Genomic DNA, 280,486 nt, shown 5'->3' with positions numbered 1-280,486 from the left:
ATATACTAGTAAGCAAAAGGAGATAAAAAATCATCTGCAATCCCACCGACCTAAGGCAATCATTTTTAACGTTTTGGTGAATACCCTTCCAGACTTGACATATCATGCGGTATTTTTAACTCACCAAGATATTGGTAAAGCTTTCCCAAAACAATAAATACATTTCTATTTGGTGCCTTCCAATGCCTGCATGGAATTCTACAGCATGGATGGCATCACTGTTCTAAAAAACAATCCCCGACAGCTGAACACTCAGGTTGTCACCAATCTTTTAATATTATAAAATGTATTGATAAGTAAGCATGCACAGCCAAGTCTGTATGTCCCATCTAATCCAGATATTACTGTTTTAATATAGTTTTATATGTTTAATCAGCCTCAACTACTTTTTTAAAAAATTTATTTATTTTATTTATTTATTTTTGGCTGCGTTGGGTCTTCACTGCTGTGCACGGGCGTTCTCTAGTTGAGGCGAGTGGGGACTACTCTTCGTTGCAGTGTGCGGGCTTCTCATTGCAGTGGCTTCTCTTGTCGCGGAGCACGGGCTCTAGGCGCGTGGGCTTCAATAGTTGTGGCACACGGGCTCAGTAGTTGTGGCTCACAGGCTCTAGAGCACAGGCTCAGTAGCTGTGGCACACGGGCTTAGTTGCTCCACGGCATGTGGGATCTTCCCAGACCAGGGCTCGAACCCGTGTCCCCTGCATCAGCAGGTGGATTCTTAACCACTGTGCCACCAGGGAAGTCCCTCAACTACTTTTTATAAAATGTTATTTTTAAAGTAATTATAGACTTACAGGAAATTGCAAAAATAGTACACAAAAGGTATCATGTACCCTTCACCCAGCTTCCCTCCGTGGTGACATTTTATATATTGGTAGTATAATATTGAAACCAGGATATTGTCATTGGAACAATACCATTGACTACATTACAGACCTTACTCCACTTTTAAAATCCTTTTCTGAAGTAGACAGGAAACAAATAGAATTCTATATGTACATGCCATGTTCCATGTGCTATACACAGCTGTCTGGAGGAACCACCTTTCCCCTAATGACAAATGTTGGCAAATGCCATCAGCCTCATTAGAAAACAAAATTTCACTGGGAATGTGACATGGAAAGAGAAGAATTATCCAACAAAACAAACCAAGGAACTTAAAGGTACCGAGCTGGACAGCTTATGTGAAAGTGACAAGTTAGTGGTAGAAGCAGTCAGAGATTGAAGATTCCCAAGGAGACAGAAGTCACAGCGTCAGTTTGCTCAGGAAGGACATCCTGAGGAAAGTGACATTTGTGCTAGGCTTTGCCCAATAAGAACACAGTTGCATAGGCTGAGACAGAAGGAAAAGGTGATCCAGGGACAACAGTGTAGAGGCAGGAAGGCAAGGGAACCAGACATCTGGGTCCTTCAGAAAGCAGTTCCCAAGTCCCTGATCTGAATCATGCCCTGGGCTGGGTGTTGGATAGTCGCATGGCTGAGGCAAAGGCCCTGCTCTTGCTGACCCTACAGTTTGTCTGGGAGGATGGCAGAGCAGCAGACACGAGTGTGATTGGTGCTGTGGTAGGGGATGGGCTGGGGGCTATGGGAGTCCAAAACAGGAAGTGCAGAGCAACAATGAATGTTTATGGAGCACCTATGGTGGGCCAGGCGGTGTGCAGAGGGTCTCATTTCCTTCTCACTTCAGCCCCACTTTATCCAGGTGGAGGGTTGTTGCAACTCCAAGAGCTTAAGCCAAACAGTGTGTGAGTGGCAGCGCTGAGGGCCTGGCCCCAGAGCCCTAGGATATGTGCTCTCACAAGTCCCACTCGTTCACCTAAAATATATTTGTCACTAAACCAGCCATATTGGGAATACAACAATGAGCAAAAGGCAGCACAATCCCTCCTTGGGGCTATGGTGGAGTGTGGGAGAAAGACAAACAAAGGGATAATTATAACACCACTCAGGGATGGCTTCCTGGAGGAAGTGACATCCATCCTGAATTGTGAAGGATGATATTCCTGCTACTAACAGTTACTGTGAACGAGTCACTGTGCTTGGCTTTTTCACATATTAACCCACTGAACTCTCCCAACAATTCAATCCCATGACTGTCTCCAAGGAAAGATGAGAAGACTTAGGCCAGTGGGCAGAGCCGATTTCTCCCCCACTCCCCTGTGGGCCTGGGCCTTCTCTCCCATGGCTCAGCCTGACAGGAAAGCTAAAAGGATGCTACTAATAAGAGGAGGCCAAAGGCCGGATAATTACAGCTTGCAGAGGTGGGAGACGGAAGCAGGGAAAGGGGGCCTTTGGGGGCTTCCCTCTCCACCGCCACCACCAAACCCAGCTGGTCACACGGCCGAGTCACACTCACCATCAAACGCTGACCGCTGTGGCTAGAACAGTCGCACCTGGGGCATGTGTGGTTCACCCTGGCCCTCTGAGTCTCCAGGATGGGTGGAGCAGAGCGGATGATGGCCGAGCCCACCTGGAGAGAGAACCAGCTTCTCCCAACAAATACACCATTACTAACAACATCACCTCCTGATTGGAGGAGGACGTTTTTCATTTTCTCCCCTGCCCTACTGAGCTGGCTGATGTTGGACAGGCCTGTGCACCTCTTTGGGCCTCAATTTCTCCACTCTGAGAACTCTGAACCCATCATGGGCCAAGTACTTTGTATACCCTTGACCTCCATCACTTTATTTAACCCTCACTGTTCTCAAGAGGTGGGTGCTACGATAACCCTCACTTTACAGGTGAGCACACTGAAGCCCTGAGAGGCTGAGGAACTTTCCCAACTTCACAAGGCAACAATGCGCCGAGCTGGGAGTCCAGGCCAGGGCTGGTGACTGCAGGGCCCAGGCTTTCCCCCTTGTCCCATCCTCACCTGTCGATGAGGTCTCATTCAATCAGAGGAAGGTGGTGTCGAGAATTGACCTGGTGCTGTGTGACCTTCAGCAAGTCCCTTCCTCTTTGTGACACATTGAAGCTCAGAGCACGCCCTTCCCACCCTCCCTCCACACTGGTGCATAATAAATAAAGGTTGAACAAATTAAATATTCTTTCCGTCTGTGCCCACTAGAGGGCGCACATGTGACATTAATTGCCACCCTTCCCTTCCAATGTAATTGTTGCATGGGCAGCCCCACGTCAGCCTTTCTACGTCTAGACTGTCTTTCTAGATTCTTCTTCCTGTGATTACTATTCCTCTACTTCAGTTTGTGTGTGCTTGCTGTTTCTGTTGTTTTTATCTTACACATTTCTAAAAGTTGCCGCAGAGCCTTTCTGGAAGGAAGCAGGAGGTGACTGTCCATGAGCCTCACTGACTAGGCCAGTGTCCCACCTGCTGAAGGTTGGCAGCTCCGTCTCCCCCCGCCCCAACCAGGCCAGGACTGGCACAGCCCCCAAGGCAGAGGGGCCTAGAGTCTGCCCAGGACCCCTCCTCCTTTGCCCCCATCTCTCCCTGCTGCAAATGTTCTCATTACACCATCCCTGGGCTTCCCAGGAACAAAATGCTGCTCAACACTCCTGGTTCCTCCGCCACCGCAGGCTGCTTCCCAAAGGGCCCTGCTCTCCTCTCTCAGGTGCCCCTGAGAGGGCTGGATGACCCTCCGCTGGTGCAATCGAAAAGGCCCAGACTCTGAAACACACCTGGGTTCAAATCCCCAGCTGGACCTCACTTTCCAATTTGGAAAATGGGGCTGATTGAGCCTTCGTGCAAAGCTGTTACAGAGATTAAATTGTAGAACTTCTGTATAGTGCCTGGCAACCTAGAAACCCTCCTTCAAGGCAGCTGTTATTTGTGTTAATATTAGTTCAGCTCAGCCACTTCCTGGCTGTGTCTGTGAGCACATGACGTAGCTTCTTTGAGCCTCAGCTTCCCTATCTAGAAAATGGTACTAATACTCTATACAGATGTCAAGAAAATTACAGTAGGTATTGTAGGTAATATTCCTAGAGCAACAGCTAGCAGGCACTAAATAAGCATAGTGATTATGTTTATTAAAGGCCACAGATTAGGGCACAGAGAAAATGTCAATAAATTCCAATATAGAAGAACTGGAGTTCATACATCCTTCTTTGATAACAATCTACAAAACTAGAAATTAATAATAAAACCATAAAACTACCCCTACACCTGGCAAATAAAACCCTTTCTTTTAAACAACTCCCGAGACTTCTGGGTCAGGTAGTGGATTCAACATGGGCATGTGATTCTGCTCCTTTCTGAAATCCCACTAAAACAACAGTAAGGGAATTTTAAAATTTTGACAAACTATAGATAAAATAAAATTTGCCTTTTAAACCATTTTTAAGTGTACACTTTAATGGGATTAAGTACATTCACATTGTTGTGCAACCATCACCACCATCCATCTCCAGAGCTCTTTCATCTTTCCAAACTGACACTCTAAACCCATTAAACACTAAACTCCCCATTTCCCCCTTCCCTTAGCCCCTGGCAACCACGATTCTACTTTCTGTATCTACAAATTTGACTGTTCTAGGTACCTCATGTAAGTGGAATCATAGTGTTTGTCCTTTTGTGTCTGGCTTAATTCACTTAGCATAATGTCCTCAAGGTTCATCCATGTTGTGGCATGTGTCAGAATTTCGTTCCTTTTTATGGCTGAATAACATTCCATTGTATGGATAGACCATATTTTATTATATTTATCCATTCATCCATCAGTGGTGGGTTGCTTCCACCTTTTGGCTATTGTGAATAATGCTATAGAAACATTGGTGTACAAGGGGGAAACAGACTCCACTCTTGGAGGGCACACACAAAGTAGGGTGTGCATTGGGACCCAGGGCAAAGAGCAGTGACCCCATAGGAGACTGAACCAGACCTACCTGCTAGTGTTGGAGGATCTCCTGCAGAGGCAGTGGGTGGCTGTGGCTCACCGTGGGGTCAAGGACACTGGCAGCAGAAGTTCTGGGAAGTACTCCTTGGTGTGAGCCCTCCCAGAGTCTGCCATTAGCCCCACCAAAGAGCCAGGTAGGCTCCAGTGCTGGGTCACCTCATGCCAAACAACCAATAGGGAGGGAACCCAGCCCCACCCATCAGCAGACAAGAGGATTAAAGTTTTACTGAGCTCTGCCCACCAGAGCAACACCCAGGTCTACCCACCACCAATCCCTCCCATCAGGAAGCTTGCACAAGCCTCTTAGATAGCCTTATCCACCAGAGGGCAGACAGCAGAAGCAAGAAGAACTACAATTCTGCAGCCTGTGGAAGGAAAACCACATTCACAGAAAGATAGACAAAATGAAAAGGCAGAGGATTTTGTACCAGATGAAGGAACAAGATAAAACCCCCAAAGAACAACTAAATGAAGTGGAAATAGGCAACTTTCCAGAAAAAGAATTCAGAATAATGATAGTGAAGATGATCCAGGACCTCGGAAAAAGAATGGAGCAAAGATCGAGAAGATGCAAGAAATGTTTAACAAAGACCTAGAAGAATTAAAGAACAAACAGAGATGAATAATACAATAACTGAAATGAAAACTACACTAGAAGGAATCAATAGCAGAATAACTGAGGCAGGAGAACGGATAAGTGACCTGGTAGACAGAATGATGGAATTCACTGCCAGGGAACAGAATAAAGAAAAAAGAATGAAAAGAAATGAAGACAGCCTAAGAGACCTCTGGGACAACATTAAACGCAACAACATTTGCATTATAGGGGTCGCAGAAGGAGAAGAGAGAGAGAAAGGACCTGAGAAAATATTTGAAGAGATTATAGTTGAAAACTTCCCTAACATGGGAAAGGAAATAGCCATCCAGGTCCAGGAAGCGCAGAGAGTCCCAAGCAGGATAAACCCAAGGAGAAACACGCCGAGACACATAGTAATCAAAGTGGCAAAAATTAAAGACAAAGAAAAATTATTGAAAGCAACAAGGGAAAAACGACAAATAACATACAAGGGAACTCCCATAACGTTAACAGCTGATTTCCCAACAGAAACTCTACAAGCCAGAAGGGAGTGGCACGATATATTTAAAATGATGAAAGGGAAGAACCTATAACCAAGATTACTCTACCCGGCAAGGATCTCGTTCAGATTCGACGGAGAAATCAAAAGCTTTACAGACAAGCAAAAGCTAAGAGAATTCAACACCACCAAACCAGCTCTACAACAAATGCTAAAGGAACTTCTCTAAGTGGGAAACACAAGAGAAGAAAAGGACCTACAAAAACAAACCCATAACAATTAAGAAAATGGTACTAGGAACATACATATCGATAATTACCTTAAACGTGACTGGATTAAATGCTCCAACCAAAAGACACAGGCTCGCTGAATGGATACAAAAACAAGACCCACATATATACTGTCTACAAGAGACCCACTTCAGACCTAGGGACACATACAGACTGAAAGGGAGGGGATGGAAAAAGATATTCGGTGCAAATGGAAATCTAAAGAAAGCTGGAGTAGCAATACTCATATCAGATAAGATAGACTTTAAAATAAAGAATGTTACAAGAGACAAGGAAGGACACTACATAATGATCAAGGGATCAATTCAAGAAGAAGATACAACAATTACAAATATATATGCACCCAACAGCTATAAAAGAGGAAATCGACAGTAACACAATAATAGTGGGAGACTTTAACACCTCACTTACACCAATGGACAGATCATCCAGACAGAAAAGTAGTAAGGAAACACAAGCTTTAAATGACACAATAGACCAGATAGATTTAACTGATATTTATAGGACATTCCATCCAAAAACAGCAGATTACACTTTCTTCTCAAGTGCGCATGGAACATTCTCCAGGATAGACCACATCTTGGGTCACAAATCAAGCCTCGGTAAATTTAAGAAAATTAAAATCACATCGAGCATCTTTTCTGACCACAACGCTATGAGATTAGAAATCAATTACCGGGAAAAAAACATAAAAAACACAAACACATGGAGGCTAAACAATACGTTACTAAATAACCAAGAGATCACTGAAGAAATCAAAGAGGAAATCAAAAAATACCTAGAGACAAATTACAATGAAAACACGATGATCCAAAACTTATGGGACGCAGCAAAAGCAGTTCTAAGGGGGAAGTTTATAGCAATACAAGCCTACCTCAAGAAACAAGAAACATCTCAAATAAACAATCTAACCTTACACCTTAAGCACTCAGAGAAAGAAGAACAAACAAAACCCAAAGTTAGTAGAAGGAAAGAAATCATAAAGATCAGAGCAGAAATAAATGAAATAGAAACAAAGAAAACAACAGCAAAGATCAATAAAACTAAAAGCCGGTTCTTTGAGAAGATAAACAAAATTGATAAACCTTTAGCCAGACTCATCAAGAAAAAGAGGGAGAGGACTCAAATCAATAAAATTAGAAATGAAAAAGGAGCAGTTACAACAGACACCGCAGATATACAAAGCATCCTAAGAGACTACTACAAGCAACTCTACGCCAATAAAATGGACAACCTGGAAGAAATGGACAAATTCTTAAAAAGGTATAAGCTTCCAAGACTGAACTGGGAAGAAATAGAAAATATGAACAGACCAATCACAAGTAATGAAATTGAAACTGTGATTAAAAATCTTCCAACAAACAAAAGTCCAGGACCAGATGGCTTCACAGGTGAATTCTATCAAACATTTAGAGAAGAGCTAACACCCACCCTTCTCAAACTCTTCCAAAAAATTGCAGAGGAAGGAACACTCCCAAACTCATTCTATGAGGCCACAATCACCCTGATACCAAAACCAGACAAAGATATTGCAAAAAAAAGAAAATTACAGACCAATATCACTAATGAATATAGATGCAAAAATCCTCAACAAAATACTAGCAAACAGAATCCAACAACACATTAAAAGGATCATACACCATGATCAAGTGGGATTTACCCTAGGGATGCAAGGATTTTTCAATATACGCAAATCAATCAATGTGTTACACCATATTAACAAATTGAAGAAGAAAAACCATATGACCATCTCAATAGATGCAGGAAAAGCTTTTGACAAAATTCAACACCCATTTATGATAAAAACTCTCCAGAAAGTGGGCATAGAGGGAACCTACCTCAACATAATAAAGGCCATATACGACAAACCCTCAGCAAACATCATTCTCAATGGTGAAAAACTGAAAGCATTTCCTCTAGGATCAGGAACAAGACAAGGATGTCCACTCTCGCCACTATTATTCAACATAGTTTTGGAAGTCCTAGCCACGGCAATCAGAGAAGAAAAAGAAATAAAAGGAATACAAAATAGAAAAGAAGAAGTAAAACTGTCACTGTTTGCAGATGAAATGATACTATACATAGAGAATCCTAAAGATGTCACCAGAAAACTACTAGAGCTAGTCAATGAATTTGGTAAAGTTGCAGGATACAAAATTAATGCACTGAAATCTCTTGCATTCCTATACACTAACAACAAAAGATCAGAAAGAGAAATTAAGGAAACAATCCCATTCACCCTGCCACAAAAAGAATAAAATACCTAGGAATAAACCTACCTAAGGAGGTAAAAGACCTGTACTCAGAAAACTATAAGACACTGATGAAAGAAATCAAAGATGACACAAACAGATGGAGAGATATACTATGTTCTTGGATTGCAAGAATCAGTATTGTGAAAATGATTATACTACCCAAAGCAATCTACAGATTCAATGCAATCCCTATCAAATTACCATGGCATTTGTTACAGAACTAGAACAAAAAAATCTTAACATTTGTATGGAGACACAAAAGACCTCGAATAGCCAAAGCAGTCTTGAGTGAAAAAAAACAGAGATGGAGGAATCAGACTCCCTGACTTCAGACTATACTACAAAGCTACAGTAATCAAGACAATATGGTACTGGAACAAAAACAGAAATATAGATCAATGGAACAGGAGATAAACCCACGCACCTATGGTCAACTAATCTATGACAAAGGAGGCAAGGATATATAATGGAGAAAAGACAGTCTCTTCAGTAAGTGCTGCTGGGATGGGCTTCCCTGGTGGTGCAGTGGTTGAGAATCCACCTGCCAATGCAAGGGACACAGGTTTGAGCCCTGGTCCAGGAAGATCCCACATGCTGCGGAGCAACTAAGCCCGTGTGCCACAACTACTGAGCCTGCACTCTAGAGCCCACAAGCCACAACTACTGGAGCCCGTGTGCCTAGAGCCCATGCTCCACAACAAGAGAAGCCACCACAGTGAGAAGCTACGCATGACAATGAAGAGTAGCCCCCACTCACCACAACTAGAGAAAAGCCCGTGCACAGCAACTAAGACCCAACACAGCCAAGAATAAATAAATAAATAAATAAATTTATTTTTAATAAGTGGTGCTGGGAAAACTGGACAACTACATGTAAAAGAATGAAATTAGAACACTCCCTAACACCATACACAAAAATAAACTCAAAGTGGATTAGAGGCCTAAATGTAAGACCGCACACTATAAAACTCTTAGAGGAAAACATAGGTAGAAGACTCTTTGACATAAGTCACAGCAAGATTTTTTTTGATCCACCTCCTAGAGTAATGGAAATAAAAACAAAAATAAACAAATGGGACCTAATGAAACTTCAAAGCTTTTGCAAAGCAAAGGAAACTACAAACAAGACGAAAAGACAACTCTCAGAATGGGAGAAAATATTTGCCAATGAATCAACAAAGGATTGATCTCCAAAATATATAAACAGCTCATGCAGCTCAATATTAAAAAAACCAACAACCCAATCAAAAAATGGGCAGAAGACCTAAATAGACCTAAATTTCTCCAAAGAAGACATACAGATGGCCAAGAAGCACATGAAAAGCTGCTCAACATCACTAATTATTAGAGAAATGCAAATCAAAACTACAATGAGGTATCACCTCACACCAGTTAGAAAGGGCATCATCAGAAAATCTACAAACAGGGCTTCCCTGGTGGCACAGTGGTTGAGAATCTGCCTGCCAATGCAGGGGACACGGGTTCGAGCCCTGGTCTGGGAAGATCCCACATGCTGCGGAGCAACTGGGCCCATGAGCCACAACTACTGAGCCTGCGCGTCTGGAGCCTGTGCTCCGCAACAGGAGAGGCCACGACAGTGAGAGGCCCGCGCACCATGATGAAGAGTGGCCCCCGCTCGCCGCAACTAGAGAAAGACCTCCCACAGAAACAAAGACCCAACACAGCCAAAAATAAATAAATAAATAAATAAATAAATAAATAAATAAATAAATAAATAAATAAATAAATTTATTAAAAAAAAAAAAAAAGAAAATCTACAAACAACAAATGCTGGAGAGGGTGTGGAGAAAAGGGAACCCTCTTGCACTGTTGGTGGGAATGTAAATGGATACAGCCACTATGGAGAACAGTATGGAGGTTCCTTAAAAAACTAAAAATAGAATTACCATATGACCCAGCAATCCCACTACTGGGCATATACCCAGAGAAAACCATAATTCAAAAAGACACATGCACCCCAATGTTCATTGTAGCACTATTTACAATAGCCAGGTCATGGAAGCAACCTAAATGCCCATCGATAGACGAATGGATAAAGAAGATGTGGTACATATATACAATGGAATATTACTCAGCCATAAAAAGGAACGAAATTGGGTCATTTGTAGAGATGTTGATGGATCTAGAGACTGTCATACAGAGTGAAGTAAGTCAGAAAGAGAAAAACAAATATCGTACATTAACGCATATATGTGGAACCTAGAAAAATGGTACAGATGAACCGGTTTGCAGGGTAGAAATAGAGACACAGATGTAGAGAACAAACGTATGGACACCAAGGGGGGAAAGTGGCGGGGGTGGTGGTGGTGGTGGGGTGAATTGGGAGATTGGGACTAACATGTATACACTGATATGTATAAAATGGATAACTAATAAGAACCTGCTGTATAAAAAATAAAATTCAAAAATTCCAAAAAACCCCCACAGATATGATCTAGACTAATTGCTGCGGACACATAGATTATTCTGGAAGGAAACATCAGAAACTGATAACATTGATCCCTGTGGGGAAGGGACTTGCATAGTTGAAGGACACCAGAGGGAAGGAGATTTCCCACTGAACTTCCTTTTGAACCTATAAAATTATTTTAAACTTTTCATTTTGAAATACTTTTAGACTTACAGAGAAGTTACAAAAATAGCAGAGTGTTCCCATTTACCCTTCACCTGGCTTCCTCTAATGTTTATATCTTACCTAACTGTAGTACGAGGATCAAAACCAAAACATCAAAACTGTTCATACAGTGCTAGTACCTAAACGCTAGGCTTTATTCAAATGTCACCAGTTTTCCCACTAATGTCTTTTCTGCATCAGGATCCAGGATGCCACATTATACTTCACCATCATGTCTCTTTCAACTCCTCCGGTCTGTGACGGTTTCTCAGTCTTTCCCTTAATTTATCAACGTTAAGCATCATGCATTTTTGGTAATACCACAAAAGTGATGTGCCCTTCTTGGTACGTGGTATCAGGGGATACATGGTACATGATTGCCATAGATCTTATTACTGGTGATGTCAACCACTGTCACCTGGTTGAGGTTTTATCTGTCATGTTTCTTCACTGTAAAGTTACTATTTTTCCTTTGTAATTAATAAATATGTTGTGGGGAAATACTGTGAGATTATACAAAATCCTATTTCATATCACACTTTTTCCCACTAACCTTAGCATCCCTCACTGGTTCTTGACTGCAACAGTTATCACTATGGTGTTTGCCTAATGATGATTTTCCATTTCCCTCATTTCTTCTGTATGTATTAATTGGAATTCTACTGTAAGGAAGAGCTGCCCTTTCTTCTGCATTAATTTATTTATTCAATTATTTATTTCTATTCATATTCGATTATTTATTTAAATCTAATTATTAGCCTTAGGAACTCATGAACATTTTTTCTGAGTTATAATCCAACTCTATCCTTATTTATTTTGTGGATCATTTTGTCCAGCTTCAGCCTTTGGGAATTCCTTAAGGTTGGCTCCTGTCAACAGCCCTCATCTTTTTTTTTTTTTCAGCACTTCCTTACTTTCTGATAGCTCAAGAAATTTCCAGGTTCTCCATCAAGAGATGAATGAAGAAGTGACATATACACACACACACACGCACACACATATACACACAATGGAATACTACCCATCCATAAAAAAGAATGAAATTTTGCCATTTGCAACAACATGGATGGAATTGGAGGGTATTATGCTAAGTGAAATAAGCAGACAGAGAAAGGCAAATACTGTATGATATCACTTATATGTGGAATCTAAAAAATACAACAAACTAGTGACTATAACAAAAAAGAAATAGACTCACAGATATAGAGAACAAACTAGTGGTTACCAGTGGGGAGAGAGAAGGGGGAGGGGCAATACAGGGGTAGGAGATTAAGAAGTACAAACCATTATGTATAAAATAAGGTACAAGAATATATTATACAACACAAAGAATATACCCAGTATTTTACAATCACTATAAATGGAGTATAACCTTTAAAAATTGTGAATCACTATATTGTACACCTGTAACATATAATATTGTATAGCAACTACACTTCAATTTAAAAAATAGGGTTAGGGCTTCCCTGGTGGCGCAGTGGTTGAGAATCTGCCTGCTAATGCAGGGGACATGGGTTCGAGCCCCGGTCTGGGAGGATCCCACATGCCGCGGAGCAACTAGGCCCGTGAGCCACAATTACTGAGCCTGCGCGTCTGGAGCCTGTGCTCCGCAACAAGAGAGGCCAGCGATAGCGAGAGGCCCGCGCACCGCGATGAAGAGTGGCCCCCACTTGCCGCAACTAGAGAAAGCCCTCGCACAGAAATGAAGACTCAACGCAACCAAAACTAAAAATAAATAAATAAAACTATAAAAATAAATAAATAAAAATAAAAAATAAAAAATAGGGTTAAAAAAAAAGGAGTCCTTGTTCATGGAAGATCCAGTGCTCCAATAAAATCAATACAACTTTGGATTAAAAATCTGAAATGGGGAATTCCCTGGCAGTCCAGTGGTTAGGACTCCGAGTTTTACTGCCAAGGGCCCGGGTTCAATCCCTGGTCGGGGAACTAAGACCTTGCAAGCTGTGTGGCGCGGCCGAAAAAAAAAAGATCTGAAATGATGTCCCGTCCCATCAACCACAAATTAAGCTTTGAGATTATAGAGTCACAACCTTTCCCTGGCAAACCCCTCAAATACCCAGCCACCATATGAAAGAAAAACTGTTCAAAATGTAATGTTACACATTTTGATAATATTAAACATTTCTTCTGTTAAAAAAAAAAAAAAAGAAGTTTCCAGACCCATCTTGTATTTCCTCTGCCCCAGCACTGGAATCAAACATTTTTCCAAACAAATTACCCTGGCATCATGATTTTATTAACCACAGATTAAATTTGTTCATTATGCTTTCTTTAGGTTAATATTAACTAGGTTACCTGAACACAGCATCCTGGGTGTGTTATGTGCATTATCTTCAATCCTCATATTACTGCTGCAGGCTGTGTACTATTATTACTGCTGTTTCAGAAATGGAGAAACTGAGGCTCAAAGCTCAGTTCGTCCATCCAGGTGGAGAGTTTGAGCCCAGGTCTGTGGGCCTCCAAGCCCAGGCTCTTTTCCCTGATGGAGACTGGAATTTAGGGAGGGCACGAGGGAACTGACAAGTCCACATCAGCATCTAGAAGGATTGTGATGGCTGCCTCAGAGGCTGTGGTGGACATGTAACGTGTCACTCTGGCTAGACTGAGTGACATTTCCCACAGCTCCCTTCCCTGGGTGGGTCACAGGAGAGGTTCTTGCATGCCTGCCACTGGCCCACCTTCCCCAGGGTTGGGCCTTCAACTTCAACTCCTAGGCCAATGGTGTGTGTTTGGCTCTGTGAGGAGCAGCCTGGCAGTAAGAACTGACCTGGGTTTCAGCCTGTCTGCACGGGCTTGTGCCTGTGGATTCCAGCACGTTCTTGCTCCCCCACTACCTTACATCCGTCTGCCCTTCCGAGAGCCTACCCCGTGGCTTCAAGCTCCAGCATCAGACTCAAGGATACAGCCTTCCAGAGACAGCTTAAGGTGCCCCTACAGTCACCCTAAGTTCAAACACTTGTGACAAATCCTTTACTCTCTGTGGCCGGGTGTTTCCACTTGGACCCTAACTGAATCAGAGGAAAGACAGTGGTTCAGAGCAGGTGGGCCCTTAGAGCTCAGGGTCTCCAAGGGTCACCAGCATCAGGGTCTTCTCGCCAGGCCTGCTCAGAGCCCAGCTTTCCTATCTGTCCTGCAGCTATCAGTGGAGGAGGAGGACAGAGTTTCCCAAGCTGGTGCTGACAACAAAAAGCTGCAGTTACCTACTGAATCCTACATAAACATCAGATGCTCTGTGTCATAGGGGGTATTTTGGTAAATGGGCATCCTGGAACTGGGGCACCCTGGGGACAAAGTTGGTGCTGGGACTCCGTGGGTGGGTACCACCACCAGGATGGGGTCATACGCTCCTCAGGAGCAGGGTTGGGCCTCAGCATCCAGGGTGGGACCCTGCTCCGGAACTCAATTGGGTAAAGAGACACAGGTGAGCTGTACATCCGTGATGGCCAGACTCTGCAGCTCAGGCCCGGGGTGGCCACCAGGGGGCGCTAATGCCATGCCCAGATGGCAGTGATGTCCCTAGGGGTGTCAGGGTGCCTGGGAGTTAGGAAGAATCCAGGGTAGAGGAATGGGGGTCTCCAAGGTTGAGCAGGGCAAATGCCCACTGTACCTGTAGGAACCCTTGGTGCTTTGGCTCCATCTGCTCCACCTTGGGCAGCTGGAGTACAGAGCTGGGTTGGTGCCACCTGGGACCCCCAGGAGGGCTACACTCGTCGAAAGGCCTGAGGCTATCACCATGCAGGGTGGGAGGCTGGATGTGGCAGGCCTCAGCTGCGTGAGGATTTCTGTTACTCCTTCACTGCTTACCGATCATGTGACCCACTGACCCCTGTTCAGGCCTCAGTTTCCCCATCTGTACAATAAGGGGGTGGATTGGAAGATCATTCAGGTGACTCCCAGCTTACCAGTAATAATAGAGATGATGGTGGCGATGGTGATGGCGGTGCCACTTGCCAAGAATTCATCATGTGCCAGACTCTGCACAAAAGTCATTTAATTGGGACTTCCCTGGCGGTCTAGTGGTTAGGACTCCACGCTTCCACTGCAGGGGACGTGGGTTTGATCCCTGGTCGGGAAACTAAGATCCCACATGCTGCATGGCACAGCCAAAAAAAAGAAAAAAGTCATTTAATTGGGCTGTGTCCCTTACTCTGCATGATGACCCCATAGGGTGGGCACAGATGTCATCCCCATTTCATAGGTGAGGACATAGAGGTTCACACAGCTGGAAAGGAGCTGAGCTGGGAGATAGCACAGCTGGGAAGAGTCCAGCCCAGGATCACATGGACCTGGGCTTGGATCCAGGTTCTGCCGTTTCTGTCTGTGTGACCCTGAGCAAATCACTAGCCCTCTCTGTGCCTCTGTGTCCTCTGATGACCACTCCACAGGGCAGCCATGAGGACCAAAGGAGGTCATGCCCAATGCCTGGTGCCCAGGGAGCACACCGTGGACATCGACCATTGTTCTAGACTAAATGCATCACTGTCTGTGGTTGAGGTTGAACCACAGTTCGCTGGATCCCACAGCCCTGGCTCTCCACCCTCTGGGTAAATCCTTGCAGAAGCAGGAGGTGAGATGCCGCCTGGGTTGAGAACTCCCGTTTCATGACAGGCTCACGTCGCCCCCGAGAGGAGCCAGGTCGCCACAGCTGCACATCAGGCCTGCCCGGCGCCTAGGAAGCTGCCTGCCCAACTCCCCAGCCAGGTGTGGCTGCCCCCAGGCTGCACAGGTATTCTTGCCTCACCTGGGCAGCAGCCTCTGCCATCCCATCCTGGCAGTCTCAGAACCAGCCTCCGCCCCCAGGATCTCACCAGACTCTCAGCCCCCCTGCCAGGCCCAGCTCGCATCCCACTTCTCCACAGGTCCTGGGAGAGCCCTATGACCAGACGCCCAACAGCTGCCCCAGCCTTGGGGGTCTCCAGAGTAGCTGATCCCAGACTGCCAGTGCAGGATGGGAGCTGCCTCTACCGATCTTCTGCAGTTGTCAGAGAGTGAAAAAGACTTGAAAGATGCTGAGGAATATAAGGAGGACGCTTAGTACTGGATTCGGTGAAGTTAGAAGACTGATGTTTTTCTGTACAGCGTGTCTTTGGCATTCAGTCCTGGGATCCATTCCACATTCATTATTTTTGACCATTGCTGGGTGTTCAAGGAGTATGAGTATGTGATTCTTTTTACGCAGCGCATATATTTTTCTTTGCCTGATTTAATGTGCCAAGTAAATGAGTTCATCTAATAAAGTTGCTTCTTTTATACTTTAAAAATGGTAAATGTTATAATATGTGAATTATATCTCAATTTTATAAAAGGAGAAAGAGGACCTGGGCTACAGTGCTGACTCTAGCCATGTGGCCTCGGGTGAGTTTCTTACCCTGCTGGTGCCTCCTTTCCATCCCCTATAAAATGGGGACAAAATGTTTCCCTTTGGAAGTCGCTGGGAGGATTTACCTTATAATGAATGTGGAGCCTCAGCACAGTGCCTCACCTGCGGTGGGTCCCCAGTAATGAACATGGCCACTGTGGTGCTGGTGAAGCACCAGGATGACGTCCACCTCAGCTCCTGCCAAGCCACAGCAGGAGGGCCAAAAAGAGGACACTTTCTTGGACCACTCACTGTGCAGCAGGATGTCAGAAGCCAGATGACCTGGCCCGGCTGTGTGATTTGGGGCAAGTCGCTTGCCTTCCCTGAGTCTCTGTTTCCTCATCTGCACAGTGGAGATGATCATAGCACCCTCCTCACCTGCTGCACGAGAAGATGTGGACAAAAACCCAAGTGTGAAATGCCACGTGCTGCATAGACCCCTACACTGAAAATAGCTCTGAGAGGGGAAAAGTCTGCTCCCGGCAGTGCTGGCTGGTCCTCTTTGTCAAGCCCACCCCCTCCCCCATATGCTCACCTATTCCTTCAGCTGCCTAATCTCAGCCTCCCTGTACTCCACCCACAGGCGCTGGTTCTGCTGGCAGAGCTCTGGCCTGATAGGATCCAGTGGGGGGACAGCACGTGGGGCTGCAGCACGGGGGACACACCGTGGATGCTCCAGAGGCTTGGACAACAGGGAAGGAGAGCACCTCCCAGGCCTCACCAGGGTGGCAGAGTGACTTGAATTCTGGCCAGGGCAGGAATGCACACGGCACCACTTCTTTGTTGAGTGTCCAAGGTGAGAAGGCATTTGTCTGCTAGAGCCTCAGTTTCCAGTTTCCCAAACCCACAAATAATGGAACCCCTCATAACTTCTCATGAGCTGCCCTTTAGAAGATATTGCTTTAGTGTCCCCCCAGCCCCGAACTCCTGCCCGATTCCTCACCCAGTAACCCCCAAACTGGTGGATCCCCTTGCCCCAACATGGCTTACCTGCCTGGGTACCGAGGAGATACTGTTCTCAAAGAGGACGTTGCTGGCGTCTATGCTGTGTCCCTTAACAGTAGCGTCTGGTGGATGGCATCAAGGGGTGGGGCTGGCGGTGTCCCTGGTCTCCCCGGTCCCCACCACCTGGCTGCTGCTGGAGCTGCTGTCTTTTGCACACAGAGTCAGGGCAGCCCCCTGGCCGTACAGGGTCTGCTGCCTGCGTTCCTCCCTGCGGCCTCGCCAGTGCTTAGCAGAGCAGCTGGGGCTCATGAGAGTGATGATGAGTGAATGAATGAATGAATGAATGAATGAATGAACGAATGAATAGCAATACAAGGCTGCATTTGGCCCGTGGATCTGGGGGACTTAGCGGCTCTCAGTGGAACTGGGACCCTGGATTTGGGTCCTGGCTCTATCTGCCCCCACTCAGAGGCCGTGGGACCTTGGCCAAGGTTCTCCACCTCCCCAAGCCTCAGTTTCCTTTTCTGTAAACCAGGGAGAGTAACAGTCCCAACCTCCTGGAGCCACTGGAGAGAAGCGAACACAGCCTGGGGCTATCACGATTACCCACCCCAGCCAACGCCCACCTTCCTGAGACACCTGGGCACCACCACCTGGGCGCTAGAGGTGGGTTTGGAGGTGAAGGGGGGATGCTGAGCTGCTCTCAAGGGTACTGGCATGACGCCTTGGTGAGGAGGCTTCAGGACCCGCGGCAGGGAGCCCACGAGGGAGCCCCCCAGCCTGTTCTGTGGCCCCTCCCTGTCTACACCCAGCCCAGGGTGGCACACAGCCACCAGCAGTGCCTCCCCGCCACCGTCCCATCCCCAGCTCCCCCAGATCCAGCCTCTGTCAGAAGGAGCCTGCAATTACCACCCCTGCCTGAGCCCTTCTCAGAACCTTCCCTGGTCCAGCTCTCCACCTGGCACCTGGCCCTGTGACCGCTGCAGCCTCTCCCCCTCCTCCCCCACCCTCCCACTCTGAGCTGTGGCCACAGGGACCACCTGTTGAATTCCTCATGTCCTTCTACCTGTGCTGGTCCCTCCGTCCTTGAGAACACCTCCAAGGTTCCCTTAGACTCAGCTCAGCTGCATCTCTTCCAGGAAAGTTTTGCTGCCCCTCCTCTGGGCTCCCCTACCACCCTGTGCCTTTGTCCACCTAGCACGGCCCTTTCCTCCCTCCTCAATGACTGGATTTGTGGTTCTAAATCAGAACCACCATCTACTGAGGCTCAGTGTATGCCAGGCACTGAGCTGAGCTCAGTGGCCTCAGACAAGCCGCTTCACATCTCCTTAGAAGGGGATGCCAGTACCTCCCTCACGGAGTGTGGGGTGGGGTAGAGGGGCTTATGCTTGTCAGGTGCCCGCACAATACCCAGCATCAGGGTTGTCCTGGTTACCAAGGGGGCTAGTCCCAGGGCTGCCCTCTGACACCCACCCCCCAGATGGGGAGAACTCCCCAGATTCCCTCCTCTGCTCTTCCTGCTCCCTCCCAAGCCACGCAGCCAGCAGGGATTTGTCCTCTGCAGGGACGTGCAGGCTCCTTTTATATTTATTTATTTATTTATTTACTTACTTACTTACTTTTGGCTGTGCTGCATGGTTTGCAGGATCTTAGTTCCCCGACCAGGGATGGAATAGGGGCCCCAGCAGTGAAAGTGCTGAGTCCTAACCACTGGACCGCCAGGGAATTCCCTGTCAGGCTCCTTTTAAAGCCTGACTTTTAACCACCACCCTGAGCTGTGTGTGCCTGCCCCTCCCATGTCACTGCATACTCCTGTCTTAGTGGCTAGGAGCACGCGGTCTGGCACCAAGCGGGGCTAAATAGAGTCTGTTGGGCTGAAGGAAGAAATGACGTGATTAAGCAGCAGCTTAGGGTGGTCTGGATTCGTTGAAATGCCTGGGCCCCCACCATGGCTCCTGCCTCCCATGTCACTCTGGCCCTCCGTCCGCAGCAGTTTCACCCACAGTGAGCAGGCCTTGTTGCCTAGAATTTTCTGCTCTTGGCAGTGTTCCAGAAGCTCTCCTGAGCTGATCTTCTTATTCCAAGATCAGCTCACACTCGCCCACATTTCTGAGCCTTTATTTAGGCTGTACACCCTTCCCGAGCCCCCCACCCCACCCTTACCCCACCACACCCCCAGCAGCCCGTAAGCCTCCTCAGCCAGGAAGCCCACCCTGCTTTGAGGCCAGGAACTCAGGGGAAGAAGCTTCTCCTGGCCCAAGGCTGGGTCTGAGGAAGGTGGCGCCTGAGAAGGGCGCCCATGGGCAGGAGGCCTGTTGTGTCCAGCCTCAGTGGGCCTTTATTGGGCCCCGCATGTAAAGCACTAAGCTGAGCTATTTGCTAGTCATTTCAGAAATACAGATTAAACCAACACGGACCTACTGTATAGCACAGGGAACTCTGTTCAATATTCTGTAATAACCTAAATGGGAAAAGAATATGAAAAAGAATAAATACATGTATATATATGACTGAATCACTTTGCTGTACACCTGAAACTAACGCAACATTGTTCATCAACTATACTCCAATATAAAATAAAAATTAAAAGAAAAAGAAATACAGATTAAAAAAAAATTTGTTTTCCCCTTAACTACAAAAGTGATGTGTACTTGTGGTAAAAAAAAAAGTTCAGGGAATTCCCTGGTGGTCCAGTGGTTAAGACTCCGTGCTCCCAATGCAGGGGACACGGGGTTCCATCCCTGGTCAGGGAACTAGATCCCACATGCTGCAACTAAGAGCCCGCATGCTGCAACGAAGATCCCCCACGCGGCAATGAAGATCCCTCAAGCCGCAACTAAGACCTGGCGCAGCCAAATAAATAAATAAATAAATAAATTTTTTTAAAAGAAAGTTCAAAAATAACAATAACTCCTCCACCCTCACTTTGTATGGTTTATTCCTGCACCAGGGTGCGGCTCCCCACCCCCGCTCCGCCCAAGGAAGGCAGAGGAGAGCAGCTCTGGTTGAGGACAGGGGCTCAGGCACCCGGGCATATGAGGCTCACATCTGCAAGGTGCCACTGCTGACCCCATGGCCTTGGGTGGGCTCTTGGCCTCGCTGAGCCACTGTGAAGTGGGGAGAATAACAGGAACTCGCCCCAGGGGGTTGCTGTGGGGGTTGAAGGCTGGGGTACACAGGCCCACATAGGAGACGCGCTCGATGGACGGTGGCCATCGTTACTGGTGATATCAGACCCCACTCCTTCCCACCGCGGCAGCTGGAAAAGTCCTGAGCAGCCCAAGCTCCGCAGAGCCTGCTGGCTGTACGGATCAGTAACAAGAGCTGGCCAGGCCCCGTGCTCAGCACCCTCCTCAGGGTCTGGGTCCCAGCACCAGGTCTGTGTATGTTTGGGGGAGAGGGGGTGTTTCTGGTCCCGACAGCATCCTTTAACCCCTCCCCCTCGCCCACCCCCATGCCTTCCCCTTGGAGGGCTTTTCTGAGCCTGGAGGAACCAGGCCTGCCCAAAAGCTGGCCCACTGCAGGAACTGCAGGCAGCATACTTCCGAAGTGCTGCACCAGGTTTTTTCTCTGTATCCTCCCCAGCTCCTAGTGGCTGTAAATCTTCTCCCCGCAGGGACTGCAGAGGCGCTGCCCGGCAGCTCAGGCAGGGCTGACTCCCTTGCCCTCCTCCTGGCTCTGCAGGGCACAGCTCCTGTCTGTGGCCCAGGCAGTATGCCCAGGGCAGGCAACTGCAGCTTTCTTGCCCTCATCCTTCCAGGCCGTCCCGCAGGGCTGGGTTCCCCACTCACCACGCCCTTCCCTCTCAACCAGCCTCACTTTCTCCACCTGAAAAACAAGAGGCTTGGGTCTGAATCTTTTTAAAAGATCCTCACCTGAAACTAACACAACATTGTAAATCAACTATACTCCAATTAAAAAAAAAAAAAATCCTAATGAGAGTCATAATCACTTAAAAAGTGCTCACACACACAACACACAATTTTGCATCAAACTTTACCCTCCCCCACCAGATCTGCCACAACTCTGGACTCTGCCTGGTTAGGAACCTCTGTGTCTCCAGAGCTACTGTTATTTTCAAAAAGCAAGCTGCAAAACAGAATGTATCATATCATCTTTTTAAAAACATAAATATTAGCATTTACTTGTAAATGCATAGGAAAATCTAAAGGAATCTATATAAGAAATGATTCCAGAGCTTGTCTCTAGGGTGTGGGGTTTCAGGGGCTTTTACTGTGTACCTCAGACATTTTTGGAACTGAATATTTTTGTAACAATTGTATGCTTTTAGGGATTTCTTTTATTCCCATTTAAAATATGATCCTATTATAGTATCACCAACAACCCCAAGTTCACCAGGCCATTGTTTCTTTTGTTGAGCACATTGAGTCAACCAGGGACCCAGATGGTACTGAGGACTCAGGCTTCTGAAGTGTGATAAGCAAGGGATCAACAGGATTAAGACCATGACTTGACACTTAATACTGGGTTCCTACAGGCAAGGTAATTAACCTGTCTAGGCCTCAGTTTACCCTCCAAAATGGAGTTTATCCTCAGTTCATGCCTCAAAGGGTTTCTTACTTTGCTAAGAAGGAAAAATAATTATTTTATTTATTTATTTATTTTTAATAATTTTTTTTTTTAAAGAAAAGACTTGAATGAGGCAGGCTCTTAAAGACCCTGCCTGGGTCCCCAGTGGAGTCACTAGGTCTTGGTACCACTTTCATTGCCCCCCCCCAACTTCTTCCCAGCTGTTGGGTCTCAAGCTGGACCCCCAGAAGGTCCCCACAAGACCAGGAGCCCAGAAGACGAATGTGGCTAATGGAATCTGGCCTGGCCTCTTGTGTCTGGCACCAGTTCAGCAATGGGGATATAAAAAACCCAGACATCACCTCATCGCTGTTTCATCAAAAAAGGAGACTTTCTCCCTGCACATCCCTGCAGAGGACAAATCCCTGCTGGCTGCGTGGCTTGGGAGGGAGCAGGAAGAGCAGAGGAGGGAATCTGGGGAGTTCTCCCCATCTGGGGGGTGGGTGTCAGAGGGCAGCCCTGGGACTAGCCCCTTGGTAACCAGGACAACCCTGATGCTGGGTATTGTGTGGGCACCTGACAAGCATAAGCCCCTCTACCCCACCCCACACCCCGTGAGGGAGGTACTGGCCCTTTCTAAGGAGATGTGAAGCAGCTTGTCTGAGGTCACTGAGCTACACCCAGGATTTGCCCCAAGTCTGACTGACTCTGGAGCCAGTGCTCTCTGCTTCCTAGGAGCCAAGAGGCCCGTGGCCTAAGCACACCTCTCTTCAAACAACATGTGCAAACTTGGGCAGGTCTGAGACCCTTCCTGAATGCTTCCATATCCCCCAAAGCCTCTGGATTTTCAGAGGAAAACTCTGGGCCACCTAATCTCTTCCTCCAGGATAGCTCTGCCATGCCTTTACATGTTGGGCTTTCCTGGAAGATTTGATCTGAACACAGGGCCTGACAGCCTCAGAAAGTGAACTAAAACAGCAACCAGACAGACAAACAGAACCCTCACGGGCCCAGACAGTCTCCAAGAGCTATGATAGGAAGGTTCCTGCAGTCCCAGATACCTGATGCACTCTTTCTAGGGGCCAGTCCTGCCCCGCCGGCCCCTCTGGCTGCCCGCTCAGTCCACCTGGCTCAGGGTCCTCATGCTTCCCCCCCTCTACCCCACTCTAGAGGACCTGGGGTCCCCTCATGCCTCACTGAGTGCAAGTCAGAATACTAGGGACCCTGTAGGCGTCTCAGGACTCCTCAGCAGGGCCCCCCAAGGCCAGTGCACCAGCACAACTAGGCAGAGGTGGGCCTCACCACCCCCCAACCCCCATCTTCCTTTCTTCACCCACCTTCTTTGGGGTGATTACTGGGAAAACGGGCCCAAGGGTGTCTTAGGAGAAGCTACGAAATCAGATTTTTATGCTAAATCACCTGGTTGTTGTTGTTTTATTTTTTTTTTTGGCAGTGCCACGCAGCATGCGGGATTTTAGTTCCCTGACCAGGAATTGAACCTGTGCCCCCTGCAGTGGAAGTGCGGAGCCCTAACCACTGGACCGCCAGGGAAGTCCCCACCCAGTTGTTAAATGTAGACAACAGTTCTGGTCATTTGCTATGTGATCTCAAAACTGCCCTTCCGCTGCTCTGATCGGCATCCCAGGGGCTGACCCTTGTGAACTACATTTCCCAAGTTCCTTTGCCAACTGGCCCTGGTTGGGTTCAGCCAATGGGAGGCACTGAAGGGAGACTGGAGGGTGGGAAGAAGCCAGGGTATTTCCCCCTCTCTGCGCAGTGGCTGGGTATCCTCCGAAGCTCCACTGCCCGCAGGCAGCCCATTTTCCATGATTTCAGGCCATGAGTTCCAGTAACCACTCCCCCATTTCCTGTTTGGCTTTTCAAAACTGCCCCTATGGAACCCCTTAAAGTGGGCTCTGTTTTTCTGACTTATATAGTAACTAATTCAAATCCTCTTTTTCCCCCCACATTAAAAAAAAAAAAGTGGTAAAAAATATGACATAAAATTTACCATTTTAATCATTTTTAAGTGTACAGTTCAGTGGCTTTAATTACAGTCACAATGTTGGGCAACCATGACGACTATCTATTTGCAAATTAAAGCCTTTTAATAACCTTGGGGCTGAACCAAGCTGGTCTGTAGCCTACATCAGCCTGCGTGACCTTCACTTTGCAGGTGGCAAATACCCTCTCATGAATTCTCCCACCTGAGCATCCCAAAGCCCCTGATGTTAATGGAAGAGGGAAGATGACCCCTATTTCACAGAGGAGGAAACTGGGGCTCAGGCAGGTCAAGGCTACTGACCAAGATACCTGATTCCAGGCCCTGTGCTCTGTCCTCTTAGCTTCCCCAGCTTTCTGCTAGCTCCCCGCCTCCCCACTCTCCAAACCCGTGCACATACCCCCTGCTGCCCTGCCCGCCATCAGGGGTAAACTCCTGCCACTGAGCTTCCCCACAGTGTCATCCCAGAGAGTTGGGTGGGGGTGGGGGTCCTTGGGGTCTGCACACCCAAGGACACCACAGAGCTGGGCACCAAATAAGAATAATGACAACAACAACAACAATAATACCACCTAATGTTTATTCACACTCAATTCCTTCTGCATGTGGGAAGGAAGGAAGAGTTCTGAGGGTCTCGTGTCTGTGCTTTTTAGGGGTCAGATAGAAGAAGGGGATGGTGGAAAAGCTCAGAGCAGAGGCCTCCATAATTAAAACAACCCAACTATCACTTATCAAGGGCCAACTACATTCCCCAGTTTGAGGTACTTTGTCTCTTAATCCTCATGAATGAGAAAACAGAGGCTTCTCAGGGAGGTGGACTCACCCGGTTCCACAGCAGGAAGGGCTGGAGCCGGGACCCACACCTAAGTCAGTTTGGTCCCCAAAGACCGAGGCTGCCCCGCCTGCCCTGACACTCCCGCTCTGTTCACTCTGGCCTCCCAGCCTTTGCACGGGCTGTTTGCCCACGTCCGTGAGGGATAATGAAGTGGGTCTCAGATTGGGCGGAAGACGTCTCCACAGGCCTGCCGCAGCACTTTCCAGTCGCTGGGCAGGGCCCTGGACCAACGCCCAGGCTCTGCTGCAGCCTGAAGAGGAGAGGCAGTTGCTGGGGGGTGGGGGTGGGCACAACGGCAGTGGGGAGAGGGGCCCCGGCGGGGGGATAGAGGCCTTCAGTGGCCCCACGTCTCCACCAGGGCATGACAGACATTCTGTGTCAAGCCCTGAGCCACTCACAGACCTGGGTTTAAACCTGGCTCTGAACAACACACATTCAGGTTTGCCTGTGAACACACAATCCTGCTCTGAAGGACACTTGAGAATCATCCTGGTTGCCTCCAGGGGAGGAGCTGGGTGGCTGCAGACCGAGGCAGAGGAGGCAGACTTTTCACTGTCTACCCTTTGGGCCCTTGGACTTTTGAACCATTAATAAATAATTAAAAAAATTTAAATCCTGGATTGGTAAATCACTGTGTGACCCTGAGTAAGTCACTTAGCCTCTCTGAGCCTCTATTTCCCCAACTGTAAAATAGTGTTAACTATAGCACTTACTCCATAGGGTAAGGGTAAAGCATAAATAAAAGCATGCATGCAAAGAGTTAAGCATAACACCTGACACACAATAAGAGCTCCTAGAATGGGATTGCTATTATTATTATTATTATTATTATTGGCCATTTGCCTGACAGACCCCAGGCAAGGGCTACTGCCACAGTCCTCTGTCACCTTCCAGGATCTCATCCTCAATATGGAGGCCATTCCAGCAAACGCCAGCTCTGTTGCCACTAGCTCTGTGACTTGTGTAGATCATGTCACTGCTCTGTGCCTCTGTTTCCTCCTCTGTGAAACAGAGACACTAGAACTTTCCCACTATCCACAAGACTATTAACAGTCCAGATTGGTCATTCAACATTTCCTAGCGATCTCGGTACTGCATATGGTGCCCGGCACAGGGTGCCAGGGTGAGGGTGAAGGGTTCACAGTCTTGTCGGGGAGGGAGGCAGATACATTAACCGATGCTTACAAGAGAGAGACGTGGTGGATGAGGGAAAGAGAACTAAGAGAGGCCAGCAAAGGAGCCTAACCCAGCCTGGGGAGGGAAGGACAACAAGGAAGCCTTCCTGGAGGAGGTGTTGCCACACCTGAGCACTGAAGGATGATCAGGGGTTGGTCAGTCAGTTAAAGGAGAAAGTGGGGACTTCCCTGGTGATCCACTGGTTAAGACTTTGCGCTTCCACTACAGGGGGCACAGGTTTGATCCCTGGTCAGGGAACTAAGATCCCGCATGCCGTGTGGTGCGGCCAATAAATAAATAAATACATTTTAAAAATTTTTTAAAAAGGAGAAAGGGGGTCAGAAAAGGAAATGCAGGCAGGAGAAGCAGTAAGAGCAAGGGCTGGAGGTAGAAGACCCAATGGGTTGTTCCAGAACAAACAGGAAGGAGGCTTGGTGCTGAGGGCAGTGGGAAGCAGAGGAAAGTCTTTTGTCATCGACCTTAAAGGATTGCCTGGTTTCAGAGCCCAGCTCTACCTCTTATCAGCTGTGTGACCTTGGGCAAGTTACTTAACTTCTCTGTGCCAAATGAGGGGAACAGTGCTTACCCCATACTGTTTCTGTGAGGATAAAAGTGAGTTAATTCATGTAAGGTGCTTAGGACAGGACCTGGCACACAGCCCTGTTCAGCTGTCTTCTGCAGGCCCAGGTACACAGCGGCCTTCAAGGAGAGGATGCTGCTTAAATATTTGCCGAGTGGATGAACAAATGAGCAAACAGGCTGCCAAACCCTTGGACAGTCCCATGGCCCCTTGCCCACCCCCAGGGTTGGGGCCTGCCCTGGCCTCTCCACTTCCTGACCACTGAGCAGGGATCACAGATCACCTGGAGGCTCAGTGATGCCCCCCCACCCCCCAACACACCTGGGAACCACCTTGGTCACAATATGCCCACTGCCAGCCCATCCCTCTCTGACACAGTTTACAGGGGCCTGGACTTGACCACCCCAGGCTGAGGGGGCTGGGCTGGGCCTCAAAGGGGAAGGAGACCCTTGTTTATTGTCACCTGCTAGTACCATGTCTGGCACAGGGATACACCTCCAATAACTCAGGTCTGACTCTCAGGGAGGTGAGGACCGGCCTGGAGGGAGGGGGAGCCCTGCCCTAGGCCATGGGGCTCCGAGGCTGGGCTTCTCCACCATCCCCATCACCCACCCTGTCCTTCCTCTCCCTTGTCTGCCTGGCCTGGTTGCCGAGGTCCCTGTTCAGAAACAGAGGAGATTCAGTTCCAAGGTGAGAAATTCAGGGTCGGGGGAGGTGAGGATAAATCAGAAGCAGGATGCAGTGAGGACACCTTCAAGATCATTCACACTGTACAAAAGGGGAACCTGAGGCCCAGAGAGAATCTGTAAGTCACGTCGTCAGGCTGCCCAGCCCACCTATGGCAGGGCTGGGATGGGACCTGCTCCTTCCTCCCAGTGCTCAACCTGCTTCGTTGTCCCAGGTGCCCAGGGAAGCTCTGCAGGCTGTGGCCTGAAACAACCTGACTGTCTGCAGATGGGAACCAGGAAAAAGGGGAGGGAGGGAGTGGTTTGCAGGCAGTTTGCTGGAGAGAGCCTTGGGGGAGCTCTATAACTGGCACCGCGGCTAAGGGTCCAGAGCAGGGAGCAGTGCCCAGCAGAGGAAGCAACCGCCCCCCCGACCCGTGCCTGCTGCCACCACAGCAGTGGGGATGCTGCAGAGGCTGCTGCGGCCCTGGCTGAGTCCCCAGCCTGGCCTGCAGCTCTGCAGAGGGAGGGACGTGGGAGGAGATGCTGAGTTGGGCTCTGCCACTTCAGCTCCAGCCGCAGTGAGAGCAGAATGCCCAGAAAGGCCCGTTGGGGGGTGGCCTGGTGACCTTACCCTGCAGCTGGGTGGAAGGAGCGGGCAGGAGTTGGGCTTTCATTCCCTGCCTGGTCAGGCCTGCAGGCCCCAGGGTGGCATGCCTTTAGTGGCTGGGCCTGAAGAAAGGGGGCAGAAAGGGGGCCTGAGGCTGAGCAGAGGAGAAGCTTCTTCAGGCCTGGGGGCTGGGTCTGAAAGGGGCAGTGCCGGGAGGGGGCATCCAGGCCCTGCCCTGGGGGAGTTGACTGATGGCCTGGGGCAGGGACAGGGGAGAGGTAGCCCTGACACAGTTCACTGTGTGACAAGATAGCTGAGGTGGGATGAAAAAAGGCACTTGATGGATGATGATAATGACATTAATCATAGCAATAGTGACAATAATGATTCCGCGCAGGTGCTGGGCCAGTCACTGTGAGGCTCAGCACAGCCCTATGAGGGAGGCATTATTTTTCCCCCTTTTACAGATGAGGCAACTGAGGCCTGCACAGCTGGCTTGCTCCATCCTCACCCCAGAGACCCTTGTGGGCCCCTCCTCCTGGACTCTGAGCTCCGGGCGGGTGGGGCTCTGACTGTTTTGGTCCCTGCTCTTTCCTCAACCTGGAGCCTTCAACCCAACCTGCACTCAGTACACAAGATAAGTGGATGCAGGAAGCCAGCCCCATGGGGGGCAGAGAGAGGGCACACCCACCACCCTTCCGCACTTCTCCATGTAAGTGGAGACACGTCCAACCCTGCATTTGTGTCTGGCAAAACCCACGGTCTGATCTGAGCCTCATGGTGTCTCAAGAGGTGGCCAAGGCCTGGAAAATCACCCCCAATTCACTGATGAGAAAACTGAGGCTCAGGGAGGTTATGTGCCTTGCTTAGGGCCCCAGCCAGCCGTGGTGGGCCAGGCCCCTTCCCCTCCTCCTCCCAGAGCCTATCAGCCCTCTGTGAGGGAGGGCCGGCTTGCTGCCAGGAATAAACGATGCCGGTGGTAGCTAACGTTTAGGGAGCGCTTACAATGGGCCTGGTATGTAGCATCTCATCTAATTCTCCCAACAACATTTTGGGTTTTTGGTGACAGTTTATTAAGATATAATTCACATAGCATACAATTCACCCACTTAAAGTGTATGAGTCGATGGTCTCTAGTATATTCAGAGTGTGCAACCATCACCACACCATAATCAATTTTAGACCATTTTCATCACCCCCTAAATAAACCCTGTACTCTTTAACTATCATCCCTCAAGCCTCTCATCTCTCCAGCTCCAGGCAACCACTAATCTACTTTCTTCCCTGTAGATATGCCTATTCTGGATATTTCATATAAATGGAGTCACATAATATCCAACAACCTTTTGAATGGGGTGTTATTATTGCTCCTGTTTCCCAGATGAAAGTGACTGAGGCTTGGACAGGTGAAAACCTTACCAAGGGCCTCAATGAAGCAGTAATGGGAAGGATTGGAACCCAGGCCCAGCTGACTCCAGAGGCCCTGCTCTTTGTCCTCAACTCCCCGTTAGGGAGCCTGGGAGCTCACTGAGTACCCCACTCCTCGCCTCCCTTCTACCTGAATCCAGGGCCCCACCCCCAAATTCCTCCATCACACTCAGGGCTTCTGCCAGGGAAACCCCAGGCCCAGAAATCACACACAGTTCTCTCATGACCCTTGCTCTCAATCCTTCAGGCCTCAGCTATGCCACCCCCTCTGAGAAGCTTTCCCTGATTGCTCACTTTCTTGGCACTCCACTGCCCATGCGCCTTTGCCCACAGAAGACCGGGCAGCCTGGCTCCCTCTCTGTGGTTGGGAAATTGAGGCCCTGGGGAGGTGTCTGGGGTCACCCAGTGAGACAAGGCAGAGCGGGGAGCAGGGCCAGATTCCTGCCTCCCACACCAATGCTCTTCCTCCTGGCTATTCCAAACAGGAAGCCCTCATCTCCTCCACACTTATCCCAGCCTGAAAGTGGCGTCATCAGGCCCACGGGCAAGAGGGGGAAACTGAGGCTCAGCAGAGTTAGTGATCTGCTCAAGGCCACAGGCACTGAGCCAGGACTCACCTGCTGACTCCCCAACCTCCCCCACCAGATACGCTGAGTCAGGAGCCCCAGCGTGTGGCTCCCATGGCTCCTGGACTTGCCCCTCTACCAACCCTCATAAAATCGGCTCCTTACTTGGTGATGAGGGGAGCTGGGATTCCCGTCTTCTTCGTGGCTGTATTCCCAGCGCAGTCCTGAGCCTGGAACAGGTTCAGGAATTGTTTGTTGAATGGATGATGGAAGAAGGGAAGGAAGGGAGGAGTGGGGGTGGGGGTGGAGGGGGTGGTGTGGGTGGTTAAACTGCCTGCTCAGATCGCAGGATGCCGTTTACTAGAATCACAGGGTCTTACACCAATTCTTCTGACTCCTGAATCTAGAACTCTTTACAGCTGTGGGTCTTATGCCTCTTGGGGAGTCACCCACAAAGTCCTGCACCCAGTTTTGAGGGCTCCTGGCCCGCTGGAGCTCACCCACAGGCCCCCAGGAGCCGAGTCTCTGTACTGCAGGTTGAGAACCTTGTACAGGCTACACAGCCCTGTCCTGGGGACACAACAGACGTGAACACACTTCACCAGAGCCTGAAGCACAGCACACTGTCTCGACCTCGAGCCTGTACAGAGCTGCAGCCCCTGGCACACAATGCGGCAGTTCTGACACCATTCCTCCACCTCCTCCCTCCTCACTCACATGGCCCGCTGTCCCTCCCCAGGGGCTGCCACCAGCCAGGGAGTGCTGGAATGCTTGTTAATGCTATTTAAGCCGCCAGCAGGCCTGGCAGCCTATGCCCTCAGCCTCCGGGGCAGGGAAGCCTGCATCCCACATCTGGGTCCCCCAATGACTCAGCAGGATCCTGCCTCTCTTCCCTCGACCCTAACACCATCTTGGTCCTAAGGGGCAGAGGATGGGCAGGGTCCAAGGCTCAGGAACTCTCCCAGTGTCCAGAATGGTGCTGCAGACACAATTGGTAACAGTTGTGTTTATTGAGGGTTTTCTAAGCCAGAAATGGTATTAGGCTTTTTGCATATGTTTTTTCACCAAATCTCAAATGAAGCTGGTCCTGTTACACCCCGTTTTACAGATGCGGAAACTGAGCCACAGAAAGGAGAGTCACTTGTCTGAGGTATCCCAGAGGGAGTGCAGGCATTTGGTCTTGGGCTGGTCCGACCTTGAGGGTGGATTCTGAACCATTAGTTACTGATGATTGTTCCCCTTCACCTGTGTAGGCATCTGTCCTTGGAAGCCCAGCACCAGGAACGTTCTGTGTGGGGTGGCAGATTCACATTCGTTACCATTTCTCAGAGGATGCAGAGTTTGCTGAACCTCAGCCTGTCTCTTCATTTGCAGTCATAAAATATTAAAGCCGGAAGATGCCCTGATGATTGGGATTGTCTAGTCTCCACATTTTATGAAGGGGGAAGCTGAGGCCCAGAGATTCACGCGACTTGGCCAAGGTGTTCCCAAGTCACAGGTAATTAGGAACAAACCCAGGACTCTAGATGTCATGTCAATGCTCCCTAAAATCAAAGAATGTGAGCTCAGGAAACAATGTCCAGGGCCATCCAGTCCAAGCCTCTCATTTTACAGAAGGGGAAACCGAGACTCAGAGAAGAGTGGGGTCTTCTAAGAGTGATATACAGGCAGGCAGGGTGCACCATCAATGGACCCAAAAGTTCCAGTTTTGTCCTAGCAGTGACCAGACATATGAGATGACCTATCAGAGCCTCATCTGTGAAGTGGCAATAATAAAACCTATAGTATAGGCTCACTGTCAGGAGTATAAATGATGCTGGCCCTTAGGCCAGCACCCAACACATACTAAGTGCTCAATTCACGGTATATTTTATTAACACTGGTAGGCTCTTGTCATTTTCCTCCTCTGCAATCTGCCTTCCAGGTCAAACGTTTCTCGGTACAGTGCAGTGGGTAAGACTGTGGACTACTGCTTCAGCCACTTGTTAGCTGGGTGACTTTGGACTGGTTACTACTTTGTGACTCTGGGCTTCAAATGTCTCATCAGTAAACTGGGGATGGCAAATACAGGACCTACCAGGCAGGGCTGTTGGGGTTTAATGCAAAGCCAGGCATATAGTAAGTGCTCAACATATTTGAGCTACCACAATTACTTATTACTTTCATGGCCATATCGCATGTCTGTCACATCTCAGGCTGCAGGGCGCCTGCTCCACTAGGAAGGATCTGGTCCCCAACCTCCAGAACTCTCCAGTGCCAGGAGTGCTAATGCAGCAAGGGAAGGAGATCTCAGAGCTCTGCGCCTCCACGGGGACGCAGCTCTAATTTCTCAGTGCCTACCTGGAGACGGGAATTCTGAAAATGCTGGACGAAATTCCGATTTTTGCAGTTGTGGAAGTGTCCTGGAAGAGCCCCCCCATTTTACAGGTGCAGAAACTGAGGTCTGGGGAGGGGAAGGTTGCTGCCCACAGACGCACAGACGCCCGGACACAGGCCCAGGGCATGATGCACCGGTGTCCTCGCTTGTGGCACGGTACCCCAGGGACGATGCCCTTCCCCAGGAGCCCCCGCCCGCGAAGAGCGCTGGCCAGGCCCCTCCCAGAGCCCTGCCTCCTGCGTTCGAGGCTGTGCGTCCCGCCCTTCCCGTGGCCTCCCGGCCTCTGTCTGGGCTTTATTCATGACAAAGGGAGGCAACCAAGGCCGCTGCCACCTTTCTGCGGTCTCCAGAGATGCATTTTTTTTTTAAAATAAACTTTATTTATTTATTTATTTATTGGCTGCGTTGGGTCTTCGTTGCTGTGTGCGGGCTTTCTCTAGTTGGGGTGAGCGGGGGCTACTCTTTGTTGCGGTGCGCGGGCTTCTCATTGTCGTGGCTTCTCTTGCTGCGGAGCACGGGCTCTAGGCGTGTAGGCTTCAGTAGTTGTGGCTTGCGGGCTCTAGAGCTCAGGCTCAGTAGTTGTGGCGCACGGGCTTAGTTGCTTCGCGGCATGTGGGATCTTCCCGGGCCAGGGCTCGAACCTGTGTCCCTTGCATTGGCAGGTGGATTCTTAACCGCTGCGCCACCAGGGAAGCCCTCCAGGGATGCTTTTGACCCGACGACTTCTGACCAAGACTGCCCGGGAGTTAGGTCCGAGTTGTAGGCAGCGCTCCCGGCTACTCCGAGCCCGTGCTTCGGAGGAGTGCTCGACAGTCTTCGGAAGCCGGAGGGAGCGCTCGGGCATTTCCGGCGCCGAGGGGCGAGGCTGACCGTGAACGCAGGCGTACCCGCCTCCGCCTGTAGAGGGCGCTGTTGCCGGCGCGAGTCTGTCAGGCCAGAGAGCCGGCCTACGTATTAGGAGGCACAGAAACAGGCTCTGTAACCCTGAAGCCTCGGTTACTTCCTCTGGAAAATGGGCTGATGACAAGTCTTGTGAGGCTCCAATGGAACCCCGATAAGTTTTTGAGAGAAACTAGAAGACACATTGATAAATATGCAGGCTACTTAACTTGCCTCAGTTTGTTCATCTGTGATTAAGGGTAATTGTACCTTCCTTCCCTGTGTAAATTGTGAGAATTGCAAACTGTGGGAAAGATACATGTAAAAGATCTTACAAAGGTGCACCTTGTAAGCACCCAGTAAAAGGCAATGATTGTGATAATGGGCAAAGTACCCTCCTTGCCAAGACAGGAAATAAAAGTCCACGTGTCTGTTCCTGCTTCCAAGGACCTTCAGCCTCTGAACCAGAAGCAAGGTAGCAGTGAGCCGCAGTGAAAGCACTGGCTGGGAGTCAGACCTGCCACTGACCACTTGGGCCTCAGTTTCCTCATCTGTACAACTGATGGCCTCTAAGGCCCTCTAGCCTGGCTTCCTTGAATTCTGGGTTGTGAAACGCAGTCCAAGATGGCTTCTAATTATAGATGGATAAGGTGGAGGACAGTCTATAGGAAGTCACCGTGGACTGGCATTTATTCATTCAACAAACTTCACTGAGCTAATACTCTGGTACCAGGTCCTAGGGAAGCAACATTGAATAAGAGATGCCTGTCACCCTTGCCCAAAGTCCAGTTAGGAGACAAATAGCCCTATAGAATACGGTGTTAGGCTAGAATGAGGGAAAGGCAGGGGGCTATGGGAGCCCACACATTGGGGGTAGGGAAGGCTCCCTGAAGGCAGGGTTAACATGGAATAGCTAAAGGATAAAGAGAAGTTATGTAAATGGGGGGAGTGAATATTGGGGCAGGGGAAAGGATGTCAGAGAAGAAGCTCCGGGTACAAGAGATTATGGCACAATCAAGAATTTCATGGAGGGACTTCCCTGGTGGCACAGTGGTTAAGAATCTTCCTGCCAATGTAGGGGACACAGGTTGGATCCCTGGTCCGGGAAGATTCCACATGCCGCGGAGCAACTAAGCCTGTGCACCACAACTACTGAGCCCACGAGCCACACTACTGAGCCCGCACACCACAGCTACTGAAGCCCGCATGCCTAGAGCCCGTGCTCTGCAACAAGAGAAGCCACTGCAATGAGAAGCCCGTGCTTGCCTCAACTAGAGAAAGCCTGCGCACAGCAACGAAGACCCAAAGCAGCCAAAAATAAATAATAAATAAATTTATTTAAAAAAAAAAAAAAGAGGGACTTCCCTGGTGGCACAGTGGTTAAGAATCCGCCTGCCAAGGCAGGGGACACGGGTTCCAGTCCTGCTCCGGGAAGATCCCACATGCTACGGAGCAACTAAGCCCGTGCGCCACAACTACTGAGCCTGTGCTCTACAGCCCACGAGCCACAACAACTGAGCCCGCGTGACACAACTACTGAAGCCCCCACACCTAGAGCCCGTGCTCCGCAAAAAGAGAAGCCACTGCAATGAGAAGCCTCCGCACTGCAACGAAGAGTAGTCCCCACTCTCCACAACTAGAGAAAGCCCGCACACAGCAACGAAGGCCCAACGCAGCCAAATAAATAAATAAATTAATTAATTAAATTAAAAAAAAAAGAATTTCATGGAGGTGGGCCTGGAAGGCAGAAGAGATTTGGGCAGAGAGGGATGTGGGCAGGGGAGGGCATACCAGCTCTCTCTGTCCTTTCCATCCAGCCCTGCCCCCTCCAAAGCCACCGCCAGGAAACATTCTTGTGTCCTTCTCTCTGTGCCTCAAGTGTTTATATCCCCGCCATATGTTCACCCACTGCACACATCCTGAGTGCCCCAGTACAAGGACCACTCCCTGCACTCATGGGCTCATGGTCTAGGAATGATGTGAAGGCACAGGCAGCAGGGACTCCAGCACATGCCATCACCTAGGTCCCAGGACCTAGGCATCACCAGGACAGGCACGTAGGTGATGAATGGGGTTCAAGGTAGCAGGAAGGACATGGAGGAGGAGGAAATCTCGGACTGAAGAGATGAAGCGGGGCAGCATTCCCAGGAGAGGTCCAGTTGTGAGCAAAGACAGGGAGGTGGGACCGGGTGGCCGTGTTCTAGAGCCAAGTTTTGTGCTTGGCAAGTGATTTAACCTCTCCAGGCCTCAATTTTTCTCACCAAAGCTTCTTAGAGTGGATGTGACACCTAAATGAGATAAGGTATGTAAAAGACTTAACAGCAGGGCTCAGTCAGCGAACTTGGAAGGTTGGTCAAGGCCAGATCAACACAGGCAGTTCTGCTGTAGGGACACTGGCTCAGGATGTACAGCCCCAGGCCCCTCCACCAGAGATTCTGACTCAGAGGATATGGGCGGGCTGGGGGATTTGCTTTGGTGACCAGCATTGTGGCAGAATTTTTTAAATTTTTAAATAAAAAGCACATTTTCTCCACTAACTCCCCCTGAGACAGCAAAGACCTCAAGGTCAGCTCTGTCTCCTCCTTCCTTCACCACTAACCTCTCCAGAAGCCAGGAGGCAGTTCAGGTGCCCAGCAGAGTTTTTACCGGCGTGTGTGACCGAGTGCCCGGTCCAGGTCTGCTATGGGCTCCCGCAGTCTTCCGTCCACCCATCCATGGCAGGCGCCTGGCTCAGGGCCGAGGAAGAGGTTTTAGAAACTTCCCTGGCATGTCTCCTTGCTGCTGGCTTTTGCTGCTTTTGGGTGGTGCCAGGCTGCTGCCAGGCCCCGTGTGTCCTCATGCAGACTGACTTCAAAGGGATGGGCCAGGACGTGGCTGCCCCTCAGCAAAGCAAGCTTCATGTCCCCGGAGCCCTGGCTGTGCCCATTTGTAGGGGCCTCTTTTAAGGCCCAGTAATGCCTCATTTACCTGCCAACACCGACCATCAGAAATGAACTTTTATCCAACTGACAGTTCTCCCCCTAAGCCTCAACACCCCAATTTAAACTCAATGGCATAGAATCTTTCTCAAATGTACTATGGACAGCCTTCTCCTCCAGAATAAAGAGAGGAAGCACCACTGAAATATTTTTTTCTGAGTGATTGTGGATCCTGGGAAGTGCAGGTGGCCCTGCTGTGAGCCACAGCCCCACCACCACCTTGCTCGGTGACCTTGGCAGGTCACTTTCTTTCTCTGACTTGGATGTCCTACTCTGTATTGGGGGATGACCCTGCAGACCTAGGGCAGTTGTTGCAGACACCACATACATAGGGGGCCAGCACACAGCCGGCAGGTGCTCACCACACAGAGGTTGCCAAAATTGTTTTCTTGATGACTCAAGATCTACTCTGTGAACATCAATCATGGTTCCATGACTGCTGTCTAGTTATCTGTCTCCTCAGGGTAGGCCATCCAGAAAGCTGTCAGCTGTCATTTCAACTTCCTGACTGTACTGCTTGGGGGGCCTCCTTCCCCAAGACAATGCCAGTTCTCAACCCCCCTTGCTTCCATCAAGATGCTGGAAGGAACTCCCAGAGCAAAGCTCCAGCCAGTGTGATGGGACCAGGAAAGTGCTGGGTCCAGTTCTAAAGCAGTGGTCCTGTGGGAACCTAGCGGGGCCTTCCTATGAACATGAGAGGTAAGAGCACAGTCTTGTAGTTGAGCATACTTGCTCTGGAGCCCATCAGACCTGGGTTTGAATCCCAGCTTCACCACTTACTAGCTGTGACCTGGGGCAAGTTTCCCAACCTCTCTGAACCTCCATTTCCCAAACCGTGAAGTGGGGATAGTAACAGTATCTATTTCATAGGGTTGCTGGAATGAGAGAGGCCAGGTGTAAAAGCAGAGGTACCTTGCAACTATACTCCAATAAAAATTAAGTAAAAAAAAAAAAAATAAACAAAACCAAAAAAAAAAGAAAAACTTGCATAGTGAAATTATGATGAGATGGATATTTTTGCACATATGTAACATTTCAGTTGATGTGTCATACTCAACTGAAATAATGATGAACATGACTGGTTCAAAGCTTTAAAGAAAATATTGGAAGATCCCTGCAAAAATGTCAAACCATGCAATAATGCTTTTTTATGAAATCATGTTAGTTAAAGCACAACTATTTGATTTCCATTACTGAAGCAAATAAAATGCATCCAAAAAAAAAAAAAAAAAAAAGCAGAGGTACCTCTTCCCCTCCTTAGCGGAGAGCCTTGAGTCCTATTATTGCTTAGCCTCTTGCACTAGATAACAAGAATAAAACAGCCCTAGAGCGTGTGTAACTCCAAAAGCTTCATCCAGTTGCTAGAACTTTTCCCTTAGGGAAAACGAATGAACCATCTCACTCTCAGACTCGGGAACCACAGCCGGAGAATCATTCATCCATAATTGCTCGCAAAGGGAACCAGAGCGGGAGAGATGGGGCGGATCTGTAAATCCACCCACCAGCTCCTGACCTTTGTGGCAGAATTCAGCCTCCCACACGGTGTCATCCCAGGGCGGCAGACAGATGGGTGGGCAGGCAGACCTGCTGCAGGCTTTCATCAGCTTTGGGCCAGTCCCCTTGTGGTTACAACTATGGGTGGATACTAGGAGGGGGAGGCTTATGCAAAACTGCACGTAGTTCAGTTTTTGCTGTCTGCTTCATAAAGGGAGTAGGGGGAGGGAGGCTGCCTCCCCTTTACTATAAATCAAGGCCTGCAAAAATAGGACACCTCTAAGGCGCGGGAGGAGGAAGAGGGGAGGAGGAAAGGGATAAGGAGGACAGAGAAACTGGGGGTGGGGGAGAGATGGAAGGACATGATAGAAGAAGAAGGAACAGAGAGGAGAAGGGAAGGAGAGATAGTATGTGAGGCATGATGAGCACCAAAGAGAGATAAGGAGAAAGAGAAATGCTTGGCACTTCACAAATACATAAAAGTAATTGCTGAACTCAAAAAGGAAAAGGTATTACTGAGGTGAGTTTGCAAGCAATGCAGTGGGCAGGGCTTGAGCCCCAGCAAAGGTGACCGCGCGCAGCTCAGGCTGGCTGGGAGGCTCCAAGCCTGCGGCGGCCACCCTCTAAGGGCTCAGCCGGCGGGGAGCTGTCCAGATGTCTGGTGCTGAAATGCCCAGGTGCTCACCAGCTTTTCAGGCAGGACTGCTCAGCTATTCGACTACTTGTTAAACACCTACTGTTTGCCAGCCATTGTTCCAAGGGCTAAGGAAAGCTGTACTGAATAAGACAGGCAAAAGTCCCTGCCCTTATGAAGCTTACATTCTATGGGAGGAGACAAGATAAGATAGTAGAATTTTCCATGTTAGAAAAGGTCGGGCTTCCCTGGTGGCGCAATGGTTGAGAATCTGCCTGCCAATGCAGGGGACACGGGTTCGAGCCCTGGTCTGGGAAGATCCCACATGCCGCGGAGCGGCTGGGCCCGTGAGCCACAATTACTGAGCCTGCGTGTCTGCAGCCTGTGCTCCGCAACAGGAGAGCCTGCGATAGTGAGAGGCCCGCGCACCGCGATGAAGAGTGGCCCCCACTTGCCACAACTAGAGAAAGCCCTCGCACAGAAACGAAGACCCAACACAGCCATAAATAAATAAATAAATAAATAAATAAATAAATAAGAGTTCTCATCACAAAGGAAAAAACTTTAAAAAAAAAAAAAAAAGGAAAAGGTCAAGATCTATGGAAAGGAGGAAGAGAATGAGTTTAGCAAATGCACCCCCAAACAGTGGTCACAGAGAGGTGACACAGTGGTGCAGGATGCCCACGCTGGGAGTGAGCCCCCACATAAAGGATGTGCTGACATTGGGTCACAGGTCACAGGGACTCTCAGCTGGGCGATCTGTCAGGGGCCAGACCCCAATTCCAGCCAGATGCCTGTTCTCTCTCTGGGGGCCTCTCATTCCTCCAACCTCAGGCCATCTGGGCCCCGACTGTGTCTGAGAAATGGGTTTCCACCCACTGTGTACAGCACCAGCTTAAGCTTGGATGATTTGAGACCCTGTCACTGGGTCAACTCGGGCAACTCACCACTTTACTCTGGCCTTCGTTTACTCATCTATAATAGGGACAGTGATCCTTGCCAAGTTTGAGGAGGTTCCAAGGAGAAAGTGGTGGCCGAGTTCTCTCTGCTGTACACGTGGGGGAATTCCCCCTCACTAGGGTCTCATTCTTCAGAGTCCCCACTGCTCACCACAGGGTCTAATCCTGTAGACACTGAATGAATGAAGCAAGTGGCAGCAATGCTTGGCCGATATTCACTGAGGGCTGTACTGCTTTACCCTTCACACTGCAGCCCTGTTCCTGAAGAGCACTAACCTTGGGGGTAGGCAGGAGCCCAGATGGCAGCCCAGGGGGAACAGGGGCTGAAGCCCATGTCTGAGTGGGTTCTGCAGTGCAGGCTGATGTGGGCGACACTTGGGGACAAGAAGGGCCTGTGGTCTAATAAGTTTGGGGAACTCAGCACCTCTGGGAGATTCCCGATGCTCATCACCACGTCCAGGCTCCAAGGGTTGCCCCAAGAGCCCTGTTTAACTCTTTTAACCGTGAAATTCCTCTTTTCCTCTCCTTTTTGAGGAACACTTATCACCATCCTCAAGAAGGTGCCCTGGGAAATGCTGCACTGGGATTTGGGAAGGACTTGAGAACCCTTGTCCCAGGGAGGCAATTTTAGAGGTTTATGGGGTTCTGAACCTCCGTGTTTTGTGTGTGCCTATCACATAGCAGGCACTCAGTAAACATGTGAAGAATGGATGAATGAATGAATGAATGAATGAATGAATATGTTGTTCTACTCACTTTCAAATGGTAAGAATTGAGGGCAGGAAGATGAAAGTGATTTGAGACTTAAGGACTCAGGGCAGGATCATTTTTAGTCCCCTCTAGACCACAAGTTTGGCTGGAGAACTGATGGAATTTATTCATCCATCCATTCATTCACCCAGTGACAACTCGGAGTGGTAAGTGTGATGTGGTGGATTAGCACTGGGGACCATGGAGGAGATAACTGACTACATGTAGGGGTAAAAGGGATGGCTTCCTGGAGGTGAGCCTGAAGGGCCCTTTGGGGGGGACTGACCCCAGGACTCCCACCCTCATGTCATTTTCCCCAGCCACATGAATCATGCTTGGGACTTCTTGCTTAGAATCCCATGTTTGTGGCCCCCCAGCCTTGACAGAATCCATCTTGGCCCCTCCCCTCTTTTACCCAGCCTCTGCTACCACTCTCCCTTACTGTCAGCTGCTTGTCAGCCTCCCCACACCCAGAGGATGCATCTGCATTATGCATATGACTGAAAAGACCCAAAGGAACAGGGCTCTAATGGCAAGATTCCAAGCAGAATGACAAGTAATGGGGAGCCATGTGAGATCATGGGAGCCCTCTTGAGACCCCCAAATGCCATTCTCAGAAGCCTCAGACCAGACACTCACCTCCATCCTCCACCAACTGCAAAGGTGCCCTTCTGCCCCCTGCAAACTGGAGCATGGCTGGATCTTTAAACAGGGGAAAAATGCTTCATCATGTTCTGCTTCTCCATGCAAAACGAGAAACTCCCTTCCCCCTCCCTCCTCCTCCCCAGCACGCTCTCCTCCCTGTAAAACGTGGTTAAAGGGACAGCACCATCACTTACCCATCTCTGAGGGTCTGCTTAGAACCAGGGGTCTGGGAGTGATGTAGAGGGCAAAGAGAAAAGAACTGGCATAGGTCTTTCCTAGGGTATTTTTCTGTCCCCATCCTGGGGATCCTACAGAATGAAAACCATGTTAAACTGGAAATGTAGTGGGGTTTGGGTTAATTGCCTGAGGGAGGCTCAGGTCTGGGAGGGGAGTCTACACTGACTCCCCAGGGGGTCTCAAGGCTCCCTCCTGGCATCTGGCATCTAGGGGTGTCCCTTCAGCTCCCAATGGAGAGGCAAGACAGCCCAGGTGTGTATGTGGGAGAACGTCACAGAAAACAGGGGACCGGCTGCCTAGCAGAAGGTCAAGGGGCTCGGCCTCTGGCTGCCGGTGCTTCTCCACTGGATCATTCACCCACCTCTCCTCAGTTCCCTACCTGCACAGCACAGGGATCAGGCAAGGGGGAGATGGCATTCCTCCGTCCCATCCCTCAAGGGAAAGGCAGGGGCTAATTAACCCCTTCCTCCCCAACAATGAGCAGTAGGCCCTGCCCCTGGTGCTGAAGCACCAGCCTCAGCGCCACCCCCACTCCCAAGGCACTTGACAGGAGCCAAACCCAAGAAAAAGCCAAATAACCACCAGCTGTTGCAGGGCCCTCCAAATACCGGGGTCCTCTTTTCTACGTGAATTAGGGTTTATGGGGGTGAGGGACTCTGGTACCCTGAAAGCATCCCACCACTTCTCTGGGGGGCGGGGGGGAGAAGGGAAATCTATCATGGCACTCACTTGTCTGTTGTGGGTGTCTCAAGTTGAAGCTGAGGAGATGGGGAGGGGAGAGGAACAAAGATGGACTTCCTAGTTGTGGGAAAGTGGCTGCTATATCCACGGGCAGTAGGAGGGTTCTCCTCCCCCAATTCTGCCAGAGATCCCCCAAGTCAGAAGCTGCTGGGAGAGCAGGGGGTCTCAAGTTGCAGCCTGACCCAGGGCAAGGTCCTTTCTTTGTAAAGATGGGAAAACCGAGTTGGGGGGGAAGGGGGCACAACTTGTCCAAGGTCATTTGCCAGCAACTGTGGTGCTGACCTCAGTGTGCAGACCCTGGCCTGGGTGACTCTTAGCCCTCCTGTCACTTCCCCCACTCCCCACAGGCGTCAACTCTCCCAGCTTCATGCCAAGTTCCCCGAAGCACGCCCACTCTTGGTTCTCTGACCCTCACACACCCTGCCTTTACAGGGGACCCTCTGCCAATTCACTGAGGGCCCTCCTTGCTGGGGCTGGTTGTAGGGTCTCCTGCCTCCTACGCTGCGGAGACCACTGTGCCCCCCAATCCGGGCTTCCCTTCTCCATCCTCTGCAGTGTCTCCCACACACCCAATTCAGGGCAGCCTTGTCGCCCTCCCCAACTCCAGGTCCCCCTCCCCTATTCCGGAGCCGGCTGCAAAGTTCCTTGAGCCCTCTCCTGGTGGCCCCTCTAGCTACTAGGGGAACAGTGTACCTCCACTCAGGGGTTTTCCACCTCTACCCTCTGTAGTGCCCACTATGCCTCCATTCAGGATTACTTTTCTCCCTCCCCTATTCCGGGCCGGCTGCAGACACTCTGCATCCCCTATCCTGAGGGTCTAACTATGAGGAAAAACCTGTGCTCCCTCTCGTTCGGGGGTCCTCTCATCCTACTGAGTCTTCTATCGCTCCAGCCCGAAGGCATCCTGCCCCTATTCCCATCAGGTCTCTTTGCCACCCCCCCCCCCATTTCAGGCTCCTTCTTTAATTCCTAACATTGTAGCAGGGTCTCCCGACCCGCACCAGAGGGCTCCCCTTCGGTGCGCTCCGGGAGTCCTCTACCGCCTGACTCTGCTTCGGGGGTGCTTCTCTGACGCTGCGTCGTCGATTCCCTTCACTCCTTGGTTTCCCTGCCCCGCCCCTCTCACTGCGGCGGAGCCAGCCGGCCCCGGGCCGCTGCGGGAGGAGGCGGAGAGGGCGGGGCCCTCCTCCCCCGCTCACCCCCCCAGCAACTGCTGAGGGGCTGGACCCCGCCGTGCTGCTATAAAAGGGCCGGCCGTCCGGGTGCTACCGCAGTGCCGCCCGCCCCGTCCCGGCCTCGGGTTCCCACTCCGCCGGCAGCCGCACCTGCTCCGGCCAAGATGAGCTTCAGCGGCGCTGAGGCGCTGCTGGGCGCCTTCGCGCCGCTCCACGGAGGCGGCAGTCTGCACTACGGGCTGGCTCGCAAGGGCGGCGCGGGTGGAGCGCGCTCTGCAGCCGGCTCCTCCAGCGGCTTCCACTCATGGGCGCGGACGTCCGTGAGCTCCGTGTCGGCCTCGCCGAGCCGCTTCCGCGGCGCGGGAGCCGCCTCCAGCACCGACTCGCTAGACACGCTGAGCAACGGACCGGAGGGCTGCGTGGTGGTGGCGGCGGCGGCGCGCAGCGAGAAGGAACAGTTGCAGGCGCTGAACGACCGCTTCGCGGGCTACATCGACAAGGTGCGGCAGCTCGAGGCGCATAACCGCAGCCTGGAGGGAGAGGCGGAGGCGCTGCGGCAGCAGCAGGCGGGCCGCGCCGCCATGGGCGAGCTATACGAGCGCGAGATGCGCGAGATGCGCGGCGCTGTGCTGCACTTGGGCGCGGCCCGCGGCCAGCTGCGCCTGGAGCAAGAGCACCTGCTGGAGGACATCGCGCACGTGCGCCAGCGCCTAGACGACGAGGCCCGGCAGCGCGAGGAGGCTGAGGCGGCGGCGCGCGCACTTGCGCGCTTTGCGCAGGAGGCCGAAGCGGCGCGCGTCGAGCTGCAGAAAAAGGCTCAGGCCCTGCAGGAAGAGTGCGGCTACCTGCGGCGTCACCACCAGCAGGAGGTGGGCGAGTTGCTCGGCCAGATCCAGGGCAGCAGCGCCGCGCAAACTCAGGCGCAGGCCGAGGCGCGCGACGCCCTCAAGTGCGACGTGACGTCGGCACTGCGCGAGATCCGCGCGCAGCTGGAAGGCCACGCAGTGCAGAGCACGCTACAGTCCGAGGAGTGGTTCCGAGGTTCGCAGGCGAGCGGGGACAGGGAGGATGGGGCGCCCTCTGTTGGTCGGTCAGTGAGGGGAAGGGTGGCATGACAGGGTGCTGGTGGACTCTGCGTAGAGGTGGCTGGACTGGGTGGTGCGCTGCTCAGCTTCCTCCTGCAGAGTGCATGCCCTTAGTTAAACAGTTTTACTCTAGGTCGCTTGTGGGACACCCCCCCATTCCCCCCAACTCTAGGTTCTCCTTTGGCCTTCTCCAGGGTCCTTATATCTGTCCTTCAACTCTGGGTCCTCTCTGCTCCTTCTCCCGAGTTTTGGTAACCGCACTGTGAGGCCCCTCTTCATCAGGTTCCCTCTACTGCTCCAAAGCGGTGCCGGCTTCTAGTCGCTGGGGTGCTCTTTGCCCTTCAAAGTAACATGGCTTCCCTGTCCAATGCTGCCCACCCACTTTCTTGCACACTGCAGAGAACCCTATTCTGACACCTGTCGGGCTCTTCCCCACTACAGTTGGGGAGGGTGGGTCATTCTCGCATTCTTTCTCCCCAGGGGGACCACCTACAAACAATTGGTGCCTGAAGCCGAAGTGGTTTGTGGGCCCTTTAATGTCCTTGCTCCCCTTCAGAAAAGCCGGGAGCCTCCCAAACCCATCTCCCTCCCCCAACTCCGTGCCACCCTGAGTTAGCTAGGTTGCAGCTGCAGCAGCTTTGAAGCTGTGCCCAGCACCTGCAGGGTGACTTTAACCAACACTTGCCCTCTCTGGTTTTCATTTCTTTTGGGGTTGAAAGGGGGGTCGACTAACTGGGCTTCTTACCCTGGGGAGCTCCATGAGCCTTCCTGAAACTGTCTGTAAAACTGCATTGTTCTTGGGAGAGGGTACAGAGGCTTCAGTGATTTTCAGACAGGTCTGTGATCCACAGTGCGTAAGAATCCTCACCCACTTGGATGGTTTCTAAGTCTTTGCCAGTACTAGCAGAGAAAAACCAGAAAAGCTGGGATTTTGATGCCTTGCTTTACCAGTTCCTTCCTCTCCTCTGCAGTGGCAGAACCATCCCCTCCCCCATCTCTGCAGCAAGTCTCCTCCCAGAGCAAACCTCTCTGCTCTCTTGGGCGTTGCCCTTCATCCATCTCAGGACTTCTGGACCACCCAGCTGGCATCCCTTCTTCCTCCCCCACTCCCAAGACTCAGGTCCTGAGTGTCATTATCTCAGGATTCAGGATGTCCACATTCAGGAGGTTCAGACTAGCCTCCAGACCCCCACTGGCCCCTGAAAAGTCTTCTGGGAACCTGCAGCCCATTGCTCACAGGGGCCAGGGTGTGGCTGCCATTGGCACAGGGGCTCCTGTGCTAGAGAATGCGCAGCAAGGGGGAGGAGGGGACAGAGGAGCTGGCACGCAGGCCCCAGGCTCTGCAGTGACCTTGGGCTCTGCAAAGCAGAAACCTGCAAGGAAGGGGCTATGGCTACATGGTGGCTCACAGCGTCCTCGTGCCTCTAAAGGTCACAGACTCATTAACTTGTTCAACCACAAGCTCAGAGTTAAGCCCCATGGGTCAGGTTTCACATACGAACCCTCAGCACTGCCAGCCTTTGCTGGGGAGCTGAACCAGGAGGACCAGAAATGTGGGCTTCCTTTGCCCTGCAGAGTTTCCAGATCCTGAGTTTGGGGAGACAGTGTGATCTTTGGAGCCAGATAGACACTAGATTTGAATCCCAGCTCTGCTACTCAAACTGGCCTACTGGCCTTGGGCAGTCATCATTTGCCTATCACAAAGGATAGGGTGAGTTAAGCATCCAAGATGGCACCGGCACTCAGTAGGTCCTCAACCCATGTGTGTCACCTTCCAGATCTGGGCAGTAGAATCCAAATCCAGTTGTGTCTAACCCTGTGCCCTACTCCCTTCTCTCCCAGTGAGACTGGACCGACTGTCAGAGGCAGCCAAGGTGAACACAGACGCCATGCGCTTGGCACAGGAGGAGATAACTGAGTACCGGCGGCAGCTGCAGGTCAGGACCACAGAGCTGGAGGCGCTCAAAAGCACCAAGGACTCACTGGAGAGGCAGCGCTCTGAGCTGGAGGACCGTCATCAGGCTGACATCGCATCCTACCAGGTGGGCAGGGGTGGGGCAGAGAGCCAGACTGTCTCACCTGGTTGGGTGACCCTGGACAAGTCATTGCCCCTCTTTGAGTGGGGTCATTGTAGTTAAGACCATGGGCCTTGGAGTCAGACATACCAGGGGTACCAGTATGTCTTTCTAGCCGTGTGACCCCAGGAAAGTATCTGCCTCTCTGACTCTGAATTCCCTCAATGCAATGGGAAAAAAAAAGCCTCCTTTGCAGAGCTATGAAGATTAAAGAGAGAGACGAACTTTTCATGCAAGGAGTGAGTGTGCTCAGCAGGGTCTTGGTCATAGTGGGCATTCAGTAAACAATAACCAGTGTCTATGAGTGAGGGTAGCCTGGGGAAGGCCTTGGCAGATACCTCCCATTAAAGACAACTGCCAAAAGAAAATATCGCTTTTAAAGAGCTTATTATCCAAGTAATATATGGTGATTGTAGAAAAAGGAGGCAATAAAAATCAGCCATACTGATTCACTTCAAGCAGTGGCTAAGTGGGCTTGGGGTCAGGGGAGAAGCTTCAGCTCGTATTGAGCGTGCTTCTGTGTATTGTCTCGGTCAACAGATGCCTCCCGAGCCTGTACTGTGAGGCAGGCACTTCGGAGCACTGGGGAAACAATAGGGAGCCAAAGCAGACAAGGCCCTGTTCCCACTGAGCCCTTTCTAAGCTTAAGATCTGTAAAAATTCACCGATCATCCCACTGACCTGTGATGACCATTGTTGGTGTCTGGTGTGTTTCGTTCCAGACCACTTCCCAGGCTGAGGTTATACACACAGCAGGAGTTTTGTTCCAGGTGACTTTCATGTCCATGAATGAGATCCGTAGCTTTCACCGGGTGGGGGTTGGCCCCAGCAAGCCTGGCTGAACAGGACTACGTTGGGTTTGCATAGCCTGCCGCAGCTCCTCCGGTGCTGAGGGCCAGAATGCTGACTGGCGCGTGACATGTATGTGACTTCTCCTCCCCAGGAAGCCATCCAGCAGCTGGATGCTGAGCTCAGGAACACCAAGTGGGAGATGGCAGCGCAGCTCCGAGAGTACCAGGACCTGCTCAATGTCAAGATGGCTCTGGATATTGAGATTGCTGCTTACAGGTCAGGGGGCCAAGGGGCCTTTGGGTGGTGGTTCTTAGAAGGAGAAGCCTTGGATTTTAAGCCCCACAGTGAGGTAGCCTGCCAGTTTTAGAGAAAAAAAAAATTTTTTTTTTTTTCTTATTGTGGTGAAATGTATATAACAGAAAATTTACCATTTAACCGTTTTTAAGTATACAGTTCAGGGGCATTAAAAATATTTACATTATTGTGCAATCATCACCATCATGTATGTCCAGACCGTTTTTCATCTTCCCAAACTGAAATTCAGTGCTCATTAAACAGTAACTCTCCACTCCCTTCCCTTCCCTCCCCCCAGCCCTGGCAACCACCATTCTACCTTTTGAGAGACAAATATCTTGAGAGTGACGTAGTTTCATTCTGACAGTGAATCAGAGGGTTAAACCTCCTCACCCTCTTCCCAAATCCAGCCAGCTAGAGGTTGTCTTGGAGGGAAAGAAGGTACTTGAGTTGTCAAGGGCCTTCACAACTCTACCTCTTAGAGATTCCTAGCTCTCTGAGCAGTTGTTTCCTGGGGAAATAAAATAGGGGTGATAATAACAGTACCCACATCCTGGGATTGTTGGGAGGAGGTGCTAATCCTATTCTTGAGCTAATCCAGGTAACACAGGTACCACTGGGCTGCCACAGAGAAAGCCCTCAGTAAAAAGTAGCCATGAGAAAGCCAAGAGACCTCCCAGCTTAGCAGTTCCCTGCTAAGGAACAGGGCTGACCCTGTGAAGACCTGTCCCAGTTGTTGGCTAGTGACCCTTCACTTCCCACGTCTTGGCTCTAATCTCTAGTCTTGCTACTCAAAGTGTTCTCCATGGAGTAGCACAATCAGCATTATCTGAAAGCTGGTTAGAAAGGCACCCCAGACCTATTGAATCAAAATCTGCATTTTAATCAGATCCCTGGGTGATTTGCATGCCATTAAATTTGCAAAGCGCTGGTCTGTATGGGTAACCCCTACACTTACTCTGAGGCAGGTATTGCCAGGTTCTTTTTATTTATTATTTCACTGAAACAACCCTCTGAGGTTAGGACTCTTAATGACCCTGTTTTTACCAATGAGGAGACCGAGGATGAAAGAGCTTGAGTGGCTTAGCTAAAGTCACACATCTAGTGAGTAGAAAAGAGTGGAAACTGCCCCCACCATGTTCCTAAAACCCAAAGGATGAGAATATAAGGTAACAGGAGACCCTTGAAATTCAAATGGGAACATTCTAAGACCTCTTAAACCCAGGTTTATACATGTGGAATTCCTTGCTCATACTCCCACCTTTCTCTTGAATAACATTTTAGTTGAGGGACAATAAGTATAAATGTTGTTAATATAGGTGTTTTCTCTTGAGGGCCATTTTTTCAGGAGAAAAAAGTTTTATAAGTTGCAACCTTAGCTGCATTAAACAAGAGCAGTGCCATTGGGGTGTGGATTCTGGGTGGTCCCTGGGATGATCTGCTAAGTGACCTTCTCCAGTCTCAAAGTGCCCACCATTCACATCCCTTCCTCCACCAAAGTGCATATCACTGGATGCGGTGGACCTTCAGAGTAACTCAGGAAGCCCCCTAACTCATTGATCGGCTCTGAGTTAATAGTAACGTGTTCCATTATCCATTCTGCAGAAAACTCCTGGAGGGTGAAGAGTGTCGGATTGGCTTTGGCCCGAGTCCTTTCTCCCTTCTAGAAGGACTCCCCAAAATCCCCACCATATCCACTCATATAAAAGTCAAAAGCGAAGAGAAGATCAAGGTGGTAGAAAAGTTAGAGAAGGAAACTGTGATTGTGCAGGAACAGACAGAGGAGGTCCAACTGACTGAGGAAGTGACTGAAGAAGAAGAGAAAGAGGCCAAAGAGGAGGAGGAAGGGGGAGAAGAAGCAGCAAAATCTCCCCCAGCAGAAGAGGCCGCATCTCCAGAGAAAGAGGAGGCCAAGTCCCCAGTGAAGGAAGAAGGCAAGTCCCCAGAAAAGGCTGAGTCCCCTGTGAAAGAAGAAGCAAAATCACCAGCTGAGGCCAAGTCTCCTGAGAAGGCCAAGTCCCCAGGAGTGAAGTCTCCAGAGAAGGCCAAGTCCCCTGTGAAGGAAGAGGCCAAATCCCCAGACAAGGCCAAGTCCCCAGTGGAGGCCAAGTCCCCAGAGAAGGCCAAGTCCCCAGTGGAGGCCAAGTCCCCAGAGAAGGCCAAGTCCCCAGAGAAGGCCAAGTCCCCAGTGGAGGCCAAGTCCCCAGAGAAGGCCAAGTCCCCAGAGAAGGCCAAGTCCCCGGTGAAGGAAGAGGCCAAATCCCCAGAGAAGGCCAAGTCCCCGGTGAAGGAAGAGGCCAAATCCCCAGAGAAGGCCAAGTCCCCTGTGAAGGAAGAGGCCAAATCCCCAGAGAAGGCCAAGTCCCCGGTGAAGGAAGATGCCAAATCCCCAGAGAAGGCCAAGTCCCCAGTGGAGGTGAAGTCCCCAGAGAAGGCCAAGTCCCCGGTGAAGGAAGAGGCCAAATCCCCAGAGAAGGCCAAGTCCCCAGTGGAGGTGAAGTCCCCAGAGAAGGCCAAGTCCCCTGTGAAGGAAGAGGCCAAATCCCCAGAGAAGGCCAAGTCCCCAGTGGAGGTGAAGTCCCCAGAGAAGGCCAAGTCCCCGGTGAAGGAAGATGCCAAATCCCCAGAGAAGGCCAAGTCCCCAGTGGAGGTGAAGTCCCCAGAGAAGGCCAAATCCCCTGTGAAGGAAGAGGCCAAATCCCCAGAGAAGGCCAAGTCCCCTGTGAAGGAAGAGGCCAAATCCCCAGAGAAGGCCAAATCCCCAGTTAAAGAAGAGGCCAAGTCCCCAGCTGAGGGGAAGTCCCCCGAGAAGGCCAAGTCTCCCATGAAGGAAGAAGCAAAGTCCCCAGAGAAGGCCAAAAGCCCTGTCAAGGAGGAGGCCAAATCCCCAGAGAAGGTCAAGTCTCCTGTGAAGGAGGAGGCCAAGGCTCCTGAGAAGGAGGTCCCAAAGAAGGAGGAGGCAAAGTCCCCCATGAAAGAGGAAGAGAAACCCCAGGAGGTGAAAGTCAAAGAGCCCCCAAAGAAGACAGAGGAAGAGAAAACTCCAGCCACACTGAAAACTGAGGAGAAGAAGGACAGCAAAAAAGATGAGGTGCCCAAGAAGGAGGCTCCAAAGCCCGAGGTCCAGGAGAAGAAGGACCCTGCTGTGGAAAAGCCCAAAGAACCCAAAGCTGAAGCCAAGAAGGAAGAGGCTGAAGATAAGAAGAAAGCAACCACCCCAGAGAAGGAGGCTGCTGCCAAGGGGAAGGAAGAGGCCAAACCCAAAGAGAAGACTGAGGTGGCCAAGAAGGAACCAGATGATGCCAAGGCCAAAGAACCCAGCAAAGCAGCAGAGAAAGAGCCAGAAAAGCCAAAGAAGGAAGAGACGCCAGCGGCACCTGAGAAAAAAGACGCCAAGGAGGGGAAGGCCACAGAGGCCAAGAAGCCTGAGGAGAAACCCAAAGCAGAGGCCCAAGCCAAGGAGGAGCCCAGCAAGGAGGCCTCCACACCAGGCAAAGCCAAGGCAGAAAAGGCTGAGAAATCCTCTAGCACAGACCAGAAAGACAGCAGGCCTCCAGAGAAGGCCACAGAAGACAAGGCCACCAAGGGAGAGAAGTAAGGCAGGGAGAAAGGAACATCCAGAGCAGCCAAAGAAACTCAGGAGGGTCTGGGACCTCAAGGGTCGGTGTAACGAATTTTCATTTTTTCTCCTTTTTCTTTAAGAAGAAACTCTGCTTAGAACCTCCTTAGGCCCTCCTTCACCAAACAGGAATTTCTATTAGCAATGTGTTAGCAAGAGAGGGTCCTCCCAACCCCCGGCCCCACGCCCCAAACCCTCCCTAGGCGATGGACAATTATGTTATGATAGCTTATGTAGCCGAATGTGATAATATGCCGAATGCCACATGTAAACACTTGACTATAAAAACTGCCCCCCTCCTCTCCAATAAGTGCATTTATTTCCTGTATGTGCAACTGACCGATGACCGCAATAATGAATGAGCAGTTAGAAACACATTATGCTTGAGATGTCTTAACCTATTCCTGAATGCCTTCTGTTTTCCAAAGGAGTGGTCGAGCCCTTGCCCAAAGCTCTCTATCCTGGAAGAGCTGGAGCAGGTGGGGCTGGGCGCTGGCCACTGAACCATGCCAGGGAGCACTTTTCCACTGGAGTCCACTTTCAATTGCTTCTGTGCAATAAAACCAAGTGCTTATAAAATGAAAATGCTGCTGTTGTTATTCTTTTCCCGTGGGCAGGCTGGGGGATGGGCAAGGGAGGTCTTGATCTCACTCTTAATGCACAGGACTGAATGGGAATCAGATGTCTTGTGCGGGTCTGGGACCAGTTACAAGGCCTCTCTTGGGCTATTTACCGGGCACAAACCATGTGCCAGGCAATGTGCTTGGTGCTTTATCTTTAAAATCTTGTAGACAGGTGGCCTGGTGTGTGGTTTCTCAGTGAGGTCCATGGACCACCTACATAAGCATCATCTGGGAGCCTTATAAATATGCAGATTCCTTGATTCCACCCTAGACCACTGAATCAGAAAATGAGGTGATTGCTCACTTGGTGAAGTGAATGCTTCACCAAGTCCCACTTGATTCTAATGCATGCTGAAGTCTGGGAACAGGTGAGGTCCTGAGGACACTGAGCCATCTATTTAAGAGCTCTGCATGTGTCCTTTTTTGTAAGGAGGGATGAGCTTTCTGAATGAGGGGCCATATGTAGCTAATTCACCTGTAGTGAAGACTATAGTCACCAACTATTGGGAACAATTTGTCAATAGTCACTTAATTGGACTCCAACATGCTTCTCCGGACATGATTTTGAAAGCTGTGGTGCTCTTGTAGATTTATGTGGGGTCCTTACTGTAAAATTTTGACCTCATGACTTACTTGTAATGACTAGAATATGGCAAAGTGATGGGATGTCATTTCTGAGAGTAGATTACAAAAAGATTCTGGCTTCTGTTTTGCTTGTTCTCTCTTGCTCATTCTACTTGCTCATTCCGATGGAAGAAGGAGAAGCCCACATTGCCAGGAACTGAAAGAGGCCCCTGGCCAACCGCCAGTGAGGAACTGTGATCCTCAGTACAACAAGAAACCAAATCCTGCCAACAACCACACTATTGAGCACAGACACAGATCCTCCCCTGCTGAGCCTTCAGCCCCAGACAACACCCTGGCTGCAGCCTTCTGAGAGACCTTAAGGAAGAAGCACCCAGCTAAACTGCACCTGGATGATAGATGTTTGTTGTTTTAAGCCACTAAGTTTTGGGGTAATGTGTTACATAGAAATAGATGACTGGACTTCCCTGGTGGCACAGTGGTTAAGAATCCGCCTACCAATGCAGGGGACACGGGTTCGAGTCCTGGTCCAGGAAGATCCCACATGCCATGGAGCAACTAAGCCTGTGTGCCACAACTACTGAGCCTGTGCTCTAGAGCCCGCAAACCGCAACCACTGAGCCCGCGTGCTGCAACTACTGAAGCCCACGTGCCTAGAGCCTGTGCTCCGCAACAAGAGAAGCCACCACAATGAGAAGCCTGTGCACCGCAACAAAGTGTAGCCCCTGCTTGCAGCAACGAAGACCCAGCGCAGCCAAAAAATAAAAATAAAATAAAATAGATAACTAATACAGCTTTTCTCTCAGGAAGGCCTTCTTTTCACGGAGATTCTAAGTAGCTATGGGCTTGTACCCTTCCAGGTGCAAATCAGGGACAGAGAGATTGTGTCCCCACCAGTTCAACCAAAGTCTGAGAACTGAGTCTCATTACATGGTCAGGTTATGTGCCCATCCTGAAATTAATGGAACATACTAATTGGACCTGCTGGGTCACATGTCAAACTCTAGATCCAGGGTGGAGTCAGCCATCTGAATTATATAAACTGGACCTGACATTTCAGAACCCAGGGATAGGATTCTAAAATATTCTAGAGAGAGAGAGAGGAGGAAAAAAAAAAAAAAGGAACAAGAACAAGAATGGTCCCAAACTTCTCAATGATGGGAAATGCCTAGAAGTCTATACTGATAAATCAAGTGTGAGGGTAGATAAAGGGCAATTTAAAGCATACAAAGTCCCAAAAAGTTACTTCCCTTAAATCCTTTCTCTGAAATCACTAGGGGGACATGCTCCAACAACAGGAGACTATAAACCAAGAAATAGAAAATCTAAGAATACAGAAAACAGGGACTATAACAAAGAAGAGACAAGAAGGGAATCCCCAGGATGATGACAAAGAAGAGTTGACGGACAAGAGCTGTGCAGCCCTATCTAGACTAGAGTGGGTCTGGGGAGAGAAGGGGGGGTTCCAAGAAAAAAATTAAACTGATAAATTATTTGACATGATCCACCATGTCTAAAATTGAATTGAAAGCCCTTTACTGAATTACTGGAGAGTGTGGGAAGATTTAGTCAATTTCAAAGAAAACAAAATAACTCCAAGACAAACAAAAAAATTATGTATGAGGAAGTGTAATTATAACACATTAGTCAAATCAACAGGTAACAATATTTACATAAAAATAACAAAAGCAATGAATATGGATTATACCAAAAATCAAGATAAAAAATGGGAAAGGGAAAATGGAGTGTGTAATTGACAAAAATACTCATCTCTTATACTCCTCTGGAGAAAATGCTTAATATTGATAAATGAAAAGAAAGACTGAGAAACTATCACAGACTAGAGGAGACTAAGATGACATAATGACACAGGGCAATGTGGAACCCTGGACTGGATCCTGGAACATTCGTAGAAAACACGGTGACCTCCAAATAAAGTTTGTAATTCAGTTAATAGTAATGTACCAACATTAATTTTAATTTTAGTTTTGACAAATGTACCATGATCATGTAAGATGTTAACATGAGATGGAGCTGGGTGAGGACGTTCAGGAGCTCTCTATGCTGTCTTTGCAACTTTTCAGTAAATTTAAAATTACTTCAAAATAAAAAGTTTAAGAAAATTGATATATCAATAAATTGTATATGATTAAAAACATGGAGGTAAATACCAAAACCTAAGACCTATGGTTGAAAATAAGAATAGGGACTTCCCTGGCAGCCCAGTGGTTAAGACTTCGCCTTCCAATGCAGGGGGTGTGGGTTGATCCCTGGTCAGGGAGCTAAGATCCCACATGTCTCCCCGACGATAAACTGAAACATAAAACAGAAGCAATATTGTAACAAATTCAATAAAGACTTAAAAAAAAAGAAAAAAAGAAAATAAGAATAGATGGGGGTTGGGAAGAGAAGGCAAAGGCCCCTGTATATTACTATAAGTAAATCATAACCAGTCAAAGCAAACAGGGACCCAAATAGCATCTAGTCCAATCCCGTTATACAGATGAGGAAACTGAGGCCAGAGAGACAGGAGCCTGCCTAAGGCCCAACAGCCAGTTGGTAGCAGAGCTACATTTTCCTATTTGTTCTATAGAGAAAACATGAATTACACGGATATTAATTTTCTTAAGAATCTGATTTTTTTATAAATTATCCTCAGTGACCCTTACTTAGAAAATCTACATTTTCTCAGTTTTGAAACCACAGGGAAGACATGAAAGGTATTAGAGCTACAAGGGCTCTCATGAATCATCGTCTCAGCTGATGTCCACAGAAGAAAAGATGGGACTTGTCCAGACTAGAATCCATGGTCACCACTTACTGAGCATCCCCAAGGACTGGGCCCTGGACTATACACTTTATGTCCACAGTCTAAAACAGCCCAATGAAGTGAGCACTATTGAACCTACGTTTCTCAGTTGAGGAAACTGAGGCTCAGAGAAGCAGACCTTGCCCAAAGTCCAGAGCCAGGAAGAGGTGGAGCGTGGATTTAAATTCAGGCCTGTCTGACCACAGAACCCAGGCTTGTCCTTACTCTGCCATCCTGCCTCCATCCTCCCCAGGGACATATTACATGGCCACCCCCAAACCAGATGCTGAAGGTATTTAGAATGTCAAAAGCTCCAGCCCTCCTTGATGATATCATTCTCATGGTGGCCCTAAGTGGCACAGGCAGGGCAGAAGGATCTGACCAGGATGCCCCTCCTTTTTTGCCCTAACTGGACGTGCACCCAATGCTGTAGGCAGGATTCGCTGGCCAGATACCAACCAGACTGACTTTAACCATCTGCCAAACAAAATCATCCTCCCTCTGGGAGGATAACAAACCTTAGGAAAAACCAATAGAGTCAATTTGCTATGGAATTGCTTGTCAGATGTTAGAGGCGTGGGGGACAGAGACGAAATGTGGAAGGAGCTGACTGCTTTAGGATGTGCCCTTCCTGCTGGTTAGCTGTTGGCTCTACAGATACAGCTGAGCTGATGAAAACCATCCTTCATTTTTTCCCCAGGGGGATTGTTTCAGAAAGAAGAGGTTAGGTTCTGTCTATAATAATAAACAACTACATCTCGGTGGCTTAACACAAAGAAAGCATCTTTCTCACTTATGCTATACACTCTGGGTAGGTCGGCAGGGGTCTCTGTTCATAATGGTCACTCAAAGACCAAGCTAATAGGGGATCCACCTAGACCCAGGCTTCCAAGTTCACAAAGGCAGGGGCGAGAGGATGTGGCAAACCATGCACAGGCTCTTAAAACTTCTACCTAGAAGTGACACAGGTCTCTTCTGACAACATTTCATCGGCCAAAGCAATCCACACAGTTATATCTAACATTAGAGGGGATGGGCAGAGCAGTCCTACCAAGTGCCTGGAGGGAGGAGAGTAGGGACTCTTTTAGGGGGAATCAAACAGAATCAAACTAGTTTAAGCAAAATACTTGCTATTGATAATAATGATTGATATAACATATTAGCTTACATAACCAAGGAGTTCAAGAAGGCTGACTTGCTTCAGATACAGCTAGAGCCAGGGGAATTCTCAAATGATGTTCCCCAAGATCCTGTCACTTGTTTCTTCATCTCTCAGCTGTTTCCTTTTGTGTAGGCTTCATTCTCAGGCAGGACCTCTCCATGTGGTCTCCAGAAGCTTCAGGCTTACATACCACCTGTTTAGGAAACTTGGGGGGAAAAAAGAACTCTTTTTCAATATTCCAGGAAAAGTCCAGGGGTTGATTCTCGTTGGGCCCCTCAAACTGAAACTGAGAGTTTGTGAGGTGTGGTTCCAAAAGAAAATTAGAGGATGGTTAGCAGAAGAAAAAAGAGTGGATGCTGGGCAGCAACAATGATAACTGTCCACAGTGGCTTGAGTGCTTGTAGCAGAAGATCCAAATAGGCAGTAATACCAGTGTTTGTGGGTGTGCAGAGAAACTTGAACTTTCTGACACTAATGATTGGAATGAAAATTGACAAAACCTTCCTGGAAGGCAACATAATGAGACATATCAAAAGCCTTAAAAGCTTAGACACTCTAACCAAAGTATGCCACTTTTAGGAATATATCCTAAATAATCAGGTCTGTACAGAAATATTCAAATACAAAATATATTTACTTCGCTTTATGTTTTGGAAAAATGGAAAATACTCTGAATATACAATAGGAGATTGGCTACATAAATTAAATTACCTCTATTTTAAAAAATATTTATTTATTTATTGTTTATTTTTATTTATTTTGGCTGTGCCGGGTCTTAGTTGCAGCATGCAGGTTCTTTTAGTTGTGGCATGCGGACTTCTTAGTTGTAGCATGCATGTGGGATCTAGTTCCCCAACCAGGGATCAAACCCTGGCCCCCTGCATTGGGAGCATGGAGTCTTACCCACTGGACCACCAGGGAAGTCCCTAAATTACCTCTATATTAGTAAACATGTTGCTGCAAAAAAGAAACAAGTTTTTAATTTTAAAAGTAATTTATATCAATGAGACCTAACAGATATCTATAGAACACTGCATGCAACAACAGTAGAATACAGATTTCTTCTCCAGTGCACATGGAACATTCTCCAGGACAGATCATATATCTTAGGCCATAAACAAGCCTCAATAAATTTAAAAGGATTGAAAATGGAGGGACTTCCCTGGTGGTCCAGTGGTTAAGACTCTGAGCTCCCAATGCAGGGGACCCAGGTTCGATCCCTGGTCAGGGACCTAGATCCCACATGCCGCAGCTAAAGAGCCCGCATGCCGCAATGAAGATCCTGCATGCAGCAACTAAGGCCTGACACAGCAAAATAAATAAATAAGTATTTTTAAAAATAATAATAAAATAAAAATGGGAGATAACAAGTGTTCGTGAGAATGTGGAGAAAATGGAAACGTTGTATCATACATTGCTGGTAGGAATGTGAAATGGTGTAGCTGCTGTGGAAAGCAGTTTGGTGAGTCCTCAAAAAGATAAACAGAATTACTATGTAACCAAGCAATTTCACTCCTAGTTATATACTCAAAAGAATTGAAAACAGATACTCAAACAAAAATATACACACATGTTCATAGCAGAACTATTCACAACAGCCAAAAGGTAGAAACAGCCTAAATTCCCATCAATGGCTAAATAAATAGAAAGCAGACTGGTGGTTGCCAGGAACTGGAGATAGGGAGAAATAGGGACTGACTGCCTATTGGGTACAGGGTTTCCTCTTTGGGTGATGAAAATGTTTTAGGATAGGTAGAGGTGATGGTTGCACAACATTGTGAATGTACTAAATGCCACTGGATGGTTCGTTTTAAAGTGGTTAATTTATGTTACGTGAATTTCACCTCAGTAGATTTTTTTTAAAATTTTTATTGTAGGAAAATACACATAAAATTCACCATTAGTGACATTTAGTATATTCACAATGTTGTACAATTATTACTACTATCTAGTTCCAGAACTTTTCAATATTCCAAAAGGATACCTCTTACCCATTAAGCAGTCTTTCCCATTTCCCCCTCCCCCCAGCCCCTGGAAACCACTAATCTGCTTTCTGTCTCTATGGATTTATATATTCTGGACATTTCCTATAAATAGAATCATACGTGATCTCTGGTGTCTGGCTTCTTTCTGAGAAGTCTATCCTGAAGTTTGTAATACCCAGATGAGGGAGATACAGGGAGGGAGGGATTTTTGTTGCTGCTATGGTTTTTGCTAACGCCTGGAGATTCTTTAACAGTTATATATATATGAATGTCAGCCTTAAATAGTACATTAATAAAAAAAAAATAGTACATTAATGATTATAAAAATAATTTCCTGCCTTTCTTGCTATCCCAAATCTGAGGTTACTCATTAAATTTAACACCATTTTACCTTAATCTTCTCCTTACAGACTATAAGCTTTATGTGTTAATTCATTCAAGAGATATATGTTTTTTAATTAGTTATTTTTGGCTGCATTGGGTCTTCGTTGCTGCGCATGGGCTTTCTCTAGTTGCGGCTAGCGGGGGCTACTCTTCATTGCGGTGCACGGGCTTCTCATTGCAGTGGCTTCTCTTATTGCGGAGCACAGGCTCTAGGCACACGGGCTTCAGTAGTTGTGGCTCGTGGGCTCTAGAGAGCAGGCTCAGTAGTTGTGGCGCATGGGCTTAGTTGCTCCGTGGCACGTGGGATCTTCCCGGACCAGGGCTCGAACCCGTGTCCCCTGCGTTGGCAGGCGGATTCTTAACCACTGTGCCACCAGGGAAGCCCCCAAGGGATATTTATTGATCTCCTACTGTACCCACCTTGTGCAAGATCCTGGAGATATAGAGGTGAGCAAAATAGAAGTGTGTTCTGCCTTTTCTGGAGCCTGCAGTCTGGTAGGAGAACAAATATAGAAGAGTAAAACACAAAGGGTTATGTAATAAAATTGGTTGTATGTTCCATTCTTGTGGGTCTCTGTTGGCTTTTGCCACTCTAGCTTCCATTTTCTCTTTTACTGATAAAAAGAGAAACCACACGTCCCCACTCTCAGGCCATGTAGTAGGGTGAATAATGATCCCCCAAAGAGGTCTAAGTCCTAATCCCTGGACTTTGCATATGTGATTAAGTCAAGGATTTTGAGATGAGAGATTACCCTGGATTACCTGGATGGGCCCAATGTCATCACAAGGCTCCTTATCAGAGGGAGCAGGAGTCAGAGGAGAAAGTGATGTGATGATGGAAGCAGAGATTGGAGTGATGCACTTTGAAGATGGAGGAAGGGACCACAAGCCAAGTAAAACAGGAAGCTAGCTTTAGAAGCTGGAAAAAGCAAGGAAATAGATTCCCTCCTGGAGCCCCCAGCCCTGCCAAAATCTTGACTTTAGCCCAGTGAAATCGATTTTGCACTTCTGGCTTCCAAAATAGTAAGAGAATAAATTGGTGTTGTTTTTAGGCCACCAAGTTAGTGGTAATTTGTTACAGCAGCCACAGAAACCTAATATAGGCCACGTGGTTTGGGTGACCCCATGTACCCAGAACTCAGAGATGCACATGTTCCAGGCATTGCGGATCATACACTATCCCCTGGCCTCTGTGATTAGTTCACAGATTCACATGTGATGGAAGTTTATCCAATGAGAGCCAATTCCAATGATATTGTGGAGCTGTTGGTGCAGAGAAGCCTTACCAAAGGCTACCCCGAGAACAAATAGCAGCAGAGAAGACAGCACCTTGGAATTACTGCCAGTGTTCAAGTGACAGTGACACGGTTTGAACAGCTGAATCGACCCATGCCTGAAGTCTTCCTCTGCGGGACTTCTTAGTTACCTGGGTCAATGAATTCTCTCTTTTGCTTAAAAATAAAAAAACAAACAAAAAAACAACTATAATGAATGCAATTTTTTAGTTATTGTATCAGCAAAAATCCAAAAGTTTAATAATATTTTGGTGAGGCTGTGGAGAAACTAGTCCTCTCATAGGTTGCTGGTGGGAACATAAGCTGGTATATCTCTCATGGAGGAGAATTGGGAAGTATCCTTCCAAATTATGAAAACATAGACCCTCTACTCTGGTATTTCTACTTTTGAAAGTTTAACCTACAGATGTATTAGCATATGGGTGAAATGGCTCTGTGCACAGGTTATTTACTAAAGCAAAGATTGGTAACCAAATATCCATTAATAAGACTAAATAAATTATAATACATCCATTCAATGGAATATTATGCAGCTATAAAAAAGAACAAGGAAACTTTGTATCTCTGTACTGATAAGGAAAGATATCCAAGGTATGAAAAAAAATCAAGATGCATATAGTAAGATATTTGTGTGCAAAAATAATTGTGTTTGTTTAAAGAATTTGAAAGGATACAAAAGAAACTAAGCAACTTGGTTGCCTATTTGTGAGGGAGATGGGAACTAGGCAGGTGGGGGATAAGATTGGTAGTGAAACCTTTCACCGTATTTCACTTCTTATGCTTTCTGGTTTTTGAAGCTTGTGAATGTATTACTTATTCTAAAAATTAAATTAAAAAAACCCAATTTGTACACTGTGATCCAAGTTTAGTAAGAAAATAAATAAATGTGTATGAAATCAGAAAATAGAAGACATCTAGCCTATAAGTGGTTATTCTGGATACAGTGGGAAGTAAATATTGTACTGGTTCTGTGGAATAAGGGAAGGAATAGCATAATTACAGTGTCTACCGACTCTCTGCATTGCCAGGACAGGTGCCCCATCAGGCATTTTAAACCAGTTGCTCACCCAAACTATCACATATTTTAACTCAAGCTGTTGTTACATCCCAGCACATGGGTGAGTGGTTGGATTTTAGGTCTTTCTGTAGGACTTTACATTTTAACTTGTTAGACTGTGTCCATCTTTGAAATATTTTGGGACCCCCATCCATTCACTCATTTCACAAATACTCTGAGGATCCTTCTCCACCAGCCCCACTGGGGAGTGCTGGGGTTTCCTTTCCCACCTTAGGTCATCTGCGGAGGTGGGGGAAAGCCAAGTTAGAACAAGATGTGGTGAGAGCCCAGGAAGTTGAGGTGATCCTCTGGTGGGGACCAGGACACAGGCCCACAGACAGCAGGGAACAGATGCGTGGCTAACGGGCTGTGGTTGGCCTAGTGTGACGGGTAATGAGAGCCTGACTCCAGCTGAGGACAGAGCCCAGCTTGGCCACTGACTGGTGGACATGCGGCTGGAAAGGAGGGACAGGGCCAGAGAGGGCGAGGCTTCCAGACCCTGGGAACCCTCCAGCAGGGGAAAGGGCATCAGGAAGGTAAGGCCTTCCTCACTCAGGAGGCCTCTTCTCCAGGCGGAAACCTGGAGGCAGACAAGAATCGCTCCCCTTTACTGAGCAGTGCTTGGTGTTGGACACGGTGCTGAGTTGATTCTTAATTCCCACAACCACCCTGGGAGAAAGGTTGACTGTCATCTCTAGTTGCAGATGAGGACCCCTGAGGCTTCGAGTGATTCATGCAATCTGCCCAAGGTACACAGCTGCTCAGGGGTGGGACAGGGCCCAGCTAGTCAGTCTGACATCAGGCTGTAACTCTTGACCACCACAGTACTCTTGGTGTACTTGTGTTGCTGAAATGAATAAATGGCCCAGAAAGAGTGCCAGCCTGAAGCTATGTTGAGCCTGAAGCTACTCTTGTGGAAAGGTAAGCCTTGGAGGCAGACAGACCTCGCTGGGCTCGCATCCTGGGTGGGCAGCTCAAGAACCCTGTGAGCAACGGACAAGTCATTTAACCCTCTGAATCTCAGTTTCCTCATCTGCAAACATGAAGGGAATGTGTACCCTTGGCAGCCTGCTGTAATTAAATAGGACAGTGAATGTAAAATCATGATTAGCACAGGGCCTGACCCAAAGTCGATGCTTGACATCTGAGCTCAACAGAGAGGCTGCTGAACACCATGGAAAGGCCAGAGTTGGGGCTACAGAGACAGGGAGAAAGTTCCTTTGGAAGCCTGGCAGCTCTGCTCCGTCCCATGGATAGGGCTTTTAGCTTTGTCTCCCCAGAGTGATCATCAGGAATGCCCTTAAAATAAAAGGGGTCTTTGGATTTATTTGCAGAGAAAACAATTAGGGGAGGGCAAGATTGGAAAAAGGGAGAGACTAGGAGACACAGAGCAATCAAGAATATGGGTAATAGCTTTAAATAGGCAAGGAACCTGGGCTGAGTCCCAGGTGTGGGAGAATGACAGAAGGGGGCTGCCATCTGGGATGTGCCCCAGCCAAGGCCAAGGCTGAAGAGGAAGCTTTGAGGTCCTCCCAAGCCAGGCCCCTTCCCCCTAATCTGCCCACTGGAGACACAAAAGGCTCAGTTCAGGAGCTCAAAGGGGCTGGATTGTCTTGGGCTTCTCACTAGTTTTAAAACCTTACTCCTTAAGGCCAAAGGATTCTTTTGTTCAGCTTGTTCCTTTCAAGAGGGAAAATCTCTTCTGGAGGGCGACAGGCCCTGATATCCTCTGCCCAGGAAGCAGAGCCTCCTCCCAGCCCTCACAAGCTGTCTTTGCAACCTTGTCCCAGCTCTCGGAGATGAGCTTGTGTGCTGAGTCAGTTTGGCCGCCTTCCAGCCAAGAAGACAGTGGAGGCTGCAATGCAGGGGCCATTAAAGGAACTATTTTTAGGCTCCATTTCAATCTTATTCAGTACAGGCCGTGAGATGCTAGGCTTGAAAGTGGCCAGACCAAGGGGATGCTGGCAGAGACAGAGTCTCAGGCAAGTAGGTCAGGGAAAAGACAAAGAAATCTCACTATGTGAGAGAAAGAAGCTCCCAGAGGTTCATGTTGCTGTCCAAGGTGCAGGAGACAGAAGAGGGGAGCTTTTCACAGAGAATCAGCCCTCCTGCATTACCTGAGGAGTCACCAAGAAAAATGAGGAAAGTACAGCGACTTCCAAAAAGAGACTAGGGCAACATGCACCTGGGGAGCTCATTAAAAATATACCTCCCTGGCCCACCTTAGGTCATCTGAGTCCGAATATTAGAGTGGGGATGTGTGTTTCCAACCTACTCCCAGGGTAGGTGACTCTCACACAAAATGAAGTTCAAGGACCTGAGGGCTGGACAGTATCTACCTCTAGAATTCAAACGAATGATCCAGACTGAGGGGAAGGAAAGGCACAGGTGGTGGTGGTTATTTAACAACCCCCAGAGGTGCCATTCTCCTTTCCTCACTGGGCTCAGGCTTCCACCTATAAAGTGCAGGATCCTGGCAGAACTAGGAATCTCTTAGTTCTGCCTCAGAAGATCCTTGCCACAGAAATGCTCAGTGGTCAGCTCAGAGGACAGGAAGAAACGGCTTTCATACCAGAGGTCCACGTTATCCAAGGGTAACCATTAAAATTCCATTTAGAGTGAATACACGTACATTGGGAACCAAACTTCAAAGCATGTTTTGGGAGGAAAAAAATCCATTTGATTGGGACTGTCACAGAAAACAAAGTTTATTTATGTATATTGAAAGCTGCTAAGAGAATAGATCTTCAAAGTTCTTACCCCCATGCCCATCCCCCCCATATCTATGTGAGGTGATGGATGTGTTAACTAACCTTATTATGGTAATCATTTCACAATACATCATATATCAAATCATCCCTTTGTACACCTTAAACTTACACAATGTTATATGTCAATTATATTTCAACAGAGCTGGAAAAATAAAATTTATTTCATTTTGTAATTAGCAAACTTTAGATTATACTTGCAACTGTGTAATAATTCTTCAATATTTTCACATCTTTATATCTTATTTCTTAAAATGAATTAAGAGTTGAGGATTGACTTTTTGGTGGGGGACGGGGTATAATTTTTCTGACAAAACTGTCCAAGAACATTCTGTGCTATCCTTCATTTTGTTTGACTTTTGCAGAATTATAAAGAAGATAATTTTTCAAACATTTTAAAGGCTGTTACCTATTTCCACAGGACTTTTTTTTTAACATCTTTATTGGAGTGTAACTGCTTTACAGTGCTGTGTTAGTTTCTGCTTCACAACAAAGTGAATCAGCTATACATATACACATATTCCCATATCTCCTCCCTCTTGCGTCTCCCTCCCATCCTCCCTGTCCCATCCCTCCAGGTGGTCACAAAGCACAGAGCTGATCTCCCTGTGTGTGCTATGCGGCTGCTTCCCACTAGCTATCTATTTTACATTTGGATACAGGACTTCTCTTAATCCTTTGAGAGTCAAACCATTATTTTTTGAGGTACCTATCATGTCATCACCATGAAGTCTCTCCTCAGATGTCACCTGGTCTCACTCTGCCACAGCATCACTGGACAGTAGCTCTGCATGTGATTTTCCAACATCACTCTCATCAACTTCATGAAATCCTGCAAGATTTACAATTATTCTTTGGGATGTATTTGTCTGTTTCCGTTGCATTGTCAGATGTTTATGACAGCCACCAGTCAGGAGAATTTGGCCATCAGAGACAGTGACAAGGTCTAGTGGAAAGAGTGAGGGGAAGGGGGAAAAAGAGCTTTTGCTTTTTGTGCTATGCGACTTTGGCTTCCCCTGCCACCTGCTAACAGCAGGGACTTAGCATAACAAATACCAAGATAATGAGGACCTGCCAAAGCAAGGTGAATTGTTCTCACTCTGCTTTTCTTGGCCACCTAGGGAAAGCCTATCCACACATGCTCTTTCACATTGTGCCACAGCTCCCACCTGCCCATCCAGACTGCAAAGCCACCCCTTCTTCCCTAAGGAGACACAGACAAAGGCCACATGGTCAGGTGACACTTTAATAGGCTAGAAATAGAAAACCTGTCTTTGGAGACTATCAAGAGCTACATGTGCGCCGGAGCAGAAAGCAGACGCGCAGCAGTTGGGTCTGGGGGGAAACAACAGGCCGAGTGGGAGGTCAGCGATGGCTGAAGAATCCTTGCGGATGGTTATATTTAAACGGCTTCATCCTGCTGGGGCCCCTAGAGAAACAGGAGAAGGGAGAATAGTTTTAATACCATACGCTTTGGGCTGATAAAATAAATTACAATTCATCCACACAAGGGACTACTATTAGCTGTTAAGGAAAAAAAAAAGGAATGTTGTAAGAAAAGCAGACTGCAGAACAATATGACAGGTGTGACGCACTTCTGAAAAAATGTCTTTATGTGCCTGCAAAGGCATGAACACAAACCTGGAAGGGCCCTCATTGACGACGTGCACTTTGGGGGACAGGGCTTGGGCACCCTCACTTTTTAGTGTTTTTACAAAACTGCTCACTGTTGTTTGTTATATTTAACAACAAACATGTTTTATTTCTCTGATTAAAAAAAACCCATAAAATCCTCCTTTGCAGAGAGAGTCCCATGCAGGTAGGAGTCTGTGTGTGAAACGAATCTGTACAAAGTTCCTGCCAAGAGCCACGTGCTTTATACTCACTACTTCTTAGACGCTATTTCTATCATTTTATAGATTCTGAAGATGAAGAAACAGGCTTAGGGACGTAAACTGTCTGCCCAACATTATATGGTCAGAAAGCAGCACAGCACAAATTCAAAACCAGGTCTGATGCCAAAGCCTGCTGGCCACAGGCAGGCTGACAATCACAGCCAAAGCCTGGACCCTGCGAAGCTTAGGTGCTTCAGCTCCAATCCTGAGCCCCCCAAGCAAAACTTCACACAGGGAAGGAAAAAAAAAACAAAAACAAAAAACTTCACACAGGGTTCTTTTCCATACAACTCCACAGTGAAGGACATCCAGCTAAAGGGCCTCTCGTTTATCTGCCTATGACTGACATTCAATGGTAACCAGGAGGTGACACCTTGGATCTTGGTCTGAGGGAGGGTGAGAGGCAGTGTGTGGTGTGTGTGTGTGTGTAGGGGTGTGTGTGTGTAGGGCTGTGCAATCACTTACTTAAGGGAGGGCTTACTCTGCCTGCACTGTGCTTGGCACTTTACATGCTCCGCCTGGTTTAATTTCATCCTCCCAACAACACCTGAAGTGGATGCCATTTTAGGGATAAGGAATCTGAATCTCAGAGGGGTTAAGTACAGACCCTAATCACATAGGCTGGAGCTGCAATTTGAACCTAGGCCTTTCTGGCCCCAAAGGCTTTGCTCTTTTTTTTTTTTTTTTGGCCGTGCCCCACAGCATGTGGGATCTCAGTTCCCTGACCAGGGATCGAACCCAAGCCCCCTGCGTTGGAAGCACGGAGTCTTAACCACTGGACCACCAGGGCAAGTCCCCCAAAGCCTTTGCTCCTAGTCACGACGTCATGTACCTCCCCAACATCAGAAGGGTGCAGTCATACAGGTTAGTCTAGGCATACAGCTGATGGAGACCCCATAGCCTGAAGGTACCCAGCCACGGGCAGAGCCAGACCTTGTGTTTCCTGCGGCCCAGGCCAGCCCTTTGTAGCCCAGCCCCTTGGCCTGATTCCAGTGGTCAGCTGAATTCCAGGCCAAGAACCTCACATACCACATCTCATCAGTCATGGAATTAATTGGATCTGAGTAGCCAAAGGAGCACCTTCCCAGAATGTCCTGCCAGAGGAGCTCAGCCTGGGAGACATACCAACCACTTCAGAAAATGGGTCCTTCGGGAACCATTCGATAACAGAATATAAACACTGGCCGTGTGAAAACTCCCACCCTGGAAATGTGCTACAGCAGGCTGGGAGCGGGGGTAAGAGCTGAGTTCTCACGCAGACACACCAGGGAAAGCAAGTCCTAGAAGGCACCAACATCTAGCCGCAAGCTCTGCCTGTCAGCAGCCACTCCGGGGCTGCAGCTGGTTATTATCAGCTAGCATGACAAACCAGGCCAGGTGGAGGTGCCAGACGGAGGTGGGAAGATGCTGGGGCAGCTTCCAGGAGCTGAAGCTGGCTGTGTGAGAAGAAGGTAAGAGGCAGGTAAGGCACCTTTTAGACTGACAGAGAACAAAGGGATGTCCTGATTAGATACAGATGCTAGCCCTTCGCAGACACCATTCCTCCCCAACCCCTTGCCCAGAAGGGAAGGGATGCCTGAGCAGTGTGGACTCTGGAGTTCTGAAACTGGCTCTAAGAACACTAGTTAAGGGATGAAAGGGAAAGAAGGGACCCAACACCAAGGCGAAAGAAAAGCAGCTCGCAGTGCTGTGCGTGCAGACACGCTAAATACCAATATCAGGACCTGCTGGCGTTTTCTGAGCCTCCGCCTGTGCCGGGATCCATTCTGGAAGCTTTACATGAACTCTCTCTACTTCATCATGAGTTAGAAGGTAACACCTTTGGGAAAGGTTCAGAGCTGAGCTGAAGTGACTCTTCCAAAGTCACACAGCTGGTGAGCAGGAAAGCAGAGATCTGCACTTGTGTTTGTGTTACTTCAAAGCTGGTTCCTTCTGTGACGCCTGACTGCCTATAGCTGTGATCCCCCTAGATGTGTGAGTACCTTAGGAAGTAGAGCAGACTCTGGGGACTGGTGGGATGCATATTGTTTAAAAGGTTCATTTGGACTATGAAAAGCAAACCTACTGTTTTCCACAGAAAGTAGAGAAAGGAAAGTTCAGTCAAATCCTCTTGCTCACTTGGCGTGTGACCCACCTCTGGGGGGTGTTCATGATGAACAACTGGACCAGGCTGGTAGGATGGGGGCCACAGGGAAAGTTTTAGGAAGAAGGGAGCAAGTTCTCCCCAGGAAATCTGGCAGCAGGATTTTAATTTTCACGGTGAATGGAGACTAGTGAACCAGGAAACGTGCGTGCCTTCCACGCCAGGCTCACCTCTGCCCCAGGTCCCTGTGAGAGGCAGGGCTGGAGGCCCCTGGGCCCGGCACCCGCGCCCCTCCCCTCACCTGAAAAGCCGCAGACACATTTTCTCCTGGGGAAATTCCTTGGGCCCCTCCACGCTGTCATCGTGGCTCTCCGTCTCCAGGTAGACGTCCAGCAGCACGCACAGGCGCTGCAGCTGGTTTGTCAAGAGCTGGTGGCTGGGCTGGGGGCCACACAGCTCCTTGTAGCACACGTTGACCTCACTCTCCATGGCCTATGGGTGGGAAAACCAGAAACTCAGCACCACTTTCAGGCCAGCTGGGTCTGATGGTTTCACAAGAACTGCACCCGGGCCTCCGCAGGAGCTGGGCCTCTGCACATCAAGCCGGACCGACTTGTCCTGAGGCTCTCTCTCCTCAAGACAACGGGGTCTTCCTGATCCTGACTCAGAACTTTCCCTGCCTTGCACGTCCACAGACAGAGACAAAGATGTGTAGAAGAGGAATCTCATGATAAGATCCAAATCAAGTGTTAGGGTTAAAAACGTGCTCCATGGGGCTTCCCTGGTGGCGCAGTGGTTGAGAATCTGCCTGCTAATGCAGGGAACACGGGTTCGAGCCCTGGCCTGGGAAGATCCCACATGCTGCAGAGCAACTAGGCCCGTGAGCCACAACTACTGAGCCTGCACGTTTGGAGCCTGTGCTCCGCAACGAAAGGCCACGATAGTGAGGCCCGCGCACCGCGATGAAGAGTGGCCCCCACTTGCCGCAGCTAGAGGAAGCCCTTGCACAGAAACGAAGACCCAACACAGCCAAAAATAAATAAATAAATAAATAAATAAATAAATAAATAATAATTAAAAAAAAAAAAAAAAGTGCTCCATGACTACTGAATCAAATCCACAGGTATAACAATAATTAACAGGTGCAATGATCTTGGACATCATCTCATTCCAGCACTTTCTGTGCATCTGAGTTTACTCTCATTTCCAGAGAAGCCCAAACAACAACCTTTCACGGCAGGTATTTATATTATCCCCATTTTATAAATAGGGTGAACCTGTGGACCCCAAGCTAGATAAGGGGTTGAGATGGGTCTGAGCTCTTTCTGCTACGTCATGCACCCTCCAGCAAATTCTACAAACCCCGGCAGGCCCCTCTGCGCCGGGAATTGTGTCAGTGCCCAAGCCCTCAGCTGTGGCAGGTTCTGCCACTGCCAACCTCCCCAAGGAGGCTCTCCCTGCTCCTCCCACCACCCCCAGCAGGTCCTTACCCGAATATTGTCGTCGTTGTTGTTGGTTTTCTCCCCTTTCCAGTTCAGACAGAGCTGGAAAATGGGTGGGATGGAGGAGTAGCCAGGGTTCAGCACCACGGCAGCCTGGAGCTTAGCTGGGAAGGGAGGGGAAAGGAGGAAAACTCAGTTCCGAGACCTGGCTTGTTAGCCAAGGCACCCTCCCCGCTGGACCCCTGAGGCTAGCTCTGTGTCTCACATTAATCCAAATGCTCAGAGCACATTCTGGCACTAACTGACTTTTACTTTTGTTCTAGAATCTCCCAGGTGGAACTGCCAGGTTGCAGAATGTGAGGTCCTGTGACTCTGGTCCCTCCAAGGACACAGAGCTGTGTGGACTCCCCAGAGTCTGGTCCACAATGAGTTTGCCCAAGAGTTCTATTTACTCCTTTGACAGAAGTTTGTTTTCATTGGCATTTATTTGCCAGCAAGTTAAGGATTTTCCCATGTGAAGGTTTCCTATCTGTTTTTCCTTTTCAACAATATTGGGTATTAGCTGTTACATTAGTCAAATATATTTTTTTCTATTCTGTTCTTTATTTTTATCTATTTTGTTATGTGCAGCTTTTTCATAGCTAACATTTAATGACTACCTACTGCTTTCCAAGCACTGTGCTAAGCCCTTTGCACACATTTTATTTCATCCTAATAACGATTCTGAGGTGGGTACCATTATTATCATCCCATTTTACATATAAAAAAACTGAAGCTCTGACAGAAACTTCCTTAAGATCATCAAGCAGTTGCAAAGCAGCAATGCTGAGTTTAATCAGAACTACCTGATGCCAAAGCTGTGTTCATAATCATTAAATGAAATATTTGCATTTTTTAACTTTTTCATTTTTTCTCTGGTGATAGCCTTTGCCTTTTTCAATAGGATGACATTTATCCTCTCCATCAATGGGCTAAGCATTTAGCCATTCCTTTTTCATTATTTATGGAGGAAAAAAGGAGCTCTCTGACCCACCAGTAATTCAAATAAATAACAGAGAACAAGAGAGTGTAGGTTAAGACAATTCTTCCCTGACAGTCACAACAACATTTATTAAAAAGTGACACTTTCCTGTTGCTTCTGCCATAATAGTTTGCACATATTTCGGGGTTTATCTCTGTTCACTAATTTTTTGTTTTTAACCCATACCATGTAATTGTTGTCCACTTATTCATTTAAATTTCACTCTTAATTTTTCAAATTCTATAATGCATCTAATGAAAATTTAAATGATCACATTCATTCCATGTACGAATCTAGAATACTTATCATCTTTCCAAGCTTTCTTCCGCTCAACCAAGAAGCAGAAGTGATGTCTTCCAATGACTTCCCATCCCTGGGGCTTTGTAAATTTACTGGATGCATATTTTGTGCCCTTTCAAAATAGCACTCTGTTGTTTAGGGATGAGGTTAAAGTATTTTTTAAAAGGGGAGAGAATGGGGCTCCCCTGGTGGTGCAGTGGTTGAGGATCTGCCTGCTAATGCAGGGGACACGGGTTCGAGCCCTGGTCTGGTAAGATCCCACATGCCGCGGAGCAACTAGGCCCGTGAGCCACAACTACTGAGCCTGCGCGTCTGGAGCCTGTGCTCCGCAACAAGAGAGGCCACGATAGTGAGAGGTCCGTGCACCGCGATGAACAGTGGCCCCCACTTGCCGCAATTAGAGGAAGCCCTCACACAGAAACGAAGACCGAACACAGCCAAAAATAAACAAACAAACAAACAAACAAACTCAGAAGCAAAACAGCTAAAAGCAGAGCTAATTTGGTTGAAAGGATCAGGATGAACTCGCTTCACCCAAAAAAAAAAAAAAGGGGGGAGAGGATGGAAAGCAAATGCAAAATTCCAAATAGCAGTCACCTATCATCAGGGTGAGAATGAAATGGGATCAAGGAGCCTCAACTGTATCTGAAATTATTTAATTTCCTCAGAATATTTCTAAAAACATGCAAAGAAAAGAAAAGGAGAAGGGAAGAAATAGAGAAACTTGAACATCAAAGAGTGCAACCTTTCCTGACATGTCTCGTACTGTCTTGGAACTACAGACAACTTCCTCCGCCCTGTGGCCTCAGCACTGAGCCCCTGGGGTGGGATCCTGCAGGCTGTGCCAGACCTGCCAAGGCTGGGGTCGGATGACAGCACCACAGCCAGCATTGGGGTGGCTCCAGCAGGAAGCCCTGGCCGATCAGATGCCAGGACAGCTGTGAGGAATCACAGCTCTCGATGCCTCCCAAGTGAGTGCAGGGACTGCAGAGAGGGAGGAGGGTCCTGTACTTCACATCCTGAGAGTGACAGCCCTTCCCTGAAGAGGGGGACGAGCAGGCATCTGATTCTAAAATGCAATGAAACAAAGGGGCTAAGAGCTCAGGCTCAGAGGTCAGACTGGGTTTGTGACTAAGCCCTACTTTCCTCACCTACAAAGCAGGAATATCACCAGCCCCAGGACTGTCCTGAGGATTAGCTGATAAAGCACAGACATGACTGTTGCAGAACAAGTCCTGGCTGAATGCTGCCTCTCACAACCATGACTGTTTGCTAAGTCCCCACTGCAGGATTCCAGGATCTTTCGCTTCCTTTGGGCAACTCCCAGGAATGTTTTATTCTCAGCGGCTCCCCTTGCCTAGAGCAACTGTGATCAGCAGAGCAATTACCTGTGCCCCTTTCCACGAGTGCCATATAGTAGAGATTGGTGTCCCCAGCCAGTCCCGCCTCCACGATGTCTTTGGTAAAATGCAGCTCCTAGAAGTCACCAAGGACAAGGGGTGAACTGGTGGCTCCTCTAGTCAAATCCCCTGCCCTTCTGGTAGAGGAGCAGGAGCTGAACGGTGACGTGGGCCTGCAGTCCCCAGGACAGCAACAGTGGCCTGTCACCCCTCCACCTACCGTATAATCCTCATGGGCAATCGTCACCCACTTCACCAGACGAGAGACAACCTTTGCAGGGAAGAGGTACTGGCAGTCGCTGGTAACTGGCACAATGCCATGTTCTAAAAGAGAGCAGGACAGGTGGTATCACAGGTAGAAATCAGCTGTCACAGCTGGGTAACTAGCATCCTCTGCAGGGCTCCGATGGCCCTGCCAGCTGTCCAGGTACACTCGGTACTCAGGTGCCCAGGCCAACACGTGCCAGAAACGAAGGCACACCAACCTGACCTTTACCCAGTGCTTGTGCTTGAGGCCGGACCCAGCACCAGCATTCGCAGCACTTTATCCTTAATGCAAATGATGGCCTGCCAAACAAAAAAACCCCCTGCAGCCAGAATCAGAGATGTACGGTGTTTCTGCAGCAGTGACTGTTAATTAGACCAAATAGCCAAGAGGGCTGTTCTCACAGCTGACCTTGATGGAGGAAGGACTGAAGTGTTCTGTGTTGGTTCCTCTAAGGGAAAAGAGCAGGAGGACTGCTCCAGGGTGAATTCCTGCTGGCGTTTCAATAAGCAAATGTGCCAACACGGTAAACGCTGTCCAGGATGACAAGCACCCAACCCTGGGACAAAACAAACTAAGCAATGCTGATGGGGAGCAAGCAGTGCTGCCCTGGAGAAAACAGGGTCCACGTGAGGCCTCCAGACGGGTCCTGGGAACTCAAAGCCTTTCCTGATAGTGGCTCTTTTAGATCAGAAAGATCTTAACCCTCACTCCTTACAAGTCCCTTGTACATGGTAGGCTGTTACAAGTATTTACAGAATGAACAAATGAAAAGCCCCACATGGCCACCATCTTGGTCAAGGGCTCATCAGAATCACCTGGGACATTATGGAAAACACAGGGGCTCAGCCCCACCCTGGAGGATGTCAGCTCAGGTGTCAGGGGAGGGATGAGGTGTGGATCCCTGGACAGCTGTATTCAAGTAAGCTGAGCATAAGCTCCACAAAAGCAGGGCTCTGTCTTGTGCTCATGGCTCTTCTCCCAGCACGATTCTGGCTGCCTGGAATGAATTAGGCTCCTATTAAAACGCACATCAGGACTTCCCTGGTGGCACGGTGGTTAAGAATCCGCCTGCTGGGGCTTCCCTGGTGGTGCAGTGGTTGAGAATCTGCCTGCCAGTGCAGGGGACAGGGGTTCGAGCCCTGGCCCAGGAAGATCCCACATGCCGTGAAGCAACTAAGCCCGTGCACCACAACTACTGAGCCTGTGATCTAGAGCCCAGGAGCCACAACTACTGAGCTCGTGTGCCACAACTACTGAAGCCCGCACGCCTAGAGCCCGTGCTCCACAAGAGAAGCCACCGCAATGAGAAGCCTGCACACCGCAACAAAAGAGTAGCCCCTGCTCGCTGCAACTAGAGAAAGCCCACGCGCAGCAACAAAGACCCAATGCAGCCACAAATAATAAATAAATAAATTAAATTAAATAAATTTATATTAAAAAAAAAAAGAATCCGCCTGCCAATGCAGAGGACACGGGTTCGAACCCTGGTCTAGGAAGATCTCACATGCCGCAGAGGAACGAAGCCCGTGTGCCACAACTATTGAGCCTGTGCTCTAGAGCCCGCGAGCCACAACTACTGAAGCCCGCGTGCCTAGAGCCCGTGCTCTGCAACAAGAGAAGCCACTGCAATGAGAAGCCCATGCACCGCAACGAAGAGTAGCTCCCGCTTGCCACAACTAGAGAAAGCCCGCACGTAGCAACGAAGACCCAACACAGCCAAAAATAAATAAATAAAAAAAAATATTTTTTAAAAAAATAAATAAAACGCACATCAAAGTCTGACGTGCACTGACCTAGCATGATGCTCCTGACCAATCTGCTAACCTGGGCCCCCAAAAGGCTTTGGGCTGACACAGCCCTGGTGGCCCTGAGGGGAGCTCAGACCTCTGCTTGGCGGCCTACAGCTCTCCCCAGTGGCCCAGCTAACACCTCTGCTCAACAAGAGCCAGAAAGCCAGCCCGCTTTGATTTGTCATCAGGATTCAAGAAATCTGAGTGCAGGGCTCCGTTGTCTTTGTCCCTGCGTTGTCTGAGTGGCTCTCAGGCCACAGCCCTAACTAGCACTAGCTTACCCAGGGAGGCAAACTGCTTGTGGAGGGCCAGGCGGGACTGCACCCTGGTCTTCAGCAGTTTCATGGTAGTCTCCATGTGGCTGGCGCTCAGCGAGTGGTCAGCGATCACAGTGTGCTGTGGAGGACAGCGAGCGGCACACGTTAGTAGCTCCCCATCCCTTCCTCCAGGCACCCCTCTCTCCTAGGACCTGCCTGCCTGTGGCAGCCTGGACCACCCACGTCCTGAGATGCCTTCTGGGGACAGCAGGGTTTCCCTGCTGTGACAGGCCAGAGGCTGAGTCCCAACAGGAACGATACAAGCTGCTGAGATCTTGAGAGGCTGTGGAAAAGGAAGGCTTCTGCTAAGGTGCCAGGTCCCCTGGGGTTCATTTCTGGCACCTTCGTACATAAGACCAAGGGGTGAAAGCACCTGGAGCCGCACTGCACGCAGGGCAAGGATCCAAGTTACTTTGACCTAGAGGGCTAACAGGCTCATGGCAAAGGCAAAAGGTACCTAAACACTTGTAGGCCTTGGACATTTTAGTATCCCGAGTGGAGGGAAGATAGATCATAGCCCAGAGGGATAGCATTCTGCTAGTTCAAAGTCCCAAAGCCCTTCTGGAGTCTGTATGGGAGGAGAGAAATAGAGGTCCTCAGCCAAGGGGACCGGATCAGTGGACACACCTGGGGCTGCTCTTTGGGGAAGTGGAGGCCACCCAGCTTCTGCACCCACAAATAGGGATGCCCTAAGTCAAGTACGTAGTCCCTCAAAGTCAGGATGCTGCAGGAAAGAACACAGAATGAAATGATTCTATAAGTCATTTCTGCAGTGGTCCCCGGATATATCCCTCCTCCCACCTTCTCATCCCCCCAAAACAGAACGGTCCCACAGGCTCAGCTGCCAGCAAAGCCTCTTAACTTCATCAGTTTCCTACTGCGAATTTCATCTCTCCTAGTCACTTTTCTCTTTTTCCCTTGGCAGCCTTCAACTCATTAGCAAATCTCAATAAAAAGGCAGTGTACTTGATCTCTTCATCAGTCCACCAATTTATAAAATATTTTAAAAATTTTAATCCTCAGAAAATTAAAATGTTAAATACATCTATTATCACGTTCCCAGAGTTTTGATTCTTCCACCCTTCCCCACCCTCCATGGCCTCATAAGCAGGAAAAGGCATGTGTTCTCTTCTCTGGATAGAGCACTCCCTCCTGCCCCGCCACCTCCCCTGCCCCCTGGGAGGCCTCTGGCCCTAACAGGTCTCCAGCTTTGGGTTTGAGCCACAGGAGAAACTCAGAAGCAGAGAGGCTGGGAGAGGAGGAAATGCTGCTGACTCACCCAACTTTATCAAACTGATACTGATTGGCTGGATTTGGAGTTTTCTTTCCATGATCCCCAGGATACAAACAGCTCAGGACTGAGTCAGGAGACAGCAAGTCACTGGAAGAGGGAAAAGACTGCAGTGAGAACGCCGGCCAACCCATTGCTTCGATGCAGACGTGGGCATTTGGCGGTGATAACGTCCCCTCTCACTGATGATCAAAGCCAGACCCTTTATATGCCTGAGGTCATCAGATACTCATAACCCTATGAGGTAGGGAGTATCATCATTTCCATTCTACAGAGGAGAAGATCAAGGCTTTAAAAGATATGGCTTGTCCAAGATCACACTGCTAGTAACTGCTGGAGCCAGGATTTACTCTATTCCATCAAAGACAGTAATACTCTTAACCATCAATTTTTTAAGAAACCTATCCCTTCAAGAGTTACATGGTGACCAGAGCCTTTTCCTCAGGGGAGCAAAGCCCTGTGACACAATAGGAATAATCAGAATTTTCACAGGAGCAAAACAGATTCCTTCTACCCCAGAGAGATCCCATGTGAAGCTTTGATATTGTGCCTATCTCACTTTTTACCAAATCTCACGCTATCACAGAAATAGGTCCCCTTTAAAATTCCCAGAAAAAGATATATCACATAGACTGGAGACAAGGTGACCTAGTGCTGTAAGCAGAGAGACACGGTGATGCCACAGCCACCTACTCACAATGGTTAAACATGTAATTAAACGTGGCAATCAGAGGAGATGGGGACAGAATGGAGTAATTTGATCACAAAGGTCAATGAGGCCCATCCTTTCCCTTCACCAATGGGAGCTCCCCTTCGCCTTCCAGGGACAGCATCAGGAGTGACTCAGGCGGAAACTGCTGCTCTGAGCCAGCAGGCCTCCAGGAACTTAGCACCGGGAGGGTGGCAGCTTCTGGCTCTGCCCTGCTCTCTCTCCTGACAGCGTCTCCCTGCACCACCACGACCCCCGAGGGTCTCTGTCCCCTTCGCTGCTTCACACAGAGAACCGGCTAGAAAATGAATAATTGTCAGTCTTTTAGCCAATGTTTAGTGACTGTTACTTATATACAGAATCAGCCAAAATGAAACAGAACAGCTAAAAATGCACAAGATTAGGATTTTAAATTGACGAAACCTGATGGAAGAATCAAATCTTCTCGACAAAATTTCCATCTGCAATATGTGGCTCAGGACAACTGAATTTGGTAAAAATAATGGCCATTAAAGAGAAGGCTATATACTCATAAAAATATGACTATTCAAAAAACTATTCAGTTACTCGTCTTTGTTATAAAGTTTTAAAAGAAGAGATTTTTAAAATCTTCGTAAAGTGGAAATGGAAAATAATTAAAAATAATTCAATGCCTTAATGAAAAACTGATTAATGAATTAAAGTGGCCTAATGGAGATCATTCTGGAAAACAATTTCCTGAGGAAAATTCAGCAAGGTTCATATAATTCTGAATAAAATGTTTATAATAAAAACATGAATTTCCTAATGAATTAAGAGATCCTGGCATCAGTCGTCAATGCTGCTAACATCTCAAAAATAGAGACAGCCTGTGCCTCCTGATAAAATCACGCAACGTCTCTGACACAGTGCTGCACACCCACCTCCCCCGCTAAAAATGGAATCTGATCAGGTCTCTAACTCTACCTACAATTTACAGGAAATACAGGGGGAGGGAGTAACACGTTCAATTGTACCACAGGGATGCAATCATCAAAATGCAGCCTGGGGGAAACCTACAGAGCAAACAACCTACTTTCCTCAACAAATAAAAGATGGCAGGACATTCAGATGGAAAGACACTTGAAAGAAGCTTCATCCAACTACAAAACATGGACCTTAAAAAGATCCAGATTCAAAACCCAAACTGTAAGAACAAAACTAACAAAGAACACTTATGAGAAAATCAGGGAAATCTGAACTCTGACTAGATAATTGATATTAAGGAATTAGTGTCATATCGTGATTAAACTGAAATTTTTAAAAAGTATCCCTGTTTTAGTTGATAAATAAATAAAACCACACACCATGGTGTCTCCATGGGGCCAAAGCAGCCTTGAGCAAAGGCCTCTAGGCTGGGAGTCTGAAGTCTAGGCCCAGCACTTCCATAATTGGATATATGCCCCTGAACTCAGTTTCTCCAACTGTAAAATAGGGGGATGAGCTAGACAACACCTGAAGGCCCTTAAAGAGCTAATCCTGGCTTCAGGGTGGTGTTTCCTTTTGGGTTTCCTCCCTCTTTGGGGACCAGGGCAATGACAGTAGTGTAGTACCATGGTACACAGGCCCGGATGGCTTTGAATCATCACTCTCCACGCACTACCCATGACCTTGGGGCAGCCTCTTAACTCTGCAGAGCCTCAGTTTCTTCACCTTGTAGAGCTACTGTGAGAGTTAAATGTGATGATGACAAACACGGCTGTCATTTACCAAGCGTTTCACCTATGCTAAGCACTTTACCTGACTCGCACAGGCACCCTGGGAGGGGATCTAATTAATGACCAGAGTGAGGAAACAGACTCAGAGGCCAGGTAATCTGGCTAAAGGTGCACACACAGCTGTGAGGGGAGACCCGGCACTCGCAGAGCTCACAGTCAGTCTGCAGTCCTGCCCCTATCACAGTTATGTGCAGCGCCCCGCAGGGGAGTGGGCTTCAGTGCACACTGGGGCCAGCCTGCAGCCCCGTGACATAGCAGATAGGACATCTGAGAAGTGAGCAGGAAGAACGATCACGACAAAGAGCTCCACTGTGGCCAGGGCCGTCATGGGGCCCTCGAGCTGCTCACTGGACCAGCACTGCAACTGGGCACTCTGAAGAAGCCAGTCCTGGGCTCCCTCTGCTGGGGTGAGATGGGAACAAGGTCAACTCCATCCAGAGTGCTCGGGGTGGTCCAGCAACACTCTCAAGCACAGGGATCAAGGATGCAGCCTGAAGGGGGTGTGGACTCTAAGTGCAGGGTTGAAAACCCAGGGGAAACGCCACCATCAGGCAGGCCTGGGAAGAGTCCCACCCCACCAGGTACCAGACCCACGCCTCCCTCACTGGTCTTTCTACACCTGACGTGAGGACTCACTGGAAGCAGGTGGGGCAGGGCCGGGAGGCGTGCCAGGCCAGGTGAGCCTATTTCACCCCCAGGCCCTCTCGGTCCTCCTCCCTTCCTCCCACGCTGGCTGTGGAACAAGCAGCCACAGTCAGGGCCTTTCTGGGGATGCTCCACCTGTGGCTGCCACTACGTGCCTCTGCTCACCCTCCTCAAGACCCCCACAGGGACCCGCCAGTCTTCCTCCTGCTGCCCAGGTAGGGACAACCTGGGATTGAGCTGAGCTACAAAGTGAAATCCCAGCACCTTGGGACAGAAAGAGACAAGAAAAGAGAGGCCTAAATTTGTCAACCTGGTAAGGTCTGCCAAATCTCACTTTCACATTCACACTCTTTCCACTGGTGTAAAAGCTGGTGCCCTGCCCACTCAATTTACAACAGGCTGTAGTCACTTCTAGCATCTGCTGTGTAGTAAGAGGACTTCACCAATTCAAGTCAGTGAGTGCTTTCTAAATACCTGTGATGTACCAGGACTTCGGGGCTGTGTGGACATGACAACAGAAGCCAGTGTGGCCGTGAACTCCACTCAGAGCCAGATGAGGGAGGATCCGAGAGGAGCCCAGCACCAAGGCTCCCACCACACCCCCTCCCACGCCCTACCCCCCACAGCACCTGTCCAATACCCTGCACTGATGGGGGTGATCAGTTCTGTGGCGGTTGTCACTTTGGCTTTTACCGTCATGATGTTGAGGTTCATGAGGTAGTAGAAAGTCAGGTGCAGTACACTGTCATCTGGAGGGGAGGAGGAAAAGAAGACATCATTTATGAGTTAAACACTAGAAGAGCATCAACAGTATCATAGAAAGGAAAGTCAACAAGACTTTTAAGATCTTTCACTACAAAAACAACTTGATGGCAACTTAACATTGAGTAAAAAAAGAGTCTCTACAAATTCTTTGCTACTCCTCCCTCCAAGAGGTGGAGCTTCATTTCCCTCCCTTGAGTGTGGACTGGACTTAGAGACTCTGCTTCTAACTAATACAACATGGAAAGGAAGCGATCAAGGGATCACCAAGTGATCTGGGTTAACATCACTAGTAACAAGACGAAGTGATACCTCCGACCCCTGATAAGACGTGACGGTGAACACTGCCATCTGTGGTATTCCTTCCCCAAAACCCACAACCTCAGTCTAATCAGGAGAAGACAATAGACAAGCCCAAATTGAGAGTCTTTCTACATAATACATAAACCTCATCTTCCAAAGTGTCAAGGTCACGAAAGACAAGCAAAGACTGGAGGAGACTAAGGGGCATGACGACTAAATGCAACGTGAGATCCTGGATTGGATCCTGGAAGAGAAAAAGGACACTGGTGGAAAAACCAGGGGAATGTGAATAAGTTTGGTAGTTAATAGTATTGTACCAATGAAATTGACACTGATTTTGATAACTGTACTGTGGTTAAGATGTTGATACTGGGGTGAAAAGGAGGTGCGAAATCTTTGTATCATCACTGAAACTCTTGAGTCTAAAATTATCTCAAAAAATTTTTGATAAAAAGGCAAAGAGAGGACAAATGTGTAGAGTGTTTCCATTTATGTAAAAAATAAAAGGCGAAGGGGATAAGTATATACTTGCGTAAAAGCTTCTAAATGCATAGTTTATTTCTTGAAAATACATAGGAAACTGTCACAATGGTTGCCCTTGGAGGTAATGACCAGGACCAGGGTCTGGAAGTCTGGGGTGAGAAGGAAACTTACATCTGACTGCTAACTCTTATCCTGCTGGGATGCTTTACCATGTGCTCCTTTACCCATATGAAGCCAGTTTCAAAACCCATCGTCTCTGCAAAATACAAAGTTCTACTTATATTTATTAAATTAAGCAGGTTGGTCATCTTACTCAAAGCCTGCATACTCTTGGCAACTTGTTCTGTGTATCTAACCTGTCAAGTTCAGAAAGAGGTGTAGTTCCATCAAGCATCCCTAATGTGTCTGATGTTTTTGCTATGTTTTCAGAGTTATGGCTTAGGAGGGGGAAAAAAATCAAACTCCATGAAGAACACCACAGGAAAACCGAAATATGAAACCAGAATCTTTTCCTGGGCAAGGAGGCATCAGCTTGCTGGACCCCGCAGAGCGGCAGCTGGCTGCACTCCTAGGCGCTATGAGATCCCCCAGACCAAGGGGAGCCAGACCTTTGCACTTCAGGTCCAGCATGACGGACAGCGGGTGCCTCTTCAGCATCTCCTTGCGCTTGTCGTCCAGCTGAACTCCCAGTGTGGGTCGCCGGCGTTTCTGGACAAAGGAAAGGGTCGAGCTGGTAAGCACTGCTCATGGGAATCTCCCCCATCCCCCTCTCCCTGCTGGCCAAGGCCTCACCACTGAGACCCGTGCTTCAGCTCTCCAGCTGCCAGGATCCCAGCCTCCCTTTCTTTTAAACCTCTTTCTTCTGCTTCCTGGGAGGATGGCACCCGCCAACTAGTGGGCCCCTAGGGCAGCCGCTCAGCACTCCCCACACTCTCACCGTGGTCTGCTCCTCCTCAGCATCTGAGTCACTCTCGTCATCTGCAGCGACAGAGAGAAAGCAGCTCGAGGTGAGGGGGCTCCCAATTCTCCTGAGAGCACCTCAACCCAGGGCGCGTAATAGGGCCCAGGCTTTTGTAAATGGGTTTCTTTAGAATAAATAATAAATTTGCTGCTTCTTATTCAGTATAGAAAACAGAGTGATGCAAGGAAAAGAAAAATGACCTACAATCCCATCACCCCTGGTTTTCTTCAGTGATTTTTAATGTCATCCTATGGACCACAAGCTCCTCCACTGGTGGTGGTGGTGGCAGTAGTAACAGTAGTATAAACAACAATAACAGAAGCTCATATAATTTGAGGGGTTACTGTGTGCTGAGGACGATGCTAAGGGCTCTGCATGCATGACCTCATTTAATCCACATAATAATTCTACATGAGGTATTACTATCTTGTTTTGACAGGAGAGTAAACTGAGGCTCCAAAACGTTAAAGAACTTCCGTAGGATCAGTGAGCTAGTGAGAGGCAGGCTGAAATCCAAAGGCAGTGCTTTTCCCTGTCTACCCCGAGCACTAAGACATTAAAGCTAAGCTCCCTGCCACACAGAACAAGTACGGCTAATTACCAAAGGACCAGCACTGGCCCTGGGTGGTGACCTGGCATCCCTGGAACCAGCTACGGTAGACGTGGGGGAGGATCCTGACCACCACTTACCTTGGGAGTCCTCGGGAGGCTTGAACAGAGCCTTGGCCTCATCCACGCTGCCTTCAATCGCCACAGACAGCGTCTTATCTAAGAGCAAGAAACAGCTTCCTGTGAAAGCTGCTAGAGAAGGAGCTAGGCTACACGAGTAAGCCCGCCCTGGGGCTGCACTTCCTCTGCCTCTGTCACAGCTTCTTACTGACCGGGGCTGGAGGGCAAAAGTCCTTTCTCCAGATGAAGAGGAGCAAGGTGGGAAACCTAAGTCTTTTTCCCATTATTTACTGAAAACAAGGAACCCAAAATGCAGATTCCTGGCCAAGCATCACCTGAGACTAGGGGTGAATGCCTCTCTTTTCAGGCTTACACCAAGGCACAGAAATCCAAACCGATGGCCTAAAGCCACACGGCACAACTCTACCAACTGTCTTAAAGGTTCTCATCCAGAACCTGTAACTGTCCACATTCTGGAAATGACAGCTCTCCCCTCAGTTCTTATTCTCTATTCTGCACTACACCAAGCACCTGGTACCTGCCTGGTACCGTAACATTTAACTGGGATGCAGCAGGACAGTGGGCAGGAACCTGGAACCTGCAGTCCAGTCCCGGCCTGAGTCTCTGCTCAACCAACTCCCAAACTTACAACCTGGAAAGTTATGTCACTGCTCTGAACCTCAGTTTCTGCACCTATGAAACAGGGACTTGACAAATGGTGGCTGCCCAGTTGGGCTAGGAGGACTGAATTTTAATTATAAAATTACTTTTAAAAATTAATTTTTAATCCTCACAGCAATCCTATAGGAGCAATACTATTACTCTAGCCATATACAGATGAGAAAATTAAGGCTCAGGGAAGTTAGATACAACAGCCAAGAGGTAAATAAGCTAGGATTCAAGACCAAGTCTATTCAACTTGAGCTTGGTGTCTCAAACACAAAGCTAAGTGGCCTGCTCCCTGCACCAGGCCTGACACCTCAATGAGTGATGCCTGGGCCTGCCTCTGTGCAACTCCGTGGGTCTAGCGCTGAGAGATCAGATAGGCCATCATCCTTCCTTCTCCATTCAAAAGGGTATACAGAGACGCAGAGAGTCACAGGAGCCTGAAAGGGTTTGTTCAAGTGCATAAAGAGGGATGACAAACTTCCCCCAAGTGGCAGGCCGCTGAGATATTCCTAAGTGGCTGACCACTGCTTATCTCTGACAACCCTCATGAACCATCACACCTCATCCCAAACAAGCTGGCTGCCCCCATTAACATTGGCAAATGCTAGACTGTTCTTCTGACTAGTTCCTGGAATTCTACAGTAAAATGGGAATGGAAACATGCTGGGTTTTAAACACAAAAGAAAAGAAAATTACTCACCCTGTCTAGGGGGCTGGGAGGATTTCATATGAGCTGATGATGAAAACAGGAGGGAGAAGAATGGGGAGGGAGAGGATCAAAAGGACCAGGAAGACACAAGAAGAGAGACAGTAATGTGTTGATGCCCATGGCTGGGAGGAGAGGCATGCACTGGCGCAACGTGTGTCTGTCTGATGCAGTGGGGTGGGCGTAGGGAAGAAAAATTTAGGTGCTGGGTGAAAGCTTGCAGTAGGGCAAAAGGTAGGATCTCTAAAAGCTTCTCAAAATCCTAGTGGAGTCATGGGCTGCCTTCAAGCTTAATGAGGACACCTCCTCTCCTTCCGTAATTCACTGTTACGACATGCAGCCTGTTCCAGGGCTTGGTGAAAGCCTGAGACAGCTGGCTGGGACCTGTGTTCACCAAACCCTCTCTCTGAAGCGAGCAGGAGGCACTGATCCACCTGCCAAGCGTGCCTTGATGGGGTGAGCGCTTGGGAGGCCAGATAGGCTGCCTGGGCACTGAACATAACAGCCGACCAGTCAGGCTCATCAAAGATTCAAAGCCATCCATTCTGAAATGCCCATCAGGTTAGTCCAGCCTCAGGCCAGCTGGTCAAAGCAGCCATGCTGGGCAGTGCAGAGGGGAGGCAGCATCTATCACCCGAGGGCTTCTGAGTAGGGCCAGGAAGCTTTCCTCAGCAGGAGTTGCTTCCAAATGACTCAACCGGCCACAGCTGCTGCTCCCACAGCCCCTCCCTGCCCAGCCCCCATACTCACCACAGGCTTGCCCATACGCAGTGGTCTGGACAAAGAGGACATAGAGGGGAGGTGGTAGGTGTCGGGCTGTCTCATACTGCTTGTGAGCTTGGTCGAAGGGCATAAACAGGTACTCCTGCACCGGTAGGGAAGCCTGCAAGCAGGGAAGAAGGGATTTTGTTTTTCTTTTATAGGCAGTCCACACAGGAACATGTGGCTTCTTAGTTACTTAGTATACAGTTTTTTATTTATGAAAGTGATAGCAGCAAAAAACAGTAAGAAAATGAACTTTAAAAAAAGATACTATCTGCCTAGCATCAAGAAAACATCAAATACCTAAATGTCAAAAGTGTGTCAACCTCTACATAAACATCTGAGAAATGAAAGATCTAAATGAATGGAGATATATGCCATGTTAATGGCCTCCAAGGCTTAATACTGCCCAGATGTCAATTCTCCCCAAAGTATCTATGGATTCAATGCAATCCAATCTAAATCCCAGCAGATGAAAATAGACTAGCTGATTCTAAAACTTATATGTAAATAAAAGAGGCCAAGAATAACAAAGATAATCCTGAAAAATTAAGTTGGAGGACTTACATTATTGAGCATCAAGACTTCTGATAGAGCTAGAGTAATAAGTCAGTGTGATATTGGTGCACAGACAACTAGATCACGCACACACAAACCCAAACATATACAGATATCTGATTTATGACAAAAATGGCACTGCAGAACAGTGGGGGAAAGAATGGTCTTTTCAATAAATAAATCAGCTGAATACCTGTGGGGAAAGAATCTGACCTTCACCTCACACTATATACAAAATTCACTTCCAGGAAGACTATAGATTTGAATGTGGAAGGTTAAACAATAAGGCTCTATAAGAAAATACGAGAATATTTCCATGACCTTGGGACAGAGAAAGGAAAAGACTGATAACTAGATCGTATTAAAATTAAGAACATCTGCTCATTAAAGGATACTATTATGAAAGTGAAAAGGAAAGATATCTGCAGAAGACTCATCGCCAGAAAATATAAAGAATTCCGGGCAACCCAACAGAAAAATGAGCAAAAGACTTTAACAGGCCCTTCACAAATGAGGTACTCCAAAAGCCAATTAGTATATAAAACGTGCTGTGCTCAATGTCACTGGTCCCCAGGGAAATGGAAATTTAAACCATAAAAGATACGCTCCAGAATGGCTATAATCAAGAAAAATGACAACATCAAGTGTTGACAAGGATGTGGAAAATTAGAACTTTCACATGGTGATGGTGGGAATTTCAAAAATCAGCACGATCACTTTAGAAAATTGTTTCACTGAATACCAAAGCTAAATATATGCATAGCATACTATGATCCAACAATTTCATTCCTGGATATATATTCAAAAGAAATGTGTACACATGTACACCAAAGGACACGTATAAGAAGGCTCCTAGTGGCATTATTCATAACAGCCCCAAACTGGAAACACCCCAGATCAAACACTAAACATCAATGAGAATAAATGAACTCCTGGTACTCACAACAACCTAGATGAAACTCACAAACTTTGAATCAAAGAAGCCAGACACAAAAGAATATGTACTATATCATTCCATCTATATAAGTTAAAAAACAGGCCAGGACTTCCCTGGTGGCGCAGTGGTTAAGAATCCGCCTGCCAATGCAGGGGACATGGGTTCGAGCGTTGGTCTGGGAAGATCCCACGTGCCGTGGAGCAACTAAGCCCATGCACCACAACTACTGAGCCTGCGCTCTAGAGCCCATGAGCCACAACTACTGAACCCGTGTGCCACAACTACTGAAGCCCGTGTGCCTAGAGCCCATGCTCCGCAACAAGCCACCACAATGAGAAGCCCGCACACCACAACAGAGTAGCCCCTGCTCGCTGCAACTAGAGAAAGCCCGCGCACAGCAACAAAGACCCGTAGCAGTCAAAAATAAATTAATTTAAAAAACAAAACAAACCAACAAAAACAGGCCAAGCTAACCTGTGATGTTAGAAGTCAAGATTAATGTTATGGGGTGGGGGGACAGTGACTGGGAGGGGAATAAAGTAACTTCTGGAAAATTGCTAATGTTCTTGATTTGGGTGCTGATTACACAGATGTGTTCACAAATGTGTACACAGTGAATATCCACTGAACTGTGAGTATGCTTACGAGTTGTATGCTTTTCTTTATATAAAATTATTTTTTTTACGTAGTATATGTACATTTTTTTTTAAGTTGTATTCGAGTTTATAAGGCAAAAATTCCCAGTTCCCAACCACCAAAGGTAACTTAATGGTTTGGTGTGAAAACATACTTTTCTAAGCACATACATGACTTACACATATATACAGCCATTCGAATACTTTGTAAATGAAGGTATACAAATGGGATTATACAACATGTTCTACAACTTGCAGTTTTTGATTTCATAATTTAATAGATCTTTCTGTCCAGTTATTCTGTCAGTAACAGGATGCTCCATACTTCCATTATAGGTGTAAGACTGAACCACAAAAGAATTTATTTAACCTGTACCCTATTTATTTAAACTGTACCCTATTTATTTAACCTGTACCCTATTTAGGAGCATTCAGAGTGTTTCCAGTTAACAGGAAAAATTTAAGTACAACCAAAATTTTTAGTTTCTGATTTTTGTCCTATATGAAGTGTTACTGAGCATATTTGTTAACTCTAATTCTATGCCTAGAGTTGAAGAGAAGAAACGTAGATCTTGCCAAATCCTACAAAAGTGAATTTTCAATTTCACTAGGGTCCTTTTACAAAGTTCCTCCATATTAGCCATTTACCCTGCTTTATAAAACTATAAAGATTTAGATCAAATCTGGCTTCACAAAGCAAACAAAAATCAGGTCACCTATACAGAAAGAAATTACATTTTACAGGTAAAGTGGGGACTTTTCCTCCTAAGGTACCTAACGGTTTTCAAATATGAGTAAAGTTATTTTCAGAGCGAGTAGATTTGCTGAGCAGCTGGCCCCTGAGGTGCAGTCAGAGGGATCTAATAGACATCTGTGGAAGAATGCTTAGATACCTGGGGACTGTGGGCTGGTGGAGATTATGCAAGGTGTAAACTAAACTTACAGTTTGTGAAAGCGTTTTACCCGGAATAGGCGCTGGGTGAAAAGAAAACGCCGAGGTACGTGTGTGTATACGTTCCAGAGCCAATCCTGCCAGCAATTCTTCCACACAGGACACAACCTTATCACACCTGCTGTGGGCATGCAGACGGGACCATCCTTGCACTGTGCTCTAACACTGATTAGGGTTAACAGACCCGACAAAACCCACAGGGTGATGTGGCTGCTGGTGGCCTCAGGTCAGCAATGTGTCACTGAGTGGTGAAGGCAAAGCAAAAGCCGAGGAGGTGGCGGGGTGTGGGGAGACCCTCACCTGCATGATGCTGTTGAGACGAGGCTGGAGGCTACTCAGGTACTCCTTCTTTACTTCAATCTCCTTAAGGATCTTCTCCTTGTTGGACAGGCACTCTCGGTACTTCTCCGCCAGCCTGTTGGGGGAAGACAGAGCACTGTCGCCTGATGCTCTCCAGGGACATCCCAACACACCTGTTCACAATCAGACTCTACCTAATGACAGCAGTCACGATTATCTGCTAATGTTTACCTAGCACTTACTATGTGCCAGGCACTTTGGAGAATGGTTTACAAGCATTATGGCATTTAATCCTTATAAAAACCCTGGAAGATAGGGACTTTTTTTTATCCCCAAAGGAGGAAACGAAGGCTCAGGGAGGTAGATAACTTGCCCAAGGTCATCCAGTAAGAGCAAGCACAGAGCTGGGCTCTGAACCCATGCCTGTCTGCTCCAGAGGCCGTGCCCGTGACCACTGGTGTCACCTACTGCTCCGTTTCTTGCCTCAGAGGCTAGACCCAGAACTTTCACAAATATATGGACTCAGCAGCTATAGGACACAAATGAGGCCCATGGACCTGAGTGGGGCAGAGTGGGGATAGATTCCAGACCAGAGCCAAAGGAATGGAACACTTATGGCTTAGCCAAGGGCAAGTGATGTACTGGACAGGGGTGTGACAGGCCAGCCCCATCTGCTAAAAAACTGACACCAAGTCCCTAAGATCCAGACTCAGTACTTATTAAATTCATTATGTAGACCAAAGGCACAAAATACACTCAACAACAGAAAAAGGCAAGGAATTAAAAACAGCAGCTTCTCTGACAGAAAACAGAACAAATGTGCCAACCAAAAGCCCTGGAACTCGTGTACAAACATGAAAGGGAAAAAGTTCACCATGATGGAAGGGATGCAACCATAAAAAGTCCAGTATGAAAAAAATATACATACCATATTCTAAGGAAGATCTAGATTAAATTACACAGTATAGACATTCTACTTACAGTTAATAAATAAAAGCTCTTTATTAGTACAAAAAGTTTTATATGTAAAGGGGTGCCTCAAAGCATTATTTATGATATCAAAAAAATGCAAACAACCTAAAAGTCCAATTCAATATGGGAACAATTATGTGATTTACAATTTACCCTGGAATGTTGTACAACCTTCTAAAATAATGTTTGCAAAGCTTTGCAATACCACACAAATATGCTTACAGGTGGGGGAAAAGGCAAAAAAAAAAAAATCAGATTAATAATACAGAAGGTACTTAGATCTTAGGCACTAAAATTTTAAAGGAAAGGTTACTCTTTCTCATAACGGCGTTAAGCAATTCCAACCCCACTTATGATACAGTTGGTCAAGTGTGAACTGCTAAGTGTGAATTAATCACAAAACGGGATTTGGTCTTAGAGACAATTCTGCTGGTTCCACAGTGCTTTGCTATCTGATCCTGGGTCAGGACAAAGCACTGTTCCTCATGGATAAAGGTCGGTGTCTGCACAGGTGAACAAGATCAGGAAGGAGGAAACGCTACCTTTTCCGCTGCTCCAGCTCCCAGTCCAGACGTGCAAGGGTTTGCTGGTGAGGGTCTCCCATTGTGACTTCCGCCTTGCTGATATCTGGAGGAGCCTCCTTATAAAACTCCTCTAAGCTGACCAGATCGATTTCTTCGTGCTTTGACCTGCAGTCAAAAACTCAATGTCAAGCTGCTGCCCTCAGAAACCCAAACTGTGGCTTAAACAGGCCCAGAGTTCCACTCCGTGTACGTCAACTCAGCCCTGGTCTACAGCTACCTAGGAACCTAGAATCCAGTCTTCTCAGCAAATGCTCATTAGCAGGTGTTTCAATGTGAAGAGAGGTAGTTGGTGACATGCCACAGGATCCTTATCCATGTTGCCCAAGCTTTATATCCATGATTTAGCTGAAGACCTAAAAATACACTTATGAAATTTACAGACCTCTCCAAGCTGTGCAAGAGAGCTAAGAGCTTAAAGAATCAAATAAAAACACCATGGTCTAGGTCTAGACTGTCAGGCTGAAACCAAGAAATGCCATTTAACAGGAATAAACATAAGAGTCTACACTTAAGTTCAAATTATTAACTGCCTAAATATAGCATGGGGAAGATCCAACATAGTATGACCAGATGTGAAAAGATCTAGAGGCTTTAGCAGTTCATGTACAGTGACACACAATAACTGAGATGGGGATTTTTATCTCCATTTTTCAAATGAGATGGAGGCTTCCATCAGTAAGCAGCTTGCCCAAGGTCACACAGCTAGGGAGAGGCAGAGCTGGGATTTGAACCCAGGCTGTCTGATTCCAGGGCCCCTGATCCTTCCACATGGCCACCTGCCTCGCTACAGGGTTTGCTGGCTTTCATCTGAACAATGGTTACAGGTGGAGCATCATATATTTCTTCTTTTTAAATAGTACTATTTTTGAAACTTCTTGTAAGTCTTAAACTGAGAGTTTTTTTCCTCCATGAACCCTTCTCCCAGGTTCCCCCAATGATAATATCTTATCTAAGCATAATACATTGTCAAAACTAGGAAACTGACAATTGTACAATACTATTAACTCAGGTACCTGATGTGGATTTCACTTCTGTTAGTATTTAAATATTATTATGTGGATGGATTTGTGAAGCAGATAAAGACACCTCTCAAAAATCAGCATACATCAAACCCAATGCCTAACGTGGTCCCCCTCATCCCAAGTTTATTACAAATAAAACCTGACTCCTTTCAGTTTACACAAATAGATCTGACGAGGCAAGAACACATTCCCTTCTTTTATTTTGTCTATTCCTTCCTCTTTCACATCTCTCAGCTTGGATTTGCCAAGGGGCATCACCGTTTAAGGACACTGACAAACTGTAGTTTGTTCACCTAAAGGCAGCTAGGCAGCAAGAAGTTCAGGTTCCAAATAATGAAATCCATTTGCAAAAATGAATTGCTGGAACTTTAGAGAGGAAAGCTGGGCCAAAAGGTTAAGAAGATGTAACTGAAGTGAGCTGCGCCCATACAGGGTGCTCAGGAATCAAACTGGTAACGCAAAGGCTCTGCCTGCTGGGGAGAGACAACTGTTTTTCACCAGGTTCAGAGCGCAAAATTCAAAAGGGTCAGACAGGCTTTTGAGGTTCTTTGTGCAGCCTGGAACTACTGCTTCCAATTCTCCCACTCAAAGTGATCTATTCACCCTTCCCCCAGATCCTGTAGTCTCCAAGTGCATCTGACTTCTTTTTAAAGAAACTGGCTCACACTGAGCTATGTAGGAAAAAGCAGTTACCAACAGACCATCTTGCCAAAGCCCTGTGCTCCAAAACTCACTTAAACTCCAGACATTTGGTGATCTCCTTCTGCAGGTGCATCACCTCATACAACAGGTTCTGGAGCTGCAGGTGATAGGCGTCCACTTTCTGCTTGGCCTGAAAGGAGGACAAGGTCAGAGGTGAGTGGGGCAAGTCGGGGTGGGGTGGGGCAAAGCAGAGAAGCAGCAAACTCAGAAAAGGGGTAAAGGAAATTAAAGAGGGGATGAGAAGGAGGAAGAGGAGGGTTAAATCTCTCAGCTCCTACCTCATGAGTCTGATCTCTTCCTTTCTTCAACCTGATGTGGGCTAATCGGTTAAGCTTTTTTAGAGTCATGAAATGCACACAGCTCTGGATCCTCCGATCTTCGATCTCAACTGCCTACAGGCCAAAAAAACTGGTAAAGACCTTGACAACAGGAGCTGGCTCAGCTTCCTTCAGCCCCTCACTGCTCATCCTCATCCAGAATCAAAAACAGACACTGGAAGGAGCTCAGAACCATAAGAAGTGTCAGGGGGAAATGGAAGGATGACTGTATAAGGGAATGCTTAAGGTTCCCAGGCATAAAAAACTAATTCCTGCTTGGACCAAAGTAACAGGAATCAAAGATGGAGCAAAGGCAGCCAATGCAAACAATAGCTGTCTCTACACAATGTAGACAGAGATCCTAACAATGGCAACATCATGCCATACAACTTGACCTCTGTAAACAACATTACAGAATAATGTAAATGAAAATAGCAGAAGTACAGCTGTAAAACTTGACTACAGTAAAATAGATAGAATGTAATAATCTTAACAATATTGGCCAGTATAAGCACAAATAAGTGAGGTTCCTGGAAAAATATGGATTGTTTTGTTTTGAACTTACCCATTTAGTTTTCAGTCACACAGTTTTGCTTCTCTGCCCTGAAACCTTTTTTTTCATTTAATATTAATACTTTAATTTTTGGTCTCTACGATTTTTTTGTACATATCTAGCCTTACAATAGCAATGGTGATTGACATGTACCATAATTTCTCCACACCCAGCACTTAATAAATACCATTTGGATGAATTATCAAATTACAGTTATGGAAAAAATTAATTATCCTGTACTTCCATGACTGTAATTGATGACTGGGTGGTGATGTTACAATAAATTAATAGGCAGGTATCTGGAGCCCTCAGGCTCTAACCCCCTGATGATGGCAGGACGTAAGACCAATATAAAGAAGGGCTCTGATAGGTGCAAAACAGGTCCATCCATGCAGACCCACCAGGTCCGTGTCCTCCCAGTCCCACTCCTTACCGCATCCTTGCCTCCCCTGCTCTTCAGGTCCTGGATCTCGGCCATGAGCCTCTGCAACTCTTGGCACGTGTACTTGTACAGCTCATAGTCTCTGCCAGGGTCCCGCAGGTCCACCTCAGCCTCCTCGCTGTAGTATTTACCTTCCTGTGGAGGCAAGGATACAGGCCTTGGGTGGAGAGTAAAAGTCTCTCTGTTGGAACAGGGACACTTGGCTGAGATAAGTAACAATGAAGCCCCAAATCAGGTCTCTAAAGGATCTGGTCTGCAAATCAAATGTTTTTCTTCTTTTCAAAATGGAAAAGAATTCCTCTTTTCCTCTTTCTGATTATAAAGTAATGCATGCTTGGTGTCAGAGATTCAGAACATACTGAGGAGTATCAAAAACAAAATGAAAACTCGCCTATAATCTCACCTCCCAGCCTGAAGTAACTCCATTGTTAGTACTGTGGATAAACACATTAAAAAAATAAATAAAATAAAATGGGATCATATTGTTCATGCTATTTAGTGCAATTTCCCATCATAATAAATATAAATCTCCATCAAAATGGCTACATATAGATGAACCAGAATTCATTTAACCAAATTTCTACTGATGGGTGTTTAGATGGTCAAATCAAGCTTTAGCAGAAACTAAAATATCCTAACTGGCCTCCCAGACTTTGGAACAAACAAACACATCTCTTTAAGAGAGAGTCAGTTACAATTAAAAATATTGTATTGCATATTTGAAAGTTGCTAAGAGAGCAGATCTTAAAAGTTCTCATCACAAGAAAAAAATTTTTGTAACAACTATGTAACGTGTCAGATGTTAACTAGATTTATTTCGGTGATCATTTCACAAAATAAACAAATATCAATCATTATGTTGTACACCTGAAATTAATATAATGTTATATACCAATTATACCTCAATTTAATTTTTTTAAAAAAGAGTCAGAATCGGGCTTCCCTGGTGGCGCAGTGGTTGAGAATCTGCCTGCCAATGCAGGGGACACGGGTTCAAGCCCTGGTCTCGGAAGATCCCACATTCCACGGAGCAGCTGGGTCCGTGAGCCACAATTACTGAGCTTGCGCATCTGGAGCCTGTGCTCCGCAACAAAAGAGGCCGCGATAGTGAGAGGCCCGCGCACCGCGATGAAGAGTGGCCCCGCTTGCCACAACTAGAGAAAGCCCTCGCACAGAAACGAAGACCCAATACAGCTATAAATAAATAAATAAATAAATAAATAAAAATTAAAAAAAAAAAGAGTCAGAATCAATACCTCCCAAAGGATAAGGTTCTTCATTAATTTTAATTTCCTAAATCTGAGGAAAGCATCATCTTCCATTTAAATTGAAGCTGGTATGTTTCTCTAGTCTAGTTAAAAAACAAACAAAAACCACAACCAACCAAAAAAATCCATACAGTTAAGTCATACAACCTATGGACTGGGAGAAAATATTTGCAAACGATGCGACCAACAAGGGCTTAATTTCCAAAATATACAAACAGCTCATACAACTCAATAACAGGAAACCAAACAACCCAATCAAAAAGTGGGCAGAAGAGTAAATAGACATTTCTCCAAAGAAGACATACAGATGGCCAAGAGGCACATGAAAAGATGCTCCACATCGCTAATTATTAGAGAAATGCAAATCAAAACTACAATGAGGTACCACCTCACACCAGTCAGAATGGCCATCATTAAAGTCTACAAATAAATGCTGGAGAGGGAGTGAAGAAAAGGGAACCCTCCTACACCGTTGGTAGGAAGTAAACTGGTGCAGCCACTATGTAAAACAGTATGGAGGTTCCTCAAAAAACTAAAACTAGAGTTGCCATATGATCCAGCAATCCCATTCCTGGGCATATCCGGACAAAACTCTAATTAGAAAAGATACATGCACCTCAACATTCATAGCAGCACTATTCACAATAGCCAAGACACAGAAGCAACCTAACTGTCCATCGACAGATGAATGGATAAAGAAGATGTGGTGTATACATAGACAATGGAATACTACTCAGCCGTAAGAAAGAATGAAATAATACCATTTGCAGCAACATGGATGGACCTAGAGATTAGGTACAAAGTGAAGTCAGTCATAAAGAGAAAGACAAATATCATATGATACCACTTACATGTGGAATCTAAAATATGACACAAATTAACTTACTTACAAAACAGGTCCACAGACACAGAGAACAGATTTGTGGTTGCCAAGGGGAAGGATGGATTGGGAGTTTGGGACTAGCAGATGCAAACTATTATATATAGAATGGATAAAGAACAACGTTCTACTGCATTGCACAAGGAACTATATTCAAGATTCTGTAATAAACCATAATGGAGAAGAAAAAAATAGTTAAGTCATAAATTAGCTTGACAGATTCAAGGACAGAGAAACAGCAAAAGAAGAACCTGCTGACTACGAGAGCACTCAGGCCTCAGGAGACGTTCTTTAGCTACATGGTTCTGGTACTGTCTCGGTAGCAGACCAGGGATGTCACATCTCCAAAGCCTTAGTGGCCTGCTGCGGATGGACTGCCTTCTTCTGACCATCAGGAAAGCTGGAGACACACCATACTAGAATGCATTCTCTGTTCAGGCACTAATCATGTCTAATACAGGCTTGTTGGTTCTTGGGATGCTGCAGCTAAATCTGATGTGGATATTCAGGTCTTGAAGAGCCAAGGGAATTCCAGGCACCTGGTCAAACAGAGGCCACCTGGGAGGTTGTGCCTATGACCCTCGGCTGCTGCAAACCCACAGCCAGGTGCTTGGCCACGAGCTGCAATTTCTCAGCAGCACAGCAGCCCTGGCTGATCTCACCTGTTCAGTGTCAGAACGATTACGCTTCCCTTCAGCTGGAGCTCCATCACTTCGGATCACTTTGGGCTTTCGTTTTTTGCTTGATTCCGATGACATGGTTGTTTGGTGAGGTCAGGAGGAAACAGCAGAGACCTGTTAAGAGGAGAAAGCTTCTGAGCTTTTCCAGAGTTGGAACTGGAGATTTTCCTAGAGTCAGAATACTGAAGTCTGACTAGCAGTTGTGCCTGCTTACACTCTTGGTAACTCAAGAAAAGTCATCAACCCTCCAAAGCCTCAATTTAATCCTCTGTAAAAAGCGGAATCATCCCTCAGCCTGTTCAAAATGAACTCATCTTCCCCAACTCCACCTCCTTTAAAGGCACCACCACCACCCCACTGACCAAACTCCTCAGCCAGGCACATAAGCCCATTCTCAACACTACTGATTGATCATTGTGTGCTGCACCTTGATCTAAGCACTTTAAGGGTATGTTCTCATTTGGTTCTTATAACAAGGATCCTCTCAGATATGAACAAGCACCATTTTACAAGTGAGAACACTGAGGGTCAGGAAGGTGAATGACTTGCCCAAGGTCACACAGCTAGTGTGCTAAAGCTAGGGTCCAACCCATGCCACAGCAGTGCTCCTGACAACTACATTACTGTATCTTGTAGTGTTGCCACCATGTCATCTGGCGATGCCATCAACTCCCTGGTTGACGCGAAAATTTAAAAGAACAGAACAGGGACTTCCCTGGTGGCGCGGTGGTTAAGAATCTGCCTGCCAGTGCAAGGGACACGGGTTTGAGCCCTGGTCCGGGAAGATCCCACATGCCGCGCAGCAACTAAGCCCAGGCGCCACAACTACTGAGCCTGAGCTCTAGAGCCCATGAGCCACAACTACTGAGCCCACGTGCCTAGAGCTCATACTCCACAACAAGAGAAGCCACGAAGAGCAGCCCCTGCTCACCGCAACTAGAGAAAGCTGGCGCGCAGCAACGAAGACCCAATGCAGCCAAAAAAATAATAAAAATAAAATAAAATAAAATAGAAAATAAAAAATTTAAAAGAACAGAATATACATTCATGGGCCTCTAGCGTCACAAAGCATCCTCTCTCTGCTACCTCTACTGACTGTCACCAGCAGCCCGAGGTGGGCAGCACTAACCCCCCTACCCCAGTGAATCTGTCACCAACACTTACTGAGGGAGCCAATGCCTCAACAGAGTCGAGTCAGAGAAACCCTGGGCTGGAGTCTCCAGTCCTCTATTTCATGGCTATGAGTCCTGGGACAAGTCACTTCACTTTCCTCTGCATCTGCTTCCTCCCAGATCAAATGAAAATAGCCATCCCTACCTCAGAGGTGGTTGTGGACATTAATGCAGGAGGCGCTCCACTGGGGCAGGCGATGAAGATGATCTGAGAGCAGGGCTTTAGATGGTACACGAGTGGTTAATAATGTTAAGCACCTACGGAGAAAGTTAATCCCTTTTCTTTTTAGAAATTCTGAAAAAATTTAGAAATTTAGAATTCTTTTTAGAAACTTCTGATTGCTTCAAGGAGAACGTGTCATTTCCCTAGTTAGTCTTTAACATCTATGAATGCCAACGTCCTTTTGTTAACAAAAGGGCTCTATCTCAGATCCTTAGACAATGAAATCTAGCCACAATTATTAACGATAACCTTTACATATTAAATACATTAATTTTTATCACTACCTTCTGCATAGGACAAGTGAGAAAAGTTTTCTATTTATGGTAAAGATTTAAATTTTTCTTTTAAAGTAAATTTAATTTTTAAAAGTGACTCAATTAAAACCCTTTAGTAAACAATCGTACAAGGTAAGTTGATTTTTCACAGAGGGACCCGAAAAGCGTTAAGTGTGGGAAATCCTGACTTTGGCAGGACAGTAGACAGTGCCTGGCACAGACAAGCGCATAATAAATGTGAGCTGATATCACCACCACCGTGGTGGTCTAGAAGCTGCCCTGTAAGGCCTGACGAGGCTGCAGCCATCATTTTCCACAGGAGGAAATTGAGAGTGCGGCGCCGAGCGGCCGGGGTCCCCGGAGAATGAGGACGGAGAACCCGGGTCAGACCCCAGCCCGAGGACGCCCTCGGGAGGTCCGCACACCAGTCCCAGCCCGCCCAGCCCCATCCCCGTCCTCTCCTCACCACACTGCACCCCGACCTGTCCCGGCCAGCGAGCCGCTTCCGGCGGCTCGCGCACCATAGAGAAGCGGAAGGAAGGAGCGGTCGACCGGAAGTGAGGCGCGGAGGCCGGAAGCGGAGCGCGAAGGGTCCCGACGCGGCCACCAAGCGGTGCGGGCGGCGGCTGGGCTGCGAGGGGACAAGATGGTGGCACCTGGGTTGTCTGGGGGGGGGGTCCCAGCCGGCCAGCAGCCTCACGCTGCCCTCTGAAACCAGGAAACCGAGGTTGCAAGGGCAAAGACTATGTGCCTCGTTCATTCTTTCCCCAGCGCCTAAAGCAATGCCCAGCAACTAGTAGGTGCTCGGCCAAGTATTTGTTGAATGAATTTGTCGAGAGCCCGAGATAACGCAACAATGTAGTAGTGCCATGATTTGGACACTTGTGAATTTGCTTCCATAACCTGGGTTCTTAACCACTGTCATACTCACCCGAACATCCCACACTAGCGAGAGCAAGTCAAGGTGGGCATTAATCCCATCTTACCCCGCCTCTTTTCCCCCACAAGTTCATCCCCATTTTAGGCCCGATTTGCCCTAGGGCAGAGTCACAAATCTAATGCAGCATTTGACAGCTTCAAGTATTTTCTACCGCTGGTACGAATCGTACTGATGAGGTTCAGTAAATCCTACTCATCTGAAGGTAGAAACACTGATGTCCTGAATCCCTGGTTATGAAGTGTATTTCCTTCTGCCATAGAAGGAGGCCCTCCCCAAAAGTAGCTCAGGGAACGCAATAACCTCCAGTGGGGTAGATCAGCCAGGTGGACCTGCGAAGCTGGCCCTGCCTGGGGCACCTACCAAATTTCCTTGCAGATGAAGAAAAGACACCATGGTTACAGTAAATATTTAACTGGTTCCATCAGTGACTATAGCACAAGTTTTCCTGAAACGGAGGCAGAATCAAGCTACTCAGAAGTTCATGAGGTGTGGGGGTCACTGAGGAGGTCCCCAAAGTCACTGACCCCACTCAACACACCTGATGGCCCAGTGGAATGAGGGTTGGGCTGAGAGAATGTGAAGAGGGAGAAAAGGAATGCGGGGTGAGGGAAATACGGGACCTAGCCCGTAGCTCTGCCTGCAGGAGGGCAGAAGACACTCCCTGCACAGAAGGGCTGGAACAGCTTGTTCAAGTTCTCAACCTCATTATGTGGGAAGAAAGAGATGCACCTCTCTCCAACTGTCTTGTATTAGGAACCCCTCCCCAAGTGGTCTTCTGTCATCTCTGTTCTATCTCCCCAATTCTGTATTCCAAATTCTTCAGTTCAAACCCAAGTTCTGAGTTCTAAGTTCCACCTTCTGGGTTCCTGTTCCATTGTTTCCCTCCCCCAGGTCCTTCCCAGCTCCCATCCCTTTTCCCAGGCTTTCTGAGTGGAATATGTGGATGTCCTACTGACTTAGCTAACTTGAGGGTTTTCCCTTTTGCTTCTTGAGGCAGTTCTAGGCTTTTCTCCAGTAGAAGGGACTTGGCTCAGACTGTCCAGCAAGTGGGTGGCCCAGTAGAGACCAGGGAATTCCTAAGAGCCTGGCCTGGTCTGACCTCCTCCCTTCCCACCCCACCTCTAACCACTGGACACACTACCTTTTGTGCAACTTAAGCAAAGCTGAGGATTTCCATGGTGATGATTATGGACTGGTGGCCTTGAGATGAGGAATCTTAGGGGAAAATGTGAAAAGACACAAAAGGTTGCTGTTCTTCATTCAGAGAAATTAACAACTGCTTCCAGCACAGGGGAACAGGTGGGCAGGGAAGGTGGGAAGGGTCTGGACAGGGCTGCGAGTTCTCAGAACCCCATCATCCTTCAGCTCCCCCTTCTCTGAGCTGAGCACTACCCCCAGAGTCCACAGAGTCTGAGAGAAAACCAAGACATCAGGGCTGGGATCTCCTCTGTCCATGGCTACCCTGAGGGAGAGGTGGGAGGAGGTGGAGGCAGCGGCAGCATCACTGGAGAGGTGAGATCTTCAAAGGGATCATGATCCGAGACTCCATGTGTCGAACCAGGGGGACTGCAGAGAGAGAGGCAGAGGTCACTGAGGCAGAGGGGGCTGAGGTGAGCCAACCCCCCAAAACTAGCCCCTGAAGGAGGAGGAGACCCGGGATGCTGAGACAAGGAAACCCCACTGCTCTCCTGGAATGGCCCATGGAGAGCGCCACATCTCCCAAACTGTGGGATACGAGGGGACTTAGGCTGTGATGAAAGGCAGCTTTTAAAATTTTTCATAATTGGGACTTCCCTGGTGGTGCAGTAGTTAAGAATCCACCTGCCAATGCAGGGGACACGGGTTGGAGCCCTGGTCCGGGAAGATCCCACATGCCGTGGAGCAACTAAGCCCGTGCGCCGCAACTACTGAGCCTGCATGCTGCAACTACTGAAGCCCACATGCCTAGAGCCTGTCCTCCACAAGAGAAGCCACCGCAATAAGAATCCCGCGCACTGCAACAAAGAGTAGCCCCCGCTCGCTGCAACTAGAGAAAGCCTAAGCGCAGCAACAAAGACCCAACACAGCCAAAAATAAATAAATAAATAAATAAATAAATAAATAAATAAATTTTTAAAAATTTTCATAATTATATATTTATTTCCTATGTATGTGAAAAAATAACCATCACAGTTTAAAAGTGATTTCACAGATATTATTGCTTAGGACAAAGCTAGGTGAAGAACAAGGCAGGGGGATTTAAAGGAAGAGATCAAGAAAATAATTGTAGCAGAAGAAAACTGGCAGGACAAAAGCTGTGAGGGTGTCCTCAAAGGGCTAAGGTTTGAAAAACACTGATTTAGTTCAACTGACTCATTTTACAGGTGGGGACGCTGCAGCCCATAGCGGGTCAGCCCAAGGTCACCCAGAAGGTCAGACTCTTTCCTCCTGCTCAGTGAAGGTAAACTTTACCATGCTTACAAATTACCTACAGTTCTCGTTCAAGGGCAGATCTTTTTTTTTTTTTTTTTAAGAGATTTTCTTTTTTTTTTTTTAAGATTTATTGATTGATTGATTGATTGATTGCCAAGTTGGGTCTTCGTTTCTGTGCTAGGGCTTTCTCTAGTTGCGGCAAGCGGGGGCCACTCTTCATTGCAGTGCGCAGGCCTCTCACTATCGTGGCCTCTCTTATTGCGGAGCACAGGCTCCAGACGCGCAGGCTCAGTAGTTGTGGCTCATGGGCCTAGTTGCTCCGCAGCATGTGGGATCTTCCCAGACCAGGGCTCGAACCCGTGTCCCCTGCATTAGCAGGCAGATTCTCAACCACTGCGCCACCAGGGAAGACCAAGGGCAGATCTTGATTCAGTGCGGGGAGGGAGGGGGTTGAGATTGGGCATTTCTAACAAGCTTCCAGGGGATGCTGACACTGTCATTTGGGACCACGCTAACTCCTTCAGGAGATGCATTCTCCCGCACACCAGCTGGTAAGTGTGGAAGCTCAGCTGTAAGTTCCTTAAGGGCAGGGCATTCTCTGCCTCCCAACTCCCGCCCACCACAGTCCCTGGTACACAGTGAGTGCTCAATCAGCACCTACTGACTCCAGGTGGTTCCCAGGGGTCCCGGCAAAGTGGCAAATGCTGTACGCAAAAAACTTGCTCGAAAAAATTGACTGTGCGCCTCCTCTGCGCCAGAGTCTAGGCCAAGCACTTTTCATAAATTAGCTCCTGGAACCCTCCCTCCAGCCCTCTGAGGGAGGCATTCTCACCATTGCCACCTTACAGATGGAAAACAGCATCAGTGAGGTGAAGAACCAGGCCCAAGGTCACACTGTGTGCTCAACTACAACACTTCTCTGAGGCAGGGACCACCTGGCTGTGTTATTGCCCCTTGGAGCACTCACCCAGGACAGCCTGCATCCCGGGGAGCATGCCACCAGGACAGGAACCTACTAACTCATTGTCCTGAAAGTGAGTTCTCCATCACGAGAGGTAATCAAACGAGGTCAGATCTACTTGCAGAGGGGTTCCATCCTCAGATAGGGCTCTTGGCAGATGACCTCAGAGGAGGTGCTCACCTGTGTAGTAGACATTTTCATCCCAGCCCCTCTTCCTCCAGGCAGCATTTCTGGTCTCCTCCCGAGACTGCAGGTCTTTATAGGCTGTGGGGAAGGCATAGGCTCATTCCTGAGGCACAGAGGATCTGAGCCTGTACCCAGCACAAGGCCCTCCTTCCGTTATCCCAAACCCTGCCCTGCTGTCTCTTCGTCCCCTGATGCCTCCAACTGTTAGCAAACACTGTCTGCTTTGACAATCTCATCCAATCGGTACATTTCTTGTGTATTTCCAGCCCAAAACTCTCCCCTGGGCTCTAGACTTGACTATCCAGTGTCCACTTGACATTTCCACTCAGATGTGTCAGTGTCTCAAAGGTAACACTTCTAAGGACCAAAAGTACACTCCTGACTCTCCAACCTGCTCCTCCAAGGGTCTCAGTAAGCAACACAGAGCTGCTCAAACAGGAGTCTTGGAGTCCTGGGGTCCTCTCTCCCTCCCCCACCCCAGACAGACAATTCGTCCACCAGTCCCATTGGTTCCAGACCAATGAATCTGTGGAATTCTCAGCATCCTCACTGTCACCACCTTAGGCCAGGCCACCATCCTCTCCCTCCTGAGCTACTATAACCACCTCCTGATGCCCCACATCCTCTCTTGCTCCCCTACAAACTGCTCCCAACAAAGCACATGGCAGCCAGAGGAATCATTAGAACACAAATCAGGTCATTTCATGCTGCTTGAAACGCTGCAGCAGTCGCCCGCTGCAGTTAGAATAAATCCCAGGAATTCCCTGATGGTCCAGTGGTTAGGACTCTGCACTTCCAGTGCAGGGGGATTGGGTTCGATCTCTGGTCGGGGAACTAAGATCCCTCAAGCCTCGCGGTGCAGCCGAAAAAAAAAAAAGAGAAAAAGAAAAAGAATAAATCCCAACTCATCTCATCCCCATGGCCTGCAAGACCCAGTCTAACCTGGCCCATCCACATCTTCCCACTCTCTTCCCCACTCCCTCCACACAGGCCTCCTTTGCATGCCTCAAAACCCTGAAGGCCTTTCCCCGCCGCAGGGCCTTTGCACGTGTTGTTCCCTCTACTTGGAATACCCTTCCCTGGCAATTCACAGCTGACTCTTCATCCTTTAGCTGAGCTTACATTTCACCTCCTTAGAGAGGCGTTCTAGTCTATCTAAGCCAATGAAGCTTCCCATATTTTTCTTCATTATTTCTCCCTCTCTCTTTATGATTTGTAATAATCCGAAATTATCTTTTCTGTTACTTTATGTCTGAGGTGGTGTCTCCCTCTGCTGGAATGTAAGCTCCACAAGGGCACTAATGTATTCGCATTGTTGACATGGACTGAGAGTGGAGAAAGGGGGCCACAGAGGGTCCTGGAGGGTCCCCAGCCTACCCCAGAGATGGTGCACAACGTAGAGCTCTCCAATCTGCGAGAAGAAGCCGCCCACTGCCTCCTGGTTCTCCTGCCGGTACTTGATGGCCCGAGCCCTGGGGATGGCAGAAAAGTGTGGGGCAGAGGCCAGGGCCGGTGCAAAGGGCCCTCCGGGGTGTTCCCAGGCTGGTTTCTCAGTTACACATCAAGGGAGGAGCCTGAGGTAGGGCCCTTGGCTCTCAGAAATGATCAGGGACCAGGGTGATGGAGGTGCAGCCGCTGGCTGGGTGTTCTACCACAGTGGTCTAGAGGATCCTCACCCCGCTGGTTGGATCATCACCATCTCCTGGAGATGGCATGGAGGATGACGGGTTCCCTGCTACAGGGCCCTGGGAAAGGTGCCCCACCAGGGGCCTTGGTGGGGCAGGTGCGCAGGGTACCCCCAACTCCCCAGCACCACCACTCACCAGTTGTTCCCCCATTCGATCATGGTTCCCGGCTGAAAGAGAACCAAAGCAGAGAAGGCGAATGAGCCCCCTTCTGGTATTTCAAGCACCACTGTTGGGTGGGGATGGGAAACTGTCATGTCTCTGCAGCTCCTGGGGCCGCTTCACCTTATTCACGGGGCCCTGACTCACACCTGGGTGTGCACGTGTGCACACATGCACACACACCTCTGTTCTGGGGCCAGAAGCCCCAATCTAGATGCTGGGGCACCAGGCCCGCCCACCTCAGGGTACCAGGAAAGCAGCGCTGCTGCAGGAAGGGTGGGAGACAGGTGGGGACCTGGCGGGGGAGGCACCTTGAGCTTGTACGTCCTCAGCTCGTAGATGTTGGGGCCGGCTCTAGGCTGTGGCTCGTTCCAGAAGCTGAACTCGAGGAGCAGCTGGTTCCTCCTGGACAGCAGCATCTGGCTCCGCTCCTTTCGAAACTCCAGGTACTCCTGCGGGCATGGTGGTTTGGGCACGGCAGCCAGGAAGTGCCCTGGCCCCATCGGTGTGTCCCACAGGCTGACGGAGGCAGCCCCCAGCACAGGGCTGAGCCAGAACCAGCATCCGGAGAGCTTTGCCGAGTGGACGCCAACATACCTTGTTGTTTTTGAGCTTGTTCATGCAGTCCATGAGGGCTGGGTAGCCACCTGAGAATCGCCACAAGTGCACTGTTGGGGGGCAGGGAGGAGGGTACAGGTCAGAGGGCTGCGGGGACCCTGCCCTGCTTACCCCGAGGCTGGTTAGGTGTGTATGTAAAAGGGGAGGCTCCAGCCTGGTTCCCTGTAGCACCAGGACTCTCTGAGTTCCCTCTGCCTTGGTGGGGGCAGCACTAGGCAGGGGAGAACGCCAGACACAAGCCCCGGAGACCTAGGTTTAAGCTGCAGCTCTGCCAGGTGGCCTTTGAACCCTCTAGGCCTCAATGTCCTCATCTTGAAAATGAGAATAACGCTCCCACCCAAACTTCTTTAAATAGCAACAAGAGGATCAGACGTGAGCTTGTACCCTAGGAGCTGCGCATGCGTAAAGCAGACCACCAGGCCTGTGAGGGACAGGCTGGGCCAAAGGAAGGGGTAGGTCTGATGGGCAGAGATGGATGACTCCAAAACACTGAATTAAAGGAAAAAAAAACTAAGGAACAGAACAGCACGTGAGGTATGGTACCACGTGTGTTTAGAGGGGGAGGAACATATCCAGAGATGCTGGTCTATGTACCACCTCTCGATGGAGAGCTATCGAGATTGTGACAGGAGATACCCTTGGGGCAAAGAACTGAGGCCTGGGGTTCACAGGCAGGAGGGAGGTTTACTTTTCATTGCAAACTCTTTGTACCGTTTGCATTTTTTATCACAGTCTCTGTACTGGGTTAAATAGTGTCCTCCACCCCCACCCCCAAATTCATGCCAACCTAGAACCTCAGAATGTGACCTTATTTGAAATAGGGTCTTTCTAGTGATAGTCAAGCTAAGGTGAGGTCATATTGGGTGGGCCCTAAATTCAATGACTGATGTCCTTATAAGAAGAGGGAGACTTGGACACAGAGGGCAACACCATGTGAAGACAGACACCCAGGGAGAACACCACGTGACTGAGGAGGCAGAGGTTGGAGCAATGCATCTGTGAGCCAAGGAGTGCCAAGGATTTCCGGCCACTGCTAGAAGCTGGAAAAGGCAAGAAAAGATTCTCCCCTAGAGCCTTTGGAGGGAGCACGCCCCTACCAACACCTTGATTTCAGACTTCGGGACTCCAGAACTAGAGGGAATAGATTTCTGTTGTTTTAAGCCCACCAGTAGTTGGTACTTTTTACAGCAGCCCTAGGAAAACCCTGATACATCTTCCAGTAATAAAGAAACCTAGTTTGTGTGCAAGAGAAGGAACAGTCTTGTCATGCTTGGGAGCATGGCTGGGGCCAAGGGAGCAAGGTCCCCAAAAGGTCAATCGGGCAGGCTAAGGCTGAGAGCATTTGGCTGGCCAGTGGCTTGGCATTTCAGACTCTTGTTACTTATCCCCAGCTGGTCGCTCACCTGCCTTTTGACTCCATCTCTGCCTTGATTTTCCCATCTGCAAAATGGTCTGAGCCTATGGTTTAAAGGCCTCTTTCCAAGGGAAACAGCAAAAGTACTGTATGGATGGCAGTCTATTAAGACCAGGAATGCTGACCTGTGGAAGAGGCATTAGCCTAATTCTAGGGGCCAAGAGGTAAAAGTTACAAGGAGGGCATCCAAGGCCCATGAGAAGAAAGAATTTTCTAACAATGATAGTGTTCCATCTAGAAGATGGATTGGAGGTTTTTTACAAAAAACCGAATTCATTAAATTCATTAAAATGTAGATTCCTGAGCCCTACTCCCAGGGGGTGGCTCAGTGGATCTGCTCCCCAGATGATTCTACATAGGGGACAACCCCTCAAGATACACAAAATATAGGACATGCTTTAAAATTCACGCTCCCATTCCTCAAACGTCATTTCTCAATTAGCAGATACTTAGAAGAATACAAGAAGTACTGCTGGAACTGATTAGGTTGTACCTAAAACGGGAAAACTGTAGGGGCTGGAACGGAAGACAGCTTTTCTCTTACCCCACTATTAATGTGTCAGTGACTGTTACTGAAACGGAATAAATGATTAAGAGAATCTACCTAACTGCAGATCACAGATTTAAAAAACAAACAAACAAACAAAACACATACAATTATCAGGGCAGTTGAAGGATGAGGTAAGTTGGCTTACGTGGTAGTGAGCTCCCCATAGCTGTGAGTGTTCAAGGGAAGCATAGAGGACCCTCTATCAGAGCTGCACCAGAGGAGCTCCCTCTCCCCATAGCTGTGAGTGTTCAAGGGAAGCATAGAGGACCCTCTATCAGAGCTGCACCAGAGGAGCTCCCTGTGCTGTACGCAGTCTAATCAGCACTGTCCAAAAGGACTTTCTACTATGATGGAAAAGTTCTACAGCTGTGCCATCCAAGATGGTAGCCACGAGCCACATATTTCTATCACTGGGCACTTGAAATGTGACTAGTGTGACTGAGGAACTGAATTTTTCATTTTATTTAACTTTACCCAATTTAAATTGAAATAGCTACACGTGGTTAGTGGTTACTTTCCTGAACAGTGCAGATCTAAATGCCAAGGCCCCTCTAAGTGGCTGGGATGCTGTGAGTGAACCAAATTCATGTGTGGGTCCTCACAGCTGGTGCCAACCGAGGTGGGCATGTTGGGGTGGGATGGGGCGTGCTGGGGGTACCGCTGGGAAGCTGTAAGGAACCAGCTCAGACAAGAGTCCCTTTTATTCCACAAACACATACGGCATACCGGGGGTTCAGTGGTGAAGAAAGGCAGGGGCCCCGCCCTCCCGGAACTCACCACCTCCACAGGGAGACAGACAGAACAGGGCACATGATCAGGGCTGTGAAGAGGCAAGTCCTGGGGGCTGGGGAGCCAGGAGAGGTGCCTCACCCAGCTGCGGTGGAGGGAATCAGGGAAGGCCTCCAGGAGGAGGTGATGTCTACACCAAAATAAAAGGTGAGTAGAGGAGTGAGCCAAGTAGAGGAGGCAAGGGAGAAAGAATGCTTCAGGCTGATGAAACAGCATGAACAAGAGCGTGGAACTAGAGGGAAAAACTATCCATCTGAAGAACAGAAAGAAGTCCTGGGTGGGATGGTGCAGTGAGCAGGAGGACGTGGCGAGACAAGGCTTGACGCTGGGCAGGGAAGGGCCCGAGAGCCTCATGGGGCACCCCAAGGGCAGAGGGAGCCACCACAGATGTTTGGGCAGGGGAGTGAGCTGACGGGGGCTGCACTTAGAAAGACCCCTCTGGGTGCCGCTGCAGAGGGAGTGGAGGGCAGCCACCTGGGCTGGGCAGCAGTGGCGCTGGGGGGTGGGCAGCTCACCTGCCTGGTCCTGCTCCCCGTACCATGTGTTCCAGTTGCCCACGAGCGAGCAGGGATAGTCCTCATCCAGGTGCAGCTTGGGCAGCACAGCCTCCCTGCGGGAGGGGCACAGAGAAGGGAGAGGGCTCACACCAGCCACCAGAGCCCCTGAGATGAGGCTTCCAACTCAGGCCCGCAGAGTTGGGCCTCAGTCTCCCCATCTCTAAGATGCAGAGTCTGCACGAGAGGACTTGTGGCTCTGAAATCTACACCCCCCTGGATTTCTGCACGGAGAACAGCGCTGGGATAGAGGCCCCCACCCAAGCAGGAACTGGGACAGGAGGGTTAGGGTTAGGGTCAGCTCACGTCAGGCTGTTGTAGGCATCCAGACACTCGGGCTTCACGTTGTGAACTGCAACAGAGGACAGATAACAGGAGGTGAAGCGAGGGGGAGCGGGGTGTCTGTGGGGAGCTGTGCTGGGGGTAGCCCCACAGGGCCTGGGCTCCCAGGACAGCTCGGGATGTCCCAGACCCTCTCAAGTCCCAGCCGGAGCCTTGCAGGCCCCCAGAGGCCCTGGGAGGGCGGGCTGGCCAACTCAGCAGCCACTCACACTGGATCTTGTAGAGGTTGCTGGTCTCCTTCTTGGACAGCAGGGTGGAGTGGGCGTCCTTCCGGGGATCCACCTTGTGTACGAACAGAGAACGGAACCAGCTGCCTTCATTGTCCTTGGAATAGAAGCTGCGGGACAGAGGAGTTCAGGGGGGACCTGCTTACATCTGCTCAGACGCCTTGCTCCCCAAGGCTAGTGACACACATTTCTGGGAATGCAGCCACGGAATCCCATGGCAGCTCCAGAAGATGTCATGTCATTGGAGCCGGCTGAGCACACCTGGTCCTTTCTACAGAGATCCTGGCTGTCCAGTTCGCTTCTTGAAGCTCTGCGGAGCCTCAGGAGGCCAGGAGAGGCAGCCCCACCTCCCGCCTCTCTCTCCAGCCTCCCTGCCTCCACTTCACCCCTTTCCAAGAGGTCCTCCACTTGGACCACACAACTGCATCCCCTGCCAAGAGGATCAACCCCGCACCCATCTTGCCTGATGTCCAAAGCCCATGACAGCCCAACCTACCTTGGCAGCCTCCCATCCTGTCCATCCCCCACCTGTGTATCCCGCTCTCCAGCTATGCTTCTCCCTGAACACACCAGGCTCTTTCACTCTGTGCTTTCTTTGCAATTTATGTCCCCTCTGACGAGAGGGCTGCACTCACCGTCCTCCCTGGTGCTCACACTACACCTGGCCTGTGCCCAATCCCAGCCCCACAAATGGAGAGCCCAAGACAAGCACACTTTGTCCTTGAGGAGGTCACAGTCTGCTGGGAGAAGTGGACCTTGGAACACAGTTACAGCCAGAGGTCTCTGGGAGAGCCCAGATGTGTGAGCCTGAACTTGGCCTCTGGAAGTCTGGGTTGGCTCTCCAGAGGAGGTGATCTGGCCAGTCTCCAAATCTCCAGGGCTGATTTGGCAGATAAAGGTAGGTAGAGGGGGTCAAAGGCATCACAAGGCAAGATTCATTCACTCATCCAGCCAACACTTAATTGACAAATATCTGCCCTGTGCACATTGCTATGTTGCTGTGAGAATGAATGAATGAATGACGTGCCTTGTTCAGAGCAGGGGGACCAACCACCAGGTCCTGCCAGATCATAACTGCACTCCCCACACAAGGTCCCAGCAGGGGTGGGGATTACTTTTAGGCTGCCAGAGGTGGTAAATCATCTTACTTAACAGCAGTGGTGCAGCTTGTAGCCAGGCCTGAAACACTAGCCTCCCGCTGGATGATTTCTAGCCAAGGAGCCTGGCAGTGGGGGCCCCATCAGCAAGTCCTCTCCTTTTTCAAGCCTTTTCTGTGGCTAGGATAAACGTTTTGCAAATCAAAGTATTGCTTTTCTCCAAAATATGGAGCAAGTACTGGGACTGATAAAATTTAAAAAGCATCCTAAAGTGGTGATATATTTGTATAAGCATAGAGAAAGATAAGTAACAATTTGTCCCAGACTGCTTTTTGTTGGTTGGTTGGTTGGTTGGTTGGTTTTTTGCCACGCCAAGCAGCCTGCAGGATCCTAGTTCCCCGACCAGGGACTGAACCCGGGCCACAGCAGTGAAAGTGCCGAGTTCCAACCACTGAACGGCCTGGGAACTCCCAGTCCCAAACTGTTAATACTGCTTACCTGGGAGAGGGAAGAGGAAGATGGTTAAACTTTTCGTTACTCATTATAATTTTTTGTAAAGGTAAAAAAAACTGTTTAAAGTATTTCCAAATTCATAGGCTTTCTATCATTTTGTGTGTATTTGCTTCATTAACAAAAAACAAAGACAGTTATCATCAGATGGTCGATGTAGTCTGTGAAAAATTTGGGACCAGAATAAGGGAGCCTCACTATGGCTAATGTTGGCTAAGGATATCCTCTGTGCCAGGGACCTGTGATCAGCTTAACATGATCCCGCTGAATCTATGTAATGATATCATAATGTTGATACTATTAATGCCCCCATTTTCGAGATGAGAAAATAGAAGGTTGGAGGTGGGAGGGTTAAGAAACTTGTCCCCAGGTCACATAGCAAATCAGGGGCAGAGAGCTCAGGAAAAAACCCAGAGCTCTTTCCTCTAAAGTCAGCCCCACCTCAGATCTGGCACCAACCTGGGGAACTAGCATCAGGTAGATACTGTGAAGAACCAGGTGTTTTTAACAAAGCCACTGGCAGAGGGACCTGACCCTTGGTTTGAATGTAGAGAGGCTGCTTCTGCTGGAAGGGGTGGTGACAGGGAGGGCAGCCACTCCTACTATTTGTCAACAAAGACCTTTGCTCCAGGACTGGGCTTTGAGTAATTTATTAACATCAGCACTGACCAAGATAAACAGCCAAGTGGCCAGCCCTGAAGAGAGAGCCTGGGACCCCGGGGGCTGGGGAGTGAGGGGGTCCAGGAGCTCTGATGGGCTCCCATCTCCTCCCACCACTGTCTAATCTTTCCTGCCTCTGGGTCTCTGTTTCCCCACGTGTCAAAAGAGCAGGGTAGAGCAGCCTATCTCTAAAGATCTTTTCTACAGGTCCCAAGAATATCCCAGGGCAGGGTCTGAACTTGAAGCTAGCATCCGAGGGTTCACATTTTCAAGAGTTCAAATTTCACTTTCTCAATGAAATCACAACATTCTCCTGTCCCTGAACTCCCCAACTCTTCTCACCCTGCTCTCTATTTTTCTGTAGCTCCTTCTAACACGTTATAGAATTTTTGTGTTTATTATGTGCCTTGTTTATTGTCTCCCACTAGAAGCAGAGCCCCAGGAGGATAGGGATCTCGTCTGTCTCGTGTATCCCTGCTGTATCCCCAGTGCCTGGAACAGTGCTGGGACGTGGCACATGCTCAGACCACGTTTGGGGAACAAGTGCAGGCGTGTGGGGGGAGCTAAGACACAGGTGCATGAAAATGATGAAATCTGAGAGGTAAGAAAGGAGCGAAAGTGTGGACCTTGGCTCAGAGTGTGGACTTGGGAGTCAGGGGCCCTTTCCATCCCCACCACCACCAGCAGAATTAGTGCTTAAGAACACAGGTTCTGGACAAATCCAGCACTAATCCCAGACCAGCGTCATCTCTCTGAGCCTCATTTACCTCATCCATAAAATAAGAGCAATAGGATCGCCTTGTAGAGAATGGGGCAGACACGGCAGTGCAGCTAATATCACTCTTCCTACCTAACTTCCTAACTGAACTCCTGGCTCCCATTCTTTCCCTTTTGTCCTAACCTGCCCATCAATGTTGTAATGCACCATGGTCGTGATGCTATTCCTCCACTTGAAAATCTTCTATGGATCCCTACTGCCCATAAAACAAGGCTGGATGTCTCCACTTGGGATTCTAGCTCTAATCTATTTTGCCAAGCTTTCCAGAGTCAATTCCCCTTTTTTCTTTTTCTTTTTTTTTTTAAAGATTTATTGATTGATTGATTGCTATGTTGGGTCTTTGTTTCTGTGCTAGGGCTTTCTCTAGTTGTGGCAAGCGGGGGCCACTCTTCATCGCGGTGCGCGGGCCTCTCACTATTGTGGCCTCTCTTGTTGCGGAGCACAGGCTCCAGACATGCAGGCTCAGTAATAGTGGCTCACGGGCCTAGTTGCTCCGCGGCATGTGGGATCTTCCCGGACCAGGGCTTGAACCCGTGTCCCCTGCATTGGCAGGCAGATTCTCAACCACTGTGCCACCAGGGAAGCCCCCCCCCCTTTTCTTAATTTTTAATTTTTATTTATTTATTTTTTTGGCCGCCCCACGCAGCATGTGGGATCTTAGTTCCCCGACCAGGGACTGAACCCATGCCCCCAGCAGTGGAAGTGCAGAGTCTTAACCACTGGACTGCCGGGCAAGTCCCCAATTCCCTCTTAAATTTGGTGACCACAGAGCCAAGATTCCCTATCGTTAGCAACACCTGAGAACGTGTTAGAAGTTTTGAGGCCCCATCCCAGACCCACTGCAACAGAAACTCTGGGTGTGGGCCTAGCAATCTGGGTTTTAACAAGCCTGCCAAGGGATTCTGATGCACACTCAGGCCTGAGAATCACTGCTCTAAGGCAGTCCCAACTTTCTTTCTTTCTTTCTTTTTTTCATGTAATCTCAGTAAATCATCCCAGAAACACCAAAGATTCTGGTATCTAAACTATATTAAGAATATATTAAGCCCCAAGGGTGGGGCTTCCCTGGTGGCGCAGTGATTAAGAACCCGCCTGCCAATGCAGAGGACATGGGTTTGAGCCCTGGTCCAGGAAGATCCCACGTGCCGCAGAGCAACTAAGCCCGTGTGCCACAACTACTGAGCCTGTGCTCTAGAGCCCGCGAGCCACAACTACTGAGCCCTCATGCCACAACTACTGAAGCCTGTGCGCCTAGAGCCCGAGCTCTGCAACAAAGAGAAGCCACCGCAATGAGAAGCCCGCGCACCACAATGAAGAGTAGTCCCCGCTCGCCGCAACTAGAGGAAGCCCGCGCGCAGCAATGAAGACCCAATGCAGCCAAAAAATAAAATAAATAAAATAAATTAAAAAAAAAAAAAAAGAAGAATGCCCCTTAGGCCTAGAAAAACCAGTTCAACCCCTTCCATAAACACATCTCTCCTGGGACTTCCCTGGCGGTCCAGTGGTTAAGACTCTGTGCTTCAGGGAGCTCAGCTCGGTGCTCTGTGATGACCTAGATGGGTGGGATGGCTGGGGCGCTGGGGGGCTGGGAGGCTGGGGGGCTCGGGGACTGGGGGGCTGGAGGGGGGGCAGGGAGGGAGGTCCAAGAGGGAGGGGATATATGTATACATATAGCTGATTCACTTCATGGTACAGTAGAAACTAACACAATATTGTAAAGCAATTATACTCCAATTAAAAAAGAAAAAAAAGACTTTGTGCTTCCACTGCAGGGGGCACAGGTTAGATCCCTGGTCAGGGGAACTAAAATCCCACATGTGGGGCACGGCCAAAAAAAAAAAAAAAAAAAAGCCTCTCCTATTTCGCCCTCAGCCCCTCCATCATTTTCATGTGAATACGTCTCGTCTCCCCAGCCACACCGGAAGCCTAGAGCTGACGTTCTCCATCCTTCAGGGTACCAGCACAATGCTTTTAGCATGGGAGTTGCTCAGTAAATATCTGTCCCAGATGAGAACTTTTGAGACACATTCGCACTCTCAATAGGGATCAACGGTCTGGTGCCTCACCACATGAAAATGCTCTGGAATGCTCTAGATTGATATGCTAGGAAGTTCAGCTCTGTGCACATTCCTGAAACACTCTTCTGTTTTGAGTTGGCTGAAAGGGGTCACAGGACTTTCCTGGTGGCACACTGGTTAAGAATCTGCCTGCCAATGCAGGGGACACTGGTTCGATCCCTGGTCCAGGAAGATCCCACATGCCGTGGAGCAATTAAGCCCGTGCGCCACAACCACTGAGCCTGCGAGCCACAACTACTGAGCTCACATGCCACAACTACTGAGGCCCACATGCCTAGAGCTCGTGCTCCACAACAAGAGAAGCCACGGCAATAAGAAGCCCACGCACCACAATGAAGAGTAGCCCCTGCTCGTCGCAACTAGAGAGGGCCCATCTGCAGCAACGAAGACCCAACACAGCCAAAAATTAAAAAAAAAAAAAAAAAAAAAAAAGAATCCGCCTGCCAATGTAGGGGACACGGGTTCGAGCCCTGATCCGGGAAGATTCCACATGCTGCAGAGCAACTAAGCCTGTGTACCACAACTACTGAGCCCGCGTGCCACAACTACTGAAGCCCATGTGCCCTAGAGCCTGTGCGCCGCAACTACTGAGCCCACATGCTGCAACTACTGAAACCCGTGTGCCTAGAGCCCGTGCTCCACAACAAGAGAAGCCATGGCAATGAGAAGTCCGCGCACTGCAACGAAGAGCAGCCCCCGCTCGCCACAACTAGAGAAAGCCCGTGCGCAGCAACGAAGACCCAATGCAGCCAAAAATAATAAATAAAATTTAAAAAAAAAAAAGAAAGGGGCCACATTTCTGCTTATTGTTCCTGAAGTCTGTCTTTGGAAGACAAACCGGAAGAACTAAAGTTCTGTTAACGAGAGCATTACTGATGCAGCGGTAGCAACTGCTGTGTACTGAGCACTTTCTATGTGCTGAGAACTGATCCTCACAATATGTTCTTGAGAAAAATGAGGCTCAAAAACAAAATAGAGGGCTTCCCTGGTGGCGCAGTGGTTGAGAATCTGCCTGCCAACACAGGGGACACGGGTTCGAGCCCTGGTCTGGGAAGATCCCACATGCCACGGAGCAACTAGGCCCGTGAGCCACAATTACTGAGCCTGCGCGTCTGGAGCCTGTGCTCCGCAACAAGAGAGGCCGCGATAGTGAGAGGCCCGCGCACCGCGATGAAGAGTGGCCCCCGCTTGCCACAACTAGAGAAAGCCCTCGCACAGAAACGAAGACCCAACACAACCAAAAATAAATAAAATAAATAAACAAAGTAAACAATGCGTTTAAAAAAAAAAAAGATTTCTTAAAAAAAAAAAAATTGAGAAAAATGAGGCTCAGAGATGTACCAGGCCTTATTCGAAAACAATTAATCAATGGCCAAGAGGATTCCAATCCAGGTCTATCCGATTTCAAAGCCCACACTGGGTCTGTACCCAAGCGGCCCCCAAAGCTCAGAGGCCAGAGGGCCCCTCTGGTGACTCCAGAGAGATACGGGGCAGATGGAGGGTCGGCAGGATTCCCAGGTACGGTGGGACCAGGGAGTAAGGTGGGACCAGGGAGTAAGTAACTTCGAAGCAGTCCTTTAGGGACTTGATAAGTATTAATCCAAGTACCTGCACAGCAATCCTACGAAAAACACCAGGCAGGGATCCCCATCCCCACTTTAGAGAGAAGGAAACCAAGGATCACAGAGGTTCAGTGCCCCATCCAAGGTTAAGGAGTGGATAAGTGAGGAGCAGCAGGCTGCCTTTATGTCCCATGCTCCTTTTGTGGCCTCTGGCTATTCGCCACACAGATGGCTTTACCACCAACCAATTTTGTAACCCTGGGGAAGTGTGGTCCCGCCCCCAGCTTCCATTTCCTTATCTAGAAAACAAGGGGCTCACAGAAGGTGATCTCCCCAAAGCCCCTTCAGCCCTGACATCTTGGAGGCTCATGAAAAAATTTCTTGAGACACAGGTTTGGGCGAGGGGCAACATTTGCAGCAAATTCACCAGGGGCTGGGTACTTTGCACACATGGCCTTGTTAATCCTCAACAACTCTATGAAATACATCCTACTTTATCAACCCCATTTTACAGATTAGGAATCTGAGACTTCAAGAGGCCAAATGACTCATGCAAGGTCACCCCACTGAAAAAGGCTGAGTTAGATGTGCTGGTGCCAAGCAAACTCTAGGCTCTCCCCATGTTATCAGCTTTCTCCCCAATTACTGGGCAGTCAGGTTGGGGGCACATGCCTGGCTCCTCTTTCCCAGCCTCCCCTGACCCCCACTGCACAGCACTCTAGAAGATCTCACAGCAAAGCCTAACAGAACTCTGCAGCTTCATGCCTGGGCTGTTGGGCAGGACAGACCCCTCCCTTCCACAGGTGGGGGGACAGGTGTCCTCACTTCTTTGGCCAATGTTCTTGAGCATACACTGTTGTGAGCCCTGTGCCAGGGGCTGGGTAAACAGAAATATGAGGTGATGCTCTAGTGGCAGGGACAGGCAAGTGTGTACAGGGTGGTAAGAGCAGAGACGGGGGAAGTACAGGGTGCTAGAGACGGAGAAGGGAGGGGCCACCCAGGGCCAGTCAGGGAGGCCCAGCCCTGCCTCAGCCCAGAGCAGGGACCAAACAAAAGCCCAGGCCCAGCCCATGGCCCAGCCAGCCTCCCTCTCCCAGGAGGCCACCAGTTGTGGTGCAAAGAGCACAGTGGTGTCAGGAGGCCTGGGTCCAGACCCAGTGCCGCCACAGGATGGCAGGGGGAGTGACCCTGGGCAACTCCCATCCTTTCTCAGGCCTCCTTTGCCCCACTTCTACTGTTCAAGGTTGGGGAGCAAAGGATCTGTTCAGCCACAGCCTTTAGGGATCTCCCATTGCTCCCCATATCTCTTACTCCCAGAACTTCCAGAAGGAGGTGCTGCCTCTCCTAGAAGCCCCCAGGGGGACTATCTCACAATCACCGCAAAGGCCTGGGAAGGGGCCACTCCTCCTGCCCTCTGACAGCTCCCATTCCCCAGGGCCCAGGACCTGCCCCTCTCATTCACCCTACCCTTCATTCTCAGCCCAGAGCCAGGCATCCAATAGGACAAAGACCCTGCGCATACCTTTCCCACCTCCCCCGTTCTTTGAACAGACCTCCTCCCCATGGCTCCGCCACTAACCACTAGATTACAAGCCCGAGTCTCTGCCCATCCCCCAAGCCCAGACCCTGGCCCCCACGCGTGCACCCCCCACGCGCGCCGTCCCCGCCTGGCCCGGCCCGGCTCATACCGCGCTGCAGCCACAGCCGCAACGTCCCGGCCCCCGGGCCCCGGGCGCCCCAGCAGCCGCCGAGCCGCCGCAGAGATGCTGCACAGACGCGGAGCCATGTTGGAGCGCTGCTGGTTGGAGGAAGGCCCCGCCCCCGAACCCGGCAGCGGAGGCGGAACGTGAGTAAGCCCCGCCCCACCTGGTCGCCCGCCCCCTCTCCACCCAGACAGGTGGGCGTAGTCCCTGTGCATTCAGCAACTTAGATGCTGGGCAGAAGTCCTTATTCTTGTCCTCTGAGCCTCTGCATCTCTGCTACAGACTTGCTCTGTGACCTGGAGCAAACCCTTTGCCCACTCTGGGCCTCAGTGTCCACCCCGGTAAAATGGGAGCATTGAACAATAATACCAGGGGTTCTTAACGGGGCACTCAAGGATGAGCGGCAGAGGGCGAGTAAGCCCCCTGAAATCTATACAGTTATGTGCGCCTGTGCGTTCCTGGGCGGGGGTGGAGGGGGGGGGCCGGCACAGATAGCGTTTATCACATTATGAAAGGAAAACCCCCTAACAATTTAAGACAGATGGACAAGGCTCTGGGTTGCAGGGGCACTTTCTCTCCATCATCTCCTTTTCCCTTTCCATCCCCCCCTACCATCGCTGCCTGGGTCTCCTGGGGCCCCACGCCCTTCTCCTGCTCTGCCCAGGTCTTGTGCCTAACTTCCAAACTAGTCTCCTCTCGGCCCACAATCCCCCAGATCACAGACCTCAGCAGGAGCAGAGGGCCTGCAGACCCCACAGGGGGGCCCAGGAGCCTAATAGCTTCCAGAGAGAGTGGATGTGTGCCTAAAAGAATGTCCACCCGCTGAGGCTGACGCTGACGGTCAGCGTGGTGTGCCTGGGGTGGAGGAGTGAGGACAGGCTTTGATTTTGTGATTCCTTCAGCAAATATTGAGTCCACGTGGCTAGGCCATGTGGTTAGCTCTGAGACACCAAAGGCAGCCAGAACAACAAGCCCCCAGCCCTCTTGGAACTTAAGGCCTGGCCAGGGAGACAAAATCAAACTGGTACTAACCTCCTGGGCAGAGGCCTTAGGCCTACCCCTCCCCTCCCCTCTCCTGCCTGACATACTAAATATTTACTGAATGAGTGAAAAATATACACAAAAATATTTTTTGCCAACTGTGATAGAGGCTATGAAGAAGTATGTGGAGCTATGAGGACTTACAATGGAGAGCAGGAAAGAGAAAATTCGAGGTCCTATATAGACTTTGAGGGTCAATGATAACTTCTATAAGGAAGTGAGGCTTGAACTATGATTTTTTTTTCTTGTGTTTTCTAAAGTTGCTACAATGAACATGTATTCTTTGCATGATTTATTTTAAAAGGATACTGTATATCATCATGATAAATGAAAAACCGAAATCAACTGTTACACACAGGCAGAACCATCAAAATAAATGCAAAAGTATTTGCAACAGATACTGCAAAAGATAACAGTATCGCCGGTACCTTGTAGCTAAGGCAGAGGGCCATGAGCCTGGGGCCTGCTCTCTGTGTTAACAAAGAAGACACAGCTGGGCCCAGTTGCTCCTTGGGTTTATCAGAGGGACAAAAAGAGAGTGAGCTCCTCATTCTGGAAGTCAGCATGATTGGAGGGTTCCCAGACACAGCCACTCAGGAAAAGCCCTGTTGGGTAGATGGAGGTGTAGCAAGTAACGTGTCACTGGTGTCATGCGGTGGAGGAACCAGGTGTGGCAGGCGTGTAGAGGTGGGTGTGACCATTTTGATCGGGCCTCACAGGTGGCCTGATTTTAGACCTAAGCTTTAAAGGCTAAGCAGGGAGAGTCAGCCATAAGGGAGCAGGGCAAGGAGAGTCTCAGGCAGAGGAAGCAATGTGTGCACAGTACGCGAAAGGGCCCCCAGGAAGGAATGGGTTCGGATTGTTCAGCACCATCGAATGTCATCAGAGGGTGGAGATGATGTGGAGGCATCTTCTCTCTCAGTACAAGGAATACTTTCCTAACAATGGAGTGGGCAGCCTTGGTGACCTGTCACTGGATTGTGCCAACAGAGGCTGCACAGCAACTTATTGGCCATGTGGTGGAGGGCATTTGGCAATCAAGCCACAGGAAGCCAGGACCCCTGGACAGGGAAGGGCTGGCCCTCCTGGTCTAGGGTGAGAGTCCTCACCAAATTCTTGGTGTTTCTGGCCACCTCTGCTGGAGAAAACAAGGGAGGGCTGACCTGCAGCCTCCTCACGCTGGTCTAGGCATTTCTAAGATGGTCTTCCCATCTCCCCCTATTCGAGTGGGATAGGAGGATCAAACTAGGTCCTCCGGGAGCACGGTCTCACCCCTGACCGGGAGAGATGGGAGATGAGTCTGCATACCCAGGCCATGTGAACCAGTGTGGCTGGCACACTGGAAATTCAGCTTCGAGATCTCCACCCCCACCCCAGCTAGGGTGATCAGCTCATTCCAGTTTACCCCAGACTTTCCCAGTTTGGGCACTAGATGTCCCCTATCTCAGGAAACCCCTCTATCCTGGGCAAACTGGGATGTATGGTTATCCTAATTGTGGCCCTTTCCCTCTCCCCGGGACACACATCCACTCCACCCCAGAATCGTTTCCTTGCTTAACTAACCCCATTTACCCTGCTTGAAGTGGCAGGGCAGGGGGGCTGTCTTTGTGGCACTCAGTGACATGCAATGCTCGTTAACTGAGCACCTGGTATGAATGGGTCCCTGCCCCATGGACCATGCATTCTGGGCAGTAATCAGATGGATGTTGGATGACAATTCTGCAAATAAGGAGTTATATAATTAGACCATTTCCAGTTACTGCAGAATAAATTACCCCCAAATTTAGCAGCTTGAAACAATAAACATTTATGATCTCACACGGTTCCAAATGGGTCAGGAATTCAGGAATGAGTGATTAGCTGGGCTGTTTCTGGCTCAGGGTCTCCCACAATTTTGCAGTCAAGATATTGTCTTGGGCTGTGGTCATCTGAAGGCCTGACAGAGGCTGTGGGATCTGCTTCCAAGGTGGGCCGCTCACACACCTGGCAAGTCAGTGCTGGTTGTCAGCCAGGTGCCTCAGTTCCTTGCCATGTGTGCTTCTCCAGGTGCTGCTTGGGTGTCTTCACCCCATGGCAGGTGGCTTCCCCGAGAGCGAGTGATCCAAGAGAGAGTAAGGTGGAACCTTCAAGGACTTTTTTTTTTTTTTTTTTTTTTAGTTCGGCCAGGCCGTGCAGCATGTGGGATCTTAGTTCCACCGAACGGGGATCAAACCCGTGCCCCCTGCAGTGGAAGCGCGGAGTCGTAACCACTGGACTGCCAGGGAAGTCCCCCAAGGACTTTTATGAATTGGCCTTGGAAATCACACTCTGTCATTTCTGAATATCCCATTGGTTACACCTGTCAGCCCTGCTCAGTGTGGGAGGGGACATTACAAGGGTGTGAATATCAACAAGTGAGATTCTTGGAGGCTGGCTACCACAATTATGTTCTGCACTAGGCCCAACTTAATTATTGGGATTGGACTCAGCTCTTCAAGCCATCTTCTACGAGCAGGCCTCCCCAGCATCATTGTCTTCTGTTCTAGGATCTCCCCTTCCCCTTCCTCTCTGAGGTCCCTTCCTGCTCACCACTGAGTCTGTGACATCTCTTTCTCCTGAACCTGTTCATCCTCCCCTCTCTGCAGGGAGCTGACCCATTTCTTCTTCTCCCTCCCTCCTTTCTCAAAGATGCCCTCATGGAATCTACCTTCATAACTCATTGCCAAGACCTACTGCCCAATCTGTGAAATGAAATGAGAGGAGCAGGGACAAAGACAGATGGGCAGAGCCAGGCGAAGAGGAGCAGGCAGGTTCATAAGTGTAAAATATGGACAAACCTGCCATCATCTATTCCCTGGGACAAATAGATCATCACTGAATGGGCTGCAGAAGAGCAAAGAGACAAATTACCCAGCTGTGGCAGTGTCACCTGCTCCTTATTGATGGGCTTTTATGCTCGGGCCCAACTGCTCTCTGAGAATTGCATCCTCCTGCTCCCATGAGACCCCGAACAGGAGTGACAGGAAAGACAAGAAAGCTTTTATGTCTCGGCTGGGGCATGAGCCACACTGCCAAGTTCCAGCCTTTCTGTAGTATGCATCATATACGTATATGAATTTTGTGACTTTGACACAGTGCCACATAAAAACATGATCAAAGTGCCACCCCATGTGTAAACTGGAAATCATACAAATGCCAGAGAAAGAGAACATTTTAACCGGTTAAATACTGAGCAATTTCAAAACTGTTGGGTTGGAATAAATTATAAATTGTGTTTACGCTGATGCCACAAGGCGGCGCCACTACAGCCGAAAACGACCACTTTCTGTGTCACTATGGAGCAAATCACACAGTTGTTAGCATGCTTTGGACTCCAGCAACTGCCTCTTTGTGACTACTGAGCTGTTATTTTGCCACTCACTGTCATTATAAACAACTTTTAAAAAGCTATAACAACGTCATTCAACAACGTCGTTCACGAAGTAGAGAGGTCAATGCTGAAAACCACGCCCCCAAATCAATACTTTGGAGCGGCTATTGGACGTGATAGAACACCGTGAAGAAGACTGAACCACCTCCGTGACAGGCGGTGCAGAAAATTTGGGAGAGTGCCAGCGGATAGAGATAACGCAGCAAAGACACGAAGCAGCATCAAAAGCAAAAATATGGTAAGATGGTTATAGATTTACGAGCTGTGCGAGCGCGTTTCATCGCCTCCTTCACATTCATTCCTATGGGGAAACATGGGTCTTGGTATGCAACGTTTTGAATCATGTGAAGTTTACAGAAGGCATCCTTCCTGAAAAAAGTGGGACTTCCCTGGACCTCCCCAGATACCCTGGTAGAAATATGGCTCCTGGAGCCCACTGCTCAAAGGGGAATGTTACAGGTTGAATTGTGTCCTGTGAAATAATAGAAAATCTTTATGTGGTCTCTGACCCCAGTTCCTGGCACCTGAGCTCCTAAAACTCTTGTAATTTCCTAAGTGATAAAAGCACCAGGAGCCCTGTGTGTTCAAATTATTTGTCTTTGATCCTGGTTCTTAACACAGAGCTCCTAAATCCCTTGGAATTTCCTGGGTGATGGGAACATCTTTTGCTCTAATGAGGCAATGCTTGATGGGCTCCTGGATGGGGGCTGGTTACTAGAAAGATTAAGCCATCATTAGAAGCCTGGAGCTTTTAGCCCCAGCCCCCATCCTCCTGGAAGGGAAGAAAGGCTAGAGGTTGAGTTGATGATGGATCATGCCTACATGAGGAAGCCTCCATAAAAATCCCAAAAGTATGGGGTTCAGAGAGTTTCCAGGTTGGTGAACACATGCATGTGCTTGGAAGGTGGTGCACCCCAATGCCACGGGAACAGAAGTTCCCTGGACCACTGCAAACCTCATCCTACGTGTCTCTTCATCTGGCTGTTCATCTGTATCCTTTATTAAATAAAAAACCGGTTAACCTAAGTGTTTCCTTGAGTTCTATGAGCCATTCAAGCAAATTATCAAACCCAAGGAGGAGATCACAGGATACCTGATTTATAACCAGTCCTCCAGAAGTTTAGATTACAACCTGGAATTCTGATTGGCATCTGAAGCCAGGGGCGAGGGTGGGGGGCAGTCTCGTGGGACTGAGCCCTTAACCTGTGGGGTCTGTACTAACTCTAGTTAGTGTCAGAATTGGATTAAATTATACGACATGCAGCTGGTGTCCCAGAGAATTGCTTAGTGTGGAAAACCCATGCATTTGGTGTCAGAAGTATTGTGGGTATGAGAGTAAAGGAGAAACACAGGAGTGTTTTTCTCACATGTGTCCCCTAAAAAAGATATTGAAGTCCTAAGCTCAGCACCTCAGAATGTGACATTATTTGGAAATAGGGTCTTTACAGAGGTAATCAAGTTATAATGAGGTCATTAGGGTGGGCTCTAACCCGGTCTGACTGGTGTCCTTATAAAAAGGGGAAACAGACACGTAGACAGCCATGCACAGAGGGAAGAGGATGTGAAGAGACACAGGGAGAACACCATGGGAAAACTGGAGTGATGCAGCCACAAGCCAGAGAACATCTGGAGATTCCAAAAGCTGCAAGAGTCAAGGAAAGATCCTCCCCTACAGGTTACAGAAGGAGCAGGGCCCTGCTGACACCTTGATCTCAGACTTCTAGCCTCCAGAGCTGTGAGACAATACATTTCTGTTGTTCTGGGCCACCCAGTTTGTGTGATTTTGCTACAGCAGCCTTGGAAACTAATACAGACTGTCAGCTTGAGACTCAAAATTATCTACCACAATAAGGAGCACAGAAATAGCAGAAAATTTCGAATTAGGCATGAGCATGAATTTTAGGCCAGAAAACAGTCATTTTTCAGTGCCTGCTGTAGACAAGGCCCCTTGCAACCTGCAGCATGCTGTCCTTGGAAGGCCATGGGCCCCGGGTTAGAGACCTGGGTTTGGGATCCAGGCTGTATTTCTATTAGGCTGTATGGTCTTTGGCCAGTAACTTAGCTTTGGGAGTCTCTGTTTTTTTAACTGTCAAATGGGTATAATAATCTACTTAATCATGATAATTAAATGCAAATGCATGCATATGAAAATGAGCACCAGTTAAAGTTCAATCTATATGTGCTCTTAGGCTTTGGTATTTGCAATCCCATTTCCTATTCTCCCCATTTTAAGTGATGATGAAACGGAGGTCCAGAAATAGTTAAAAATAAAAAATAACTTTTTTAGGTTACACAGCACCTTAGAGTGCTCAATAAATATTAATTCCTATTTAAGAGTGACTCTTAAACATGTCATATCATTTATTATTATGCCCATTTTTACAGATGAGGTAACTGAGGCTCAGAGAAGCTAAGTTATGCCCAAGGTCACAGAAAAGTAGAAATTCCTACTCAGATCTGCCTGCTTCCAACACTGCAGGTGACAGTCTGGGCAAATTCAAGAATCTTCAGGGGCTTCCCTGGTGGCACAGTGGTTGAGAATATGCCTGCCAATGCAGGGGACACGGGTTCGAGCCCTGGTCTGGGAAGATCCCACATGCCGCGGAGCAACTAGGCCCCTGAGCCACAATTACTGAGCCTGCGCGTCTGGAGCCTGTGCTCCGCAACGGGAAAGGCCGCGATAGTGAGAGGCCCGCGCACCGCGATGAAGAGTGGCCCCCGCTTGCCGCAACTGGAGAAAGCCCTCGCATAGAAATGAAGACCCAACACAGCCAAAAATAATAAATAAATAAATAAATAAATAAAAATTAAAAAAAAAACATTATTTATTAAAAAAAAAGAAAAAAAAAAAAAAAAAGAATCTTCAGTCCTGGGCCTGAAGGTAAGAGGGTGAGCACCAGTGATTTCCTAAGGCCTTGTAGGTTCTTTTTTTTAAAAAAAGTATTTATTTATGGCTGCGTTGAGTCTTAGTTGCGGCACGCGGGCTCCAGAGTGCATGAGCTCTCTAGTTGCAGCACCTGGGCTTAGTTGCCCTGCGGCATTTGGGATCTTAGTTCCCCGACCAGGGATTGAACTCATGTTCCCTGCTTTGGAAGGTGGATTCTTAACCACTGGACCACCAGAGAAGTCCCAGGCCTTGTAGGTTCTTACTCACTGTTATTCAGGTAGGAGCTGTTATCTGCAACTACTTTCATCCAGGCTCAGTGCTTCAGGATAGCACCTTGGAGAATCCTAGCTATGGCCTCAGGCGGATTCCCTGGCAGTCCAGTGATTAGGACTCCATGCCTTCACTGCCGAGGCCTGGGTTCAATCCCTGGTTGGGAACTGAGATCCAGCAAGCTGCTGGTGTGGCCTTAAAAAAATAAATTAATTAATTAAAAAGGCTATGGCCTCAGAAGTCTTAGGTACCAGGTCGCACATCCTTCATCTTCCCATAGATGGGAGAGGGGCACCCCCTGGTTGTGACAAACAAAAAACAAAAAACAAAATAATCTCCAGACATTGCCAAATGCCCCCCTGGAGGGAAAGGATGTCACTTGGAGAAACTCTGATCTTCTGGAAGAATGAAGGAACAAAATATGTCAGGTGAGATCTGGATTTAAACAGTCCTATATGCAAATTGCAACTCTACCAATTATGATTTTGGGTAAATTACTTCATTTCAGCCTTATCCAGTTTCCCCATGTATAAACAAGGGATATATACCTACCAAATAGGGTTTTGAAAAAGATCAGAAGAAGCATGCCAGGCACTTTGCAGAGTACCTTATATGGTAAGCACTTAATATATGGCAGCTATTAACATTGTTCCCATAGTTGAGACTGTATTTCCTCATGTCCTTCACTTATTCATGCAACAAATATTCATTAACTGGTGTCTGTGTGTCAGGTCTTTCTTAGTAAGCCCTACCTGAATTTTTCTTTCTCAAAACCTTATCTGGTATGTACTATTACCATCTCTATTTATTCTGTGTGAACAGCACTTTTAATGCCAGCATAATATTCCATCATGTCTATTTTGATTCCTGGCCCTGGCCTCCTTTCTGAGGTCCAGACCCATACATCTACCTGGATGTCCCCCAGGAATGTTAACAGCATGTTTGGCCAATTAGCCCAGTGCCTGGCACCTAGCAAGCCCTCCATAAAAATGAGCTATTACTGGCCATCAGTGTCATTTTTAGCCCCTGCTGATCCACCTCCTCTTGCTACTCCTCAGTGGGTTCTCAGAGTCACTTATTTTCTGTCAGCAGTCTTGGCCCTGGGTTAAAGCCCTGATTTGTTGTCCCTGTGGGGAGCCCATAGGAGAATCCAGCCTGGTTTTCCCACCTGCGGGGAAGAACTGAAGCAATGAAAATAAAGACACTCCCACGCTAATCAGAGTGCCCTAAACAACCAGTTTGGTGGGGAGAATTTGCTAGCAGTAGGCAAGACATAAAGTTCCCCCACGGCAGCCTGGCAGCCTTGCTGAGTGTGCCAGCAAATGATTCCTGGGGCCTGGCTGGTGCTTCACGGGCACCGCCGGGGCCCATGGAAAAGAGCTAATTTATGCTATTAGTATAGTTACAGCAACAGTGTCTGCTGAGTGTTCCAAAACTGTAGTTCATGGTCTTGGGGCCAGAACAGGGAGGAGCAATTTAGAAGCCACCACCAGGGAAGCAGAGCAGAGTAGAGGTAATACCAACAGCCTCCGGGTGAGATAGGCCTGGGTTTGAGTTCCAGCTTTGCCCCTCACTAGTTGGGTGATAGCCAGCAAGTAGCTCTGTCATGCTGAGCTTCTATTTCTTCACCTGTAGGGTTGGGGTGATGCTAATGATAGTTATTCGTGGAATGCTTCTTGATCAACCATTCAGGTATTCAACCATTAAGAGTTATTCAAAAATAGGATTTTTTTTTTTTAATACACAAAGTTATACTTCCCCACCTCACACACACACACACACACACACACATCCATATAACCCTTGATGACATTAAAAAAATAAATAATACACGTATATGATCCGAAATAAATTGGAAATCACACAGTATAAAATGAAAAATGCTGTTTTTTTTGGTCTGGGCAGTGGCTTGAGGGATCTTAATTCCCCAACCAGGTATTGAACCCGGGCCCTCCAACGTAAAAGTGCAGAGTCCTAACCACTGGACCGCCAGGGAATTCCCCCAAAATACTTTCATTAAAAAAAAAAAAAAAACTACAAAAAGAGCAATTTCATAGGATTCAACCTAATATGACCAGCCACCGTTCTAAAGCTTTATAGTCCTCAACAACCCCATGAAGTAGGAACAACTATTATCCTCTCCCTCGGTAATAATCAGAATTTCTCCTAAAGAGAAGCAGAAGGACTTGGGAGGAAAGTGCCGGCTACCTAAACGGCCTCCACAAGTGATTTGAAAGTTTGAGAAACAGAGGTCAGTACATGTAATTAATTAAGTTCTAAACAGGATTATCCGCCTGGTGTCCGAAACACGATCCCCTGGGGCGCCACACGCGGCGCAGACTTGGTCCGAAGGGCAGTCCCTCGCGGTACCAGGGGTGACCTGTCTCTCTCGCCCCCGCACGAGCCTCTACGTGTTTTCCCGGGAAAGGCGAGCCGAGCTCCGCCGCCTTAACCAGTCTTGCTAGAGTAGGCTTACCCCTGCGAACAAAAGCATTCGGAGAGACTGCCGCCTCAGCCACTCAACGCCGAGCCCAGGCCGGCGCCTCCAATTAGATCTGAACTTCCAATTGGTGAAGTGTTGTTGAAGACGGTGGGACAGAGCGGGAAAGTTCCTCCTCCCTCGGAGGTCTCAGCCAACCGCGGCGTCGGGGCGGCAGCCGCCGCGTTAGGTTGCGCCGCGTGTAGTGATCTAGGGGGCCCGAGGGCGGGGCGGGGAGCAGGCCGGGGGCTGCGGGGAGGGGACGCTTCCTGCGGGCGCGCGGAGTGAAGACGGTGACAGCCACGCGCGCACGTGCGTGCCCGGCTGCAGCGCGGCCCCGACACCTCCCTTGGCCGCTGAGAAGCGCGCGGGGTCTGGGCCGCCGGCGTCTAGGGGCCCCGTCCCCGGGCGTCACCAGCGTCCCCGGCCCGAGTCCCGGAGAGCCGGACCGTGCCCACCCCGTCGGTCCCCGATCGCGATCCCTCCCTGTGGCCGTCAGGGTCCGCCCCCCAACTCCCATTTCGGTTCCCGGGGCAGGGTCCTCGCGGTCCATGCTGGCCGCTGGGGGCCCGCGCCGCTCAGTCAGCTCCCGGGCCGGCCGGCCGGCCACCATGGTGGCCCTGAGGCCTGTGAGGCTCCTCCAGGGAGGCTAAAAGGTCCAGAGCGCAGGCCTCGGGGCGCGAGGGTCCCGAACCTGAGCCCCGCGCCATGGCCGGGGCCATCGCTTCCCGAATGAGCTTCAGCTCGCTCAAGAGGAAGCAGCCCAAGACGTTCACAGTGCGGATCGTCACCATGGACGCGGAGATGGAGTTCAATTGCGAGGTAACTGGCTGCAACGGGCTGCGGCGAAGGGGAGCGCGGCGGGATCGGGCCGGGTGCTGGTCCGGCACCGACGCGGGCGCCCTTGCCGCGGTGACAGTGGAGGTGGAAGCTTCGGGATTCTGTTTATATCATCTCTGGGCAAAGATAGAGTCAACCAGAACTGGAAGGGGCCATCTAGGCCCAAATCCTCATGTTAAAGATAATCGCTGCTTTTTTTCAATGGGGCTTTCGGGTTTGGAAGCACTTCCTGAAGGTTTTCATTCATTGTTACTGCAAGAGTCTGAAAGCATTCGTGGTAGCGAATTCTAGTTTTCAGTGTCACGCTTAAGCTCCAGTTCTATAGAGTTTAAACTTTATTAGATAATATTATGTACCCCAGATATTATAAGTTGCATCTCGTTTTATTGGAAAGTCTATAGTACTTGTTTCCCTTTTTCACAGCTTAAATTTTCTGGGGAAAAACAAAAAAACTTTGAGGAAAGAGACGGTGTCTTAAACTTTCCATACAGTTTCTATCATGATGGTAACAGTTATCATTTATTGAATACTTCCTAAATGCCAGATATTCATACACTTAATTCTCAAAACAACTCAATGAGGTAGGTACCCCAAACCATATATCTAGTAAATGGCGAAGGGGGGTTTTGATTCAAGATCTTAGCCAATACAGTACTGCCTCTCAAGTAGTTTAAGTCCTTGCTACTCAAAGTGTGGCCTGTGGACCAGCAGCATTGGCAGCAGTAACCTAAGTCAGGGGTTGGCAAACTTTTTCTGTAAAGGCCCACATAGTAAATATTTTCAGCTTTGCAGGCTTTAGGGTCTCGGTTGCAACTACTCAACTCAGCTCTACCATGGTAGCACAAAAGCAGCCTTAGACAGGATCAACTTCCAGCATGACAGGGTGAGGAACTCCACTGACCTGGTTCACTGTAAACTGGTAAAACATTAAAAAAAAAACAGTTTAAACCCTCTGGAAATTGCCCTAAGGGCAAACATCAAGTGAAAAAACAGCTACTCAAGAAAATCTATGAAAATTCGGTAAGAAAGGTAAGAGTTTGTGGTATTTGTTTTTGTTTTGGCAGAGAGGCATAAGGGATCTTAGTTCCCTGACCGGGGATCGAACCCACGCCCCCTGCAGTGGAAGCGTGGAGTCTTAACCACTGGACTGCCAGGGAAGTCCCGAGAGTTTGTGGTATTTGAACCAAGACCACTACTACCGTCCCTGCTCCCAGCTCTCGACAACGGCTGCAGGCTGCAACCCAGTACACTGGGCTCACTCTCCCCCTAGCTCCCAGTCAGACAGCTTTCTTCCCAGGAGGAGCATGACTTTAGGGCTTCTCCTGCCCAAGGCTGAGGCTAAATCCTGGGTGAGTGAAGCTGAAAGATGGGGCTTCCTTCCTTCACCCAGCTTCTACTTATGGAATGGGAGCTGTACTCTGGGCATGGCCCACCGAGAGTACTGGGGTCCCAGCTGCTCTATCCCCACCCTCAGTTTGTGAGATGGTGGTACCAGCCAGGAGAGGCAAACTGAGAAGACCTCAGGCTAGTGTGTCTCCCCCTCCCCCCTTCTATCATCTGCTCAGAGATTTTGTCTGGAGGGAGAAGCAGGCTCCTAATCTCTTCCCAAAAAGTAGTGGCTTCATTTGCAGTAGAGTGTGGAGAAATTTATGCCTAAGGGTGCTTTCAAGAACTGTGGAGGTTTTAGTGAAAGGCAATTGGGAGGAGATCTGTGGATTTAATAAAGATACAGCCTAGACTGTAAGCCAGCTAGTTTGCAGGAGAGAATAAGACAGCTGGGAAGAGCTTTCCTGGGGTCAGAACAAATATCAAACACTAATCTCAAAAGAGCCACCTTTTGATTGGATTACTTTGTAGAACAAGTTATGCCCCAGGGCATTGTTGAAAATAATAGAACAATATACCACAATTAGTGGAGTTTAACAGTTGGGTGTGACCAGGGAAAGAGAGGGAGAGTCCTACTAAGACCACTGTCATCTTGGGTGACTTTGGGCAAATCCAAAGATATGTCTTCCTGAGGAGCAACATCATAGGCCATAACACTGTGAGAAGGGAAATAGATTTCACTAAAACAGTCCAGCCAGTCACTAAACAAATAAGCAAGCAAATAACAGTAACCAGCCGGGTTGGGTGGGGGGGAAGCACTCCCTAGAGTTGCTGTAAATATGTTCACAGAACTGAAAGAAAGCATGATTAAGAAGTAAAGGAAGGTATAATGACATTTTTGCATCAACTAGATAGTATCAGTAAAGAGATATGAATTATAAAAAGAACCAAATTAAAATCCTGGAACTGGGGCTTCCCTGGTGGCGCAGTGGTTAAGAATCCACCTGCCAATGCAGGGGACATGGGTTCGAGCCCTGGTCTGGGAAGATCCCACATGCTGTGGAGCAACTAAGCCTGTGCGCCACAACTCCTGAAGCCCGGGTGCCTAGAGCCCGTGCTCTGCAACAAGAGAAGACACCGCAATGAGAAGCCTGCACACCATAACAAAGAGTAGCCCCCTCTCACTGCAACTAGAGAAAGCCCGTGCACAGCAACAAAGACCCAACGCAGCCAAAATAATAAAATAAATTAAATAAATTAATTTTAAAAAATTCTGGAATTAGAAAATACAATGACTGAAATAAAAAATTCGCTAGAGGGGCTCAAGGTAGATTCCAACAGGCAGAAGAAATAATTAGTATTACTTGAAGATAGATTGATAGAGATTATGTAAGGTGAAGAGTAGAGAGAAAAAGAATGAAGAAAAATGTACAGAGCCTCAGAGAAATGTGAGGATCATTCAGTGCACCAACATGTGTAATGGGACTACCAGAGGAGAGGAGAGAGAAAAAATATTCCAAAAAAATTGGCTGAAACTTCCTAAATTAATTGAAAAACAATAACCTGTATATTCAGGAAGCTCAATGAACTCCAAGGAGGATAAACACAAAGAGATTCACAGACACATCATAGTAAAAATGCTGAAAATCAGACAGGGAGAAAATCTGGAAAGCAACAAGAGAAAAATGACTTGACACTTATGAGGGAACCCCAATAAGATTAACAGCTAACTTCTCAGCAGAAGCTGTGGAGGCCAGAGGCAGTGGGATAATATTCAAAGTGCTCAAAGAAAAAACTTATCAACTAGGAAACCTATATCCAACATAGCTGGATATAAATGAAAAGGACATTTCAAAAACAAAGTTAAATAAAGACTTTTCCAGATAAACAAAAACAGACTTTGCTGTTTAAAGACCCACCTTACAAGAAATATTAAAGGAAGCTTTTCAGGCCTAAAGCAAGTGACCCCAGGTAGTGATTCAAATCCACGTGAAAAAAATCAAAGAGCACCAGTAAATGTAATTGTATAATTATAAAAGTCAGTATAAATGTATATTTTCCTCCTTCTTTTAACTGATTTAAAATGCAATTATATAAAATAATTTGTATATAATATACAATATTTGTATATACTGTATTGTTGGGCCTGTAACATGGAAACGTAATATATGTTTAATAGCTGTGCCAATAACAGTACAAAGGAGGTGGGTGAAAACCAAGCTGTAATAGGCTAAGGAAATGACTACAGATGGTAAAGTAATAACTACAACAATGTATTGCTGGGTTTGTAACTTTAATAGATATAGTATACAGTAATTATAATACTATAAAAAAGGGGGAAGGGAACAGAACTATGTAGAATAACATTTCTATATAATCGCTACAGTTAAGCTAGTATAAATCTGAAGCTGATTCTTTTTTTTAATATATATATGTATATATATTTAAAATTTGTTTAATTATTTATTTTTTGGCTGTGTTTGATTTTCATTGCTGCGCGCAGGCTTTCTCTACTTGCAGCGAGCGGGGGCTACTCTTCATTGAGGTGCGCAGGCTTCTCATTGCAGTGGATTCTCTTGTTGTGGAGCATGGGATCTAGGCACGCAGGCTTCAGTAGTTGCGGCACGTGGGCTCAGTAGTTGTGGCTCGCGGGCTCTAGAGCGCAGGCTCAGTAGTTGTGGTGCATGGGCTTAGTTGCTCCGCAGCATGTGGGATCTTCTGGGACCAGGGCTTGAACCCGTGTCCCCTGCATTGGCAGGCGGATTCTTAACCACTGCGCCACCAGGGAAGTCCAATATATATATTTTTTGATGTGAACCATTTTTAAAGTTTTTATGGAGTTTGTTACAGTGTTGCTTCTGTTTTTGGCCCCAAGGCACGTGGGATCTTAGCTCCCCAGCCAGGGGTTGAACCTGCATTGGAAGGTGAAGTCTTAACCACTGGACCACCAGGGAAGTCCCTCTGAAGCTGATTCTGATAAGTTGGGATTATGTGGTTAAACCCTAGAGTAACCACTTAAAAAAAATCTTTAAAAATACAGTGGAAAAATAAATAAATAAATAAATAGTGGAAAAATCATTAAAGAAATTTAAATGCTTCATTAGAAACTATTCACTTAATGCAAATCAAGTAATAAAGGAGGAATAGAGAAGTAAAAAAGACAAGAAAAACATAGAAAACAAAAAATAAAATGGCAGTTGTATCCCAAATAATTAGATATCTTAAATGAAATGGACAAATTCCTAAAATGAAACCAGCTACCAAAAGTGACTCAAGAAGAAAGAGATAATCTGAATAGACCTATAACAACTGAAAGAGTAAATTAGCAATAAAAATACTACTCACGGTGAAAAACCCATGTTCTACCCACTAGTGGCCCAGGTGGCTTCACCACTGAATTCTACCAAACATTTCAAGATCAATAAATACCAATTCTTCACAAACGTTTCCAAAAAACTAGAAGAGGAGGGACCACGTCCCAGCTCATTTTATGAGGCCATCATTATCCTGATACCGAAACAAGACAAAGATAACACAAGAAAATTAGAGGTCAATATCTCTTATGAGTATGGAAGCCACAATCCTTAACAAAAATATTAGGAACCCAGCAACATATTAAAAAAACTATACTCCATAACCAAGTGAGATTTATCCCAGGAATGCAAGGTTGGTTTAACATCCAAAAATCAATTAATGTAATATATAATATCAATAGAACAAAAAGCAGAAATTACAAGATTATCTCAATAGATGCAGAAAAAGCACTTGACAAAGTCCAACAGCATTTCATGATAAAAGCACCCAACAAAATAGGAATAGAAGAGAACAGCCCAATATCACACTTAATGGTGAAAGACTGGATCTTACTCTTTAAGATCAGGAATAAGACAAGGATGTCCACTCTCACCACTTCTATTCAACATTGTACTGCTGGTGCTAGCCAGGACAATTAGGCAAGACATGAAATAAAAGGCATCTATATTGGAAAGGAAGAAGTAAACCTATGTCTATTTATACATAATATTATCTTGTATACAGATATTTAAAATTTTTATTTATTTATTTATTTAACGTCTTTATTGGAGTATAATTGCTTTACAATGGTGTGTTAGTTTCTGCTGTATAACAAAGTGAATCAGCTATACATATACATACATCCCCATATCTCCTCCCTCTTGCGTCTCCCTCCCACCCTCCCTATCCCACCCCTTTAGGTGGACACAAAGCACCGAGCTGATATCCCTGTGCTATGCGGCTGCTTCTCACTAGCTATCTATTTTACATTTGGCAGTGTATATATGTCCATGCCACTCTCTCACTTCGTCCCAGCTTACCCTTCCCCCTCCCCGTGTCCTCAAGTCCTTTCTCTACGTCTGCGTCTTTATTCCTGTCCTGCCCCTAGGTTCTTCAGAACCTTTTCTTTTTAGATTCCATATATATGTGTTAGCATATGGTATTTGTTTTTCTCTTTCTGACTTACTTCACTCTGTTTGACAGTCTCTAGGTCCATCCACCTCGCTGCAAATAACTCAGTTTCATTTCTTTTTATGGCTGAGTAATATTCCATCGTATATATGTGCCACATCTTCTTTATCCATTCATCTGTCGATGGACACTTCGGTTGCTTCCATGTCCTGGCTATTGTAAATAGAGCTGCAGTGAACATTGTGGTACATGACTCTTTTTGAATTATGGTTTTCTCAGTGTATATGCCCAGTAGTGGGTTTGCTGGGTCGTATGGTAGTTCTATTTTTAGTTTTTTAAGGAACCTCCATACTGTTCTCCATAGTGGCTGTATCAATTTACATTCCCACCAACAGTGCAAGAGGGTTCCCTTTTCTCCACACCCTCTCCAGCATTTATTGTTTGTAGATTTTTTTGATGATGGCCATTCTAACTGGTGTGTGGTGATACCTCATTGTAGTTTTGATTTGCATTTCTCTAATGATTAGTGATGTTGAGCATCCTTTCATGTGTTTGTTGGCAATGTGTATATCTTCTTTGGAGAAATGTCAATTTAGGTCCTCTGCCCATTTTTGGATTGGGTTGTTTGTTTTTTTCATATTGAGCTGCATGAGCTGCTTGTATATTTTGGAGATTAATCCTTTGTCAGTTGCTTCATTTGCAAATATTTTCTACCATTCTGAGGGTTGTCTTTTCATCCTGTTTATGTTTTCCTTTGCTTGGCAAAAGCTTTTAAGTTTCATTAGGTCCCATTTGTTTATTTTTGTTTTTATTTCCATTTCTCTAGGAGGTGGGTCAAAAAGGATCTTGCTGTGATTTATTTCATGGATTGTTCTGCCTATGTTTTCCTCTAAGAGTTTTATAGTGTCTGGCCTTACATTTAGGTCATTAATCCATTTTGAGTTTATTTTTGTGTATGGTGTTAGGGAGTGTTCTAATTTCATTCTTTTACATGTAGCTGTCCAGTTTTCCCAGCACCACTTATTGAAGAGGCTGTCTTTTCTCCATTGTATATTCTTGCCTCCTTTATCAAAGATAAGGTGACCATATGTGCATGGGTTTATCTCTGGGCTTTCTATCCTGTTCCATTGATCTATATTTCTGTTTTTGTGCCAGGACCATACTGTCTTGATTACTGTAGCTTTGTAGTATAGTCTGAAGTCAGGGAGTCTGATTCCTCCAGCTCCGTTTTTCTTTCTCAAGATTGCTTTGGCTATTTGGGGTCTTTTGTGTTTCCATACAAATTGTGAAATTTTTTGTTCTAGTTCTGTGAAAAATGCCTTTGGTAGTTTGATAGGGATTGCATTGAATCTGTAGATTGCTTTCGGTAGTATAGTCATTTTCACAATGTTGATTCTTCCAATCCAAGAACATGGTGTATCTCTCCATCTGTTTGTATCATCTTTAATTTCTTTCATCAGTGTCTTATTGTTTTCTACATACAGGTCTTTTGTTTCCTTAGGTAGGTTTATTCCTAGATATTTTATTCTTTTTGTTGCAATGGTAAATGGGAGTGTTTCCTTAATTTCTCTTTCAGATTTTTCATCATTAGTATATAGGAATGCAAGAGATTTCTGTGCATTAATTTTGTATCCTACTACTCTACCAAATTCATTGATTAGCTCTAGTAGTTTTCTGGTAGTATCTTTAGGATTCTCTATGTCTAGTATCATGTCATCTGCAAACAGTGACTGACTGTTTTACTTCTTCTTTTCTGATTTGGATTCCTTTTATTTCTTTTTCTTCTCTGATTGCTGTGGCTAAAACATTCAAAACTATGTTGAATAATAGTGGTGAGAGTGGGCAACCTTGTCTTGTTCTTGATCTTAGAGGAAATGGTTTCAGTTTTTCACCATTGGGAACGATGTTGGCTGTGGGTTTGTCACATATGGCCTTCATTATGTTGAGGTAAGCTCCCTCTGTGCCTACTTTCTGGAGGGTTTTTATCATAAATGGGTGTTGAATTTTGTTGAAAGCTTTTTCTGCATCTTTGAGATGATCATACGGTTTTTCTCCTTCAGTGTGTTAATATGGTTTATCACATTGATAGATTTGCTTATGTTGAAGAATCCTAGCATTCCTGGGATAAACCCCACTTGATCATGGTGTATGATCCTTTTAATGTGCTGTTGGATTCTGTTTGCTAGTATTTTGTTGAGGATTTTTGCATCTATGTTCATCAGTGATATTGGTCTGTAGTTTTCTTTTTTTGTGGCATCTTTGTCTGGTTTTGGTATCAGGGTGATGGTGGCCTTGTAGAATGAGTTTGGGAGTGTTCCTCCCTCTGCAATATTTTGGAAGAGTTTGAGAAGGATGGGTGTTAGCTCTTCTCTAAATGTTTGATAGAATTAGTCTATGAAGCCATCTGGTCCTGGGCTTTTATTTGTTGCAAGATTTTTATTCACAGTTTCAATTTCAGTGCTTCTGATTGGTCTGTTTATATTTTCTATTTCTTCCTCATTCAGTCTCGGAAGGTTGTGCTTTTCTAAGAATTTGTCCATTTCTTCCAGGTTGTCCATTTTATTGGCATATAGTTGCTGTAGTAATCTCTCATGATCCTTTGTATTTCTGCAGTGTCAGTTGTTACTTCTTTTTCATTTCTAATTCTATTGATTTGAGTCTTCTCGCTTTTTTTCTTGTTGAGTCTGGCTAATGGTTTATCAACTTTGTTTATATTCTCAAAGAACCAGCTTTTAGTTCTATTGATCTTTGCTATTGTTTCCTTCATTTCTTTTTCATTTATTTCTGATCTGATCTTTATGATTTCTTTCCTTCTGCTAACTTTGGGGGTTTTTTGTTCTTCTTTCTCTAATTGCTTTAGGTGTAAGGTTAGGTTGTTTATTTGAGATGTTTCTTGTTTCTTGAGGTAGGTAGATGTTACTTGTTTCTTGTATTGCTTTAAACTTCCCTCTTAGAACTGCTTTTGCTGCATCCCATAGGTTTTGGGTCTTCGTGTTTGTTTGTTTTAAAATTTGTTTGTTTAGTTATTTATTTTGTCTGTGTTGGGTCTTTGTTGCTGTGTGCTGGCTTTCTCTAGTTGTGGTGAGCTGGGGCTACTCTTCTTTTCTGTGCATGGGCTTCTCACTGCAATGACGTCTCTTGTTGCAGAGAATGGACTCTAGGCACGCGGGCTTCAGTAGTTGTGGCTCACAGGCTCTAGAGCCCAGGCTCAGTAATTGTGGCACACAGGCTTAGTTGCTCCACGGCATGTGGCATCTTCCCGGACCAAGGCTCGAACCTGTGTCCCCTGCATTGGCAGGTGGATTTTTAACCACTGTGCCACCAGGGAAGTCCAGGTCGTTGTGTTTTGATTGTCATTTGTTTCTAAGTATTTTTTGATTTCCTCTTTTATTTTTTCAGTGATCTGTTGGTTATTTAGTGGTGTATTGTTTAGCCTCCATGTGTTTGTATTTTTTTACAGATTTTTTTCCTGTAATTGATATCTAGTCTCATAGCGTTGTGGTTGGAAAAGATAGTTGATATGATTTTAATTTTCTTATATTTACCAAGGCTTGATTTGTGATTCAAGATGTGATCCATCTTGGAGAATGTTACATGAGCACTTGAGAAGAAAGTGTAATCTGCTGTTTTTGGATGGAATGTCCTATAAATATCAGTTAAATCTATCTGGTCTATTGTGTCATTTAAAGCTTGTGTTTCCTTATTACTTTTCTGTCTGGATGATCTGTCCATTGGTGTAAGTGAGGTGTTAAAGTCCCCCACTATTATTGTGTTACTGTCGATTTCCTCTTTTATAGCTGTTAGTAGTTGCCTTATGTATTGAGGTGCTCCTATGTTGGGTGCCTATATATTTGTAATTGTTATATCTTCTTCTTGGATTGATCCCTTGATCATTATGTAATGTCCTTCCTTGTCTCTTGTAACATTCTTTATTTTAAAGTCTATTTTATCTGATATGAGTATTGCTACTCCAGCTTTCTATTGATTTCCATTTGCATGGAATATCTTTTTCCCTCCCCTCCCTTTCAGTCTGTATGTGTCCCTAGGTCTGAAGTGGGTCTCTTGTAGACAGTATATATGTGGGTCTTGTTTTTGTATCCATTCAGCGAGCCTGTGTCTTTTGGTTGGAGCATTTAATCCAGTCACGTTTAAGGTAATTATCGATATGTATGTTCCTAGTACCATTTTCTTAATTGTTATGGGTTTGTTTTTGTAGGTCCTTTTCTTCTCTTGTGTTTCCCACTTAGAGAAGTTCCTTTAGCATTTGTCGTAGAGCTGGTTTGGTGGTGCTGAATTCTCTTAGCTTTTGCTTGTCTGTAAAGCTTCTGATTTCTCCGTCGAATCTGAACGAGATCCTTGCCGGGTAGAGTAATCTTGGTTGTAGGTTCTTCCCTTTCATCATTTTAAATATACTGTGCCACTCCCTTCTGGCTTGTAGAGTTTCTGCTGAGAAATCAGCTGTTAACCTTATGGGAGTTCCCTTGTATGTTATTTGTTGTTTTTCCCTTGTTGCTTTCAATAATTTTTTTTGTCTTTAATTTTTGTCAATTTGATTACTATGTGTCTCAGCATGTTTCTCCTTGGGTTTATCCTGCCTGGGACTCTCTGCTTCGTGGACTTGGGTGGCTATTTCCTTTCCCATGTTAGGGAAGTTTTTGACTATAATCTCTTCAAATATTTTCTCGGGTCCTTTTGGTCTCTCTTCTCCTTCTGGGACCCCTATAATGCGAATGTTGTTGCGTTTAATGTTGTCCCAGAGGTATCTTAGGCTATCTTCATTTCTTTTTTTTTTTTTAAATTAATTAATTAATTAATTATTTTATTTATTTACTTTTGGCTGCATTGGTTCTTTGTTGCTGCACATGGGCTTTCTCTAGTTGCAGCAAGCGGGGGCTACTCTTTGTTGCGCTGCACAGGCTTCTCATTGCGCTGGCTTCTCTTGTTGTAGAGCGCAGCCTTCAGTAGTTGTGGCTCATGGGCTCTAGAGTGCAGGCTCGGTCGTTGTGGTTCATGGGCTTAGTTGCTCTGCGGCATGTGGGATCTTCCCAGACCAGGGCTCGAACCCGTGTCCCCTGCATTGGCAGGTGGATTCTTAACCACTGAGCCACCAGGGAAGCCCTGTCTTCATTTCTTTTCATTCTTTTTTCTTTATTCTGTTCCACGGCAGTGAATTCCACCATTCTGTCTACCAGGTCACTTATCCATTTTTCTGCCTCAGTTATTCTGCTATTGATTCAGTCTAGTGTATTTTTCATTTCACTTATTGTATTGTTCATCTCTGTTTGTTTGTATTTTAATTCTTCTAGGTGTTTGTTCTTTAATTCTTCTAGGTCTTTGTTAAACATTTCTTGCATCTTCTCGATCTTTGCCTCCATTCTTTTTCTGACATCCTGGGTTATCTTCACTATCATTTTTCTGAATTCTTTTTCTGGAAGGTTGCCTATCTCCACTTCATTTAGTTGTTTTTCTGGGGTTTTATATTGTTCCTTCATCTGGTACAAAGTCCTCTGCCTTTACATTTTGTCTGTCTTTCTGTGAATGTGGTTTTCCTTCCACAGGCTGCAGAATTGTAGTTCTTCTTGCTTCTGCTGTCTGCCCACCTCCTTATTTATTTTCATTTTGGATGATCTGTCCATTGGTGAAAGTGGGGTGTTAAAGTCCCCTACTATTATTGTGTTACTGTCAATTTCCCCTTTTATGGCTGTTAGCATTTGCCTTATGTATTGTGGTGCTCCTATGTTGGGTGCATAAATATTTACAATTGTTTTATCTTCCTCTTGGGTTGATCCCTTGATCATTATGTAGTGTCCTTCTTTGTCTCTTTTAATAGTTTTTATTTTAAAGTCTATTTTTTCTGATACGAGAATTGTTACTCCAGCTTTCTTTTTTTCTTAATAAATTTATTTATTTATTTATTCATTTATTTATTTATGGCTGTGTTGGGTCTTTGTTGCTGTGCACGGGCTTTCTCTAGTTGCCGTGAGCGGGAGCTACTGTTCGTTTCTGTGCGTTGGCTTCTCATTGTCGTGGCTTCTCTTGTTGCGGAGCATGGGCTCTAGGCACGCAGGCTTCAGTAGTTGTGGCACGTGGGCTCAGTAGTTGTGTGTTGCAGGCTCTAGAGCACAGGGTCAATAGTTGTGGCACACGGGCTTAATTGCTCCGCGGCATGTGCAATCTCCCCGGACCAGGGCTCAAACCCGTGTCACCTGCACTGGCAGGTGGATTCTTAACCACTGCGCCACCAGGGAAGCCCTGTCCAGCTTTCTTTTGATTCCCATTTGCATGGAATATCTTTTTCCATCCCCTCACTTTCAGTCTGTATGTGTCCCTAGGTCTGAAGTGGGTCTCTTGTAGACAGCATATGTATGGGTCTTTTTTTTTTTATCCATTCAGCCAGTCTGTGTCTTTTGGTTAGAGCAGTTAATCCATTTACATTTACGGTAGTTATTGATATGTATGTTCCTATTACCATTTTCTTAATTGTTTTGGGTTTGTTATTTTAAGTCTTTTCCTTCTCTTGTCTTTCCTGCCTAGAGACATTCCTTTAGCATTTGTTGTAGAGCTGGTTTGGTGGTGCTGAATTCTCTTAGCTTTTGCTTATCTGTAAAGGTTTTAATTTCTCCATTGAATCTGAATGAGATCCTTGCTAGGTAGAGTAATCTTGGTTGTAGGTTTTTCCCTTTCATCACTTTAAGTATGTCCTGACCCTCCCTTCTGGCTTGCAGAGTTTCTGGTGAAAGATCAGCTGTTAATCTTATGGGGATTCCCTTGTATGTTAATTGTTGCCTTTCCCTTGCTGCTTTTAATATTTTTTCTTTGTATTTAATTTTTGATAGTTTGATTAATATGTGTCTTGGTGTGTTTCTCCTTGGATTTATCCTGTATGGGACTCTCTGCCCTTCCAGGACTTGACTTACTATTTTCTTACCCATATTAGGGAAGTTTTCAACTGTAATCTCTTAAAATATTTTCTCAGTCCCATTTTTTTTCCTCTTCTTCTTCTGGGACCCCTATAATTCGAATGTTGGTGAGTTTAATGTTGTCCCAGATGTCTCTGAGACTGTCCTCAATTCTTTTCGTTCTTTTTTATTTATTCTGCTCTGTGGTAGTTATTTCCACTATTTTATCTTCCAGGTCACTTATCTCTTCTTCTACCTGAGTTATTCTACTATTGATTCCTTCTAGAGAATTTTTAATTTCATTTATTGTGTTGTTCGTCATTGTTTGTTTGCTCTTTAGTTCTTCTTGGTCCTTGTTAAACATTTCTTGTATTTTCTCCATTCTATTTCCAAGGTTTTGGATCATCTTTACCATCATTACTCTGAATTCTGTTTCAGGTAGACTGCCTACTTCCTCTTCATTTGTTTGGTCAGGTGGGTTTTTACCTTGCTGCTTCATCTGCTGTGTATTTCTCTGTCTTCTCATTTTGCTTAACTTACTGTGTTTGAAATTTCCATTTCGCAGGCTGCAGGTTTGTAGTTCCCATTGTTTTTGGTGTCTGCTCCCAGTGGGTAACATTGGTTCAGTGGGTTGTGTAGGCTTCCTGGTGGAGGGTATTGGTGCCTGTGTTCTGGTGGGTAAGGCTGGATCTTGTCTTTCTGGTGGACAGGACCATGTCCGGTGGTGTGTTTTGGGGTGTCTGTGAACTTATTATGATTTTAGGCAGCCTCTCTTCTAATGGGTGGGGTTGTGTTCCTGTCTTGCTAGTTGTTTGGCATAGGATGTCCAGCACTGTAGCTTGCTGGTTGTTGAGTGGAGCTGGGTCTTAGTGTTAAGATGGAGATCTCTGGGAGAGCTTTTGCTGGTTGATATTACATGGGGCCGGGAGGTCTCTGGTGGACCAATGTCCTGAACTCGGCTCTCCCACCTCAGAGGCTCAGGCCTGACACCCGGCCAGAGCATCAAGACCCTGTCAGCCACATGGCTCAGAAGAAAAGGGAGAAAAAGAAAGAAGGAAAGAAAAATAAATAAATAAATAAAATAAAATAAAGTTATTAAAATAGAAAAAAATTATTAAAAATTAAAAATTAAAAAGTACTAAAAAAAGAAAGAGAGAAAGAAAGAAGAGAGCAACCAAACCGAAAAACAAATTCTGCAATGATAACAAGTGCTAAAAACTATACTTAAAAAAAACAAAAAAAACAAAAAAAAAAACAGAATCCTAGGACAAATGGCAAAAGCAAAGCTATACAGAGAAAATCACACAAAGAAGCATACACATACACACTCAGAAAAATAGAAAAATGTAAAAAATATATATGTATAAAAAAGGAAGAGAGCAACCAAATCAATAAACAAATTTACCAATGATAATAAGCTCTAAATACTAAAGTAAGATAAACATAAAACAGAAACAAATTAGATGCAGAAAGCAAACCCCAAGTCTACAGTTGCTCCCAAAGTCCACTGTCTCAATTTTGCGGTGATTTGTTGTCTATTCAGGTATTCCAGAGATGCAGGGTACATTGAGTTGATTGTGGAGATTTAATCCACTGCTCCTGAGGCTGCTGGGAGAGACTTCCCTTTCTCTTCTTTGTTCGCCCAGCTCCTGGGGTTCAGCTTTGGACTTGGCCCCGCCTCTGCGTGTAGGTCGCGTGAGGCATCTCTTCCCCACCCATACAGGATGGGGTTAAAGGAGCGCTGATTAGGGGGCTCTGACTCACTCAGGCCAGGGGGAAGGAGGGGCACGGAATGGAGGCCGAGCCTGCGGCAGCAGCGACAGAGGCCGATTGCAACAGCCTGAGGCACGCTGTGTGTTCCCCCGGGGAAGTTGTCCCTGGATCATGGGACCCTGGCAGTGGCGGGCTGCACAGGCTCCCGGGAGGGGAGGTGTGGATAGTGACCTGTGCTTGCACACAAGCTTCTTGGTGGCTGTAGCAGCAGCCTTAGTGTTTCATGCCCGTCTCTGGTGTCTGCACTGATAGCTGCGGCTCGCGCCCGTCTCTGGAGCTCGTTTAGACAGTGCTCTGAATCCCCTCTCCTCATGCACCCCGAAACAATGTTCTCTTGCCTCTTAGGCAGTTCCAGACTTTTTCCTGGACTCCCTCCTGGCTAGCTGTGGCACACTAGCCTCCTTCAGGCTGTGTTTACGCAGCCAACCCCAGTCCTCTCCCTGGGATCTGACCTCCGAAGCCCGAGCCTCAGCTCCCAGCCCCTGCCTGCCCCAGCCGGGGAGCAGACAAGCCTCTCAGGCTGGTGAGTGCTGGTCAGCACCGATCCTCTGTGCGGGAATCTCTCCACTTTGCCCTCTGCACCCCTGTTGCTTTGTTCTCCTCTGTGGCTCTGAAGCTTCCCCCCCCACCGACCCCCTGTCTCCATCAGTGAAGGGGCTTCCTAGTGTGTGGAAACATTTCCTCCTTTACAGCTCCCTCCCCGAGGTGCAGGTGCTGTCCCTGTTCTTTTGTCTCTGTTTTTCCTGTTTTCTTTTGCCCTACCCAGGTACATGGGGAGTTTCTTGCCTTTTGGGAAGTCTGAGGTCTTCTGCCAGCGTTCAGTAGGTGTTCTGTAGGAGTTGTTCCACATGTAGATGTAGTTCTGATGTATTTGTGGGGAGGAAGGTGATCTCCATGTCTTACTCCTCCACCATCTTGAAGGCGCCCCGTTGTGTACAGATTTTAAAGAATCTAGGGACTTCCCTGGCAGTCCAGTGGTTAAGACTTTGTGCTGCCAATGCAGAGGGCACAGGTTCAATCCCTGGTCAGGGAACTCAGTTCCTGAATGCCACATGGCACAGCCTAAAAAATAAATTAAAAAAAAAAAAGAATCCAGTAAACTATTAGAACTAATAAATGAGTTTAGCAGGGTTGCAGGATACAAGATCAATATACAAAAATTAATTGTAAGGACTTAGCTGATGGTGCAGTGGTTAAGAATCTACCTGCCGATGCAGGGGACACAGGTTCGAGCCGTGGTCCAGGAAGATCCCACATGCTGTGGAGCAGCTAAGCCCGTTCTCCACAACTACTGAGCCTGTGCTCTAGAGCCCGCGAGACACAACTCCTGAGCCCACGAGACACAACTCCTGAAGCCTGCGTGCCCTAGAGCCCCTGCTCCGCAACAAGAGGAGCCACCGCAATGAGAAGCCCGCACACCGCAACAAAGAGTAGCCCCCGCTCGTCGCAACTAGAGAAAGCCCGCACACAGCAATGAAGACCCAACGCAGCCAAAAATAAATTAATTAATTAATTTAATTAATTGTAATTCTATATATCTGCAATGAGCAATCTGAAAAATTAAGAAATTCTATTTATAATAGCATCAAAAAGTATAAAATATTTAGGAATAAATTTAACAAAAGAAGTGCAAAACTTATACTCTGGAAAATTGTAAAACATTGTTGAAAGAAATTAAAGATGATCTAAATAAATGGAAAAACATTCCTTGTTCATGGATCAGAAGACTTAACATTGTTAAGAGGCAATAGTCCCCAAATTAATCTACACATTCAATACAATCCGTATCAGAATCCCAGTTTACTCCTGTGTAGAAATTGACAAGCTGATTCTAAAATTCATATGGAATTGCCAGGGACCAGAATAGCTGAAACAGTCTTGAAAAAGAAGAACAAAATAGGAAGATTCGCCCTTCCTCACTTCAAAAAAATACTACAAAACAACCATAATCATGATTGTGTGGTACTGGCATAAAGATAGACATATAGATCAATGGAATAGAATTGAGAGTCCAGACATAAACCTATACATCTTTGATTAACTGATTTTTGACAAGGGTGCCAGTACCATTCATTGGGGGAATGAATAGTCTTTTCAACAAATGGTGCTAAGACAGTTGAATAGCTGCATGCAAAAGAATTAAGTTGAACCTGTAGTTTACACCATATACAAAAATTAACTCAAAATGGATTAAAGAGCTAAATGTAAGAACTAAAACTATAACACTCTCAGAAGAAAACATAGGGATAAATCTTCATGACTTAGGATTTGGCATAGGATTCTTAAGTATGACAACACAAAAAGCATGAGCAACAAAAGAATAAAATACATAAACTGGACTTCATCAAGACTGTGTTTTGAAGGACATCAAGAAAGTGGAAAGAAAAAAATATTGGCAAATCATGTATCTGATAAGGCTGTTATGTCTAATATATACGCAGAGCTCATAGCTCAGTAATAAACAGGCAAATAACCCAATTAAGGAATGAACAAAGGATCTGAATAGACATTTCTCTAAGGAAGATGTAGAAATGGCCAATAAGTACACGAAAAGATGCTCAACATCATCAATCAGTCATCAGGGAAATACAAATCAAAAACAACAGAGGGCATTTCCCTGGTGGTCCAGTGGCTAAGACTCTGTGCTCCCAATGCAGGGGGGCTGGGTTCGATCCCTGGTCAGGGAACTAGATCCTACATGCATGCCGCAACTAAGAGTTCTCAAGCTGCAACAAAAGAGCCTGCATGCAGCAACGAAAATCCCGCGTGCTGCAATTAAGACTCGGCGCAGCCTAAATAAATTTTAAAAACAAAACAAGCAAACAAACAAAACAACGAAATACCATTTTACCATAATGAGAGCCAACCAGTTGTATGACTAGAATCAAAAAAACATATAGGAACTTCCCTGGTGGCGCAGTGGTTAAGAATCCGCCTGCCAATGCAGGTGACACGGGTTCGAACCCTGGTCCGGGAAGATCCCACATGCCATGGAGCAACTAAGCCCATGTGCCACACCTACTGAGCCTGCGCTCTAGAGCCCGCGAGGCACAACTACTGAGCCCACGTGCTACAACTACTGAAGCCCACGCACCTAGAGCCCATGCTCCACAACAAGAGAAGCCACCGCAACGAGAAGCCCGCGCACCGCAATGAAGAGTAGCCCCCGCTCACCACAACTAGAGAAAGCCCGTGCACAGCAATGAAGCCCAATGCAGCCAAAAATAAATAAATAAAATAAATTAAAAAAAAAAAGACATATAATAACAAGTGTTGGTGAGAATATGAAGAAATTGGAATCCTCATATACCGCTGGTGGTGATGTAAAATGGTGCAGCGACTTTGGAAGAGTCTGGCAGTTCCTTAAACAGTTGAACATAGAGTTACCATATGGTCCAGCAATTTTACTTGTAGCTAGCTACTCAAAAGTGAAAACATGTCTATAGAGAAGCTGGTACATGAATGTTTATAGCAGCATTATTTGTAAAAGCCAAAAGGTGGAAACAACCCAGATGTCCATCAGATGATGAATGGATAAACAAAATGTGGTCTGTCTGTACAATGAGATATTATTTAGCAATAAAAAGGAAGGAGGTAACAATACATGCTACAACATGGATGAACCTTGAAAACATTATAAGTGGAAGAAGCCAGTCACAAAAGATCATATATTATATGATTCCATTCATATACAAGTCTATTATAGGGATATCTATAATGAAAGTAGATTTGTGATTGCTTAGGGCTGGGAAATTAGGTGCGGGGATAGGGGCACTATAGCTAAAGAGTACGAGGTTTCTTTTTAAGGTGATGAAAATGTTCTAAACTTGACTCTAATGGCTGCACAGCTCGGTGACTATGCTAAAAACCATTTACCTGTACACTTTAAATAGGTGAATTTTAAGGTATGTGAATTATATCTCAGTAGAGCTGTTTTTTAAAAAGCAGCCTTTGATAAAATTAAAAAATAATAGACATGACTTTGTTCCAATAAAACTTTCTTTATGGACATTGAAATTTGAATTTCATGTAATTTTCACAAGTGAGGAAATGTTATTAAAATTTTTTGGGGGGGAATTGCCTGGCAGTCCAGTGGTTAGGACTCCACGCTTTCACTGCCGAGGGCCCGGGTTCGATCCCTGGTCAGGGAACTACAATCCCACAAGCCGCACAGCATGCCAAAAAATAAAATAAAATAAAAAATTTTTAAAAATTAAAAAAAGTTTTTTTCAATCATTTAAAAATGTAAAACTCATTCTTAGTTCTCAAACTGCAGTGGGTTGGACTTGTCTTGTGGACCAGTTTACTGACCCCTGATCGAAGTTACTATTTGATACATGTTGTGAGAGACTGACCCACAGGGAAAGGAATTTTTTGTGACATTTGTTCGGCCATAATTTTGCAATGAAAAACTCTTAGTTTTTCTTCTTTAAACAGACCCCATGCCCAAAGAGGATAGACACTATTATCAGCAGTGCGGGATTCCTCAACCTTGGCACTATTGACATTTTGGCTGGAGGGTTCTTTGTGGTGGGGACTGCCCTGTGCAACGTAGGATGTGTAGCAGCATCTCTGGCCTCCACCCATTAGATTACAGGAGCACCTCCTACCTTGCCCCAGTTGTGACTACTAAAAAATGTCTTCAGACACCGGCAACTATCCCTGAAGGCAAAACACCCTCCTTTTCCCTCCACCCTATCCTCCACCACATTGAGAACCAGTGGAAGGAATAATAGTAGTGATATTCAGAGAGACAGACTGTTACAGCATACAGCCTGTCAAGCTTTAATGTACACATAAATGACCTGAGGATCTTGGTAAAATGCAGATTCTGATTCTGTAGTTCTGCGGTTGACTGAGAATTCTGCATTTCTAACAAATTCTCGAGTGATGCCAATGCTACTGGTCCAGGGACCACACTAAAGTAGCAAAGCAGTAGTAGTAGTAAAAAGTAGTAGCAGAGGGCCTCCCTGGTGGCGCAGTGGTTAAGAATCCGCCTGCCAGTGCAGGGGTCACGGGTTCGAGCCCTGGTCCGGGAAGATCCCACATGCCGTGGAGCAACTAAGCCCATGAGCCACAAGTACTGAGCCTGCGCTCTAGAGGCCACAAGCCACAGCTACTGAGCCCACGTGCCACAACTACTGAAGCCCGCATGCCTAGAGCCTGTGCCCCACAGCCAGAGAAGCCACTGCGATGAGAAGCCCGCGCACCGCAACAAAGAGTAGCCCCCGCTCAATGCAACTAGAGAAAGCCCGCGCGCAGAAACGAAGACCCAACGCAGCCAAAAATAAAATAAATAAATTTATAAAAATAAAAAAAGTAGTAGTAGAAAGTGCACAGGCTTTGAAATAAGACAGACCTGGGCTTGAATTCCAGCTAAACTACTGAAAGCTTGGATAAGATACTCAAGCTCTCTGAACCTCAGTATGCACATCAGTAAAATGGAACTACTATTACTGATCCTGCAAGGTTGTTCTAAGGACTCATGGAATGCTTAGTGCTGGGCAGAAAGGAAGGGACTATAGTCGGCCTAAAGCAGGAGGCTTGGGTCACCATGGGCACTGACTGCCCTGTTGTGATTTGTCCAGCCATTGTATCTCATCAAACCTCAAATTTCCAGTGAAAATACCTCTTTGTAAACCATGTTCAAATATTCTGTCGAAAGTAACGGTAGTTTGATTTATGATGATGGAGAGAACTCTGAGAAGCCACTGGTCTTGCTCTCCTGCTCTATTTTTATGTTGTACATTAACTGAGCAAGATGCTAATGCAAAGATGCATTTTGAAAAAAAAGAGAGATGGTACTTGAGGAATTCTTGGTTTTATTGAGGTCAAATGTAGGTGGCTTTCTAAGAAGGACTCAATTTCAGAACCAGTGGTAGTTAACATATGAATCATGTTAATGATACTAATCATTTCAGACTTTTTTGCTGCAGAGATAGGGGGAAAAATCTCTTTCTTGCACCACTTACTGCATTGCACAATTGGCTTGATGCTTTGGAGGATTTTTCCACTTGAAAGATTTGATAGTTGTCATTTTGAGAAAGTGGGTGCTGAACGTAATTTGCCAGGAGGCTAAACGGTTCTGTTATTTCTTTTCTAGGCAGGAATTTTACTCTAATAATTCAATCTATCAGTAAGAAGAGCCAAATATGAAAAATTTCTCGGAATTGAGTTGTGAGAGATCCTAATAACATCTTATATCAAAACCAAAGCCTCCTTCTCCTGTTTGTTGGCATCCCAAACATTTTCACATACCCAAGCAGAATTATGATTGGATTAAATACCAACATTACAGATCATTCCAGCATACAAGTGGACATACAGTGGTCCATGACGGGCAGAACTTTCAAAAGGAGAAGACAGAAAGAACAACTCTGGTGATTTCAGTAAGATGTTAAATCCTAGACACCCCAAGATCGAGGCAAATGATTCCCTTCCAGGATGTAAACTCCAGGAGGGAGTTCAGACTGGTGTTTGAACCCTGGCTTCTCCGTGGAGCTCTTCTGTGACCTTGGGCAAATCTCTTTTTTCTCCCAGGCCTCAGTTCTTCCACTGTAAAACGGGGAAGAACTTGATTTCAAAGGCTCTCAGCTTCGCATCCTATTTTAGGTGATCTGGGCGGAAGAAGCTCGGTGTGCAACTTTCTGTTTCATAGTTCCTTCTTAGGTAGGAAGTCATTTCAGGGTTTGAGCATGAAGGTATGAGAAAATCTGCTAGAGGACAGAACAAATATTGCTTAGGGAAAAGAGCCAGCATCCTGATAGAAGGGGTAAGTTGGCTTAGGTGGAAGGAAGACCCACCACTGCCCCCGTCTCCCTGATTGATCTTAGGCTTACCTCTCTAAACCTAAATACTATTATTCTAAATGAGAATAATAGTATTTTCTTATAGGATTGTTTTAAGGCATGAACGAGGTAGACCTTTACAGGTACTTAGCCCAGGGCCCGACCATAGTAAGCACTTGGTAAACATTAGCTTCGTATCATGAGTTGGTAGTGTGAGAATAAAGAGGAAAGGTCTCATGCTAGAGGCACTGTAAATTTTCTCCTTTAATCATCTCCTTCATTTTCTTTGAATCTTCTTCAGGTTATCCATGGCTTTGTAATTGTAGACCCTCTAGACTCCACAATTAGTCTAAATATAATGAGCTTTACCTTATGTCATATACTTAAGGATCTTTTTTGTAATGTGCTCTATAACTGGTCTCTATTTAGCTTGATGTCCACTGTGATAGCAGGATTCTTTTCTGATTTCACCATGCTTAATTATTCTCCATTCCTTTGTCTCCCGTGTGTCATTTTGAAATTTTTCTCTTTTGTTTTTGATGACTTCTCCAATTATTCATGCTAGTTTTGCATTCTTCTCCAAGAACATTTTTGGTGCTTGTTTATTCTTAATTTCAGAAGTTAAAAAAGCATTTGCGGTCTTAAAAACCCAGAATTGAGTTTTCTCAGAGCCGGTAATCATTTTAGCCAGCTGATGACAAGGCTTCTCTGGTTTGTGACAGGATGATGTGTTCCATCCTCCTGTCTGTGCTTTGTCTGATTTAGATTCTAAGTCCACATGTTTTAGTACTTTTTAAAAACAATTTTTAAATTTTTGGCTGCGTTGGGTCTTCGTTGCTGCGAGTGGCTTTCTCTAGTTGTGGCGTGCGGGGGCTGCTCTTCATTGTGGCGCACGGGCTTCTCATTGCGGTGGCTTCTCTTGTTGCGGAACGCAGGCTCTAGGTGCACGGGCTTCAGTTGTTGTGGCTCGCAGGTTCTAGAGCGCAGGCTCAGTAGTTGTGGCTCATGGGCTTCGTTGCTCCATGGCATGTAGGATCTTCCAGGCCCAGGGCTCGAACCCATGTCCCCTGCATTGGCAGGTGGATTCTTAGCCACTGCGCCACCAGGGAAGCCCGCTTTAGTACATTTTTGGCAAGCAAAAATTTATTACCAACTTAGTGCTGGCCTCGGGAAAAAATCTTTAATCAAATCTTCAGTCACCTGTGCTGAGTTGAGGCACTTGTCCTAGTTCAGGAATCACTCCGACACCACTAGGTGGGGTCAGAGCACATCATTTCTAAAGGAATTGGCCTTTTTCCTCTCCTTTTTTTGAAGTACTTTTAAATATAAATTACAATTTTCACAGAGTCCAGGGCAGGAGGAGTTAATCCGCTGGGTAACACTTAGTCATAGGTGGTGTTTCAGAGTCTGTTCATTTTACTTCATGTTTAGGCATTTGAAATTGAGCTTTGTGCTGCCAGCACTGAATTTACTATTGTTTCCTATTCATAGCTCTCTGCAGAGTTCTTATTCTCAGTACTTGAAACATTTGTAATCATTGGTAATTGCTGAATATCAACAGCATGCTTGGAGCTAAAAAACTTGTATTTTTCATTAGCATGACAATCACCATTTTTGTTGCATTAGAGAGTTCATTATTGTAAGTCAACTCCTGATTATTAGTAGTAAGGAACATGATCGCAGTGGCAGTACCTGAGTAAAGGAAAGTAGAAAGCACACAGAAATTAAGTGTTAAGGGTCATTGACACCCCCCAAAATGATTTTAAGATATAGAATGGGATGTTAAAGGATTAAAAGAAAATGATTATAGCAGTGAAAAAAGTACTCCACGGTTTATACAAAACCATCTCAAGCTCGTAGACTCAGAGGGTATTAATCCTGAAAGCCCACTTGATGAGTGTGGAAGCTGAAACCCAGAGAGGTTAAGCGACTTTCCCAACACAGCGGGTTTGGGTGTTTTATAGCTATTTGACAAGGCCATGATTGCCCTCATGTTGTGAGTTAAATTCCAAAGATAGAGATTGTCTTCTTTACTTTGGAGGAATTGCATTGCTTTTATAGCATATAACTATTGTTTCTTTTTGCTTTGTCATCTGTCAGCCGACTTTCAAAGCTTCAAGCCTCTCATCTTTTTTCACAGCATTATAAAATTTGGGCCTTGCACGGGGGCACAATTGATTGACAGGTGAAGAAACTGAGGCGCAGTTGAGCTGTGTGGCTCACCCAAGGTTGTGCATGGTGGAGGGGGGAGTTTAGGACGCAGATCCCCTCTCTGGGCTCATGGCCGCTGCCAGAACCTGTCTCCACTAAAGCAGGCAACGTGCCAGGAGCTGCAAACATAAGGACTTTTCTCCCCCCAAAAAATCTATAATTCATTTTGTCTTGAAAGACTTCTCAGAGTTTAAAACCTCTGTTTTGTGGCTTGCCGAGGCGCTGTGATCTGTTTCTTACTGGTCTCTTGTTCTGTGGAAATTTTTCTTGGTTGGCTCTTTGAGATTTAGATTTCCTTGCCAAGGTATTTTTAGAGAGTGGAGATCAGTATGTGTCCCCAAAGAGGGGGGGGGGGATATATACCTTCAGGCCCAATTATGCAATTAGAATTTTAATGAGGAGTGTCATAAATTCTTGCTTCATTGCAATCATTACCTAGAAGACTGTTCTACTCAGAAGGCTCAGCTTAGGTATCATCATCATTATCATCATCATCAGCCAACCACAAGCATTTGTGAAGTGGCCACAGATTATGCAGCACTTGCGCGGGTCCTGGGAGACTTAGAGAGAGAGAGAGAGAGAGAAAGAGGAAGAGAGAAAGGGAGAGAGAGAGAGAGAGAGAGAGAGAGAGAGAGAGTGTGTGTGTGTGTGTGTGTGTGTTAGCCCTTGCCTTCAAGGAGTTTATGATCTGCAGAATTGCAGGAAGGACAGGAATCTTGGGGAAAGACAGGCACCTCATTTTTCCGTGTATGTAAAGTACATACTAACTCACATATCTGGTATTGTATGCGGGGGAGGGAGACAGTGGTGAGGTAAAGAAGGGATCTTAGAAAGGTCTGGTTGTGGGTAACTAGAAGCATGTAGGTTTGCTGACCAGGAAGGGCACAGGCTGCCTTGTAGCAAGGCAGAGCAGTTGGTTGGAGGAGAGAGGAAGTGATTGGTGGAGGGCCTTGAAACCAATGATTTAAATAGATTCAGCATACTAACAGCGATGATTGGAGGGCTGGGAGAGGAGAATTACTTGCTGTGGTTGATTATGGCAGAAACTGACAGGGCAAGATTGGACCTGAGTTTTTTGTCTTGTTTTGTTTCGTTTTGTTTTTGCAAAAAGGAGGTTTCAGGTTTGTAAGATTTTGTGCAGATTGAGCTAAGGGATTCGGGGGTCATGATTGATAGAGCAAAGAGACGAGTCTCTTTTTTTGGCTAAAATATTGTTTCTATTTGGAGGGTCTCCTTTTCCCTCAGAAATAATGGCTGATTAGGAGTGGTGTGTGTGTGTCCTTAACCACGACAGGAAACACAGACATGAGACACAGAACCTGCTTCCATGGTATGAGTCGGGGAGGGTCGGTTTTACACCCCCATTACTGCACTCTTTTATCCTCTTTGATTAACTGGAATAGATTTTAATGGGACTCATTATTCACTACTGCACGGCAAAATCATTTTTATAACTCTTTCCATTGTGTTTACTTTGTAAATGGAGGTGTTTGGCATCTGTTTTTTCAAAACAGACCAATAAAAGTTGTATTTAGGTTTGGATCTGGCACATCAGCATCTTAAATTCTCAACTCTTCTCTGAAATCGGTTCTCGTAGGGCAGCCACGACTGCAAAAGTCAATTAGGGGTGAACGTGGAGAGGGGAGATCACAGCCCTCCTTGCTCTCGCATTCCCGAAATCATGGTAAACATGCTACATGTGTCCTGAGTCCGGGGAGGCACGGTTCCTTCTATTGCTCTGTCTGTAAGGGAGCTAACCTTTCAATAGTTTTTATGGAAAATGCTGGGGCAGCTTGTGAACTAATTAGAAGAAACCCTGATAAGTGAATGCCGGGTCTGTCCGTCGGTTCTCTTTCCTCTTCTGTGGAGTAGACAGCCAGTCAAATAGCATCTCTTGTGTGGCTGATAATCCTGTCCCCCAACATCTATGAAATGGGATGTCGCTTCTCTGCTAGCTTCTCCAGGTTTGAGTCTTCTCTGTAAAGCTGAAGTTTCTCTGGGGCTTCTGATTCTCAGGCATTTCACACATGGCAGCCACATTCGGTTCTGTGCACGGCCCAGAGAAAGCAGTGCGAGAAATGCAATGCGAAGGCTGCCAAAGCCAAAAAAACAAGTGGTAGTTTTAGGGTTGTGAGTCTAAACGTGGCCTGTTGTAAGAAGATGTCGCAGACGTTATTCAAAATGCTTCCCCGGTTAATAGACCCTGATCAGTCCTGTAGGTTATTGGTGCCAGTTGCTTCCAACAACAGAAAAGTGCTGCATTCCAGCTACGTTCCTGCTGCAGAGCGTAAGTGCTTAGTGCTATTTCCTTAAAACATTCGAGGTTGATAAATGACAAGCACTTCACTCTGGGTAAAGCTCATAAATCCAGCCCCTACAAAAGATAACAAGCTGACAGCACTTAGTCCTGTTTATAAAGTTCATACACATCCGTCTGTGATAGAGGCACGGGATGGATCTGGGAAATAGCACCGCAGCCCGTTAAAGTAATGCAAGAACACAGCCACGATGCAAGACGCTCCGTGCGCCCAGACTCCCTGCCATTTGCCCTGCGCTTCAAGGGCATCTGGAGGCCGAGGCCCACGGAGCCGGAGCCCACACGCCGTGGAGTCCGGCTCCTTCCTGCAAATCTCCTTTCTCCCTCCCTCCACCGCTCCTTTTCTGCCTGCAAGATGAGCCCCTGCCTCGTCGCCTTCCTCCCTTCGCTGGGCTGAGCGGAGGTGGGGGGTGGGGGGTGAGGGGGTATGTGGAGCAGTGGAACACTTCCCCCAGGGCAGAAGAGATGAGTTCAGGTGAACATTTCATCAGCACCAGGGGCTGTTCTCTTTTTGGCAATCTGTTCAGGAAAAATGACAAACCCTCCAAAAAGGCCTGTAAGTAGCATAAGTGCAAAGCCTGAATGGCTTATGTGCTAGCAGGTGTCAGAAGAGAAAATGTTTTAATAAAAAAAGAAACCCGAGACTCATCCCACTGGTCGTGGCTCCTTAGAGACGTGGCAGGTATTGTTCAGGGGGGCCTGGGTGCTCAGAGCAGGGACTGAATGACCCAGGCCCTGAGTGGCCGTGGTGGGTGCGAGCTGTCACATGTGTGGGGCTGAAGCCATGTACTCAGTACCGCACTGAACATTCAGTACTGCAGATAGGACAGTCACGCTGCTTGTCAGATACCAGAAGAGCGCAAAGAACGTTCCTTCACTTGACAACAGCCTGGACCCAAGCGGCAGACATGCTGTTCCCTCCGGCTGGAGTGACCTCTCTTCCTTCAGCCCCTTCACCAGAGGACCAACTGCTGCCTGGCTTTCGAGACCCATCTCAGACAGCATCTCCCCAGGGAAGCCACTCACCCCACAGACCCCCAGGCCCGAGCTGTGTTCCCTCAGTCCTCTGTTCTGTGAGCATTTGCCAGGTTGCACTTTCCTTATCTGTTCACCTGTCTTCCCCATCAGCCGTGAATAGGGACAGCGTCTTGTCCCAGATTCATCATTCATCTCTGGGACCGAGTGCAGTGACTAGGATGTAGTGGGTGCTCAATAAATATTTGTCAAGTGAGTGATGGTATGGTTAGCACGATGAGAATTGATGGTGCCCTTTCTGATCTGCCATCCATCATGCGAGGAGTGGAACACAACTGGAGGCTTTAAACCATGCCACTTGAGAATATAAGAAGAGGCGGGGTTAGAATGAGTAATCACCACCTTTTATTGAGTATTTACTGTGGCACCTTCTTAGACTTTTCAAATGTATCAGTGCACTTAATCCTGAGATCAATCTGCTAAAACAGGTTCTGTTTATTATCCCTGTTGCAAAGCACAAGGAAGTTCAATAACTTGCCCAAGGTCACACAGTGGCAGCACTGAGATTCATACCGATGTTGGATAACCACTGTTTCTCTCTGCCTTTTAGACTGGTTCCTGGAAGGAATTAAGCCCTAATCTTCGGAAACATCCATCTTATGTAATGATTTAGCTTCTCTCCTGTACATCTAGAATGTTATGAGTTTTGTTCCATCCTAGGGAAAAAGGAGAAAACAGCCACTCAGACAGCTTTCTGTGGTTCACACGACACGTCAGAGTTAGGAGACAAAGAATTGGTTTTATTTTTATTTTATTTTTATTTTTTATTTTTTTTGGCCATGCCATATGGCTTTCGGGATCTTAGTTCCCCAGCTGTGCCCCCTGCAGTGGAAGCGTGGAGTCCTAACCACTGGACTGCCAGAGAATTCCCAAGAATTGATTTTAGACGGTAGTTGGAAGCACAGCAAGTGTTCCCCAGCCTCTGTTCTCCAGCCAGACTGAACTACAATACTGTCATTTCCTACAAGAACCATCTAGACCTCTAGACCTTCGCATATGCTCTTCCCTCTGCTGTAACACACTTCCCTGCTCTCTCCTCCTTCCCCAAGGCTGGTCTTCACTTGGCTTCTCTTTCCCACCAGTTCAGATGCCATTGCCCACCCCTTCAAGATAGAGGGTCCCTCCAGTCCCTGATGTCCCTGTTGTGGCACTGGGTGCTATAGTGCTGACTACCACACCTGGAGTTGATTTGTGTGTGGGGCGAGGGGAATGATTATCTGTTCCTGACAGTTTCACACTCTGGGCCTGTTGTCTTCAGCCCCCCATTTATCCCCTGCACCTCAGCTGGTGCTCGGACACAGCGTGTGTTCACTAAATGTTTGTCGAAGGAGTGGACGAATGGGGGTTCATTTTGCTTTACACTTTTGAGCCTCGGGTTTTTGAAGTGGTCAAGTCTGTTCTGTCGCACAGCCATTGTTTGCCACGTCTTGTGTGTACGCACTCGGCGGGTGCCGTGGGGAGTAGAGAGATGACCGGCGTTGCTCTTGTTCTGAGGTGCCTACGATCTAGGGAGATGCTTAGGTGGTCACATCACCTTCCCACATCAGCACCGCGCGGTGGACCAGTGATAGAACTGGAGGCGGGCGTGCTCATGCTCTCGCGAGTCGGCAGCACCAAGGAAGCCCCATCGCAACCCAAGACCTCCCGTCCACAGGGTGTCCCAAGAACCACCAGGAGCAACTGTGACCGGTGGTTCTTGTTTGTGAAGAAGTAGAAACCCAAATTAGGAAGACTAAGCAAGCCTCATACATTTGGGGAAAGCATGCTGAAAAGTGCACCCTCATCTAGGTAACAACACATTGGAGGTTAGATTTAGCCCAAGAGAAAAACTTAATGACTTAAAACTAGAACACTTTATTTTGTAAATAGAGCTAAGACTTAAAATCAGGTGTATTTGGGACATCTCTACTTGGTTTCCTCAGGCACCCTATCTTACTTTGTCTAGAACTTAATTACTAATCTGTTTCCGTCAAAACTTGCTGCTCCTGCTTCTCCTGTCTTCCATCCCTCCTTTACTGGAACCACCTGATGCTCAAGCCAGAAATTCAGGTGTTTCTCTTGATGCTTTTCCAGTTCTCAGGCTTTCTCTCCTTCCCACTGCCTTCATCAAGGCAGGAGTTGGCCTCCCTTCTGCCCTTCTTGATTCCAGGCTCCTTTCCTCCAACCCATTCTCCACCCTGTTGTTAGTGCACATTCTAGAATGCAGGTCTGGTCCCATCATTCCTCTGCCTCAGGGTATATGGAGAGTCCTGGTCCATCCCCACCACGCCCACTGAGTTCAGGCTGTCTGTTTCACCTCTGCCAGATGACATGCAGTTCCCTGTAGAGATCATGATGTTTGTTTTTAGACTTATTTCCTTTTCTCCTTTAACTAATTCTCCCTTGTTCTTTAAAGCTTTTTCTAACCTGGGTCGTTACTTGAGTCTTCGGCAGGGAACATTCTTCCAGAATTTCACATCCTCAGTGTCTAATATTGCTGGGCACATAGGATGTGCTGTGTAATGCTTGCTGAAAGATTAGCTGAGAGGATGGGGAGTTCCCTGGTGGCCTAGTGGTTAAGATTCCAGGCTTTCACTGCTGTGGACAGTGTTCAGTCCCTGGTCGGGGAACTGAGATCCCACAAGCCTCGAGGTGCAGCCAAAAAAAGGATTAGATGAGTGGAAGCAGAGGCTTTAATTCACATTGAGCTGTAAAGGAGCAATAAATACCTGGCTCTTCTGAAAATGGGTTTTGTTTTAAGGTGGGAGAAGAGTGTTAAGATACCAGTTACTAACTGGAAAAGGTGGCTGGGGAGTGCTGGAGGAGAGCAAGATGAAAGGAACCCCACAGAGCAGAAAAAGAGGCGATCTGGGGGGTTGCCTACCTTAGACCACCAAGAAAAAGGCCAGTGTCTGCTGTAGCAGGCTGCCAAAGAATGTTTCCTTATACAAGAAGGGGACAGGTCTACTGTAGGTAATTAATTACTCAGACTCATTTCCAATTTGACACCCTACAATTCTTAAAGTTGAAAATCTAAGCCAGGCATTCTGAATCCGTGTGAGAATTTTTCCCCTCTCTTCACTTTATTGCAAGCTCCATAGTAGCAAAGACATTGTCTCTGCATTCAACAGAGATAATTTTGCATTTTAGAAACAAGGAAGTAGAAAACTGCATTAATACGAGATTATGTTTGAGAATTTAAGCTCCCAAGTCAGGAAATCCACTCAGCATTCTCTTGGTAGCTCTCGTTTAGACGCACCACACACCCACTTGCAGACAGCCCCTTCGTGCCAGAGCCTGCCCTGCGGTGGCCGTGAGTTATGGCGGACTGGGGATCATTACCTTGATCTTCTTGGCCTTTGGGTATTTCACTTCTCCAAGTTAATGTGTGCTCTTAAGTGTTAACATTATCTTATAGCAAAGTAGTCATTTATAATTTATATACTATGTACTGGCTTAAAATAGAAACAAGAAGATAATCAGCATCCTGAAGCTCCTAGTTTTCCAAAATAACATTTCTTCAGAGAAGTCTGCCTGTAGGAATTAAAACCTACCGTGAATTAAAAAACCCTTTGTCCCAGTGTCAGACTGGGACACAGGTGTGCCAACAAGCATTATTAAGCCTTATAAAAGGGGAAGGAGATCATTTTTTTAAAATAAAACATTTTATTTTATTCTACTCAAAATAATTTCTAAAGAACTCAACCTTTATAGTGTTGCAGGGGCCCCACTGAAGTCACAGAGAGGGGACTGGGGCAGAGCTAGAGCGTCTTTTGGAGAAGGACAAAAGCTAATCCATATCTCCACCCCGTGTCTGCTGCAGTTTTGGTGTCCTTCCATCTAGGCTGCTCCTTTGCTCTTTGACTTTGACTATACACATGGAGAAGGATGGGCTTTCCTGTTGAGTTCCTCGTAGGGAACACGCCGTCCATTCACATATATTAAAAATAGAAGGCCTGCTTGAAAAATCCTCTAGAATCAGGTTTTAGCAAACACCAATCAGATTTTAGAGGTCTAACTTATTTTTTTTTCCTACTTGCTTTTATAAGAAGTCTCTGAACCCTGAACTTTCCCCAGTTCCTTTTCATTGTGCATCTTCAGTGTACCAGGACCTTGGGTGGAAATTTCTAATGAGAGCAGGAGAAGGACAGACGCCCCTGCAGTCAGGTGGTCTTCCTCTTCCGATGTCTGGCGACCTTGTATTTGAATCCACCATCTGTGACCACCATCTCCGTGATGTGTCTCGTGCTCATCCCTGTACACAGGTGTCCATTTGAATGTCCACCTGATACTTGGGGGCCACTGACTGGGGTCGAGGCGAGCAGCCGCTATGGGTACTATGGGAACATCCTGGGTGATTTAACTTAAAAGCCACGGGTGGCAACATTTACTAAGCTCCTGGGTATTTTATTCCCCTATTATGATATTGAACCTGCTTTTCTGGCCACAAGATTGAAGAGCTGAGAAATGGGTTTAGCAGCCATTGCTTCAGGTCCTTTTGAAAATGAGGCTACGGGATTAGCACACTACAGTATATTCCTGTCTGTTTGTCCCCTGGGTTTTGATACAAGAGTTTGAAGTTGCTGCGTGTGGCCGTGGGTGGACACCTCCTCTTTGGCCTGGGTTACACATCATGACGGGGAGAGACCCGTGATTGGACTGGCTGGTCTCTAGTGTTTCTTTTTCCCCATGATTTGTGACGTCAGTTACAACATCTTACCCTATGTTGTGTTTTAAAAAAAATCAAGTAAAACTAGTCTTTACATTTTAAAAAGCTAGCCTTTTATTAAAGGGCAGAGTCACGATTAAAAAGAAAATCAACAACAAAATCTTGAGGAAACGAATGTCTCTAGAAGCTAACCTCGGATTAACGGGAGAAGCTTGACTCTCCTAAATGTGGACGTTATTTAGCAGCTTTCCTAAATTAGCAGCTTTGGGCATATTAAGATCTGTAAGGAACTGTCCAAGGGAGGTATTGTGTATGCTATGCAGTGATTAAGCCATTAAGCTCTAATTATTATTTTCCCACTCATGGTTTTGTGTAGGAAGGTTTACAATTATTTAGGAATTCTTTGCTCCTCGGCCATCTTAGCGTCATCCCCACCTTTCAGAACCTGAGGTGGGGGGAGCAGAGAAAAGGTTTTCCTGCGGGCTGCTTACCACTTGGGCTCAGCTGTCTTCCCCTGTTGGTTTGTTCCCTTGCAGATGAAGTGGAAGGGGAAGGACCTGTTTGACTTGGTGTGCCGGACCCTGGGGCTTCGGGAAACCTGGTTCTTTGGCCTGCAGTATACAATCAAGGACACCGTGGCCTGGCTCAAGATGGACAAGAAGGTGGGCCCAGACCCTGATGACACCAGTGGGGCTGGCATGGGCTCTGGATTTCCCCTGAGCATGTGTCTAGCATCATGGGGCATTATGGTACACAGCAGAGAGAGGGGCAGGTTGCGGAGGAAGTTATACGGGACAGGATGCGGGCCTGGGGAGGCCCCGCCCCTGTTCCTCACCAGCTACCCCGGGCCTGCAGAACCACCCAGAACTGACCTGCCGCCATCCCTGGCTTCTTCCTTGTTGTCACCGGGTGTCACCTGATTGCTTCAGGCTTAATGCCGTTCTGTTGACTGAGCCATGAGTCAGGCTTTGTGGATAAAAATTACTATTGTATTATCGTTTTGGGTTTTTTTCGCACAATTTATGTCTTTGAAAGATTTTCTTGGGGCTCCTGTTCTTTAGGGAATTTTTAAGAGTCTTTTTGAGAAACACCATGGCCCAACTCAATTTATTCATTAACATGATCTAAGGAATAAAGAGTGCCCTGGTTCCCGCAGTGAAGGAAGAATGTCTATTTTGTTCTCATGATATTCTGGGGCTTCTGAGGCCTGGTGGACAAGTCTGGACTCCCAGCAGTTCTAATGTGGCTTAGAAATGGATACTGCCTCGGGGAACTGCCCTCTGCGTGGGTTTGTATGTGCTCACAAAGACGCTGTCACCTACTTACCTGCCAACCTATCCATGGAGACTCTGAGAGCAGGGCCGTATGTTTTAGTCAGTGACTCCTAAAAGACCCCTGAATCTCCGAGTAAGTCAGTGTCTCATTTTTACCCCAAATTACCCCCTGCAATTGCCTACCTCATTCTATTATCTACTGCTTGGCATGATAAACAGTGAAAGCCTGCCGTCTTCTACCAGTTTGACTCTAAACTCAGGTGTTCAAATTGTGTTTACATATGTACGCAGTAATCTGAATCTTCACGTTGGGGTCCCTGCTGGTTATAAATTTCACATGGTAATTCCCAACGATCATGAATGTCCAAGTGCTGCCATGCCAAGAAGAGCGTCCTAGATCAGGTTTATTTTGAATCTCTTGGGCACCACGACCAGGAATTTGGGCAGGAGCCTGGAGAGTTATCTATCAAAGACAGCAAAACCTTCAGTATCATTTTGTGACTCTCGGCAAAGTAAATTTGAAATCGTACCTGAGTGTTGGCCAAATGGATATTAGATTGGGGGCCTCAGGAGCCATGGAGCCTGCTGCTCAAAGGAAATAAATTATGACACATGTTAATGGAGACTTGTAGCCTGTCACATGGCATGTTTATGTCCTGAGATGAAATTCATTCTGGAGAGCAGATGGCTCAAGCTTTCCAGTGGGTGGATGAAATTGTTAGAAGATTAAAGGCAGAGTGGTTTACTGGCTGTGCTCAAGTATTTCGTGGGGCATCTCTAGAGGTTCCTTGAAACAAAGGGTTGCCATGATGGACGTGTTTCACTTTTGTTGCTCAGTTAATGTTTAGATGATTTCACAGATATCTAGTTCATCATCTCTAAGCTCCATTCCAGTATGGACCTAAATGTTGGAGGTAGTCAGCAAGACAAAAGAATAAAGGAAGATTCCACTACTTGAGAAAATTAAAAAACCTTCAGCCTACCGTAAAGGATAGTGCCCAAGGCCTTTGAGTTATAAATTTCTAGTTTTTAGCTATCTCTGTGGCCTTGAAAACATTTGTGCCTGAATCATCTTAGCTCCACTCACCACTTGGGGATATTGATTAATTTGATTAATTCACCATGTGAAGTGAATATTACCTCCTGTTATAGATGGCTTTGTGAATGCTTCAAACTGTAGAATCACAACCTTTGGGAAATGTGATAAATTTAGAAGGGAGAAAAATATTTATATACTCCCTGCAGAAGGTCCTTTGATGGTGGCCCGGGAGGGAGAGGGGCGAAACTAGCTTGTTTTTCTTTTGCTCTGCAATTCCGCAGGTGCTGGATCATGACGTTTCCAAGGAAGAGCCAGTCACCTTTCACTTCCTGGCCAAATTTTATCCTGAGAATGCCGAGGAGGAGCTGGTTCAGGAGATCACGCAACATTTATTCTTCTTGCAGGTACCCCTTTCCATGCTACCCCCCTGATCTTGAGAGAACCGCCCCCAGGGGTAGTGGCAGAGGCAGCCTGGGCCAACCCCTCGGATTTGACCACAAATGCCTCCACATTGTGAAAATGTTCTCCCTCTGGAAAGCCAGTCCCTTTGGTTCTGTAATGAAAAACAGTCTTCAGGACAGAACTATACTTGAGTGATGAGAATTGGTGTCAGATGAAATTGCAAAAGTGTGATGGCGAAAGAACACATACAAGTAGCTCCCTAACTAGAAACATCTTTGAAGACGGCTCCTCACTAACTTAAAAGTACTCAATAGTTGCCCAGGAAGTCTAAAAAGAGAGCCTTGCAAAGAGTAGTTCTTCCAGAAATTTAAAATCTGCTCTCATGAAGGCGGGACTTCAGAACTCCAGTGACACTTGGTAAATCCCACACACGTGGTACTTCAAACATCATGTTTCATGCCACTCTTTGTCTATAATTGTCTTATTTTCCACTTACTCCCTCATTAGACTGTAAGCCCCTTTAAGGCAAGGCTCATTGAGTGCACAGTGGGCACCTGTAAGTAATTGTTCCACCGAATTGAAGAAATTAGGAGATCCATAATTATAGGTTCAAAGACAGCTAGTTGACCGTCTAGAGGTGCAGCTAGGGGGACTGGTGTGAGGATGAGAACCTTGGCAGTTTTGCTTGTGTTCCTACTGCTCGCTCAGAGCACTTCCCGAGTTTCACGGTTAGTTATGGTGCTTGGCGCTGGAACGGCTGGTGTGTCCGCCATCGGTGACAGAAAAGACCCCAGAGGGGCGTTAATTACATGATTGCCCAGATGTACACATATAGCCTGGCCTCCTATAATTAGTTTGAGCCTCAGATTATTGCATTAAGTAAATATTAAGTTAAATGTAATAACCCCCTCCAATAATTTCTCTTGCAAAAAAAAGTTTGCCAAAAAAGTATGTGTGTTTGTATATCCCCTCTCCAATATTTTCATGTCAAAGGGAAGCCCTTTCAGTTTTTCTGTAGTGCAGCTTAAAACCGAAGGATTAGAAAGTTGCCCTGCTTTGAATGAAACCACAAAGTGACCTCCTAGGCCCCAGAATGTCCTAGCCGTATAGAGATGGCTTTCTTGTAAGTGCTTGGAAGCAGTGCCCATTCTCCATTTGACTTTGGCCTAATTTCCCCTCCTACTGAAATGTTGGAGCGCTTTCACGGCTGAGCAAGGCAAAATTTACTACTTTTATGAATCTGGTGACTGCTGACGTCTGTGAAAGAGAGCTGGCTTTCCCGTTGTGTTTATTTCAGCATTCCCTCACTTCAGGAGGCTGTCTTGCCTCTGTGTCTGGAACATCACCCACCGTACCAGTCTAAGAAATTAAATGCAATGAGATATGTTAATTCAACATTATGGCTTAAGAATTATATTTCCCGGACCTCAAGTGGACTTAAAGGTTTAATCGATCAAACTTTATTGCTTCCTTTTTCCTTAGAGCAGGCATATTGAAAGTGATGGGGTTTTTTCCTGCAGTCATAACTCAGTGGCCTCACTGACTTTGGTCTTGTGTTAAGACTTAAAAGCAGACTCCATTTCCTCCGATTCTGCGTGTGCTCAGCTGGGGCCGAGGCTGCAGTCACCACCAGAGCCGCTCCTGACATTTCCCGAGTTCACAGCTCTCCTCCGTCACAACCCAGATGTCAGTCTCTTTTTTTAACTACGAAGATTGTTTTTCCTCTTCGGCATTTGATCACGAACAGAAGAGATTAAGGGTTTTTTTCTGCGTAGCCATCTTACCAATAACTTCTCAGGGACTGAACTCCCAACCTGTCGGCAGCGGTAAAAAGAAAAAATTGTGCCCTTTGTCAGAAAATCATTAGCAGGCTGGGTTGACAGGCCTCATTAGAACACGCTGCAGTGTCTTGCTGTGACCAGCCTGCATGGCTCCTGTCCACGCACATGGTATCATGTCTCCCCTGTTGCCCCTTTCAGGTAAAGAAGCAGATTTTAGATGAAAAGATCTACTGCCCTCCCGAGGCTTCTGTGCTCCTGGCTTCTTACGCCGTCCAGGCCAAGGTAGGCTCAAAGAAGGAAAACGCATTCTTCCTGGGCATTAATGCATGTCACAGGATCACACCAGTCATCTGTTTCTTTGCATCTTCTAGGCTTCAGAGACTTTCCCCAGAAAGTGGGGTGCTATGGCACTTGTGGACTTGGGGGACCACTCTCACTGTTCCACTGCTGTATCATCTTGTGAGAGTGTCTGTGTGTGTACAAACAATAAGTGTACAGCTCGATGAATTATCTGTGTAATCTCACTATGCACATGTGGTTAATTACATTCACCCAGCCAACCTCTCTTTTTATTAACCAGGAAGAATGAGTTTATCGTCTCCAGTTTTGACCAAACATGGCCTTGGGGTCAGAAAGGCCCAGGTCCTCATTGCAAACTCATCTTCTGAGGACCAGCGGCCCTATGCCTCGGGACCATGTCACACTCTGGGGAACGTCCTGCTTCATCCACCTGGATGGCGTGCTGGCTGTGCTTACGGTTGGGCACTGCGGGCTCTCGGCCTCACCAAGCCCAGCTGAGCTGTCTGGTGACCTGAGAGTCTTTCACAGAGAAATCGCTGCAGACTGGGAGTGGTGGGAGAGGGAGACCACTGGTTTTGTGCTTCTGTCCTCTCTGTTTTTATAAGACTCACTACAGGGTCTGCCCAGGGTGCTTCATGCCCCTCAGATTTCCGACTTCAATCACATGCCACTTTCTCCTGATCCCTCTGCTTACTACCTTTCACTGCAGCATAAGATGACCTCAGAATTGGGACACCTGGGTTACTTTTGTGATTTTTGCATAATCTTTTCAGTTATTATTTTCCTTTTTAGTTAGAGGTATCCATAAAGCAATTTCCCTGAAATGTTAGAGAAATTAATAAGACCCTCAACTTCTTAGCCCACTTTTTGGGGTAGCTTAAGATAATCTCAAATCAAAGCCAGGAAGTAACTGGCCTATCATTTGGAGGAAAAAAGGGTCTGTACGTGCTCGTCACACTAACAGAAGCATCAGGGTCATTTGATGACTTGTCTAATATTTGCTGAGTATTCACTGGCCTGAGGGGAGGTTGTTGACTCTGTTACTGATACAGACACGAAGTGAGTATCTGCCCTCAGTGATTTGCCCAAGGTCATTTGGGCAATCTTGGGTAAAGCTAAGGGCAGAATTCATGGCTTTGGGAATTCATGCATTTTGTGCCTCCCCTATTCCACTGTCCTGACAAATGAGTAATTGAGAAAACAGAAAATGGGCCTTGATTCAACTAAAACATATGCTTCCTTTTATGCTTTGATTAAGAATATTAATAACAGGAAAAATGTGTCCTTTCAATCAGTATCGCCCTGACAGTGATGAAGCAGTTGTTGTCACTTTCATTAAATCTGAGCACTTCCTGGCCCGGAACTGAGCTTCTCTCTAGCACGCCTTCTCCCCGGCTGAGAGGAGGGCCAGGTTCTCAAAGATACTACCTCTCTCTGAAGGACTTTAGTCTCAAAGGCTACATTTTCTTTGCATAAATTTTGGGTCACAAATTCAAAGGCCACCTGTAGAAAAAAAAACTTTTCAGGGAACCAGCAGATGTTTGCTTAAACAGATTTCACTGTAGGAAAGCCCTCCTAATTTGGATCCTGCTAATTTAGAGATGAAAGTGATTCACAGACAGCATATGGGGTTCATATGGAGGAGCGTGCTTTAACTGTTTTTCCCGGTGTAAATTGTCAGGAACCTACAAATAAAGGTAATCTATGGCTTCAAGTCTGCATTTGGGAAACTAAGGATTATTATAACATGCTTCCAGTTTCTAGGACAGCTGTTAATATTAATAGGGTGTCTCTGATTACAATATTGATCAGATCTTACACGCCTGTAGTGTTTTACAGTTTTACAAAGTGTTATAACATGAATATTTCTTGCGATCCTCAATGGAGTCTTTTCTGTAAACCAAAGAATTTAAGGCTCAGAAAGGACTAATAATTTGTCTAAAGTCACAATACTTGATGTTAATTTTTTTTTTTTTTATAAATTTATTTATTTATTTATTTTTGGCCGTGATGGGTCTTAGTTGCTGCGCACGGGCTTTTCTCTAGTTGCAGTGAGCAGGGGCTACTCTTCGTTGCGGTGCGCAGGCTTCTCATTACAGTGGCTTCTCTTGTTGCAGAGCACAGGCTCTAGGTGCGCAGGTTTCAGTAGTTGTGGCTCGTGGGCTCTAGAGCGCAGGCTCAGTAGTTGTGATGCATGGGCTTAGTTGCTCCGCGGCATGTGGGATTTTCCCAAACCAGGGCTCGAACCCGTGTCCCCTGCATTGGCAGGCGGATTCTCAACCACTGTGCCACCAGGGAAGCCCGATGTAAATCCTTTTTTAAATGGAGTTTGTAGCCCACTTCTTGATGGACAGGATTTGAAGCAGAATGGAGCTGCAGAATGGAGCAGGGGTGAGAACCCTAGTGTCTGGATTGCATAATTTAGCACTTGCACTTGCCCTCACTGTGAGAGGGGTCTCTGGGTATCACACACTACCTTTCACTAAATTCCAGGTTCATTTGTATGGTCACATCAGTCCAAACTTTTCAGTAAATCATCCTGGTTCCTTCCATTATATTCCATTTCTTTTCTTCCACAACCTTTCTGAGACAGATAGGAAATGTAAAAGTGTGGTGGGGAAAGTGAATTGAGCTCATGAACACATGGGATGTAATTACGCACAAATGTATTCATTACAGTATTTCAGCTGTTCAACTGATATAGACAGTTCATTCCAAAGCATAAAGAAACAATTACCCTTAAAGCATAAATACAAATATTAATCACATGGTTCAGTTAACAAGAACCATATTTCTTAGTAGGAGTTTAGGTTATTTTTGAATCAGAAATATAGGCTGGTTTTTTTGGCCCAGTCATGTGACACACCAAACCATCTTGCAACATCTTAAGCCACCTGTTGGATTTTATATTGACAATTTGGTGTTTGAAATGTGTTCTTATTAAAAATGACTTCGGGAGAGAATGGTATGTAATTCCCCAATCTTGCAGGGCTGGCCAGCAGATTCCTAGTGTTCAGAGAGAGAAAAGACTGGTGGGAGACGAGGCTTGTTGTTTCCTATTGCTCTTTGATGCTAATTAGGGGCAGAGTGCCAAAAGGCAACTAAGAAGTTGGGTATATGTAAAGTATAGGTAGAGTGGCAAGAGTTGAGGCTGGAGAGGTCTGCTGGGGGTCAGATCATAAAGGGTCTTAACTTTATCCTGTGGGGGTTGCAGAGCCAGTGAAGGGTTTATATTTTAGACAGATCCTTTGGTGGCTGTGTGAAGGACAGATTAGAGTAAGACCAGTTTGGAAACAGGGAGACCTGTTAGAAGGCTGTGGTGGTCATCTGGCTGAGACTATGGGGTTCCCAACTTGGGCAGTGGTCAGTTGGATGGGAGGAGACTAACTTTAAAATAATCCAGGGGAAAAAAATACCCAGAAGGTAAAAGTTGATATAAATGGTACTATCCTTTGCATGTCCCCCTTTCTGGGGGGCTTATCCTTTTACAAATGGGTATTTTCTCTCACTCAATGTCAATTTTGCGATGTATCGTGTTATACGAGTCGATGTAGCTCATTGATTCTAACTGCTGTATGGTAGCCATTGATGAATAAGCCTAATTTATTTTTCTATCCTCCTGAGGAGGAGGTAGGTTTAGTTTCTGCTGTTTCCCTATTATAAGCAGCGCTTTACTGAGAACTCTTTTATATGCTTCCTTGTGTACATGTGCAAAAGCTTTTTCCCCTTAAGGTAGATTTCTAGAAGTAACATTGCAGATATATCCCTGAATATAAAGAACTCTTAAGTTTCTAAGAAAAAAGCAGAAAAATGGGAGCAAAGGGTATGAATATCAGGCAATTTATAGACTATGAGAAGAATCTGTAAATACAAAAAGATGCTCAATCTTATTAGTAATCAAGAAAAAGAAGAATTAAAGCAACAATAAGGAAACATTTCAAACCCATGAGATTGACAAGGATTAATATAGGATGGATAAAGAACAAGGTCCTACTGTATAGCACAGGGAACTATATTCAATATCCTGTGACAAACCATAATGGAAAAGAATATGAAAAAGAATATACATACATGTATAACTGAGTCACTTTGCTGTACAGAAGAAATTGACACAACATTGTAAATCAACTATACCTCAATTAAAAAAAAAAAAAAAGTAAAATAAATAAATAAATTGAATAGAAGCTCTGAGCTCATTTCCATGCAGGAAGAGACTGTGAATTGGCATAAGCTCTGTGGGGTGATGGGTATGGTAGGGGCCTGTCAGTGAGGAGACACCCCCTCCCCGAGTCCCCAAAATCCCACTCCTAGGCCGCCACTCTAGAGGAAGTCCTGCACAGTGCACCCTTTTCACTTAAAACTGTCAGAAGAGAGTTCTTAAAGTACTCAGTTTTTTAAACTATTGAACTGTATTTCATAGAACAGAGGGGCTGTGGTTTATTTAAATATCTTTTTTTGTTGTTTTGTTTTTGTTTTCTTTTTTTTAATTGAAGTATGGTTAATTTACAATGTTGTGTTGGTTTCAAGTGTCCAGCAAAGTGATTCAGTTATACATATATGTATATATTCTTTTTCAGATTCTTTTCCATTATAGGTTATTACAAGATATTGAGTATAGTTCCCTGTGCTATACAGTAGGTCCTTGTTGTTTATTTAAATATATCTTTATTGGTAGATACTTAGGCTTGTTTTTCTTTCTATTACTTTTCTACTTAAATGGGTGCAGTGAACATCCTTGAGTACGCCTGTTTGGGCACATACGAACAATATTTGTCTATGATAGATATCAAGAAATGGCATAAATGGGTTGAAGGATAGGAACATTTAAAATTTAAATAATGCTAAGTGAAAGAAGCAGACAGGAAAGGCCACATATTGTATGATTCCATTTGTATGAAATGTCCAGATGAGGCAAATTCATGGAGCCAGAAGGTAGGTTGAGTGGTTGTCAGGGGACAGGAGGAGGAAATTAGGACTTACTGCTAATGGGTAAGGGATTTCTTTTTGAGGTGATGGAAATATTCTGGAGTTAGACAGTGGTGATGGTTGTACAACATTTTGAATGTACTAAAAACCACTGAATTATATGCTTAAAATTGTGAATTTTATGTATGTAAATTTTATCTCAAAAAAAATTTAAATAGTTATGACCAAATTGCTCTCCAAAAGTTCCTAATTTAACTTCTACCAATAGTGGTGAGAATATCTGTTTTTCCATATCCTCATCAACAGTGGTTGCTATCAGCCTTTTAAATTTTTGCTAATTTGACAAAAAAGTAGATTTTTTAAAAGTTTTCATTTCCTTGATTACCACTGGGGCATCATTTTCATAGACTTATTGGCCATTTGTATTTCTTTCCTCTGTGAATCAAGTGTTTATGACTTGCCTGTTTTTTCCACTTTATTGTTTGTCTTTTTCTAATTGAGTTATAGGAACTCTATATATTATGAATATTAATCTTTTATCTTTTTTTACATGTGAATCCTTTTCATGTTTTGAGTGACTTTTGGAATGACTTCATCAACTTAATATACACATGTTCTTCTATATTTTATTCTGGTATTTTTATGGATTTTCATTTATAGGTTTAAGTCTTTAATCCATCTGGAGTTTAGTGACTGGTGTGCGGTTGGGATCTAACTGTTTATTCTATATATGTATTGATTAGACCTTTATGTTTTGTGAAATCCTATTCAGAGCATTTGGTCTAATTTTTCATACATATAAGCAGAGGAAAGTATTTGTCTCTGTTTAAGAAGTGACTCTGAGAGCCCTTTAAAAGGTGAACTCCCTTCTTGAATTTAGATTCAATTGGTTTATATCAGGGGTGGATCCAGGTTTTGTGGGCCCTGAAGCTTATATAATTTAGGGTGTTCTTTTAATTCAAGAACACCAAATTATGAATATAAAATTAGGTACAGGCCCATGCAGGTGCAGAGACCTGAAACCCAAGCCTCATTAGCTTCCCAGCAAATTCACTCCTGCTTATGTTATTGGGATGCCTCTGTACATAAAATGAGGAGGAACAGCCATCTCCATCCATGGAGTGGTCTGACTTTCTTTTATATTCACCAGCCACCACAACTTGAGGATTTTCTTCTTCTTTTGTGTTTTAAAAAGACATTTAAGAGCAGACACATACCTCAAGGTGGCTTTAATGTTATAAGTGGAATTAGTCCAGTGGAGAAGTTCCTTCAGCAGTGTCTTTGCCACCTCCCCAGTGCTCAGATGTAGCATTTGATCAATGGAGTAGCTGGGAGCTCAGTATGACAATGTGGATCATTAATCTTGCAAGCCTTTGGAGCCTGAATTTATAGCTTTCACTTTGCATATCTGCTTGCAAAAGCACTAGAGTTTGGTCAGCACTGTTGAGAGTTTTGCAAGTACAACTCACAGGGCTTTCTTTATCATCCTCCCCGCTTAAGAATCTGACAGGCAAAGAGTAACCAGTGTCATCATAAATAACGCAGCTGATGACAATAATACCTGACTCATTATGAGCTGGGCACCGTGCAAAATGCTTACCTGACTGTCTTCATCCTCGTCACCCCCCAGGAGGCAGGCACTGTTCTGACCCTTGTTTTCCAGATGGGGAAGCTGAGGTTTAGAGAGAGGGTGCCTCACTCGGGGCCTCAGGGGATGCTGCAGAGCCACCTCCCCTTCAAAATCCTCCAAGACAAATGCTCTCGTTTGACAAATTAGGAAACAGACTTGGAGAGGTGACATGACCTGAGTTTTTAATCTTTTGACATCAGGTTGTATTGAATGCTGTGTGTTAATCATAGTTTTAAAATTTTTATGGGTCGGGACTTCCCTGGTGGTCCAGTGGTTAAGACTCCATGATCCCAATGCAGGGGGCAAGGGTTTGATCCCTGGTTAGGGAACTAAGATCCTGCATACCTTATGGTGCAGCCAAAAAAATTAAAAAAAAAAAAAATTCTGAGTATTTCATTTAATCCCCACAAGAATCCTATAAGATAAATACTTTTCTTATTCCCATTTTACAGATGAGAAAACTGAGACACAAAATTTCTAAGGTCACAGCTAATAAGTGAAGGAGCTGGAATTGAACTTTAAGCAGCCTGCCTCCCGTACCCCCTCCCCCTCCCCCTCCCCCCCAGTTTCAGGCTCCTACCTGCACTCTCCGCAGAGAGTACTGTTAAAGCTCATACAGTTCCTGACTTATTACACTCCCCTGGCCTTTCAGAGATCCAGAGAAACCAGTTTCCTTCATTTTTTTTTTTTTTTAAATTTTTTTGGCCGCACCGAACAGCATGCAGGAGCTTAGTTCCCTAACCAGGAATCAAACCCATGCCCCCTGCATTGAAAGCATGTAGTCTTAACCACTGGACCACCAGGGAAGTCCCTCCTTCAAGTTTTTTAAATGAAGAAATGCATAGACAGGGTTAAGTATTTAAGTTTGACCAGTTAATTTTTTAAACTGAAAAAACAATGCAATACAATTCTGTTATTTGCAAGGTAATTATGAGATTCATAAGAGATATTAATCCTCGGGGCTTTTATAGAAGGGTAGTATGGGAAGAAGTCATGATTTACAGTTGATGATGAACATCTCTTCAATCTCATGAGTGTCTGTTGGAAAACTCACCAGAAATCTAACTTAAGGTTCTTTGGGAATGAGGGTGGGCCATGTCCTCACCCGATTTGGTGGGATGTAGAGCCAACAGCCTTGTGCCAGACCTTTCTTTTGCTTTTCCAATGTTGGTGGCAAAAAGGATAAATGTTTATAGAAGATAATACTAAAATACTGAGCTTTGTTGTTTTGGGTCAAAAGAAAAGCCACTGAATGCTGATTGACAAGAGACAGGCTTTGATCTTCTATATATTTTATGGTTAGTTTCTTTTAAAAAATTCCTTCATTTCTGATTATTTCCTGGTCAGACTAACTTTCTAGGAAAGAAAGGGGTATTTGTTTGCTTGTTTGTTTTTTTATAAATTTATCCATCCTATTTATTTTTGGCTGTGTTGGGTCTTCATTGCTGCGCGCAGGCCCTCCCTAGTTGCAGCGAGGTGCGCGGGTTTCTCATTGCGGTGGCCTTCCTGCTGCAGAGCAGGGAGGGGTATTTGTTTTGAAATCAGAAAATAAACTTCAAGTTATTGTCCCTGGTGAGTACATTAAAATGCAGGCCCCAGAGTGATTTGCTCTACAGCTTCAGGAAAATCTGTTAACATTTTACTCATTTCTTTGTCTGTACGATAGAAATGACAGTGTTGGCATCAGATTTTTCCAAAGCATTTTTCAGAGCCTTGATTGAAAGGTATTAAAAATATTGCCGGCATTATCCCCAGCTCCCACCTATCAGTTGGCTCCAATTACCAGCCACTTACAAACATTTATAGGTAAGACTCTTATCACTGGTTGCTAATCACAACTTACAGAGTTGTGTTTTGTTGTCTCCTTTCAAAAGCTGTTTTGGTAGTGACGGCTTCCTTCAGGAGTTAGAAAACTCGGCCACATTTCTCTACAAATGTCACATTCTTATTAGCATGTCACCCATCCATCCTTTACGGGATTATGCGACTCTGTTCACAGATATAATCAGTTTTGTATTTTCATCCAAGGATAACAAACTAGCAAGGTTGCAATCTTGACTTGTCATCAGAATTAAATTGCTCCCTGGAGCTGGGAGGGACAGAGGCTGAGTCGACCTGTTCAGAAATGCAGTTGTCTTTAGAATCTCAATCCCACGCTCTCCTTTTCCTCTTCTTCCAGTATGGTGACTACGACCCCTCTGTTCACAAGCGGGGATTTTTGGCCCAAGAGGAATTGCTTCCAAAAAGGGTAAGAAGTCAAATTCCCTGTTTGGGAAGACATAACCAAAGGACCGGAAGGAATATTGGACATAGGTGGCAAGAACATTTTTATAAATGTTTTGTAATCAATCTCAAGTAATGGTCTCTGTTGAGAACATTAAAAAGCAAAGGTTCGTGGGATTCGTTTGGGGTTGCCAGGACAGGCATGGCCTGCGGATGGTCCTTTCTTTAAAGGTGGGGGAGCGTCAATGATTCCTAGGGAGGGGCGTGGAGCAGCCTGAGTTCAGCCTGGGGAAATGAGCTGTTTGCAGCTGCGCGGGGCGGGACGGATAGACGGGATGAGTCGGGGGTGGGCATTATAGCTTTTAATCCTTGGTGGTGTTCGTCTTGTTCATTAGCCTCAGAAGCAGGCCTTCCCTACCTTTTGCTGCTTCTGATTTTATAGCTCCGCTCCCCTGTCATGTGTGATAAAGGTCTGCTCCTCACCTTCCCCTGACTTTACCTGCTCCTCTGATGGTTTCTGCAGAGGCAAAGGCAGCAGCACGTACAGCCTGGCCCGCGGCCGGCCCGAAATTAGTGAGCTCTGCTCCTGAACGAGGTCCTCTCTCTGGGCTCTATGGCCCAGGAAAGAGGGGTGCTGCCAGGCGAGGGGTGCCCCGCAGCCTGAGAAATGGTGCAGCTTTCCGAGTTGTGACTCAGGTTGAACGGTGCTTATTTACACACCCACCTCTGCATGTGACTGGCTCCCTGTATGTGGCTTTTTAAAAATAGCTTTGCTGTTTTGTAAAAATGATGCATAATTATAAAAATACCAAACAATACCAGAACTTTCTTTGTGTGTGGGTTTTTTATTTTGCTCTCTTTTTTGCTAGGTAATAAATCTGTATCAAATGACTCCAGAAATGTGGGAGGAAAGAATCACAGCCTGGTACGCAGAGCACCGAGGCCGAGCCAGGTGAGGCTGCTTCATCACTGATTTATATTACCTTATGGGCCTTTTTTCTTTTTTAAGGAACTACAAAACTGGGATGTGTTTGTTGAACAAAATGCAGTACCGAAGTATATAGAAGAAAAAGGGAGAGCTGGCAGCAGTGCTGGTCTTCAGTATTGTGTGTGTCCTTTTCTGGTGCATGGGGGCGTGGGTATGTACTGCCTGTCAGGATGTACAGACCTACTGCATTCAGTGCTAATTTATGTTCATTTTAAGAATTCTGTTGAGTCCCTCCCATCAGGAAGCTTGCACAAACCTCTTAGATAGCCTCATCCACCAGAGGGCAGACAGCAGAAGCAAGAAGAACTACAGTTCTGCAGCCTGTGGAAGGAAAACCACATTCACAGAAAGATAGACAAAATGAAAAGGCAGAGGACTATGTAGCAGATGAAGGAACAACATAAAACCCCAGAAAAACAACTAAATGAAGTGGAGATAGGCAACTTTCCAGAAAAAGAATTCAGAATAATGACAGTGAAGATGATCCAGGACCTCGGAAAAAGAATGGAGACAAAGATCAAGAAGATGCAAGAAATGTTTAACAAAGACCTAGAAGAATTAAAGAACAAACACCTAGATGAGTTAAAGAACAAAGAGAGATGAATACAATAACTGAAATGAAAAATACACTAGAAGGAATCAATAGCAGAATAACTGAGGCAGAAGAATGGATAAGTGACCTGGTAGACAGAATGGTGGAATTCACTGCCGTGGAACAGAATAAAGAAAAAAGAATGAAAAGAAATGAAGACAAGGCTTCCCTGGTGGCGCAGTGGTTAAGAATCCACCTGCCAATGCAGGGGACACGGGTTCGAGCCCTGGTCTGCGAAGATCCCACATGCCGCAGAGCAACTAAGCCCATGCACCACAACTACTGAGCCTGCGCTCTAGAGCCCACAAGCCACAACTACTGAAGGCTGTGCTCTACAACAAGAGAAGCCACAACAATGAGAAGCCTGCGCACCACAACGAAGAGTAGCCCCCACTCACTGCACCTAGAGAAAGCCCATGTGCAGCAACAAAGATCCAATGCAGCCAAAAGTAAATACATTAAATAAATAAATAAATAATTTTTTAAAAAAGAAAGAAATGAAGACAGCCTAAGATACCTCTGGGACAACATTAAATGCAACAACATTCGCATTATAGGGGTCCCAGAAGGAGAAGAGAGAGAGAAAGGACCCGAGAAAATATTTGAAGAGATTATAGTCAAAAACTTCCCTAACATGGGAAAGGAAATAGCCACCAAAGTCGAGGAAGCGCAGAGAGTCCCATACAGGATAAACCCAAGGAGAAACACGCCGAGACACATAGTAATCAAATTGACAAAAATTAAAGACAAAGAAAAATTATTGAAAGCAACAAGGGAAAAACGACAAATAACATACAAGGGAACTCGCATAAGGCTAACAGCTGATTTCTCAGCAGAAACTCTACAAGCCAGAAGGGAGTGGCACAATATATTTAAAATGATGAAAGGGAAGAACCTACAACCAAGAGTACTCTACCCGGCTAGGATCTCGTTCAGATTCGACGGAGAAATCAAAAGCTTTACAGACAAGCAAAAGCTAAGAGAATTCAGCACCACCAAACCACCTCTATGACAAATGCTAAAGGAACTTCTCTAAGTGGGAAACACAAGAGAAGAAAAGGACCTACAAAAACAAACCCATAACAATTAAGAAAATGGTACTAGGAACATACATATCGATAATTACTTTAAACGTGACTGGATTAAATGCTCCAACCAAAAGACACAGGCTCGCTGAATGGATACAAAAACAAGACCCATATATATACTGTCTACAAGAGACCCACTTCAGACCTAGGGACACATACAGACTGAAAGGGAGGGGATGGAAAAAGATATTCCATGCAAATGGAAATCAATAGAAAGCTGGAGTAGCAATACTCATATCAGATAAAATAGACTTTAAAATAAAGAATGTTACAAGAGACAAGGAAGGACACTACATAATGATCAAGGGATCAATCCAAGTAGAAGATATAACAATTACAAATATATAGACACCCAACATAGGAGCACCTCAATACATAAGGCAACTGCTAACAGCTATAAAAGAGGAAATCGAGAGTAACACAATCATAGTGGGGGACTTTAACACCTCACTTACACCAATGGACAGATCATCCAAAATGAAAATAAATAAGGAAACAGAAGCTTTAAATGACACAATAGACCAGATAGATTTAATTGATATTTATAGGACATTCCATCCAAAAACAGCAGATTACACTTTCTTCTCAAGTGCTCATGTAACATTCTCCAGGATAGGTCACATCTTGGGTCACAAATCAAGCCTTGGTAAATTTAAGAAAATTGAAATCATATCAAGCATCTTTTCTGACCACAACACTATGAGATTAGAAATCAATTACAGGGAAAAAAACACAAACACATAGAGGGTAAACAATACGTTTCTAAATAACCAGGAGATCACTGAAGAAATCAAAGAGGAAATCAAAAAATACCTAGAGACAAATGACAATGAAAACACGATGATCCAAAACCTATGGGACGCAGCAAAAGCAGTTCTAAGGGGGAAGTTTATAGCAATACAAGCCTACCTCAAGAAACAAGAAACATCTCAAATAAACAATCTAACCTTACACCTAAAGCAATTAGAGAAAGAAGAACAAACAAAACCCAAAGTTAGTAGAAGGAAAGAAATCATAAGAACAGAGCAGAAATAAATGAAATAGAAACAAAGAAAACAATAGCAAAGATCAATAAAACTTAAAGCTGGTTCTTTGAGAAGATAAACAAAATTGGTAAACCTTTAACCAGACTCATCAAGAAAAAGAGGGAGAGGACTCAAATCAATAAAATTAGAAATGAAAAAGGAGCAGTTACAACAGACACCGCAGATATACAAAGCATCCTAAGAGACTACTACAAGCAACTCTATGCCAATAAAATGGACAACCTGGAAGAAATGGACAAATTCTTAAAAAGGTATAAGCTTCCAAGACTGAACCGGGAAGAAATAGAAAATATGAACAGACCAATCACAAGTAATGAAATTGGAACTGTGATTAAAAATATTCCAGCAAACAAAAGTCCAGGACCAGATGGCTTCACAGGTGAATTCTATCAAACATTTAGAGAAGAGCTAACACCCATCCTTCTCAAGCTCTTCCAAAAAATTGCAGAGGAAGGAACACTCCCAAACTCATTCTATGAGGCCACCATCACGCTGATACCAAAACCAGACAAAGATACTACAAAAAAAGAAAATTACAGACCAATATCACTGATGAATATAGATGCAAAAATCCTCAACAAAATACTAGCAAACAGAATCCAACAACACATTAAAAGGATCATACACCATGATCAAGTGGGATTTATCCCAGGGATGCAAGGATTCTTCAGTATACACTAATCAATCAATGTGATACACCATATTAACAAATTGAAGAAGAAAAACCATATGATCATCTCAATAGATGCAGGAAAAGCTTTTGACAAAATTCAACACCCATTTATGATAAAAACTCCAGAAAGTGGGCATAGAGGGAACCTACTTCAACATAATAAAGGCCATATATGACAAACCCACAGCAAACATCATTCTCAATGGTGAAAAACTGAAAGCATTTTCTCTAAGATCAGGAACAAGGCAAGGATATCCACTCTTGCCACTGTTATTCAGCATAGTTTTGGAAGTCCTAGCCACGACAATCAGAGAAGAAAAAGAAATAAAAGGAATACAAATTAGAAAAGAAGAAGTAAAACTGTCACTGTTTGCAGATGACATGACACTATACATAGAGAATCCTAAAGATGCCACCAGAAAACTACTAGAGCTAATCAATGAATCTGGTAAATTTGCAGGATACAAAATTAATGCACAGATATCTCTTGCATTCCTATACACTAACAACAAAAGATCAGAAAGAGAAATTAAAGAAACAATCCCATTCACCACTGCAACAAAAAGAATAAAATACCTAGGAATAAACCTACCTAAAGAGGTAAAGACCTGTACTCAGAAAACTATAAGACACTGATGAAAGAAACCAAAGATGACACAGACAGATGGAGAGATGTACAATGTTCTTGGATGGGAAGAATCAATATTGTGAAAATGTCTATACTACCCAAAGCAATCTACAGATTCAATGCAATCCCTATCAAATTACCAGTGGCATTTTTTAGAGAACTAGAACAAAAAATCTTAAAATTTGTATGGCGACACAAAAGACCCCAAATAGCCAAAGCAGTCTTGAGGGGAAAAAACGGAGCTGGAAGAATCAGACTCCCTGACTTCAGACTGTACTACAAAGGTACAGTAATCAAAACAATATGGTACTGGCACAAAAACAGAAATATAGATCAATGGAACAGGATAGAAAGCCCAGAGATAAACCCACGCACCTATGGTCAACTAATCTATGACAAAGGAGGCAAGGATATACAATGGGGAAAAGACAGTCTCTTCAATAAGTGGTGCTGAGAAAACTGGACAGCTACATGTAGAAGAATGAAATTAGAACACTCTCTAACACCATACACAAAAATAAGCTCAAAATGGATTAGAGACCTAAATGTAAGACCGGACACTGTAAAACTCTTAGAGGAAAACATAGGAAGAACACTCTTTGACATAAATCACAGCAAGATATTTTTGATCCACCTCCTAGAGTAATGGAAATAAAAACAAAAATAAACAAATGGGACCTAATGAAAGTTAAAAGCTTTTGCCAAGCAAAGGAAACTATAAACAAGACAAAAAGACAACCCTCAGAATGGAGAAAATATTTGCAAACGAATCAACGGACAAAGGATTAATCTCCAAGATATATAAACAGCTCATGCAGCTCAATATTAAAAAAACAAACAACCCAATCAAAAATGGGCAGAAGGCCTAAATAGACATTTCTCCAAAGAAGAGATATAGATGGCTAAGAAGCACATGAAAAGCTGCTCAACATCACTAATTATTAGAGAAATGCAAATCAAAACTACAATGAGGTATCACCTCACACCAGTTAGAATGGGCATCATCAGAAAATCTATAAACAACAAATGCTGGAGAGGGTGTGGAGGAAAGGGAACCCTCTTGCACTGTTGGTGGGAATGTAAATTTATACAGCCGCTATGGAGAACAGTATGGAGGTTCCTTAAAAAACTAAAAATAGAATTATCATATGACCCAGCAAACCCACTACTGGGCATATACCCAGAGAAAACCATAATTCAAAAAGACACATGCAGGGACTTCCCTGGTGGCTCAGTGGTTAATCTGCCTGCCAATGCAGGGGACACGGGTTCAATCCCTGGTCCAAGAAGGTCCCACATGCTGCGGAGCAACTAAGCCTGTGCGCCACAACTGCTGAGTCCAAGCTCTAGAGCCCACAAGCCACAACTACTGAGCCCGCGTGCCACAACTACTGAAGCCCGTGCGCCTAGAGCCTGTGCTCCGCAACAAGAGAAGCCACCCTAATGAGATGCCTGTGCACTGCAATGAAGAGTAGCCCCCTCTCGCCGCAACTAGAGAAAGCCCGCACGCAGCAAGGAGGACCCAATGCAGCCAAAAAATAAAATTAAATAAATAAATAAATAAATAAATAAATAAATAAATAAAAATTAAAAAAAAAAAAAAGACACATGCACCCCAATGTCCAATGTTCATTGCAGCACTATTTACAATAGCCAGGTCATGGAAGCAACCTAAATGCCCATTGACAGATGAATGGATAAAGAAGATGTGGTACATATATACAGTGGAATATTACTCAGCCATAAAAAGAACGAAATTGGGTCATTTGTAGAGACCTGGATGGATCTACAGATTGTCATACAGAGTGAAGTAAGTCAGAAAGAGAAAAACAAATATCGTATATTAACGCATATATGTGGAACCTAGAAAAATGGTACAGATGAACCGGTTTGCAGGGCAGAAATAGAGACACAGATGTAGAGAACAAATGTATGGACACCAAGGGGGGAAAGTGGCGGGGGCGTGGTGGTGGGATGAATTGGGAGTTTGGGATTGACATACATTCACTAATATGTATAAAATAACTAATAAGAACCTGCTGTATAAAAAAATAAATAAAATAAAATTCAGAAAGAAAAGTTCTATTATATGCATATCCCATAGCTTTTGCGTCCATTCCTCTGTTGATGGTATTTGGAGTAGCTATAGGTCTTTCACTTTTACAGAATGTTCTGCAGTGTACAATCTGATATCATTATGTAATTGTATGAGTAGTTCTGAGGATAGATCCTTTAGAGGAGTTGCTGAGGCAAAAGGATGTGAGCATTTTGCGTCTTGACAGGTGCCTCCAAATTGCCCTCCGAAAAGGTTGTACCTATTTACAAGCCCATCGGCAGTGTGTGAAAGTGTTCCCCCCCATTCTCTCCCCAACACTGGTTTTTAACCAATCTAATCTTTGTGATCTAAAAGATGAAATTTTGTATCTTAAGTATTAATTAGCATTTCCCCTATCACTTTAGGAATTGATCATCTTTTCATTAGCCTTTAATATTTGTTTTCTCTTCTTCAAATCAACTTCCTATCACATGTTGTTTTTAACTCTTAAAAAAGTATACCGAAAAGTGGACAAGTCGTAAATATACCACTTGATGGATTCTTACAAAGTGAAAACACCAGGTAACACCAGGTGACAAGAAAGCACGTGCCCCCGATCACTCCTCCCCAGAGGTAACCACTCTTCTGAATCCAACTCCATGGATTAGTGTTGCCTGTTTTAAACATTGTATAAGTGCAATCAGACAGTTTCTGTTATTTGTGCCTCACTTCTTTCATGCAGCATGATATTGTGAGATTTGGGTTTGTGGCTTGTAACGGTGTTTTTTTCCATTTTCATTGCTGTGTAGAATTCCGCTGTATTCATAGACCACACATTATTTATCCATTCCACTACTGATGGACATTTAGGTTGTCCCGTTGTCCCCTGGTTTTTGCTGTTACAAATAACATCAATTTTCCAAAGCAATTGTATCAATTTACATCAACAACGTGTGTGATTTCGAATTGCTCCACCTGCTTGCCACTGCTCCTCCTCTCAGGTTGAATTTTTAAAATTCATTTGAGACCATTTTGAGATGGGAGAGAGGGAAGAAGGCAAGGTCATAGGGAGACTTGAGTTAAGATATTTCAACACTGTACCTATCTGGGAGTTTTCTGCAAGTCATTGCTACTTCAAGAGCTTCCTTTAAGTCTGACTCACAACTTAGAAGTGGGTGACCAGGCTTGCGTTTGACAGCCTGGATAGCTCTTGCCCTAACCTCCCGCAACATCCAAAGGATTAAAATCAGGAAGGTGCCTTAACCTCCAATAACACCCAAAGGAATAAAATCAGAAAGGCAGCTCTCAGGTAGCTTGCAGAGAGAGATACATCATTACCAAAACCTTCTAGGTGAAGAAAGTACGCAATTAGATACAGCAACAGCTTACGTAAAATTCGAACATCCAAATCCATTTGAGGGAGCAGATGTACCACGTGCTTGTCTTGAATTACTCAAGCCAGGTGTCACTGTTTACCAAGGGTTAAGCATGAAATTGAAGCCAAGAGACACTGTAATGAATCTATTCTCTTGTTTTCACGGGGATGGGAAATTCTGCTTCACCTCTGTGTGGTGTGGTTAACAGACTTGGGACCGGGCAGAGCTTGGTGGGTAGCTGCCTGGCTCGCGTCTTCCCGCAGGTTCGAAGCTCAGCTCGGTGTGCGCCGCCCTCCAGATTTCTCATTTCCGCGCCAGTGATGGTGTCTTTCATTCTCCTCGCAGGGACGAAGCTGAAATGGAATATTTGAAGATAGCTCAGGACCTGGAGATGTACGGTGTGAACTACTTTACAATCCGGGTGTGTGGAAGCCTCTGCGAGTTCCCCGTGTGTGGGTGGAGACTGAATGAGGGCAGACTGTTAAAATGGGTCCCTCCGCATCCCAGGGCGGGCGACACTTCGACAGTTCAGTGGTGAACAGGGGAAGAGGAAGGGGCGGGTGTAAGAGCCTCATTTTCTATATTGGGACTTAAGTTAGATCCTAGGTAATTAAGTATCAGTGGAGCCCGGGAGGGCCTGGTCCTGCCTGGGCAGAAACCTGCCTGAATGCTCTGGTGTAACATTTGGTTATCTCTGGCTCTGTGAGATCCGGGTCCACAGGGAACACCTGTAAATATTTTCTTCCCCCAGGACACAAGGAGAGTAAAGCTGCTTTTACAGATTACTGATTTGTTTGGGTGGGGACTCTCCCTGGCAGGCTAATTGATTTTCTATGCAGACCATTAATAGTCCGCTGTCCTCCGGGAACCTGCTGCTCCTGCACTGGAGAAGCGTTTGTTTTCAGCCCCTGTCCCGCCTTTCAAGCATCTTTCTCCTGAGGCTCTGCTGCTGGACGCAGCTCCTCCCAAAGGAGTTCATGCGATTTGCTGAAGTATTTCATTGCCGGTTCCAAACTGTAGATGAGTAGACAGTAAAACAGCTATCATTATAGTTAAGGCTTGCTTTCCTTTTCAGGGTTTCCATAAATTTTGTATTAAATTTCGGTAAATTGAAACACATTTAAAATATCCTAGGGATAGCTTTCTACTTTGTTTTCTAAATACATATTTTTAATGGATCATTTGCATAAAATAAGGCACACTGACAAATTGTCACTTTTGTATAGTATACAAATGCCTAAAAGATTTTCCCTAATAACGCCGAAGGTTGTTTTCTAAAGTTTTATTAATTTGTATTTGCTAATTGTTTGGTTTCTTTAAGGTCAGACTCATTTGACACATTTCTGTGGTTTTGTCCATATGACTCCTCTTGCCCCACCACCTACATTGTAGAAAACTAGTGTTTTATAACCCTTCAAAAACAGCTTCTTATGAGGGAATATTTCTACAGCAGTCAGACTAAATTATACTACTTTGTGCGTGTGTGTCTTGTATTGCGCGATAGATGAGGCTAATGGATATTTTAGTGTCTTTGTGTTAAAGTTCCTGAAATTTCACCATCACCTAAGGAAGACGTGTGCTTAAAATAATTTAAAAGGGGCTGCTTGAGTCCCCACTTCTCTGTTTATTCTCTAGAACAGTTGGAGCCTCATGATAGGAGGCAGAGGGTGCAATCCATTCTTTTAAAAAACTTAAGCTAGAAACATAATGAAACGTCTTGTTTTCCAAAACGTACTATAGATTTTTAAAGCACAAAGCCTCACTTGTGTTAACGCAGTGGTTTTAAGAGCTCTGCAGACGAGCAGACGACTCTCCCTCATGGTTTGGTGATCACATCTGACTTCAGGTGTCAGCTGGAGTAGAAGATTTATCTCAGAGTGCTCGCTCCTCCTCCTGACGCCTGCTATTAGCCTTGTACTTCTCATCACAGTCCCCGCACCTTCTCAGTTTGCAGACCTGTTTTCCTGCCCTGGAGTCTTGGGTCCGTTTCCTTGTTGTCAGCAAGGGGTCAGGTGTGGGGAGATGCCCCCCACTGCCGCACGAGGACCAGACTGCAGCACAGGGGGATGGGCCTGCAGCCCGAAGAGGTGGCCTCCAGGTGCACACTGGTCAGTGACATGGGGGCCCAGGACGCTTGCCCTACGGGTGCCCTGGCTGCTGGCCGGACTGCCGTCAGGGGTACAGCCTGCGTACAGTCTATCAATTAAATTTTTACACAGCTTTATTAGGGTACAATTTATATATAATTCATTTTGATATATTTTTCTGATATTTTGTAGTAAAAAGTTTCCAACGTGCAGGAAAGTTGGAAGACTTTTACAGTGCATACCTATGTATACCCACAGCCTGGATTCTACAGTTAACACTTTATACTTGCTTTATCACATTGAAACTACATTTTAGTGTAAAATAAGGCCATCTGATCCCAGCACTTAGAGTTTTCTTTCTGGTAGTACAATAACCTTTTCTTTTAACATAAGAGGTGTTTAATCCTACAAGTTTTTATTCTACATCTATGATAAGCCAGTTATTTAATTAGCAGTAACAATGTTTCGATTACCTCTGCTGTAGCCATGGAGCCAGTGACAGGAGCCCCCAGTGATCCTTCCGTGGGACACATGACTCACAAGAATGGTATCATTTTGCCTCCACCTGCCCCAGTTCAGGAAGCTGGAGGCCCCCTGGGTTCTAAGACAGCAGTGACTTCTGTTGGGACCTGTTGAAACTTGTCACATGTAACAGTCTATGCCAGGTTCTTTGGGAAGTTGAATAAAATCTTGAGCCTCAGCTGGAGCTGACGGTGGCTGTTCTTTGTCAAATCTACAGAATAAAAAGGGCACAGAGCTGCTGCTCGGAGTGGATGCTTTGGGGCTTCACATTTATGACCCTGAGAACAGACTGACCCCCAAGATCTCCTTCCCGTGGAACGAAATCCGAAACATCTCGTACAGCGACAAGGAGGTAGGACCCGTCTGCACTGTAGATGCCCTGGCGGCCCAGCAGGTTTTTCCCCATCTCTCCTCCTTCTGGAGTGGCCGCTCCTTGTTAGCAGCAAGATCCTTTAATTCCCAGGCTTTGGGTTTTTGCTTGTTGATTTTTATAGTATTTACAGAACAGTACTGGCATCCTATTTTCAAACAGCATAACTAAACCCCTCTGCTGACTAATGAGAGGCTGGGAAGCTCAACTGTCAGGACTAAACCCTGGAGAACAGTAAACAAACCAGAAAGTAACCCTTTCTTATTACTTGGCTTTCTATTTCTGGTGAGAATTCTCTTTGTTTTTTTTTTTAAATAAATTTATGTATTTTATTTATTTTTATTTTTGGCCGTGTGGGTCTTAGTTGCGGTGCGCAGGCTTCTCATTGCGGTGGCTTCTCCTGTTGTGGAGCACGGGCTCTAGGCACACGGGCTTCAGTAGTTGTGGCACGTGGGCTCAGTAGTTGTGGCTTGCGGACTCCAGAGCGCAGGCTCAGTAGCTGTGGCACACGGGCTTAGTTGCTCTGCGGCATGTGGGATCTTCCCGGACCAGGGATCAAACCCGTGTTGCCTGCATTGGCAGGCGGATTCTTAACCACTGCGCCACCAGGGAAGCCCCTCTCTTTGTATTTTAAGTGTGGTGTATATTAAACCCTCTCTCTGTGTCCAGTGCTTGATTCATGGGATGCAGAGATATGTGTGTGTATATATATATATATATATATATATATATATATATATATATATATATACACACACACACACACACCTCTCCATAACATGTATGTGAATGTATATGTATTTTTTATATATATATGTATAGTATATATAATATATACATATCAGCAGTGATATAAAGGATATCAGGCCAACTTGCTTACAAGAATTAAAGAAAAATTAAGTTTGAATAACTCAAATGAGCACTCTAACTTAGAATTCAAATATTACTATATAGGATTGTGACTTTTCCCTAATGCTGTAATCCTATATTCATTCATTCATTCATTCTTTGTTAATTTTTTAAATTAATTTTTATTGGAGTATAGTTGCTTTACAATGTTGTGTTAGTTTCTGCTGTACAGCAAAGTGAATCAGTTAAACATATACATATATCCACTCTTTTTTAGATTCTTTTCCCATATAGGTCATTACAGAGTATTGAGTAGAGTTCCCTGTGCTATACAGTAGGTTCTTATTAGTTATCTATTTTATATATAGTAGTGTGTATATGTCAGTCCCAGTCTCCCAATTTATCCCCTCCCCCACCCTTTCCCCCTTGGTAACCACGTTCATTGTTAATTTTAAGGGAGTTTTTGAGCATCTCCTTTGTGTTAGGTTTTGTGGGAGAAACAAAGATGTAGAGAATGCAGTCTCAGCCCTCAGGGAAGTTATAGTCAAGTAGTGACTCAACTGCCGTGATCCATAACCTCAGTGTGAGCGGCTGGTGACAGAGGTGGTGACGATATGGTACTTTTCAGCCTGCCAGCAGCTTTGCCCTGGCTCTGATTCAGTCTTCACAAGAACACTGCTGTGAGAGTAGGGACTGTGTTCTGGTTGCTCTGTGTCACCTCAGGAAGCGGAGATGCAGAGGGATCAGGTGACCTGTGTCTGGTGAGAGGAATAGCAGAAGCCACATCCCCTGAGTTTCCAGGGAAGCACAGAGGACGGGCCCTGAGACGCACTGCACCGGGCTGAGGAAGGCAAGCCCGGGCGTGGAGTGAGTAACAGAGATGGCCCACGTGGCTGCCTGCAGAGCCCCCACCCCGTGCAGGTTTCCTGCTTTCTCTTTCCTCGTGTAGCAACTCGAGGAAAGGAGCACCAGGCCCCTGGTTGCCAATATGTGGTTGAGATCTACTCGGCCATGCTTGATGAGACAGATTGAGCTTCTTAATTCAAAACATTTTGGCTTCTCAGATTTTTGTAAGTAGCCCAGGAGATGAGCATTTAGGTATTTCTCTTTTAAAGCACTTAAACTGAAAGTTCTACGTAACTTAAAGCAGTAGGTGTGCTGGTAGTTTTTCATCTCTAATTTCATAAAGTCTATTTACTGCACATCCACAACTTCGCGTGCTAAAGGCTCCCAAAACACTCATCCTTCATGGAAGCCAAGGAGTGAAGTCTCCCCTAGTGCGATGGCTCGACACAGTAAACTAATATTCCCTCTCCCGGGGCAAGGCGCCCCCGAGTTCCGTCACGTCAGTAACTCGCACAGTGCAAGGCCCCAAGCTGACTTGACATGATGAGAAGTAGTCTTGGTCGTTATATACAACGACTGTGCTGTCACAACAGAAGTGCTGGTTTATTTTAAGTGAGCCATTGATTCTGTGTGCATGCCCTGGCGTGGCACAGAGCCTGTGGTTTCCCCACTCCTTGAGGTTTCCCACTGACAGCTCTGGGCTTTGATAGCAAGGCCAAAAATAAGCTCACAAAATTCATAAATAGCAGCCTACACAAGAGCAATACTGCTTCTAAGTTCACTTGACCAAAAGCGAAACAAAGGACCATTTTTCTGTCCTCTGTGTGCTAAGCCCTTGTTGGACAATATAGCATGTGAAAGAAATACCCAAGAATAGATCTTCTTAAACGACTTCATCTGCTTAGCAAGTCTTTCTTGGGAGTGGGTATTCATGTTTAAAGTGCATCTTTGTCTATGACATAAATCGCAGCAAGATCCTTTTTGACCCACCTCCTAGAGAAATGGAAATAAAAACAAAAATAAACAAATGGGACCTAATGAAACTTAAAAGCTTTTGCCAAGCAAAAGAAAACATAAGACGAAAAGACAACCCTCAGAATGGGAGAAAATATTTGCAAATGAAGCAACTGACAAAGGATTAATCTCCAAAATTTACAAGCAGCTCAGTATCAAAAAAACAAACAACCCAATCCAAAAATGGGCAGAAGACCTAAATAGACATTTCTCCAAAGAAGATATACACATTGCCAACAAACACATGAAAGGATGCTCAACATCACTAATCATTAGAGAAATGCAAATCAAAACTACAATGAGGTATCACCTCACACCAGTTAGAATGGCCATCATCAAAAAATCTACAAACAATAAATGCTGGAGAGGGTGTGGAGGAAAGGGAACCCTCTTGCACTGTTGGTGGGAATGTAAATTGATACAGCCACTATGGAGAACAGTATGGAGGTTCCTTAAAAAACTAAAAATAGAACTACCATACGACCCAGCAATCCCACTACTGGGCATATACACTGAGAAAACCATAATTCAAAGAGTCATGTGCCACAGTGTTCATTGCAGCTCTATTTACAATAGCCAGGACATGGAAGCAACCGAAGTGTCCATCGACAGATGAATGGATAAAGAAGATGTGGCACATATATACAATGGAATATTACTCAGCCATAAAAAGAAACGAAATTGAGTTATTTGTAGTGTGGTGGATGGACCTAGAGTCTGTCATACAGAGTGAAGTAAGTCAGAAAGAGAAAAACAAATACCGTATGCTAACACATATATATGGAATCTAAAAAAGAAAAAAAAAAAAGGTTCTGAAGAGCCTAGGGGCAGGACAGGAATAAAGACGCAGACGTAGTGAATGGACTTGAGGACACGGGGAGGGGGAAGGGTAAGCTGGGACGAAGTGAGAGAGTGGCATGGACATATATACACTACCAAATGTAAAATAGATAGCTAGTGGGAAGCAGCTGCATAGCACAGGGAGATCAGCTCGGTGCTTTGTGACCACCTAGAGGGGTGGGATAGGGAAGGTGGGAGGGAGATGCAAGAGGGAGGAGATATGGGGATGTATGTATATGTATAGCTGATTCACTTTGTTATAAAGCAGAAACTAACACACCATTGTAAAGCAATTATACTCCAATAAAGATGTTAAAAATAAAAAAATAAAATAAAAAAAATAAAGTGCATCTTTGAAATCTAAGATCTGTCCAGTCTCATCAGGAATGAGTGAGAACAACAGTTGCCGTTTTTTCTTTATATTTGACCCTGCCTGGTAGTCTGGCCCTGGGTTCTCCTACTAAGCTACCCACCCACCCACCCGCCCATCCGTAGCATTCCTCTTTCTCTCCCCTTTGATTTTTGTAGTATTTTCCTTTTCTACTACAGTCCATTCTTTGTCACTCTTTAACCGTATTCTTTCTATTAACAGCTTTCATCAAACCATCCCCATGTTTGGAAATCTGGGGTGACGCCCCATATGCTGTCACGTCAAATCTAAGCCCTTCTGACTGCCCATCCCCAGCCTACCTCACCAGCCCCCACTCCTGCCTTCCTCCCAGTCTAAACCCATGGTTTTATCTTAGTCATCAAAGAGTTAATAATGACACACACACACACACACACACACACACACACACACGCTAACACTGCTCATTTCCCCATCTCTGCCTTATCTCTATTGCTTGCCCTGTCCAGAATGCCCCTCCATCCTACGTTTTAGCTTCTCTGTCATATTCTTTGTCCAAGACCAGCTTATGTCCATCCTACCCTGAGGATTTGTGATTTGTGCCACCCAATGAGGCACTAACACGTGATGTAATCTCTTGAGTAGTTGACTCTTGTTGGTCTAGTTCCAGCCAGGTGGTGAGCCTCCTGTAGGCAGGGCTGCCTCTGCGGTGGCCCTCCCAGTGTTGGCCTCAAGGTTGGGCCCGTCAAGGGTTTGTATTTCAGATTTCCAAGCCTAAGATGGTGCCGAGAACCCAGCTTCCAGGATCCTGAACTTCCTGGGCACCATGAAGCCAGGACAAGGCATGGCCTTGTGCTGGATCTTTGCCAGGGGGTTTGCTGCTTTTGTGGAATTTCCCAGTTGGTGGCAATGTTCTAGGCTATCAAACTGAAACTGTTTTCTGCTTTTTCCTTTCAGTTTACTATTAAGCCATTGGATAAGAAAATTGATGTCTTCAAATTTAACTCCTCAAAGCTTCGTGTTAATAAGCTGGTAAGTTGAGATCCTGGTTTTTGTTACAGACTGTAGTTTTTCTGTGAAATTGAAAGCCCTTTTTGAACCAGTATCAGAGTGACATGTTGTGAGGTGTAGAATGATCACTCACTTGGTACGTGCTTCTCTGATCAGCCTTGAAAGATTTCTCTTTAGCTTAACCTAAAGAGTCAAACCTACATTTTGTGATGAGGAATTTCTAAAAGTTATTTTTATTGAAGTACTTCATATATATGAAAGGATATGTATAATGTATACGTGGGCTATAAAGAACAACAGAAATAAACAGCTACTTACCCACCACCAAGCTTTAAGAAATAGCACACTCCTAACACTGTGGAACCGCCCCCGCATTAGCACCTTGCTGTCCCCCCTCTCCCCGAGGGTGACCACCATTCTCAGCTGTGTGCTTAATATCCCCCTGCTTTTCATCAGAACTTTAGTTCGTATACGGCAAGTTATGTATGTTTTTGAAATTTATGTATGTGCTATCAACTGTGTTCTTCTGTCACATGCCTTTTTTACACATTATTTTTTGAGATTTATCTATGTTGATGCTCAAAGATATGGTCCTTTCATTTCACTGCTGTATAGTATTCCATTATATATTCTGTTAAAAAAAAATATATATATATATATATTTTTTTCTCCATTCTCCTGTTAATGGACAATTAAGTGCTTTCTGCGTCTTGTATCTGCCCGCTGGTACGCATGGGCAATCGCTTCCCTGGAGTCTAGAGAGTGTCTTCACATAGCCCTGCATGTGGTATATGTCCAAATTCAAGGTTATGTCACGTTGTTTTCCAAAGAAGGTGAATTAATGTACAGAATCAACAACACTGGGTGAGACTTCCTTTTGCCTTATATCCTATATCCTCAGCAATTGTGTTATTAGCCTTTAAAAATTTTTGCCAATCTTGTGCATTTAAAATGGTATCTCAGTGTCATATTAATTTGCATCTTTATATTTGCTAATGAGGTTGAATATCTTTTTGTATATTTATTGGCCAGTCTCATTGTCTCTTTTGTCAAACTTGTTTCTTGTCTTTTGGCTGTTTTTCTTCTGGATTGTTTGTTTTCTTTATTGGTTATCTCTTCTTCCAGTTTGTGTCTTATTTTTCCTTTTTTTTTAATGCCTTAACAAATTTTAATGTAGATAAACGTATACATCTTTTCCTTAACTATTTGTGCTTTTTGTGGCTTGCTTGACATCTTTCCTTATCCTGTGACCATCAAGATATTCTTCTATGTTCTCTTCTAAGAATTTCCAGGGCTTGATCTTTGCACTTAAGGCATTAATCCCTCTGGAGTCAAGTTTTGCATGTGGTGGAGGTGGGGGAATCCAACTTACTTTTTTCCCACGAATGACCTATCGTCCCAGCCCTGCCTGTTGAACACGCTTTGCCGTCATCTCCCCTGGTATGCAGAGCCACGCGCTGACTCCGCAGAGTGAAGGGCATCAGAAGACAAGCTAAATGGCGCCCCTTCCTCTCTGCACTGTGATTGTCTCCAGAGCTGAGGTCTGGAGGCCACAGGGAGGACGTTGGTTGTTTCCCTCCATACCTTCTCTCAGGTTCCCCACAAGAGCCCTTGGACCAAGATGCTGTAGCTGCTGTGCTGTCTCAGTGGAGTCAACGTGTGGGTATAACATTTCTCCTGCTTTCATTGCACAGATTCTCCAGCTGTGTATCGGGAACCACGACCTGTTCATGAGGAGGAGGAAGGCTGATTCTTTGGAAGTTCAGCAGATGAAAGCTCAGGCCAGGGAGGAGAAGGCCAGAAAGCAGGTGAGCAGGTGAACTGCCGCTGTCTCCTGGTGGTGGTCTTGGCCCGGAGGTAAGGAGTGGTCATGGGCTCACAGGAGTCCTTTGAGCATGGATCTGCCTACTCTTATTTTATTCCTGTTGGGTCTTTTTGGCTGATGAATAAATGATGGTGGGACGTCAGCTCTGGAAATGAGGAATAAACTCTAACAGCATATCTCAAAGACACATCCCTAGTTATTTCTCCAGTGAAGTGAGTGAAGTGTGATTAATGCACGTTGTGGGCAGAGATAGCCAAGCCCACATGTATCTACCCACCTATCCACCCATCCATCCATCCATCCATCGTCCATGCAGCTAAGCTTTCATTCTTTCTGCCTGCCTGTCTCCTGTGCCCAGACTTCTCCTTTTCTAATTAGATGGTGATGGAATGCAGGGCGGCATCTCTGCGCCCACTGCTGGAATTAGACTCCGGCCGCACTTCCCCATTGCAGGTCAGCCCAGGCGGCACATCGCCCACAGCGAGAGGTGCCAGGAGCATGTTATCAGCAGCCTGGACGATCTGCATCACTGTTTTCTACACTTAGACCTTTTTGACTCACCGCAATCCACACAGCTAATCTGAGCCCCGCTGCTGAGAATATCAGTTGTGGCTTTGGATGAACTACTAGACAGAGTAGCAGCAGCTGCAATCAGCTGCCCTTAGGACTTGCAGGCTTGGAGGGATAATAATTAGTCTGTGTGCAGCTCTCTAATTTGGGTCCTCCGATGAAGCTGGCTCCCGGCCCTGAGATTTAGAATGAAATGCCCAGTTTGATCCATTGTGCTCTCGGCTCCGTCTCTGTGCTCTCGGCTCCGTCTCTTTGCTCTCTGAGTTGGCGGGCCACAGATGTACTCTTCGGGATGCTTTGGGGTGGGGTGGGGGACAGTGGAATGGGTTTTGCTGGACAAAGAAGTGCTCCTGGGCCAGCATAGGGTCATAGTGGCAACTTCAAGAAGAGCCCTCTCTGACCTCTTTATCAGCAGAGGAAAGCTTAGAAGTGAGAGATCTGATCACGGCAAGGAGCGTGTAAGCCTCCAGGCTGTGCAGAGAGTAGCTTGAACACAACCCTGGACCTGCACTGCCTGTAGGATGGCAGATGCACATTCCTGGCATCTGGCAACCTCAGGTCAGGGGCTTCATGGCCCAGCAGTACAGACATTGACCTTGGAGCCAGATGTGAAACTTAGTATGTGACCCTAGTGGTTGACCTACCTTCCAGATCTCGGTTTTCTTATCTGTCAAGTGGAGCTAAGGATCTCTCTTCTGTGTCTCAGATCAGAGGACACACTGTACCTAAAGGTCTTTGTGAGCTGAAACTGTTTTGCAAACAGGAGGTCCCTTATGATTGGGGTGGAGGTCTCAGGGAGGGTGCAATGCTGAGAGCAGAAAGGAATTGTAGACTTTTTTCAAGTGGAGGATAATGGGGATCTAGTCATCCACCTAATGGGAATGGTAATATGATGGAAATTAGAGAACAAATCGGCCAAGCTTTTCATTGACCTGTAAGAGGAAAACTGGAGAAAAATTTACTGTATTTTATTGCTTGTCTTTGCATTATTCCTTTGAGGCCCAATGCATTTTTTTGACTTACTATTTAGAAAAAGCAGCAATCTTAAAAATCTTGTGTTTGGGAGAAGATTGAAGCAAGAAGTAAGTAATTAAATGTGCTTTAATTATTTAAGGAAGAAAATAGTGCAGTGGTCATTTCTGGCTCCTGCTTTCTGAACTCAGCTAGAGCCCTAGGATCACAGAGAATAGCACTTGTCCTCTGCTTGTTCCCCTTATTAAGCTCGGCATGTGGCCCAATTAATACAGTGATCCAGAAGGCAAGGGAGGCGGCAGCAGCTTAGTGCTGGTGCCGTAAGGATCAGGGATCAGGGCCGCATCCCCACTCCTCCCCCCGGGCTCCCTCCTGTCACAGGCCTGGCTCAGGAGTTGCTTCCGCTTGAGGCTGTGGGGGTCTGCGCCTGGCTGCTGCCGCCTCCCGCTGTGAAATACAATGTGTGAGCTATTGATGCATCACACGGATGATTCCATCTTCTCCAAGGGTCAGAGGCAAGAGTGGAGCTACTGTTGATGAGATTAGAGGTGTGGGAGGGGTCCGTGTGGGTAAGAAGCGGCACGGTGGCTCATGGTGGTGGAGAGGGGCACGTGGTCTATCTCTGGAGCTGCCCCTTGGGGAGAAGGAGCCTGCATTGTGTCCTGTCAGCTGCAGGGCAGAGCCACTGGAGTCTCAGGCACGTTGGCCAGGTAGCTGTTTCCGTACCCAGCGTGTACGGATGTACCCGTACATCCAGGTGGAGACTGGCTCCGTGTTCTGCTGTTTGTTCATTTACCACTAGATGATTTTTCAAGGAGCATGGCTTTCCACTCTACAGCTGGTTTAGAAGGATGGAGGGTGGTGGGCGAGGAGAACGACACTGGTACCTAAAGTCCAGGGAAGAAAAGGATCCCCAGAGGGGAGACCCTGGGCACTGGCCGTCCTCGGATCTGTGGCACAGCAGGTCATGGGCCCTGTGACCAGCGACCGCTCATTCCCCCCAGATGGAGAGGCAGCGCCTCGCTCGAGAGAAGCAGATGAGGGAGGAGGCTGAACGCACGAGGGACGAGCTGGAGAGGAGGCTGCTGCAGATGAAGGAAGAGGCGACGATGGCCAACGAAGCCCTGGTGACTTCCAAGGGGCTGGGTCCTGGGAGGCTACTCGGACTCCCTCTGGCTCTGGAGTTAGGCCCCCAAGGACCACGGATTAGCCACATTTACTTTGACATTTTGGCTTAAAAAAATTATTGTCTTTCTCTCCGCCTGTGTTTCCAGGAGCAGATTTAGATTGAGTTCAACCTCCAAGTGCAGGCAGACTCCACTCACCATGGGTCACCTTTCCCGCAGGGTGTCTCAGCCCTGGCCCGCCCCACCTCGCGGCCAGGTCATCCTCTGGTGGGGGCCATCCTGTGTGTTGAGGGCTGGTTGGCTGTGTCCCTGGCCTCTGCCCACTAGATTCCCCCATTTGTGACTATCAAAAATGTCTCTAGACATTGTGACATGTCCCCAGAGGGCACAGTCTCCCGTGCTTTTGAAGCAATTATTTAAAGAGAAAGAAGGACAGAGTTAAGTTGGGTTTCTCCCTCATAAAGTGTAGCCTCAGCTCAAGTGGGTCCCCATGGAGGGACCCTGAAGGGCCTTCTGAGAAGTTGAAGGGTGTGGCTTGGGGACACTCCGTGGCAGGGCCCCAAGGAATCCAAGACCTTGGTCCTTGCTGACCTGAGTGTCTGAGGCCTGATCGGGGCGGGATGACAGGCACAGGACTCCTGATGACAGGCACAGGACTCCTGTTCCCACTGACCACGCTCTTTTCTCCAGATGCGGTCCGAGGAGACAGCCGACCTGTTGGCCGAAAAGGCCCAAATCACTGAGGAGGAGGCGAAGCTCCTGGCACAGAAGGCGGCAGAGGCCGAACAGGAGATGCAGCGCATCAAGGCCACGGCCATCCGGACGGAGGAAGAGAAGCGCCTTATGGAGCAGAAGGTGCTGGAGGCCGAGGTGCTGGCACTGAAGATGGCTGAGGAGTCCGAGAGGAGGTCAGCATGGGGGCGGGGAGGCCCTGCGCTGGGGCAGAGCCTGCTGGCAGCTGCTGACCCGTCTCCCGGGCAGGGGCAGAGGCTCCTTCCCGCACAGGCCGGTGGGGCTGGAGCTGGACGGGCGCAGGAACGTAGTTCTCTTGTCCGGTGGACTCTGGTCGGGCTGTGCCTTTGCGATGAGCCCCCGTCTCTGTGATGCTTGTGTTTGCAGGAAAACCATCGAGCTTGTCCACAGGCTGCTGTTAGCTGAGGAGACATGAGGAGGCTCTTCTGACATTTACAGAACGTGCTTCCTTTCCCTTTTGGTTTGAGGGGCGTGTGGGGAGACAGCAGCTATTCACCTTTAACGCTTCCCTGAAGATGGGAGGGGAGGGCAGGGTGCCCTGGCTCACGACCAGGTCGAAGGATGGGACTGTAGTCTGTGCTTTTCAAAGACAATTGGAGGCTCTGGGCTGTGCTGGTTCCACAGCCGTCAGATAACCCTGGCTCATTCCTCGCGGCACTTGGTCTGTGGGTTTAGAACACCTGAATTTGGCTTTTCACTGCCAGGGTGCAGTCGCTACAGTTTCCTCTCCACTCTTTGCGTGTCATTCTGGGAATACGGTTCCGTGTTTCCCACCCTGCTCTAGGCTCCTTTCTTTCCATGTGCCGTCACTTCCCCGCGAGTGATGTGTGTTGGGCTGGGTCCCCTGGGTCCAGTGTCCTGACGAGGCACGAGGCCCTCAGCTATGTGCTTATCTTCCTGCCCGAGGAGGTTGTTTCACTTGGGGGTCCTGAAGAATCAGTTCTTTCACATCCTGCCCTTTGTGATCCAGTATGACACCTTTGCCCAGCCCACTCTCACCCAGAAAGAAGCAGAGGAAGCTTCTAGCCCCTCCCCCGATTTCCCTCCCCCTCCCCCAGTTGCAAAGGTTCATCCTTGACTCTTCTGGCCACCTGCTTCACTGCTCTCCCAGTTTTGATTTAAACTGGAAATCAGTTGAAATGAACAATACCTGGGAATGTTGTTCCTGCTTCGGAAGTCCTGATTTCATGTAAATCCTCCCCCACCCCCCCACCCCCGTGCTTGTTTGCCTGGTCTGGTGCCATCCTCAGGGTTAACCCAGCTCCCTCGTCTCCAGGGGTCAAGGGGGAAGAGGGGTCTCTTTCCTCCTCCTGTCATCTTCTGTGGAGCTGAGGGTCCCTTCTCTCCTTGCAGGGCCAAGGAGGCAGATCAGCTGAAGCAGGACCTGCAGGAAGCCCGCGAGGCAGAGCGAAGAGCCAAGCAGAAGCTCCTGGAAATCACCACCAAGCCCACGTACCCGGTGAGCCTGGGGCTGCCAGCCGCGCTGCTTCTCACCTCGTAGCGGTCCCTTCCCTCCCAGCCCTCCGGTTCCCCTGGTGGGGCCTTCAGGGCGACTGTTAAGCAAACACATGGTGGAGCGAATGGTGCAGAATGTTCTAGGGCCTTGAAAGAGAGATGGGATGTAGGGAGGTGACTTGGTTTAAGCAAAGTAACAGAGGTGGGAAGCAAAGTGGTCCAAGGGGTAATAAATGATACCATTGACGATCTTATAGGGCAGACGGTGGGAGAAGTAGATTGGGGCCATATTTTAGACGACCCTCTGATCTGGGAGGAGAAAGTCCTCAAAACAAATCTAACTGCCTCACCCTCTGCTTCAGGGGTGGGCACGCTGGGCCCAGAGCCTTTGTGGCCTCTGGAGGGGTGGGTGGTTGACGCAGCAGTGCCCTCTGTTCTTGTGGAACCGAACCTCCTAATCTGATTTCTCCTTCGTAGCCCATGAACCCACTCCCAGCCCCGCTGCCTCCTGACATACCAAGCTTCAACCTCATTGGTGACAGCCTGTCTTTCGACTTCAAGGATACTGACATGAAGCGGCTTTCCATGGAGATAGAGAAAGAAAAGTACGGAGCCCCCTCCCCTCCCCCGTGCCCCGCGTGGGCAGCCTGGCACTAACTCCTACAAAGGTTTGTTCTGTCCTCACCCACCGGGAGAGGAATTTCCTAATTGGAAATGAAGGGCGACAGACCAGCATTCATCTTCCAGGATAAAAATGACACTTGATTGGTGACCCGGAGTTTATAGTGGCTCCAGAGCTCACCTGAAGTCTAGGACTGGTTGTCAAGAGGTCTCCAAGCCAGTCAGACCGCTGTTCACGTGGTGGTCCGTGGTGGTCGTGTTCTAACCTGGTGATGCGACACGTTTCCTAGTTGTGTTCTCTGGCGGCTGAGCTCTGTGGCGGGTCCCATGTCTAGAACAAGGGCGAGAGAGAAGAAACTCAAGCTCAAGGCTGAGGAGGGCAAACGGCTGGGGCTACAGTCAGCTTGAACGGCCCTGCCGTGGGAGCCACACATTGAGCCCAGCGTGCCCTGAGCTGTCCTCCGCCTTCACTTTATGGTCGGGGACGTGGCTCTGAGATGGAAGGGAGCCCCACTGCAGAGGGCATCTAACTGAGGTCCCCTAATCAGAGCCGTCGGTAAATCGGCCATCTGTGCCATGGCTGGCCAGGGAAATGTCACAGTAGCTGCCAGGCACGGGGTGCCTGGGTGACAGGGTCCTTTATCTTTTATCTCATTTCATTCCCACCAACTGCCTTCAAAGGTAGGTTTAGTGTTCCCATTTATAAATGAGAACCCAGATTTAGAGCATTTAAGGAGCTCACCCAGCACCCCACAGCTGATGAGGGACAGATCCGGGGTGCAGCGCTTCGTCCGTCTGACTTTGCGGCCCATGCGCTTTCACCTTGTTTGGTGTCCTCAGGTAACCCTCTCCGTGTCCAGCATGGGCAGCCACAGGCCGGGCAGTAAGTCTCTCTGGGCTCGTGTCCTGAGGATAGAGGGACCCAGCGTCTCTGTCTGTGGCACCCGCAGTCCCCTCCACCCGTGGTGGAGTTTCCCTCTACCCTTCACTGTTTTCTAGGCGTGCTCAGCAGTACATGGTTGTGTGATCAGGGTACTGCTTTTTTACAGTTTATGTTTTCTTACTCATTACGTGTGCGCACCAGGCACCACCCGTGCGTGGGAATCACTGCAGAATGTCCCTTGTGTCTGTGATGCCCAGTTTGCCTGGCTGTGCCCATGTAGCTGGACACCCTGGGGATGGCTTCCTTCATAGATAACCATGTGTGCTTGCAGGTGGTGGTGGGCATCTTTCTATCCCTGGTGTTTGCTGAGTGAGCTTCGGTCATCTTTAGGAGATTATGTCCCAAAACAAGTAGGGATGTGGCCATGGCCTATCAGAAGAGGTCACTAGAATGGAATTACTTCTCCGAGAAGTGTTGAGACAAGATTGTTTTGGATGCCAGGAGGCTTGTTTCTTGTGTTGTTTTCTGTATAGAACTAAAAACTATCTGTTATCCATTACAACTGGTATGAGAGTTTACTGAGGCTTTCCTACACTTCCTTCTGTTTAATCCTGACCACAACCCTGTGATCGTTATCCCTATCTTATGGATGAGGAAACAGATGCAGAGCAGTTTAGTGACTGGCCCAAGCTCCCACGGCCCGCGAGTGGCCGAGCAGAGATGTGAACCCCAGGCTCAGACGCTGGGTCCCAGGCCAAGCAGCGTGTGGGTCTGGAGCCTCTCGGTCACGGTACCTCACTGTTTGCCAGACCCCCTGATACTCTGTCCTCTCTCTGGCAGGGTGGAGTATATGGAGAAGAGCAAGCACCTGCAGGAGCAGCTCAACGAACTCAAGACAGAGATCGAGGCCTTGAAACTCAAAGAGAGGGAGACGGCCTTGGATATTCTGCACAATGAGAACTCTGATCAGGGCGGCACCAGCAGCAAACACAATACCATTAAAAAGGTACCGAGTCTCTTGTCTTTTGCTGATTAGGACAGTCGTTAATGAAATGTGAGGTTGGCATCTGGTTTCCTCAGTAGCCGAGTCATTAGACTGTTGTCATTTTTTATATGTACTTAGTTGAGGAAATTTTTTGACTCATGCCAGAAAGGGAATTTAATCTGCCAATGACTGTGAACCCATTGGCTCGATGGAAGGGGAGCTTGTGTTAAAAGCTCTGATGAAATGAATCATGGTTAAAGGACAGGTTTTGATCCATCATTTAGCAGTAAAGCAGTTCTGTCTTTTAAGCCGAGGGGAGTTCTGCCCAGGGAGCTGCCTTACTTAATGAGAAAGCAAAATGAAAGGGAGGCTGTTGAGAATGGACTCTCCCTCTCGTCTTTTTGTGTTTTTAAATGGCAAAGACTGTAAAATTCCGTTCTTGATTTAGAAACCAAATTCTGAAGTTTTAACTTTTTTCAGACTTGAAAGGGAGTATCTAGAAGAACCTTAATGTTTTAAAAGATGAGACTTCATTTATGTTGCTAACAGTTTCATGTCTTTCTCTACGGATATTTTGAGCTTTCAGCATTTTGGAGGAAGTTAAATTCCATGCTAACTATCAGCCCAAGAGTGTACATCTCTTATGCTGGGCAAAGCGGAAAGGTCCTCTCCTGCCAGGTGATGTCAGCTCCTGTCTCTTCCCCCAGGACCAGGCTAACACCTGTAAAATGGGGGTCAGTAAGACAAGGCTCTTCATTGAGTTTAGATGGTGATAGTTAGATGTGTTTCACTTTGTACGCTTTAGCGTCGTCTTTAAATTGGTCTCCCGGTTTGAGAGCTGTTTGTTTTCAAGAGATCCGTATCTACCTGCCATCGTTGAGGGGTACAGTCGGGAGCCCTGAATCCTCCCTCTTGACTCCAGTTAGTATTGGCACCGAGTAGAGAATTCCTTTTAATAGGGTGACCTGGAGGGAGAGACCTTTCCACAGTCCACGTTCTTCTTTCCTCCAGCTTCTGTAACTTACCGGGTTTCCCTTCCAAACCAAATTCTGAAACAGTTAGCAAAGGGGAGCTGGAGTGAGGCCTCAGCCAGTGAGCAGAGAGGAAGAAGGATGACTGGGCCAGTGAGCCAGTCGGGCCTCACAGGAGCTGCCTCGGACCCCTCCCTGCCCCACTCCCTCCCCCGGCGCCGGGCGCAGGCTCATCTTTGCCACTGCTGCCGTGATCTGGACCCTCGACCACAGGGCCCTGGGGTGCTGAAAGCTGGGGAGACCTGTTTCCAAGCTATAAAAACACACAAATGAAGTCACTTGTCACAATTTCAGGCCTGTCTGAGCATTTTGCAAATGGCACATGTGGCATTGTTGATATCACAGGGTATGTTTTTGTTTTTCTTCATTTTATTTTGCTGGTTTAGCCTCAAGCCCAAGGCAGAAGACCTATCTGCATTTGAGCCCTCAAAGTAGGTTATTCCCAGGTACTCTGTATGTGGTGATGGGACTGCCCTCTGTGATACTAACCCCTGCATGAGCTTGCCTGTCTCTGTCCCCGGGCCGTGCCGAGCCCTCCTGAGGGCAGGTGGCGCCTGGGGACTGGCCGCAGCATGCTTCGAGTCTGAGAGCAGGCATCCGCCCTGTGGGGCCAGGACAGCCTCCAGGGTCCAGAAGGCTGCCTCGTTCTGAAGAGCATGTCCTGGGGCTGTAGGACCGGCCGTCCTTCACATCTTGTGTTGTTGTCGGGCTGGGGAAGGTCATGGCTTCTTGTCCGGTCAGGTCTGTCTAAAGTCCTTTGTCTTGGTGGCGTACTCCTTAGATAAATAACCCTAGCATGGAAACGGGGTCAATTTGGGTGTTCTTAAGACTGGTGCCTTTAACACGAGATCAAGACCTTTCATGTGGTGACAGCCTCTGAAGACCCGCAGTCATACCTGGTAGCTTCTGGTCGTGGGATGAAGGGGCTGCCCGTGTTCCCTCATCTTCCTCTAGAGCCTCCCTTTCTGTACACATCTATTCTCTTTTCAAGTACAGCAAACCAGTAGCACAGGGGTCTGATATGCAGTCAGGCTAAGCGGACTGTCTGTCCGCCGGCGCGCTAACGGCCACCTCTGCCTGGGCTTCTCCGCAGTCTGGGGCGCGGTCGCAGTCGCCGTGAACTCATGTCGGGACAGAGCAGTCCGGGCACCCAGCAGACGGGCAGTCAGTGCTCGTGGAGTGAATTAATTGAATAATTGCTGCTTTCCTTCTGCAACAGTTCATTATTCTCCCAACAGGCCTAGGCAGTGGAGAGAATTTATTACGTGCAATAATAACATCCTGCCTCTGCTCCTCGCCTGCTCCCCAGTAGTACCCCCGCCAGCGAGCCCACCGACACCTGACAGTCACATGGGATGTGTCCTTTGGTGTCCTCACCGTGCTTTCTGCTCCTAGAATAAAATAAGCCCATTGGAAGCTCTGTACCAAAAAGTGCGATCTGGCATAGGATAGATCCTATTTGTGGTTGCTATTAAAGTCCCAGATGGATCTCATTAGAAGATGGATTCGATCTGTCAGTGGTTCCAGGAACCCGTGGCGTGAACCACAATTTGTGTGTGACACTTTTGTTTAGCGGGCTCCTGTTTCTTCAGCTTTCATACCACACGCTGGCGCTGAACACGCCAGCACCAAGCGGCGCATGCTCCGCATCGGGCAAGTGTGAAGAGCACGGAGTGGGCCGGCCGGGTGGCACCTCTGCTCAAGGGATCACCCCGTGGCACCCAGAGGACCCCGGGGAGGCTCCACTGTGGCTTCCTGGACCCCGTGGCAAGCACCGGGGCACGCAGGAAGTCCCTTTTTGTTTTAGTCTATTCTGTCAGATATTCTCTGCATGTGACTGTCCTGTTCTACCTTGATATGATTTCATCTCTCTTCTTTCTGTAATGATTCAGAACGCTTAAATTCTTCAGAGACCCAGTTCTGACCGTCAGTTCCCACTGAGCTGTGATTATAGACAAATGACGTTTGATTTGTAGTCAAATGTGTACCGCTCCTAGGACATGCACAGAAGCCTTTTTTTTTTCTTTTTTTTTAGTGTCTTGTTGTGAACTTGTTTTCAAAGTATGCTGCCAAGCTCCAGTTAATCAAGAATTCTGATTAATCAAGGGTTAATAAAATGGAGTTGGCTCTTAATACAGCCGGACTTAGTATCACCAGATTAAATAGTGGCAGCTTTTGCTACATGTGAAGTTGGATGCACTTTCTACTTTCTAGACTTTGGTTGTCCCTGTGGCCAGTGACCAAGCCTGACAGCCAGTCACCTGCTGTGCTGGGACGGCTCTGGCCTTGTGCCTGCTGTGGTCTGGGCTGAAGTGAGCCTAGCTGACGAGAAATACCACGGCGGGCTTTGAAGTGTGGGCACCTAGAATGTCAAGGGCACAGCTCCATCTAGAAAGTCCAGGATGAGGAATGCAGACCAGTGGTGAACTGGAGAGTTTCCATTGTCCTGAAACTTGTCATTAATCTTGGTTCAAACCAGCCTGCATTGATTTTTGTTTTGTTTTTCATATCTTTTGATCATAGATTTCTTCAAGGAAAGACTGGTTCTCCTACCTCCCGCGATCCAGGTGTACTCCTCCCCCTTGCTGTCTGTCCTCTCCTGCCTCACCTCGAGGCCGGTGTCTGACCCTGACTCAGCAGGACCCTCCGGGGCTGGTGACGCTTAAGATAATTACAAGGGTTTACCCACGGGTTACCATGGGAATGCTGAGAGGCAGTCCAGTTTGCTTCACCGGGGTTGCTGCTGCTCTGCCACTTACTATCTCTAAAATTCTTACCTTCTGTTAAGGGTCAGTGTCCTCACCTGTAAAAAGGGAATAAAACAGTTCGTTCCCCCTCAGGATTGTTATGAGAATTTAGTGAGTTCACTGTAAGGACTCAGCAAGTGCTTAAAATTATATAAAGAAACAAATCTGCTTGTGAGCCTGGGCCGAACCACAGTTACGTGCACAACTTGTGACACGCGTGTCCAGTAAGTGTTTTAGTTTCCGTGTGTTTAGAGGTAGAAACTTTTAAAAAGCCAGAATGAACTCCGCTGACTGTACTGTCTGATTTGGACTTGCAAGGGTGTATTTTTCTCCTCCTGCTAATCTTAACTCCACATTTCAATTTTCTCCCAATCGATAATCAGTACAACTGGTTTGGCATTCGCATCTGAGTCCCGAGCGGTGCTAGTGATCAGAAGCTTGGGAACGTAGATTTGTGGCATTCTCGGGGGGAGTGACCGTGACATGTATTCCTGGACTCTGGGTCTTGTGAGCGAGGGCGTGGGGTCTGGCAGTGAGGCTGGGGGAGGGGGACACGGTGTCTTGGGCTTGAACCTCTTGCCTTCAGAGCCACTGCACTGATGAAGTGAGTGGTGGCCAGGTGTGACTTAGCTGGGCAGCACATTCTGGAGGTGACAACACGTTCGCACCCTTCATCCCCTCTCAAGGGACAGCTTCACTCCCCAATTCTGGGCTGGTCTGAGCGCCAGGAAACTTGTCTTTGTTTTTTGTGCCCATGGTCTCTGAAGAAGCAGAGGATTTCAAAGGCAGTTGACAAATGAGAAATCCTGGGGGTCATAGAGCTTAGAAAGCTTATTTTTTTCGTAAATGGTGTGAACCATCGAGGTCTAGCTGTGGTTTCCGCTGGTGGAGGAGCAGGAATGAGGAGCCTCGACATTTATCTGAAGCTCCAGGCGCCTCTCTCAGATCAGGAAGACATAAAAGTCCAATGTCATCTTCAATTTACACGGACTCCCTTTGGAGATGCAGGGCTGGCCCAGTCAAGTGGAGCACTTAAAACACCAGGGAAGTGATAAATCACAGGGCGAGGGTGAATATGCGTGAAAGGCGTCTCCCACAGTTAAAGCAACCAGCCAGGCCTCCCTTGTGACCTCCATCAGCATCGCCTGCCTGGACGGGGGCAGCTCCACAGGCTGCGCTGCCCGTGTGGTGAATACGTTCAGTACCACCAGACCCCGCTCAGGGACCCACATGGCTCTGCCTGCTTCGGAAACCCTGCGTGTCTGGTGGAGCGTCCCCTGCCTTGGCTCCCTGGCTCCAGAACTTTCCCTTTGTGAGAACAGGGCAGAGGTGGGGGGCGGGGTGGAGAAGAAAGGGGAGCAGGAGTGGAGTGGGGAGCAGGGGTCAGCAGAGGCACCGGGTGTGGATGCAGAACACAGCAGAGAGGGCACTGGCTCCGTGGGAAGCTCGGGGGAGGTGTCGCGGGCATGGGCTGGTCTCGGGGCACCCTCCTCCTGGACGTGACGCCTGGGCTCATCCCTGAAGGCCATTTCCACCTCACGCAGACTGAATGTCCACGCGCCTCTCAACTGTCGAGCGCTTCCAGTTTCCTTGCTTGTTCCTGGTAGCTCCCTAGGTAGAAGATTCTACCAGCCTCTTTGCCAAAAGACCACGATCCAGTCCCTCCCTTTGGTTGGTGGGCTTTACCTGGTCAAGCAGTTGCCCTTTGGGAGGCGTTGAGGAGCGTGCAAAACCTGCCTCTCCCTTCTAGGGTATTTTACCACCATTTGGAAGTGTCTGAGGACATTAGTGGGCCTTATTGGATGCAGTAAGACATCTCATTTGGTCCCTCAGCACTGAAGATACGTTTCAGTGCAACTTTCCTCCAGCACCTGATTTGTCACTGCAACAGCGAGAGGGAAGAGTTGGGATGCAAACTCATTCTGCGGGCTCGAGGTTCTATTCTTATGATCCTTGCTGTGATTTCCCTTCTGATATTGGCAATTTGAAATGACATCGGTCTATCTGCCCCATTCCCCGGAGGTGCTCGTGCAGTGCTCTGTGCCCATCAGTTAGCCTCCCCCTGCCCAGCGAGGTGAATCAGGCCGATTCGTCCATTTTCCAGGTGGAGGAATGAAGTGAGGCCCTGCCAGCATCACACGGGCAGCTTGAGACATGGGCAGATACCGGTTTCCAGACATCATTCTGCCACTTTAGGTCCCTAAAGGATTAATAAACCAAAGGCACCCTCTGGGTTTTCCCAGGCATATTTCTCTCTAGAGCAGATACAGTAGCTGATACCAAATTGGATTTGTTAATTGTGGTGGACTCGGCCCTTCATCCCACCTCTGCTTAGGGATAAGTGTGTGGACAGCTCTCTCCCCGTGCACATCACCAGATGGCATTTGGGTACAAGCTGTCAACTAGCAAGGCAGCAGAATAGCTTAATCTGACCAGTTTATAGCAGCCATCCCCCCTCACCGGCCCTGCCCCCTCAGCTTTGATTTGGAAGGAGAATGTTTATCACACCCCAAACCAGAGATTATGTTAGAATTTGCTGCTGCTGGATTTGGCTGTCACCTTCCTGCTCCTGGTGGAGAATCTGCCTGTCCTTTTGTATCTGCGCCCTCCCCCGCTCCTTCGTTCTCAATATGTAGTGGTGGAGAGGAAGTGTAACATGATTTTAGGGCTTGCATTTCAATTCCACTGCATTTTTATGGGACAAGCAGAGTCTCAGCGCCTAGAGTTATTAGGTTAGTATCTAAAATGGGTTCAGCGTTGTGGGTCTTTTTGTTTAAAATGAATTAGACACTCCCCCACCCCTTCTTCTCTTCTCCCCCCGGGATGAGTGGATTGAGGTGAGGCCCCCAGAGACTAGTTGGAGGAATCCTGGCGCTCTGATTAGTTTTCTTCTCCCAGCTTAATTGTAGAGCTTCTTCTCTCTCATCATTGATAGCCGAAGTGGCTCTGTGTCCCGCCCACCCCCTTTTGCTTTAGGAACAAGATTATCACAGTGCGGCCTTGTGAATCAATTTCTCTGTGCTGATGAAAGTGTAATTCATTCTTAATCAAACAGCCTTGCTGCTGCAGGCTCTGTGCCGGAATACATTTAGTTCTTCTCTCTTCACTTTGGGAAGCAATCCCCCTCAAAAGGACTTTTGGAGGAGAGCTGGAAGGAGGGAGCTGGCAGCCAGCCTGGGGCTGTGGTTTTCCAGCAGGGGGCACTCCTGGGAGTGAGGCCGGAGGCTTCGTAGCTGGAAGCTACAGAAGCAGGCCAGGAAGGATCGGCGAGCCTGGTGCTGGTCTCGGTGCTTCCAGGCTTGCTGTCTCTAGACCCTGGGGCCCTCTCTCAAGGGCAGGCCAGGTCCTCCTATCTAGATGGGCTGCCTGAAACCCTCGCCCAGTGAGTGGGAGCCCATGAGTCTGCATATTGTATGTATGCCCGGGTTTAGGAGAGGCTGCTGGGTACCAAGTCCTTCCCTAGGGTTGGGGGAGCCAGCCTCCTGTCTTTTTAAGGAGACAGAAGTGTCTCCCGAATCTGATTCATTAGCTGGCGGAGGTGTCTGTTCGGTGATACCGCACACAGCTCGGGTGGTGTGAAGAGGTCTCGCCCTGCCAGGAGGCTCCCCGTCCTGCCCTTGCACAGCCTGGTGGCCGTCACAGACAACGGGCAGTGTGATGGGGAGGTGGCTGTGGGGGAACTCTGCCAGGCTGTGTCTATCAAGGCTGGGCAGGAAGAAGGGGCCAGGCCACAGGTGGACCAGAGCCCCCCGAAGACGAAAACCACACCATACAGATATGCAGCCGAGAAAGAAAAGGAAGTTTGTCTCCTCAGAATGGAGCTGGATTAGTGACAGACTTGAACAGCCGGTTCAGTCAAGAGAGAACTTAATTCCTCCTGTATTATTCACACGGCGGATTTTAATCAGATGTGAGGAGACAGCTGCAAGAGAGAAGCGGGTCAGTCCCGTGCCTGGTGAGGAAACTTCATGTTCTTTTGTCATCTTCAGGGAACTGGTGAGAGGAACATGGGGTGCAGAGCTCCCGGAGGGGCTGGACGCGGCCGCCAGGACTCCCTGGCCGCCTCTGTCTGGACCCAGGGGGAGTTTTGGACGGTGAGGGGCAGACGTGGCCACCAGTCATGCTCGGGCAGAACTCTACCCGCGTGTCCTCAGAAGGATTCAGAGAAGGTGAACCAGACTTGCCAGGTCCCAGAATGAGGCAGCAGAAGAGGCCCTGCTTGTCTGTCCGCGTTCTGAGGCCTTTCTGCTTCACCACCTACTGAAATTCGGAGTCCGCCCAGCATGGCAGCGTGGTCGTAGAGCCACGTTCTGTGCACTTGGGGAGTCCCCCCCCCCAGCACCGCCCCAGTCCTGGAGGTGCTGCCCCCCGAGCAGTGGGTCTGGGGTGATGATGGGTGTTGCTGGATCACCGAAGGGGCTGCAGGGTGGTGGGTGGCCCTCGCGGCTGACTCCGGCTCTCACCATGTGACACCGCAGGATGTGAGGCCCAGGGTGACGGGTCATCTTTGTGGTCCCTTTGCTGCGCTGTGCGGAGAGACAGGCCCGTCCCTGAGCAGGAAGACGGACCAAACGCTGACGTGGCTTGTACACCTTGGGGTAGGAGAGGGTGGCGGGAATCCAGGATGCTTGTGAGCTGATTTCCAGGAGTCTATGAAGACGACCTGCAGAGGCAGTTCCCTTTATGAAGGGCTAGCTTTGTGCCGTTTCCTCTAAGCCTTCCCCTCCTCCTTTAGGGATACCTCCTGCCTGAGACTACACGGTCAATGTGACAGTCAGTGAGCTTTCTAGAAAGAGCAGGTGGTGAGGGATCCCACAGGTGAGGGGAGGGCTGGGGTGTGGGGCGGAGCCGGGCCGGGAGCGCAGCTGGCAGTGCCTGAGGGGGAACCTCCCTGCCCCTGGGCTTGAGTCCCCACGTGGAAGAAAGAAGCCCAGGCTTCTCCCCATGGACCGTCCTCACTGCCCAGCTCCCCCACCTGCGCTCCAGCACGAGCAGGTCCTGATGCCTGAGATGAGGGACGCTGCGGAGGTGGGGCAGGCGCGCCAGTCAGCTCGTGCGGGATTATCCTCTGACGACGGGCTTCCTGTTGGAATTGGAACCACCACAAACTGTACAGAAAGGGTGAAAGGCAGGGGCGGGGCAGCCAGGTCTGCCTGTGGGCCGAGGTGGGATGCTCCAGTGCCCTTGGTGTCAGCAGCCACGTCAGCCACCTCTGTCCGGTGGCTCTGCCCTTCCCTCCAACAGCCTGGAGACCACGGTACTGCCTTCTTGCCGAGGCTGCGCGTCCAGGGTGCTCTCCTGCCTCTGCACGGCCAGTGTGCGATCTCGCGCCGCACCTCTCCTTGGGCTGGGGTGCGACTGCTGCTCTTGCGAGATAAGAGGTCAGTGTGGGCTGGGATCCAGGGCAGTGTGTTGCCCACCCGAAGAGGGCTTTGCCTCCCGACAAGCACACGCTCAAGTGACTGGAGTCTGGCGCTGCCAGAGCTGCCAAAACCCTCCACTGGCACCTCGAGGGGACAGCCAGCACGCAGCTCCGGTAGGAGGATCCAGGAATTCTTGGAGCCATCATTGTACATACGGGCAGGAGGCTCTCAGAGGCCCCCACAGCCCAGGCTCTGCACCTGGGGAAGAGGCCAGGCCTCTCGGGGGCATCTGCTCTCCCTGCCTCAGAGGCTGTGAACCCTGCCTTCGCCCTCACCCCTTCGAACCTGCCCTCTGCCCTGCTCCCCCCGGAAGGAGAGGAGCCGGAGCTGGGGGAGGGGGGACGTGACACTGCTATTAGTAACAGCAGCTGTAGCGTTTCACCGCGCGCCAGGCACGGCACCGAGCGCTCCACAGAGTTTCTGTCCCCCCGCACGTCACCCTGTGAGGAAGGGGCTGCCACCACCCCTGCTTCTCGGTGGGAACTGAGACCAGAGGGAGTCAGTGACCTGCCCAGGACCACCCAGCCGCCCAGATGGGCTTTGGGTCGGGCAGTCTGGCTGTGCCTGTGAGTGATTCAGTGTATGGAAGGAAGGGCTGCGGCAGAGCCCCCATCCCCTGCAGGTCCCCTGTACCCTGAGGAGCCAGCCTGAGGTCTCCCCGGGAGTGTGCGAGGAACCCGAGTGGAGACACGGGGTTTCACACCTTTTGATTCACGCTCCCCCAAGAGCCTTTTTGTCCCAGCGGCTCTCTGGCTCTCTTTCTTTCTTCCCATTACCATCCTTGTTCCCATTATCACAGAGCACGTAACTCCCGGCCCGTCTCCTCTGCTTGTGTTTAGGGAGAAACCCATCCTTCTAGAGGGAGTTCCTTTTCAGCAAAGAAATGAAAGCTCTCTCCATTCCCGTTGGAGCTGGGCTTTCCAAAGGGTTTCTGAAATTGGTTCCACTGAAAAAAAGAGCTCAGATGTCTCCCTGCATTTAGCTTGTTAGTCAGGAACTTCAAGGCCAAAAGATTTGGCAGGATTTAAAGAGCTGGCTCTCAAGCTGTCTCATTTTGAGTGTACTGATGCTGTGTGTCTTTGATGGTGAAGTGGTTGGTTTGGAGTCTTCTTCCCCCACCCTTTGGAGAGCCAAGCTCTCTTTGGATTCAGGGACTGCCAGAGGTCGAGGGAATGGGCCAGACCATCCAGCCTGCCCCCATGGTTTAACTCCAGAGAAAAGCAGCTCAGAGAGGTCAAGGGTGTCCACTGAGGCTACACAGCGAGCTGGTGACGGGGAATTAGCGCCTGGGCCTTCTCAGCCCCAGGTGGAGTTCTCGACTTTCCCATGCATCTCACCATTTCGTTATCATTATCACCTACATCTTATTCACTCAACAAACTGAGCTTCTGCTATGTGCAAGCACTAAGCTAAGTGGTTTGAGGGTATGAAGATGAACAGTACGCACTCTGTGTCCCCCCTCCCTGAAAACACTCCTTAGCAAAATCCCAGAGCTGGATATGGAGCACACAGTCTCACCTAAGTAACTGATTTCAGGAGTAGAGCAGGAAGCAGGGCACTGGGGGGGGGGCACCCATGCCAGATGCTTCTGTCTGGGGAGATCCTGGGAAGGGGCCTCCCGAGTTGGGGGATTGGGGTTTGGCAGCCTGGGAGGTCGCTTTATCTGCCAAACCGAGAGCTCCACCGCCGATCCTCCCTCTCCCTTCCACGTCTTGTCAAGTTTGTGCCGCTCAGGACAGCATTCCTGGGAAGGCCTCACAGTTTCTGCCCAGAGCACCGCCCCATGTGCTGCGCCCTCCCTGCCTAAACCAGCCCTACCTGGAAAGCCCGTTGCCTCCCAGTTTGTGGATGGAAACCCCCCCTCAGCTGCCAGGTCACGGGCAAGTCTGCTTTGGGGCCACCTGGGGAGCCAGGAGTGGAAAGGACGAGCTCTTCCTCACCTGACACAGGCCTGCCCTGCCTGAGGCCATGTCTCCTTGCCCCAGCAGCGTGCCCAGGGCATGAGGACTGAGACGCTTGCATTGCTGAGCTGGCCCTCGAGCCCTGGAGCGGATGAGCACCCAGGTTGGCACCAGCGCGGACAGCACACCAAGAGGCATCGTAGAGACTCCTTTGTAGACGGGGATGTGAGAATCTATTAAAATGCCCAGGGTTCCCCTGGGCCCTCTGTGAAAAGGCGACATTGATGACATTTTCCTGCTGACATGCTTCTGCCCACCAGCCATCCCTCCTGGCATGTCCTCATTTGTCACCTCCTAATTTGAGTTCCTGGGCAAATCTGGAAACTTACTTGGGATTGACCACCAGCTTCTTGAACATCTACTTGAACTGTCTTCCCTTTCACTCCCAGCCACCTTTGAGTTTAGTCCGGGAGGCAGGAGGTCATCCTGTTGTGAAAGAGCTGAAAGCCAGCCCCCCTTTCACCTTCTTCTCTGCTTCCTTGCAGCTCACCCTGCAGAGTGCCAAGTCCCGAGTGGCCTTCTTTGAAGAGCTCTAGCAGGTGACCCAGCCACCCGAGGATTGGCCACTTCTGCTCGCGGCACCGATGGAATGGGCCTGACACCGAGGGAGCCGTCCGTAGGCAGGCTGGATGGGGGCTTCCTCGGGAGCTCTGGAGCTTTTCCTGGCTGAGCGGAGAGCCCAGCCCCCTTCACGTGCAATTGCCTTGAACTATGACCCTGCAGAAGTATCTCTCTTGGGGTTCTAGTTCTCCTGACCTGAGTCTTTAAATTTTTTTGAGTATTTGTCTTTCCTTATCTAATGTGGGATTCCATGCTTCCTTCGTCCAAAGCGCCCTGGGGTGTGTGTCTTACTGTCCACTGCTGACCTCCCAGCCCTGTCTGGGAAGTGGCTGTAGGAAGTGAAGTACACAGGCCCCCTGGAGACCGGGAGGCTGGTGCCATCCCCCCCTCACCCTCTCGAGGTTCCAGAACATTCATCTCCTTCACTGGTGAGGAACTGGCACGGGAAGAAGCATGGCCGCCCAAGCCCAGGCCTACAGCAACCTGCCTGCTACACGTCATTGGAGAGCGAGCCAGGCGACGGCTCCTCGGCCTAGGCACCCCTGAGATAGCGCTCTGGCTGCCAGCTGGTGGGGAATGGGAAAGGCAGCTGTGCCTGGGGGAAGACCCGACAGAAGCTGTGATGGAGGGCTGGCTGCCAGCAGAGGGCCTGGGAGGCCAGCAGAGCTGTGTAGGAACCTGCACCCTACAGAACGCTCGCTGCCTTTCTCCTGCCACCTCAGGCCAGGGTCCAGGAGGCAGGCGGGGCCCTCTGCAACCATAGCCTCTCTTGCAGGCAGCAGGCGGGGTGGGGGGCTCCCCATCACTCTAGTCAGCACCTGGCAGCCCAGCCGTGACCGGGGTCTCTGTAGGGCTCTGAGGCCCCGACACCCAGTTCCACTGGCCCCAGTCTGCCTCGTTGATCTGAATCGTCTTTCCTCCCGGCCACACGCCAGCAAGGCCCTCCCACCCATGGCTCTACCTGGGCCTCCTTGGCTGTTGCCCTCGTCTCCTTGAGAGCCCTTCGCTTTATGTTCTCCCCTGGGCCGTGTGAGGGTGGGGATGCAGGTGACCCCTCACAGTCAGTGCTCTGCACCTGCTGACACGCGACCCCCGGCCATGCCGGGTGGCAGCAGGTCACAAAGCCACCCCACGGCCCATACTCACTCCTTGGTTTGGGGCCGCTTTCCTGCCCTTTCTTCCTCCATGGCTGGTGGTGCTGCTGTGACCCACCAGGCCATTCACATCCTTCTGATGAGGCTGCTGTGCTGAGCCGGGGATAAGTGCTAACCAGTGAGAAGATGTGTATTAAATGAAGGCGTGGGAGGGCCTGGAGATTTCCCGAGGGCAGAGGTGGCCTCTGGCAATCCTGTGTGGTTTTGAGAAACTGAGACGCTCGCAGAGATCCTGCCAAATTCCATGGTCAAGCTGACCTAGTGGTGTCCTGGGCTGGCCGCCACCTTCTTGGGTCACCTTGCACAGAGGAAGCCAGTGCTATGTGTCCCCCCGGCCCCTCAGGACATGCAGGGTGGGACTCCGAATCAGGACACTAAGCATGAATGGCTGTAGCTGGAAGGTTCCCTTGTGTCTCTCTGTCCCTCCGAGGCCTCTTCCCCTGAGACACGGTCCTGGCGGGGGTCCTCCGGCCGCGTTTGTAACGTAAGGTCTGACAGTTGTGAGGCTGTTTCCTCAGGCTCACCACCCATCCCTGACCCGCACATTTAGTCTGTAACAGTGGCTGTGGGCACAGAGCATGGTGGTCATTTATAACAATGTTGTCAGGCTTTGTTTTTTTATTATTTAACTGCTGTGTGTACGTCTGAAGTCTGGGGAATGCCGAGCCATGCAGCCACAGGGCAGCCGGCTGGAATCTGAGCTGTGGAGGGAGCCGACTCTGGAGGGCCAGCGGAGCCGGGCTCCAGCAGGGACAAGGCAGCTCTCCTTGGGGATGAGAGCTGGCAGGTACCTCCCAGAGATGAACAGGCGGAGAGGATGGCGGCCCTCAGAAATATCTTGAGCCCCAGTGGAAGAAGGAATGAAAGCAGAGCTTGGTTTTCAGGGCGTGTGCCAGTGGCCGAGGTGACTGTGTGATTTGTAAGTGAACGGGCTTAGGTCTTATTAAGTAAGGAAGCCCCTGACCTCCATTGAGAGCAGGGCCCTGCCCGGATTGTTTCGTTAGAAGTGCTCCTGATGGTCCTTGGGCAGAAGCACCGTGCTGGTAACACTCAGCGAGGCTGCGCTGGCAGCCCCTGGCGGGTCCGCACAGGGCACCTCGTTGATCTGATTGAGGCTCCACCTCAGCCCCAGCGGCTCTGCCCTGTGCTGTCCTCACAGTTATTCAGTTATTCGCGCACCCACCGGGCCCTGCTGGACAGCACCCCGCGGCATTACATAACGCTTCCTGAGTGATTGTGTTCTGTAGTCTCGGGGACAGGTTTCTCTCTCCCTTTCTTTTCTCTTTCAAATCAAAACCGCAAGTCCTGAGGCTAACAACCTGCAACTGGCTAAGCTTCGCCCGCTGACCGGGCTGGGGCCTGCAGGCCCCTGGAGGGGGCGGCCTTGGCAGGGAGATGGCCTCTCCCAGCCGCCCGGGGGCCAGGCTGGCCCCTCTGGGCTTCCAGGGAAGCTCCATCCACCCGTTTTCAAAGACGTCAAACCACCCTTCTTCCTATGGGGCCTCCTGTCAGGGCCAGACCAGGGAAGGCTATTTTCTATTCTGGGGGATTGTTGTAATTTAAATGATTGTTTTAATAAAAATTCTAAGTTGTAAAAAGTTCGTCTTGGGCTCCCTCAGTTTGCTTGTTGCTCTGGCCATTGAAGTGGTGACTGGGGCTGGGGGGTGGCGGCTCCCTGATGTCCGGGACCTCAGCTCAGCCCCACGTCTTTGGTGATGAAAGGGTCCCCTTTTCTGGGCTGACGACAGCACCCCGACTGTGCCTTCACCAGGGCACCCCTCATGCTTCCCGTGAGGCAGGCCCTGTACTGGGTCCCAGTCTCTCCATGTCCTTCCCACACCCCTCGCCTGTCCTCAATTCTAGACCTGAAAACTAGGGCGCCGCACTGGGCAATCGCTCCAGGCACTCCCGCTCTGGAAGGGGGGCTGGGCAGCATGCAGAGCCACTGGGGGCCCAGGCACAGCCTGCAGGACAGATGAGGCCCCGCTGTGGTCACAGGGCCACGTGCCATTCACACTTGGAGTTGGGAACTACCACTGCAGAGCTTTGGGGTTTTTTTGCTGGTTTTATTGTTTTAGTCAACAAAAGTCCTTTATTAAGACCAAAACTACTATAGGATAATTCTATCCCAAATCACGCAGCCTAAAATAGAGACTCAGGTGGCACAATGTGTTCTCAGGACTTCTGAGGGTCCACAGGGCTGCCTATCAAAGTACACCAAATTTTCCAAGAGTTTGAGTAAAATATAACTAGCTTTTTATATATTTTGGAAAGATATGAAGTTGTAAAACTAGAGAATTTTGAAGTTTTAAAACAATGTTTTGTTTTAAATGTATAGAATTAGTAACTAATTCAACTTTTTGTTAGATGAATAATATGAAACTGCTGCGTTTATTATTTTTTTCAGTTGAAGTATTGTTGATTTACCATGTTGTGTTAGTTTCAGGTGTGCAGAAACTGCTGCATTTCTTAAATGTAGATTATGTTATTTTCAGTGATTGGAAATAGTTTTATTTCCTACGTAGTCCAAGTTAGAGAAAATACTGTGTAAATACTGGTCATTTGAAGCTGTCCAGACAATATTTTTACCTGACTTTTTTTTAAAAAGCCAACTCCTGACCCCCAAAAGATAGTAAGGCTCTCACAGATCCCAAGGGCTCCATTCAGTGGGGTTAGAATTAATAATACTGATATTTGGGTATTGGGGAGACAGGTTGAATTCTCCTCTGCTTTTTTTGGTTTGTTTTTAGTTTGTTTTGACCGTGCTGTAAACCCAAAGCTGCAGACCGGACCTGGGTATTTAATTGTGGCATTTGCAGCCCAGCCCCATGGGGTCCCTTAGTGGCATTCCTGCCAGCACTTCATCCTTTTCTGTCGTCCTTGCCTGAGCTGAGCACCTGGCAGACGTCCCCAGGGCTGCCCACCCCAGAAGCCTTCGCTTTGGAGGAGCGGGTCAGGAGCCACCCACGTATAACAACGAGTTGGCAGCCGGACTCTGGGGGGAAAGGTATCGGTGAGAAGATTGCTGCAACCATGTCTAATCTAATCTCTTGAGCGTCTGGAGAAGAGAGTCGAGCCGTCTGTGTGTTCTCCGTCTCCGTCTCAGACAGCCCAGGCAGCTGAGAGAGGCCAAGGGCTCCTCTCCCCTCCCGGGCCGCGGCGGGACTCCCTGGCAGCCTGTCATTACTGCATTAGAGCAGGATGCTGCGGCCACAGTCCCCGCGCTGGTAGGGAGTCCAGAGCTCGCTTACACGGAGAAGGCTCAGGGCCGTTCAGCACTGCCAGGACCTGAGCTGTGACTCAGAGGAACCCCCACCGGGTCCCCTCCCAGTTCCCACTTGATGCCCATTTCCCACTGGGGTAGTAGCCCCAGAATAGCACCTGGCATGTTGCCTCTGAGCCAAAGAAATCAAGACATCTCCTGCAGAGGTCCGCAGCCGGAGCTGCACGCTTGCTCTGTGCCTCCTGGCTCCCCCTCTGTAACGAGGGTTGGCAGTGACGCCTCTGGGTACCTCTGAGATGTTGTCAGGATAACATGAAGAACAGACACAAAAAACACTCAGATTTCTAAGGAAAATGAGATGAGGATGTGTAGCAGTACCACAGTTATTTACAAGTAACAGAAGCAGGACACACAAAGAAACATGAAATCTTTTCTTTACACCCAGCCATGCAGAGGGCTAAGGAAACCACACAGCTGAGGGGCTCAGGGCCCCCAACTTGGAACTCAGAAAGACCTGGTTTCAGTCACTTAGCGGCCATGTGGTCTAGGCAAGTTACCTAAGTTTTGGGCACTGCAATCTCTTCATCTAAAAGGGGAGTTTTATAGGGTTTTGTGGGGATCGATCATGCCTGGGAATCTCTAAGCCTAGTGCCACAAGGGGAAGGTGACTCTTTCTCTGGATGCTTCCTTTGGAGGGGTGGGGGGCTTACAGGAGGAAGCAGAAAAAAGAGCAAGTGGACACCCAGAGGAAGCCCCAGGTCAAGAGGGACGAGGCCCACCTGTGGCCCCCACATGGGCCCCATCCCTCCACCTGTACCAGGAGCTTAATTACCTGCATCTGGCCTATTTGTCCTCACTGTGTTTGCCCAGTGCCAGCTGCAAAGCCCAGGAGATGATAGATAACCCAGGCTGGGGCTGCCTGGAAAGGATGTTCTGGCTTTGTCACATTAATACCTGCTGCTCAGGTCAATAATTTACTGGAGGCTCAGGGTGGGAGAGTGGCTGGGTGGGCAGCCCTTGGCCCTGCAGCCGGAGCAGCTCCCTGAGCCCGTGGGCACCTGGACCATAAAAACCCACTGCAGACGCCGGGGGTTGGGGCCGGGGTTGGGGGGGGTGGCGACAGGCACGGCGGTGACCTAATTTTCTCTTATCAGGCATAAGGAAGAAGTCCCCATGGAATCTTGCCCATTTTCAATATAAATAATGTAATTCCCCCGCCTGCCTGCTCAGGGAGGAAGGGGCAGCCTTTGATCCAAAGGAATTAAGTCAGTAAACGAAAGCGAAGAAGGCTGCGGAGGTGTCTCCTTGTAGGCACCTGCTGTGCCATTTACCCGAGAGTGGATTGGAGTTAAATCCAGAACGAGTGAAGTGGACTGGTGGGGACAGCCTCTCTGCTGCCCACCCTCCCCCTGGAGCTCCCTTCATCCAGAGACACCTTCCAGTCCCCCCACCCCCCCCAGCAACAGCCCAGCGTGGCCCTGCATAGTTTCCAGGGGAGGGTGATTCCGAGGGAAATGCGTGTGCAGAATTGGAGTGGTCTGGGATTGTCTGGGCTGGAGAAGGGCTCCCCTCCATGGGAGGAAGGGGCCCGTGGCTGGCAGAGCCACCCAGACTGATTGTCCCACCCTGGCCTGTCGGGGTCCAGCCTGCGCTTCAGGAGAGCAGCTCCCTGCTTCCAGCCGTGTGGCCTTGAGAAGGTCCCTTCCGCTCTTGTCCTCGGCTGTAGGTCAAGTTTGGACCAGAGGAACCCAGACCCCTTCCAGTTCCAGCCATCTACGAATGTCATATTTCTAAAAGAATTCCTCAGGCTGGTCTGTTTCACCCTCCAGGGAGCCGAAAAAAGACAGACCCGGGATACCACAGGGACAGCCCGCGGCGCAGCGGGTCTTGAACCAGGCACCCTGCAGGGCCAGCCAGCCTCACCCCATCCTCTCTCCCAGCTCCAGTCTCCTCTGGCACAAACTGGGGAGTGGCAGTTCTGGTGCCAGCCCCCGAGTTAATGTGAAGGGCAGTGGGCACCATTGCAGGGGACTGGCACTGCCACCTGGGCTTCCCCGCAGCCTCCTGCCCGGCAGCAGGTCCAGCTCCTGACAGCCCAGGTGGTGGCTGGGGCAGCTGAGTGCGCGTCGGCCAGGCCTGCTGTGACAGGTGCTCTGCTCTAAAACCCACGGGGACCCCGCCTTCTTTGTCCACGCCCACACCCCTCCCCCAGCCTTCCGCTCCCAGCCGAGATCCTGAGGCAGAATCTATTAAGTCCTTCATATTAGCCGGCAAAGGGGGAAACAGCCCTCTTTCATCTTAACTGGAGTGAATTTGCATTAACACCTGGGGAGTTCTGTTTGCCTTGAGAAAGCACATTACTATTCTGAGCTGCACACGCGGCGAAGTATCCGTACAGCTTTTTCTCCTCCCCCCCTTTTTTCCCCTGGAAAGGGGAGAGTGGCTGGGGATGCCAAGGCTCCCCGCTCCACGTAGGAAGGTCCCCGGAAACGCGAGAAGGGGGAGCAGGGAGCAGCTCTCAGGGGGCGCAGGCGTGCTCCCCTTGAGGTGCATTCATGAGCTGTGCCCCCCCCCGCTCCCCCCTCCAGGAAGCCGTTAGGCTCCAGGGGTCGCCCCCACCCCAGTGCCCTCATTTGCCAAGCTCTGCTGTAACCAGTTCGTACTGGGCGTCGGGTAGAGAGGCCCAGCAAGGCAGCAGTCTGGGAGCCGGAGCCCCACCCCGAGGTATCCTTCGTCAGGGAAGGGGGCCGGGTGATGCGGATAACTCAGGGGTGGCTCCCGCTGGGCGGAGGGGCCCCCGGCAGTGACGACGACGTGGAAGTCACAGCGTTCCATGTGGGTCTGACCCTCCGGTGGCAGAACCGGCGCCAGCCCACTCTCCCGTCCTGTCACGGAGGCAACTTAAGAGTGTTCGCACCCAGGAACTATGGGGTCTAGGCGGGGGGTGGTTGGGCATGGTTATCAGGTCTCAGACCTGGAGATGGAGGATCTAAAAGGAGAGAAAAGGGAGGAGGGCAGGGGAGGGAACGGTGCACAGGGAAACGCCCCCCCTCCGCCCCTCGTGCTTTCCTGTCCTCCAGGAGGCCCAGCTCCTCCTCCCAAACCTGGAGAGGATGTGCGCCCCCGTCTCCCCCACTCTGGCTCCCATGGGCCGGGAAGCTGAGGGGGGCTGAGAGTCCCATGATGAACAGGGGAAAAGCAACACCCCCTGACCCCAGGCCACCCCCACCCCACCTCCCGCCTCCTGGCGATCCCAGGCGATGGGGAGGGGAGGAGGATGTAGGGCAGACGGGGGGTGGGGGGGCCAGGCCCCATCCCCTCTGGGTTGGGGAGCAGGGCAGAGAGAGGGTCCCACGAGGACCGGGGGTGGCACCTCAGGGCTGGTGGGGGACAGTGCTGCTCGGAGGAGAGGGCTTGGCCTTTCGAGCTCCACATTCCTCTTCCGCAGGATCGATTCAGTTCCCAGCCCACCACAGGGTCATCATGGGTAGCAGGTTCTGAGCCAGCACCTGCCACAGCGAGAGTTTATTAAACAAGGCCTGCCGCTGTGTGGTTATAGCTCTTCACTATTAGCTCGTCCTAATTCAGGTATCAAAGGAGACAGCTCAGGGCAGCAGGGGCTGTTGTGGGCAGGGAGGGCTTCTCCCACAGCTCTGCTCCCACTCCTGAGCCCTGGGCAGCTGTGCCCCTCTCCAGACCACCCTGAACTGCCCCCCTCCCATGAAGAGAGGGGCAGGGTGTGACCAGCCACAGAGAACCCTCCCTGCCCTGAAGCTGGGGCCCTCACGGGTTGACAGCAGGAGAGGGGCTGGTGGTTGCAAATATCCTTGAGTGGGTGACAGCTGCAGCTGCCTGGGCACAGCCTTTGGGACTTGGGGGAGCCTGGAGGGTCTGGGAGCCCTGGGCCAGCATCAGCATTCCATGGGCATCTCTGGCCCCTCCGGCAGACTGCCCGCCCCCACCCAAGACTGGGTCCATGCCAGGTGCCACATCTACTCTCTTCAGTGACATTTACCAGCTGGGAAGTGGCCACCGAGACATGAAATCAGGGCCGGCCTGGGGCGGGCCCACTTCATTAGAGCCGGCTCTGCTCCACTGGGTAGGTCGGCACAAGCCAAGCACAGCCCCGCCTCCCCAGCCCTCCAGCTCCTCCCAGCCGGTCCAGCCCCACTGCCTGGGTCAGGGGAGCAGGCCCGGCCCACCCCCCCGCCCCAGCACTGACCCTGTCTGCTCTGGCCAGGCCCCGAGGAAGATGAGATTTACTACAACAGTGATCCGTGTTGGCCTTGGCACACCTGGCCTGTCTCTAATCCTCAGCCGTCCCAGCAGGGACACGTTCACCACCCTACACACCATGCCCAGTTCATGGCAGCAGCTCCTGCTTCGGTCCTGGCTGCGTCTTGAGGCCGCATGAGAGCCCTGTGCTGTCACCATCGCTCCCCTGTGGGACAGGAGGAGAGTGAGGCTCGGAGAGGCCACGTGACTTGGAGCTGGGGTGCAAACCCCGTTCTACCTCCGCCTGGGCTGTTCTGCTCAGCTTCCCAGGAGAGGCTCTCCCTTGGGCCCAGCCCAGAGGCGGGTGGGACAGAAGTCCTGCCCTCATGTGACCTGGGTGTGGCCACCGGCCCCTGAGGGGGCTCAGCAGGGGGACAAGCCCCAGGGGCAGGAACGGTTTGGGAGGGGCTGTCGGGTTGGGGCTGGATTCTGGGAGGGGGGTCCTGGTGCTGGCCCTCACCCCCACAGCAGGGGAGGAGCTGGGGATGCAGGGTTGAGCTCGGTGCTGTTGGGGGGCACGGGTTCTTTCACGAGCCCCCCCGCCAGGCTCTCCTCGTTGAGCCTGTCCCTGGGCCGCGGTGTAGCCCTGGCCACATGGAGTGAGTGCAGGTCTGAGGCGCAGATGTGGGCGCCTCCCTCCTCCTCCTCCCAGCTGGGGGGCCTAGGCAAGTCAGGTCACCCCTCTGAGCTCCAGTTTTCGAAGCTGGAAAACAGGGTCACCGATGTCTGCCTTGGATGACTAAATGAGAACGCACTTTAAGTGCAGACTGTGCCTGGCACCGAGGGTGCCATCGCTGCCAGGGAGCACACGCCACAGCGGAATGCTGTCTGCCGCATTCCCAGTATCTAGCATGAGGGATGCAAAACCCAGTCCTGTAACTTCCAGGGTGCATGGGGCAAGCATGTGGCCGAAGCCTTCTTGTCTGATTCCCTGGCGCCCAGCACAGAGCCTGGCCCAGAGTGGGTGCTCAGTACTTAACTGCTGGGTGAATGGGTCTCAGGCACCCCCATCTGTGAAATGAAGATCTTTTCTTTTTTCAAATATTTATTTATTTATTTAGGCTGCGCTGGGTCTTAGTTGCAGCATGCAAACTCTTAGCTGCTACATGCATGCGGGATCTAGTTCCCCAACCAGGGATTGCACCCAGGACCCCTGTATTGGGAGTGTGGAGTCTTACCCACTGGATCACCAGGAAAGTCCCTAGAATGAGGCTCTTAATGCCCAAGGATCTCGCCCCACTCCCTAGGCCGTTGTGCAATTCAGGTGAAATGATGGCTCAGAAAGCATTTGTTTTGATAATTAATATGCTGAGGAGGAGGGGGAGGGAGGCAGTGACCTCCCAGCAAACCGGGTGAGGGCTGGGAGAGTCCAGGCCACGATGTCCCCCGGCCAGCTGGTTGGGTCAACTGAGCTGTACTTACTGTGGGGCCTGGTCGTCACTCAGCCACCCCCAGCCCCAGCCCTTCTGTCCCAGAGGAGCATCCATCAACGTCTCCTTCACCCTGATGGCCCAGACAGTTAGCCAGTTCTGCCTGAATCTGATGGCCCTGCCACTCAAAGCCACCACCACTGCTTTGCCCCTCCTCCGCCAGGGGCCGGGCTGGGGGTCGGGGGTAGGACTGGGGGGTGCGAGGCAAGCACGGTGCCTCATCTCTGTGAATCCTCTCCTCTTCTGGGTCAGGGGGCACTGCTGTGTCCCCATTTTACAGATGAGGACATTGCCTCCCAGAGGCCAGAGACTTGCCCAAGGTCATACAAGTGAGGCCCGGAGCTGTCACTCAAATGCAGATTGGTCTGGCTCCAGGGTCCCCACTTTTTACTTCTGCCGCCCTTATCCAGGCCTCAGTCTCCCCAGTGCTAAGAGAGCTGCAGACTTCCTGCAGGCTCCAGCCCCGCCAAGCCTGCTCACCCCATCCCAGCATCCCAGGGACAGCGTGATGGATGAGGGTCCCGTGGAGGAGCAGGTGCAACACGCCCACACACCCGCGGGCTGACCGTTGGGTGATGGATCTCTTCCTCCTCTCCCCTCCCCAGGGGCTCGGCTCCATCTGGTCAGGCACCGCGCCAGCCTGATGGATGGGCCGCCCACCGGGCCACCCTCGCTGTGGCTGCCACCCGCATCCTCGTAGCTGTGCTCCAGGGTCAGGAGGGCAGCTCCGCAGCCCCTCATTCAGTCATTCAACAAACACATGTTTATCAAGGGCCTACTATGTGCTGGAACACAGAGCAGGCAAGACAGATTAGGAAACCAGTTGTCACCCTCCAGTGTAACAAGTGTGGTCACAGGGCAAATAGAGGGCAGTTGTGAAAGCCAGAGGAGGCCTCTGACCCGAGGGACCAGGGTGATGGGTCTGACTAGGGCAGAAGGAGCAACTTGTACAAAGGGCCAGAAGTGAGAAAAGCAAGGGATGGTCCCACAGCTGTGACAGGTTCAGAATGACAGGCGTGGTGACGGGATGGGGCGGGGGCCCAGGGAGGCTGGGGACTGGGGCGAGGCCAGCTTGGACTCGCCTCTGGATGAGGGGGAGCCAGAGCCAGGTTGGCGCTTCAAAAAGACCCCCCTGCTCCTGGGGGAGGGCGGCCTGCCGAGGGTCTGTAGAAATTCAGGAGCAGAAGCAGGCCCTGGCAGGTGGGACTGGAGGGGGCAGCAAAGGGGAGGGAGTGAAAGATTCTGGAGCCAAGAGTGGTCAGTGGCAGAAGCCAGGGGGGTGATCGCGTTAGCTCCATTTTATAGATGAGGAAACCAAGCCTTGGAGACGGGACAGGACCTGCCCAAGGTCACACAGAGAGGGAGAAGCAGAGCTGGGCTGGGGGCGAGGTTGTGTGGGAGCCACTGGCCCCTTGAGCCCTGGCATCTGAGCCTCGACCCCAGCCTCAGCCTGGCTTGGTGAGGGAGTCCGAGGGCAGCCCCCACTGGCACGGACACCAACTTATTCAGGGAGGCAGCTGTCCCCTTCGTGCTGCCACGGACAGGAGCCAGGCAAGAAATATCGCATCATTAAAATGACAAATCCCTTCACTAACTGAACTGGAAGGCCTGCCTCCCTGCCTCATATCCCTCAGCCCCCTCCTCCCCCACCCTGGGCTCATCACCCCTCCCAGACCGGCAGGAGAGCATGGCAGGACCACTGCCTCGCCCCTGAGATGACCTTGGGTCTCCAGCCCTCCAGCAGGGACCCGGGAGGAGGGGTCCTCTCCATTCTACAAGTGGGGAAATAGAGGCTCGGAGAGGGGACGAGACCCTCCAGCAGGGGCTCCCTCCTCTGCAAGGGTCCCGGCTGTCAGCCCCCCCGCCCCCCCCGACTTAACAGCAGGGGCTCCCCAGGTGACCTCAAAGGCCACATCCAACCCTGGGGTTCTGCTCAGAAGAACAAGTCCAAAGTAAGAGTCACATTCCAGAGTGCTGCCATGATCTGCTGCAGAGCCTTTCCCATCTCTCACCTTGGGGGGTGCACTTTCTTGTCTGAGCCCCATCTTGTGAGGAGGATGGGGCACGGGTGGTTCTCCTGGATTTACAGGCAGGAATCCTGGGGGCCTTAGGCAGGCTGCTGCCCTCAGTTTCCCCATTTGACAATTCCTTTGGACCAAAGCTGAGGCCGAATTGTGCGGGGCCTGGTGGGTGCTGAGTGAACACCTGTCTCTCCCCACGCCCACCTGTGTACTCCCACACCTCATCCATGCTTGCGTGTCCAGAGAGGCCCACACGTGCAAAGTGCATTGCACACCCAGACGCGTGTGATGTGGGCCCCAGCCCTGGCTTCTAGGGGGCCAGGTGCTCAGACCCCTGCACGTGCCTATCCACCCTGGCACACACATGTGCACACACACCTGGCTACAGACGCACATGCGCAGGCCCACATCCCTCATGCGTCCAGCAGACCTGTCCACGTACATCTATGTCACGTACCCACAGCTGTCGGGAGCCCCACGTGGAGTCCGGGCTCCTCTGGGGAGCGGGGCAGGTGAACAGATGCCGGGAGATGCCGCCTGGCTCCACAGGCAGCCTGGTTCCCAGAATGACCCCCCCACTCCCCAGCCCTCCTCCAGGCCCAGCCAGCAAGGACGCGCCGTCCGTCCGCCCAGTGTCCTGGTCTCCTTGGATGCAGACAGATCCCACGGAGGTGTCTGGCGCATCCTGACTCGGCCGCAGCAACTGCACCAGCCCTCCCGGCCCCCTTCCCTGTGCCCAGCGCTGTCCTGCCCGTCCTTCCCCACCTGCTGGGCAGCGGCACCAGCCCCTCGCGCCCCACCCTCCCGGGGTGGAGAGGCGCCTTCTTTCAGGAATCACCATGAGGGGTCTCCCAAGCCCTCCCACCTGACCTTGGGCAGGTCCTGCCTCCTTCAAGACCTCAGTTTTCCCCTCTGGAAAATTGGAGGGAGGTTGAACTAGACATTTGCCAAGGTCTTGTACATCTCTGGCTGTGCAATTCTCCCAAAGGCCAGGAGAGGGAAGGTGGGGGAGGGGGTCGGGGGAGACACAGGGAGGAGGAAGCAGACTTTTAGGGATAACCCCTCCTGGCCCAGCACCAGGCCTAACAGGGTTGGGAGTGGGAGCGCCCCTGAGTCCGGGGGCTGTGCGTGGAGCATTCTCTCAGGTAATCCTCCCTGCAACCTCCGAGTGGGTGCTTCATTGCCATTTTACAGAGGAGGAAACTGAGGCCTGGAGAGATGCCAGGAGGAGCCAAGGGCCCCCCAGCTCTCTGCACTTCCCCACACCGAGGGCCACAGTGTGAGAGTCAGGCGGGAGACAACTCCCTCCGCACTCCCTGTCCTGCCTGAGGTCAGGGAGGGTGGCATTCCGGGAATGGCTTTCTCCAGAGCCAGGCGCCTCCCCACTGCCCGCTCCGCTCCTGGCTCTGAGCCCACCCCTCGGCACTGCCCATCCATCTGCTGTCGCTTCCTGGCAGGGCCACTGAGCCATACATCACCCAACGAAGAAGCCTGAGGCAGCCTGGCCAGGCAGGTGGGCTGGCGCTCGCCCTGGAGGGACCCACCCTGGTGCTGATGGTGGGGTTTCAGGCACTGACTCTTGCCTGTGAACAGGGAGCTGCAGCCAGCAGAGGAGGGGTCTCCTTGGAGTCCCAAAGCCCACCCCAGAGGTAGCCGATTCCAGTGGGAGGAGCACGAAAGTGGCAGCTGGAGGCCATGGGGTGACCCGAAAGGGAGTGTGGGTCAGGCTGATGGCCGTGCAAGTGGAGGGAACCAAGGTGGAGCACTTGGCAGGAGGATGGAGATTTTTATCTCCCCAGCCCCCATCTGCCGAGTAATTTGCTGATGTAGGTCGCTGGGGCACTGCTCCTTATGGAACCATGCTGGGGGGTGGGGAGCCAGAGGGAAGGCTCACAGTTGGGGGGTCTCAGTCACCACCCCACCCCACGTCAGCCTCCTGCCCCCCTCAACCTGCACAACACACCCCCACACAACCTGCCCTCACCTCCCAGGGCTGCCTCAGTAGGGAGCCTCCAACTTTGCATTCATTCATTCATTTATTCATTCATTCAACAACTATGTATGAGCATCTGCTCTATGTCACAACACTAGGGATGCAGCCGTGAACAAAATCCAGCAACAGGCAAGAAAAGAAAGTCCACGGTGTGTTACGTTGTGGTAAATGCAAGCCAGGACAATAAAGCAGGGCAGTGGGAGAATAGGTGTGGTTTGTCTTTGTGTTTTGCTTTGTTTTTTTAAGCAAGTGTGTGGCCAAGGAAAGCCCATCAGGAAGGTGACTTTTGAGTAAAGACCTGAAGGAGTGAGCGATGAAGATGTCTAGGGGGAGAGCATTTCTAGCAGACAACACAGCAAGTGCAAAGGCCCTGGGGCAGGAGTGTGCCTGGCACTCTGCCAGGTGAGGCAGCTGGAGCAGGTAAGCAAGGGGAAGAGTTGAGGGCAGAGAGGTGAGGAGAGAGGTACATTGTGCTCCTTTGGAAGAAGGTGGAGGGAACCACGCCTAGGTTAGGAAAGTGACCAGTGGTAGTTTAGCGGACCAATGGGAGGGCCTAACATTGGACAGAGGCCCTCTGTCCATGGTCTGTCTGTCCTCCCTCCCTCCCTTTTCTTTTTTCTTTTTTTCCCTTCATTTCCTTAATTAATCCAGCAAATGTTTATTGAGTGCCAGAAATCGTTGTAGCCTCTTGTGAACTCAATCCAAAGGATTCTCCACCCTGCCCCCCTGACAAGACACCTCACAACGTCTGCCCCACATGCCTGGGGTGGGGCTGGACCCCCCTCCGCCCCTCTCCATGCTCCAGATGTCAGCCCGTGTGTCCCTCACACAGGTGCAGAATGGCAGCGATGTGTGTGCAGAAAAGCCACCAAATGCCGGTTTCCAGGGCTGGTGAGTCTCAGACACACATATGAGGCCAGCGTGGAGCACACACAGGCTGTCCCCTCCCCTCCCTAGGCCTCAGTTTCCCCATCTGGGAACTGAACAGGGAGAGAGGACCTAAGACCTCTTTCTGATTCCCCAGAGCCCTGGGAGCACAGGGAGGGGCTGGGCTTGAGGGAGCCCCTCTACCCCGTTTTATAGGGAACTGAGCTTTGAACTTATAGGTCCCCTCGTGTCGTGCTCGCCAAGGCCTCCTCCTCTCCTCTCGACACGATGGAACCCCAGGTCTGAGAGGGGCATGTGTAGACCCTGGCTGCCCCCGCCCCACTCAGCTGCCCCAGGAGCCCTGCTTGGAAGGAGCGGCAGAAGAGCAGGAGGTCCCAGTGGTGACCCAACGCCAGCCAGGGAAGGGCGCCCCCACCTGCTGCTCCCTGCCCCTGGCCCTGCATGGCCCCCCAGTTCACCCTGGCCCTCCATAGCTCTGCTAATTACATAGCCATAAAGCACAAATCTCTAACAATCCAATTAGTAACGCCATTACTGCTCTGTCCAGGATTAAAATTACCAATTAAACTGCTGTCGATTTTATCATCACTTAGGCTCAACACGACCAGGGCACTTCAGGCCACAGAGGCCCATTAGCGGCCCCTTGAGTGGGGTCTGACCAGGGCCAGGGCTGGGGGCCTAACTCAGCAGCTCAGAAGGAAGTCCCTCCACCCACCACCCCTGGCGTCCTAGTGCGCTGTCCCCAACATCAGGGACTCCAAAAGATCATAGCCCTGTTCCCTACGGAATCGGAAGCGGGCAGGGGAGGAGGGACTTCGGCAAAACCAGCCTCTACCTGGGCAGCGCCTCCAGTCTGGACCTCCCCCACGTTCCCCTCGTCAGACTCACTGTTTCATGGCCCCGTGTTTCAGTGCCAGGCCAACCTGCACAGCTGAGTCCCAGGACTAGGGGCCGTAAGCACTCATCTGAAAGCCTGGCCCCCACATCCCCTGCCCCCTCTCTCTGCTACCACAGTGCCCTCTGCCCACAGCCTCGAGGTGCCATCCTTACACGCTATCCCCACTGTGCTGGGGGCACCACTCTGATGAGCTACTCACAGGTCAGCACTGTCCATCTCCCAGGTGACAAGCAGGTGCTCCTTTGGGGGGCCCTCAGTGCCTTGTCTCAGCACAGGGGAGATCTTGGAGCACAAAGCCAGAGGCCAGGGAATAAGCAAGTGCTTGCCCTGCCTGGTGGTGGGGGGAGTGAGCTCCCCGTCCCTGGAGGTGTGCAAACACAAGCAGCACCCAGGCCGCATGGTGGCAGGTGGAGGCAGAAGCTCACACATGGAGAAAGGTAAATGTTGGGCTGGATGATTGAAGCCAGGTAAGTAATTTGCTTCTCCTGAGAAAGAATTTGAGATGTCAGGATCTGAGAACCCCCTTGGGAGGGCCAGAGGGTTCAGTTGTCTGATCTCCAGCCCTTGCCCTGGAGGTGCTTCCACAACAGGGGAGGGGCAGGGGCAGGGGAGGGGGCGGGAGGGAAAGGCCCGGGGAAGTTGGAAACAGGGAGGTAGGCACCAGCCTGAGAACTCAGCCTGGTGTGCTAAAGGCTGCCGGTCCCCGGCATCACAAGGACCCCTCTGAGACACCACAGGAGCAGTGACGGTGAACGTTTGTGCTCTGCCCTGGACCCCGGGCTCAGTGCCTTCCCTGTCATCCTCCTCCTGTGCTCATCCTGAGAAATGGGTACACTTATTCCCAGGTGAGGCACCAAGACTCTGAAGTCCAACAACTTGCCCAAGGTCACACTGTTTCTCTGTCAGGTCTGATCCCAGAGGACATGCCGTGTGCCAGATGAGGCTGCAGAGCCCACCCGCAAGGTCTGCACATTTCAGCACCTGTGCAGCTCCTTGTTCAAATGGAAGTTTATGCACAAGCTCTTTATGTCACACAAAGAAATGCAGAGAGGAGAGGTCCCACTCCAGAGATGGCCAGAGCCTGCAAGGAGAGGCAACCTCCTCCCACCCCCACCCTTGGCCGATGCCCGGGCCAGCAGGACTTGGGGCCTCTTCTGGAGGAGCGGCTGCCCTGGGCAAATCGGTCAAGCATCTCATCAGAGGCGACAGACTGAGGCAGGGATCTGGGAGCCCAGAGCAATTAGGAGCTGCCTCGCGCCTGTCTCCTGCCAGCTGCCACAGCTGTCACTCAGGAAGTGGGCCTGGAGCAGGGGCTGGGCCCCTGATGCCCCAGCCAGTCAGCAGCCTGCCCAAAGGGGGAGACCGAGGCCCAAACGGGACCAGGGGCAGGGATCACTGTCATTTCCTGGGTGGGACACCACCAAGTTCTTCTCGCCCCTGCCCAGACTCAGTTTCCCCGACCAAGCCTTCTTCCCTGGAGCAGTAGTTCTAACCCTTGGAAGCTCCTGGGAAGCTTTTTAAAAGTGCCCTTGCCCAGGCCGCAGCCAAGCCGACTCTCTGGGGTGGGGGGGCCTGGGTGAGTGCCTGTGTCTGTCTCTCCCAGGCCAGGTTTTTTGCACTTATTGACATCAAACCCTGCCCCGAGGACTAGAAGCTTCTCTGCTCCTATGGCCATGCCTCCCTCTGCCTTCCAGACCATTTCTGGGCTCAGGGTAGTGTGAGAGCCAGAAAGGGAGGCTCTAAAGGTCCAGCCTCTCAGCAACGTGTCCCAGCACTGTGTGTGCCAGGGACAGAGGTACCAGGCACTGTCACCTTTGTCATCTCATCAGATCCCAGCAACCCTGGTTGGGTAGTGGCAGCGTCAACCCTATCTTACAGAGGAGGAAACTGAGGCAGGACTGGGTGTCACACCCAGGGCACAGAACTGGTAACAGCAGCCAGGTTTCATCCCAGCCACAATGGACTCCAAGTTCAGTGCCCTTTTCCTACCACCAAGCTGATTCTCAAGGAGTAACAAATTCAAGGACTTGTCCCTTTCACCCTGTTTCCCTCTAATGGACTCTGCCTCCTGCTCTGTCCTGTCTACCCCTGTCACCTGTGGCAGCTGGGCATCTAAGGGCTCAGAGAGGGTGCTCAGGGCAAGGCAAGATCAGAGCAGACAGGGGCCTCTGGGTCCTGGCCCGCACCCCTCACGGCTGGGTCTGCCTCTGCGGGTCTATAAATTCCATTATTCATCAAGTGACTGTGTGAGTTTTCCCGGACGATGAATATTTTATTCATCTCCACACACTGTCCCCAGCGGGTTCTTGGAACAATATTGTTCCCTAGCCAAGGAGCAGAGGCCAGAGCCTCTGCCCTCCCTGGATGTGCCCTTCCCCCACCAGCACCTCCCTGCCTCCCCCAGCAGTCCCCAAGTTTGGGCAGGGCTGCGGTCAGCAGCCCCGGCAAAACCTTGAGCTTGGTGCTTGCCCTCCCTCCATTTTGATATCCTCTTCCGGATAATGGGTTCATGTACTGCCTGTCAGGCCCTCCCGGATCCTTCCACAACTTTACCCGGTATGGCTTGGCCCTGGGCTCTGCCAGTAGCTCTCCCTGGTGCTGAATGTGGGTGGTGACAGGATGCTGGGGAACATGCTGGTTTTGAGAGGAGAGGGCTCCAGTCTCTGGCAGGGAGGCAGCCAGCCTCTGGACAGGGTAGTCCCCACTTCTCTCCTCTTGCCTCCCTACACTTGGTGGATTCTCCCAGAGTCACAGATGGGTCACCTCTCCCCGGGTTTCCAGCACCCTGAGCCAAGGACTAGTGGGGGAAGTCTGTGGAGACCCCTCTCTGGAGGGCCCACGAGTCTCCTGGTGGCACCCCAGGGAGTGCAGTGTGATGGCAGCGGCACCTTCCCCAGATGGGGGAGTGACAGACATAATTCACACCCTGTGATCTCACCATCTGCTCCCCTGTGACGTGCAGAGGAGAGGACGGGGCTGCAACGCCGAAGGGCGGGTGGGCTGGTGTGTGATCCTTCATTCATCCATTCATTCTCTCATTCATTCTTTCAGCAGATGTTCATCCAGCCCCTGCCACTTTCCCAAGCCCAGCCCAGTCCTGTGCCAGGCACTCGGACCTGGGGGGTGTGGACCCGGACCCTGGCCTCCAGAGCTGAGTGGGGTCCTCGCACACCTCTGAGCTTTTGCCCACCCTTGCTCCTCCTCCTGGAGTTCCCTTGACTCACAGTAAGAGCCACCATGTTCCGTGCCTGAGCACTTCGCGTGCAGGAACTAAGCATTCACTCTGGGGGCTGGCTGTGTTCCTATTTAACAGGTGAGTAAACTGAGGTTCAGAGACACCCAAAGGCACATGTCCAGCTCTGGGTTCTCCATGCAGAACTCTTACTGCTCATGGCACTGCCTCCTCAACCGAAAGCCCTGTTTCCATGTCCTTCCTCTGTAAAAACTGCCCCCCCCCCCGCCACCTGCCCTTCAGCAGGCAATGAGCTTCGGCCTTAGCCATGCTGCCCAGCCCTCTGGTGCTTGCTCTGTGAGCCCCAGGTACAAGCAGCTCCCCCTTATCCTCTGACTCCCAGCCTGGCTTGCTCGCAGGACCTGGCACCCACGGGCTGCCCACCGGAGGGCCGAGGAGGTCGATGAAGTTCCCAGAGGAGGCGGTGTTCCTCTGACCCTGAAAGGGCAGGGAGAGAGCAGCATGGCCCAGAGCCTGGATTCCCGTCCCATCTCTACCCAGCTCCTGCCTTGAGCTTGAACCCCAGCTCTATCTCATAACGCTGCATGACACAACCTGGTCCCTTCAGCTCCCTGAATGGGGGTGCCCTTGACCATGAGTGGGGTGTGGCCAAACTGCCTTCAGAGTCTTAGGGGACTCTGTGCAGTTCATGTGCACAGCCCAGGTGTAGCCCTGGTGGCATGTGGAAGCTCCCTGGACACAGCCAGCTCCATGGGCCATGGCTTTGCACCAGGGGAGATGAGAGCGACTGGCCTGAGGTCAAGAATGACCCAAGCGGTGGGGTGCACCATGACCTTGGTGCTATAATCCCTTGGTGCTGTAAACCTGGAGGGTCCTGTCCCTTTGGCCTGGTGGGAACCTGTCCCAAGGAGCAGCCTGGTCACAAGATGGTCACAGACCAAGGCTGAGGCCAGGAGGAGGGCCCATGTCTTAGCAGACACCCACACCTTCCCTCAGCACAGACCTGCAGGTAGTGCTAGTCAGACCCACACAATTGATTTTTGCTTGATTTACTCGGGGACTGTTTCTGCCCGTCCTTTGAAGATTCTCTGCCTGGACAGCACGGCCGGGAGCCACAGGTGATGCAGTGGGAGCTCCGTCTGGCGAGCGCCAACATGCTGTGTGGCAGCCTCTTGGAAAGTCACCAGGAGCTGGGTTTCCCACCAGCCCCTCAGCAAGTTCCAGCCCACCTTCCCCAGACGTGGGGGTCCTGATTTAGAACTGGCTAGCCACTCAGTAAACACCAAAGGATTGAGCTGCTGTCATTCACGCTCCCCATCAGTACGTTGCAGCTATAATTATTATTATTGCATATTCCTCGGGGGGGGGGGATTTTCATGCTAATAGTAAACTCCCAAGAGACACAGGGAGGCCCTGCCAGGCACCTCTCATATGTTACATCTCTTCATCTTTACACTGCCCGGGAGGTAGCACTGCCACCCTCACTTCATGAGGGAAACCGAGGGCCCAGGAGGTTAAGGGAGGTGACTAAGGTCCCACGGCAGCAGCCCCAGGTCTGTCTGGCTCTGAGGTCCAGGTTCTTTCTTCCCCATTCCTCTGCTCCAGCAGAAGACCCGAGGGAGCTCAAAGCACTCAGCTCTAAGGGTGGAATGTCAGACCCGGGACAGGTGGACTAGGAGGGCTTCGGGAGGGGCTTTTCTGGGGCCTCACACAGCCCCCAGCCCCAGGTCCTAATGGGCACCCAGCTGGCCCATAGAGGCTGGGGAGACAGACAGACAAACAGCTGGGGTCCTTCCTGGCTTCTCTGCAGGTTGTAGATGCTGCTGGGAGCCGTGTCCACAGCCAAGTCCAAGAAGTGCTGGGGCCCAGGCCTGGCCCAGCCCAGCTCAGCCAAGGCTGGCATCTCTCCCTGAGCCCCTCTCCCCAGGCCATGAGACAGGGCTGTGATTAATCAGCGACAAAAGCAGAAAAATGTAATCAGCCTGGGAAGGGCAGGGCCGTGGAGGGCCGTGGCAATCAGCTGTCCCCCTGGGGCCGAGGGCTGATTGGACCAAAGGGGGCAGGGAGGTGGTTCCGATGGGGCCTCAAGGGGCGGGGTCCGCAGCTGGGGCCATGGCGAGGCCAGAGGGTCAATCCCTCCTCCATAAATATGCATGGACGTCTGCGAACACAGGCCCACACCTAGGGGCTGCACGCTGCCCCCCACCCGCCCACGGGTTTCTGCCCTCCCCTCCCAGCTTACAACCTTGGCACACACAGGTGTCCACACACACTCCCAACATGCGTTCATCTGTGTGTGGACTCGAAAACACATGTACGCACCCTCATGGATAACGGATACATGCACACGCATACTGCTCCCACGAACACCTGCCCCCTCACTCCACGCGCACACATGCTCTGGGGCCTGGGAGAGCCCTGCACAAGTATTGGGTCTAACCTGGAGCTACGTGAACTGACAAAGCCTCACACCAGTCCCTACAGGCACCCAGCCACCTCTCTGTCCCCCACTGCCTCTGGGGCCTGGCTCCCTCTCAGCAGGCTGAGCGGTGGTGAGGGCTTGGGAAGGAGGCTCCACTGTTGGAGGCAAGGTCAGGTGCGAGGTCTCAGCCACAGGGCAGGGAAGCCTGCCCCAGAGCTGTCCTCAGCTCCTGCCTGCCGGCCCTGCCCCATGACCTTGGTCAACGCCCTTCTCTCTCAGCCTCAGTTTCCCCACTTTGGAGCCTCTCCTGGCACCAACACTCGGTGATTCTCTTCGAGGACCCAGGTGCCTGGGGCAGACCTCCCCTCGCTGCCAGGTATCTGGTCCTCAGTTCCTGGCTCTCTGTTCATGGGGGTGGGGGCCAGCCAAGGGGCTGGAAGGAAGGGCCCCACCCCCACCTTAATGTAATCCTGGTGGCTGCGGACTTGGTTTGTATGGGCGTTGGGGGGGAGAGTGATCCTCCTCAGGGAGAAAGGGGAGCCCGGGGCAAAGGGGAGAAGGAACCCTCGGCGGGCGAGGGGCGGCCGCACAGGGGCCGGCGGCGGGAAGGGGCGGGCGGGGTGGGGGGGGAGCGTGAAGGGGGCGGGAGGCGGGCGGGGGAGGCGGGGAGCGCAGCCAGCGCGGCACAGAGCGAGCGAGCGAGCAGGGGAGGCGGCGAGAACCGGAGCGGCGGGCCGGGCGGCCGCGCCGGCGAGCGGACCAGCGGGCGGCGAGCAGCGCGAAGCGCGGAGCGCGCGGAGCACCGAGGAGCGGGAGCGGCGGGCGCAGCGCGCAGCGGCCCGAGCGGAGAGGCCCGAGCGGCGCCGCCCCCGCGGCCCCTGCGGGGCCCCCGCCGGGAGCCCGACGAGGGAGGGGACGGCATGGACCGGCGGCCCGGGGCGCGGGGGCGCTAGGCCCCCGGAGGGGCGCCCCCCGCCTCGCCGCCACTGCCGCCGCCGGGCCGCCCTCCGCAGCCGCGCGCCCTGCCCGCTCCAGTCGCCCCCGGGGCCGCCGCCGGCCCATGAGCCCCGACCTCAAAGTTTGCGGCGGGCGGGCGGGCGCGGAGCCTCCAAGATGCCGTTCCACCCGGTGACGGCGGCGTTGATGTACCGGGGCATCTACACCGTGCCCAACCTGCTGTCGGAGCAGCGCCCCGTGGACATCCCTGAGGACGAGCTCGAGGGTGAGTGCCCCGCCGGGACCCCCGCCCGCCGGCCCTCCTACCTGTGCGCCCAGGTGAAGCGCGGTCTAGGGGCGCAGGGGCTGGGGGCTGTCTGCAGGTGCCGCCTGCCAGGTGGGCACTCCAGCGAACGGCTGCGCGGGGAGGCAGGACGAGTTCGCACCCCTGGGCGCCGCGGTGGGGGTCGCCAAGGCGGAGGGGCGGCCCAGCCCCTGCCCGCCTGGTCCCCCGCGCTGCGGAAACTTGCCGGGCCCCGCAGCGGGGTCACGGGGCCGCGCAATCCGCGGTGACGGTGCGGCAACGCGGCGGATTGGGTTGGGGGTCTGAGCTGTGCCCCCTCCGCCGGCCCGGCCAGAGCACCCGCATCTTGATCCCCTCCGTGGCGCCCGCCCGCGGCTCTGCGCTGGCATTGACATTCCGCTCGTGTCGCTTTTAAAATCCAATCTGCTCGGACAGCGAGAGAAGGGGAGAGGGCGACTGCCCTGCTCCTGCCGGCTCCCGGGCTGCCCGCAGCCCCTCTTGCGGCCGTAGCCCCTTCCCCACAGCCCTGCGGGGACCCCCAGCCTGGAGCGCCAGAAAGGCGGCCTGGGAGGTGGTGGCGACAACAAGTGGCCAGATTGGGCGGCTTGGTTGAGATAACCAAGCCTGGTAGGGAAAGGCAGAGAGGCCGGGACCTAAATCTGTCCCCCTGGAGTCCCTCCACCTCTGGACATGAATGGGGACCTTAGGCAGCAGGCTAGGCGAGATCAGAGCAGATGGCAGAGGCCAGGGTCCCTGGACAGAGGCTTCTGAGGAGCGATGAGACCTCTGGGGCCTGCGAGTTCTTTCCCTTCTGGGCTGGGGACAGGTGCTCAGGTTTTCCCTCCCCCCAGACCTCCTGGGGTCCCATATGGAGTGGAGTGAGGGGCTCTGGGCTGATGGGAGTCTTGGCCCCCTGGGATCTGCTTGTCTGCTGTTGGGGGAGGGGCTGCGATCACCCTGAAGCTGGGCCTCTCTTCAGGTACCTTAGGTCCAGGGGTCTCTGCGATCTGGGGCTCAACAGGGCCTTTAGGAGGTGCAGCTGAGACACCAGCGCAGTCAGGGATGATGGTGGGAGCACAAGCCATGGAGAGAGATCCAGCCTCATCCCCCAGCGCTGGAGGGAGCAGATCCTGGGGGAGTCAGACGGGATCAGGGGGAAGATCAAGGGGAGAAGGCAGCTACCCCCACCCCACCCCCACCCCCGCACTGCACCACAGACTGTGAGCCGCCTGCTTCTCACCGAGTCCCCCCAAAAGCCTCCAGAGGTTGGGAGAGCCATGGAAATGGAGCCTGATGTTTGAGGCGGGCAGGACAGATGGATGAGTGCCGCTACTGGGTCTCTGGCCTTGAATTCCAAAGCCCAAGTCCCTGCCCTGTCTGGGCCGAAGCCCAGGAACAAAAAGTCTCATCCAGGGCCTGGGAAAAGGAGGGAGTATGATGAGGGACAAGAGGGCAGGGGATGGGGCATAGGCTGTCTCTTCCCTAACACTGTCTTCTCCTGCCCTGGGCCACTGCAAACCTCTTAACCAGTTTCCCCTCCACAGACCCTCATCCACACCTTCCTCCTGGCCACGCGGGCAGGGGTAAACATTGTCCCCCTACACCAGGCAGCTTTCCCCTCATTCCCTCCTCTTGCTCCCAGCACCCCACCATGACCCTGGCAGCCCTGCTATGGGCCTCACTGGTCCCTCCTCTCCTGATCTCCCAGCCCTGGAGTGCAGACCTCAAAGAAGGGGAGAAGCTGAGGAGGCTGGGGTGCAGGGGTGAGCAGGGCACAGGGCGGGCAGTGCAGGGGCAAAGAGGCCGCAGGCTCCCGTTGGACCGCATGGCGGACATGCTGGCAGGAGCCCAGGAACGTTAGTCACCAGCCACACCAAAACGCTCTCCCTGCTTCTCTCCTGTCCACTTCTCCTGGGCCCTGTGAAGCAGGAGGACCTGGCACAGGGGACATCTGAAGGGCAGAGCCCTCCCTGGGGTGGGCGGGATGGGGCATCATGGAGCAAACAGATGCCTGGTGGCCCCAGCCCATCTCCCGGCCTGCGGGCAGCCATGGATGAGGACAGGAAGTCCTCTGTGATCGGCCCCCTTCTTGGCTGCAGGCACTCTGGAAGCCCTTCTCCTAGGAGACCAAGTCTCTGCAGGCCCCAGTGGGCCTTGAGTGCCAGGGCTGGGTGGGAAGGGTGACCATCCATGGCACAGATCCCCCTCTGCCCCCTCCACCTCCCCAGTGCCTCATCAGTGCTCCTGCCCCAGGGTAGTGTGGGTAAGACCCAGGCTCTTTGCTGGGAGGATGCCCATCACTGGGCGAGCCACACGTGCCGAGGAGAGGGAGCTCGGCAGCTTGGGATGAAATGCTACAGACAGTACGTGCCTGCCTGCAGAAATCCAGGGGGTGGTTAGTCCGAGGGGGAGGAGGACTAGGAAGGGAGGTGGAGAGCACCGGGTTAAGGTGAGGGCTTCCTAGCCAAGCAGCGGTGGGTTCAAGTTCTCTGCTCCTTCAATTTATGGAGTGACCTTGGGCAATCACTTGCCTTTCTTGCCTCGGTTTCTCCATCTGTAAAAGGGGGTTGACATTGCCCCTCCCCAGGGCTGCCGGTGACAGAGGATGTGATGGAAGTGCTCAGCACAGGGCCTGGCATGCAGTGGGGACTCGGGGACTGGGACGCAGCAGCAGGGAGGCTGAGGGGTGGGGGTCGGGGAAGGCCCGTGAGGAAGGAACACAGGGTATGCAGGGGGGCCGGGCCAGAAAGGCAGGCTGGGGGAGAGGGTGGCTGGAAAGAGCCTTGAAGTTCTGGCAGAGGCACCTGGGGACCCCTGGATGGCAGTTGGCCGGGTAGACGTGGCTGGGCAGAGCTGGTCTGGGTCCCCCAGCCTCCCTTGAGGCGGAGGTACAGGATCTCCCAGATTCTCCCTGAGATGCACACAACAGAGCCCCCCTGGCCTGTGGCAGTGCTGAGGCTGACCCCAGTGGCGTCGACAGGCTTGAGCACCTGAGGGTGGGAATTGGGGCAGCTGCAAGCCCTAGCCTGGCCCTCCCTCTGAGAGAGGAGAAGGAAGACAGACAGACAGGCAGACAACCACCAGGGCAGAGGTCTGGGCTTGGCACTTGACCTGCTCAGTCAGATGGTGGAGCCTGCAATGAGAGTGGCCAAACGGGGGCGTTCGGGGTACGGGGGTGCAGAGGAGTCCCTTTTCCTGCCCCTCTTCTCTGCAAGCCCAGCAGCCGCCTCTGTCAGGCTGGAATCTCGGGGAGGCCAAAGTGCTGGGGCGCGGGGCCAATGCCGCGGAGAGTGGCCGTCGCTGCAGAGGACAGACACTGTCCCCCCTCAAAGTGACCTCCAGCCCACGCACTCCCTCTCTGGACTCTGGCTCCCTGACAGTGCTGGCATCCCTTGGGGGCGGTTGGGGACTCAGGCCCTGACGCAGCTCCTCCGGCCGGGGAGGGGATTGAGGGCGTCAGGCTGGAGGTGGCAGGTAGGGACCAGTGTCGGCCCGGAAACCCAGAGGCCCTGCCAGCCCTTCCCTGGGCCAGGCTTCCCCATGCCAAGATGGAGCACGGCAGGCTTCCCCTGGCCTCATGGGGAGCGAACAGAGCGAGGCTTTCGGGAAAACATGCCCAGCTGGGATGTGCCGATGGCGGCAGCAGCAACAGGAAAGCCATGACACCCACCCCACTCTGGGAGCCCCCAGCAGAGTCCAGCCTTCAGAGATGGGGCAAGAGTCACGTTCCCGTCTCAAAGGCGAGGCTCTTGAGGTTCAGAGAGGGAGGTGCCTTGCCCAGGTCACTCGGCTGCTGAGTGGCAAAGCCAGACTCCAAGCCCGGGCCCCCAAGTCCTGGCACCAGCAAACAGGAAGGCCGGCCTGGTGCTTGAAGCTCCTCTAGTCCTCCCTCTCCTTCCGGCTCTGCCAGAACGTCTGGGATGTTCTGATTTATAGCATCCTGTTCTGAGCCAGGCCCAGCCCCAGCCAAGCACTTACATGCTTGATTTTCTTATTTAGTCATTTCCGCAGCCCCATTGTACAGGTGAGCAAACACCCACTCAAGGGCACCAGACCAGGATGCGGGAGAGCTGGGATCTGACCCTGAATCTGTGTGACTTAGTGCTGATTCTCTGGCCGAGAAGGTAATCCCTGAACTTGGCCTCAGAAATCAGCTGGTGCTGGGTCACAGCTCTGAGCAAGGGCGAGGACACAGAGTAAGACTGAGGTGTGAGCCAGGCGTGCCAGGGAGGAGTGGCTGAGGCGACACTTGAATGAGGAGGTGGCGGTCTTTGGATTGATCTAGTGGTCTTGGAAGGTTAGTCCTGCCTGAGAAAGGGCTGACCCTGGGCCTGTCGCTTGCCTGCGGACCCCAAGATTCACCTGCCCTCCACTGTCTCCTGTGCGTTTTCTCAGGACTTTTAGAAGGAGATCAGGGGCTCCAATTGGAGCAGCCCTGGGCTCTGGGAGCCACACTTGGCCCCTGTCAGTGTGGGAGGGACAGCCTGGACCCCAATTCATTGCAGGGGAGAGAGCCAGCACCCACTGCAGCCCCACTGTGGGTCCAGGGTTTTGCCATCCCACCCTGAGCTCTCCCAACCAAGGACCCAGAAGGATGGGGTGCCTGCCTTGGGCTCCCCAAACCAGCCCCTGACCTGGGGGGGTCTGAGGATGGTTCCCCCACCCCTGACTTCGGCTTGATCCCCCTCCTCTGGGTGGCCCATGGAGTGAGGGGGTCCTTAGGGACTGCACAAGGGGACAAGCAGCATCCTCAGCCTCCCTTCCTGCTTCTTGCCTGCTTGGGGAGTAGAAAGCAAACGCTTGCCCTTACTAGCATCATTTGTAAACTAAGAGTAAATGGGCTCTGACTGATGACCCCACACCAAGTGGAGCATGAACTTCTGGTCAGCTCCTTTGTGTGTGTGCTCCAGATGGGTGGGCTCCCTGAATCAGTCATTCATTCACTTAACCACTTATTAGCAAATGGTTATGTTTGAATGACAGGCACTGTTCCAGGTAGCGGGGACACAGCGGTGAACAAGACTGACCTGGCTCCTGCTCTCATGGCGCCTCATAGTTCACAATCTGGTGTGGTCAGGAAGGAATCCTTGGGGGAAGAGTGGGGTCTGTGGGAGCCCAGAGGAGGGCCAGAGTCAGCTGGGGGGGCAGGGAGGGCTCCAGGGAGGTGATGCCATCCACGCTGGGAACCAGGGATGTATCAGAATTCACCATGGTGAGGGGAAGAGCATTCCAAGCAAAAGGAGCCTCATATTCAAAGGCCTGGAGGTGGAGCAGCCCTGGTGCCCACCATGACTGAAAGGGCCCCTAGGGCTGGAGTTCAGGACACCTGAGGTGGGCAGAGCCCGTGGCTGGGTCAGGAGGCCAACAGTGCCAGCCAGAAACCTAAGTGTGTGTGTGGAGGGCTGGGCAGAGGGTGTGCCTGGCTGCATGGTCAGTGCCTTCCTCTGAACCCAAAGACTCCCAGGTGATTGGAATTCCCTTAGCAGCCTCCGTAACTGCTGGGCCTCTGCTCACACACCTCGGGGGATGGGGAGCTCACTACCTCCTCCGTGGCCCTGGAAAATTCAGGTGGGAGTTGGCCTGGAGTTCCCAGAGCCCAGGGTTTACAGAAGCCCCTGGGCCTGGCCCAGATCTCCCTTCCCAGCTGCTCTCCTGGCCAAGGGGCCACTGGTTAGGAGACCAGGTTCTCAGGCCCTACCTGGGATGGATAGGGGGTGGTCCAGAATCAGAGGGTCTGGGGGCCTAGGCAGCTCAGGTGTGGCTCACTGACTCTGTCTTGGCCTGCATGTCAACTGGAACCTCTAGGCATTGGCTGTAGATGCCAGGTGGGAGGAGCCTGATGAAGTTTGGGGCTTCAGCCCAAGCCACCTTGCCGTGTGGCTTGGGACACATGGCCACCCTCTCTGGGCTACAGTGGGTCCAGCAGAATCAGGGGGTGACCCCAAGGTGCAGGATCCCACAGTTTCAGGGGCTCACAGACCCTCTAGGCCAGGCCTGGGCCAGCCTAACTCCTGCCATCACCAGAAACAGCCCTGACCCCACACCGGCCACCTAGCCTCTCTGGGCCTCACTTTCCAGGCGGGCAGCGTGGAGCATCTCATCTGTCTCTCATTCCAAATGCACGCTCGCACGCACACAGGCACACTCGCACGCACGCACATGAGCTCACCTCTGCCCGCTAATTGAACAAGGAGACCCCCGGGGAGCTGGAGCAGAGAGGGTGGGAGTGGATTGAGATTCACTCCCCACCAACGGGAAATGTTCTGTAGGACCCTTCTTGGGCTGAGTAACAATGAAGGGACAGCAAACAGAGAAACAGAGGTTTAAAAAAAAGGGTGAACGGGGAGAGGTTAGGACCCTTCAACCCTCAACAGTTCCTGGATGTCCTTGGTAAAACCCTTTCATCCTTACACCGTTACCGCCCATTTTACTGTGGGTAAGACTGAGGCTGGCCCAAGGCCACTCACGGGGTTGCTTGTTCCCAGGCTCCCAGCCCAGTGCCTTGCTCCCCACCCCTGAGTCACCCAGGTCCTCAGGCCTGTCTCCCCCTCCATACAATGGGTGGGGGGAGTGACCCCCCGCACCTGAGCTGGCCTGGGGCTGCTCCATCCATCCTCTGTCTTCCCCCAAACCTTGGGCTCCGTCTGGGAGGCAGTCTGCACTGAGCTGTCAGCCCATTAGCTCGGAGCCGCGGCTGCCTCACGTGGCCGCCATTAATTAGTGTTGGCCAGTGTTAAGGAGCTGAGCCTGGGGAGGAAGTGCAATGGGGATGAAGGGATGGGGGATGGAAGGGGGGGTGGGCAGGGAAGCCTTTGGCTGATCACAGAGGACCGGCTGCCTAGCCCGGCGTCCTCCCCTGCACCGTGGGACCCGTGGTACCGGCCACACGGGGTCGTCGTGAGCACGCCTGGAGAGGCTGTTGGGAGCCTGGCGCGTGGAGCCGGAGACCCCCGGGCCGTCTTGTCACTGCCGCGGGGCCTGGGCACCTTTGCTGCCTGCTTGGCCTGCCCTGAGCTCCAGGGAGGCAGCGCCGTAGTGGACTCTTGAGCCACCTGCCAATTGTCTCTGACCAGACCTTCGGGCTCTAGAGGGGAAGGGGGGATTCTCCATCCCGGGCTCAGGCTGTGGCGTCTGGGATCCTGGAGGTCTGGGGAGTGGGCTGTCGGGGACAGGAGTGAGGTCTTGACCTGCTCTGCTCTTCCCACAGAGATCCGAGAGGCCTTCAAAGTCTTCGACCGCGATGGCAATGGCTTCATCTCCAAGCAGGAGCTGGGCACGGCCATGCGCTCCCTGGGATACATGCCCAACGAGGTGGAGCTGGAGGTTATCATCCAGCGGCTGGACATGGACGGTGAGCCCTGCCCCCTGCCTGTTTCCTCACCCCTCACCTGGTGGGGGGGGCCAAGTCTGGGGCCTGAGCCACCGAGACTGAGCCCATGGGGGGCCTTTCACTCTCCCCACTCCCAGCCAGCCTTCCAAGCCCATGGCTTGGGTTTGCAGCCAGGTCTGGCCCCATTTCTCAGCCTGGAGAATTGAGGCTAGAGAATGACAGCCCCAGCCATACCCAAAGGTTGGAGATTCTGCCCCTCTCACTCTGTGTTCCAAGAAATTTTTAAAGTACAAATTTTTAAAGTAAAACGGATATACTAAATACCCCACTTCCCATCACCAAAAATAAAAAATCAATTTAGTTGTAAACATTTGCCACCTGGCATTTAATCAAGGAAAAACTCTTAAGAACCAGTAATGCCCAGTGCCCTCCGCTCATCCTCCTCTGGCTGCCTCCCCCACCTCATCTCCACCCAGAGAGCAGGTGATGACCTGGGCAGGCGGTCCCCCATCCTGAGCTTCATTTCCTGTCTGTGTGGTGGGGAGGAAGTCCGGCCCCACACCTGCTCCGGGACAGCAGCAGGGTGCTGCGAAGCCATGTAGGGTTCAGAGGGAAATGTGTCTCCCACACGCAAGGCCTGCTCAGGGCCCACCTGCTGCGTGCCACCACCCACCCCCCCCACCTTGTCAGGTGGGGCCTCAGCACACTCCGTGGCTTCAGCATCAGCCCAGAGACTGGCACATCAGGCTCTGAGGAGAGGACCTGCCTGAGGTCCCATGGTGGCCCAAGGTGCCCAGGTGCAGCCTCACCAGCTGACTGGAACTGTGCCCGCTCTAGGTGATGGCCAAGTGGACTTCGAGGAGTTTGTGACCCTCCTGGGACCCAAGCTCTCCACCTCGGGGATCCCAGAGAAATTCCACGGCACTGACTTCGACACCGTCTTCTGGAAGGTACTCCCTGGCTGACTGGGACCCAGGGCTGTGTGCACAGTGAAGGGCTGTACTGGGCCAGCGAAGGGTCGGGCCCACACCATAAAGGGGGGGATGACACCCCCAGGCTCTGTCCACTGGACGTCTTGTCTCCCAGCGGGCCATGGGGTTCCCTGGGGAGGCTGGTGTTGGTTGAGGACTCAGAGAATGGAGTGAGTGGTTCCCAGCCCTCCAGAATCTGGAGGCTTGTCGCTGGCTTGTGTGGCTGCAGGTGCTGGGTGGGGACCGTGGTGGTGCTGGTGGCCAGAGCGCTGTGTCTCCCCCAACCCAAGTGTGACATGCAAAAGCTGACCGTGGACGAGCTGAAGCGGCTGCTCTACGACACCTTCTGTGAGCACCTGTCCATGAAGGACATCGAGAACATCATCATGACGGAGGAGGAGAGCCACCTAGGCACGGCGGAGGAGTGCCCCGTGGACGTGGAGAGTGAGTGACCCACCCCGGGACCCCACGGGCGGGCCGACTGCTCGGGCAGGGGAGGAACCAGGGGCTTGCAGAGGGGAGCTGGGGGCCTCCTTGCCTGCCCCAAACCTTGCTTCCCCGTGTGCCCCGCGGGACGAGCCCATGTGCAGAAGTGCAGGCGGCTCCTGAGTCCATCGCTTGGCTGTCCCCTTCTCTCTCTGGTGCTCCCCGGCGGCGGGCGGCCACAGCCTGCTCCAACCAGCAGATCCGTCAGACGTGCGTGCGCAAGAGCCTGATCTGCGCCTTCGCCATCGCCTTCATCATCAGCGTCATGCTCATCGCAGCCAACCAGGTGCTGCGCAGCGGCATGAAATAGGCGCCACCTGGGTGCCCTGTGGGGCGCGCGGTGCGTGGAGCCCCCTCCACACCCACCGCCGCCCGCAGTCCTCTCCCTCCACCGACTCCCTGGGCCACCACTGCGTGTACTTCAGGGCCTGGGCGTCCAGCGGCACCACCCCGCCCGCCCCACGGGCCTTGCATGGAGCTGTGGCCAGCTGCAGAGGGCCTGGTGGTGGCTCTGAGGATGGCTCTGGCCCTGCCTGCACCCTGCCCATGCCCCACCCTGGCCTGTATGTAGCACTAACTTTTCCCGCTGTGCAGGGGCTCCTGGGAAATTAAGGAGGAATTTATACAGGGCCCAGTAGCTGCAGGTCCCTTGGGCAGGAGGAGGCATTGTGTGCCCAGGGCCACACAGCCAACCCAACCCTGGTCCCTCAGGTCTGCCCAGGGCCATGGAGGGGAGTGCAGGGGACAGAAAGCCTCCTCCTGGAGGGCAACATGAGGCTGGGGTCTCCTGGGCCCTTCTCCCTGGCATGGCCTGAGGAAGCCCCCGGCCTTCTGCTGAGTCCCTTCCTCTGACCTTCCTTAGACTCAAACCCAGCCCTCCTCCACACACCCACTAGGGCTAGAGAATCAGCCCATTTCAAAGATGAGGACCCTGAGGCTCAGAGGGCTCTCAGATTTGGCCTCAGTTACCCCATCAGTGGTGATTTTTAGGCAGGGCAGAAGCTCACGGAAGATGGAGCATCTGAGGTGGCCCAGCTGCCACCTCACCCATTGGGCTCCCCACCAGAGGCCCAGTGACCTGAGGGCCACATCGCCCACCAGCACCCCAGCACAGTGGAGTGCAGTGGAGGCAGGAAGCAGAGCTGGGGCCCAGAGGCTGCGAATCCCCTGAGCAGCCTATGTGGTCTCCCTACCGACTGGGGGGCTCCTCCAGGGCAGAAGCCACCCCTGGTGTCAGTGCCAGGAAGCTCAGCCAGGCCACTCTCCCAAGCTCAGGGCCCGTCCTCCTGGGTCGCCCACTTCTCCGCACCATCCAGGCCAGAGACCCAGCTCCCATCCCTGGCCAAGCTGTGCCATCTCACGGTCGGGCACCAGCTCAGCACGGGCTGATGTGGGGGCCAGGACGGCAGACTGAGCCCTCAGCTCCCCTCCCCAGATCCGGGGCTACTGCTCGCCTGGGCGAGTCACAGCCACGCTGGCTGCCCCCTGCCCAGCTGTGCTGAGCCTCTGCCGGCCCCCAAGGGAGAAGGGCAGCAAGCACCGGTCACCCTGGAGAGGACCTCACTTCACTCCAGCCCTGCCCATCAGCTGACCCAGGGCCAGAGCACGGAGCTGAGGGCGCCAGGCAAGGGGCAAGAGCAGCCGCACAACGGTGGTGACAGACTTTCTTTATAAACATCTGGAAGGAAGTCTTCTCAAGATGTCCTGTTGGGGTGGGGGTGGTAGAGCTGCCTGGCTCAGAGCCAGGACCAGGGCTGCACCTGGTTGGGGAGGACGCTTAGGCCTCAGAGAGGCCAGGCCAGGCCCAGTCTTTAGTTTCAGATGCTCCATGGGGTGCAGCAGGAGGGGGCCTGGGTGTCCCCCGTACAAGCCCCTATCTTGATTGTGGCTGATTGGAGGGCTGACTAGGCAGGGATAAGGGACTCAGCCCCACTGGACGCTGGGCTGCAGGGGCCAGCCCCCAGGTGGGGGTGCCCGCAGGGATGGAGGAAGCTCCTGGACTGGTGGCCAGCCCACTGGGTACTGGAAGACGGTGGCTCTGATGGGTTCAGCCCTAGAGGGAAAGAGAAGAACAGAGAATTAGTGTGGAGCACAGCCCAGGCCCAGGTGGGGGCACCCGCCTCCAGCTCACCCTCCCCACCACCCAAGCTGTGGGCAGGGGCAGCTGCCTGTATCACCTTTCTGGAAGGCAGAGTCTCAGAAACACGCAGACCCTTTGAGCCAGCCACCTCACCTCTAGGATTGAGCCCAAGAAAATAGGGGGGCTGTGGGCAGAGACTGAGCTATAAGAAATGGAAATAACCTAAGTGTCCACCTGTGGGGGACCGATTAAATATAATATGCACGTCCACAGCAGAGAATGCTATGCAGCCTGCGTGAGAATTAAGGCAAACTTATATGCACTGACGAGGAAAGGTGTCATGATGTACTACTGTGTGAGTAGGGAGAAAAAGCAGCTTATAAAATAATGTATATAGCATGATACTATTTTTGTTTAAAGATATATAGTATATATAAATGCATAAAAAAAAACCTGGAAGACACAGCAAAATGTTAACAGTGGCTCTATCTGAGTGGTGCAATTATGGGTGATTTTTTTTTTACTTCTTTATACTTTTCAAGAAAGTTTTTCAAGCACGCAAGCCTTTGAAATGAGAAAAAAATATTGTCTAAAATTTTTTTAAAAGCCTCATTTCTCATGCTACTCACTCCCCTTCCCCTTAAGGTCCACCGCCCCCGGAGCCACCTCCTAAGACCCGGGGCCTATCTGAAGCGCCCACCCTGTGTGCTCAGCCCGGGGTGGCCCTGTCCTAAGGGAGTCACTGAGGCACAAAGGCAGCCTCCCCACCAACTGCTCCACATTCCGATCCTTCTGGACTCGACCCCCACTCAGACTGCCGCTCCAGGGCTGCTCTGCCCCTCAGGCTACCTTGAACTCACTTGGGAGCTCACGTCGCCCCTGTAGGGCTGGAGCTCTCCAAGGGGGAGAGACCAGGGGATGGGGTGGCGTCCATCTGCTCCCACAGTGCCCAGAGCCGGGCCTGGCACAGGGAGCCACCCAGTGAACGTTTGCTGATGAAAACAGCCATGCTGAGTGCTATTACTGCCTGGACACTACTCTGGGCCAGACACCACAGCTGAGAGGAACCTCAAGAATCCTTACTGAACCCCATTTTATAGATGAGGCAACTGAGGTGCATGGAATCAGTCATGGGCCCAAGTGACACAGTCTAGAATGGGGGGTGAGAGGCCGGAATGCCACCTACACTTGGGCCCCAGATGTTGGCCCCTCATGCTTCTGCCCCCAGCCCAGCCCAGCCCACCCCCAGGCCCCACTTTCAGTGAAGGTGAGGCCCTGGCAGGCTCAGGGGCCCAGTGGCCAGGCCTCTGCAGGAAGGGAGCGTCCCAGGCCCACTGAGAGAGGTTTGAAGGCTCGGCCAGCCACCCCTCCTGGGCCTGACCTGCTGTCGGACTCAGAGCAAGGGCTTCAGGCAGCCCCGGTGCAGCCTTTGGGGCCTCCCGTGGCGTGAGGACAGGGGAATCCCTGCTCGGCTGCCTGCTGCCCACTGGAAAGCACAGAAAGCGGCTCCCAGCATGATTTATGGTGCCGGGGAGATTTTATAAACTCCACCAGGCGCAGAGAAGGGTGGGAATGGAGGAGGCTCCGCAGTTGCTGGAAGGGAGACCCCCGGCTGCCAGCCAAGCCCCGGCTCCCTGTGGGGCTGGGGTGACCGCAGTTCTCCTCAGAGAGGGTGTGATCCATCGGGGAGCCCCTTCTTGTGAGCCTCAGGCCCTTCCTCTAGGACACGGGGCAGACTCCCGGGCAGCTGAGGCCTCCCGCCAGGAGAAGGGTGCGTTCCCCGGGCCTCAGACATGCGGGCCCCGAGCCCCTGGAGCACACCCCTCCAGCCTGCACAGAGCAGACGGGGACACAGGTGCACAGGACTCTGCTCGTGGCTTCTCTCTCGGCCTGTCTGCCCCGCCACAGGGACAGGGCAGCTCTCTTTCACCTGTCCCCAGCCATGGTCCTAATTAGAAGGAGAGTCTTAGGGAGGCGCCTGGGTCAGAACAGTAGCACCAGCCCTGAGAGGGGTGCAAAGGTTAAGATTAAGACGGATAAAGTCACAATCTGAAGAGCCAACAGTGGAAAGCAGCGGCGAGCACTGGCCTCGCGGGGATCAGCCTGCTCACCTGAGGCTGGCCCATCCCTCCCCCTACTGTCTGCTCCCAGCAGGTGCCTCAGGGTCAGTCTGCTGGGGCATGGGGGTGGGACAATGCACCAGGCTGGGGCCCCATCAAGCCTCCATCTCCCCTTTACAAGGACGGTTGGCCCGGCTCACCTTGAGGGCTCCGCTCAGCCTGTGAGGTCAGAGCCCTCGGGTCTGGGTGGCCCCAGGTGGGCCAGGCAGCCATCTCTACCCTGTGTCCTGGGGGGAGGACACAGACACCCAGAGAGGAAGAGGGGCCACCAGACCCATCCCCACGAGGCGCCCATGGCACTAATACTCAGGAATAGTCCTCCAGGCCGGGAGCCTGCTCCCCCAAATGCTCTCTCATGCAGTCAACATGTCCTGGGTCTGCGCCAGGCTGATGACAGTGTGAGCTCAGGGCCGTGAGGGGGAGGCCCGGGGGTGGAAGGGGAGAAAGGGGAGATGTCTCAGCTAAAGCTTGAAGGATGAGTCTGACTTTGCCAGGCAGACATGGTGGGGGTGCAGTTCCAGGCAGAGGAAATAGTGTGTACAAGGTGCCCCGAAATCAGAAACGCCCACCACACCTAACCAGCTGCCAAGCGTCCGGCGGGATTGACAAAGAGGCCAGATGGGAGAGGTGAGAAGGTGACCCCCAAGGGCCATGGAGGCGGCAGGGAAGTTCTCCGGGGCCTGCAAGCTGGGCTGCAGAGTCTGGGTCCCCCCGACGGGGAGGAAGCCCCGGAGGGTTTCAGCAGGGCCTGGGCCAGGGAGTGTTCTAGAAGCTGGTTGGGGACTTCCCTGGTGGCGCAGTGGTTGAGAATCCGCCTGCCAATGCAGGGGACACGGGTTCGATCCCTGGTCCGGGAAGATCCCACATAACGTGGAGCAACTAAGCCTGTGCGCCACAACTACTGAGCCTGCGCTCTGGAGCCCACGTGCCACAACTACTGAAACCCGTGCGCCTAGAGCCCCGTGCTCCGCAACAAGAGAAGCCACCACAATGAGAAGCCCGCGCACCGCAACAAGAGTAGCCCCCCGCTTGCGGCAACCAGAGAAAGACGGCACCCAGCAACAAAGACCCAACTCAGCCAAAAATAAATAAACAAATACAATTTAATAGAAGCTGGTTGGGGCTGTTGTGTGGAGGATGCACTGGAGGAGCAGAGGCGGGTAGGAGACCAGGAGGGGCTGCCGTGATGTCTAGGAGAGCCAGGGCGGGTGAAGGGCAGAGAGGGCACTGTTGCCACAGGGCTGCCTTGATGGTAGGAGACGCAGGGAACAGAGAGAGGCAGCCTGCTGGCTGGAATCCACCTCCCCGACCCCGCGGAGTGGGGGCCAGGGACGCAAGGGCAGAGCCCAAAGCCTGTGGGCCTCAGGGTGTGGGTATCATTTTTCATGAGACCAACTTGAGGGGAGAGGGCTGAGGAAGACCGAGGCTGTGATGGCAAAAGCAATGATAAATGGTCACCTCCCTCCTAACAACCTCCTTTTCTCAAGGCTGGACTGGCCTGCTCTGCCCAGAGAGTAATTCATTTTGGCTCCAAGCCCTCAGGAGGCAGGTGGACCGGTGCAAAGGCACAGAGAACAAGTGGAAAAGCAGGTCCCCTGGAAGGGGCCAGGTTGGGTGGTCAGTGGGAGAGGAGCCCGGGGGATAGGGTTCAGCCTAGGGTGGTCCCCAGCGGCAGGCTCTATTCCAGAAACAGTCACTGCCATCCCAGCAGCCGGCTACTGCCACTACCACTGCAGACTTCCGGATGCAGTGGCCAACCACTGCACTGGCCCTTGGCCAGCCCTAGACCTGGTAACAGAAGTGGCCCAGGGCCAAAGCCAGGGCAGGGACCTAAGCTCTCTCTCAAGTGACAGCTGAGTGCTGCTAAGGGTAGCAGGTGTGTGACCAAGGCAGTCACAACCTCCTGGAGGGGTAGAGATTCCTCAGCTACAAACTGGGGGGACCAATCCCCCTAAAGGCCGGGGCTGAATGCCGGACACACCACGGCACCAACACACCTGATTATCATGTGGTCACCACACTTCCTGCGACTCTGGGCCCGTCATTCAGTCTCAGTTTCTCCATCTTGTCCCCTAGTCCTCTGAGTCTCATGCTCACAGGCACGCTGCCTTAGCACAGGGACACATCTGTTCCTAGGAAGGGACTTCAGGGCACCCATCTCTACCCAGCCCCATGCCCCCTCAGCCCAGCCACAGGGTCTCCCTGAGCCCTCGGCACAAGCCCAGGGGGTGCTCAGGCCTCTGGGGCTCACTCCCAGCAGAGGAACCACGGAGGCGGAGCGGGGAGGCGGCTGGGTCCAGGGAGCGGGGGAGCGGGGAAGCCCCCAGAGTTCTCTGAGTGGCCTCAGGCCCAAGCCTGGGGTGCAGGACATGGGTCCCTGGACCAGTCCCGAGGGGGGCGCCCACACTACCAAGATCACAATCACTCCTGACAGGACCAGACGGAAGGGACGTCACACTCTAACACAGGAGTCATGACTGTACTATATATTTTCAAGGTCGGGGGACAAACTGGGCACAGATTTAAAAACAATTAAAGTTAATTTTAAAATAGCTTAACGAGCTCTCCTCACTGAGGCACGGAGAAGGCAAGAAGCTTGGCCCTCATCTCCTGGTGGAGCCTCAAGGGAAGGCCTCACCCCACAGACTGTCCCAGCCAGGCTGCTGTCCCACTAGGCCACACCACAGAGATCACCGGATCCGAAGCCCCAGTGCAGGACGGGAAAGGAGGCAGCCTGGCACGGGGTGACTTTACCAAGTCAGGCAGCTCACAGGCACATCCTTTAGCCCTTTTCCTCCCTTCTCTCTCTTTCAATACCTGGTAGAAGACCCCAGGAGCCCTGGCTTTGGTCTTGGCTGTGACCTTGAAGAGGAGAACCTGGGACGGCATGCAGCACACACCTGCGGACTCCTGACCCAGGGTGCTCCCCATACAAGGGGTAAAGGGCACCCCGTCCACTTCTGAGCATCCTGAGTGCTGGGCCCAGGCAGCAGCTGGGCCAGCCCCACCCCAGCCCCCTCCTCGAGGAGGCAGTGGGACAATGACAAAGAGCCTGTCACACGCCTGTGCAATCCCAGCTGTGCCTGCTCTGAGCTGTGTGCCCTTGGACAAGTCACACCATCCCATGAGCCTCACTTCCCCTTCTGCAGGGTCGGAGCAACCATGCCTATCTGGCAAGGCCTAGAGGGGACAATGTGGTGACTGGCTTTCTGGGGCCTCAGTAACCACAGTCAGGCCTCTCCCTCTGGCAATGGACTTGGTGATGTGGAGTCAAGCTGGCTTGGCCACCTGCCCCCTTCAGCCACTGCAGACTCCACTAAGGCAGGGGATGAGGCCTAGGCATAGGAACCCTCAGGCAAGTGCCCTTCAGCCTCTGGCCAGGGCCTGGGGACCCAAGAGCCCCCGATGTGGCCCCCACCTGAGGAGTCCTATGGGGGCGCCCGTGTCTGGTCCCTGGGCAGTTCGTGGAGACAAAGGCAAGTTGGCTGGGGGGAGGAGGGGACCCACGGGGCCTGTACCTGCTGCTTGGGGCCGAGCTCAGCCGCTGGGCTCTCTTCTCCAGCCAGTCCTCCACGTGGACCTCAGGGAGCTCGGTGACATCTAGTGGCCACTCCCTGGCCCGCCTCTCCTCTGTGGGGGTAGAGAGACAGGCAACTGAGGGGCATACTCACCCCCATCTGAACCCCACACTCTCACAAAGCAGCTGGAACCTTCCAGAGGCGGGGGGGGAGGGCACAGGCTGGGAGGCCAGGAGCAGGGCCTCTGGCCTGTCCCCATCCTGCAGCCACCTCCCCAGGTAGCCCCTCTGGGCCTCACTCGGCTTCCCCATGAAGTGAAGACAAAACACTGGCTGCCTCCCAAGCTTTTTGGAGTGGGACACAGGACAGTGCAGGTTGAGAGCCTGGTCCTCAGGAGGGGTCCAAACCTGGGGTCAGGGAGGCAGCGTGGGCTGCAGAACAGGGCAAAGCCTGCGCTCTCCCGCCACGGGCCAACGGCTCTGAGAGACCATGGCTGGTGAAGAGCTGGAGATACAGCTGCCACCAGGACTCGCTGGCCTGGCCCATAAGGCCTCACTTCCGCCCTGGGAAAGCTCCTAGAAACCTGTGTTTGTGGCAGGGCTGCGGCTACACAGTCATCAGATCCCCAGGGCAGGGCACTGCCCACAGGATCTGACTGGTCGGAGGGGAGTGAGGCCTATTGGTGGATGAGGGCCAAGGCCAGGCCACCCCAGATGCTCGCTGGCTGCCCGAGGCCACGTGGACAGAGAAGCCGCACTGGACGGGGGCTCACGTGAGGCTCAGTGTCTCCATCCATTCAATGAGGGGCTGCATGCGAGGATCGATAAAGACCATCTAAGTGAGAATTTCCTTATCTCTAATTGGAGCAGTAAGAAGTGAATTTCCCAAAGGCAGACATGCCAGTTTCCAGAGGGAAGCTGAACTTGCCCTTCCCTGTAGTCCCCAGGCCTGAGCATCCTGAGGGCAGGGAAGGTGCTCTCTTTATCCCCTTGTCCCCAGAGCGCAGTGGGGGATCTGCCAGGGGCCAAATAGGGGCTCCAAACACGTTGCCTGATTGAGGAAGGGCGGGTGGGTGTACATGAATGAATGCCAGGCTAGCAGGGCCCAGGTGGGGCTGAGGCACACCCTCGGGACTCCTGGACAGGAAGCCATGCATGTCACTTTAAACCCAGCCGGGCACATGGATGGGGGCTCCCTGGCTCCTTCCCCACTCATGCCTGGGGTGGTCTGAAGGCAGCTCCTGACACCCTGGATAGCCCTCAGCCTACCCCACATGGCAGCCACAAAAGAGGGGGAAGGGGGAAGACACAGGGCAGCATTCCCTTACATCCCCCCAGCACTCACCCCTACATCCCCCCAGCACTCACCCCTGCCCCGCCCAGGGTCCCAGTGAAACGCACCCTCCACCTGCATACTCAGCTCCTGCAGGTCTCGCTCTGACATGTGGGAAAATCTGCAGTTGGAGCCAAAGTCGCACTGGCCTGCAACGGGAGGAGAGAGTCACTTGCTGCCTGGGATGGACTCCTACCATTGAGCTGAGGGGCAGCCTGATGAGGGGCCACCAGAGTTTTAGGGGCAGGGTGTTAGGGACTAAGGAGTAGCAACTCCAGCCCTGAGGAAGAAGCTGGACTCTCTCTGGCCCAGCCATAAGAGCAGCCGGCGCGGCCTGTCTGGTCCACTAGGCCCTGCTCACAGCCCTTCCCTGGCCGGGGACCAAAGTCCACTGAAGCCTTTCATGATTGGGTTCCATAAGCCTCTGCAGGTTTGTCTCCTGTTACCTCCCCTTGCCCTAGCCCGCAGCCCCGACTAACTATGGGTGGGTCCCTGAGAGGGTTCTGCTTCCTCACGCCCTCCCCTTGGTGCCCACTGCCCATAGCGGGGGAAGGGGGGGAGGGCACAAGTAGCTGGACTGCGCCCCAGAAAGGCTTCACTGGCAGCTTTGTCAAGGAGGTACCAAAGTCCAGGTTGGCTTTCCAAATCTCAACTGGTGAGACCAAAATGTTTCTCAAAATAACAGGAGACTAGGCGGAGGAGGGATAAATTGGGAGATTGGGACTGACATATACACACTACTATATATAAAATAGATAACTAATAAGAACCTGCTGTATAGCACAGGGAACTCTACTCAATACTCTGTAATGGCCTATATGGGAAAAGAATCTAAAAAAAAAAAAAAAGAGTGGATATATGTATACGTGTAACTGATTCACTTTGCTGTACACCTGGACTAACACAACACTGTAAATCAACTACACTCCAATAAAAATTACAAAAAAAAAATAGGGCTTCCCTGGTGGTGCAGTGGTTAAGAATCCGCCTGCCAGTGCAGGGGATATGGGTTCAAGCCCTGGTCCGGGAAGATCCCACATGCCACAGAGCAACTAATCCCGTGCGCCACAACTACTGAGCCTGCGCTCTAGAGCCCGTGAGCCACAACTACTGAGCCCACATGCCACAACTACTGAAGCCCGTGTGCCTACAGCCCGTGCTCTGCAACAAGAGAAGCCACCGCAATGAGAAGCCTGCGCACCACAATGAAAGAGTAGCCCCCGCTCGCCGCAACTAGAGAAAGCCCACGCACAGCAACAAAGACCCAAAGCAGCCAAAAATAAATAAATTAATTAATTAAAAAAAATAATAATAATAGGAGACTAGAGGTGTCCTAAGACAGCCTTGCCTACCAGCAGCGTGTTCACATCAAGGTGCCGCCCATGGGGAATGGCAGCCCCTGATTCGCAGGCCTGGTGCCCATTCTAGGGGCAGCATGGTCTCCTGAGGGGAGCACGGCCATTCACCCCGCTCTCCTAGGCCAACAGCAGTACCTCTCCCTGGTGCTAAGCTCCCTTTTACACCATGTTAACCATCATGGTTTTCCTCTTTGCCTTGGCTGCTAGGAAACTCAAGGCCAAACCCTTAGAGTACACAGGACCTCAAGGCAAGCATGGAGGAGACTAAGCATTCTCCTGGCCTTGTCTTATTTTTCCTACCCTTATTTTCATCTGCCTTTGGCTCCTTCACTTACTGAGGTTTTTGTCTCTTTGAACTGTATGCATCTTTATTAGCTGGGTACTGAGCAGTGAAATCAACATCCAGCGTCCTTTGTTCTAACCCTGAAGCTTCTCAGCATTGTCAGGCCTGTTCCTGTCTCCAGCCCTGCCTGCTGGGAGGGAGGACACAGTGGAGGTCAGGCTCCCAGGCTAACTTAATCAGCCAGTCTATTACACCCATTAGTATCTCCTGGATTTACTTGCAATCTCCCAGCCCTTGCTTGTTCTGGGTAAGCTGATAAAATCACATTCTAGGTCTGAAGAGCTGAGGACCAAGCCCTGGATGTCATAAGACACAACCCCTGGGAAGGCCCCTGTTGACTGTGTCAAGTCAGCTGACGCACCAAGGCCACAAAGCGGGCTCAGGCGGGAGGGTGGGGGGAGGCTGTGCAGAAGTCCAAGCAGACCAGACAGGGCATGCTGGTCCCTAGGGGGACCTGAACGGAGCAGAACACTTTACCTGTCAGTAGAAACTTCCTGCAGGGCCGCTTGTTCTGTTCATCCAGCAAGATGGCAGCTGCATCTGCGAGGAGAGAGGAGCCGGGTTCAGACTTTAGCTGCACACAGGCACTTCCGACCACCGAGATCAGGGAAGGAAAGAGCTCCTCATCCACGGAGGAGTGTAAGAGGGGATGACCACAGGTAGGGATGCTGGGCAGAGAGATCCGAGCTTCAGGTGACCTCAGCCCCACCCACCCCACCCAGACCCAGCCAAAGGCCAGGACCAGGTTTGAGGTCAGAGACTCTCAACTTTGCACAGTGGATCATACTGGGAGGTTTTTTTGTGTTTTTTTTTTTTAAGTCCTGGTACCAGAAGAAGACTTCTCTGTAGTGCCTTTGCAACTTCCTGAGACTCTCTAATTATTTCAAAATAAAAACCTAAAAAGCCCACCAGTAAACCCCAGGGCCCAGGCATCGCTCCATGGCCAAGGCTGTACCCCACCTCCCTCCGTTCCCCTCTCACACTAGCCACCGGCCTCAACAGGACTTCCCGGCAATCTTTCTGGATATGAACCTTAACCCCGGTTTCCTCCGATTTTTCCTACTTTTATTTTCATCATATAGGTACAGTTTAAGTCTTGTATGCTCCTTGGTAGGCAAGGAATCAATCAGTCAAAATCTGTAAGTGAATGAGACGAGTGAGGAAGGTGCCCTGACTCAGAGGCCCTCATGTCGTCCTGGAGGAAGGAGAGGCCAGGTCTGGGCTGTGCACTTTCCCCATCCATCTGTTGCCTTTTCTAGAGGCAGCTGGGGTAAAGGAAAGACCATGGGCTTCTGAGTCCAGGTACACAGGACCACATCCTCCAAATGTCGCCATGACCTCCACCTCAGAAGTCTAATGGCTGTTGGAAGCCTTATCCCACCTGACTTCTGACTTCTATGTTTCATTTCATGGTGTTAGCCATTCCTTTTCACTGGATTCCAAAGTCACCGAGTCAAAATAGTTCCCCTGGTGTTTCTGACCTTCACTCTAAGAGCACCCTGGGTCCTCTGCTCTTCTTTGTTTAGATTTTCTGTTACACTTTCTTGTTTCTTTCCTAAATTTATTCGGAAATCAAACACATCTCTGCTGGTTACTCCAAGATGGAGACCTCACCACTAAATTCCTACTTAGCCCTCAAATCAGACTTCCCAGCTGGGGCAGGTACCAAGCATTTCCAATTGAATACTCTCCAGGCCACGTCCAAATGGAGTGAGGGGTTAGGTGGGCTTCCCATTAACGAGCCCTGACTGGTAGGTGAACTCTCTCCAAGTCTCAGTTTCCCCATACGTAAAATGGGAGGAAAATTCTCACCTGGTAGGGCTGCTGTCAACATTTAATAAGATAACGGATGGGGAGAGCACTGGGCAGAGGATGTCCCACGTTAGAATTGTGGGAAAGTGGGGCTGGGAACGGCTTCAGCACCACGGTCCCCGGGTGATGCTAACGTGCAGCCAGGGCTGAGAGCCTCTGAAGTGGATACTCAACAAACGGGAGCAGTTCTTACTCCGTTTCCTCCTCATAAACCCACCATTTACATGAACATCCCCATTTAGCAGACGGAAAAACTGAGGTTCACACAGGGAAAGGGGGCACACACATAGGAAGTGGCAGTGCCAGGTTTGAACCCTGGCCTGTGTGTCTCAAGCCCCCATCCTTTCCTGTGGGGTTGCTGATTTCCTGGTGGCTGGTTAGTAGCCGACTCTGAGGGGGTCTCCTCACTTTCTCAGGGCTGGGCTGCTGGGATCGAGAGTTAGCTATCAGAGGACTCACTCCCGGGGCGGCCTGCAGGAGCGTGGGTGGGGCCAGCAGCGTGGGGAGGGGGTCAGCACTGGACTTGTCAGACTCAGCCCACCCAGCTGGTGCCAGAGGCTTTCCCTGGGGAGGAGGGCTGGTGGAGGGCATGTGGACATTGCCCAGGGCCCTCCTGGGGTAGGACCGCTAAACTGGAAATGGGGCTGAGTCTGAGTCTTAGACAAGGGGCCCTGGTCGGGTGACTCAGTATGGGAGAAGAGTTCCAGGCTGCCCAGCATCTGGCTGGTGGTTCTCAACTCTAGCCACACGGCAAATCACTAGGCAGCTTTTAAAGTATACACAGCCCAAGCCCATCTTTCTCAGGTTCTGTTGTAATTCATCTAAGGGGAGGGCATGAGAATTGTTAAAAGCTCCTTAGTGATTCTGAAGTGCACCCAGGATTGAGAACCCCCAGCTGCAGGCCCTGCTCCTCCACCTGGCGTTCAAGGCTCCTCATGATCTGACCCCATTGGTCCTTCTCGCTTCAGCTCCCCAAATTAACAACTGCCCTGCTGCCCTGGGTTTGTTTGCTCATTCATTGAGATATTCATCTAACAAACATTTACTGAGCACATCCTGTGTGCCAGGCGCCACGCCAGGATGAGGATTTAGTGGAGAACAAGTCAGACCTGGTCCTTCCTTCCACTCCAATAGTCACACTAATCCATGTGGATATAAACGGGGTAAACAGCCAGCACGCAGCCAAATGACCTGACCTGGCCCAGGGGTTGGAGAGGGCGTCCCGGAGGACTGTCTGGGGTGGGGAGGACAGCAGGAAAGGCATGCCTGCAGAGGGGACAGTACTTGTGGTGGTCAGTATGGCTGGAGCTTGGAGGAACAGGTCAGCAGGGCTTGGAGGCCTGGGTGGGACAGGGTTTCCACCCAGAACACACTGTTGTAATGGGGTGTGAGGTTACACAGGAGAGGGGCCCTGTTTTATTCACCTTTAAGTCTTCAGAGCCTCTCTGGGAGCCAAGGACACGCTAAGTGCTCACCAAGTGTTGGCTGAATGAATGAGCCATGAGATAAAGGGTCCAAGGCCAATCCTTTTGTGGACCCATAAGCATCGTTCTTACTTAGTAAGTCCTTACGTGCCATACAGTCATCAGGAGATTACTGAGCCCTGTCACATCCCTGGAAGGGGGAGTATGGCTATTACAGCTGTTTTACATATGGCAAAATTAGGGCTACAGTGCTAGTGAGTGACACGTTGGGACTGACATCAGGCAGCCCAGCTCCAGGGCCCACGCCTGTCCTGACCAAGGCAGATGGATCATCATCCCTCTGAGGGTTAAGGGACTTGTCCAAGGCCATGAAGCCGGGAGCAGAGCAGGTCTCGAGTCCTAGCTGAGGCGGGGTACCCTGTGCCCTTGCAGAGACTATGCTGTGCAGTTGCGCAGGTGAGCTGGAGCCCTGGGGAAGCCTCCCAAGGAAGGGGAAAGAGCTCATATGTCAGCTTGGGGACCAGGGTGAGGTGATCCACTGCTCTGGATTTCTAAGTCACCACCTGTAAATGGGGCTCCCTGGCCTGCCCAGCTTCCCTCGAAGTGCTGTTTTAAGGACTGGATGTAGCTGGGGATGTGAGCGAATGCTGGGAACCCTGAGAAGGGGCTCGTGGCACCCACTGTTTCATCTTTTCTATAGCTCTCTTCCAATCAACCCTGTACCCACAGGCCCAGCTGTTCTTGGCTGAAAGTCTGGGACTAGGAGCAAACACCAGGATAACCTTGAGGCCTAGCTCCACGCCAGATCACAGCCCCTACTGGATTTGGGGTACAGGGAGCCTCTGCCTGACACCAGGTTCATAGGCCTCTGAGGCACCTGAGAGACCCCTCCGCCCCTGAATTCCCCTCTGCCCCCACTCCCAGCCCCTTGCAACCATAGCCACGCCTGGTCTGCTGAGTGGCTTGGCCACCCTCCCTCACCCAAGCCTAGACCCCAGCCCAAACCTGCCTCTGGGGATGGGGGTCAGGGGATCAGTGTTTTTTATTTTAAAGTCTCTAGGTGATCCTAACTCAAAGGGTTTAGATCTGCTGCCTTACAGAGTTACTGAGAAAAGCAAATGACAAACCATGGAAGGCACCTGGCATACAGCAGGCACTCAGTAAAATGTGAGTGACCTGAATCTGAGTCACAGACCAGGGAACTCTCTCTGTCTCCCCTTCTGAGCTGCTGGGACTCAGCTCCTTCCTTCCAGCCTCTGGGCCCTGTCCTGGAATCCTGCTCCCCAGCTCATGGAGCACCGGCCCTGCCCCGGCTCATTCCAGGAGCTCCTGGTCACCCCACCCCACTGCCACAGTCCCCCTCCATTTGTCCAGCTCCTGGCGCCTCTCTCACTACTGCTCAGTGTGTGTCTAAAGACAGCAGAGCAGCAGCAGCTCCCCTCCAGCGAATGCTCCTGGGTGCCAGGTGCTTATGGCCTTAATTCCCTTGCCCCATAAGCCTTTCCCAGAAGCAGCTCAGTCATTCGACAGCCATTTACTGCGCCCCCTGCTCAGGCAGCAGTCGGCCATCGCCATCAAATGTAGCTCCGGTCATGGTGGCTATTGCCCACAGCCCTTCAAAGGCTGCCCTCTGCCCATCCCCCTTACCGTGGCCTCCGCAGGCCTGCACGATCTGGCCCCGGCCCTGTGGCCAGCCTCGACCCTTACCATGCTCCTTCTCATCCTCTCTTCGGCTCCGAGAGCAGCTGGCGCTTTGCCCTCTGCCCAGGATGGAGCACTGGCTTTTCCCTACCTTTCAGCTGTGGGCCCAGACATTAGCTCCTTAGAGAGGCCTTCTTCGTGGCCACAGTGTCCCCAGAGCCTGGCAAGGCGTCTGAGAATGGAGCCCTCAGTCAGGATTGCGGGTAAAGGAGCTCGCCTTCCACCTGCCCCTCTGAGGGCCCGTCTGCCCCAGGGGCCAGCAACCCAGGCCTCCTCTCTTTTGCTCCTCAAAGAGCCCAGACCAGCACTGTCACTGGCCCGCAGCGTTTCCCTGTCTGATGATAAGAAAGACTGGAGAACAGGGCTCCATCAGCCCGGCCGCCAGGCCGGCAGCACCCACCTCGGAACATGTCGTACCAGAGCTTCTTGGCCTTGAGGTGCTGCAGCCCGTTCAGGTGCTTCTTGCGGTTGTGGAGGTTGTCCTGGAAGGAGCGGTCGCAGTAGTCGCAGAAGTAACGCTTCCCCATGGTCACCCCCGCCGGGTGCTGCCGCTGCCGCTGCCTGGGAAGTCGCAGAGCGCTGGGTCAGAGCGCAGAGGAAACGCCACCACCCTGCCTGAGCATGCCCCGGGGGCCAGGCCTGCGCCCCGTCAGGAAGGCTCTACTTACCCACACCAGCTCGTATGAACTCCGCAACAGCCCGTGAGGGGCTACCCGGGCAGATGCTTATGGCCTGAGAGGCCTCATTCCAGAGGGGTCTTTTAACAGTTCTGATGCCCAGCTTCCACCCCAGGTCGGTTAAAGCAGAAACACAGTGGGTGAGGCCTGGGCGTCAGCGTGTTTTAATGCGCCCCAGGGAATTCTCGTCTGCAGCCAGGCTGGAGAACCACCACCTCACCCACTCTGGACAGCACCTCCCCCCCACCTCTCACCTCCCCTCTCCTGTTCCTCCATGCTGGCCGCACAGCCCCCCTCTCTGCGCCTCACACGCGCCAGGCAACGCCAGGCACACGCCCACCTCCCGCTGTTTGCACCTGCTGTTCCCTCTGCTCCCCACCCCCCGCCCCCCCGCACACCTGCCCCTCTTGCTCACTTGACTCCTTGGATCTTTGCTCAAATACTACCTTCTCAGTAATCTCCCATGACCACTTTATTTAAAATTGCAGAACCCTCCACTTAGCTTTCCCCATTCCCTGCTTCACTTTTATCACCTTTGAAGTAAAAAGTTACTTGTTATGTTTATTATATTTTTCTTTCCTTCAACAGGAATATAAATCCATGTGGGCTGGGATATTTTTGTGTTTCTTTTGTTGTTGTTGTTGTTTTTAGGACACTCACACTTTGTTTTTCTACATAAAATTTACAAAGGCCCAGCCCCCAAAGTGGTGCACAGTACGGAGCAGGCAACCAAATATTTGTTATTCAGCAATGAGTTAATTCCCATTTTCCTTATGGGACAACTGGGGTTCAGAGAGGGGAAGCGATTTGCCCAAGGTCACACAGCTGGTAAGCAGAAGGCAAACCCAGGTGCCCTAAAATCCCGCTGCTGGTGTCCTCTCTTCCACAGCCAGCTTAAGGCTTAGAGAAGCCAGAGGGCTCAGGCAGAAATGCACACAGCTTCCCAAGGAGATCAGCTAAACACTTAGGTGGCAATCACAGAGGGAAATGAGAACGTTTCAGGGTCTTCAGACACTTAAGATCCCTCAGCCCTGGTGACCACAGCTGCCACTCCTCACCCAGGAGATCTGCAGCCATGACTCAAGGTCAGCCCTTGGGTCCCCATTTGGTGTCACAAGACCAGAGGACAAATGGGTCCACTCAGGGCCACCAGGTGGGATCTGCAAAGGCTGAGCCCAGAATAGCCTCTCACCTTTCAGGTCCTATAGTCTGACCCCTCATTTCCCAGAGCAGGTTCCTGAGGCCAAGAGGAGGAAGAAAAGTGATTTCCCCAAGGTCAAGAGGTAGCAGCCCAGGCCAGCTGCAAAAGCCCCAGACTCTCAGAATCTGGCAAATAAAGTTAAAGCTGAGACCTGACCCACAGGGCAGATAGATGGGGGAATACATGTTGGGAAAAAGAAAACGGGGAGAGACACAGAGACAAACAAGCCCCTGGACAGTCCAGGCAGCCAGGCGAGGGATGGAGAAAGACGCTCCTGCGGCAGAGACAGCAGCCATTAAGTCAAAGGCTGTAATGGGATCAGGAACAGTCATTCAAAATGAAAACGTATAAAACCTCTCTTCTCCCATTACTGCTGAGAAACCGCATCCCAGACACGCGGACTTGATATATTAAATTTGGCAGCTCTAATACACCCCGTCTTGCCAATAAACTTATAGGAATTGGACTGAAATTGTAAGAGATGAACGTTTAACGGCCTAGTGCTTAACTAAGCCATTCACGAAGGCTGAAGCTCAGAGGAGCCGCTGGCTCTGGAGCATAAAGAGGAGGGGAGGGGAGGGGCAGTGGGAGGGGCGTTCCTCCAGGAGACTGATAAGGAACAGTGGCTCTGCGGCAGACTTAGCTGGGCAAAACCACACAGGGCACTGGGAAGCCAGCTGTGTGACCTTGGACCTCTCCAGGCCTCTACTTTCACTGTAGGAATATGGGGCAGTGGGTCCAACGGGTTGGCTGATTGCTTAGGGAGCAGCACACAGAAGTTTGAATCCAAATGAATTATTATTATTATTATTATTATTATTTTTTTTTAGTCTTTATTGAACTTGTTACAATATTGCTTCTGTTTTTTTATGTTTTGCTTTTCTGGCCCTGAGGCATGTGGGATCTTAGCTCCCTGACCAGGGATTGAACCTGCACCCCCTTCATTGGAAGGCAAAGTCTTAATCACTGGACCACCGGGGAAGTCCCCAAATGAATTATTAATAAAAGAGTAACAGCAATACAAATGACACTAATAATGTCTGGCATTGAGCAAGTGTACAATAAATGTTATGTAATATTTGATGCACTAAGCACCTACTATGTGCCAGCACTGGGCTAAAAGCTTTATAATGCATCATCTCACTTAATCCTCAGGACAACCTGTGAGGTTTCAGATGAGGGCACTGAGGCTCCAAGAAGTGAAGTGACTTAGCCAAGATCATGCTGCTAGAAAGCAGCCGAGCTGGGCTTAGAACACAGGCAGGATGGCTCTAGAGCCCACACTCCTAATCACTTACGAAAGTCGCCTCCCAACAAATCATACTGTTGACAGCTTTCCTTTACTCACTACACCCCTAGGACCACACGGCCCCTTCAAACCCCAAGAGTTATGTATTACAACCTCATTTACGATTGAGGAAACTCAGGCCCAGAGAGGTGCTGTGAGGTACCCCAGATCACACATCCAGGAAGGGCAAAGCAGGTCTCCCACCAAACCACCAGGAAATGAAGATCACATGCCCCTCTCCCAACCTGCCCAGCAACACTGATTCAAATGATGAGCCCCTCGGGGCTGGGCTGTGTGTGTCTGTGTGAGCGTGTGTATTCATGTTTTCCCCTCTCTCTCACATGCACAAACCATGGGGGGCACACCAGCCTCCGCTGAGGGCCATCGTGGCAGTGCGGCCCACCCATGTCTCCCTCTGCCCACCCTGGCCACCCCTCATCTGGCACAAGGGAAGTGCTCAGCCGTCCGGGACAGGTCAATGGACCTTGTGTCTAGTCTCAGCTCTGCCAGGTGAGGATGTGGCTCTGTCACTTGCCCTCTCTAGGCCTCGGTTTCCCCACATGTGAAGTGGGAAGCAGGCAGCTAGACCAGGTGATCTCTAAGGGCACACACACACACGTGTGTCACTTAGCACAGAGCCTGGCCCACAGGAGGCCCTCCAGAAACGTTGGCTGTCATCACCATCATTATTATTAGCCTCCAAAAGCCTGTATTTCAGAAAACTGAGACTCAGAACAAGGAACAGGATATCAGTGCCCAAGTGACCTCTGTGGTCATCTGCTCCATATTACAGATGAGGCAAGGGAGGCCAGGAAAGGGGAACTGAGTTGTCCAAAGCACACAGCACAAGGCAGGGGTGGGACTGAACCTCAGCCCCTTTGGCAGGCTAAGACCTCTGTCCGCACAGCAGCTCTGCAGAGCCCCCACTGCCCGGGAACAGTGTCAAGGGAGCAGAGCGGCTTTAGAGGGGCCAGCGCTTCCTGCCTCCTTCACACGCCTGACTCCATGGAAGCAGAGGCCCTGTCCCTGGTTAGGAGCTGGCCTCCAGCAAGGTGACCTCACCCAGGCATCGCCCAGGTGTGAAGTTCTAGAGCTCCTGACCCAACTCCCTCCCGCTCCAGTGCCCTGGCGCACATTAGCAAAAGATGTGGCTGCAGAATCCCCTGGACAGATACAGCGCTGGGCCAGACACACAACTTGGCAAGCAGAGTGTATTTCACTCTGCCTCACCTCGCAGCCAGGTGTCCTTGCACAAGGCACAACCTGCACCACCGCATTTGGCAGCCCTGAGTGGGAGGTCAGGGAAGGGGGAATGGGGACAGCCGGACGTCTCTACAGCACCCAGACACCAGCATGGGGTGCTGACTAAGCTGGCCCTCTCTGCCGTGATTCATCCTCGTCCTCTGAGGCTGGCGCGCTCTGCAGTGTGTGAGCGAGGTCCTGTCCGGAACACAGGACCATCCGGCCCCACTCCCTCACCAGGAACACAGGCAGTGCCACCCACCCACTCCCAGAGACCAGGTCCACAGTGGCGACAGCATCTGCTGGATCCCTGGAGCTTTGCCAGGTGACAGGGTGGCTCCTCATGGGCATGGGACAGAGGGCAAGGCTAGTGGGACCACTCTCTGAGGTCACACAGGCCTGGGTTCAAATACTAGCTCCACCACTAGAAAGTTATTTCATCTCCCGGAGTCTGTCCTTAGCTATAAAACAGGGACCCCGCCGCTGCTGTGAATTTACCACCGTAGAGAACGGAGGCTGTTACTGCTGTTGCCATCATCCCCCAGGAGGCTCACTCCCCTCCTACCCCCAGCATGTCCTGACCACTTCATTTAAAATTGCAGCCAAAGGGGCTTCCCTGGTGGCGCAGTGGTTGAGAATCTGCCTGCCAATGCAGGGCACACGGGTTCGAGCCCTGGTCTGGGAAGATCCCACATGCCGCGGAGCAGCTAGGCCCGTGAGCCACAACTACTGAGCCTGCGCGTCTGGAGCCTGTGCTCCGCAACAAGAGAGGCCGCGATAGTGAGAGGCCCGCGCATCGCGATGAAGAGTGGCCCCCACTTGCCGCATCTAGAGAAAGCCTTCACACAGAAACGAAGACCCAATACAGCGAAAAATAAATAATAAAAATAAATAAATTTTAAAAATTGCAGCCAAAGTCACAGCGGCAAACACGTCTGCCCCCTCACCACCTGCTCTGTTTTCCATAGCTCGTCTCACACAGTGATTTACTGTCACAAGAGCTGCCTCCCCACTAGAATACAGGCTCCACAAGGGCAGAGAGTTCTGTCCGTCTGTCCAACTGTGGCACCCGGAACAGAGGATCAAACGCAGAACTGCTGTTGGAATGAGCGAGGGAGCCACCCGCGGAGCCCAAGGCCTCCCGCCCTTTGCTCACCAACCCTCTTCTCCACAAGCTTGAATCTGGGGACAGGGACGAGGATGAGAAGAGAGACATGTAAGGCCCCCAAAAGCAGGTCTCTGCCACCCCCGCCCTCCCTGCAGGGCTCCTGTCTCCAGCAGGGCCCCCACTACCGACTTAGACCACACCCGGCGAGCCCACGGAACCTGACTGCAGGCCTCCGGGCTCAAGGAAAAGATGACCAACGAGTTGAGACGCTGTGGGGTGGAAGAAGGAAGAAAGGAGAATCAGATTTGACTCCTGTGTGCTAGGCGTTCTCTTATTTAATCCTCACAGACCCTTGGAGTAGATATCAAGGCATCCATTTCGCAGATGAGGAAACAGGTTCAGAAACACTCACTCCTATTTTGCTCAAAGCCACGACTGGGAGAGACACTGATAAGGAAGATTTCTCATCAACCTGAGTGCTGCGGGTGGGCCAGTGGTGCTGAGGGCCCCCGTGCACCTCCTGTGGAGCCCTCACCAGGCGTGCCAAGGCACACCGGAGCCAGCATTCACACTGGGGCCTGGCTGACCCGGGACCCATTCTCTCCCCACCCCACCGCTCCACCGTGAGGCTGGCTCAAGGCAGACATCTGTGCTTCACTGATATTCTTGGTTGCTTTCATCACGTGTGTCTCAGGTACAGAGCTGGCTTTGGCACAAGGCTAAAATAAGCCAACAGCTCGGCCGTGGCCAGGGGCTGGGATGCACGCTGTAATTATCCAGGACTTGTGCTCACCACATGCTGCCCTCGAGCTTACCTGTCATTTCTTCTAATTATGGCACCACCAGACCCCAGGTGAAGAGCAAACCTCAGCCAGAGGATGGCTTTACTGCACGCCCACTAGGAGCATGGCAATGTCCCAGTGCCACATATGCCCGCTGTCTGGAGTCGGCGGCACTGGACCCGGCCCATGCAGGTGGCCTGCAGGCTGCCTGCTCAGGACCCAGCTCCAACAGAAGTGCCAAGAAGATCCAGATGTCTCCCCTGATAGGAGCCCTGATATGTAAAGGGTCTCCCTCAGATGCCCCAGGGTTTTGTAGCAACCACTCAGCTTTCTCATCCTGACCTCGTTCACGTGTTTACTTCTTGAAGTAAAGTGTATCATCCACTCCCACCAATATAAGGCAGTGGGGACTCCACACACAGCGATTTCTTAACTCAGCAGGTCTGGGACAGGGGTAGGGTCTAAGGAGGTCCTGATGCAGAGTCCACAGACCACACTCGGAGGAATGCTGGTCTAAGGTGGGAGATGACGGACTGAGGAACAGAGAAGGAGGGAGTTTGCCTGAAGTCACACAGGCCACACAAGCCAGTCCTTACTGTAGCCACCCACCCAGGCCTGAATCCCAACCCTGCCACCCATGGGCTGTGATACTCTCGTCAAACTACCTACCCCTGAGCCTCATCCGGAAGTCGGGGGTAATAATACTTTTCACAAGAGTACTGTGAGGATTGAGTCATGCATGCTAGGTGCTTGGCAGAGTGTCTGGCAAGCCAGTGCTGCTCAATGCACATCTGTGGACGTGGCAGCCAGCTTCTGTGGCACCCAATGACCCCACCTCCTGGTGTCTGCACTTTGTGTCTCCCGTTCCAAAGCGTATCAGGGTTGGTCTCTGTGACTAAGAGAAGAGAGCAGAGGGATGGTATGTCACTCCCAAGATCAGGTTATAAGACAATGTGGTTTCCATCCTGGTGTCTCCCTTTCTCTGATCACTTGTTCTGGGGGGGGGAAGCCAGCTACCATACTGTGAGCAGCCCGGTAGGGAGGCCCACGTGGCAAGGAACTGAGACCTCCTGCTAACAGCCAAGTGAGTGAGCTTGGAAGCAGACCCTCCAGCCCCAGTCAAGCCTTCAGAAGAGGGCAGCCCTGGCTGACAGCTTGACTGCAACCTTGTGGGAGACTCTGAGCCAGAACCACCCAGCTACGCCACTCCCAAGTTCCCAACCATCGGAAACCGTATCAGATAATGTTTGTTGTGGTAAGTCACTAAGTTCTAGGACAATTTGTTATGCAGCAACAGCTAACTAATACAGTGAAATAAATGAATGGAGAAACTAAATCACTTTACAATTTGTGATGGCCACAGGTACAAAGTGCCCCACAACCCAAAACTCTCCTGAGTCAAGTGAAAGGAGGGCCCCCCTCCCACTCGTATATGCACAACCCTAAAGTTCCAAGGTTCCCTTTTCAGTCATTCATTCACCAGCCAAACACACTGAGCACTTCCTCTCTGCCAGACTCGGGTTCACACTTCATGACACAGAGAACGCTTCATGCTCTCACGAGAACGTGAGCTGAGTATGTGCTGGGGATGGGTGGCCGACAGATGTGCCCCCAGTAACAGTCATAGGTAACAAGCTCTGTGCCGGGGGTCCCAAGGAGGGGCGCCTGCATCCAACAGGGACTTCCTCCAAGGAAATGATCAGAGATCATCTCGAAGATCTAGGTACCAAGGTGAGCACTGCAATGTAGCTTGTCCTGAAACCAAACTCCAAATGTCCAAGAGTAAAAAGAGCTGACAGTTATCCATTGCTCACCACATGCCAGGCAGACCGCTCAGGGTCCTGTGTAGAGTGGGGGAAGGGGTTCAATGATGATGCACAAAACCTACCATCCTCATTTTACCCTAAAAATAACTTTGGGTAGAGGGAGACCACAACTGGCAAGGAGCAAGAGTAGGGTGTGAGCCAACCTATTCAATGGTGCCATTAAAAATCAAGTCAAAGTAATACATCAACTATACTTCAGTTAAAGAAAAATCAGTCAAAGGGAACAATTCCCTACAAGGATAAAATGTTCATCCCCTATTGTAAATGAAAAATGACTCATTGTCACAACAGTATGTACAAAATGATACCACTTTTTTAAGGAGAAAGAACCTCCCACCTCAACACACACATATACACACAGACACACATACAAAGACTGGAGCAGACACAAAATATTTACTGTAGTTATGTCTAGAGAATAAAATTACGATGTGCGGGATTTTTTTTTTTCATTTTGTGTTTTTCTGTTTTTCTAAGTTTCTACTTTTGGCATGTATAGTTTTAAAATTTTCCCAAAAAATTCCCTTCAAAAAAGTGGGAAATTTGTCAGGCAGGGATAAACCCTATTCCTTCTTCCTTAGGAGGCTGCCATGGATGGTTCCAGTGACCCAGTTCACCTGGATGAACCGGCCAGGGGTGGTGTTGAAAGGGATCTAGCGTAAACATTTCCCTCAGTCCAGGCTGACGGTTGATAGGACAAGCCCTGATTCCAAGTGGACCTGGCCCAGTGAAGGTCAGCTGAACCCAAATCTGGGCTCCAGGAGCCTCAGGATGGAGACAGTTTCTCACCAGACAGTTAGAGGTCCCAAGAGGCCAGAGTTTCCAAATAGGAAAGGCAAAAATAGTCTGAAAGAGGCTCTTGAACCATATACCCTGACTCATATAAACACCTCTGCCTTTCCCTTCTCCCCCCACCACCAAGTCTGGGCTCCAAATACCATGTGACTCTCTGTTACCACTGCCCAAGTCAGGTCTCACCCCTTCACATCTGGACCAGCCTCCTTAGTTCAGCCCACCCTTGGCAGCATCAGATCAACCCTCTCAAAACAACTCCTCAAAATTTTCCATTGCTCCTGGTGAGGAGCTTATTAAAAATGAAGTCTCCTGAATCAGATCCTCAGGAATTCTGACTCAGCAGATCTGGAGAGGGGCCCAGAAATTTGCATTTTAACCAGGGACTCTAGCCACCCCCAGTAGGTACCCCCAAGAAATAAAAGCCTGGAGAATTGAGCTTCCACTGTTCATTGACCTCTTCATCCCCTGCATCCCAAAGGCAGCCTTTGCTGAAGGCAGTCACTCTGGGTAGACACAGCCCGCAAATCTGTGTCCCAGTCAGAAACTGGTCGGACTATGAACCACCTCAGTAAGGTGAACTGGTAACCCCGACTTGATGAGAACACTAAGCACAATTTGTTAGAGTGGATAAAAGTGTTTTCTTACTGGCTAAGCATCCTGTCACACTCCAGGAAAGCTTAAAATTGAAAACAGAGGTAGTAGACTAAATCAATTATTGTACTAATGTTCCTGTCCTAAGTTTGTTAATAATCAGTGTCTACCTGGTGCTTAAAAGTATCACATTGAAAAGAATTTGACATGTTGAGTATGTAACAGAAAAGCACTGTGATTCCAATTTAAAATATAAAAGTTAAAATATGTAGTTAGGTAATTGATAAAGTATCTGTCAGTAATTGATATGAGACTTGTGATTCTAAGTTGAGGGGTTAGCAATGGTTGGAAACACTGCTGCACATTAAAATCACTGGGGTGCTATAAAAGCTACTACGGGTGCCCGCCATATCCTAATTTCTTGTCAGAGATGGAGCCTGTATTTTTTGAATCCCCCGACTGAGAACAAGTGACAAAACAGAATTTGACTAAGTTTGTTAAAAGTACTGAAAAGTATTAAAATTTATTACATTTATAAGGTTAATTTTATTAGATTTTCTAGTAACTGTTTAAGTATTCTGGGGAAATTATGCTTGTTAGGTTATATATCTGAAGTACTTAAAAAGAAAATCAAATATATTAAACGTATAAGTGGAATTAAATGTGTAAGGGAATGTAACTGAGCTGAAGATAGGGCTGAATGTTTAAAGGAATTTAGTTTGTTCAAGTGGAGTTCAAACATTAATCAAAGGGAAAGTTAAGGTCATTTTTCTTATTTTTCTAGATTTATGTATAGAATAATAATTTCTAAGTTGAAATCGATGGCCTAAAGAAAATTAGATTTTTAAAAAATTGTTGCTCCAAAATGAGAATTAACTAAAATGGCAAAAAAAAATAAAACAAGCCCCACCTTAACTCCCTGTGGTCTTCCCTACCCATCTCACCTAAAATAATTCCTCCCTTCTCTGAACTTCTCATCTGGGAAGTTGTCAGCAAGATATAAGTATTCTTTCCCAGAAGCTTCACAACTTCCTGCCCGAAAGGGCTACCAGGACGCTTTGCAAATAGAAAACAACCGCATCGTGGATATAGAGCATTTCACGTTTTTCCTCCCAGTCCCCAAACGAGGCATTACTGTTGCTTTACAAGTCAGAGGCAGATCCAGGTCTCGAATCCAGTCCCTGGTTTTCAATGCCACACGTACGCCAATGACTTTTATCTCTGGCTCAGGCCTCTCCTCTGAACTCCGGATCCAAATCCCCATTAGCCTCTGGACCTCTCCATTTGATGCCTAAGGGGCAGCTCAAACTTAATGTGGCCAAACAGAACTTAAGATCATTCTGTTGATTTTAAGTTGCTGAGGTCAAAACTTTGATGCCATTCTTGAGTCCACTTTCCTGTACGCCCTACACGCATCTGTCAGTTTGTTCTGTTTGTCCCACCTCCAAAAATACATCCCAAATCTGATCACTGCTCTAATCCACACCCTAATCTAAATTACCACCCTGCCTCAATTGACCCACCACAGCAACGTCCCCTCTTCAGTCTGCTCTCCAGAGCAGCCAGAAATGATGACATTAAAATGTAAATTAGATCATGTCACACCCCAGCTTAAAACCCTTCATTGGCTTCCTAGTGCAATTAGAAAAAAATAAGACTCTTTACCACGGGTTACAAGGCCAGATATGAGCTGACCTGAGCCTACTTCATAGTCCACTCTACTTTTTTCCCCCTCAAACACCCCAGGATAGAGCAGCCTCAAGGCCTTTGCACCAACGTTTTCCTGTGTGAACGGCTACTATTCACTCAGGTCTAGGGTTAAGTGTCGCCCTGAGGCCCACCTTGTCTAAAATATTACCACCACCACCCCCTCACCAATCAACCTTTCTTCAGCTCTTCAAAGCATTACTTGTCATTACTGCACCTACCCATCTACCCATACACAGTAGAATGGGCGTTCCATGAAGGCAGGGACTTGTTCACCGCTGGGTCCCCAGCCCAAGGCCCAGAGGCACTTAGAAAACATGTGCTGGACGGCCCTAATCCTCCAAAGTCCTTGCTATTTCTATTCCCAAGAAGGAATGAGTGGATCTAGGTCTCCTGCCTTCCAAGACAGGATTGTCAGCTGTGAAACCCAGGGATGAGGGGAACATGAAGCATGGGCAGAATCGCCACTTCCCCTGAGGCTGGGCAGAGGGATTCAGCCCCCAGGACCCGACTTGTGCCACAGGCTCCAACTCTAGCCCTGGACTTGGGGCTGACAGAGGAGACAGGATGGGGGACAAGCCTGGGACCGGGGACCCAGGCCTCGCCCCCCTATCCACTCCGCATTCCGTTTAATAGTGTGGTCCGCTGCGAGGCTCGCGGACTTAGATGGAAGAGCCCAAGCCCTCCCGTGGGGGTAAGGACACTGGCCCTCGACGTCCCGCCAAAGAAAGTACCTGGCTCCGCGGGGCCCAACGGCTCTGAGCTCCTCCTCCTGCGCCCTCACGCCACGAACTGCTTGCTGGGATTCGTAGTCCTTCCTTGGGTATCGGTCCACCCTTCCCAGAAACCTTTGCGAATCAAAGCTGAGACCGCGCAGGAGGACGTGGAGGAAGCGCGAGGGCTTCTGGGTGTCGTAGTTTAAAATATTCAATCAGCAAGAAATGATTGAGGAGAAAAATTCGGTAATACATTTTACCAACTATTTGGGCTGCCGTGATCTGGATTTTAGGAGATCTGAATCACGCGCAAGCCATCAGTTACTTCCATAGTTCAAAACGACGACCGCTGAGATCCAGAAGAACTACAAATCCCATAAAGCGTTACACGTTGAGGACCTTTGGAGAGAAAGCTCGGTCGCGGTGCATGCGCGGTGGCGCTAGTTCGGCAGCGGACAAACATGGCGGGCCCAACGTTGACTGCGAGATTGTACTCCCTGCTGTTCCGCAGGACCTCTACCTTTGCCCTCACCATAGCCGTGGGCGCCCTGTTCTTCGAGCGCGCCTTCGATCAAGGCGCGGACGCGATCTACGAACACATCAACGAAGGGGTGAGGGCCTGGGCCGTCCCTGACCTTGGGCCCCTCTGAGGGGTGACTGAGAGTGGAGGTGGGGCGGGATTCAGTCTACCTTTACGAGGAGGGGGGGATCCCTGGGTGTCTTCTGTCTGCAGACTGCCGTCTGTCCGCTCCGCCCGGTGTGAATCCTAAAACGTTAAACGGGGTCAATAGGTCCCACTTTGCAGGGGTTTTAAGTATTGCTGTCTCCCGCCCCATACACCTACTTGTCCATTTGCAGAAGCGAACACTAACCTAGTGAGAGCAAAGGACTTGTTAGGGCCACATCACCAGGGAGTTAGAGGCAAGTCAGGGCTGGACCCGGGACTCCCTATCTCGTCTGAAGGTTTCAAGGGCAGATTTGAGTGGGCGACGGTCGTGAAAAGAACAACTCTGTAGATACCGTGACTGGCCTTTTCAGATAGCACTTTTCAGTTCCAAAGTCTTTCCATGCTGTCAACGGTGGTATTAATAATGGTTAAGAGTAGGGTGGGTATGAAATCAGAGAGTCCTGGATGGGAACACTGGGCCTTATCAATTAATAACTGTGGCATTAAGGTGGGCGAGTTTCTTAACCTGTCTGAGCTTCATTTTTATCTGTGGAATTGAAATGATAATAATAGTAAGTATCTCAGGGAATTATTGTGAGGATTATATGAGATGCAGGCAAGGTGCCACAGTACCTGGTAGGTGGTACTCTCAAAAAACGGCATTTGTTACATTCCTCATGAGAAAGTGGAAGCATGAGATAGAGAAAAACAACACTTTTTAGACTCACTGTGTGCCAGGCACTGTGCTGGATGCCTTGCCTGCTTTCCGTCGTTAAATTGTGGCTCATACTGGGGAAGGTCTTGGACAAATAAGGCCTGTGCCACCACTCACTCTGTTTTTAACTTGAAGCTGTCTGGCCCTACAGCCCAGGCAGGCTCTGTCCACTGATGTACTGCCTGTGGCCAGGGCAATTTTCTACCCTTATGAAAGTGCTGCTACTGTTCATCTTCAAGCAGTTCCTCTGGCCGTTTCCAGTGTGTGGGGAAGGCATCTCAGGATGTTGTCATAACCCACCCATCTTTGGTGCTTTTAGGAATGAGAATCCAGCTAGTTCCTGACCCAAGGATCATAGGTCTGAGGAAATTTTTTAAATGGCTCAATGTGAAGTATTTGGGGACCATGCACTTAGGACCTCTTGAGTAATACCTGGGAGTTGAAGAAATGAGACATTTTCCAGCCTCTGTTCCTTAATAATTGTGTGCTCTGGGGGTAGGTCCGTCAGTCTCTCTACCTCAGTTTCCTGTAAAGTGAGATCATGCCTTCCCACTTACTTCACACACTGATTGAGAGCATCAGAACATTCTGTAAATGTTAGGAATGTACATCAAGCCTAGTACTGCTTCCAGTTTGCCCACTGCAAACTGTCAGGATGTGGTACATGTTTCTCTCAGGTTTGTTATAGAGACCAGGGCAGTGGGAGGAGTTATAAAATGTGAGAGGCAAAACTAAGTTTGTGGTTCTTGTCTTTAAAATACAGAAGCTATGGAAACACATCAAGCACAAGTATGAGAACAAGGAGTAGTTCCTCGGAGGCCCCAGTCCAGGCCAGAAGGACCAGGTCCACCCACCAGCTGTTTGCCCAGAGTCAGGGCCTCAGCTTGAAGATGAAGCTCATGTCACTCTCCACGGGCCACCTTTAGCTGTTGGCAGGAGATGACGTCACCTGACAGACTCTTTAACTTCTGCTATGTTTGAAGTATGTTTAGTCAGAGTCATCGACAAATAAATATAAATTGTCCTTGAGACCTGCTTCTGCATCGGGTGCTTTTTAACTACCTGATCTTCACTTAACAGTTATTTGACACCACTTCAAAGTCCTCTGCGAACATCTGAAGGGCAGATTCCATTATTTTGGGTTTCCCATTAACTTCCAAAGAAGAATTCTAGTTTTCAAACCATGAGCTAGAGTTGGTGATGTTATCTTCAGCTTTGGCTTCTAAACCAATAACTCCATTCTTAAGTCAGGCAGAGGATAGCTAACTGGCTTGGCCCTAGGGAAGCGCTGTGGATCCAGAGGGGGAACAAACCATGGCCTGAGGGTTTAATCTCCATTCTGCCTTTAACTTGCTGAGTATCTTTGGGTAAGCTGGCGTACCTCTCTGGGCCACCGCTCATCTTCTGATGGCTGTAAGGGACGTTGGAAAACATGCAGCATGGCTGGGAGCAGCCATGGAGAGCACTGGGATGTGCTGAACAGGAGTAGAGCAGTTCTGTTTGGTAACTGGCCTGGGAAGATGAGTGACTCACCTGTCCGCCATATTTCACCTGGAGCTTGGCATGATTGGGCCAGAGCTGGATCAACCACCAGCAACTAATGGGGAAGAGTCAGGTCGGGAAACACAGGGGTAGGAGAGAACCTAGGAATTGCCCAGTTTGCCCTACCTGAGGCATATCTTAATGAAGATGAAGTCAAGCCCTCGAGAAATCATGACCTGCCAAAGGTAGTACAGCTCTGGGGGCCAAATCAAGACCTGAACCAAAGTAGAGGTTCATTCTAAGACTGATTCTAAGAATGATTTCAGCATTAATAGAGGAACACTCTGGGGGTTGAAGATTGCCACTTACTTTACACTGTTCCCAACGATTTGGGGGCAACGTGCTGGTGAAAAACAATAAAGCAGGGAGCATTCTCGAACAGTTATTCTACATTATTCTTGAGCACCTGATGACGAGCTCAGAGCAGCAGAGTTAGAATGAACTTAGTTGATCACTTGTCTCGGGGCACATTCAGCCCAAGCAGCAAGCGTATTCCTAAGCCATTCTACATTAAGATGCCCCTTTATTGGACTTCCCTGGTGGTCCAGTGGTTAAGGCTCCGTGCTCCCACTGCAGGGGGTGCGGGTTCAATCCCTGGTCGGGGAAGATCCTGCATGCAGTGCGGCCCAGCCAAAAAAAAAAAAGATGCCCCATTATTTGTCATCTGCATTTCTGGGCTGTTGAGGTTGTGTGTGTGTGTGTATTTCCTTTCAATAAGAGCCAAACATTAAAATAATAAGCGCCGTTTTACTTATTTTAGGGGATTGAATATTTTCCACCCAGAACCTCAGAATGTGACCTTATTTGGAACTAGGGTCTTTGCAGATGTAATTAGTTAAATTAAGATGAGGTCGTAATAGGTTGGGGTGGGCCCTAAATCCAATGACTGGTGTCCTTTTAAGAAGGCCATGTGAAGACAGCAACAGAGATTGGAGTTGAGCTTTCACAGGCCAAGGAATGCCAGAGATTGCCAGCAACCACCAGAAGCAAGGAAAGGGACAAGGAAGGATTCTTCCCTAAAGACCAGAGGGGGAATTCCCTGGCGGTCCAGTGGTTACGACTCCGCGCTTCCACTGCAGGGGGCATGGGTTCGATCCCTGGGTGGGGGGACTAAGATCCCATATGCTGCATGGCGCAGCCAAAAGAAATGATATGGAAAATTGATACAGATGCACTACCGGAAAGAGTGTGTGAAGTGGTACCATTTCCTGGAGGTTATTTTGTACATATGTATTAAGATCCTTAATATACATACCCTTGATCCAATAAATTCCACTTCTAGTAACTTTTCCTAAAAAAAAAAAAAAAAGAAAAAGAAAGTCCACAAGAGATGTTCATCATGTTGTTTATAATGGGTGGGGAGGGGGGGATGAAATATCCAAAATAGGACTTACTATTGAGGTGAAATATGCAGTCATTTAAAACCAAGTTTTAACTGGGAGACAATATCTAACAAACATGGCATATCCAACCTCATTAATATGAAGGAAATATCCAACAAACATGGCACATCCAACCTCACTAATATGAAGCAGTCTTCCAAATCCATAAGACTAAGTAGAAGCTGGGGTGAATGACAGGAATAGGCAATTAAGGAATACAAATGGCCACAAACATGAGAAGATGCCCAGTTTCACTAATAAACAAAATGAAATACCATTTTTTGCGCATCAGATGAACAAAGATGGAAAAGATTAGCAGCACCAGTAGTTTAGTGAAGAAGCAGGCACTGCCCACAGGCATTGGGACAGTGATTTTGGAGGGTACTTTGTCGATATCTATTTTATTTAAATGTTTGTTCCTTTTGACCTTGATCTTCCACATCTAGAAAAATATCTCCAGAATCCCATGTGCACATGAACCCACACAAAAAGTCATTGGAGCATTGTTTGGAATTAAAAAAGAAGAAAAACGCCCTTCAATAGGGGAGTGGTTAAATACAAGGTAGATTCATACCACAGAAATCTATGCAGACAATAAAAAGACTGAGGTGACTCAGCATGTAGTTGAAAAGAAAAATAAAGTGAAAACGAAATCAAGCTGCAAAACGGTATGTTTAGTTGTTTAGTTTGATATCACTTATGTAGACACACGCACATTGATAAGGGTACACACAGAGTACTGCAGGATGTGCACTAAATTTTCCTGGGAAAACACACAACTGAGGGCTAGGATTTCAAACAACCTTCACTTTGTGCAACAGTGATTGACTTTTTCTTGCAACAAGCAGATATTGATGTTCTAATAAAAATATTTTATAGCAAAGAAAGCAATTCAGTAAAAAATGTTTAAGGCAAATGCTCAGATAAAACAGTCAAAATATAAAGCTGAGTAAAAAAAAGGTCACAAATTCCTATAAAGCATGATACATTTTTTAAATTAATTTATTTGTTTTTATTTTTGGCTGCGTTGGGTCTTCGTTGCTGTGCGCGGGCTTTCTCTAGTTGTGGCGAGCGGGGGCTACTCTTTGTTGCAGTGCGCGGACTTCTCATTGTCGTGGCTTCTCTTGTTGCAGAGCACGGGCTCTAGGCGCGCGGGCTTCAGTAGTTGTGGCACGCGGGCTCAGTAGTTGTGGCTTGCAGGCTCCAGAGTGCAGGCTCAGTAGTTGTGGCACATGGGCTTAGTTGCTCCGCAGCATGTGGGATCTTCCTGGACCAGGGCTCGAACCCGTGTCCCCTGCATTGGTAGGCGGATTCTTAACCACTACGCCACCAGGGAAGCCCAAGCATGATACATTTTTTAAGACTCAGCGCTTTCACTGCCGTGGGCCTGGGTTCAATCCCTGGTTGGGGAACTAAGATCCCTCAAGCAGTGAGGTGTGGCCAAAAAAAAAAGGAAATGCTCACACCAAATTGTTCACAGTGGTGAACTGGCTGAACTATTTTCTTTCCCATTGTATTTCCCCATGATTTCTAAGTTTTCTGCATCAAGCATGTACTCTCTTCATAATGGGGGAGTATAAGTAAAAGGGGGAGAGAGCTTGATCACAGAGAGACAAAAAATGTGAGCCCCCAACCCTGGCTCCAGGCCTGGAACCCGGCTGCTGGGTGGCCCAGGGCTCCTCTTCCTGAGGTCCCAGTGGGCACTTGTCCTTGACTGGCACTGCCAAATGGGAGCTGGACCTACTCAGGGCTGGGTGGGTCTGCCAGCAGGTGGGGGACGTGAGGATTAGCACCCTCCTCAGACTGACACAGAGAAGCTGTTTATTGCTGGAAAAAAATTCACCTCTGTCCCAAGCTCAGCCGGAGGTGTGTTCTGGAGACGAGAGCTGTCTTTACAGTTAGAAAGCCCCAAGGACTCTGCACCTGGTCCCCTTGCACAGGTGTCAGGAAAAGCTAATTGCTTAGGTGCCTCATAAAGCAAGTTCCAGAAGGTCTCTGAAATTGTCTTCAGAAGTTAGCATCTGGTATAGCTCTGAGCAAGTAGGACTGCTCTCTGGGCAAAGAGTTTTATGCTGATGTCCTATTCCTCTAGCTTCTCTCTTGCATTCGGAAACATCTCTCCAAACTGGTAGAAACCATTCATTCAACCAATACATCTCTGTTGAGTGCCTGTTCTTCCTGGCACTGTCCTAGACCTTGGGCAAATAGTGGAGAACCAGAAAGACCCCTACCCTCTTGGAGCTTAAGCATTCTAGTAGGTGAGACAGACAGTAAACAAGAAAGTAAATAAGAATTATAGCTCATGTTAAGGGCTATGAAAATAAAACTGGGTAACATATAGGGAGTGACTCAGGTTTGAAGAGCAACATTAAATGGTCAAGGAAGTCTTCTCTATGGAGATGACATTTGAGCTGCGATTTGAATAGAAATCTCAGTCAGGTAAAGACCCAGAGTAAGAGCATTCCAGTAAATGAGAACAGCAAGTGCGAAGGCCCTGAGGTAGATGTGAGTTTGGTTTAGTCACTGTACTGAAGGAAGAGAGGGAATGATAGGGTCAGATGCTGTGTGGTCTTGTAGGCCACACTAAAAGAGTTTGGATTTCATTCTTTTTTGTTTGTTTCTTTAATAAATATATTCATTTGTTTATTTTTGGCTGCATTGGGTCTTTGTTGGTGCACGTGGGCTTTCTCTAAGTGCAGAGAGCGGGGACTACTCTTCGTTGCGGTGCACGGGCTTCTCATTGCCGTGGCTTCTCTTGTTGTGGAGCACGGGCTCTAGGCGTGCGGGCTTCAGTAGTTGTGGCTCGCGGGCTCTAGAGCGCAGGCTCAGTAGTTGTGGAACACGGGCGTAGTTGCTCCGCGGCATGTGGGATCTTCCCGGACCAGGGCTTGAACCCGTGTCCCCTGCATTGGCAGGCAGATTCTTAACCACTGCGCCACCAGGGAAATCCTGGATTTCATTCTAAGAAGAAAGGGAAGCCCCTGGGGTGGGGGTGGGGTTCTGATTAATGATTTACATTTATCAATCATTTACTATGAGCCAGGCATTGTACTCAGTGCTCAGCAGTTCACATGTCATTTAATTTGAACAATAACAACAATCCAAAAGGTCATATTATTGATATTATTCCTATTGAATAGCTCTAGTGAAGTGTAAAGAGCACTAATTTTAGAATGGACAGTCCTGCGTTAGAATTCAAGCCCCACCACTCACTGGCTGTGTAAACTCAGCCAAGTTACTCACCCTCTCTGAGTTCATTTCCTCATCTGTAAAATACTCACCGTGATATTCACAATGATAGCTATGATTCTTATTATTTCTGGAGATGTTGTCATCTTGGAGGGGTGTCAAGGGGAGTAAAGATTACTGTACAGTAAATCCTCACCCAGCTGTCTGCTTAATTAACCCAGCTAGGGGCTACCCTGGAAACTTCTGGCACTCCAGGGCAGCCTGCCAAGGCTCAAAACTTTTCAGCTCTGGCTGGAGTCCAATTTATCCTGGCAGCTCAAAGAAAGAAGGAAGGCCCAGCCCTCAGAACATTCTAGGCTAGTCCACGGTAAACACAAGAATGCCGCCTATCACAGGCTGGGTTCCCTGGGAAGCAAACTCTGGGCTGGAAGTTAGGGTGCAGGAGGTTTATTAAGGAGTGCCCTTGGGGTCAATATCCTTCAGGTTGACAAAGGAAGGATAGGAAATAGGGCCACCAGAGGGAGAAGCCAGATGTAAATGCTGTCTTAATGGTGGCCTCAGGCCCTGTATACCTGCATCCACTCCCTGGGGCTCTGCAAGATCCAATCTGCAAAATAAAGATAACTAGACATGCTTTTGCCTGTTAAAGGATGCAGATGAGAACTGGAAAACTGTTCACAATGTCTTATTAACTGAAAAAATGGTGAGAACAGCATGTGTCGAGTGATCTCATTTTTGTAGAAAACCAATATTTATATTCCTTTTTCTAAAATAATGCTAGAAGGATGAGAACTAAAATCCTAACAGCGATTATTTCTGCTGGTTTTTCTTTCTTTGCTTATTGGTGTGACCCACTCCAAGCATGTTACTGCTTTTGTAAGAAGGTAGAGGGGGAGCCAATGTAAGTTACTAAAAAGAAATAGATTCCATCCAGTAACGCAGCCAGCCCTTGCAACAACAAGGAACAAGGACTGTCCTACAGATGAGCTTGAAATCTTCTGAGGAAGGGACAGAAATCAATGAATTTAAAATGTCTGAGCACGTAGAGAATGGACTTGAGGACATGGAGAGGGGGAAGGGTAAGCTGGGACGAAGTGAGAGAGTAGCATTGACATCTATACACTACCAAATGTAAAATAGCTAGTGGGAAGCAGCTGTATTGCACGGGGAGGAGAGATCAGTTCTGTGCTTTGTGACCACCTAGAGGGGTGGGATAGGGAGGGTGGGAGGGAGACGCAAGAGTGAGAGGATATGGGGATATATGTATACATATAGCTGATTCACTTTGTTATACAGCAGAAACTAACACAACATTGTAAAGTGATTATACTCCAATAAAGATGTTAATAAATAAATAAATAAATAAATAAATAAAATAAAATAAATGTCTGAGCAATGTGCAAAGTTGGAGGGAATACAAATTCCCCAGGCAAGATGGAGGTAATGGCAGCTTCTTGAGTGTTAGGAAAGGATGAACACTCTGTACCAGGGGCAGGCATTGGCCCACTCGGAAGATCACACACACACACACACAAACACACACACACACACGCGCGCGCAAAGCTGCCTTTTCCAGGCATTCACCCAGGACCAGGCCTGGGCCCCATGCCGTTAACATGCCCTGTATCACTGGATCCTCAGTCCGAGGTGGGCACTGCTCTCCATCCCATTTTACAGGTGGAAAATGAGGCTCAGAGAGGTTAAGTGTCTTGCCTAGGGTAACACAGCTAGTGAGAGTGGAGCAGAGGTTCAAAAACAGGGCAGTTGGCTCCAGAGCTCATATCCACTACTCCACACCGTGTAAAAATCATTTTTCTCTTTTCACTGAGGCCTTGGCCTGATATGCTTGGATTTATGCACAGACTGAAAGCCAAGGGCAGGCTCCAGCCGGCATCAAGGACAAGGCAATGATGGAATGCAGAGAGCGTCGGCTGGGAGCTCTTCCATTGACAGTCTGTGAGTACAACGGTGCTGACCGCCTTCCTGCTGCTCCTGGCTTATCCTGCCTTCAGGACTCCTGCATGGAAACTTCCTCGACTGCTCTGGACACTTCCTCTCCACTGAACCCTCAGAAGGCTGCCAGGTCAACTCCCCTGCTCAAACGCCTTTAATAGCTCCCCACTACCTATAAGATCAAGTTCAAATTCCTCAGCCTGACATTTAAGATCCAGGCTACTTCAAACCTCACTTAATACACCTTCCAAATAGGGCCCTTTGCTCTCTCATCTTGTGCTTAAACATGGATTATGGGGATTCCCTGGTGGTCTAGTCCTAACCAGGACTTTGCGCTTTCACTGCCGAGGGCACGGGTTCAATCCCTGGTCGGGGAACCAAGATCCCGCGAGCTGCGCGGTATGACCACCACCACCAACAACAAAAACACATGGATTATGGAAACAGAACATGCCCGAGTTTGAACTCCAGCTCTGCGCCTCTACAGCCAGGCGACTTTGGGTGGGTTGCTTCTCCTCTGTGAGCCTCAGTTTCCTCATGTGGAGAATGGGATAACGATAATGAGACCTCACAGGGTGCTTGGGAAGACATGGGAGATAAGACTTGTGCTGTGCTTAGCACAGGCCTGTCAGGGGTAGTTTTGTTACATTGCTTCAGCGAGCAAGTTAACGGCGGGGGGGGGGGGGGGGGGGAGCGGGGGGGGGAGGCTCCCTGCACAGTCTCCAGGGACCAGGACCTAATTAGCATATTCAGTCCACAAAATGATGGCTGAGAGCTTTGGGGATGACTGTACAGCTGAATCATCGAAGTGAGCCCTCCCCGACACCGCCGTTGTCCCAGCTGCTTTAAAACCATGTTCCCTACCTCCTTTCCATCCCTCTGAGGACGGATCGCTTTCTGTGTTCCCCTCTGTGTCCCTTGACAATCTTGTTTTCAGTGTCTCTAACACTGTTGTAAACCCAGCGGCCTTGTGTCTTCCTCAGGCAGACCTTATCTCTTCCCCACACCTTTCACTGTGTAACAGAGTCCTCTGCTTCCGTCCATCTTCCTTCCTTCCTGATGTCGAAGCAGACTTCTGTCTCCCTCCTGTATAGGCTTCCAACAGAGAAGCCACTTCCTGCCCTGGGGCTGAAATTCCACGAGATGCCTTGTCTCCTTGGTTCACTAAGCTTTCCTTATGAAACCCCTCCTTCAAACTGCGCCCTCCAATGATCATCCTTTCCTTCCACTGGCAGACAGGGGAGACTGTGGCAGAGTGGGGATTTGGAAAATAGGTCCTGCCCGGCTTTCTACTCTCCTCTCCTTTCCCCTGCCCCTCTGTCAATGGAATGACTCTATTAGAGGGGTTGTATCAACAGAAGTATGGTGTTTAGAACGAAGGAGGTGATAGGTCCTCTTTTTCATGCTAAGCCAATCGCATTTAGAGTATTGTGGCTTCCGGTTCAAGTGCCAAGCTATAGAGAGGTAGGAAAACCAAGAGGCCGAAAATAGGGACTTTGGAGGCTGGCAAACCTGGGTTTGAATCCTGACTTAGCCATGATCAAGCGACTAACCTGCTAAATGAGGCTTATAATCACACCTATCACTGGCTTTGTTTCAAGGATTTAGTGAGGTAGTTTACAGTCCCCTGGGCACCTCCTCTGGGCTCCCAGGGCACCCAGCACATACTTAACCAGGCTGACTTGTGCCTGTCTTCTTCTCTCTCTGGCTCCTGTGTGTCTAGGTCATCCTGAGCCCAGAGGCCTCTGGGAAGACTGCCCTGGACGAGTCAGGGCAGCTGTGCTGAGGGGGTGAGACGTGGGGTGCCCAGAAAGCTGGCTGGAGCATTGGTGGGAGGCACCCGCCACCCCTCACCTGGCTCCCTGTGAGCAAGGCCCTGCGAGTTCACTGGCCACCTCACAGCAGGCCACGACTGTACACGCCTTATCCCAGCCATCCTGCCAGCATCTCCAATTTACAGACAAGACAACTGTGGCTCAGAGAGGTGAGGCCACCTTGCTCAGAGTCACACAGACAGACAGTGGCTGAGACCAGCTGGCTTCTGACCCCAGAGCCTGGCCCCTGCTCTGAATGGCAAAAGCGAAATAGACCACTGGCCATTCAGAAGCCCCAGATCCCCAAGGAAAAGTTCTGGCCTGGCCATTGCATGTTACTCTGAGTTACGACTCTCGGGGAGGAACCAATGCCTTTTTGTGCAGACCCCTCCTGAGCGGGGGAGTCTGGTTTTCCAGGTGTAACAAGCCACATGCATCCCCTTTAGCAGGTCACCGAGCTTGTCCTCAGCTGTTGCTCCTCTCCTGTAACAGGCTGACTGGACCTGGGGGCGGGGCTCTGCCCATCGTCATGTGGACCTGGTGAGCCTGTCACAGGAACAGACGGCAGCCTCACCTGCCACTAATCAAACTCCCATCCGAAGGGGTCTCAGCTCGACTGTTCCCGAGGCTCCCTAGAGGCAGGGGCCTGTGGGGAAGGCTGTTTCATGACAGAACTTGCCCACGGAGGTAAAAGCCATCCCCGATTCTGTCCTCCTGGTGGGAGCTGTCAGGAAAAATACAGATAGAGGCAGCTCTAAAGCTGTTCGTGGCCCTGGGACCCCAGAATCCCACGTTTAGAAATGTGCCCCCCCTGGAAATAACAGGTGATTTGTGCAAAGAGGTTTGCGGCAGGGTGATTAAAAGAGAGCAGAGTAATGCAGGGCTGGACAAATGCAGAGTGGACAGGGCTGCCCACCAGTTTTCTTCTCTCCCAACTGAACAAGTTCACGGCTCTCAGAGTGTCCCCCAGTTGTGACCTCATCTGACCCTCACAGTTACTGGTCCCCACGAGGCAAGAGGGCTTAGAGAATGATCATCCCTGTTTCGCACAAGAAGAAATCAAGGCCCAGAGAGTCCGAGTGACTGACATAAGGTCACACAGCTTATTGAAAGTCTAGAACCTGGGCCCCAGCCTCCTGACCCTCCATCCAGTGCTTTTTTTCACCACCCCTGGCCACCTTTAGGAGCAAATTAAAAATAAAAAGGATGGGGGCTTCCCTGGTGGCACAGTGGTTGAGAATCTGCCTGCCAATGCAGGGGACACAGGTTCGAGCCCTGGTTGGGGAAGATCCCACATGCCGCGGAGCAACTGGGCCCGTGAGCCAAAAATAAATTAATTAAAAAAAAATAAAAATAAAAAAATAAAAAGGATGGACACGTGAGGCCTGGGAACGTGCATGTGAAAGAACGCTAAGTAGATCAGACCATGAGATGGGAGACAGGGTGGGTGCCTGCGTGTAATCTCTGTAAATAAAATTCCTAAGTGTACAGGAATGATTGGTGCTCATCCCACTGGAGGCTCTTTTTCTGCCAGGCTCTTCTATGAAAACTACTTTAAGGAGGAGAAAACCATAATTACCCCCTCGGGATGGCAGAACACTTAAGGGACATGTCAGATTGCTGAGGGTGGGCTCATGCAGCCAGACAAAGCATATTCAATGTCATACTTTCATATGTGGAGAACTAGAATTCAGGACCCGTTGTTTTGTAATTCAGACCAAAGCAAGTGAAGCTCCACACCACCTCCAGGGCTGGGAGAGACCCCCAGCACCCCAGTGAATTCTTAAG

At 49.4% G+C, this 280,486-nt stretch overlaps 7 protein-coding genes across 17 annotated transcripts; 4 read left to right on the top strand and 3 right to left on the bottom strand.

Annotated features, from left to right (window-relative positions):
- Positions 1-42,804: 42,804 nt before the first annotated feature.
- NEFH (neurofilament heavy chain) lies at positions 42,805-51,145 on the top strand. The gene is made up of 4 exons (XM_059894612.1): positions 42,805-43,736; positions 45,623-45,822; positions 46,799-46,923; positions 48,547-51,145. The coding sequence occupies exons 1-4, from the start codon at positions 42,860-42,862 to the stop codon at positions 50,537-50,539; spliced, it is 3,195 nt and encodes a 1,064-aa protein (XP_059750595.1). The 5' UTR covers positions 42,805-42,859; the 3' UTR covers positions 50,540-51,145.
- Positions 51,146-64,456: 13,311 nt separating this feature from the next.
- Positions 64,457-96,460, bottom strand: THOC5 (THO complex subunit 5). Of its 4 annotated transcripts, none has more exons than XM_059893614.1 (22): positions 96,379-96,460; positions 95,560-95,634; positions 94,225-94,356; positions 91,406-91,549; positions 90,381-90,494; positions 90,135-90,232; positions 88,337-88,483; positions 86,823-86,937; positions 83,429-83,561; positions 82,673-82,705; positions 81,325-81,402; positions 80,611-80,651; positions 80,282-80,381; positions 78,766-78,874; positions 75,024-75,125; positions 74,372-74,468; positions 73,709-73,823; positions 71,590-71,693; positions 71,358-71,445; positions 68,697-68,812; positions 67,508-67,698; positions 64,457-64,657 (listed from the first exon to the last, which is right to left on the bottom strand). In XM_059893614.1, exons 3-22 carry the CDS (start codon positions 94,318-94,320, stop codon positions 64,594-64,596), a joined length of 2,085 nt encoding a protein of 694 aa, XP_059749597.1. In that variant the 5' UTR covers positions 94,321-94,356; positions 95,560-95,634; positions 96,379-96,460; the 3' UTR covers positions 64,457-64,593. The 4 variants fall into 4 exon arrangements, with proteins under 4 accessions (XP_059749597.1, XP_059749596.1, XP_059749599.1 ...); XM_059893613.1 differs by having other exon boundaries at positions 95,560-95,672; positions 96,379-96,456; XM_059893616.1 differs by lacking the exon at positions 82,673-82,705 and having other exon boundaries at positions 95,560-95,672; positions 96,379-96,456.
- A 1,633-nt stretch (positions 96,461-98,093) lies between these two features.
- NIPSNAP1 (nipsnap homolog 1) lies at positions 98,094-115,254 on the bottom strand. Its single transcript, XM_059893617.1, has 10 exons — positions 115,126-115,254; positions 106,735-106,862; positions 106,490-106,535; positions 106,145-106,239; positions 102,856-102,926; positions 102,570-102,710; positions 102,235-102,266; positions 101,789-101,883; positions 100,406-100,489; positions 98,094-98,418 (listed from the first exon to the last, which is right to left on the bottom strand). Exons 1-10 carry the CDS (start codon positions 115,221-115,223, stop codon positions 98,354-98,356), a joined length of 855 nt encoding a protein of 284 aa, XP_059749600.1. The 5' UTR covers positions 115,224-115,254; the 3' UTR covers positions 98,094-98,353.
- A 10,219-nt stretch (positions 115,255-125,473) lies between these two features.
- NF2 (NF2, moesin-ezrin-radixin like (MERLIN) tumor suppressor) lies at positions 125,474-211,046 on the top strand. Of its 5 annotated transcripts, none has more exons than XM_059893553.1 (17): positions 125,474-126,048; positions 158,025-158,150; positions 160,083-160,205; positions 162,183-162,266; positions 171,020-171,088; positions 171,933-172,015; positions 179,835-179,910; positions 182,316-182,450; positions 187,324-187,398; positions 189,072-189,185; positions 191,749-191,871; positions 192,562-192,779; positions 193,978-194,083; positions 194,557-194,684; positions 196,424-196,589; positions 197,986-198,030; positions 208,216-211,046. In XM_059893553.1, exons 1-16 carry the CDS (start codon positions 125,935-125,937, stop codon positions 198,019-198,021), a joined length of 1,776 nt encoding a protein of 591 aa, XP_059749536.1. In that variant the 5' UTR covers positions 125,474-125,934; the 3' UTR covers positions 198,022-198,030; positions 208,216-211,046. The 5 variants fall into 5 exon arrangements, with proteins under 5 accessions (XP_059749536.1, XP_059749538.1, XP_059749537.1 ...); XM_059893555.1 differs by having other exon boundaries at positions 197,986-198,045; XM_059893554.1 differs by lacking the exon at positions 208,216-211,046 and adding an exon at positions 200,123-200,457.
- Positions 211,047-230,901: 19,855 nt separating this feature from the next.
- CABP7 (calcium binding protein 7) lies at positions 230,902-240,125 on the top strand. Its single transcript, XM_059894678.1, has 5 exons — positions 230,902-231,010; positions 238,236-238,379; positions 239,196-239,308; positions 239,620-239,773; positions 239,998-240,125. Exons 1-5 carry the CDS (start codon positions 230,902-230,904, stop codon positions 240,123-240,125), a joined length of 648 nt encoding a protein of 215 aa, XP_059750661.1.
- Positions 240,126-241,465: 1,340 nt separating this feature from the next.
- On the bottom strand, positions 241,466-267,515 carry ZMAT5 (zinc finger matrin-type 5). Of its 2 annotated transcripts, none has more exons than XM_059894228.1 (6): positions 267,455-267,515; positions 255,904-256,064; positions 251,044-251,106; positions 248,901-249,014; positions 247,534-247,645; positions 241,466-241,868 (listed from the first exon to the last, which is right to left on the bottom strand). In XM_059894228.1, the coding sequence occupies exons 2-6, from the start codon at positions 256,028-256,030 to the stop codon at positions 241,739-241,741; spliced, it is 546 nt and encodes a 181-aa protein (XP_059750211.1). In that variant the 5' UTR covers positions 256,031-256,064; positions 267,455-267,515; the 3' UTR covers positions 241,466-241,738. The 2 variants fall into 2 exon arrangements, with proteins under 2 accessions (XP_059750211.1, XP_059750212.1); XM_059894229.1 differs by having other exon boundaries at positions 248,934-249,014.
- Positions 267,516-267,850: 335 nt separating this feature from the next.
- On the top strand, positions 267,851-280,186 carry LOC132347911 (cytochrome b-c1 complex subunit 9). 3 transcript variants are annotated; one of them, XR_009497310.1, is made up of 3 exons: positions 267,851-268,047; positions 276,794-277,385; positions 278,608-280,186. XR_009497310.1 is itself a non-coding variant. In XM_059894844.1 (2 exons), exons 1-2 carry the CDS (start codon positions 267,898-267,900, stop codon positions 277,040-277,042), a joined length of 399 nt encoding a protein of 132 aa, XP_059750827.1. In that variant the 5' UTR covers positions 267,851-267,897; the 3' UTR covers positions 277,043-277,531. The 3 variants fall into 3 exon arrangements, 2 of the variants coding, with proteins under 2 accessions (XP_059750827.1, XP_059750828.1); XM_059894844.1 differs by lacking the exon at positions 278,608-280,186 and having other exon boundaries at positions 276,794-277,531; XM_059894845.1 differs by lacking the exons at positions 276,794-277,385; positions 278,608-280,186 and adding an exon at positions 269,582-269,847 and having other exon boundaries at positions 267,858-268,047.
- Positions 280,187-280,486: the final 300 nt, after the last annotated feature.

The sequence above is a fragment of the Balaenoptera ricei genome, chromosome 14 (genome assembly GCF_028023285.1).
Source record: "Balaenoptera ricei isolate mBalRic1 chromosome 14, mBalRic1.hap2, whole genome shotgun sequence".
Classification (NCBI taxonomy): domain Eukaryota; kingdom Metazoa; phylum Chordata; class Mammalia; order Artiodactyla; family Balaenopteridae; genus Balaenoptera; species Balaenoptera ricei.
Note: the sequence above shows the minus strand (reverse complement) of the source record. Positions and strands in the feature narration are given on the sequence as shown.

Bases quoted from the DNA above. Each gene is read 5' to 3' on its own strand.
- NEFH (XM_059894612.1), top strand. From the start codon at position 42,860: ATGAGCTTCAGCGGCGCTGAGGCGCTGCTGGGCGCCTTCGCGCCGCTC. The intron at 43,737-45,622 runs GTTCGCAGGCGA...CTTCTCTCCCAG, and splicing joins GTCCGAGGAGTGGTTCCGAG to TGAGACTGGACCGACTGTCA. The intron at 46,924-48,546 runs GTCAGGGGGCCA...TCCATTCTGCAG, and splicing joins ATTGAGATTGCTGCTTACAG to AAAACTCCTGGAGGGTGAAG.
- THOC5 (XM_059893614.1), bottom strand. From the start codon at position 94,320: ATGTCATCGGAATCAAGCAAAAAACGAAAGCCCAAAGTGATCCGAAGT. The intron at 80,652-81,324 runs GTAAGTGGTGGT...CTGTCGCTGCAG, and splicing joins GCCTCCCGAGGACTCCCAAG to ATGACGAGAGTGACTCAGAT. The intron at 80,382-80,610 runs GTGAGAGTGTGG...TCCTTTGTCCAG, and splicing joins CTGAGGAGGAGCAGACCACG to AAACGCCGGCGACCCACACT.
- NIPSNAP1 (XM_059893617.1), bottom strand. From the start codon at position 115,223: ATGGCTCCGCGTCTGTGCAGCATCTCTGCGGCGGCTCGGCGGCTGCTG. The intron at 106,536-106,734 runs GTGAGTGGCTGC...CCTCTGTTGCAG, and splicing joins CAACCTCTACAAGATCCAGT to TTCACAACGTGAAGCCCGAG. The intron at 102,711-102,855 runs GTATGTTGGCGT...CCATGCCCGCAG, and splicing joins ACAAGCTCAAAAACAACAAG to GAGTACCTGGAGTTTCGAAA.
- NF2 (XM_059893556.1), top strand. From the start codon at position 125,935: ATGGCCGGGGCCATCGCTTCCCGAATGAGCTTCAGCTCGCTCAAGAGG. The intron at 189,186-191,748 runs GTGAGCAGGTGA...CATTCCCCCCAG, and splicing joins AGGAGAAGGCCAGAAAGCAG to ATGGAGAGGCAGCGCCTCGC. The intron at 194,084-194,556 runs GTGAGCCTGGGG...TCTCCTTCGTAG, and splicing joins CCACCAAGCCCACGTACCCG to CCCATGAACCCACTCCCAGC.
- CABP7 (XM_059894678.1), top strand. From the start codon at position 230,902: ATGCCGTTCCACCCGGTGACGGCGGCGTTGATGTACCGGGGCATCTAC. The intron at 238,380-239,195 runs GTGAGCCCTGCC...TGCCCGCTCTAG, and splicing joins CCAGCGGCTGGACATGGACG to GTGATGGCCAAGTGGACTTC. The intron at 239,774-239,997 runs GTGAGTGACCCA...GGGCGGCCACAG, and splicing joins GTGCCCCGTGGACGTGGAGA to CCTGCTCCAACCAGCAGATC.
- ZMAT5 (XM_059894228.1), bottom strand. From the start codon at position 256,030: ATGGGGAAGCGTTACTTCTGCGACTACTGCGACCGCTCCTTCCAGGAC. The intron at 251,107-255,903 runs GTGGGTGCTGCC...CTCTCCTCGCAG, and splicing joins CTGGTACGACATGTTCCGAG to ATGCAGCTGCCATCTTGCTG. The intron at 249,015-251,043 runs GTAAAGTGTTCT...CTCCCGTTGCAG, and splicing joins CAGGAAGTTTCTACTGACAG to GCCAGTGCGACTTTGGCTCC.
- LOC132347911 (XM_059894844.1), top strand. From the start codon at position 267,898: ATGGCGGGCCCAACGTTGACTGCGAGATTGTACTCCCTGCTGTTCCGC. The intron at 268,048-276,793 runs GTGAGGGCCTGG...ATTTATGCACAG, and splicing joins ACGAACACATCAACGAAGGG to ACTGAAAGCCAAGGGCAGGC.